The 288,358-nt window shown below is 43.3% G+C and overlaps 2 protein-coding genes across 7 annotated transcripts; one reads left to right on the forward strand and one right to left on the reverse strand.

The window, feature by feature from the left end:
* The first annotated feature begins 27,487 nt into the window (after positions 1-27,487).
* On the forward strand, positions 27,488-116,088 carry COL8A1 (collagen type VIII alpha 1 chain). 2 transcript variants are annotated; one of them, XM_075263606.1, is made up of 5 exons: positions 27,488-27,571; positions 69,645-69,778; positions 72,310-72,386; positions 107,667-107,964; positions 112,664-116,088. In XM_075263606.1, the coding sequence occupies exons 4-5, from the start codon at positions 107,670-107,672 to the stop codon at positions 114,574-114,576; spliced, it is 2,208 nt and encodes a 735-aa protein (XP_075119707.1). In that variant the 5' UTR covers positions 27,488-27,571; positions 69,645-69,778; positions 72,310-72,386; positions 107,667-107,669; the 3' UTR covers positions 114,577-116,088. The 2 variants fall into 2 exon arrangements, with proteins under 2 accessions (XP_075119707.1, XP_075119708.1); XM_075263607.1 differs by lacking the exon at positions 72,310-72,386.
* An 11,841-nt stretch (positions 116,089-127,929) lies between these two features.
* On the reverse strand, positions 127,930-239,582 carry ST3GAL6 (ST3 beta-galactoside alpha-2,3-sialyltransferase 6). 5 transcript variants are annotated; one of them, XM_075263631.1, is made up of 12 exons: positions 239,469-239,582; positions 215,278-215,407; positions 173,695-173,794; positions 169,814-169,888; positions 160,551-160,616; positions 153,257-153,357; positions 140,780-140,843; positions 139,458-139,553; positions 137,766-137,952; positions 132,260-132,397; positions 129,968-130,120; positions 127,930-128,375 (listed from the first exon to the last, which is right to left on the reverse strand). In XM_075263631.1, the coding sequence occupies exons 2-12, from the start codon at positions 215,285-215,287 to the stop codon at positions 128,295-128,297; spliced, it is 1,071 nt and encodes a 356-aa protein (XP_075119732.1). In that variant the 5' UTR covers positions 215,288-215,407; positions 239,469-239,582; the 3' UTR covers positions 127,930-128,294. The 5 variants fall into 5 exon arrangements, with proteins under 5 accessions (XP_075119732.1, XP_075119733.1, XP_075119729.1 ...); XM_075263632.1 differs by lacking the exon at positions 169,814-169,888; XM_075263628.1 differs by lacking the exons at positions 215,278-215,407; positions 239,469-239,582 and adding an exon at positions 187,281-187,636.
* Between the last annotated feature and the right edge of the window lie 48,776 nt (positions 239,583-288,358).

Genomic DNA, 288,358 nt, shown 5'->3' on the forward strand with positions numbered 1-288,358 from the left:
GTCGCTTTCAGCACATTTTTGATACGGTATAAAATGTGGCCTCCAGCCTCAGACTAATACTGATCTAACGGTGCAGATTTACTGATAATATTTTAGTAAGTGTACACTTAAATGCACCAGATTTATCACAGTGACTGGTGCTGGATGATAAATATGGCGCATTGTTAGACCGTCTATTACAAATCTGGCTTCGTTTATGATCAAAAAAGTGCCATCATTTTGGCACACAACTTTGTCAAATCTTAAGTCACTCCCCTTTTCCCGCAATTTGCAAGGTTACACTTTGACTTGGTGGTTTTGGTGGTAGTAGACTCCCTTTAAAGAGAACCTTTTACCACTTCCAGTTCTTTGCATCCATTAATTGGCTCCCCATCCACTGATTCCAATGCAGTTGGAATCAGCTAGTTTCTGTGCCTGATATGAGAAGTAGACTATTAGTCAAGTGGGTGGTGTCAGGCAGGAGCAGGTAAGGGGGCATCACTCAGAACTCCAGTGGCAGATAGAATTTGAGCTCTGAGTCATGCCCTCTTGCCTGCTCCTGCCTGACACCACCTACTTGACTTTATAGAGTCTAATTAGCATATCAGGCACTGAAATTACCATATATACTCGAGTATAAGCCAAATTTTTCAGCCCGGTTTTTGTGCTGAAAAAGCCCTCCTCGGCTTATACTCAAGTCAGCAAAAAAAAAAAAAAAACTCCAACCATTTTAATTTTTGAAATTTTCCAGTAGCTGCTGCATCCCCCCGGCTTATACTCGAGTCAATAAGTTTTCCCAGTTTTTTGTGGTAAAATTAGGGGCCTCGGCTTATATTCGGGTCGGCTTATACTCGAGTATATACGGTAGCTGTGATGATTGCTCATAATCAGTGGGCACTTAAAAAAAACTAAAATAATTCAACAGAACCAAAATCAGTGGAGAGGAAAAGAGCTCAAGTCGATGGAGGTGGTGAAAGGTTCTCTTAAAGGGATTATTTTCTATACTGTTGAAGAGAACCTTCCAAAAATGAAAGAACATTCCTGGAGTGTCTTTGTTAGAATTCAGTAGAATTCAGAATTGTGCCATTCCTCCCTCATTGCTTCTGAAAAATGTATGAATAAATTGACAACTGGGTGTTGCCATCACACCTATCAAAGGGCGTGCCTTACACACTGCCAGTCTTACACAACCGTACCCATCTCCCTGCCAACGTTACAGCTTTCATTTGAAATCTTACGCATGCGCTGAGTTTGTGAAGTTAGGTACATAAAAGGATGTGTTGGCCAGTACCATACACTACTGAATATATGCCTTACTGGCTATGCGTCTAACATATATATATATATATATATATATATATATATATATATATATATATAATTTATTTATTTTGCTTACTTGTATAGCGCCATCATATTCCGCAGCGCTTTACAGACATTGACAGTCACTGTCCCATATAGGGCTCACAATCTACATTCCCTATCAATATGTCTTTGGAGTGTGGGAGGAAACCGGAGTACCCGGAGGGAACCCATGCAAACATGGGAAGAACATACAAACTCCTTGGAGATGTTGTCCTTGGCCGGATTCGAACCCAAGACTCCAGCTCTGCAATGCTAACCACTGAGCCACCGTGCTACCCATATATATCGCCTCAATAGCACTGTATATAAAACAGTATGAAAAAGTGGGACACATTTTAGTCCCTAATAAGCATTTCTCCTACAAATAAATATCTGGTACCGAGCAGATGTTCAGAATCTCATAGTTCTAGCCTGTAAATATCATCATGGGTAATACATAACTTTGCCAAATTGGGTGTGAGAAGTGGGAATCTGAGCATTTTCTTCTTACCACGCAGATTTTATCCATAAAAAGGCACATAAACAACAACTGCCATGTGTTAATAACTCATCGTAAGACGGCATAGGAAACTACCATAATTCAATTTCTGGAATATTTTGTCTCTTTCTTTCTTATTTACGGTTTATTATGTTTTTAGTGGTGATGAAAACTTTAAATGTATCTTTGGAAAGCTTTAATGGCTGTCTGACAAAACAGCGAATCTGATTTACTAATTCAGACTAATCTGTAGACAGACTAAAGTTAGACAGTCTTAAAATTTGTCGAGTTGCTAATATTGGGTGATAAATCTGCCGTATCTTTTGACTGTGTTGTCTAGTTATTACCACTTATTGGTTGGCTTTGTTTACACCAAGATTGTGTCCACGTGCTATAAAAACTTTAGACAAAGCGTCGGTGATATCAGAGAAACTCATTAAAGGGATTGTCTAGGGAATAGTAACATGTATCAGTGTATTCCATGAATTGGATAAGCTTTATTACTAAATACACAGCCTGGTTCTCCAATGCCCTGATTATTATCTGTGCGGGGGGCATTTGGGGAGGCCAGAACTCTTGTTCCTTTACTGACACTATGACTCTTGTTCACTAACTCCATGCTATTCAATGGACCCGTAGGGGACAGTGACATTGGTGAAAGTCAGAGTATCAGGAGGAGAAGCAGAAGAATGATGGGTTATGTAGATAAACTGTTTCCCTTAGTCCCACCAGCGGCACAATATGGGGAAAATACCCCATATTGTGCCGCTGGTGGGACAACAGGGAAACAGTTTATCTACATAACCCATCATTCTTCTGCTTCTCCTCCTGATACTCTGACTTTCACCAATGTCACTGTCCCCTACGGGTCCATTGAATAGCATGGAGTTAGTGAACAAGAGTCATAGTGTCAGTAAAGGAACAAGAGTTCTGGCCTCCCCAAATGCCCCCCGCACAGATAATCTAGCCTCTCCAGCTGCCTTCCACAAAGGTAGCAAATGGGGCTCCAGGAAACTGGGGTGAATATTAGTAATAAGCTGATCCAGTGAAGGGAACGTGTATAGGTGGATAGGCTATCAGTATGAAACAAGCATTAGGGACTTTTAGGCCTGAGCCCCATGGGACGGAAGGCCCAGACCCAACGGCAGAGCCGACTGTGCATGCCTAGAAGTTTGAAGCCAGCAGGGAGAGGCCGTTCCAGAAGAAGATGGAGGCGGCGCTGGAGAGTTCTCTCGCAGCATTGGGGACGCCCCCAGTGCTGTTTGAGCGCTGAGGGCCGCCCCCAGTGCTGCGAGAGAACTCATTTGCATACCGAAGAAAACCGAGATTTCTACCGAACGGCGGCACGGGGAAGACATCTAAAGGTAGGAGAAGAATAGCCTTTCTTAAGGCTATTCCTACGTGTTATTGGAAAAAATGTCGTTTTAATGATAGAATCCCTTTAAACCACCACTGATATGACATAAATGACCTAAACAGGATCTCTGCTGCTATGCATTGCAAAAGTTAGTCGCTTGTAAAAGCCCCAGCAAAATTTATTGCAGGTCAGTTTGCACCATGGCAGCAGATTTAGTGAACTCTGACTACCATGTGACTGTGAGTATGCCCTTTATGACCTCAGTATAAGCTGGACAAGCACATGAAGACCACAGATTATTTTACTCTGATGGGTCTGAAGTCCTGCACTCAATAAATATATTCCGTTTTGAGTTTATCGCTCAGATTATCCTATTTTATAAATCAACATTTATGATTAGATTTCCATAAATTCATATTCTGCAACACAGACGTGTCACTAAATATTTACCTGTGTATAAAGTAAGCTATGGCTATCAATAGCATGGAAACATACAAAAATATAAAGATACCGTAATAGATACTCAATATGTCTTGTCCTCACGTACAAACCATACATAGAGATTGGATGCTTTCGAGTTGCGTCTCCGTCTGTGTCTAGCAGAGCAAAATCAATGATATTTTAGTATTGGGTACAGTGAGTCATCCAGACAGTTCACGACTTGCCAAGAACATCACAAATGTGACTGAAGCTAAACCAAAAAACATAAGCTCCAGACCAAAACATTAACCGCATGGTAGCCACCACTCCGCGGCTCTCCAGAGCTGGCATTCACACTGACTATTTAAGAATACCTATATTTAAACTCCATGGACCACAATACTATAACTGGCATGAAGGAATTTCAGCGTTGCCATTTATAAAGCTGAAGGGTCTGGAACATTTGGAGCATATTTCAGGATGTCTTTAGGGCCCGGAAAACAAAAACAGTTTTGTACAATGGTGCTAGTGAGGAGGGAAGACCGCCGCAAATTATATCGCTGTGGGCTACACGTACGTGAACTGCATGGCCTGGATATGGGACAGACATACTCACTCCTAATAAAAGTCTCAAGACACAGACGTGTTGGCAGCGTAAGATGGGTTGGCATTTTTGTGAAGAACTAAAAGTAGATGAATTATGAATAAAACCAATATATGGATTTCTTATAAGGCATTTCAGTCACTTTAAAGGGAGTCTATCAGGTACATAACGCCTTCAAACCAATGATAGTGCAGTGCAGGGGCTTTCTCTTGGAGCGGAAACATGTCAATGTGGCTACCAACCGATTAAGTAATGCAAAGAGAATCATCTTGTTATGCTTATGCAAATCAGCCTCAAGTGCATTGGAGGCGGGGTCATTACAGTGACAGTAGGCACAGATACAAAGATAAAGGTAAAAAATAGTAGAGGGGATCTGGCGGATTCTTGATAATGGACTTGAGGGTTACGGTCTGATTTACTATAGTCAGCCAGCCACCATTGCACCCCATAGAGAGATCAGAGGTTATTTTAACTCCTTGGACAACCCTTTGAGACCTAGCTGACTACATAGATAGCTTCCAGTAATTTAGACGTTATGTCAAAGTGACCCCACAGTATAATAGAGACTCTGGGGAGGTGTAAAAAAATTTTTTTAAAAAAAACATTCATACTCATCTTCCCTTAGGGTAAGTTCACACAGGGTTTTTTGGACCGGAACCTGAGGCAGAGGCCACCTCAGGTTCCGGTCCAAAATACGGGTAGCTGCAGCTGGATGCCAGTGCAGTACACCGGCATCCAGGCGCGCACTCCGCTCCGGATTAGGCCCAAATGAATGGACCTACTCCGGAGCAGGGAGTGTCTTCAGGCCGAATTGTGAGGCAAATCCACCTGATAGAATGAGTATCTCGCTTCTTTTTCCAGGAGCCAGAACAAACCGGCTCCTGGAAAAAAGAACTAACCAGCTCCCATTGGTTTTAATGGCAGCCGTCTTTTTGGTACGGCATCAGAATCCTCACCAAAAATCCCGTGTGAACTTACCCTTAGTTGAGACAAATCTCCATTTGTTTGGTCTCGTAAAAAAGGAACAATTTGGAATATTAGAGTTGGTACAAGTTGGTTTGCCCATCTCTAGATAGAATCAACTCTCTGGAGATCCAAAGATGAAGCCTTCATTAAATCAGATTTATTATGCATTTTACACCAATTTTCTAGATTTTGAGCAAGAAATCTACAAATTTTACTTTTTTTCGGCACCCTTGCCACCTTTCCAAAAAAGTGCTGTAGTGAGGATGTACATCAGTGGTCCCATCCGTTCCACTAGATTAATAATAAAAAATATGGAGCAAATGTTGCTGGAAATCTATGGCAACTATGAGCTGGGAAAGATTTCCTTGCAGCAAAAATGTCCTGGGCAGAGGTTGCACCTCATCCTATATTAGGCACGCTCTCTGCCAGGGATGGGGCTATGATGGGAGTTCTTAGATCTCGTTCATTGTCTCCTGAGCTAGCAGGGAGCTCTCTACTCTCTACTACTCCAGATCAATTCCTAAATGAGACAGAGGTTACATCCTTGTGATGCTAAAACCCATGTCATAGCAGACACTGCATGGTTATCCAAAGAATGTTGCTCTCGTCTGATCCATGGTAATGTATAACTTCCATTCGATTTGGTATAGAATTCACTCCATATCAGCTCTAGGAGATCGCACCCAGTATGACCCCATTTACAGCTCTGGGTGATCCCATGGGAAAGCAAATATAGTACTTTATGGTTACTACATCAGCTCTAAAGAGACCCTGAAGAATGGCATCTATTCTCAGGTTACCCAAGAATCCAGACAGCCCTTGTATTCTTTCAGTCTTTCCAGAATCTGCGCCTTTCCCGTTCCCATTTATAGGCTCAGTCATTGGCGTTCTATTCTCTAGGATGATTTACACATATCACAGATACTATTCTTCTATGTCCACGATGACTGGCGATAGACATCATTTCCTAAATTTAATTTTGGTGTTTGTTATGTATTACAATAATGTTACCCTTGGAAAACTGATAATTAGAGAGACATACTGAGAGGGAACTAGTTTTTTCTAGTTTTTTGGCACTAAAGCAGCACATTTTTGTTCCATTAATGTTTGTAGCAAAAATGTAACAGTTCTTCCCTTTTCCAAATGGCTCAATGCTTTATTTTAGACAAGGAAGGAAAATCGACAATATTAGGGATCGACAGTATTAATAAGCGACAGTAGGGAACAGACAGTATTGTGCACGGATTGTATTACTAAATACCCCCCCTCCTACTGTATACTTAAAAATTACTGTAATGTTACCATTGGTGTCCACCCATTTTATGGCCATCTGTCCACTTTTAATGCCCACTTTCATCTGTTTGTTATCTGCTTTCCACTGTCCATGCTGCGGTGCAGGAGGCGTGCACAGTTTGATTCTATGCTTAGAGTTTTTTATTGCACTGTGTGAACACTGCTCTATTACCTATCTCTGTAATTGAATTTCCACCACACCCATCTCCTGAAACTTGTTTCCCTCTGTTCATCAAATAATGAATTCTAGTCTTGCCTGTGTGATTGACAGCCTGTTTACCAATCAAGCTTAGGGAGGGTCTTGGGCTTCCTACATACAGGCCATCAGCCCACACAGGCCTGCTGGCTGTTGTATCTCTGTCCTTAGACTTTGTCCCTGCCAAGCTCCTCTTTCTGTTTTTATTGTATTACTGATCTCTGACCCTTGGCTTCCTTTGTGACTATTCTCTTGGATTACGATTTTGTATTTCGTTGTTCAACTGTTACTGGACCCTTGGCTAGCTGACCTTCCTTTGTTGTTGTTTGTCTTGTCTACGTTCTGTGTTGTCACTTATATATAGGAAGGGCTTGTCGACCAGTTGTCCTCTGCTGGCGCTTAGGGCAGTGAGGCAAGCAGTTAGGGGCAGCGGTGGGTTCAGCTTAGGGCACACTGTCTTGTCGTGCCCCTTTCTCCAGGGCTCACCAGCAGTTACTAGGGAATTGTTCCTATTGCAATTCCCTTTCAGAATTTCATTGGCCTTTTTATAACCCAACCCAATGATCCATTTTTATCAGCTGTCACTCAGATGCAAATCCATTTTGTTAAAAACAGACCCATAGACTCATGGGGTCAGTAAGGCAAATAAAACAAGACAAAAGTAGGACAGTTTCTATTTTTTAATGAATATTATTCACTATCCGGACACGTATATGTACCCATTGACTTCCATTATTCTATAAACGGACATGTGTCAGGCATTAAAATAACATCTGTCACGTCCATTTTTTACTGTCCCTTCTAAAGTATACAACAAACGAACCCAAAAATCATAAAAATATTGTGTATACATTATAACTATTTTCTGAAATACAGTATATTTTTCGAGTTCAATTGGAAATTTCATCGGAGCAAAAAAAAAATGAAAGCCATAGTAACAAGTAAAAACAACAACTGGTCTAAAATAAAGTAAAAAAGTTAAATAATATAAAAGAACTAATTTATAGGAAAAGAGATTGAGTTACATAGAAAACAACTATACATTGACTTCAAAATACTCGGATCGCTTTAGCTCTATATTTTTATACTATCAAGCAATTAAAGGTGTAAAACTTCAGAGACTTCATGGAATTTTGCGGAATCGCGATGGAATATAACGTATTAATGGTAGAATAGCATGTTCAGCCGCGCACCCGGTCCGCCATGACTTTGTAGCTTGGTAATAATACACAGCTGTACAAACAAACATATTTTTATAGACTTTAGTTATTTGCAGGGAAAGGGGCAGTTAGTACGACATAAAGAGATCTTAGATTTTCCAAAGTGGTGACTTTAAGATTGTTTAAGACTTTCTGTTTATTTAGTATAGCCATTTTTACAATGGTCCTACTATTCATGTGGTATTCTATGCGGGCTGGCTGGATGAGTATTGATTTATTATATTTATGTGCATGTATTAATTTTGTCTAGACTGGTTTCTTGGTAGTTCACCATTGTAAGGACTAAGTTGTGTCTTTATACCAGCCTAAAAAGATTTTAGATTGGTTGTTTTTTTATCAATTCCTTCAAATTTTGTGAAAACCTGGTTTTAAACAAGGGAATGCAGCCTCATTTTATTGTCTGTATTACATTTGTAAAATACGGACTGAGTATAATTCTACCTATCAGAATGTACAGCGCAAGGGAAACCTATAGAGGGTGGAGCGGTCCATACACCTTCAATAACTGTCTACCAAATGTTTGTGAGACCAACATCTAGGGTTAGGCAATTTTGCCTAAAACATAATATCTCAATCTTATTTATACTTATGTTTTATTTCACTCTCAAATTTCTTGTTTTGTTTTTTTATAGCTAACACAGCTTTCTTATCCTTCCATACTGTTGAAAACGTCCCTACCCCTTTTAAGCTGAGTTCACACGGGGTATTTTGGTCAGGATTTTGAGGCCGTATTTGCCTCAAAATCCTGACCAAAAATACGTCTCCCATTGAAATCAATGAGAGCCGGTCAGCTCTTTTTTTTGGGAGCTGCTTGTTTCGGCTCCTGGAAAAAAGCACGGACATGCTCATTCTTCACGAATCCGTCTGAAGACACTCCCTCCTCCCGACTAGGCCCATTCATTTGGGCCTAATCCGGAGCGGAGTGCACTGCATCGGCATCCAGTTGCATCTACCCATATTTTGGACCGGAACCCAGCCTTATTAGACAGGGCGCCATTACTGATTTCCCCTTAGGGTCTCCCCCTTTTCTACTTTGAATTTTGTTTTGGTTTGTTTTGGTTTTTTTCGTGTTCACCTTATATCAGGGGCCGACCCTCTATTGAGTACTGATGATTTATCTAAATGTACTTCTTTAGTTACCTCTCATGAAGGGGGTTGTTCTACATCAGCAATCCAACTCCTTTGTTGGGATGGATATCTCATGTGCAGTTGATTTTTTTGTCCTGATTCCACTGGCTCCATTGTGAGGAGCCTCCAACAAATTTTACATCTATGAGGCTTCCTCAAGGGTGTTTTTACCCCACAGTATTTATGGGGGTCCTGTCTGATATATAGTCCATTGACTATTTTTTATTGTTTTCTCACACCAGCACCACTTTTCTCACATAGTTCTGGGCTGATTTTTTAATAGTTATTCATAAGAAATGTTAAGTTTTATTTTTCCCATATGGAGATTCATCTATAGGGACCTTTTTTTCTGTCTTAGTCTTGCCTGACATATGATAGGGTCCTTTGCTGATCTGTTACGATGTATCCCGAATGCAGTGTTCCATAGTGTTGACCATATCTTTCAGTGGGAGGAGAAAGCCTGCATGGAATATATCAGACTCCATGGCAGGAAGGTTATAATCAGAATTGGGCAATGGTGAAATAATCAAATTAGTATGATTAGTTTCCCAGCCCTGTCAACAGATATTCTTTTCAATCACATTTCCATACATATACATGCTTGGCTCAGCATGTCTATTCAATGGGAGAGAAGAGTAAGTGGTGTATAAAATTGAAAGTTTTTTGTGCCAATGATCGGAAACAAGACTCCTACCTTCTGCTCAATCCCTAAAGGGGTTTTCTCATCAGAAATATCCAATTTCAAAATGTAGCCATAGGGTTGAAGAGTTGATCCCAGGATGGAGAGCTAAGAATGTAGGTGATCTTCTATGGCAAACCAGATACATGTTGAGCTGCGTCAATTCAAAAATCAACCCTATCTGTACAAATAATATAATAATCTGTGTTAAATTTATATAATATTTTAATTTATTCATTTTACATAAACTTTATCAAATGCTTAGGGAGGAGAATGTCTACAAAGAGCATCTCTTACTGTGGAGGACCCAACATGGTCATGGACAGACCATTATTCTAAGGGAATTGTGTAATGCTCCTTTTTACCTGTGGTGGCACTGCAGGGAAATTTACAAGACATCGAAACAGATTACAGAAAATTTCTGAAGCTATCAGCAGTATAAAGGACTCTATCGACTAATATTGCTGCTTGTAGTCATCTATTGTTGACTTATGATAGGGTTGTATTAGGATCCTGATCTATACCATAAAAAGGATGTTAAAATCTATTTTTGAATACATATTGGTGAGACAGGTACTATACCTTGTGGTGTTACCTGTCTCGCAGAGGTAGTTCCTTCCCTATTAATGAATGCACTAACTGTTATAAACCCGACAAACAAGACTGTGCATGAGTGATAGCCAAGCACTGAGACCAGGGCAAGTATTCGCTTTTCCATCTAATTGAATTGTTTGTATGTTTTCTCAGTAAACCTCTAAGAAAGCATATTTATTCTGCTGGTAAACTAGCAGGCCAATGAAAATAAGCAAATCCAGATGGGAAAACAACACCAATGTCACAAACTACTGCAGAGTGTGGTCAATGTGTCCCGAAAGCTAAACAAATGGCATCAATCACCGAGGGGGAAAATGTAAATGAGACGTAAGTCAGAATAGCCTGATGGTTTATTATTCAATAGGTCTATTGACAAGGTACTGTAAACCGGGACCTGCAAAGCTTTTCTTCCCTGTCAAATTCGTGTAACTTACTGAAAAGACTACTTTTACATGTACAGTATAATGTACTGCGTAGAGTTAAAGAGAGAACACACGTAGTTTACTGGTTTGGAGCACTGGATTCGCCAATCCTAAGGCCTGGTTCATATCTGCGTTTGGTAATCCGTTCGGGGAGTCCACATGGGGACCCCCTCGAATGGACTACCAAACACATTGGCAAGTAGTGAGCTTATGAAAGCACATGTACCCCATAGACTATAATGGGGTCCATGTGCTTTCCACGTGGTCTCCGCATGAGTTATGCAAACTGGAAAGTAGTTCATGAACTACTTTTCTGTCTGCGTGTGGACCCCTCAAACGGACTACTGAACGCATTGACAAGCGGTGAGCAGTGAAGGCACACGGACCTCTAGACTATATTGGGGTCTGTGTGCTTTCCACGTGGTCTCCACACGAGTCATGCAGACCGGAGAGTAGATCATGACGTAATTTTCTGTCCTTTCTGTCCTCTGCCAGCAAGATGTCCAGGACTATGACAAACTAAAGGCGGAAATTCTTGCTCGGCTGGGGGTAACCACTGCTGTCCGTGCCCGGCGGGTACATACCTGGAGCTACCATATGGACAAACCTGCCAGATCCCAGATGTACGACTTGATTCACCTGGTGATAAAGTGGCTGGAACCAGACACCTGTACCCCTGCAAAGATGGTGGAGAAGGTGGTCCTAGACCGGTTCACCAGAGCTCTTCCTCCTGCGTTGCAGCACTGGGTTGGACATGGAGACCCCAAAGATGCCAACCAGCTTGTCAGCCTTCTGGAAAGGTACCTGGCGACTGAGGCAGAACTCCGTGATGGCCCTACGACGCGACCATCCCCCAGGAACACCCGGCGGAGGGCACCTCCTGGTAAGACTGTTCCGTTATTTGAGAGCAAAGGGAAAAGAGCTGGAGATGTCTTTTCTAGGCAGTCCACCAGCCCAAGAAGGCTCTGCTGGAGAAACCAGGGCTGGTACAGTGTTGGAGATACCATGAGCGGGGACATATTGCTGCCCAGTGCCCATTCACCTCTGAGCCAATGGACTGTGACGATGGTGGGCATCAAGCATTATTTGCCAGACCTGTCCGTGCTGCGGCACCAGGACTGGGCCTCAGGTCTGTCAAGTTGAGGTGAATGTCCATTCTGTCCAGACGTTGTTGGACTCTGGTAGCCTGGTCACTCTGGTGCATGCCAGCTTGATAGCTGGGGACTTTATCCCGGACAAACGTATGAGTGTTTGTTGCATCAATGGGGATGTCAAGGACTACCCCATGTCCAAGGTCACATTAGAGACTATAGTAGGATCTGTTTATTATGAAGTGGGTGTTGTAAAAAACCTTAGGCATAATGTGATTTTGGGACGTGATTTCCCTTTGTTCTGGGATTTGTGGGGAAAAGGTACAACCACAAAGACAAATGTGGAAACCCCGCCTACACCCAAAGTGCATGAAGAAAGCGACACCTTTCATTACAGGTCCTAGCTGGAGAGGAAGATGATGTCTCTTCCCCAGCTCCTGAGCCTAACATACCTGAATTAGAGGTCTCACGGGATAATTTTGGTACTGCAGAGTTGAGAGATCCCACTCTTGCTAATGCTCGTGATAATGTGACAGTTGTTAACAATGTGCCTCAGGAACCTGATACTGACCACCAATTCCCACATTTTGCTATGAATAATGACCTCTTGTATCGGGTTGCAAAAAGTAATGGGGAAATTGTGGAGCAGCTTGTACCAAAGCCATAGCGCCGTATGATACTTGATATGGCCCATAATCATGTGCTTGGGGGACACCTAGGTGCGGAGAACACAGGAGAGGATTCTCCAAAGATTTTATTGGCCAGGCGTGTACACGGAAGTGAAGGACTACTGTGTGTCCTGTCCTACGTGTCAGGTACATGCCCCAGCCCCACATTTCCATAGTCCCTTGGTTCCCCTGCCCATCATTGAAGTGCCTTTTGAAAGCATTGGTATGGACTTGGTCGGTCAGCTAGAGGTCACCAATATATTCTGGTTGTATTAGATTACACTACTCGCTATCCTGAGGTGTTTCCCTTGCGTTATACGACATCAGAGAGTAATGCCCGTGAGTTATTCTATATGTTTTCAAGAACAGGCATCCCTAAAGAGATACTGACTGACCAAGGCACGCCCTTCATGTTAAAGGTGATGAAAGAGCTATGCAAGCTGTTTAAAATTACCCACATATGGACCTCTGTGTATCACCCCCAGATAGATGGGTTAGTGGAGCGCTTTAATAAGACTCTCAAGCATATGCTTAAAAAGGTAGTAGAAAAAGATGGTCGTGACTGGGATTGCCTGTTGCTATACCTGATGTTCTCTATTAGAGAGGTTCCACAAGCGTCTACAGGTTTTTCCCCTTTTGAATTAGTCTATGGTAGACACCCAGGGGCTTACTAGATATAGCCAAACAAACCTGGGAAACGGAGGCTTCCCCATATCGTAGTGTCATAGAGCATGTAGCTCAAATGCAGAATCGCATTTCAACAGTCATGCCAATTGTAAAAGAGCATCTGCAAAGAGCACAAGAGGCCCAAAGCAGAATTTACAATCATTCTGCCAGAGTCCGAGAGTTTAACCCAGGGGACAGAGTCCTTATTTTGGTTCTTAGCGAAATGGCAAGGCCCATATGAAATTGTGGAAAAAGTAGGGCCAGTCAACTATAAGGTTCACCAACCAGGGAAAAGGAAGCCTTTTCAAATCTACCATGTGAATTTGATTAAGCCCTGGAACCAGAGGGAATCCTTAGTGGCCTCAAATACATAGGTGGGTGATTCGTTGCCACCAATCCCTCCAGTCCGTGTGAATGAGACCCTCTCACTGCCTCAACAACAAGAAGCAAAAGAGTTCTTGCAGAAAAATAGACGCAAGTTCTCTGATCTACCAGGGCGTACACACCTGATAGAGCACCATGTAGAGACAGAACCTGGGAGGAAAGTAAACCTCAAACCCTACAGAATACCAGATGCACGTAGGGAGGTAGTGTCAGCTGAGGTTAAGCACATGCTGGAGTTAGGTGTGATTGAGGAATCCAAAAGTGAGTGGTCTAACCCAATTGTATTGATACCAAAGCCCAATGTTACTTGGCAGTTCTGCAATGATTTTAGAAAATTGAATGAGATTTCCAAGTTTGACGCTTATCCCATGCCCAGGGTTGATGAGCTTATTGAGAAGTTGGGTAATGCCAGGTACATAACCACACTGGACCTGACAAAAGGTTACTGGCAAATACCTTTGTCTAAAGAAGCCAAGGAGAAAACAGCCTTTGTTGTTCCCCAAGGGCTATTCCAGTACAGGTTTATGCCATTTGGTTTGCATGGAGCTCCTGCTACCTTTCAGAGGTTGATGGACCAGATCTTGCGGCCACATCGTGACTACGCAGCGGCTTACCTGGACGATGTGGTCATTCACAGCCCAGACTGGGGAAGTCACCTCTGTAAGGTGAAGGCAGTACTGGACTCCATAAGTGAGGCAGGCCTTAATATCAACCCTGAGAAATGTGCTTTAGGGCTGGAGGAAGCCAAGTACCTGGGCTATGTCATTGGCAAAGTGGTAATAAAGCCCCAAATCAATAAAGTGGAGGCAATACAAAACTGGCCAAGACCGCTAACCAAGAAGCAAGTCAGGGCATTTCTTGGCATTGCGGGCTACTACCCGAGGTTTGTGCCAAACTTTGCCTCTATTGCAGCTCCTCTCACTGACCTGATGAAAGGTGGGAAGTAGGTGATGATCCACTGGACACCAGAGGCAGAGGAGGCGTTCCAGAGGTTAAAGCAAGCTCTATGCCAGCAGCCAGTGCTGATGGCCCCTGACTTTAGGAAAGAGTTCCTGGTGCAGACAGATGCCTCAAATGCAGGTCTAGGAGCGGTGCTGTCCCAGGTTGTGAATGGTGAGGAGCATCCAGTAATGTACCTGAGCAGGAAGCTGTCCCCCGCTAAGAAAAATTACGTCATTGTAGAGAGGGAATGTTTGGCTATTAAGTGGGCGCTGGATGCTCTGAGGTATTACCTCCTAGGGAGAAAGTTTAAATCGATCACTGACCATGCTCCTCTTACATGGATGAAAATCAATAAGGACAGAAATGCTAGGGTTACCCAATGGTTCCTGTCTCTGCAAAATTTTGTGTTTGATGTAGAACACAGGCCAGGGAAATTATTGGGAAACGTTGATGCCCTGTCAAGGGTGCATTGTATGATGGCCACAAATGCCTAGCCCTCCGGTCTGGAGAAGAGGGGGGGATATGAAAGCCGATGGCTGGTCAGGTAATGGAGGGGGTGTACATCTCACCCAGACTACTCAGGAGGGTGAGATGAGAAAACTCCAGGAATGAATTGATCTCATTAGATAACTTTTGTCTGCTGAGCATTTTGGTAAATGCTCAGTACTGGGCTGGATTTTTAGGAATGACAGGTAGGTTGGTAGTGGGACCTGTCATTCCACCCCCCTCCAGTCCACACTTTGGGGATGTTCTGGCAGCGACTCAGCTGCAGAGAGTCTCCTCGTCAAGGAGGCTTAAGAAGCCAGCTCCAGCAGCAACACTTTGGGCAGAGCTTGGCTGGAGAGCTGACAGAGAGGTCATATTTTTGCGAGCTGTGTCCTGAATGATTCTACTGGATTTCTGTTATTCTAGGTGAGGTAACCTATTCTATGTTTAGTTAGAGCCTAGATGGGCAGGCATTTATTTTTGTATTGTTTCCTTTTGTTGCTGCACTCTTTTTGAGTGAAAATAAACTCTACCTTTGTTTTGGACTGAAGAAACTGGACTTTTGTGTCTATGCCACCCCACCTAGCTACCCCAGACCCTGACAATATATATATATATATATATATATATATATATATATACTGTATATGTATAATAATTATGGTAGTCAACATAAAAAATTCATTAATTATGGCGGCATGTCCAACCAGGAGGTACACAAAAACTGTTGCACAAAAACATTGATAGAAATATAAAAAAAATCCCTGGAAAATTTCAAGCAGCTACGGAATGATGCTGGATCTGGATACAATGACAGCAGCTCCTTCCTCGACAATCACAGCTGTGATTACAGAGATGTTTGCATTGAAGTCATTAAACTAAGGAGCACACATTACTGAAAACTGAGAAAGAGACCCCATAACAAAAGAACTTCTAAATTAACCAGAGGAGAGACAATCTACGGAGTGATAAGACTCATAAAACCTGTAAATAGTCACCTGTTCTACTGCTACTAGAATTTAGCAGTTCCAGAGTTCTTGCATTGTTTGTAGTAGTGATAAAGATTTGGACCCTCAGTATTATAGGACATGCAATATCAGATGTGTCAGGAGATCAATATTATATAAGAAGCTATTTTTCATAGGACTGTTAGACACATAACCTCCTCAAGTTATATTGTAGGAGAAGCTACATCTCTAAACGAAAATAAGACTCAAGTTCAAGAAAATAAATGTCTAGAAATATAACATGTAGTATAGGTAGAGAGCAGTACAGTACCTGTAGTAAGGTAGAAAGCAGTACAGTACCTGTAGTACAGGTAGAGAGCGGTACAGTACCTGTAGTACAGGTAGAGAGCAGTACAGTACCTGTAGTAAGGTAGAGAGCAGTACAGTACATGTAGTACAACTAGAGAGCAGTACAGTACCTGTAGTAAGGTAAAGAGCAGTACAGTACATGTAGTACAGGTAGAGAGCAGTACAGTACCTGTAGTACAGGTAGAGAGCAGTACAGTACTTGTAGTATAGGTAGAGAGCAGTACAGTACATGTAGTATAGGTAGAGAGCAGTACAGTACATGTAGTATAGGTAGAGAGCAGTACAGTACCTGTAGTGCAGGTAGAGAGCAGTACAGTACATGTAGTATAGGTAGAGAACAGTACAGTACATGTAGTATAGGTAGAGAGCAGTACAGTACATGTAGTACAGGTAGAGAGCAGTACAGTATAGGTAGAGAGCAGTACAGTACCTGTAGAGGTAGAGAGCAGTACAGTATAGGTAGAGAGCAGTACAGTACCTGTAGTATAGGTAGAGAGCAGTACAGTATATGTAGTATAGGTAGAGAGCAGTACAGTACCTGTAGTATAGGTAGAGAGCAGTACAGTACATGTAGTACAGGTAGAGAGCAGTACAGTACATGTAGTACAGGTAGAGAGCAGTACAGTACCTGTAGTAAGGTAGAGAGCAGTACAGTACCTGTAGTAAGGTAGAGAGCAGTACAGTACATGTAGTACAGGTAGAGAGCAGTACAGTACCTGTAGTAAGGTAGAGAGCAGTACAGTACATGTAGTACAGGTAGAGAGCAGTACAGTACCTGTAGTACAGGTAGAGAGCAGTACAGTACTTGTAGTATAGGTAGAGAGCAGTACAGTACATGTAGTATAGGTAGAGAGCAGTACAGTACCTGTAGTGCAGGTAGAGAGCAGTACAGTACATGTAGTATAGGTAGAGAACAGTACAGTACATGTAGTATAGGTAGAGAGCAGTACAGTACATGTAGTACAGGTAGAGAGCAGTACAGTATAGGTAGAGAGCAGTACAGTACCTGTAGAGGTAGAGAGCAGTACAGTATAGGTAGAGAGCAGTACAGTACCTGTAGTATAGATAGAGAGCAGTACAGTATATGTAGTATAGGTAGAGAGCAGTACAGTACCTGTAGTATAGGTAGAGAGCAGTACAGTACATGTAGTACAGGTAGAGAGCAGTACAGTACATGTAGTACAGGTAGAGAGCAGTACAGTACCTGTAGTAAGGTAGAGAGCAGTACAGTACCTGTAGTAAGGTAGAGAGCAGTACAGTACATGTAGTACAGGTAGAGAGCAGTACAGTACCTGTAGTAAGGTAGAGAGCAGTACAGTACATGTTGTACAGGTAGAGAGCAGTACAGTACCTGTAGTACAGGTAGAGAGCAGTACAGTACTTGTAGTATAGGTAGAGAGCAGTACAGTACATGTAGTATAGGTAGAGAGCAGTACAGTACCTGTAGTATAGGTAGAGAGCAGTACAGTACCTGTAGTACAGGTAGAGAGCAGTACAGTACCTGTAGTGCAGGTAGAGAGCAGTACAGTACATGTCGTATAGGTAGAGAACAGTACAGTACATGTAGTATAGGTAGAGAGCAGTACAGTACCTGTAGAGGTAGAGAGCAGTACAGTATAGGTAGAGAGCAGTACAGTACCTGTAGTATAGGTAGAGAGCAGTACAGTATATGTAGTATAGATAGAGAGCAGTACAGTACCTGTAGAGGTAGAGAGCAGTACAGTATAGGTAGAGAGCAGTACAGTACATGTAGTATAGGTAGAGAGCAGTACAGTATATCTAGTATAGGTAGAGAGCAATACAGTACCTGTAGTATAGGTAGAGAGCAGTACAGTACAGGTATTACAGGTAGAGAGCAGCACAGTACATGTAGTACAGGTAGAGAGCAGTACAGTACATGTAGTACAGGTAGAGAGCAGTACAGTATATGTAGTATAGGTAGAGAGCAGTACAGTACCTGTAGAGGTAGAGAGCAGTACAGTATAGGTAGAGAGCAGTACAGTACCTGTAGTATAGGTAGGGAGCAGTACAGTACCTGTAGTACAGGTAGAGAGCAGCACAGTACACATAGTACAGGTAGAGAGCAGTACAGTACATGTAGTACAGGTAGAGAGCAGTACAGTATAGGTAGAGAGCAGTACAGTACCTGTAGTATAGGTAGGGAGCAGTACAATACATGTAGTATAGGTAGAGAGCAGTACAGTACATGTAGTATAGGTAGAGAGCAGTACAGTACATGTAGTACAGGTAGAGAGCAGTACAGTACATGTAGTACAGGTAGAGAGCGGTACAGTACATGTAATATAGGTAGAGAGCAGTACAGTACCTGTAGTACAGGTAGAGAGCAGTACAGTACCTGTAGTACAGGTAGAGAGCAGTACATTATAGGTAGAGAGCAGTACAGTACCTGTAGTATAGGTAGAGAGCAGTACAGTACCTGTAGTATAGGTAGAGAGCAGTACAGTATATGTAGTATAGGTAGAGAGCAGTACAGTACCTGTAGTATAGGTAGAGAGCAGTACAGTACATGTAGTACAGGTAGAGAGCAGTACAGTACATGTAGTACAGGTAGAGAGCAGTACAGTACCTGTAGTAAGGTAGAGAGCAGTACAGTACCTGTAGTAAGGTAGAGAGCAGTACAGTACATGTAGTACAGGTAGAGAGCAGTACAGTACCTGTAGTAAGGTAGAGAGCAGTACAGTACATGTTGTACAGGTAGAGAGCAGTACAGTACCTGTAGTATAGGTAGAGAGCAGTACAGTACTTGTAGTATAGGTAGAGAGCAGTACAGTACATGTAGTATAGGTAGAGAGCAGTACAGTACATGTAGTATAGGTAGAGAGCAGTACAGTACATGTAGTACAGGTAGAGAGCAGTACAGTACCTGTAGTGCAGGTAGAGAGCAGTACAGTACATGTAGTATAGATAGAGAACAGTACAGTACATGTAGTATAGGTAGAGAGCAGTACAGTACCTGTAGAGGTAGAGAGCAGTACAGTATAGGTAGAGAGCAGTACAGTACCTGTAGTATAGGTAGAGAGCAGTACAGTATATGTAGTATAGGTAGAGAGCAGTACGGTACCTGTAGTGCAGGTAGAGAACAGTACAGTACATGTAGTATAGGTAGAGAGCAGTACAGTACCTGTAGAGGTAGAGAGCAGTACAGTATAGGTAGAGAGCAGTACAGTACCTGTAGTATAGGTAGAGAGCAGTACAGTATATGTAGTATAGGTAGAGAGCAGTACGGTACCTGTAGTGCAGGTAGAGAACAGTACAGTACATGTAGTATAGGTAGAGAGCAGTACAGTACCTGTAGAGGTAGAGAGCAGTACAGTATAGGTAGAGAGCAGTACAGTACCTGTAGTATAGGTAGAGAGCAGTACAGTATATGTAGTATAGGTAGAGAGCAATACAGTACCTGTAGTATAGGTAGAGAGCAGTACAGTACAGGTATTACAGGTAGAGAGCAGCACAGTACATGTAGTACAGGTAGAGAGCAGTACAGTACATGTAGTACAGGTAGAGAGCAGTACAGTATATGTAGTATAGGTAGAGAGCAGTACAGTACCTGTAGAGGTAAAGAGCAGTACAGTATAGGTAGAGAGCAGTACAGTACCTGTAGTATAGGTAGGGAGCAGTACAGTACCTGTAGTACAGGTAGAGAGCAGCACAGTACACATAGTACAGGTAGAGAGCAGTACAGTACATGTAGTACAGGTAGAGAGCAGTACAGTATAGGTAGAGAGCAGTACAGTACCTGTAGTATAGGTAGGGAGCAGTACAATACATGTAGTATAGGTAGAGAGCAGTACAGTACATGTAGTACAGGTAGAGAGCAGTACAGTACATGTAGTACAGGTAGAGAGCGGTACAGTACATGTAATATAGGTAGAGAGCAGTACAGTACCTGTAGTACAGGTAGAGAGCAGTACAGTACCTGTAGTACAGGTAGAGAGCAGTACATTATAGGTAGAGAGCAGTACAGTATACGTAGTATAGGTAGAGAGCAGTACAGTACCTGTAGTATAGGTAGGGAGCAGTACAGTACCTGTAGTACAGGTAGAGAGCAGTACAGTACATTTGATATAGGTAGAGAGCAGTACAGTACCTGTAGTACAGGTAGAGAGCAGTACAGTACCTGTAGTACAGGTAGAGAGCAGTACAGTACATGTAGTACAGGTAGAGAGCAGTACAGTACCTGTAGTACAGGTAGAGAGCAGTACAGTACATGTAGTACAGGTAGAGAGCAGTACAGTACATGTAGTACAGGTAGAGAGCAGTACAGTACATGTAGTACAGGTAGAGAGCAGTATAATACAGGTAGAGAGCAGTACAGTACCTGTAGTAGAGGTAGGGAGCAGTACAATACATGTAGTATAGGTAGAGAGCAGTACAGTACATGTAGTACAGGTAGAGAGCAGTACAGTACATGTAGTACAGGTAGAGAGCGGTACAGTACATGTAATATAGGTAGAGAGCAGTACAGTACCTGTAGTACAGGTAGAGAGCAGTACAGTACCTGTAGTACAGGTAGAGAGCAGTACATTATAGGTAGAGAGCAGTACAGTATACGTAGTATAGGTTGAGAGCAGTACAGTACCTGTAGTATAGGTAGAGAGCAGTACAGTACATGTAGTACAGGTAGAGAGCAGTACAGTACATGTAATATAGGTAGAGAGCAGTACAGTACCTGTAGTACAGGTAGAGAGCAGTACAGTACCTGTAGTACAGGTAGAGAGCAGTACAGTACATTTGATATAGGTAGAGAGCAATACAGTACCTGTAGTACAGGTAGAGAGCAGTACAGTACCTGTAGTACAGGTAGAGAGCAGTACAGTACCTGTAGTACAGGTAGAGAGCAGTACAGTACATGTAGTACAGGTAGAGAGCAGTACAGTACCTGTAGTACAGGTAGAGAGCAGTACAGTACATGTAGTACAGGTAGAGAGCAGTACAGTACCTGTAGTACAGGTAGAGAGCAGTACAGTACATGTAGTACAGGTAGAGAGCAGTACAGTACCTGTAGTACAGGTAGAGAGCAGTACAGTACATGTAGTACAGGTAGAGAGCAGTACAATACAGTACCTAAGACAGATGCTACTAAAAAAAGACAATTATCCCTAATAAATCCACCAAGTAAGTATGGATGAAAGACATCTTTCTTAATTCCAGCTGTCCACACCATATTGGGTATTTGGTAGACTTCCTTAATGCACGTCAGCTTGGATGTCTACAAAGAAACATGGATGCATTTAATGTATAACTCATTGATGATGTGAATGTTTATCTCCAGACTTATAAGGCTCCTTGGAGATTATCTGTTCTTTCCATTATTTCCCCTTACATTTTGGAAGGTAACCTGCGCTCTCCATGGTAAACATAAATAAAATGTAGAAAGAAGTGAAGTCAGGGAAAAGCCTTCCCTATTGCCATCCTAGAGCCCGGGGAGTGTTTAGGGCTTATTTATGAAACAAGGTTCACTTAAGTGGTAAAATCTGCAGGAAAAAGATTTGATTTATGATTTATTTATGTAAAAGGAAAACATCTTTTGTGAATTTGGTAGGAAAAATTTTGGGTTATCTCCATATTTTAAAATGGGAATTCTAAATTTAAAACAAGAAATACTAAGTCATATCCATGAAGGATGGGAATTAATTTCAAGAAATTCAAGTTTCCTTTCCTGAAAAATGTTCATTCTTTATCTTTCTAGATATTACATAGAGGACGGAGGATTGTTTCTGGCATTGTTGGTATTTAAAGAGGACTGGTCCATTTATCCTATCCACAGACAGGGGGTCCAACCACTGGGGCCACACCCATTACAATGGAGGGTAGTGGTGCACCCCTGGCTACTACTCCATTCAGCCAGAGGTCAAAGTTCTCATGATCGATGGGAGTCACCGATCCTGTAGAATGTTTTTTGTGGGCCAGTCCTCAAAACACTTACCTATAACAAGATCCCATTCAAAGGGGATCAGCTAGGACTTCAAGTCTACTGCTAGTTGTGACCCTCATGTTTGGTCTCTTAATTGGAAGATGAAGAAGAAGACAAATGTAGATACTGTAGGACAGAAGGACTGGAAGAATGAAAATTTCCACTAACAAAATAAAGAAACGTGTCAGACAAAAATGGTACATCTTGACAGGACTCTTAGGAGAGACAATGAGAGTCCTGATTACCCCGCCCACACATGGTGATTCGCAACATTTCCAGTGTCAGTATGTGCACACAGTAGGTTGTCAATCACTGTATGTGGGTAATATGGTAATCAAAATTCTCGCTTTCTCTCCTAGGAGTTCTGTCTAGATTTATTCTGCTTTTTCTATAACCCTGTATGTCACAGAGCTCAGCTTCTCTCCCTCTACCATATAATCCTATATATCACAGAGTTCAGCTTCTCTCCTCTATCATATAACCCTATATATCACAGAGCTCAGCTTCTCTCCTCTATCATATAACCCTATATATCACAGAGCTCAGCTTCTCTCCTCTATCATATAACCCTATATATCACAGAGCTCAACTTCTCTCCTCTATCATATAACCCTATATATCACAGAGCTCAGCTTCTCTCCTCTATCATATAACCCTATATATCACAGAGCTCAGCTTCTCTCCTTTATCATATATGCCTATATATCACAGAGCTCAGCTTCTCTCCTCCATCATATAACCCTAGATATCACATAGCTCAGCTTCTCTCCTCTATCATATAACCCTATATATCACAGAGCTCAGCTTCTCTCCTCTATCATATAACCCTATATATCACAGAGCTCAGCCTCTCTCCTCTATCATATAACCCTATATATCACAGAGCTCAGCTTCTCTCCTCTATCATATCCTATTAATATTATAAATGTGAAAGTTTGTGAGTTTGTGGGTTTGTGTGTTTGGATGTTTGCATGTTCGGATGTTTGTTCCTCAATCACGGAAAAACCGCTCCACCGATTTGGCTGAAATTTTCCACAAACATAGTCATTACACTCGATTAAACAATAGGCTACTTTTCGTCACAATAGCGCACATACGTTTGTGCCAGGACCCCCACAAAACCCAAACTCACACCACCATCTCTGCAATCTCACACACTTTGGACCATAGCAAGCCACAAAATTCATATTGCCCTCTGCAGCCTCGCCCCTAACCCCACACATATACATATACTTTACCACTTTGCCCCTCACCTTAACGATTCTCCAGGAGGCGCTCTTTAACGCTCCAGAGCAGCCATGTTTGCCGCCCCCCACCACTCTGACAATCCGCGACACCGCCCACCCATGTCAATACCGCTAGGCGGTCTAATAAATGGAAAAAAAAGGTTAAAAAAAGTAAAAAAAAAATATTTAAAAAAATAAATAAAAAGGATTAAAAATTCAAATCACCCCCCTTTCCCTAGAACACATATAAAAGTAGTTAAAAACTGTGCAACACATACATGTTAGGTATCCCTGTGTCCGAAATCGCCCGCTCTACAAAGCTATACAAATATTTTTCCTGTTTGGTAAACGCCGTAGCGGGAAAAATGGTCAAAAGTGCCAAACCGCCGTTTTTTCACTGTTTTGATTCTGCTCAAAATTTGAATAAAAAGTGATCAAAGCAATAACATTTCCCGAAAATGGTAGAACTACAAAGTACACCCGTTCCCGCAAAAAAAGACGCCCCATACATCCCCGTACACGCATGTATAAAAAAGTTACGGCCGTCGGAATATGGCGACTTTTCAAAAAATAATTTTTAACACAGTTTTGGATTTTTTTTAAGGGGACAAAATGTAAATAAAACCATATAAATTTGGTATCCCCAGAATCGTAAGGAAACACAGAATACAGGGGACAGGTCATTTTGGTTGCACAGTGAACGCTGTAAAACCAAAGCCCGTAAGAAAGTCGCAGAAATGCAATTTTTCTTCAAATCCACCCCATTCTGAATTTTTTCCCTGCTTCCCAGTACATTATATAGAATAAATAATGGCGGCATCATGAAGAAAAATTTGTCCCAGGAAAAATTAAGACCTCATATGGCTCTGGGAGCGGAGAAATAAAAAAGTTATGGGGTTTAGAAGGAGGGGAGTCAAAAACGAAAAGCAAAAAATGCCATTGGCGGGAAAGGGTTAACTTCAAATACTTCTGTCCCAAAGTCACTATGTAAAGTTTATACCAACACCGTATAGCAGCTCTAATACAAATTACATGCAACACAAAAGTCTCACGTATTCTCTGAATTAAAGCAAAAACAATATATAAAGTTACATTTTACATCCCATACCTTATACACAGTACGAAAACCTTAGCCTGTATATACCCACTACTTTAATCACTGCAGACGAAGTCGTGGGTACCAGCTAGTAACCCTATATATCACAGAGCTCAGCTTCTCTCCTCTATCATATAACCCTATATATCACAGAGCTCAGCTTCTCTCCTCTATCATATAACCCTATATATATCACAGAGCTCAGCTTCTCTCCTCTATCATATAACCCTATATATCACAGAGCTCAGCTTCTCTCCTCTATCATATAACCCTATATATCACAGAGCTCAGCTTCTCTCCTCTATCATATAACCCTATATATCAAAGAGCTCAGCTTCTCTCCTCTATCATATAACCCTATATATCACAGAGCTCAGCTTCTCTCTTCTATCATATAACCCTATATATCACAGAGCTCAGCTTCTCTCTTCTATCATATAACCCTATATATCACAGAGCTCAGCTTCTCTCCTCTATCATATAAACCTGTATATCACAGAGCTCAGCTTCTCTCCTCTATCATATAAACCTATATATCACAGAGCTCAGCTTCTCTCCCTCTATCATATAACCCTATATATCACAGAGCTCAGCTTCTCTCCTCTATCATATAACCCTATATATCACAGAGCTCAGCTTCTCTCCTACTATCATATAACCCTATATATCACAGAGCTCAGCTTCTCTCCCACTATCATATAACCCTATATATCACAGAGCTCAGCTTCTCTTCCACATACTCAGCACAGCTGAAAAAAAAAACATTCTGACCCTGCTTGTCTAAACACAAAAGACACATGCACTAACTGTTTTGGGATGGCCCTCGAAGTGTCTAGCTCCATTTATTATTTATAACGTGTAAATCGTCAAGGTTAAGAAAGTCTTACTATTAAAAAACACATTTGACTGAAATATTCACAGTAAACCTGAGTTCTCCATCAGTAAATGGCCTAGCATGAGGAGACAATGGAATTTACTTGGTGTACAGAGAAACTTTGTAGAGTTCAGCAGTTACTTTTACTCATTTGTTCCTATGAGGACAGGAGGTCTAGGGTCTTGGTGGATGAATACCCCCTCCTCTTCATTTACGACAATGCTATTAAAGCTGATCTCCAGGCTCCCTCTCTCAGGTTCCTTTAGCACACTGCACTGTAAGTATGGCACTTACCTAATAGTCTTCTTTTACTCACTAGCTGAAGCTTATAATCATTCTGACATTGGTGGAAGGAAATTCTTCTAGAAATGCTCCAAGGGCCAACCAGCTGCAGTGTAAAGCATGGATAGGTCAGAGGCGTGAGCTTCTGTCCAGGAAACTGTGACTCCAAGTACCCTGCAACGGAGCAGCAGTTTTAGGGCTTTCTGAGGATCACAGGTGAGTAGCGTCTTACTGCTGCAGGTCCTGGTGTTGGGATTCCCGCCAGTTATGAGAATGGAGGTTGTGTGCCCCTGTGTGAATGGTGCAATTGTCCTATATGTGTCCTGCTACTCCATTCAATCTCTGATGTTAGGCCTGGTTCACATCCGCATAGGAACCCCCCGAACGGAATACCGAACTCATTGGCAAAGTGGTGAGCTTATGAAAGCACATGGCCCCCATAGACTATAATGGGGTCCGTGTGCTTTCCGCGTGGTGTCCGCACATAACATGCGGACAGAAAACTACTTCATGATCTACTTTCCAGTCCACATGACTCGTGCGAAGACCACGTGATAAGAACACGAACCCCAATATAGTCTAAGGGTCCGTGTGCTTTCACTGCTCACAGATAGTCAATGCGTTCGGTAGTCCATTCGAGAAGACTCCCCGAACGGATTACCGAACGCAGAACCGGGCCTTAGTTCCATAGAGCGGTGGCGGTGATACCTGTCATGTAGATCAGGTGCACACACAGTAGATATGGCCCACTGCAGAAATGGCCAAAAATGACATGTAACATATACATCATACAGGCACAGCCAGGCCTAACATGACTTAATGCATTAAGTAAATAGCTACTATAACATTTAACATGATATTATACAGAACTTTCAAAGCCTTGCAGCAACTTATCAGATTCAAGTTAAAGATGGCTACATCTGTACATACGGACCTACCCCATGACTATAGTGTAGTCTATCAGGTTTCCCTTATGGTGTCCTAGATAACATAGCACAACATAACAGCTTGTTGTACTATTTGGGATCGTTCACACGGAGTAAACGCGGCACGCAATGTGCCACGTTTACGGGACGTTTGTGCCACGATTTTGACTGTGCATGTTTGCGGTCGTGTTAGTTTACTCTGTGTGAACGAGCCCTTTGTCTGCGTTTTGACGGACTCTGTCCCCGAGGTTCCTAACATGGCCTAGTACACAGATAAGAACATCTTTGAAGATTTGTTACAGATTTTCTCTGCAGAATCGACATCAAGAACGTTACCCTTGCCCTTGGCATATGAGAAAAGAAACTTAAATATTTCAAATATTTTCTATTATGATCCTATATTCCAAAAAGTAAAAAAAAAAGAAAAGAAAAACCTTGAAAAGTGGTGAAAGTGCTGCCTTAGTATCCGCCTGTCCTCTCTAGTCTCATCCCTACTCTTTCGTTTGACATTGGCGAGGACACAAAGAGCTTTCGTAGTTTTGTTAAATTACAACTAATATAACAGATCAAAAACATCCCAGTAAAAACTGAGGTTTTAGCTTCTGTTCCAATCCTCCTTTTGCTTCCAGAACTTTCCTATTTGAAGCATTTGCTGAGTTACGAGATGACAGGCTGTTCCAGGGGATGGATGAATTTTACATGCATTTTCTTCCACTTGCACATTCTTTTTCTTCTTCTGCAGCACATATGACTTTGCTTTTCCCCTTTCTCATTTGCTCCCTGGTAAACAGACTGCTGGGTGAATGTGCCTGCCCGTCTGAATGCTACATTCTCAGCCCACCTACTACAGGAGAACTCTCCTCCCACCTGCACATAAAAGCCAAGTGAATGTGAACAGCAGCTGATCAGAGCACTTTCTCAGTCCCTCACTGTCACATGTCTGCATCACACCTTTCTCTTGGATCTTGCATAACCAAGGTAAGAGGATGGCATCCTTTCCTTTTCTGATACCTACCTGCTCAGCGAGACAGTTCCTTCCATAGGTGCAAAGTTAGTAAACTATCATTTTATGCAACAAAACTATCAGACAAAATATTTGTTTTTGATTTTTTTAAAAAATATATTTCTGCTTTTACTCCTATGATTCTGATTTAGTAATATAGACTGTTTCTGTTGTGTGAACTGCAGCTAAATTCCTAGAAGGACTAAGACTAGATGCCAAATTCTGCACTGTGATGTGGGAGATACTTTCAGTGCGGAGACTGGCAGCAGGTGTATATGAGCAAAGTGTGAAGCTTCATCCTCTCGGCAGGGATGTGTAGAATGTCAGGATAAGGGACAGCAGGTGGACACTATCTCAGGATTTGGTCTTCTGCTCCCCTTGGCTACAAATCATCTGATCAATAATCTGATGGATAAATCCCGGTTATAGAAATAAGGAAGAAACTGAATTATTAGAAATAAAGAACATGATCCTGCTGACACCATGTCTATATCTGGTGCACTTTTTTGTACAAATTGTCTATTGTAGTCATATAATGGCATTGCCTGTTGTAAATACATGTATCTGTCTGAATGGTATGGTCCAACACAAGCATGTAAATAGTGTCCCTCAAGGTACTATGGCCTCGGGATACAATATTTTCAGCATACAGTCAAGGTAACTTGAAGCCACACTCATCATACAAGTCTTGCCTGGAGACTCCAAAAATCTGCATGGTCATTCCACTGGTAAATCCTCTGTATTAGTGAAGTGTGTGCCCATCTTGGCTTACTATTAGCGCCTTCCTACAGCATAGTGCAGAGAACTACATGTTCTACATTTCTCCATACCTGTGCCAGGAGGAGATGCTTCTTTGGGCACCTTGCAAGGGCAGCTCCATTAGATATTTGGGATGGGACCCTAAGAAAGCTTGCAAGAGACATGTAAAGATTTTCTATACTTAGATTAGTTTTTCATATTTTTGGCGACATTTTGGGATCTTGTAAACCAATTATAAGTTTCCATAAAGTTATGGCCTCATGTTACAATGGTCGTCCCAGACCCTCTTAATATTATGCTTATAAATGGATTCTGGGAACTAATGAAAACTAATGATAACCCCATAACATAAACATAGGGATTATTATAGTCCCATCGACTCGATTTTCAGATACTTTGTATAATGTGCTATTAATTTTCTTTTAATGGAGAGTCCAGACTTCTCCACATACTATGTTTCATTTCATTCATTTGGGACAGTCCATTAGGATGGATTAGAGCAGATTTAATGGTTGACGGTTTCCTTTATGGGACTGAAGAAGTTTTGGCATGACTTGACTATGAAAAGTCTTTTGGATTCTCACTTTGGATCATTGTAAGATAGAGCATAAAACTGCAAACATAAGTTTCTACAATCTTACACGTATTGTCTCTTGTCCTAGAGATCCTGTGATACACTCAATTCCATGAGTTAGGTTTTAGTTTAGTAATCCAGGGAACATTTTTACTTACTTTGTGAGTCTTGAATCCATAAATATTACATTAAAAGGTCCTGGTCTTGTTGTAGCCCAATTTTATAACCAGCCACAATTATAGAAAAAGAAGACCTGGACCCCACATTCTCGTTTTGCGCACTGATCTGTTGCTAGTATTCTTAGCACACATTTCGATTAAACTACATAACACTACTTGTCAATTCATGGCAACTTCTATTGGGTGAGGCACTGCTTAGCCATCACTGCCGGGGCAAAATGGTGCCTACAGTGGAAGCTACCCCACAGCACCCCTACTGCCAGGCTAATGGGATGTAAAGTCACCTAGTCTTAGCTTATTATCGCATGGTCCACGTATACATTTCTCATTCCACCCCACTGCAAAGATTAAAATGGGGCCCCTTTTGAGGTTGGTGAACAATACCACACCCCAACCACGTACGGGCGGACATATTTGCCATGATTCCTGGATTAATTCCTGTGGAAAGGGGATCCTTGTGCAGGTTCTCAGCACCTATTAAAATAAGGGATGCAACCAACCTGGCTCATAACCGTTGGCCACCTGATTTCCCATTATGGTTCAAGTGTACTTGCTTGTGTTATAGCCTGACCTTTATATATATAAATACAACCATCAAAGCTAAGGATTCAGTGGTCATTTTTGGCAAATATTTATTATGGCTACCCAATATGGTTGGCTTTTCTTAATATCAAACTCGTTTCAATAAAACAGACAATATTTGTTGGATGGATTTTCTTTTTCGGCATATTTTGAAGGGTTGATTCATCTATCAGACTTGACCAAATGTTCGTTCTGACTATATATTGCTCCATTTATAACCCAATACGTTTGTTCTTTTTTCATTGGTATTAAACACCCAAAAAAGCAAAAACAAACCAACTAAACAACCAGATCCAAAAAACAAATCGAAAACCCCCAAATGGAATCCTAACGTGGATTTTATTAACACCCCCTCCTTGTCGGAGTTCTACCCCTTCTCTGGCATGTATTATATTCCTATGTACGTTCTGTTTTCTGACACGTTGTCAAATCAAAGCATATCTTGGAAAAAATGACTTTCCCTTTTGATGTTATCAGATGGATCTTTCATTTCTTATATAAACACTGATGTTGATATTTTCCTCTTAAGCCCTCTCAGGAGTTCTGGCAGTGAGTTGGGTCCGACCTCTGTTTTTTATTAGTATGTTACATTTCTATACGGCATTTCTATAACATTCAGCTTTTGACATTGAAGTAAAACCATAACAACATTTCGCTTTGGGGCACCGCAGCCTCGAATAGCTCCCACAAAAGAATAATACAACGGAAATTTCCTACAATATCTGTGCTAGAAAACACTGAGATTTCATGGATGTTAAATGAGTTTTCGGCTACTGTAACAAATCCCCATCTACCAACCCATCTGTTCTTGATGTTCTCTTGAACAGATTGTCATTCCAATAAGAAACCAACATTTTTTTTTATATCAAAGGCTTTTTTTTTTTTTATATCATTGTCTAATTTTAAACAAATTTTGGTAACGAGTTGCCAATGCCAAGTATACATATGTCTGCAATGTTAATTTTATCAAACGTATAAGAAATCGTGTAATAGGATATAGGGTGGTAAATATGGCTTGTAAACATTTCCAGTACACAAGAGTATCCTAAGGGAGTTGCACCTGGGCCCAACACCCTCCTGTCATACAAGAAGACACTAGACCGGGAGGCCCTGTTACTGATTTTACTTAGGGGTCCAATTGGGCCTCTGATACTATTGGAACACTATTGTCTGTATATTTTATTTTTGGGAAAATTGTAATACGTTTGATCAACGTTTTTTGAAAGTCAGTTTTGCTGGAGTCTGCTTTGGGTTAATTTGCGCCAAATTTTTCAAATGTCGCACAATATTCAATAAATTTGGCACATCTACAGTATAATAAAAACACTTCTGTCTTGCTACTCTACCTTCTATCGAGTGAGGCCTGGTTCACGTTTGCGGAGTCTGCTTGGGGACCCCCCTGAATGGAATACCGAACACATTAAAAAGCGGATAGCTAAGAAACCACACGGACCCATGGACTATAATGGGGTCCGTGTGTTTTCGGCACAGTGTCCACATGAATCATGCAGAGAGAAAAGTACTGTAAGCAAGCAACACTTTTCTTTCCGCATGATTCGTGTGGACGCTGCATGGAAAACACACGGACCCCGTTATAGTCTATGGGGTCCGTGTGGTTTCTTAGCTAATCACTTTTTAATGCGTTCGGTATTCGGTTCAGGGGATCCCCAAGCAAACTTCTTGAATTGAATACTGAATGCAGTTCTGAACCAGGCCTGAGAGGGTGATAATTTTTGTGAACTTTTACAGAGTCACATTTCCTAAATCTAGTATACAGACATCCAGACGCTCTTCACTTTCCCACCCACATTTGCAATATTTCTGCAATTGCCCTGAGCAACCAATCACAACTTAGCTTTCATTTCATAGTCTGCTCTGAATAAAATGAAAGTTGTATTGTGATTGGTTACTGTAAGTGTTGTCTTTGGTTGCTATAGACAACAGTTTGAGACAGATTTCGGGTGGAAATTGGAGCTGATTTTGGGGTTGAATCTGCCTCAAATTCAGCTCCAAATTCAGTCATGTGAACATACCCGCATATTATGTATTGAGTTATCCAAACTCTATATGGATATGAGGACATGAAAACACATGACTGACTAAAGGCCCATTCACACTGTCAGGTTTAGTCCAATAACCAGTCCTGTATTCCAATGATTCTTTGAGTACCGTACGGTAGATGACAGTAGTATGGGAATTCACAGCCTCATAAATCACTATAAAGCTGTAGGTTCAGTTCAGACTATCTATAGTCGGTCCAGGAAATCCTGCAGACTGTGTTTCTTGGACCAGACATGGCTGTTTGAATGGGACGGACTTGACAGATACATTTTTTGTTAAAAAAAAAAAGTTCCAGTATAACTTTTATTAATTGATATTTTTGCTCATTCTGGTTTTAGGAGTCCAGTGGGCGGTCCTACTCAGTGATGGACAACCTTCCCTTCTATGACTGCTGTAGAACCGCCCACTGGACTCCTAAGTCAAGAACAAGTAGAAATTTAAGTGAATATATCACAAGTTATACTGGATCTTTTTCTCAAAACTATACATCCCTCTGATCAGTTCTTCCTGTAGTATATCCCTCTGTCTGCTTAGATTAGACCCCATTTATAGCATGTCCTGTAGTGGCAGCCCCCCCCTAGTGGTAGTTACAGGTAGTCAGAATTTGTTCTCTGACTTTGTGAAACTAAGCAATGGATTTTGACCTTCATCCAGAAAATAATGATTCAAAAATATATTATGTAATTTTGGGTGAATTTGATTAACTAATATAATCGGAACACTTACAAATGGTAGTGGTCCCTGTTATCACCCCTAACTAAAGTCCAGGACACCGGGCAGATCCCCAGTCCAGTGCTTTAGGATTGGAGCAAAGAGCTAACATTTCTTTTATGCATCACATAAATTAACAATGTGTTCTGGATGATGAGACTCGGAATTTTGGCTCATTGTGCCTTTGTGGCTTCCTCTCTTGGTGTTACATTTACATGCTTTGTATTCTAGTCAATGTCTTAGTCCATGTAGCACGTCTTGCAGCTAACTTTTGCTATTTTGTCTATCCAGTAAAGGCCTGTCTTTGCACTCTTTCCCACATTGGAAACATTTACTGCTGCTTGCTCGATTGTGCTATTACAACGGCGTAAAATATGTCTGTCCATGGCATTTGTACTCTGCTGCTTTGCCAACAATAGCACATTTTTGATACTGTACACTATAGTAAGTTCAACTCCTGTTTAAGCCATTTAAGCCAACAATCTGTAGCATGTTGCAGGACAGCGCTTAGCGTGCCTCTTCAGGAGGTTTTACACGCCAGTAGAAGAAAGGCATATTCTGATAATACTATGAAGGTTTCCACTTTTTCCGTCATTGTAACCTTATTAAAAGCACCTGTACATTTTCTAAAATTGCCTAAAAATAACATTTACCAAAATCTCTTTAAGGCTAAGGTCCCACGGGACGTCCCGCAGCAAAAAAGCGCTGTGGGAAAAACCACATTGCGGTTCTTCCCGCAGCGCTTTAAACAGAAAGTTCACTGAGTTTTCCTCCGCGGACTTTCTGTTACCATTATATCTATGGGGAAACTGCTGGCGTTCCATAGATATAATTGACATGCTGTGATTTCCAAAACCACTCCGGTTTTGGAAATCGTGACGTGTTTGCACCGCAATTTTTACCACAAAGTGGGCATGAGATTCGATAGAATCCCATCCACTTTGCAGTTGCTGTAAAACGCCACAATCGCAGCAATTCCAGGCCCCACATTGCAGAAATTCAGCTTTTTTTGTTGCAGATTTTGCTGCGTTTCTTTTTAGCCAATGTCATGAGAGGATTGAGCAGAAGGGAGAAGTATAAAAACTTATTATATGTTTTTAATTCCTTTTACAGCCATTCATGACTTTGGCTCAAAAAAACGCAATAAAAACTGCAACAACAAAAGCTGTGTTTCCGCAACGTCGGGCTTTAGCCTTAAGCCTCTGAGGGCTCGTTCACATCTGCGCCCGATCTCCGTTCATGCAGGTTTCTGTTTCCTGCACAAAACAGAGCAAGAGACAGAAACCTGCAGGACTCTTTGAAACCCAGTCATTTGAATGGGTTTGAAAGATGTCCAGCCGTGAGTGCCAGTGAGCATTTTATGCTCTCCACCACGAAACCATTTTAAGTCGGACATGCAATACTCTGTGTCCGATTTTTAAAAAAACGGTTTTGTGGCGGAGAGCATAAAACGCTCACCGGAGCACACGGCCGTACCCGGTCTGAAAGATTTCCGTCTTCTGCATGCAGAAGACGGAAAGCTCAGAACGGACTCCGGGCGCTAGTGTGAACCTAGCGTAATATGCTGTAGTAGGGCTGGTGAGTGACATGGTGAAAATACATGTTTTTGTGTCACAGTACAGTCTTGTTACCCAGAAAATCGACTTTTAAACTAAGGCCCCACATAGCAAAATGCAGCAAAAAAAACAATTTGGAAAAAAACCCCCACAATTTTACATTGCAGTTTCACAGATGCATTTTCACTGTACATTTTGCAGCTACGTTTTTTTTGCTGTGATTTGCTATGTGGGTCTTTAGTTTTAATCTGTATTGAAATTATCTGTTTGGAGCACCCAGGGAGTGGCCGGAGTGGCCGTATCTGCCAGAACACCTATATTCACTTGTGATTACCACCAAGCATTAACCCATAAAATAATAGTGACAGGTCCTGATATGTGGAGACCACTGTCAAAAAAAGGTGCAAATAAGGCCACACCCCGAATGCACTGAAATGCTAATTTGCACAAAACTTGAGGCTGACCCCTGGTTCATATTAGCATATGTATTCGGTCCAGTTAGAGCCCACACGGAGACCCTCGGGATGGAATAGAATCACAGTTGCAAGCGCTGTGCTGTAAAAGCACACGGACCCCATAGACTATAATAGGGTCGGTGTGCTTGCAGTGCACTTCCTGCACGAATCATGCGGAGAGGAAAGTAGTTTGTGAAACATGACTCGTGCGGACACCACGCGGAAATCACTTGGACCCCATTATAGTCTACAGGGTCCATGTGCTTTCATTTCTCACTACTTTTTAATGTGTACGGTATTCCGTTCAAGTTGTAACCAAGTGGACACCCCGAACGGACTACCAAACGCAGATGTGAACCAGGCCTTACATGGGACAGCCGAAAAAAACATACATTAACATAAAGGGGTTGTCTTCACGTTATGCTTTACTCTAGAGGCTTCACAACAAATGATCGATGAATCTACTAGGAAAGGAATGAACTAACCAGCTCTGCTACATTTGTATACTGAAAGTTTCTGTTCACACTGTATAAACAAAATATAGATGTGCATACAAGTATTTGTCATGCTTAGAAATTTTTCACTTTTCCCTTAAACTTTATTTATTTTTATTTTTTTTAAGCACAAAGGAATTCACAGTAGCTGGAGTTTTTTCTCTTTAATTTTCTTCCTGTCTTTAGAACAATACTAGTAGTCATAGCTGGAGATATGAATCATTTCTGAGCCATATCTGAAGGATTTAAACTGAGAAAAGTTAAACTCATCCCTGATCTCTAATAAACCAGTTCTGGATGAGGAACATAAGGCAATATTCCCAAATATGGAAAGCTTCATGTTTGTTCAGCTATCATACACCACAGTCAAATACTGATGAAATAACCCAAAAAGGCAAAAAACATCAAACAGGTAATTCGGTATTTATTTACCGACTTATTTACTAGCCCCCAGTAGTTTGCTTCGATCCCGGGATCAAGTGATCGTCCTGCTTATTTCATCATGTACAGGAAGATTCATTCATGTCTACCTAGATGCCAGGGAATCTTCTATGTAATAAAATATCGATTAAAACAAAAAAACATTGGGGGGATTTTATTACGACTCCTACTTCTTACACCAGTCTTAATAGGGGTCCCAAATGGAACAAGTCAGGCAGACATCCATGACATATTGCGCCAAAAATCAATCATCATATCAATCTCCAAGAATAAGGAGTTCTGAATCTATTATATCGAGGACTTAATCTTAGGATAGTCTATCAATGGCAGAACGGTGGGTGTCCAACTCCCAAATTAAGGAAGATAAGAAGGAAAGAAGTAACCAAATGATGAATTTTGGTATTTTCCCATTTAAATATGAGTGATGATGGAATGGCCAAGAACGGAGAGCCACCTGGGATTCCTAAGCCACTGGTTTGGGTACATATAATAGATTTTCAACAATCCTTTGTTAAAATTATTTCTGATTATAGGTTGGCTCTTGGGCTTGTGGCCCCAGATCAGCAGATGGCCAGTGACTCCTTTTGTGACAGTAAATATTATATTGCAGTCAGTGAGCCATAAAAGCTTGTCTGGTCCATTTGATTCCCCAAACGCAGCTTTTTGTTGCAGATTTTATTGTGATTTTTTTTCAGCCAAAGTCAGGAATGGATTGAGCAGAAGGTAGAAGTATAAGAACTTCCTATATATTTCCCATTCCTTTTGTAACCATTCTTGGTTTTGGCTCAAAAAACCACAGCAAAATCTGCAATCTAAAAAGTTGCGTTCGCACAATGTGGGATTCTCAGCTCTGACAAATGAAGTCCTAAAAAGATTCTATTGACTTTTCATCTTATGCCTCTTAAAAGTTTTGTATATTCAAATAGAAAGCTAACTATACACTTAAGACGATTGATGGCCTAATGTGTATCGCGACAGCTATCTCAACCAAGCCCCATACATATGCACACTTGGGTCAGCTGAGTCTGCATGTCTTCTTAATGGGGAAAGAACAAAAGGATGAGGTTTGGTGAAATTTATTAAATCCTTCTCTTTGACATTTGTTGTTGGAAGAGATACTGAAGGATCCGATAAATGTTAGCTGATGAGCAGTCCCACTGATACGAGTAGGTTCTGCTGACGTTCTTTGTATGGGTAACTTAATTTAGACAGCCTACAATTAATAATACACTGTCTACCTATAAGTATTTGGACACCCAGTAAAGTTCTGCGGAGGTGTAGTTACGGTCTGGGGTGTTTCTCCTGGTATGGGATGAGACCCTTGGTCCCAGTACATGGTAAACTCTACGCTGACGCCTATTGCACTATTTTAGATAACAGTGTGCTTCCTACATTATGGCGGTTCTATGGGTTGGACTAATGTTACTTCCAGGATGAAAACGCCAGCTGTCATGTAGCGAGGTCTACCATGGCTTAGTACATTGGCAATCAGGTTACCTGACTGGACTGGCCTGCCCTGAGCTCAGACTTGAACCCTATCGAGCACCTCTGGGATGAGTTGGATCGCCGAACTAAGGGGTGCAGCAGCCGTCCAAAATCGGTGAAAGAACTTACCTGTCTTCTCCAAGCCGAATGGAATAAAATACCACGAGCCGTCATACAAGGACTTGTGGAAAGCCCCGCAGGGTTGAAGCTGTAATTGCCGCTCGTGCCGTTTGGCCCACAGGTGTCCATATACTTATTGGTAGACAGTGTATATGATCAATTGAACACATTTTTGTTGTTTCTTGGGTTTGACTCTGGTCACAATTTTATGGATTACAGATAATAAATCTCAATTTACGTCTATACAAGAAGAAAGATCTTAACTGGACACCTTGAATAACAGGGCATCTTGAATAATGTACAAACTGTTCAAGCTAGTCATACAGGGGTCTTAAGACTTTTGTCTTTCTACTTATTAGAGTATTGGCTGCCATTTTGCTTTAGAAACAATATCTTATGTCTGAATTGTTGAATGTAGCAATAGGCAATTAAAGTGGATGTCATGAGGTGGAACCCTCGGGCCCCACTCTATGGGGTCCCTAATGCCCTCACAGAGTACAGGGATTGTTCTGATAGGACAAGTCCCAAAAAGTTAACCCCAATCCCAAATGTACAATACAACTCAGAAGATGTAGGTTAAAGGAGAACCAGTTTTCTTTAGGTTCTCATTCAGATGTCAGCTTGCATGTCTATGTTTCTCAACAAGGTCATCATACAATGGAAGGCATTGAAGGTACAGACGAATCTATAGTCAATTAATATTCTATTCTATTGGATAGTCTCACTTCATATAGCCATATTAATAAAGATTGACATATAGTCTACCTAAGCTGTCTACGTTCTTATTTATTACCCCCTTTGAAGTTATATTCAGATTTTGGTATAGCACGTTCCTTCTATCCAGGACTCTTAAATGCTCGCTAACCTTCCTGACCTTCTTAAATAATGAATTCGACCTTAAGACCCGCCGCCATAAAGCATTTTACTTGATAAAATTTTGTCAAAGAGCCATTTTCAAAGGTGCAGAATTTGAAGCTCTGGTGTGGTCTTCCAGCAGATGTACTGTCTGGGGAGTCAATTTCCTCTGGAATTTTGCAGTTAAGCTCCTACATCTGCCGTGTGTGAATTTGGAACCTTCCTTGACCACAAGTCCACAGATACTAGTATGTGAGAAATGAAAGTATTGTCCCAGATCGGGACTCAGATGCCAAGTTTACAAACTACTCTTTTTATGACATTAAAAACGATTTTATTCGCTAAAGAGTCTACGATAATATTTGTTTAATGCTAAAAATAGATTATAACGCCTTCTAGTAATACGTGAGACAAAAGATTGTCAGATTATATCTTGTGTAAAACCAAAATGTATATGTAGTAAAGTCCCTTTAATCCGGGTAAACAGAATTTACGGGATTTTTTGTTATTCGACAATCAAAAAATGTATTAAAAAACCCCTAATAATACTATATATATATATATATATATATATATATATATATATATATATATATATATATATATACTGTATATAAGAAAACAGAAAATAATATTAAAATACTAAATTTAATACCAATATTTTTGTGTTCTAGTTATTAGAATTTCCTAATTACCGCTAATTGATGTTCCCAAATTCCGTCTGGTCTTGTGAGATTCTTCATGCTTTATATTGCAGATCTGCAGTGGGGAAAATAAAGATGATGTATTTTAATACTTTCTAGATTATTGGATGCCAGAATAAAGGAATTTTTCTATATATATTGCTGTATAGAGTGTGGCATGCTGTTTTTTAGGAATTGGTTAGGGCAGGTGGGCGACTTTCATTATAATATGCAAAATAACTCATATGACAATATCCGTAACCTCCGTCTGTAGATCTGTAGTTCTGATTTGGGGTTCTTGCCCCTCCTCAGTATAGAATTTCCCTCGAGCTGTCTATCAGACATGTCATTGAGCCATCAAGAATCCTTGTTTTGTACTATTACTGATAAGGGACGAGACTGCTGAACATTGCTGTCTACATTAGGTGTCGCTATTGTTGCGGATACATATAGTTTTGAATACGTTGAGTCCCATAGTGCTTTGCCTGAATATTAAAGGGATTATCTGGTTTCATGTATTGATGGTCTATCCTTAGAATAGGCTGTCAACATCAAATTGCAGGGGTGTCAGACTCGTTGTACAAACTGTAGCACCACGTGTAGGTACTACGGCGCAGTCCGATTGAAGTCTTTGCAGCGCCTACACTCGGCGCTACCACTTGTACAACAATTGAGCTGCTCAGTTCCTGAATTGTGAACAATACCAAGAGCCATTCTGTGTTGGTACAGGTGATCTGTGAGGGTCCCAGATGTTGGATCCCTGCAGATGTAATATTGATGGCTATCAATACTTGAAACCGGATAACCTCTTTAAAGGGATTCTATTATTATAAAAAAAATCCATTTTTTAACTAAGTACATGTAGAAATAGCCTTAAGAAAGGCTATTCTTCTCTTACCTCTATTCTTCTCTTATTCTGATCCATGCTGCCATTCCTGAGAAATTTTGTTCTTTCTTCTATATGTAAATGAGTTTCAGACAGCACTGAGGGTGTCCCCTGTGCTGCTCGAAAACTCTCCAGCGACGCCTCCATGTTCTCCAGACCGCCTCTTCTCCTGCATCACCTTCTTGTCATCCAAAAGGGCCGACTACGCGTGTCCATTGGCCATTTTCTTGTGGCCTCTTCCATTCGGCCACAGAAAAATGGCCAACTTTGCCGAAAGCGTATGTCCATCCGCCATTTTCCTGTGGCCTCTCCTGTTCAGCCACAGGGAAATGGCAGACGGACATGCACAGTCTGTGCTTTTGGATGAAGACACGAAGGTGACTCGGGAGAAGAGGCGGTCCAGAGAAGATTCTAGTAACCCAGCTTTGTACTGATGTGATGCATGTCCAGATTTGACTGTAAAAGTTATTTTTCATACTTTTTGCCTGAGAAATAAATCTTCATACACTGCTGTGTCTCCTTCTTACTGAGCTATTCTGAGAAACACCCCTATAGACATGCACGCTCAGCTTGGTCAAGCATTAATGTGTTCTCAATGGTGAGAGTGGAATAAGTCTCTGCCAGAAACCTCTTATCTCCCTTGAAAACAATAGGATCTGGCATGTCGAAATCTAATTACTTTTCCCCGAGATCCGTTATGATATTAGAAGGTCATTCAGTCCCTCCAAAATTGGCCAGTTCCGTCCGCATCTATCTAAAATGTTTGGCCACCTTTAGATGATATGATTTGTCTCCTAGTAGAAGACAATTTGCAAATGTGAGAATATTGTATTCTGCCAGAATATTATTCCATAAGACATCTAACAGTGTCTCAAACATCATGGCAAGAAACAAAATGTTCCTTACCGTGATGTAGTTTACAGTAATTATTTTGCTTCATAGGTCGGTCGTCAGTAGGAATTAGCAATTTGGGTCCAGGAAACTCTTTTCAAGCTGATATCACTGGAGCATAGAAGTTTCTGCAGCTGACATCTATGTGGGCCTAAAGGGTCAAGGGCAACAAATTTCTTGTTAACTTTTTCTAAAGTGTAGCCAGGGGAAGAGGAAAGGGAGTATCACATGACTGCAAAATCTGACTACGAGTTTTCTGTAGTCTGTCTCCATGAAGACACATAGGATCTGTGCACATAAAGCAGTCGGAGTCTTTCCTAGCTATGGGTCCATTCACATGGAGGAAAATGGCGAGGAATTTGGTGTGGAATTTCAGCACTAAAAAAAAGCCTCCCATTGACTTCAATGGGAGCAGCAGAAAAAGGAACCCATTGAAATCACAATGAGGCTTGAGGGACTTCAATGGGTTTTGCCAGGTAGAATTCGCCTGAAGATAGGTCATGCCGCTTTTTTTTTCTGCTAGCTGTAAAAAATCTCTAGAGGAAAAAACCTGCTAGTGACTCCCATTGAAATGAATGGGAGGTGTGTTTTTTCTGGGTCAAAATCCGCCTGCAAAAAACTCCTTTAAGGGGTTGTTCTATTACTAACAGTTATTCCCTATTCACCAGGTATGGGATAAGTGTCTTATTGCAGGGGTCTTACCATTGAACCCCCAGCGATCTTGAGAACAGTGATCCTTGGATGTCATGTGAAGGGAGAGAGGGTACACAGGCATACCCACCGCCCCTTTCAAATATCTTATTGAAGTAAATGGAGTGGTAGACACATATGAACACCACTGCTGGGGGGACAAATATATTCTTATTCTCATATTTTTCATGATTTATAAAATTTTAGAATAAATAATCATAGATGGGTCCAATGTTTGTATTGCAAAAAAAATCTTGATATGGACAGAATACCATGGGAGTACAACGCACTCTCCAATGTAACCAGCCAAATTTTCTAAATGTCCTTCATGATGACCAGGAATGCTATTAGAGGAACACTATGTGGTCACATGAGAAAAGTCTGGAACATTTCGATATATATGTGAATAAACATAAAAAATAAAAATGTCAGCAATGGGCTAGATTTACTGCAGACTCACAAGCTAAGTAAGAGCTATGTTCTTACATCTCTTGTCCACTCCCCTTCGATTTTTTTCGTTTTTGAGACTGAAAAATCAGCTTGTTATAGTCAATGGCTGACCGTGTTGTCTGCAAAAAAGCTGAATGGATCCATTCTAGGAGGAGGAGATTGCATCCATGGGGCCATGATGGGATATGGATTGGTATACTGTTTCCTAATGATATGCCACCAATGCCAAGACTGAGAATTTCCCTTTAATGATTTGTGGATGGTTTTACATCATAAGATATATTAATATTTCATACAACAACCAGATACAGCCCACAGCAGTCCCCAAAAATTGTTGCTCACAATCGCTGGGCGGAAAGGAACGCCCTCTATGACAGTACAGCGCTATGGACTCTACTGTCAGGAGGACGTTCCTCACAGACTGACAGAAACCCTTCTGACACTGAAGAGCTATGGTAACAGCACCGAACGGGAAAGCAGATAGTGCGCTGAATTCAGTGCAATGTCGGCTTTCTAGCAGTATATAAAACCGCATGTGCCCGAGGATATGAAAGGTCAACTTTAAAATGTGTATGCTGTACATCGTCGATACAGTCTCACTTGTTACTATATGAGTTAAAGGGGTATTCCCACGTCGCATACTCACCAGTCTTCACTGCTGTAAAATCTTCTTTCTTCCTGGTTTCTTGCGTAATTTGGTAGGCGGGGTTTCACGTGCAACCTGCCGTTTAGCTCCGCCCCCAAATTAGTGTGTAGCTCCGCCAATCGCATAGTGTGATCCTATGGGGCGGCTGAAGGGCCTGTGATGTCATCAAAGGTCCTCAAACAACACTATATGCACAATATTGGACTATGAAGTACAGGCAGCAGCAACTCCATTCTGTGTTACATACAGAGACTGCCTGCCTCTGCCATAATGAACACAATTGAATTAGCTAGCCGGATAACTGGGAGAACAGAAGACAAGTTCAGAAATGAAAGCAGCTCCTCTCCTCTATCTGATAGCAGGGAGCTAGGTCACGTGGTGTAGACACAGGAATAGCTAGAAACACAGTCTCGCTCCCTGCACTTAGCCCCTCCTCCCTCCCCCCTGAGAGTTGCAGATACATCACTTGACTTTTGAGCAGATAAGTCAGGGCTGTGTCCACAAAGAATTGAATAAAGTAAGATAGCGGACAAACAACGGAGTTTTGCTGAAGCAGTGTATTTAGGAAAAGTCTTAAATCCACATTAACCAGCAGTATAGATAGGATCCTTGTGATGGGACAACCCCTTTAAGATATAATCTCCTTTTAATGTGCTTAACTTTTACCATGTTTACTATTTCAAACAATGTTTAGAGGAGTTGTCCAGGTTTTATTTTTTTATGACCTATCCATAGAGTAGGCCATAAATCTTTGAGCAGTGGGGAAGCCGAAGCCAAAGAGAGCTGAGCTGCAGTCAGTGGCGTAACTAAAGTTTTGTGGGCCCCAGTGCAATATTTTGTCCGGGGCCCCCTACCTCATCCCTACAGTGAATTCTTGATAGTGATGGTTACAGGTGCTAAGGAGTTTAATCCACCTTACTGTGGTTCGGGTAATCTGTGGGTCTCCTTGGATTATGGGCCAGATGGAAGCTGCAGTCTCAGTACTGATACCAGTGCTTATGGGCCCCCTAATGCTCCTGGGCCCTGGTGTGACTGCACCTCCTAAAGTTACGCCCCTGGCTGGAGTGACAGCACCTATCTACTATACAGGGCATGGCACCTATCTACTATACAGGGCATGGAGCCAACTACTTCCAGCTCTGTGCTGTGTATAGCACGGGCATTAGAAGCGGGCCCATACAGCTGAGCAATGCAGGGGCCGGCTGTTCATACCCCAAAAATCAGATATTTATGGCCTATCCTGAGGACAGACCATTAAAAAAAAATAATAATAATAATTCTGGACAATGCCTTTCATGTAGCTACATATCATGTTAAAGGAAAGGTTCATTCCTTGGATCAGGCATATCTTAAAGGGACTCTTCCCCATGTATATTCAACTACTATCACCACATTACAGAGCCCATTACAGTGATGAACAAAATACCTTTCTTATGTTTGTGACCTTTGTAGATTTTGAGAAACAGAAATTTGAAGTCTTACACAAATGAGGCAGTTGGTGCACTGGGGGCGGGGCCTGCAGCTCGCTGGAGCACTGCTGTTGCTGCTCAAGTAGGATGGGTGATGTCATTGAATGAGAGAATCAACTCTCACTGCTCAAGATGGCAAGAGCAGTGCTCCAGGGAGATGAAGGCCCGCCTCTTATGCACCAATTGACTTATTTACATAAAACTTCATAGTCATTTTCCTTAAAAAAAATAAAAATTGGGCCATGGTCATGTGATATACAGTCCTTGGTCATGCTCGTGGACTCACAACACGAGTCGAATAGCACGCGCCCATAAAAACGAATGGAAGCGACCGGAACGCAGATTTTGCCAGCGTACGGCCGCTTAACCCCCCGCGTGTCGGCTACGTCCATTCATTTCTATGGGAGCGTGCTATTCGAAACGGCTGTTTCGAATAGTGTTCGCTCATCTCTAGTAGCTGCCTGTCACAAATAACATGACTGATAGCGGTATAGTCCACCGAGTAAATTTTGTCTTCCATATGTAAAGTTCTGAAGAAAGGATAAATGGCTGAATTTCCCCCCAGTTTTGGCAGGTCCTGAAAACATTGTGTTACCTCGTTCCAAAGGGCGGATCCTTTTTTCGGTGAAAGTTCTTTGCAAAATCTTATTAACAAAATAGATGTACTTGGTTGTGGTTTTGGAACGCTGTACTAAGAAATTGACATTAAAAGCAGGATTAAGGCAGAAATGTAAACCATTTTTGTATGAACATAGATGACTGTGGAATGCAGCGCCGAGCCAGATGTCAGCATTTACTTTACTTATTGGACTGGAAATGACAAAGTCAAATTGGAAGCGGCTGTAAATCTGTAAATCCTTGTAAATTAGGGGAACGTATTGATTAAAAATTATGTAAGGAGAGGTATTGATATGGATAAATCTTGAACATCTTCATCAATCGATTACATTTAAAGGGAACCTGACACATAAGAAAGTGCAGTCCCATCTGTCAGAAGTATGTTATAGAGCAGGAGGAGATGAGCAGATTGATATATAGTGTTGTGGGAATTAACTTGTTTTTATTGGGCTAAATCCATACATTTGATGGATTTACGATCTACTTTCCTGTCCGCATGACTCGTGTGGAGACGATGCGGAAAGCACACGGACCCCATTATAGTCTATGGGGTCCGTGTGCTTTCACTACTCACCGCTTGCCAATGCGTTCGGTAGTCCATTCGGGGGTGTCCCCATGCGGACTCTCTCGAACAGATTACCGACGTAGATGTGAACCAGGCCTTAGATCAATAAAAAGTTCGGTTGAATCTTCACCCACTAAAACATATATCAGTGTGTTCAACGTAGTCTGCTGTAACCTAAAGATTAGATTTTATCTATATGAAAGGCCCCTTTATATCTCCCGTAATTGATCTAGACCTCATTGAATCTCTAGGCCACATGGTAATACCATCATATTCTGCACCTACAACACAAGGCTAAAAGAATGTCTACTGTGATGATACCTACCACTTATAATAGAGATGGGTGAACCTCACCAGATTGGGGTAGTTTCAGGTTCTGGTGGCTCGGGCCCCTGACTGGTTTCAGGTAGAACAAGTTTGGACAGAACCAAAAGTGAAATTATTATAGTCTTGGGGTCTCTTCACCTCATGTCACAACTCTCAGGGTTCCGATGTGACCATTGTGGTGGGTGTAGGAAGTCACAGAGGAGACCGAGAGACAGCTCTGGACACCGCAAGGAGGCCCAAAAGATGTGAGGGGAGATGAGAATGTTTATTTTTTTCACCTCCCTTGGGCCTCCACCTATTATACTCTGGTGTCCAAAGAGACCTCAGAATATAATAATTTACCACATCGCGTGGCCAATTTAGTTCACTCAAGGCGAATCCCCAATTGTTTAGTTTTGTTTTTTGGGTTTTGCTTGAACCTTGCTCGTTGTGAAGTGTTTCGCCCATCCCATACCTGAAAAGGGAACAGCAGTATCTAACAGGGTAGGTAGAAAGAAATCCAGGAGGTGGCCCCCAATTTGCAATGGGGGTTGACTATGGGGGGAGTCATGGAAACAGTCAAGCTATCTTGGGACCCCCATTTAGTAAACATTTATGCCATCATATCCTATAAGTATGACATAATTGTTGTTGGTCGAGACATTTCTTTAGACATGGCCACATGCCTGACTGATGTGCTCAGCCCCCATTGGATAATCAATGGCCCAGATTTACTAATAGTCAGACAGTACAATCTATCACAGTGGCTGATACTGGATGAGTAGTCTAACTTTATATAGCAAATTAAGTTTATATATAAATTTAGCCAACTTTAAGCCATGCCTCCATTTCTGAGAACCTACATCCATAAGCAAGTCAAGAATTTTTTAGCCCAACTAGATGTACCAAGACGTACTACTTTGTACCAGTCCCTAGGTAGAGCCACAATAGTAAATCTGGGCCATTGTTTCAATTGCCCAACAATTTGCAACAATATTGTAAATCTGATTTGAGCAATGAGAAGCTCCTCAGTTTTGAAGACTTTCAGACTTGGACAAGTTTGCGGTTGTCTAATTATATGGCTCTTATTTAGTTTTCCAGGCTCCTCATAAGAATTACAGTCTTTTTGTTTTAGCCTTTGTCCTACGATCCAGGGATACAAGTATTTATACAATTGCCATTTTCTTACGTCTAAGTCAAGTTTACACCTTGCCCCAAGAATGATGTCTTCTGTTTTTTAGACTATGAACTTTGGACTTTTGGGGTCACCAAAATTGACCTATGTCTATATTGCTCATCTGTCATATTAATAGTGAAACCACTTTGAGTTGACCACACAAAGTTACATTGAAAAGTGGTCATCTCTCAAAGATTATGGCCAGTATACGTAATATACAGTATGGAGGACATCTGGTCTGGATCATGGGGTAGTCTTCTAAGAGGTGGTCATTTTCAGAGGTTTTACAGTACCGATGGCTGTACACAAGTACTACTTTAGTGGTGGCAAGTCTCCAATATGGGGCACAATCGGTGACCCTGCCAAGGCTCTGTAGTGTGATTATGTTCCAGCTGTAGACATTTCTTAGCTACCCAACGCCAGATGTTGCAATAATATACATACATTTGAAACATGAAGAGTATGTGAAGTGTACCTATCGTTACATTAGAAAATAAACTCTCCGCAGACAGCAGTGAATTTATATTACAAGTAGTAAAGCCAAAAATTTGGCATTTTTTTTCCATCTTTTGCTTCTGTAAAAACTTTATTTTCACTTCACAGAATAGGCAAACTACTGATGCCACATATCCCATAGTATGGGCATAATCACATTTTGAACCTACCTCTGGTTCTTGCATACTCTCATACCATGCAAATTCATAAAGAGAGAAACTGCAGCTGCATACCCCTCCTCTCCCTTCCTCTTTATCTACTATTTACTGTGCTGCTGCAGGTGGTAATCTTTGGGAATTGAGGAGGATTCTGAATACTGAGGCAGGAATATGGCATCACAGGCTTCTAGTAGGTTAATGCTTAAGCTAGTAGAATCTGCAAATTATGACAGGTTTAGATGATCTGTAATGTGTATGGGCACATCCTGAATCTCCTGGAAGGTATCGGGGAAGATAAGGATCTGAAAGTTGATTATCATTTGCCCAATCCTTTTGTTCTCAAGGAAAAGAGGAGTCTGGCAATGGTTTTGGCCACCCTTCCAGTTCAGTATACGTGGGCAACATGGTGGCATAGTGGCTAGCACTGCAGCTTTTTAGAGCTGGAGTCCTGGGTTTGAATCCTGCCAAGGACAACATCTGCAAGGAGATTGTATGTACTCCCCGTGTTTGTGTGGCTTTTCTCCCATACTACAAAGACATGGTGATAGGGGAAAATGTAGATTGTGAGTCCTATATGGGGCTCACAATCTACATAGAAAAAAACATTTTTTTACTAGATCTACTCACACAGCCATGATTTTTAATGGTCCTTCTGACCAATTCATTAAATAATAGAACATGCCATTTCTTGGGCTGTTTTCATTAACCCTTCAATAGACCAAATCTATGAGGGAGTCATGAAAATGGGTTACCCTCAGGTGTAATAAAAGTTCTCTTTCACGATCAAGTGCATGATATGTATGTGTGAATATGCACTTAGGCAAATTACATTGCAGGATTCTAAGAAGTGAGGAAGATGCTATGTCCCCATGATAAGAGAAATAAAGTTTTATATTATATTAATATGTACTACTGACTTATTAAAAAACAATTACAATGGCGGGTGCACTTTAAGGATATCGGAGTACTGAATTAATTGTAGATTAATGGGATTCTATCATTTAGAAAACTAATTTTGAGCTAAGCATATGCCTGAATAGAGAACTGCACAGTCTATAACAAAATGGCGCTCACTCATGCGCAGTCCCACTCAGAAGGGAGCGTTACTGCGCATGCACAGGATTTCAACCACCCGAAGCGAGACAGAAGATATAGGCGGTACAGGATAGACAGGAGGAGGAAGTCTTTTGGAGTACAAGCTATGGAGGGGCGTTTCAGAGGTATGACGCGGGGGGTGCTCACTGGCCCTGGGCAACGCCCAGGGTGTTTCATGAGCCTCATTTGGCTATCGTATTTACCGATTTTGTTGGCAAAACTGGAGGCAGCCTTTAATATATTTACTATCAATTAATGCTGACATTGACTGAATTCATTAGCTGTAGTATTATGGTAGTATTATGTATTGTATTGTGTATGGCGTATTGTGTAGTGATGGCAGATGGAAGGTTTTCTTTGATAGGGGAACAATAACATGTTTCTATGTGATTTATCACGCAGCTATAGTTTGTTATTAGCAGATGTGCGGCTGTAACACATCCAAATATTTCTCATTTGTTCCTTTCATGTTATTAGATATTAATTTAATGTGATTGCTAATGTTACAATATGTCATGAAATTTGTTACTATTGGGCTGTTGGAGTTATCTGACATTAGAAAGTAAGGTAGCGCCACTTTTATCTATGGGCTGTGTTTGATACTGCAGCGAATCCCACAATGGCCCAAATTTACTAATAGTTAGATAGCGAGTCTAAAGCTACACTAGATTTATCACAGTGTCTAATGCTGGATGACATATTTGGCTCTCCTTACACTGACTAGGCTCCATTCATACCACCTTTTAGTTGGATTAATTTGTGCCAAAAAATTTTCAAGACTATTTTTTGGTGCATTTAAGTAACTCCCCATTTTTATGAGATTCCCTTCCCATATGTCTAGCATGTCAGACAATTCTAGCCTAACTCAGATGTGCCAAAGATGCTCCATGTTTACGCCAATGTCTAGTCGGACCCACAATAGTAAATCTGGGCCAGTGTGTAGAAAGGGATAGTGCTTTTCCTAGAATCTCACATAGAGACTTTTTTGTAATCTGGATGACCCCTTTAATGAGTCATTGAATCTAAAACTGGTCATACAACCATCTCTCCCATACACTTGCATGCTTGGTTTGTCCGAAAGTGGATGGGTTCTGTATGGGGAGAGGAGAGTTACGTATCTTCTCTGAGAATAAAAATATCAGATGATGAAATTAAGTATTCCTATCATCTGTTGCGGGCTAGGGTGGACCCCTTCTATACTGAAACCACTGGCTTTGGCCTACTTTTCTGTTATGTATCAGGGGCCTTAGGTATAAGGCCTGGTTTATAGCTGCATTCCTTATTCTGTTCGTGGAGTCCATATGGGGACCCCCCAAATGGAACACTGAACACACTGACAAGCAGTGAACTTATGAAAGCACACGGACCCCATAGACTATAATAGGGTCCGTGTGTTTTCTGCGCGCTGTCCGCGCAAGTCATGCGGAGAGGATAGTAGTTCACGAAATACAGGACTCGTACAGACGGCGCGCAGAAAACACATGGATATTATAGTCTATGGGGTCCATGTGCTTTCATAAGTTCACCACTTGTCGATGCGTTCGGTATTCCGTTCATGGTGTCCCCAAGTGGACTCTATGAACAGAATACTGAATGCAGATGTGAACCAGGCCTTAGTAGGCACTAGTAATATGGAATCAGAAGTGACAAGCGGCAGGACAAAGTGTAGCACATTTCTTAAATGTTAACATGACAATATCTCATATGACAATGGACTGATACTCTAAGTGTTCCTGATTCTTCAGTCACGGACACAACGTTAGACACTGATATACCTTCCATAAATGGAACTCCAGTGGACCCTCCCGGAAATCCCAGCAGTCATTGTCATTCCTATTGTGCTTCCATCTTCTTTGCCTTGTCATGAACTGTTCTGCTGGACATCAAAGTAAGAAACATTCCCGACAGAAGGTGTAGGATTCAGCTCAGCAATCTTGTCTAAGATGTTACAGTTCCTGCGATTAGGAAATGAGTTCGACAAATGTGCCAAGGTATTCGGAGAATGCAGCTAATATGACATTTGTAGTCGCGCACATTATGTCTCATTGATCTAAGCTCTGGTATTTTTAACTCCAGCTATGAATACATATACTAGAAATTCCAGACATATGGCATTTATCAGGATCTTTCAGACTTTGGAGTTGACTATGTAAGTGACACAACATGATATTCCCTGTTTTTTCTCATGGGACACTCTGGCTAAATAAAAGAATTCATTTCTACATAGATTTCAGAGATTCTGGATATTGTGTTATGTGGAGCGTTGTCTTATAAAACTACACTCAGGGAAAGCCAAGTCTTTATCTTTAGCGAGGCGTCTTCAAAGCCATTGTCTATCAATTCAACAAGAATCTTGAACTTGGTGGATGGGTTTGGAAACTACAGATTTTCATGGTTTTTTTTCTTCTTAAATTTCAGTTATCACCTTTTTCTAATACCTAATGGACCCAAACACCATAAGTGTTGTTTTTTTTAGTTATACAACAACCAAAGGGGTAAATATAGACCTGGTGCAGCTACCTATGGGTTTACATAATGGCATATCATGTGGCACGTTCTTAACATGTTATACATTGGAGTATATTACAAAATAGTGCACAACCATAGTGGTACTATAAAAGACTATAGCAGGGTATGGGTTCCACAAATATAGCACAGATCTTCAATATGGCCATGTACATAAGTTCTAAAAGGCGTTTTCTGAACAAACATTATTGGTGACCTATCGTACGAATCAAATCATTAGGGGTCCAACACCCAGCTCCCCCACTGATCTCCTGTTCTGAGCAGCTGAAACAGAGAATGGAGCAGGAAGCAGACAGCAATATTCTCTGTTATAGTTGTAGAGCTACTGCAGCTTATCTCCCATTTAATTGAATTTAAGCTGATCTACACTACCTGGTTTGACCAATACAAAGAGAAAAGAGCTGTCTGCTTCCTACTCCATTTTCTGCTGCTGAGAACAGGAAACCGGTGCAGGTGCTGGGCATCAGAACCTCACCAACCTGATACTGATTTCTATCCTTAGAATAAGTTATCAATATTTTCAGCCCAGAAAACCCCTTTAAGATGTCCATACCACATCAGTTGAAGCCACCAATTACAGCAGGGATAACCACTTATATAATGTGTATGGGGGTGCCCCAACTCTTCTTAACAGATTATTTCAGGGAAAAGAAAGATCAGGCATGTTTAATTTTAGAAGTTTGATCCTGTTGTTCTCATGAATGATATGCCACCTCCAGAAGTTTCTGCCAGCGTCATACTCCTCTGTCCTCATTGAAAATACATCCATATTCAGATGATTGTGCATGTACAAGTCAGCCAAACAGCGATGTAGGTGTAAGACCATCCAACAATAAAGCGTAAATCAATGACTTCTTCACCTGATAAACTTATAGTATTACCTCCACTATAGTGTCCTGATGAAATCCCATTTAGATAAGAAAAGCTAACATTTGCACAGCATGATAGTATTGGAACTAGAAAGCCGACAGTGCGCTGAATTCAGCGCAATATCAGCTTTCCTATTATGTGCCCCTGGTGAAGAGCTATTGGTGCCGTTACCGTAGCTCTTCTTTGTCAAAAGGGCGTTTCTGACAGTCTGTCCCTTTATAGTCTATGGGCTCCGTGTGCTTTCACTGGCACACCGCTTGCAGTTGCGTTCGGTATTCCGTTTGGGGGTCCTCATATGGACTCCCCCGGATGCAATACCAACGCAGATGTGAACGAGGACTTACTATGCACAATACTCATCTCAGTATTGCTTGGCATTTGGTATATCTGCTTTTTAACATAAGGACTTGGTATAAGAGACCTCAATGGTTGGGGAAATGGTTTTGCTATGGGGTTTCCAAAAGTTTTTCCCAGATTTTATAGGAATCCGATTTTCTGTAGCAGACAGAATCATAGCCCTGCATATGAATACTGAATGGGACAGTCTGAGATCTTTAATAATAACAGGAAAAATGTCAAACATTCTTTATTTCCTCTTCCATTTGTGTTTTTCAGAAACATAGGTATTGCTATTGGAATGCTGGTTGCTCGCAGAAATAATGCTGCTTTCTTATTTTGGCAGCTCATCACTTCTAGATTTGTTTTCATGAGAAAAATAATACTGAGGGGATTTTGTCAAGTTGTTCCTGGCATATTGTCAGCACGATGCCTGTGTACGCCCAGAACAGACCCACAAATAATACCCCACAAATACAATAACAACTGAGGGGCAAGTCCTTCCCCAAAATCTCCCTAACACCTAATGAATGAGGGATTAATATACAGCATTATATTCATTCCTCTTAATATGTCCGAGTGTCTCCATTTTACCATTAGGATACCAGGCTCACTGCTGGAAGGACAAGGGGAAATGAAAGAGATGAGCGGATGGGGAGAGAGCTTAGGTCTGATTTATTGTATCGTACAAATGCACACGGTGGGTGCATGCTCATACCTGACATGGCTAAATGCACAATATACTTTGCTTCATAGACGACTGGTTTTTTTTTAACATTGCCATGCAAAAATTTTAGGCAGGTATGTAAAATGCTGCAAAGTAAAAACGTTTTCAAACCTAGAATTGTAAGTGTTCTTATATTTTTGTGTCAGCCTTTATAGAAATTAATAAAAATGAAATAAAAAGAGATCTAAAACCCATCAGTATTTGGTGTGACCTTTACCATTTGCCTTCCATGAATTCTTCTCGATAACTTGCAGATAGTTTTGGAAGAGGTTCCCGCCATCTTGGCAAACGAAGAACTTCTTTAGATGCAGGCTTGTTCCAATCCTTCTGTCTCTTCATGTAGTCCCAGACAGACTGGATGATGTTGAGATCAGGGCTCTGTGGAGGGTGGTTCATCACTTCCAGGACCCCGCCTCCAAAGGGCAGAGGTCACACCAAATATTGATTTCATTTTTCTTTTGTTAGTTAACAAAACTAAACTATTGACATTTATAGTTTTGAAAGTTTTCTTATTTTGCAGCATCTTTTCCATACTTGCCTGTAATTTTTGCACAATACTATGTATTACGGTGTCTTAGCTGCAGCCAACATTGGTGGACAGTTTTTAATTCCTAAGATTAATACATGTAGTAAAGGTGTATGTAGGGGATCCAGATGCATAAATCCCCAATGGTTGTCTAATAGAGTTGGGGTAGGGTACGGTATGGACGGCCACACTCCAAGCAAATGAGCTCCATTGCAATACATGGTCCTTCTGAAGCCAGTCAATGCTTTTGTTGTTGGGATATAAGGCAGCAGAGCCATCTGCCAGTGGTTTTCTTCCCTTTCACCATCCAGGGCAAATGGACGATTGATTGAGCCGAGCATGCCCGTGTACAATCTGATTGGGTGAGGTTTGGCCAATGGCTATCTTATGTGTAGAGACAGCAAAAGACCTGCCAGTAGTTCCTTAGGGAGCATAAAAGAATATATGAATAGGGGCATTTTTGTAAGACAACCCTTTAATGTGACAAGGTCTTTAAAAGTCCTATTTATAAAAGTTCTAGTTGTAGTAGCCCAAGGTATGGCAAGAACCAAGGTGGAACTGCTAGGTCCAGCAGAAGATGTGCCACCAGGCGTTGGACTTATACATTCCTTGGTGACATAACCAAAAGGTCCAAGACGCAGTGGTGTACAGATTATAACTATGAAACTTTTTGTATGATGTTTTAGGATCATTAGTAAATAAGGAGTTCTGGATTGTCTAGACCAGACCTGGGCAAAGTCCGGCCCCCGGGCCATATCCGGCCCTCTGACTGATTCAGTCCGGCCCGCACAGCTCTGTCTAGGGAGGCGTGTCTAGGGGGGCGTGTCTGGGGGGGGCGTGTCTTAGTGCCGGCCGAAGATGGAGATGTGGAGCGTGTCATAAAGTACTGAGAGATGTAAGGTGAGCTGCAGGGTGGAGAGAGAGTGTGTGTGTCTATATGTGTGTGTCTATATGTGTGTGTGTCTATATGTGTCTATATGTGTGTGTCTATATGTGTGTGTGTGTCTATATGTGTGTGTGTGTGTCTATATGTGTGTGTCTATGTGTGTGTGTCTATATGTGTGTGTCTATGTGTGTGTGTCTATATGTGTGTGTCTATATGTGTGTGTGTCTATATGTGTGTGTCTATGTGTGTGTCTGTCTATATGTGTGTCTGTCTATATGTGTGTCTGTCTATATGTGTGTGTTTATATGTGTGTCTGTCTATATGTGTGTCTGTCTATATGTCTGTCTGTCTATGTGTCTGTCTATATATGTGTGTGTGTGTCTATATGTGTCTATCTATCTGTATGTGTGTGTCTCAGCAACCTAGAGGCAGAGATGGAAGGGGAATGTTATACTAGGGCAGAGATGGCAGATGGAGGGGGGGACATGAAATGGGGAAAATAAAGGGGGATATGAAACTGAGGGAGAAATGGAGGGAGGGGGGACATGAAACTGGGGGTAGATGAAGAGGGCACTTAGACTGGGGGGGACATTAAACCATGGAGGTAGCTGGAGGGGGACCTGTCTGCCTCTAGTTGCCCCCAGTTTAATGTCACCATCCAGCTACCCCTACGGTTTAATGTCTGCTTCCCGATTTTAATGTCCCCCTCTAGTTGCCCCTAGTTTCATGTCCCGCTCCAGCTGTCAATTTATTGCCCTCCTCCAACTACCCCCACTGTTTAATGTCCCCCTCCAGCTGCTTCAGTTTCATGTCCCCTCTAGTTTCCACCAGTTCATACTGGGGCACCAGGAGAGGGACCTAATACTGTGGGGCAGTTGGAAGGGAACATTACAACGTGGGGGCATATAATGTACGGGTGACTGTAGGAGGATTATACTTTGTGGGGGCACATGGAAAGATGATTGGGAATGGGCGGAGTCAACGTAGAAGTGGGTGGAGCTAAATTTGCCGTGACGCGGCCCTCTAGCATAGTTTCAATTTCTCATGCGGCCCCATGGGAAAATTAATTGCCCACCCCTGGTCTAGACTGTTTGGTAAAGTAATAGTTTATCTAAAGATTTCAGGCCAAATAAATATTTCACTGAGTTCAAGTACCAAATGTACCTGAACATCAGCTGTTCAGAGTAGGAGGTCTTCACGGAAAAAGCTATTACCAAGGTCAATAAATTCTAAGTAGACACTTCCATGGACAAAGAAATACTGAAAGAGGACGTAAAATCATTGGATGTATTTTTGTTCAAAATTCGTTCTTTTTGTTTTTACCTTGTTTATTAGATATTTATAATGCACCAATTATGGAAGCAGAAAAGACACACAAATGAAACGTCCTACCTAAAATGTGTTTAATACAGAGTCAATTAACTACGGCTACATTCAGTTATATAGTAACCATCTAAAAGAACAAAGAGTGCCAAATATAAGTGTAATAGCCACAAATTGTTACAATTAAGAAATGTTGGCATCTCAAGGATGTAATGTCACATGGTACCCAAGTATTGTACTTGCTAGAACAGAGCATAAAAACATAACGGTCCTGGTCACATCTGTGTTCGGTATTCCATTCGGGGAGTCCACTTGGGGATCCCCGAACGGAATACCGAATGCATTGACAAGCAGTGAGCTCATGAAAGCTCACGAACCCTATAGACTATAATGGGGTCCGTGTGTTTTCCACGCGATGTCCGCATGAATCATGCAGAGAGAAAAGTAGTGCATGAAATACTTTCCTCTCCGTATGACTCGTGCGGAGACTGTGTGGAAAACACACGGACCCCGTTATAGTCTATGGGGTCCGTGTGCTTTCATTGCTCACCACTTTTCAATATGTTCAGAATTTCGTTTGGGGGTCCCCAAGTGGACTTCCTGAACGGAATACCAAACGCAGATGTGAACTCAAAAATAGTTCATTTGGATAGCTAACCAAAATTGTTAATTTATCAGAATATCAGTGCATGCTCACAACGTCAGCCCACTGCGGTGGTGCCAGTGTTGCATTTTTTTGACTGAACCTTCATCAGCATACATTGGGGTTGGTGCCATCATGGTCACCTGAGCTGACTGCTATATAGATAGATTGGGATGAGTTAGATTAGATTAGTTTAGATTAGAAATAAAAGTAGCCAACAATGTCCTGCATATATCAGAAGCCATTCCAGGTGGCTACTTCATGGTCAGTTAAGAACATATGGAAAATAGTGAAAATAAAATGCAGAAATATCTAATCATTTGATTGTTATTTTATATAATTTTGGTGCTTTATATTATTTTGTATCTGTATAAAATATGAAAAATATGATAAAAAGTGCTGCTAGAAACTCAGGATAATATAAGAGTACTCCAAAGTCATATAGACATATAGCTATCTCATGGGGAACTGCTCATTTATAACCAAACATCAGAACTTGTCATAAGTGATTTTTTTATTTGGGGGGGGGGAGAATTGCTCCAAAGATAAAAGAGTCTACTAAAATATCTAAGAAACAAAATACCGTAAGTAACGCAATAATAAAATAAAGAAAAATGGAAGTAATTATTAGCATTAAAGGGGCTCTATCAGCAAAATAATGCTGTATGAGCCCCACATATGCGTGAATAGCCTTTAAAAGGGCTATTCAGGCACCGCTACCGTTATTTTAACACCCCCCCCCCCCATTTTAAAATAAAACTATAAAAACATATATGTAAATCATACCTATCATGCACGCTGGGCGGTGATATACGATCTGACGTCATCTTCTGGCACACCATCCTCTTCTTTCTTCTTCTTTCAGTGACGCCCTCCAGTCCTGGCTCTTCCCCGACTTCATCGTTGTCTTCTTACAGCGGTTCAGATCCGATTGGTCAAATCTGGCGCGTGCGCTGTAGCGCTCTCTCCAGAGCTACTGCGCATGCTCCGGCGACATTTTCCTCAATGGCAGTGTGCATGCGCCAGATTTGAATCAATCAGATTAGAACCACCGGAAGAAGACGACGATGAAGCCGGGGAAGAGCCAGGACCGGAGGGCGTCACCGAAAGAAGAGGAAGGCGTGCCAGAAGATGACGTCGGATCTTGCATCACCGCCCACCATGCACGATAGGTATGATTTATATATATATATATATGTTTTTATAGTTTTATTTTAAAATGGGGGGGGGTAAAATAAGATTAGCGGTGCCTGAATATCCTTTTTAAAGACTATTCACGCATATGTGGGGCTCATACAGCATAATTTTGCTGACAGAGCCCCTTTAATGTTTCTTGCTTTTTTTTTTTTTTTCACAAAAGACATTTATAGACTATCTAGAAGATTTGGGGTGATTACCAAAAAAACGAGTTTATATACATAGTAAATAATAGGAATATTCTAGATTTCCAAGTGCCCAGTCCATAGCCACCAAGTCAGGAGATGCGATAGGCTATATACTACGACTATTACAGCTGCCCCTCATTTGTATGGGACTGGATATGTTATAGGATAAGGTTATAGGCTTCATTTCTTGCAGCTAGTATGAGGTAGTGCATTTTGACATTTCTCTAAGAAAAAAAAAGTTAGCTAGAAAACAGACAATTGTTTTTGAGGTTGTGGATGCATGTTGTGAGCAGACGCTCAGTATATGGATCTTCACCAAGTCATTGTTCCAATTTCTAGCGCTGTTCTCCATTAAACAGAGTTGCCATAATAAAATCTTATTTACACTGGTGGGATGCCGTCATGTGGGGTTTTGTTCTTCCAGGTGCACGAATTGGCCAACTAGGACAATGTCTTTCTTAGTTCATCTTAGATTCATGACTTAACATAAAAATTTATGAGCACATTAATGTCAATATGCTGTATTATTGGATTCGTGTCCACATTTTTTTACTTCTTTCATATTTCCGTAATCCCAATTATTTGATTTCTTGATCCTTAATCTTATTTAATCCCCTTGTTAGATTTTGTATGTTTCCATTCTGGAATGGAAATTGGACCGAAGAAATTACTTTGGAATAAAGGAGGCTTGATCCATTTCGGCGCTAGATTTGCAAGCCAGTATTGGAAAGCCAATGCCACCTAATAAGAACTTTGAACTAAATACAGTTTTTGCAATGCAGAAAATTAATAACGCCAGGGAATAACTGAGCTAAACATAGCCGAATATCAGGGCTAGATTTTATTATAGATGTATCGTGTCCTAGACCAGAGCATCTCAGCCTCTTCTACTGGGGCCTTATTAGCTAAAACATAGTAATGTTTGGGCCTGGCCAGTGTTCGACACCCATTCCAAAACTTAAAAATGTCTGTCCGTTTATCATGAATTTGTCTTGTGAACCCAGTATCATAGGCCTAACCACTGGGACAGTAGGTGCAACAGTTGCAATGGGTCCAACATATAATTTGTCCATAACATATGGCTATGATAGGGAAGGGGATATTGTCTTCTCTGTAGCATTACTTTTTGCTTTATCCATGTGATCTCATATTAATTCACTATTCATGTACTGTGATACAATATGTGCATTATACCAGCCAGTTCCTAAGCTGTAAGATCATAAGTACATGGAATCATTTCTACATGTGCATTATCCCTAGTGCTGTGACATCACTGTATAAGCCCCCCTTGCAGACGACCATATGACTAGTCAGTATGCTACCTGAATTTTTCCCGGATAACATGTGGACCCATTCATTTCTATGGGCCCGTACTCATGACTGTGAATGACACGGTCCTGTCCTGTCTCATTTTGCAGCCCTGCTTCTGTGGCTCCTATGCATTGAATGAAAGAGGCCACAGACGCACAGGCAGCATACCGGTGATATCCGTTTGTTGCCCATGCACCGCTCATGCCGTTCATTTGTGGCCGCCGGATTGCAAATGGTCGTGTGCAACCGGCTTAATTCTTGTACTGTGACATCACTGTATCCCTGTACATCGCTTGTTCTTGAACTGTTGCATCACTGTTAGGACTGATCTAGTATAACATTCGAAGTTTGTGACTAATGTCCATGAAATATTACAATGGACTTACTATATTTGGATTTTTGACTGTAATGATCTATCCTTCGAGGGTCATCAATATCAGATAGGTGGTGGTCCAACACCCAGTCCCCCATCAATTATTTGTTCTTGGTTCCTTCCGATACAAGAAATATACAGTGTACAGAGCCAGAAACAGAAGGCTCCATACACTGTATAATGCATGTTGCAGAGTATTGTAACTCAGCTTCCATTCATTTTAAGCCTGGAAAACTCCACACAGGCTATGGACCCATGTAGCGAGCTGCAACCACAAACAATGCAAAAGCTTGGCAGTTACACATGGTGATTTTTTTCCAGAACGCTTTTCACAGAAAGTCCAGAGTTTTTCTCTGCGGACTTTCTGCCAATAATATACCTATACGTAAAACTCCAATGTTTCTGTAAGTATAATTGACTGCAAATTAAAAAACATGAGCGTTCTTAAAACCACGGCTGATATTTTTCTGCGATGTGTGAATGTAATTAGCTAGAATCCCATACAGATACTGTATCAGCGTTTTTTTACCGCAGAGTTTATGCTCCAAAATGCTGTGTATTCGCAACCTGGGGCCCAATCCCTAAGGTTAATTTTGCATGATAATTTTGCGTTCTACACAGTATAGTCATAATATGACCACCGCCTACTTTTGATGTCAACATTAAATAACCAATTGCAGAAGGCGCGTGTCATCAGCCATCTGGGTGCATCATCATTGTGGAAGGCACGATGGATCAACACAAGTATGCATCTATCCTTGCGGACCATGTTCACCCCTACATGCGAATTGTTTTTCCTCAGGATGATGTCATCTACCAGCAGGACAATGCGACGTGTCATAAAGCTCGCAGTGTACGTGCGTGGTTCGAGGAACACCAGGATGAGTTTACCGTACTCCCTTGGCCAGCAAATTCCCCGGACTTGAACCCAATCAAGAATCTGTGGGACCACCTCAATTGGGTTGTTTTTGCCATGGATGCTCAACCGCGTAACCACCTCAATTGGGTTGTTTTTGCCATGGATGCTCAACCGCGTAACCTAGCGCAGCTGGCCACGGCACTGGAGTCGGCATGGCTCAGTATCCCAGTGACATCATCACAACATCCCCTCTCTTCCTGCACGTCTTGCAGCGGTCCGCTCTGCCAAAGGGGGTTATTCTGGATTTTGACAGCTGGTCACATTAATGTGACTGGACTGTGTAATTTGTAAAGTTGGTATAAACAATACAGAATTGCAGTGCCGATATTCATCTTTCTTCTGGTATGTCGTCTTTAGGCGTCATCCATCCAGTAGGGCTAGGTCATTTCTTTTAAAATCTCAACCACCCAATAAACTCTTGGCTTCCTACAAGGACTTCAGTTTTCAATTTTACTGGCACAGAGCCTGAAGAAACAGAAGTAAACTAGACGAGGGTGTCATTGTCTTTTGCTGCCCAGTGTTGCATGTAGAACATTCCTTTAAGGCCTATGAATCCAATTATGAAAACATTTCTTGGAACAGAGTACAGTCCTGTTTTCCCATCTTCAGCAAGCATAGCCTATGGCCAAATAGTCTACATCATTACTGGTGAAATCTATGTTTATTTTTGAGAGCTGAAAATTGCGATTCTCTCTTCCCAACACTTTAATCTGTTTTCTTACATCGACTTCAAATCTTGTTTATTAACATGTAAAATCGACACAGTCAAAACAGCTCAGATTTGGATTAATGGTCCAACCAGCCAGAGAAAAATCCCGCCTGGTAATTAAAGACAGAATCTCGCTGATTAGCTTGTCTCGGATTATTGTCATTGATTTCCAGCATTCTATTCTCCTGCGGTTTTCTAACATTTGGTGATATTTATGAACATCTGTAAACCTGATGTCAGCGCTCGCTCCAAGCTGACAATCAGCCAGTCTGGTCTCTGTCTCCGCCAGAAAAAATTTGAGAAAAGTTGAGAAATTACTTAAGATCCAACTTGATTGATAAATATCTAAATTACTTTTATTTCGATTTCTAGAAATTTATAAGACACATAAATATTTGTAATTGACTTAGTTGACTAAGGTGTTCAGAGGCCATACCCTAAAAAAATACAAGTCTTACTTGGGGCAATTAGTAGGGCTTTTGTAGACAACTGGTGCATGAGAGTACGTCTGAATCTACTCCAGAGGCCAATGTTGACTAAGGATCAAAGTACAGACCCATTTATTTCTATAGTCCCATATAGACAGTCGTAATTTTTACGGCTATGTGTCTGGGCCATAGAGAAGATTCGCAAAATACGGAGCAGGTCCTATACTTGTCCATATTTGTGACTTGTTCCATTCATATCAATGTATTGGTCAACAATCTGAGTGTCAACTGTGCCATTTTTACTGACTGGCCATGTGCATGAGGCCTAAGACTTTACAATTTGGGAATTGTAGAATTGGTCATGGCCAACCCAATGTGATCTACAGTAGTAGGGCTGTGGCTAAGATTTAGGGTCCATTCACACGGAGTAACGTGCCGCATGATGTGGCACGTATACGGCGTGTGAGACTTTGCGCGCCATATACGCTCCCATTGATTTCAATGGGAGCCTGGATCGTATACGCCGCGTTATTATGCGACCGTGATTTTGCGTATACGGCGCAAATTCTCACACGCCGTATACGTGCCACATCACGCGGCACGTTACTCCGTGTGAATGGACTCTTAATCCACATTCTGCAAACAAAACGTCAATTATTCCACCAGGATTTACCTGAAGATTTCAATCCTTGTAATGCATAACTTGAAATCTACAGAAAAAAAAAAAAACCTACTTCATGTGAATTTTGTTGCAGTGTCTGGCAGGAAAACAAAACTTATGGAAATGAATGCACATGACCGTAATTATTTTCCATATATTATCCGCAATTATGGCACCACCATAGCAGATAACATAGCGTCACAGTATTTTCTATGCGCCCATACACACAACTGTAGTTTTTCCAATGGCCTATCGCGGCTGTAGAATAAATTTGCACAATATCTGTTTTTACAGCTCTGTCAATTCATTGAAGTGTATGGGTCAATGAAAATCACCAACAACATTGGCCCATACACTGCACGTGGTCGTGTGCATGGGAATTAAATAAGATATTTTCATTTATTATTTTTTGGTCATATTTCTATTTAAATTACATGAAGAAAACAACAAATTTAAGGATAAGTTCACATGGCAGAGTTTTGCGATGGAACTTGATGCAAAAAAAAAAATTGGCCTCCCATTCATTTTAATTTGGTGCAGACACTTCTTTTTCTGCTAGTTGTATATAATCTACAAGCCCCCTGTCCATCCATACCCTAATGGTATGAACAAATATATTTGGATGGTGATATAAAGGGGTTTTCTAATCGTTTCCTTTATAATAAAAACGTACTATTATTTAGCTTACTTATATAGCGCCATCATATTCCACAGCACTTTACAGATATGTTGTCAACACTATCCCAAGTAGGGATCACAATCTAAATTCCTTATCACTATGTCTTAGGAGCATGGGAGGAAACGCACACAAGCAGGGGGAGAACATACAAACTCATTGCAGATGTCATCTTTGGCTGGATTCGAACCCAGGACTCCAGCACTGCAACCAGATGTAGTATTCTCCAAAAAGATGGTATTACTTCAGTGTATCTTGGTCAATTGCTTAATACACTGCTCAGTTGCTTCAATTGAGGACAGCCATGGTGCACTACACTATAACATAGCATACTGGTGGCCACATTGGTAAATGTTACATTGCTATATCCTCATGGAGCCTTTATATGTTGAATACAGAGTACTCCTTTAAAAGGATTCTATCATTAGAATTCCCTTTATAACTAAGTATACATAGGAATAGCCTTAAGAAAGTCTATTCTTCTCTTACCTTTATTATTCTGATCCGCGTCGCCGTTCCTGAGAAATTTCTTCTTTCTTCCTCATGTAAATGAGTTTTCAAACATTACAGGGGACATTCCCCTGCCCTCAAACAACACAAGGGGTGTCCCCTGTACGTCCCAAAAACTCTTCAGCAACGCCTCTGTCTTCTTCTCTGAATTGACTCTTCTCTCGCGTCACCGTCGCGTCTTCATCCAAAAGTGCCGACTGCACATGTCCCTCGGCCATTATCCTGTGGCCTCTCCCTTTCGTCCACAAGAAAATGGCCGCCTGACAAGCGCAGTTGGTGCTTTTGGATGAAGATACAACGGTGACGCGGGAGAAGAGGTGGTAGATAGAGGCGTCACTGGAGAGTCATCAAACAGTACAGGAGACGTATGAGATGATTCCAGAGGGAGTTGCTAACCATAAACCATCCATGTCTGGAGAACTATAGTATAAATGAAATGTTGCTTATATAAATGATGATGTCCCTCTGCGTTTTACTTTCCACCCCCAGGGACTTTATATAGCTATACATTATGTTTATTCTTTTATTATGGAATTGAATTATGTTTCACTATTTTTGTAATTAATTATAGAACCGATTAATCATCTGGTCATGCGGATCTGAGAGATGGCTGTCCATTTTTCAATTCTAGCATGAAGTTGAACTATGTCTTATTATCTTTTATTAGTTTTTACTATTTTTTTATGAATTGAATAATTAATTGATCATGTGGTTCGTTGACAATGGATGATAAATGCTTGAGTTCCGAATTTATAGTATCATCTTAAGTATATATTTTATTATTATTTATATATATATATATATATATATATATATATATATATTTATTTTTTTTTTCCATATATATATATATATATATATATATATATATATATATGCCTATAGAGGATGTATGTGCCATTTTTGCACACCTCTATGCACATTTTTATTCTTCGCCATTCATGATAAGTTTTATAAGGGCCTGGTGCACTGTTTCGATATTTGTTATCTCACATTTGGTCTTTTGTACACGTTTTTAGTTCAACTGCACTTGATAAAGGGCTGGGATAAGCCCAAAACGCGTCATGTTGGCCATTGTTCTTAGTTTGTCTTAAATAAAAGGATTCTGACCAAAGATACACTGGAGTTTGTCATACTACTACCCTGTGAGCACAGATCTCCTGGTTTCTCCCTCCACATTACCTCTCCCCTGTTTACAGGTTGATTTGCTGCCACTCTTACTCAGAGCCCCATACGAGTACATGGGAATGGTGGAGTTGTGATTCATCACAATCCTAAAAGGTGAGAGGCCATCAGGGCTTATCTACAAAATTGTCAATTGATCACTGATCATTCTGCATACTACACTTAGTGGCGCTCGGTGTCTCTTTTTCTGTCTACATCCACAGAAGATCTGTGCTTACTTATCCAAGATGGCAGGAATAACCTCCCTGCCGAGTTCCTTCAAGAACTGTCTGCAAGTTTTGGAGAAGAATTGATGGAAGGCAAAGGGCAAAGGTCACACCAAATATTGATGGGATTTAGATATCTCCTTTTTTCATTTTGTTAATTGAAAAAAATTAACTAGAAACAGTTCGATTTGTGAAAGCATTCTTATCTACCTAGCAGTTTATCTAACTGCCTAAAACCTTTGCACATAACTGAAGAAACCCGGGAACACTGTGAGAATAATGTTCTTTGATTTCTCCAGTGCGTTCAACACCATTCAGCCAGGGCTACTGAGAGACAAGCTGATCTTTGTTGGAGTGGACCAGCACTTGTCCTAGACTGGATACTAGACTACCTGACAAACCGCCCTCAGTATGTGAGAGCCCAGGACTGTGTATCTGACACTGTGATCTGTAGTACGGGGGCACCACAAGGTACAGTTCTTGCCCCATTTCTCTTCACACTGTACACTGATGACTTTAGGCACAACTCCTCCAGCTGTTACTTACAGAAGTACTCCGATGACTCTGCTATAGTCGGCCTTATCACTGATGGCGACGATAGGGAATACAGAGACTTAAACCAGGATTTTGTTGACTGGTGCCAGTGGAACCAGCTCAGGATTAATGCTGGGAAGACCAAGGAGATGGTGGTGGACTTTATAAGTGGAGAAATGCCCTGAATCCAGTGGACATCCAGGGGGCAGGCATTGAGATAGTCAAGACCTATAAGGGTGTGCTCCTCAACAATAAACTAGACTGGGCTGATCACAGAAAGGGTCACAGCACGCTCTACCTGCTCAGGAGGCTGAGGGCCTTCGGAGTCCAGGGGACACTTCTTAGGGCCTTTTTCAACTCTGTGGTTGCTTCAGCCATCTTTTTCGGTGTGGCCTGCTGGGGGAGCAGTATATCAACCAGGGACAGAAATAGACTTGACAGGCTGATCAGGAGGGCCAGCTCTGTCCTGGGGAGCCCCTTGGACCCAGTACAGGTGGTGGGTGACAGAAGGATACTGTCTGTGGAGAGCTCCATGCTGGAGAATAAATCCCACCCCATGTATGAGACCTTGATGGGACTTGGCAGCACTGTAAGTGACCGTCTGCTTCACCCCAAGTGTGAGAAGGAGTGCTTCTTCCCAACCGCAGTCAGTTTACATAATCTACATCAGACCAAGTGAAGAGAGAGAGCTAAATGATCCTGAAGTCTTCTTTCTTTCTTTTCTTCCTTAGCTCCTATGGATTCCTAGTATTTTTCTCAGTTCATGTGTGTCTCTTTCTGCAATATATTACTGTGTATTATCCTGTATCTGTACTGTATTACTATGCTGCTGTAACACACTGAAATTTCCCCACATGGGACTAATAAAGGATTATCTTATCTTATCTCTTATTTCTTAAAACAGTAGGACTGCTTAACACAATGCAGCCGATCTCTTCTTCCTGGACCCCTGTTAGGAAAGGACCTGGGATAAGGATTATAATCATCTCACCCTAATCTTCAGGTTTCCCTAGAAGTGTAAGAAGTGCCCAAAGTGCGATGTAAATTAGAGTATGAGAATCCCCTGAGAACACCAAATTTCAGCCAGAGATGAAGTTTTCTAATTCTAGGAGTTTGAGGCGTTTACAGTGGATTTTTCTGGAAGTGTCAGATGTTAGCGCTCTGCCAGACTGCTGAAGTAAATGGTTACCTAATTCCCAGCTAAATAAAAGGTGTTATTGTTTCATAAGCAGCTACTGTGGTAGATTTGCAGAAATTTTAAGAGCATTAGTTGATGTAGATTTCAAGAAAGGGGGCAGAGACAATAATTCAACACAGGCTTTAAAAGGAAATTATATTACCAAAAGGATTACATAGCACAGGCCGGGTCTATTCATGTCGTCGTCTCGCTCTGCTAATGATGTTAGTAGAATTAGTCATATTTGTGCTTGGTTACTTTTAAAGAGAACCTGTCATTAGAATTTTTGGAGAGTAAAGCAATACTATGGTGCTATATTTAGGAAAGGGTTTTAGGGAAAAGATTTCCAAATTTAGACCCGGCTCCCTCGGTGAAATTAGATTTCAGTACACACAAATGGCATCAAATGTGGATTCATTGGTAAGAGAACGCGTTTTGGGTTTGGGATGTTCTAAAAACACCGCGCCTTCTTCAGATCTTCAAGTACAGACATGGGAGAGTAAACCATCATGGGTGCTATATTGTTTTCTAACACCTCAAAATTGCTTGGTTCACGGTACTGGAGAAAAGGAAGCTTTAAAACAGGGGTAGCGATCAATAATAGTCATCTGGGCGGTGCTAGAATGGTGGCTAGTCCAGGCTCATAACCTATATTCATAGGAAGTGAATATTGACCGTGTGATTAATTTCTCTGTCCGTAAATGGGGGCTAATCACATGACTGATTCTTTGATGGTCCATGGTAGTGGTGACAAAATATAGGTCATGCTTGGGGGCCACACGGTGGTTCAGTGGTTAGGACTGCAGCCTTGCAGCACTGGAGTCCTGGTGTTCAAATCCCGCCAAGGGCATAAAACCATATGCAAGGAGTTTGTATGTTCTCCCCGTGTTTGCATGGATTTTCATCCCATATTCCAAAAAAGACATACTGATAGGAAAAAATGTACATTGAGAGGTCTATGTGGGGCTCACAATCTACATAAAAAATATATATATATATAGGTCATGCTTGGGGCAACATGGTGGCTCAGTGGTTAGCAATGCAGCCTTCCAGCATTGGAATCCTGGGTTCAAATCTTGCTAAGGACAAACATCTGCAAGGAGTTTGTATGTTCTCCCTGTAGATTTCCTCCCATACTCCAAGGACATACTGATAGGGAAAAATATACATTGTGATCCCTATATGGGGCTCACAATCTGCATTAAAAAAATATAGGTCATGCTGTTTTTGTATATTATAAAAAGGGATCTGAGAAAACATCCGCCCCTCGGGTGCAAAACAGCCATGAAACTGGATGTTTTCATGGCCATTTTGCACCACAGTTGTGTAAATGTATGCTTGTATCTTATATGCCCATTATTCCTTGATTGATGTCCCACTTGGCAGAGTTGGCAAGCTTCACATGCCGCCTCCCAAGTAGTGAAATGAATGATCATGAGAATGTTGGTTCCCGAGTACCCTGCGTGGTTTCTCGATTCTGATCTGACCTGTGTTCAGTTATGTCCATCAATCCCATAGAATAGGATGACTTGTTGGAAAATATTTATAATGTATATATGAAAAATGTACTGATATACTACCAGCAAATGGTGACATGTAAGTAATGGAGCTATCTGACAGCACTGTGATGAGGGGTACAGGAATCCTAAATCCTATAGACTGCTAGCAGCAATTACGGTAGCCTGTGATATACTACTCCAGGAACTCTACTAAATGTCATATCTAAGCAAGTGGACAGCCATTAGGAAAAAAACATAGCGGACGGGTTCCTCTGCAGACTTTCTGCTTAAATTCTAGTTATAGGGAAACCACTGGCGTTTCTGTAGGTATAATTGACATCCTGCAAATTCCAAAAACACAACAATTTTGGAAATTGCAGCATTTCCAATACAGATATTTTTCTGCAAGGTGTGGAAGGGGCTGTAAAATGGCACGACAAAGCTGTGGCATTTAGGCCCCGTGTCTGTATCTGTAGGCTTAGAAGCTTTACTAAAACACTACCTCCAAATGCTAATAAAAGATATTGCACAATGCTATTGTGGAAGTTTTCTGGTGGACAAAGCAGTAAAAGTTTTACACAAAAGAAATGTGTGAATTTTTGTTTTCTGTGTTGTCCTTGCTAATTTCCTGCTGTAAGGATGTACAGAGGATGGGGCCATCGGCTGATTCATGACAGAAATCTACTCATGGGCGTAACTACCCGGGCAGCAGTGGACATTAGGGGGCCTGCAACAACCGCTACCGCTGCAGATTATTTTTTTATTTATTTTATTTTTTTAAGAGTCTGTTACCAGGTAACGGGCCCTATCTACTTACCGATCCTCATTCCTGCTCACGTCCTCTGGCGCTTCCCCTGTTGCAGAGGCAGCTGTGAGCAGGAGCGGGATCGTTAAGTGAGGCCGTGGGCCCGAGAACCCGGCAAACACCGCTATCATTAGTCTCCAGGTCTTTTTAGACCCCAGAATATAATCATTGGAGGCCCATGAGAGGTGAGGAAACATAAGACACTGTTACTTACCTCTCCTGGCTCCAGGCCTACTTGGTGACATCACAGATGTCACATAGACCAGGGCTTGCATCCTTATGCGTCGCGATGCAACCCCGGTCAAGTGACGATGAAGATGGCCAACATCAGATGGCAGTGCACCAGTGCCCAGGCAAGGTAATTAACAGTGTTTTTTATGTTTGTATCCTCCCCTGGGTCTCCGATTATTATACTCTGGGGTCTGAAAAGACCCCAGAGTATAATAATTGTTCATGGGTGGTCCACAATGGGGCATAATACTGTGTGCAAGGGCCACTATGAGGCATAATAGTGTGTGCAGGAATGTGTGTGTGGGGGGGGGGGTAGTCGGACGGTCTGGGTCTTCGAGGAGGGCGGTTGGTCTGAAGGGGGTGGGGGCGGCCGGGCAAATTCCTAGTTATGCCACTGATTCTAACATAAATGATGCGGACAAATGTACATCAGTTGGTGTAGATTTCCTTGAAGGAGGCAAGCGCCTTGTCATAAATGAGGCGCACTCTCCACAGGTGATGGGGTTATGAAGATTGTGTTCATAAATCTGCCCTAATGTCTTAATATTCAATGAATTGCATATATCAGTGTTCCTCAAGCAGTGGCTCAAGAGCACCTTGTGACTACCAGGCCCAATCACAGGGCTACCTAGCGTCAGATTATACTGGTGGCACCAGGACGGTTGTAGGATTACTCAAACTATTACTGCAGGGCTGTAGAATTGGGACCAGTTTTGTGGGGAGTCAAAAAAGTTACCAATTCCAGTTTCAAGATAAAATATTATAATTCTTTTTCATTATATTACACAATTATTAATGTTGTATAATTAACTAGATGCATATTTACTTAAATAGGTATTCAGTCGCTAGCAGAGGGATTTTGAGTTGCTTTACTGTGGCGTCAGGCAGTGCAAAAATTCTGATGAAAATGTTAGCAGTTTCCGAATTATATATATAGGGTACACTGAAGGGGGTGTCCATACACATCAGATAAATGATGGCCATGCATGCCAGTTTTAGTTTGCCCAATCCTGCCCATGCAGCCAAGGGTGCAGGTTTATCGAGGAGTCTGCAGAAATAGCCGCCAGCCAAGCAGACAGTTCAGCGCACTGTTACCTTGAGGATAAGTTTGCTTTAACAATGAACCAATCATGAAAATTAGTCACATGGATAGAAAAGAAATACCAGATTGATTCCAATTTTTCCTTCTTTTTTTTAACAGCCTAGAGCCAACTCCTAGCATCGTAAGCACATTAAGATATATTATCTGATCTTCGAGCCAAGGAAACTGTAAATCCGAGAGCAGTCTGTGGATAATGATACGTCTGTATGCGACTCTGATCAACACTTAAAAAGGTAAAAGATTTACAATCTGCAGAAATGTCAATCCTTCATCATAATCCTATCTGCACATTGAATCCTATCCGCACATTGAATCCTATCCGCACATTGCAAAAAAATACGTGCATCGAAAATGCGATGCCCCCGTCATGATACCATGGGTCAGCTTTATGCTAACCAGTTTCTCCTTCTAGCAGGAACTGTTAATTCTTGTGATTCCCCATTACCCCTACCCTGGTACCCATATAATTATGCCATATATCTCCCATATTTTAAAGGCAGAAGTACAATGTGGCTGCCATGCTGTGGGAAGTGCGGCCTCTACTCAGTGGCGGATCCAGGGTTTGCGGGGCCCTGGGCAATTGACTTTGGCGGGGCCCTACGCGCAGCGCACCGCAGCAAATTAGGCCCCGCCCACTTGTATGTTGACTCCGCCCATTCTCATTAATTTTTCATGTGATTCCACACAGTATAATCCTCCTACAGTCACCCGGAAATTATATGTCCCCCCTCCATCTCTCCCCATTTTCATATACACCCTTCATCTACCCCTAGTTTCATGTCCCCCCCTCTATCTCTGTCCCCAGTTTCATGCCATTCTCCCCCTTTATCTGCCCACAGTTTCATGTCCCCCCCGTCTCTGCCCCAGTGTCATGCCGTTCTCCCCCCTTCATCTGCCCCAATGTCATGCCATTCTCCCCCCCTTCATCTGCCCCAGTGTCATGCCATTCTCCCCCTTCATCTGCCCCAGTGTCATGCCATCCCCCCTTCATCTGCCCCAGTATCATGCCATTCTCCCCCCTTCATCTGCCTCAGTGTCATGCCGCTCCCCCCCTTCATTTGCCCCAGTGTCATGCTGTTCTCTCCCCCTTCATTTGCCCCAGTGTCATGCCGTTCTCGCCCCTTCATCTGCCCCAGTGTCATGCTGTTCTCCCCCCCCTTCATTTGCCACAGTGTCATGCTATTCTCCCCCCTTCATCTGCCTCAGTGTCATGCCGTTCTCCCCCCCTTCATTTGCCACAGTGTCATGCTGTTCTCTCCCCCTTCATCTGCCCCAGTGTCATGCCATTCTCCCCCCTTCATCTGCCCCAGTGTCATGCTGTTCTCTCCCCCTTCATCTGCCCCAGTGTCATGCCGTTCTCCCCCCCTTCATCTGCCCCAGTGTCATGCTGTTCTCCCCCTCCATCTGCCCCAGTGTCATGCCGTTCTCCCCCCTTCATCTGCCACAGTGTCATGCTGTTCTCTCCCCCTTCATCTGCCCGAGTATCATGCCGTTCTCCCCCCTTCATCTGCCCCAGTGTCATGCTGTTCTCTCCCCCTTCATCTGCCCCAGTGTCATGCTGTTCTCCCCCCTTTCATCTGCCCCAGTGTCATGCCATTCTCCCCCCCTTCCTCTGCCCCAGTGTCATGCCGTTCTCCCCCTCCATCTGCCCCAGTGTCATGCCGTTCTCCCCCCTTCATCTGCCCCAGTGTCATGCTGTTCTCCCCCCCTCCATCTGCCCCAGTGTCATGCCGTTCTCCCCCCCTCCATCTGCCCCAGTGTCATGCCGTTCTCCCCTCCTCCATCTGCCCCAGTGTCATGCCGTTCTCCCCCCCTCCATCTGCCCCAGTGTCATGCCGTTCTCCCCCCCTCCATCTGCCCCAGTGTCATGCCGTTCTCCCCCCCTCCATCTGCCCCAGTGTCATGCCGTTCTCCCCCCCTCCATCTGCCCCAGTGTCATGCTGTTCTCCCCCCCTCCATCTGCCCCAGTGTCATGCTGTTCCCCCCTCCCCTTCATTTGCCCCCCAGTTTCTTTGGGCCCCCTCCATCTTTGTCCCCAGTTTCATGCCGTTCTCTCTCCACCCCCTTCATCTTCCCCAGTGTCATGCCGTTCCCCCCCTCCCCTTCATTTGACCCCCAGTTTCATGGGCCCCCTTCATTATGTTCCACCTTAATATTTAATACAAAACAAACACTTACACTCACCTTCTATCACTCACCTTCCATCGTTCCCCCGACGCTCCTCTCTCTCACTCCAGTCACATACGCGATGCAGGAGCTGTGACCTCAGCTCCTGCTTAGCTGCGGCCCCGGCTTGCGTGTGTAAGCGTGATGTGATGACGTCATCGCGCCTACACACGCAAGCCGGGCCGGAGCTTTAAAGCAGGAGCTGAGCTCACAGCTCCTGCTTTAATCGCGTATGTATACAGCTCATCGGCGGACGGACGCCGATGAGCTGAAATCGTGACAGGCAAGTGCCGGGGGGCCCCCAGAGGCTCTGTGGGCCCCGGCACTTGCCCGACTATGCCGAGGCTGACCGGGACCATTTTGTTAGGGCCGGGCCGCGCTAAGCGCGGGGCCCCGGCCCTGGATCCGCCCCTGCCTCTACTGCTCAAATGTATGTAAGATATCTTTGTTCTTAAGACCTTGTTCACACTCAGGTCATGGCTTGCACTTATGACTATTATGATGATTCCATTTTTGAACTGACACTGAAGTGTGAACTGAGCCTTAGATATTAGGAGTCTGAAGTATACATGGATGACAGTCAATTCCTTTGTTGCAGGTGCTTATTGGCGACACAGATTTCTGTCTACAGTCTTATGAAAGAGAAGATTTTTTTCAGCACTCCAAAATTTAAATGTAAGTCATATAAAATTATACTAGCCAGCAATGTGTTATCTACTGTATGTACAGATTGCAATATGAATACATATAGAAACTGTCAACATGTAGGAGACTACTGGGCCTCAATTATCCAAAATATGTAGGGACCGGTTCAAACTTGCATTCGGACCCGCCAAACAGAAACCTCTACGCATTAAAAAGCAGTTAGCTAAGAAACCACATGGACCCTGTAGACTATAATGGGATCCGTGTGGTTTCTGCTCGGTGTCCGCACGAAACATGTGGAGACATCTCGCCTCTCAAAAACAAAAAATTTATAAAAACTGAACAAAAAGTTTTATGTGCCCACAAAATACAAGGATTGGTAAAGCTACATAGAAATGAAATGTAAAAAGTTGAAGATGAATGCAGAAATGCTACTTGCTTAAGGTTAAAATACGTGAGACCGCTAAAGAGTTAAAATGCAGAGTCAGAAATTCAATATCTGCAATAAAAAAAGGGACAACTTTTGTATTTTTTTTTGCAATTTTTAATGTGACTGTTAAGGGGGTAAAAGGAAAAGTGTCACCAGGAAAAGACTTTTTGCTTAAATCCTATTTTTGAAGATCTTTTAATTTTAATTTTGTTTTTAATTTTTCATGTAATCTAATTTTAAAAAAAAATCCTATAACTTTGGAATTCCAACTATGGCCACTAAGTCTGAAATTTTTTGTGATGGGCCATGGTCTAGAATAAACCCTATTGACTTCTATGGGAGAGTTTTCTAGGCATTCTCCATGGGGAAGTAGACAAGCCGTCACCTATTGTGATGGTAAAATCTTATCTACGTGTAGACAATGTAGGTAAAATGTAGATTAATGTAAAATACAGATAATAACATGGAAAAATTTAAAAAACATGTTTAATATAAAACTTGATTTTAAAAAATCAATGGCATTCGGAGTGGAAAATATATGGAACGTTAAAGAGCCAATAATACTAAGACCATAATGTACCATCAATAAAACAATCAAACTGCTGGTGGATTAATATGAGAACAATTTGGCAGCAGTTTTACATCTGCATCTGCAGCTGCGAAGTCAACAACCTTAACAATAACAAGTACGTCATGTACAATGGACAATAGACATTGGATACCAGATCAAGTTGTTGGGATGTTTGGCCAGGTTGATGTTCTTCCTTATTTCTATCCTTTAATTATTCGGATACATATGGGTTATGTCTTACTATTAACTGGTGATAGCAGCCGACTTGCTAAGAACAAGTGCGCACGAAGTCTGCAAAACTTCTGTTTGCTTTCCCATTGGGGAGATCATGGGAAACTGAAGCTCAGCTTTTGCCAAGGTGTCATCAGAGGGCGACTCACAGCCAAGATGATGTCAGTAGATAACTTTGCTCCTACTAACAATCCCCAGAGGAGATATTAAAAGCTGAAGTCCCAATGTTGGAAAAAAAAAATCATTATAATACTTTTTGATGTTTATGTAAATTCAGAAGTGTCCAATAGTGCCAAAATTGTTGTCTGGTTTCGAAAAACTATTTTCAAGCACCCTCTCAAGGGTTCACTATTCAGGACTCTCATCCCGAGTGGAGAGAAGTTACAAAGAGCCTCTCTGGTTCTGGAAGACCCAACATTTCAATAGAATACGTGTAATGCTTCATTTTCCCTGTGGTGGCGCTTCAGTGAAATCAGGTGTAGTTGACCACATAGCATGTACTCCCCTAGTCATTGGCTTCAGAGGATGGTCAACCCTTGTCTACATGCAATATTAAGATGTGTGCACATGATTGAGGAGAGTCATCCAGATTCCCCTCTAAGGAGCCAGAATTTAGAGCTACTTTCTAAAGATTGGCGTCATGTCATGCCGCGGGTGAACCAGATGGCTTCTTCATCCAGTATTAGCAGCTCCCTGGGGCACATAGCCATGCTTCAACAAGGAGCTAGTGTAGATTTGACCTACCATGTAAGACAACTTCTGTTGTAAATTATCGTAATTTGCTGCTAAGCCCCACTTACACGTGCCCAATTTTTGAAGAAGTGGCAAGAGCGACACAAGAAAGTAAAAATAACCAAACATGGATTTGTACTAAAATCGCAAATTTTGTAAGCCAGACAAAATCCCCCCATTGGTGAGACAATACCTATAAACGAAGAAGGTTCCAAGACTTGTCATCGAGACTCACATCATCTTGACTCTACTGATATATTTGATCAAATTGTAAGACGTCGATCTGTTACGATCGGTAAATACTCGCTTATTGGTGCATCGCCCTACTAACGTCCAAAAAACCGTCTCATCTGCTCTTATTGATCTGCCTGAATACGTTCAGCCATAACATTCACAACAATATCTCTAAGGAACAAAACTATAAAACGTTTCTTCTAAGAACGACTGTATAGAAGCAGAAAGCACTTTATGGCAACATTCCTGAAATGTGTATGATTTGTTTTTCTATAACATCCTAGGAATATATTCCGTCTGCTGTAAAGTCCTACATACATATATCTCGGAGTGTTATATAAACACAACTTACTCATACATGTTCTGTAACATTCTTAAAATATTAGCAACGAGTGTCCAGAGTCTCACTTTAAAGGAGGCCATAAACGTCTCCTACGAATGATGGAGATGGTGTTTCTTTGATTATGTCTGGAGACTTTGGTGTAAACTCCAGGAATTTTCACATTCCCGCTAGTCTTTCAGCACACACTGTGAAGTTTGCTTTGCTAGGAAAGGTAAATTTTGCATGCCTAAATCCCAAGACCCATTCCTTAGTTTATGGCTGTATTTATTTTGGGAATGTTTCCCATGAGCAGTTGCCCCTAATCCTCCGGTGACAATTGGGTAAGGAATGGACTAGTAGTAAAGAAGTCTACAGGTCAGAAGGGCAGAGGGTAACTGTGGTGTAACCCATAGAATCTGAGTTGAATGGACCATTGTCTAGTTTCAGGTTGGCTTGCTACTGGAAAGATAATGGGGGGGGGGGGGTGTCATTAAGACTAACGTATTGACGTATTGTATACTGGTCTTTAAGCCCTATGTGCCAGTAGAGGGTGTGCTTAATTCATGACAGGGTGCACCTCAGTATGAATTAGGTGCATCCCCCAACATCATGTAATTATGAGAACGCAGGTCCTGTGTGTGCTGCCGATGATAAATGAGCGCTGTTCTATGCTATCTGTCAGTGTAAAAAATATGCAAATATAATCTCCAGGATGTTATTAGGAGAACAGTGCACTCTGTATGCCGCCCTCTAGGGGGCAGCATCCTTAACATCATGCATGACTCAGTTAAAAAGTCTACTATCATGATGCGGATTGAATTGCCAAATTAGTATTTCTATTCCAAAAGGAACAGATTCCCAGTCTGTCAGTCTCATAGACTTTGAATAGAGTAAGCTCGTGTTATTGTCGCTTCCAAACAAGGACAGTGATAAGATGACATAGTATGGTTTACAATGTAAGACTGTAGACATGTACCCATTCTGTATAGCAAAATGGGCTCAGGATAAAGCGGACCTATTGCGCCTTCTTAGGCCCGGTTCACATCTGCGTTCGGGATTCTTCTCGAGGACTCTGCTTGGGGACCCCGAACGGAAACATATCCACATAAAAAAGCAGTTACCTAAGGCACTGTTAACATCTGCATTTGGCAAATCCATTCGAAATCAGTATTTGAAATCTTCAAAAGCTGATTCTGAATGATCTGGATGAAAATCCATTGATTTCAATGGGTTTTAAAAGTAATCCGCATGTGGTTTGTGCCATCTCCATCTGGTTTCCGCTTTTTTGTGTAGAGAGAAAAGTAGAACTTGCAGGACTTTGTCTCCATACTAAAAATAAGGATTCCAGACGGACAGCAACCAATCTAGTTTTTTATATCATTGAGGTCTAGGGAAAACGGATTACATACTGATTATTTACTGATAGCAATCAGTTTATGTCAGTTTTGCAATCCGTTTTTCCCCTCTGCGCATGCTCAGGCCTGGTTCACATCTGCGTTTGGTATTCTGTTCGGGGAGTCTGCTTGTGGACCCCCCCGAATGGAATACCAAGCGCATTGACAAGCGGTCAGCAAAGACTTCATGAACTACTTTCCTCTCCACATGATTCGTGCGGACACCGTGCAGAAAACACACGTTCCCCATTATAATCTATGGGGTCCGTGTGCTCTCATAAGGTCATAAGGTGCGTCAAGTATTCAGTTCGGGGTTCCCATGCGGATTCCCTGAACGGAGTACCGAATGCAGATGTGGATCAGGCCTCAGAATAAAGACAGGGAAAGAAAAAAAAATGGATTGGTCAAAAACGGACCCAAACAGAGACAAATGTTCAGTTCTTTTTGAACAGATACCCATTGATTAATTAATCTAAAAAAATGGGTTCAGGTATCTGCTGCGTAACCGTTTGGGACCCTTTTTGTACCAAACCATTTTGCTCTTAAAGGGGCTCTATCATTGGGAAAAGTCATTTTTAACTAAGCACATACTTGCATAGTCTTTAGAAATGATATGGATGCAGGTCCCAGGTCATGTGACGTCACGCAAGTAGGCCAGAAGCAGGCCCGAAGCATGCCGGGATCGCAGAGAGGTAAGTAACTGTGTTTTTTATATTCCTTTACTTCTCCCGGTCTTTTGATCGTTATACTTGGGGGTCCGAAAAGACCCCCGAGTATAATAGTGCTTGTGGGGCCCACGGCGTCACTTACCTATCCCGGCCCCTGCTAGGATCGGTAAGTAAGTAGGGCCCGTTACCGGCAACGGTAGTGGCTGTTGCCGGGCCCCTAATGTCCCGGGCCTTGTGGCAGCCGCTACCGCTGCTACCCCGGTAGTTACGCCACTGCCTGTGCTGTACACATACATTGGAAAGAATAGGGTGCACAATGAGACTTCTGAGGTGCACCAAGAGGCTAATTAGCATATGAATAAAAACGGTCTCATTCAAAAACTACTGAGGCGATTAGCATACAAAAGGTAGGTGTAGAATAGCCTTTCTAAAGGGTATGCAAGTATGTGCTTAGTTAAAAATGACTTTTCCCATTGCTAGAGCCCCTTTAAAATGGTTTGCAAGCAGACGGATACCAGAGGTAGATACCCAGACTATGGAAAACCGTCCGTGTGGTTTCTGCTCAGTTTCTGCACGAAAAATGCGGAGAGAAAGGTGCTGCTCGCAGGACTTTTCTCTCCGCATATTTCATCCGGATAGGGGAATGAATGGCCTAAACGAAGATCTGAAGCGAGCCTAACGTCTCTGTTTTAGTTACTTTTATTCCCTATAAGATAACAATTTTGGAACATATTTTCTAAGAACTCTGTGTTATATCGTTGCTCTGTTATTACTTCAAAAAATGTATGAATAAATTGACAAGTGGGTGTCACCAGTAGAGAGGTGTCTCTACACAGTCTGAAAGTAACCAATCAGCAGTGACAATGCCAGACTGTGCGAGGACACACCCCTTTGTCAAGTGATATAATAACACCCAGTTGTCTATCTATTCATACAGTAACTGTTCAGGAGGGGTACAATGCAGAGTACTAAGAAAGATAATCCAGGTTTGTTATTTTATGTGGACTACAAATATTAACTAAACTATACATATCGGAGGCAACAGCTCTTCATTATACTGCGGTACACTGAGATCAACTACCTATACACTGTTACTTCTGAGTCAGAAAACTATGGCAGTGGATCTTTGGCGCAGGGACTCTTTTTGCATCAAACATGCACCACTTAGATTTTTCTGTGCCCTACTCTCCATTTTTTACAAAAGTGGGCAAAGTGGGGCGCAGGTCAGGGCATGGAGGCCTTGGCCTGACAACTTTACTATAACACTATAAAATTTGCTATAACATACTACAAATTTACGCCAATTTCTGACTGGCGTAGATTTCAATTCTGCCACATTTCGCGCCAGTCAGGGAACTGATTAAGACTGACGTACAAAATGCTAGTCTTCATAGATTCTCGCCAATGAATGTATGCCCATTTACTTACATTGTAAACCACAGGACAAACTTAGGCTAGACATTCTTAAACTGTGCCAGAATTATGATTATCTAATACAGACAATTGCGCCACAATTTGATGGTTCACCATGCCACAGCCATGTTTCTAAAATCTCATTTCGTTGTTTTTCCCATTTACCGTAAATCTGACCAATTCTCTTTAAAGATATTACTATGATTTATAGTTATCCTGTATACACTGGATATGTGATAAATGTCTGACTAGTGGGGGTCTGTTCCCACCCATCACAAGAATGGGAGACCCCTTGTAAGTATGAATGGAGTGGCTTGTTGCACCATTTACCATTCACTTCTATGGGAGCGCTGGAGACAAGTGAGTGATGTACTCGGCTATTCCCATGGAGAGTGAATGGGTCAAGGATGCCCGACCTGCTGGGATCCCTGTTCTCTTGATTGGTGGGAGTCCCCGAAGTTGGACCCCAACTGATCGTATAGTTATGCCCTACGCGGTAAACAGAGTATAATTGTGACTTATTGGAATACCACTTGGACTGGGGTGAAGGGGTCCAGACTACATGATGACATAACTTAAAACGTTGGGCTATCCAGGTCAGAAGCTTTTAAAATCTCAAGATGACTTCTATGGAGAGCAAAGTGGGCCAGAAATGATAATGTAACCTGAGTAGAGGATTATAGTTTAGTAAGCAATACTGGACAGTGAACACATCTTATGTACACTTTAAAGAAATGCAAATCTTAGACACCTTTATTATGGCTTCCTCGGCTTTCTCCATGGACGTATCTTGAAGCTCCTGGGCCCAGATGCAAAATCTGTAATGGGAGGGGCCACACGGTGGCTCAGTGGTTAGCACTGTAGCCTTGCAGCGCTGGAGTCCTGGTGTTCAAATCCCACTAAGGGCAAAAAAAAATATCTGCAAGGAGTTTGTATGTTCTCCCCATGTTTGCATGGATTTCCATCCCGCATTCCAAAGACATATTGATAGGGAAAATGTACATTATGAGCTCTATGTGGGGCTCACAATCTGCATAAAAAAAAAAACTGTAATGGGACCTGTACCTACCTTGTCCCATATAGAATAGTGGAACCTCTGAGGGCCCAACATTGTCCAGGGCTAGATAATGACTGCTACTGCTACACCCCCTTATAGTTATACCCCCATGCATGGACATGTATATGTCTCTACTGCAACTGCACACTATAAAGATAACTAGCTAGCAAGTCCTAGGCTATAATCTCATGCTGGACCTTTACGATATGTTCAGAATCTTCCATAACAGCAGCAAGTATACTTAAGACAGAGAACATTACATTACACTTGCTACACGTGAAGTCTGATAGTTAAAGGGATTGTCTCATCCCAGTCGCCCCTTCTAGCTGCAAGTCACTATGGCCATCATCTGATCGCCACATATCTGACTCCCAAGACATAGGACCCACCATTGAGGAAACGTAGAGTTACATGAACAACATAGTGGGATAGTAGTTGTTCCCTTGCAAAGCTGGGGCCCTGGGTTTAAATCCAACTACATCAATATCTGCATGGCCTTTGTATGTTCTCATTATTGTGATGGGTTCCTTTAACACTTGAAAATATACTGATAAGCTCATTGGCCTTCTACGAATCTGGCCATTGTGTGATTGTGTAGAAGGTATGGAGTATTGATTAAGAGTAGGGTTGAGCGATCGTGTTCGTAAAAGATCGGATTCCGATCGGCGATCGAGAAAATTTCACGATCGCGATCGGAATTCCGAACATGATCTTTTTAAGTGGGGTCGAGATCGGTAATTATTTCCCACAATGCTTTGCTACTGGCCAAGCATTGTGGGAAAAGCTAACAATGTTAGCCTTCACACTGAGTATACGCTCCGCTCATTCTGAGCGGAGCGTATACTCAGTGTGAAGGCTCGCTGTGGTTCCATAGGAATGAATGGAAACAGCCAGCACACAGCCTTAACCCCTTGCGCGCCAGCTGCGCCCATTCATTCTAATGGGAGACTAGCTAACATCTCTAGTAGCTACTTACCTGCAGAGATGGCTGGTCCGGTGCCCGGTGTTCTCGTTCTTCTTAGCCTCGCTGCCCCCGCCTCCCAGGTTAGTGTTAAAGCGCTAGGAAGAAGCGGGGCATGTGGCTTAACCCGCCCACACTCTCCTAAACTGGGGGGCAGCGAGGCGAGGAAGAACGAGAACACCAGGCATCGGACCAGCCATCTCTGCAGGTAAGTGGACACCAGGGGGGACTAAATAGCCAGGGGATTAAAAAAAAAAAATCCTCTTAGAATTGTTAGATTCCATGCAGTATAGTGAAAATCCGATCTCCGATTAGTAAAAAAAAATCCCATTGACTTGCATTGGGATCGGAATTGGGATCAAGATCGGGTTCAAATGAAGAATGATCAGAAATCGGATTTCAAAATCGAGCCTGAAAAGTCAAGATCAGCTCAACCCTAATTAGGAGACCTATAGGGCACAAGAATTGGTGATAATCTGTGTACTACACTGTGGAATATGTTGGCTCTATTTCCCCTCCAGGAAATAATACATGAACAGCTCAAGTTCAGTAGACTTGGAGTCACTGCTTTTCATTCTGGTCCCCGCTATGACGTCCATTACCCTAACAGAGCATAGAGACAGGGATTATTTTGGAAATGTGTGGTATCCTTAATACTAACTGGACCATGTAAGTGCTAGTAGTGACGCCATATCTACATTACGTGTAGGACAACATTCCCAGAACGTCACCAGGTCGGTATTGGTGACATTTTCTTGCAAAGCTGAAGTTATATGTAAAGAAAAATATCCTGTTCCCAGAAAATCCCTCATATGATAAACTCCCAGACGCAAAACTGTCGAAATGTCAAAAAATCCCCAAAAAGGCCATTTCTCTCCTGTTTTCATGCCCTCCACTTGTAGCTTTCACCCTCGTGTTTGATGCGATTTCTATGGCAGGAAATCACGAGTCTCATTCACTAAAATATGTCAGTAATTAGCTTGATTTGTGTTCATTTGTGTTGGTTGGAGAGAGCTGGAATGTGTATGGGCCGGAGGATCTGGTTTCATTAGCATACGTGAATACTCCTGATTATGGTCGCTTAGATCATACGGACTTGGCGTGACTGTTCTCCAGCACTGGCACTTCTACTAAGTATTAACTTACAGTATACAGCCATAGCATTACAAGGGAAGTCCAGAAAATCTTTGCCCCATTGTAACTACTACAATCAGATACTATTGCATACATATACATGCACCCTATACATGCATGCACATAATCACCCAACTGTGCTGTGAACTGCACACAGCAATGGGGGCTATGCAGTTTCCTGCAAAGTGGACGGTCGATGTGCTGCTGTGCAGGAAAAAACAATGGAGGGGACGCGGTTGCATACCTCCCAACTTTTGATAAACAGAAAGAGGGACAGAATGTGCGATGCGGCAAATTTAGCTTCGCCCACTTTTACGTTGATTTTGCCCATTCTCATTCATTTTCCATGTGCCCCCACACAGTATAATTCTCCTACAGTCACCCGTAAAATATATGTCCCCACATTATAATGTTCCCTTCCAACTGTACCACAGTATTAAGTCGCTCTCCTGGTGCCACAGTTTAAACTGGGGGAAACTAGAGGGGACATGAAACTGGGGCAGCTGGACGGGGACATTAACAGTGGGGGTAGTTGGAGGAGGACAATAAATTAATGGCAGTTAGAGTGGGACATTAAACTGGGGGCAACTAGAGGAGGACATTAAACTCGGGCAGCTGGAAGGGGACGTTAAACCGTAGGGGTAGCTGGAGGGTGACATTAAACTGGGGGCAACTATAGGCAGACAGGTCCCCCTCCAGCTACCTCCACGGTTTAATGGTCCACATCCAGTAGTCCCCAGTTTTATGTCCCCCTTTACTATCCCCCCCCCAGTTTCATGTCCCCCCCCTCCATCTCTGCCCCCAGTTTCATGTCGTCGTCCCCCTCTTCATCTGCCCCTAGTTTCATGGGCCCCCTCAAGCATTATGTTCCCCCTCAATTTTCCCTTTAAGATTTAACATAAAAACACTTATACTCACCTTCCCTTGATCCCCCGCAGCTCTGTCTGCAGTCTCACTCACAGAGTTGTAGGCGCAATGTGAGTGACGTCATCACATCGCGCCTACATCTCCAGGAGCGCAGCGGTGAAGCAGGAGCTGAGCTGTGACAGCTCTTACTTCACTTGCTAGTGTATTCAACTCATCTGCGTCCTCTGGACACAGATAAGTTGAAACCGAAACATATCTCCCGCCGTCTGGGACTGCGGGACAGGACCCCGAATCTGGGAATGTCCTGCAGAGTCCTGGAAGGTTGGGAGGTATGGCAGTTGTATCTAGTACTACGGCCTATTCATTCTTGGTTATTTGGAGGTTCCAGAGGTTGGACCCCCACAATCATGAAGTGCTGACATATCCTAGTAATATGCCATCACCTTGTAAATGCAAACCCCTTTAATTAATTTCTTAATATATCTGCACAGTGGTCAGAACTACCTGCAGCTAACACTAGGGGGAGCTGAGGAGCTTACGCCATATATTTTATGGTATGTTCACACGGAGATTTTTGCAGGCAGATTTTGACGCGGAATCCGCCTCAAAATCCGCCTGGAAAACCATCTCCCATTCATTTCAATGGGAGTCGCTCGCATTTTATTTCCCGCTAGTGATTTTTTTCAGCTAGTGGGAAAAAGAAGCGACATGCCCTATCTTCCCGCGGATTCCACGGCTGAGTCAGCCACGGCGTCTGCGGCTCGAGACTCACTTCTGATTAGTCTATAGGCATTATACAATGAATTAGTAAGTAGGAAGGGGGAAAAGATAGAAAATTGTAAGCTAGTACAAAGAGTTATCGGAACGTACCTATATACCTCTAAAATACAGTGCCTAAATAACATTACAATACAGTGCCCAAATGTCATTACTACACAGTACACAAATACAGCTACCATACTGTATACTATAGATACTATATACACTCACCGGCCACTTTATTAGGTACACCATGCTAGTAACGGGTTGGACCCCCTTTTGCCTTCAGAACTGCCTCAATTCTTCGTGGCATAGATTCAACAAGGTGCTGGAAGCATTCCTCAGAGATTTTGGTCCATATTGACATGATGGCATCACACAGTTGCCGCAGATTTGTCGGCTGCACATCCATGATGCGAATCTCCCGTTCCACCACATCCCAAAGATGCTCTATTGGATTGAGATCTGGTGACTGTGGAGGCCATTGGAGTACAGTGAACTCATTGTCATGTTCAAGAAACCAGTCTGAGATGATTCCAGCTTTATGACATGGCATTGCATTATCCTGCTGAAAGTAGCCATCAGATGTTGGGTACATTGTGGTCATAAAGGGATGGACATGGTCAGCAACAATACTCAGGTAGGCTTTGGCGTTGCAACGATGCTCAATTGGTACCAAGGGGCCCAAAGAGTGCCAAGAAAATATTCCCCACACCATGACACCACCACCACCAGCCTGAACCGTTGATACAAGGCAGGATGGATCCATGCTTTCATGTTGTTGACGCCAAATTCTGACCCTACCATCCGAATGTCGCAGCAGAAATCGAGACTCATCAGACCAGGCAACGTTTTTCCAATCTTCAATTGTCCAATTTCGATGAGCTTGTGCAAATTGTAGCCTCAGTTTCCTGTTCTTAGCTGAAAGGAGTGGCACCCGGTGTGGTCTTCTGCTGCTGTAGCCCATCTGCCTCAAAGTTCGACGTACTGTGCGTTCAGAGATGCTCTTCTGGCTACCTTGGTTGTAACGGGTGGCTATTTGAGTCACTGTTGCCTTTCTATCAGCTCGAACCAGTCTGGCCATTCTCCTCTGACCTCTGACATCAACAACGCATTTCCACCCACAGAACTGCCGCTCACTGGATGTTTTTTCTTTTTCGGACCATTCTCTGTAAACCCTAGAGATGGTTGTGCGTGAAAATCCCAGTAGATCAGCAGTTTCTGAAATACTCAGACCAGCCCTTCTGGCACCAACAACCATGCCACGTTCAAAGGCACTCAAATCACATTTCTTTCCCATACTGATGCTCGGTTTGAACTGCAGGAGATTGTCTTGACCATGTCTACATGCCTAAATGCACTGAGTTGCCGCCATGTGATTGGCTGATTAGAAATTAAGTGTTAACGAGCAGTTGGACAGGTGTACCTAATAAAGTGGCCGGTGAGTGTATACAGTCCTATGAAAAAGTTTGGGCACCCCTATTAATCTTAATCATTTTTAGTTCTAAATATTTTGGTGTTTATAACAGCCATTTCAGTTTGATATATCTAATAACTGATGGACACAGTAATATTTCAGGATTGAAATGAGGTTTATTGTACTAACAGAAAATGTGCAATATGCATTAAACCAAAATTTGACCGGTGCAAAAGTATGGGCACCTCAACAGAAAAGTGACATTAATATTTAGTAGATCCTCCTTTTGCAAAGATAACAGCCTCTAGTCGCTTCCTGTAGCTTTTAATCAGTTCCTGGATCCTGGATAAAGGTATTTTGGACAAACAATTCAAGTTCAGTTAAGTTAGATGGTCGCCGAGCATGGACAGCCCGCTTCAAATCATCCCACAGATGTTCAATGATATTCAGGTCTGGGGACTGGGATGGCCATTCCAGAACATTGTAATTGTTCCTCTGCATGAATGCCTGAGGATTTGGAGCGGTGTTTTGGATCATTGTCTTGCTGAAATATCCATCCCCGGCGTAACTTCAACTTCGTCACTGATTCTTGAACATTATTCTCAAGAATCTGCTGATACTGAGTGGAATCCATGCGACCCTCAACTTTAACAAGATTCCCGATGCCGGCATTGGCCACACAGCCCCAAAGCATGATGGAACCTCCACCAAATTTTACAGTGGGTAGCAAGTGTTTTTCTTGGAATGCTGTTTCTTTTTGGACGCCATGCATAACGCCTTTTTTTTATAACCAAACAACTCAATTTTTGTTTCCAAAATGAAGCTGCCTTGTCCAAATGTGCTTTTTCATACCTCAGGCAACTCTATTTGTGGCGTACGTGCAGAAACGGCTTCTTTCTCATCACTCTCCCATACAGCTTCTATTTGTGCAAAGTGCGCTGTATAGTTGACCGATGCACAGTGACACCATCTGCAGCAAGATGATGCTGCAGCTCTTTGGAGGTGGTCTGTAGATTGTCCTTGACTGTTCTCACCATTCTTCTTCTCTGCCTTTCTGATATTTTTCTTGGCCTGCCACTTCTGGGCTTAACAAGAACTGTCCCTGTGGTCTTCCATTTCCTTACTATGTTCCTCACAGTGGAAACTGACAGGTTAAATCTCTGAGACAACTTTTTGTATCCTTCCCCTGAACAACTATGTTGAATAATCTTTGTTTTCAGATCATTTGAGAGTTGTTTTGAGTAGCCCATGATGCCACTCTTCAGAGGAGATTCAAATAGGAGATCAACTTGCAATTGGCCACCTTAAATACCTTTTCTTATGATTGGATACATCTGGCTATGAAGTTCAAAGCTCACTGAGGTTACAAAACCAATTTTGTGCTTCAGTAAGTCAGTAAAAAGTAGTTAGGGGAATTCAAATCAATAAAATGATAAGGGTGCCCATACTTTTGCACCGGTCAAATTTTGGTTTAATGCATATTGCACATTTTCTGTTAGTACAATAAACCTCATTTCAATCCTGAAATATTACTGTGTCCATCAGTTATTAGATATATCAAACTGAAATGGCTGTTGCAAACACCAAAATATTTAGAACAAAAAATGATTAAGATTAATAGGGGTGCCCAAACTTTTTCATAGGACTGTATCTATAGGGCCTTTGCAGTGTCACTATGTAGAGTCCAGCAGATATCTAGAGGGGTCATGTCAGGTTTTGCTTTCTACGTTTTTAGCTGTAAAGTGTAAGGAATCACGCTGTGTTATAACATCCAGACTACACTCATGTGGCAGAAGTGACATGTACCTGATACAACTCACAAGTTCCTGTTCCATCCCTGTGTTTGGGGCTAGTCTCCCACCCCGCACATTTCCTATATGTGTTTCACATACTTTAGTCAGGGTTGTAGGATCCTATATTGCCGGGTTTACCAGTAATACTGATATTGCTATTCATTTGGGTCACAGCCCTAAATACTTACTATATTGTATTGTCACTGAATATGATGACCAAAAAAGACAGAACTCCAGATGGGAGGGAGAATGTTAAATGTGAAATATCTGTCATTTTATAAAAATTAAAAAAAATTAAAAATACCAAAAATTACAACAAAATGTACTTAGAAATAATTCAATTGTGAAATTCTGGGAAAAGTGGAAATAAACTGCAAAATTGTTTAAATTTGTAGGTCGATATCGCCACCTAGTGTCAGTTTGGTAAATTACACATCTACATGATTATGTATATAAGGTATATTAGCTTCATTTTTCATGATATGTAACTATATAATTGTATTACATAGATGCAGATGCCACCTGGTGCTATATTGTCCTGCCTTTGTTCATACATGGATGTATTTGTGCTTCTCTGCACTTAAAATATATAATACAATTTTATTGTATACACAATGGGAATATCCTTTTACATTTAGCTTCATGCAAGGGGAAACACGGTGGCTCAGTGGTTAACACTGCTGCCTTGCAGCGCTGGAGTCCTGGGTTCTAATCCCTCCAGGAACAACATCTGCAAGGAGTTTTGTATGTTCTCCCTGTGTTTGCATGGATTTCCTCCCATACTACAAAAAGACATACTGATAGGAGAAAAAAAAGTACATTGTGATTCCTATATGGGGCTCACAATCTGCATTAAAAAAAAAAGAAAAATTTAGCTTCATGCACATGGCAATATGATAGATGTATAGGAATAGATCTGAGATTCAGCACCCTCACGTGACTTATTTATCCATCACCTGACAGCTTAGAAAGATGACATGTTATACATGAAGGTCAGGAAAATATAGTAGTATTTTCAACTAGCACCACTCATCCATTTATCTCTCCATATTGTAACTCGGGAAGAATATGCAAATCTGACTTCCTTGATGTAATTAGGATGCCAGTGCCTCAAGTATGCACACCAATAGAGGGCACTGACTGAGAATGTGCAAGTCTATCTTCCATGATGTAATTAGGAAGACTGAGACTCTGTCAAGCAAACCAATAGAGGGCGCTCCCTTTAACATCATGCCGACCTTCTCAGAGGCCTATTGGTTTTGAATGATGTTGGGATTATACCAGATACAGTCTTCTCAGCCAAGGACAGCCATTTCGATTACATCATGGACGACAGACTTGCACATTCTCAATCAGCGCCCTCTATTGGTGTGCATACTTGAGGCACTGGCATCCTAATTACATCAGGGAAGTCAGATTTGCATATTCTTCACATGTTCCTTTGCAGTGGAGCGCTCATGGCTTAATAAGACTCCACACACCTATATGGTGGTCTCTCCCTATAGAGTGATGATATCCCCTTAACCCTGTCTAAGCCTCTCACCTCTGCCAGGTCAGTCCTCTCTACGCCAAGCTGATGAGATGCAAATACATCGAAAAGGCTGCCCTTGGCTGAGAAGACTGTATCTGGTATAATCTCAACATCATTGCAAACAAAGGCCTCTGAGAAGGTCGGCATGATGTTAAAGGGAGCGTCCTCTATTGGTTTGCTTGACTGAGACTCTGTTTTCCTAATTACATCATGGAAGATAGACTTGCACATTCTCAGTCAGCGCCCTCTATTGGTGTACATACTTGAGGCACTGGCATCCTAATTTCATCATGGAAGTCAGATTTGCATATTCTTCCCATGTTCCTTTGCAGTGGAGCGCATATTGTAACTCGTCATGGAACCTAAAAACGTCACCAGTGTTTCGATGTCAGCTGGATCAGATGTCTGGATCAGACGAAATCGAGGTTAAGTGCAACAACCAGGCATGATGTAGGCTGATGATCACACTAACGTTCTGGTCTCCATTGTTCAGGTCCACTTAAAGGGATTCTATCATTAGAATTCCCTTTTTTAACTAAGTAGACGTCAAAATAGCCTTAAGAAAGACTATTCTTCTCTTACCTTTATTATTGTTATCGGCGCCGCTGTTCCTGAGAATTTTCTTCTTTCTTCCTTATGTAAATGGGTTTTCAGACAGCACTGGGGGTGTCCGCTATACGGTCCGAAAACTCTCCAGCGACACCTCTGTCTTCTTCTCTGGACCGCCTCTTCTCCCCAAGTCATTGTTGTGTCTGTCATCCAAAGGCGCCAACGGACACTCACAGTCGGCCATTTTTCTTTGGCCGACTGTGATTCACCGGAAAATGGCCGCCTGCGCGTGGCCGTCGGCGCTTTTGGATGAAAAAGTAAAGAAGGTGACGCGGGAGACGAAGTGGTCCAGAGAAGAAGACAGAGGTGTCGCTGGAGAGTTTTTGGACAGCATAGGGGACGCCCCTGGTGCTCTCTGAAAATTCAATCACATAAGGAAGAAAGAAGATATTTCTCAGGAACGGCGAGGATCAGAATAATAAAGGTAAGAGAAGAATACACTTTCTTAAGGCTATTCTGACGTGTACTTAATTAAAAAAGGGAATTCTAATGATAGAATCCCTTTAAACAGTGGTTACCAGTGTTAACCCATGGACCACATAGACTATAATGGGATCCCCCGGTTTCCACCAGTTTCAGGAATTTTCTCTCCGCCATTTTTAAGCATTTTCTATGGAGAATCGAACGCCGGTGTGAATCCTACCTGAATTTAAAATCAGCATAAAAATTCTTTATTCCATATTAAAGGGGTATTCCCACATCGCATACTCACCAGTCTTCACTGCTGTAAAATCTTCTTCCTGGTTTCTTGCATCATTTGGTGGGCGGGGTTTCACATGCAACCTGGCGTTTAGCTCCGCACCCAAATTAGTGTGTAGCTCCGCCCACCGCATAGCGTGATCCTATGGGGCGGCTGAAGGGCCTGTGATGTCATCTAAGGTCCTCAAATAATACTATATGCACAATATTGTACTATGAAGTACAGGCAGGAGCAACTACATTCTGTGTTACATACAGAGACTGCCTGTCTCTGCTAAAAATGAACACAATTGAATTAGCTAGCCTGATAACTAGGAGAACAGAAGAAATAAAAGCAGCTCCTCTCCTCTATCTGAGAGCAGGAAGGTCACGTGGTGCAGCCACAGGAATAGCTAGATACACAGGCTCGCTGCCTGCACTTAGCCCCTCCTCCCTCCCCCCTGAGAGCAGCAGATACATCACTTGACTCATGAGCAGCTAAGTCAGGGCTGTGGCCACAAAGAATTGAATAAAGTAAGATAGTGGACAAACAAAGCAGTTTTGCTGAAGCAATGTATTTAGGAAAAGTCTTACATCCACATTAACAAGCAGTATAGATAGGATCCTTGTGATGGGACAACCCCTTTAACATCAGCTCCTTGTATATGGTCTGAGTGCGTCAGACCAGTCGCTGACCCTAGGTTTTATCTTACAAGGTTTCGCCCAGGGACATTGGTACATGAGGGTTTGATATTTTTAACCCTTATAATACAGGCAAGTAGTTTCAGACCTGTGACAGCCGCGCCAGTTATTGTAAAACTCCCATCGCCCGGCACAGAACTTGGTGCACATTTGGCACCATCCGAAAGACTTTCCAGCAAATGTGGGAACAATTAGTGACCTGTTATTTTTAGATCAATCTAATGCCCAAAAATTAGATGGGAATGTGGACGCAATGACTGTGTTATGAATGGGCTTTGTACATACTTTCTCCAGTGTGCAGCTTCATGGATCATCGCCGGGGAAATTCTGTTCCTGGAAACTATTGTGCTGGGACATTTTCATTAATCTTGATACAGCTGCTTCTTGATAAAGGCATTCGGAGGAATAAATCAAGGTTTCTAGACTTTAATGTCTAATTCCATTAGTTCAAGCATTTGCTTAATGGACAAAGAGATCTATTAAGCACTTTAAGGACCTTAACATGCATATGTAGTGACACTAGAGGGGTTTAAACCCTTGTATGGCATTTTACCCCAGAGCTCCATGGTCACTGCAGCCCTGCGGTTTTACATAGCAGTGTCTGTGATCTGAGGGAGCGTCCATCAAAAACAATTAACCCCTCAAATGCTGCGGTAAACCATCAGGTGCGACCCTGGAATCTGTGAACTTTCACCTCTCTCCTACAATGACAAAGGAGCCAGAAGTCTTCTGATGTCTCCCAGGCCTGCCAATGCTGTATAGCTTTTCAGATCTGCCGGTGGGAAGGTACAATATGAACATAGGGGTTGCTGTAATATTGCATGACCAGGGTATTGCCAATTCAGTCCTTCTTCATTATTCATGCCCACTTCACCTGAAATAAAGACGTGACACTGTATTGGACTAAATTGGTCACAGCAGACATTTTTATCAAATAAAATAAATAACCAAAGTGCAAATAAAACCAACAATCCTAACCATAAATGCCATAGGCACCACAAGTATCTATCCCAGCCCCTTGTACACAACCTGACCTGACAATGGAGGTCCTTGATGCCTGAAACCCAGTTTGTACTAATGGATCCCTGGAGTACCAGCTATCTTACCCCCAGCCTTTCCACAACGGCTCACTATAGTCGCTTGGCCTGACCGGGCCAAAAACCTTTCAAACCCCATAAACCAAAACCCACTTCTTTCCAAACACTTCAATGGTTTTTGGCGTCCAGCCCCTTCCATGTGGCCCTCCCCATTAAAAGCATTTCCAGATAGCACCGCTTAAGGACCTCCACCGCCAATGTGACAATAACTCCCAAATAGTGACCCCAAATCCCCCCAAAAAAGGGTGGGTAGGCAGGGGCTTGCTCCTGCGCTGCCTCCCAATGGTCCGTTCCCACTAAGTAACGCGGCATTGATTCTGACACGTAAACTCATGTCCCATTGACTTCAATGGGTTCCGTTTAGCGCGTGAAATCAATGGGTTAAAAAGCCTTCAATTGATTGTAATGTGTTACACGCGCTAAACGGAACCCATTGAAGTCAATGGGATTCTGTTTTGCAGCGCTGACTCTGACTTGAGTTTACGTGTCAGAATCAATGCCGTGTTACATCGTGGAAACAGACCCTAAGAAGTGGTGGGAATTTTCCCACACTTTCTTGAAATACTCCCCCTCCATCCTCACCTCCCCTTGTATCAGCCAACTTAGCCATTTTCTCTCCCCAGTCAGTCTTCTCATGGTTCCCCTGTCATGCAGGCCTCCCCTTCAAGATTTTGCCTTCTATCCGACCTCACTATTCTAATGATCACTAGTCCATGTGTTTATGAGGTTTAGGCACACAGCAACAGGCTGAAGCGCCCCCTATAGAGCGTAACGTTATTTAGCATCTACTTTCCAGATCATGGGTTTTTCCAAGTAGCAGCAGATAGGATAGAGTTGGGAGTTCAAGGTGGATTTTACCTTCAAAGGAAGTTGAATCCATGAATTAAATATGTTTCTAAAAGTCATCAAATAGATTTTTGTGCACATCTATTAATACAAAATGAAATGACACTAAGGGCTAGTTCACACGGGGGGCGGATTTTGACACCGAGAGTGAAGCGGGGAGCCGCATCACTCTCGGGTCAAAACCCGCCTGCCATGACTGTCACAGCTTCCCCCTCTGGAGTTGGCTGAAATGAACGGGCCGACTCCGGAGGTTGCTGCCGCCAAGCGGACACCGTAGCTCAACGAGCCACGGAATCTGCCTGAAGAAAGGGCAGCTCGCTTCTTTCTTCCGCTAGCGGCAACGTGCCGCTATGAGGAAAAAAGAACGCTAGTGGTCTCTATAGACGGATTATGACGTAGATTACGCACCATAATCTGCCCACTCTGTGGCCGTGTGAACGGGCCCTTATACTTTAAATGGCTTTCCTAAAATTCTGTGCTGTTTTAGCAAGCTGTTCACACTTCGGAATCCGCTACTATGAAATATTACAGTGAGTGTCTATAAAAAGCATCAGAAAGAAAAGCAAAGGGAGTGTAACGCATTGGTGTCGACATGGCTGTCAGCAGTAAATGTGCTCTGCTTTCCATCATTCACTATGAAGATCACATAAAACATAATAGTGGATACAGTCTCATGAAACATGAGGTCATATTCTCCCAGCACATTAATCATCTGAGACTCCCAAACATGAAAAAGGATTCCGCGCACTCCGTTCTGGATTGTAAATGTTTTTGCTTTCTTTTCGTCATTCATTTTATTAATATTTTTGTTGGTAGTGATTTAGACACTTGCAATCCTGAGTAGTTTATTATAAACTAGCCTCTGCCCGTGACTTCGTCTGCGTGTTGTTGGAATCAATGATCTGCCTATATTCAGCAAATTGCTGTCATTGATGGTTCGCCTGCTTCAGCGTTTCAGCAGTTATCAAGCTGTCCTGCTGCTGAACTTGTTACTCGCACCATGTCTGTGATTGTTCCGGCATCTCAGAAGCTCGCTGGGAAGCCCTATAATGAGCATGTTGTTGGCATCGATGAGTCCGGCTGCTCCGGTGTTTAAGCAGCTGTCAAGCTGTCCTGCTGCTGAACTCGCTCCTCGCACTGTGCACTTGATTGTTCCGGCATCTCAGCAGCTCACTGGGATGACATATAATGAGTGTGTTGTTGACAGCGATGAGCCACCTGCTCTGGCATTTAGGCTGCTCTAAGACTCACTTAACGCCTGGCTTGCTCAATCCTTCTCAGTTCCGCTTGAGGAGAATTCTGTGACTTCTGGCTACCTTCATAGCTCTCGTTGTTTTAGAATTTTGCAATAAAGTAGATTTTCTTTTTCCCGGCATGTTTAAAAGTAGCAAACTGCCAATTTGGATTAAAGGGGATTTCCCATATCAGTGTTTTAGCACTGGAGCAGATCATATAATATGCAAATGCTTGTACACAATGGACTCTGTGTTATCTATGTGTTTACATTGAGAAATAATAGACCTGGCTTTATCAGCCTGCTACCAAGAACGGTGTAATATAGTATATGAACATAAATTCATAACAGTCGTGAAGCCATGTCATTTAGCGGGATAAAAAGTAGCCTATGTGTTAATCCAGGTTACAAACTATCTATGTACTAAATTTCATCTAAATCCATTCAGCCATTTTTGTTTGATCGAGTAACAAACATACAAACTTTCACATTTGTAATATCAGTAGGAAGGATTATTCAAGCACAGACTTTGGCCCAAAGGGCTTTATGCAATCTTACATCTATAAATTGAGCAAAAAGTAATGGAAAGGGGTTCAAAGTAGAAGCAAACAGCAGGCCATTTCAGAATTTGGCTCCATGATGGGCCCCTCTTTGCTATTGGAGCTTTTCTGACTCTACGCAACATAAGACAATAAATCAGTTAACTAGCTGACAGTGGCCTCCCTCTCCATAGACTTCTGTATGTGAGGTGAATATATAGACAATTTCTATGTAAAGAAATAGCCTGACTGAAGATAAGGAGAGGAAGGAATGTCTAATAAGTGAAGGAAACAGATTTTTTTAATAAGATATAGTACAGGATACTTATGATTACTAAAATGTACAATATGAGCCTGAAGCTGGGGGTGGTACCTCAACTGTGGAAAACATCTTGCGTGGTACCAGTCCCAAAGAAACCCAACCCGATGGGCTACAATGACTACCGACCTGTAGCACTGACATCACACCTAATGAAGGTCCTAGAGAGACTGGTCCTGACACACCTACGCCCCCTAGTGAGCTCCGCTCTGGACCCCCTCCAGTTTGCCTACCGGCCAGGCATTGGGGTAGATGACGCCATCATCCACCTTCTTCACAGAGCTCTCTCTCTCACCTGGAGAAACCCGGGAACACTGTGAGAATAATGTTCTTTGATTTCTCCAGTGCGTTCAACACCATTCAGCCAGGGCTACTGAGGGAGAAGCTGAACCTTGGTGGTGTGGACCATCACCTGTCCAACTGGATCCTAGACTACCTGACAAACCGCCCTCAGTATGTGAGAGCCCAGGACTGTGTGTCTGACACTGTGATCTGTAGTACGGGGGCACCTCAAGGTACAGTTCTTGCCCCATTCCTCTTCACACTGTACACTGCTGACTTCAGGCACAACTCATCCAGCTGTTACTTACAGAAGTACTCCGATGACTCTGCTATAGTCGGCCTTATCACTGATGGCGATGATAGGGAATACAGAGACTTAAACCGGGATTTTGTTGAATGGTGCCAGCAGAACCAGCTCAGGATTAATGCTGTGGAAAGGGGGAAAAGGAATATCACAGCCCATACAGAAACTAATCTTGATAGTGGATAGATGTCAACAATGCAAACAGCTGACAACATATGTTTGTGGAAACTCAGATGATTTGGTGCTTGAAATACATAAACACGATCCCTTTCGGTATGATAGTGTATCATAATATAGTTTGCACAGACAAATGCATCCTTATAATGAGACCACACTCACGGTTAACGGAGGAATGATCGGGTGCCTGGATGAAAGAAATCCCCGTCGGCTCGGAGTGTCTCGTGGTGAAGAATTGAAGAAATCCGGCATCCACGTGCATAAAATCCAAATACTTTATTTAGAAACTTTAAAAAAATTATTTATCCATACAATCAGTGAACATCACTCCCTACCCCCGAACGCACCACAGAGAAGTGACGTTTGGCTGACGCGTTTCAACACATGCGTGCCTTAGTCATAGCCTGATCGTATTTGACACCCAACCCCCTTTATATCCCAAAACCACAACTGTAACAAATAAGCGCTAATTAAGTGAGCAGACACATAAAACAACTAATCAGGTTAAAAGATATATAGAGGAAAGGGAGACATGAAAACTGCAGTTGTTTACAAAAAATAATCAAACAAAATAAAAAATAATGTATTCTCCAAGAAACCGCATGTTGGAAAACGCATTGACCACATAATTCAAAAATTTGTAGAAAAAGGAAGAATCAACAGTCTAAACTACATGTCAAGACCGTAAGTATTAGTAGACAAGGCCAGTAATGATAATAAGAATTATTCTTCACTTGTGCATGATAAGCATAATTTATAAGCTAACAAGCAAACGGTCCGGGGTGGATCCGTGCGATGTAAGATCCCACCCATGAAACCGAAATACCTGATGGCTACATGCACAAACTAATCTATATGGATCTATATTAAAACCCATATAATGCTAAAGAATGACCAAAACTATAATATGTAATGCATAACCAACCCTATCTAACTAGTACAGATACCTTTGCATAATCTCCATCTTTTGTATGCACTAAGCGCGTGCGCCATAGTACAAAGTGGGTACCGACGGGGACCTATATCCAACCCCCTACCATGCCAGGAATAAAAATGGTCGATAGGTCGATGAAGGTTCTAGTTGCGCATGCGTATATTAATAAACTTGACTGCGCATGCGCTTGTCAAATATGTACGGCCACATCATCCCCTGGACATGGACACTCATGCACAAGCGCAAGCGCATGCGCAATCTCACACCCATCGCAGCAAGAAGGACAACAGCGCTGAAAATAGATGAGTGGAGGGATACCGAAGAAACAAAACCCAACTCGCCTAAGTAAAAATTATAAAAACCAGATTGTATTTAATAAATATATGCCAAATCATTGCGTTTGTTGAAACCTGCCGGCTGTCTGGTACCCAGATTCAAAATCCATTTTGCCTCAGCCAATCTGAGCAAATGTTCTCTGTCGCCTCCTCGCCTGGGTCTAGAGATATGCTCTATCGCCCTGAACGAAAGAAAGGACAGGTCACCATTATGTTCTTGAATGAAATGCTGGGATATGCCAGTGGATTTTGTAGTGGTCGTGTTATTAATACTGTAAATGTGTTCCGCTATTCGGATCTTGACTGGTCTGGTGGTGCTACCAATGTAATCCTTGTCACACCCAGTACATGTGATTATATAAACCACATAGTTGGTGCAACAATTCAAAAATGTTTTAATTGGAAATGACCTAGTTCTATCAGAATTATGGAACACTCTACTTTTATTGGCATACTTGCAAACCCCACAGCGATTCAATCCGCATTTAAAAAAACCTTTGAGATGTAACCAGGTGTAATCATCTGTAGATGGTTTAGTAGCAAAAAAACTCGGAGACAGAACATTGCCAAGGCTTTTGCCTCTCTTGGCAATGAAATTGCATCCCTGCTTCAATAATGGATTTAGAATGGGATCTTGGTTCAAGATAGGTAGATTTCTTGAGATTATATTGGTTATCTCTTTAAAATTGTTGTTATATCTTGTAGAGAAATAAATATTAGATCTTTTGTCTTTAATTTTATTCTCTTTGCCTGACTGTACTAGCAGCTGGCCCCTATCTTTTTTGGACACTATAGCTTCAGCCCTATCCAGTGTCCAACGTGGATAACCACGTTCTACAAACCTACTCCTGGCTTCCCTGGCACATTTATGATACACTTCAGAGTCTGTGCACGACCTCTTAATCCTGGTCAATTCTCCAACTGGTAGAGATTTGACTGTGTGTCTAGGGTGTTGGCTTGTGGCGTGAAGAAGGGAATTACCCGCTTGTGGTTAATGCTGGGAAGACCAAGGAGATGGTGGTGGACTTTAGTAAACGGAGAGGTGCTCCGACCCCGGTGGAGATCCAAGGAACATGTATTGAGATAGTCAGGACCTATAAGTACCTGGGCGTGCTCCTCAATAATAAACTAGACTGGGCTGATCACCTGGAGGCGCTGCACAGAAAGGGCCACAGCAGACTCTACCTGCTCAGGAGGCTGAGGGCCTTCGGAGTCCAGGGGACACTTCTTAGGGCCTTCTTCAACTCTGTGGTTGCCTCAGCCATCTTTTTCGGTGTGGCCTGCTGGGGAAGCAGTATATCAACCAGGGACAGAAATAGACTTGACAGGCTGATCAGGAGGGCCAGCTCTGTCCTGGGGAGCCCCTTGGACCCAGTACAAGTGGTGGGTGACAGAAGGATACTGTGTGTGGTGACCTCCATGCGGGGGAACAAATCCCACCCCATGTATGGGACCCTGATGGGACTTGGCAGCACTGTAAGCGACCGTCTGCTTCACCCCAAGTGTGAGAAGGAGCGCTATCGCAGGTCCTTCCTTCCAACCGCGACCAGGCTGTATAATCTACATCAGACCAAACGAAGAGCTCTCCGCACAGAGAACTAATGATTATGAGGATGACCATGAGGTCTTCCTCTTTCTCTTCTGTTTTTCCTTAGCTGCCATGGACTCCTAGTATATCTTCTCTTCTCAGCTTATCTGTGTCTACGTCTGTAACATATTACTCTGTATTATCCTGTATCTGTATTACTATGCTGCTGTAACACGCTGAAATTTCCCCAAGGTGGGACTATTAAAGGATTATCTTATCTTATCTTATCTTAAAAATCTAATATAAATGCAGATCAGATAATATGCAGATGCTTGTAAAGAACTGACTCAGTGTTATCTGTGTGTTTACATAGAGAGATAACAGACATTATCAGGAGACTGCAATTAGCTGAACTGTTTCTCCTGCCGGAAGAGCAGTGAGTGATGTCACTTGTCCTATCACACAGGTCCAGTGTTATGAAAACACTGTGTAAACAATAGGAGGAATAATTTCACATAGCAGGCAAACAAAGCAGCATTTTCAAAGCAATACATTTAGGAAAAGTCTTCAATTTACATAAGTTACCAATATAGATAGGATCCTTGAGGTGGCAATACACCTTTAACCCCTTAAGGACCAGGCCATTTTTTGGTTTTGCATTTTCGTTTTTCCCTCCTCACATTTCAAGAGCCATAACTTTTTCATTTTTCAGTTCACAGAGTCACATGATGGCTTATTGTTTGCGGGACAAATTGTACTTTGTAATGGCACCATTCAATATGCTGTGCAATGTACTGGGAAGCTGGAAAAAAATTCAGAATGAGGTGCAATTGGAGAAAAAATGCATTTGCGCCATTTTCTTATGAGTTTAATTTTTACAGCGTTCACTGTTGGTACAAATGACATGTTACCTGTGTTCAGTGGCGTAACTACCGTGGTAGCAGCAGTAGCAGCTGCCACAGGGCCCGGGACATTAGGGGCCCGGTGGCAGCCGCTACCGCTGCGTTTTTTTTTTTTTTTAATAGGCCGTTACCGGCTGGTGTTACTCCAGCCGCTAACGGGCCCTATATACTTACCAATCCTGGCAGGGGCCAGGATTGGTAAGTGACCCTGCGGGCCCCACAGGCACTATTATACTCGGGGGTCTTTTCGGACCCCCGAGTATAATGATCGGAAGTGCAGGAGAGGTAACTGAACATAAAAAACTGTGTTACTTACCTCTCCAGGCTCCGCGCAGGCTTCGGCCTACTTGTGTGACGTCTCAGACATCACATGATCGGGGCCTGCATCCTTATGCGTCGCGACGCAGGCTCCCGGTCACATGACGTCCCTGATGTCATTGAAGATGGCCGCCAGCGGGGAGTCGGGAGACAGGTAAGTTACAGTGTTTTGGGTTTTTTTTAATGTTGTTCTTCCCCTGGGTCTCCGATTATTATACTCTGGGGTCTGAAAAGACCCCAGAGTATAATAATTGTTAATGGGTGTCCACAACGGGGCATAATAGTGGGTGAAGGGGCCACAATGGGGGATAATACTGTGTGTAGGGGTCACAATGGGGCATAATACTGTGTGCAGGGCCACTATGGGGGATAATACTGTGTGCAGGGGCCACTATGGTGCATAATAGTGTGTGCAGGGGCCACTATGGGGTATAATACTGTGTGCAGGGGCCACTATGGGGTATAATAATGTGTGCAGGGGCCACTATGGGATATAATAATGTATGCAGGGGCCACTATGGGGTATAATAATGTGTTCAGGGGCCACTATGGGGCATAATAGTGTGTGCAGGCGCCACTATGGGGTATAATACTGTGTGCAGGGGCCACTATGGGGTATAATAATGTGTGCAGGGGCCACTATGGGGTATAATACTGTGTGCAGGGGCCACTATGGGGTATAATACTGTGTGCAGGGGCCACTATGGGGTATAATACTGTGTGCAGGGGCCACTATGGGGCATAATACTGTGTGCAGGAGCCACTCTGGGACATAATACTGTGTGCAGGGGCCACTATGGGGTATAATAATGTGTGCAGGGGCCACTATGGGGTATAATAATGTGTGCAGGGGCCACTATGGAGCGTAATAGTGTGCGTAGGAATGCGGGGGGTGGGGTCGTGCGGGGTTTTCGGCGTTGGTCAGGGTTTTCAATGTCAGCCGGGGGGGGCCCATGTCAAAGGTTCGCCACGGGGCCCCGCCATTCCTAGTTACGCCACTGCCTGTGTTCTACGTGTCAGTGTCACCAAATTTATATAGTATTTGAAATGTTTTGATACTTTTAAAAAAAATGATAAACTTTGCAAAATAGAAAAAAAAATTTGTGTCATCATGTTCTAACACCTGTAACTTTTTCATATTTCCATGTATGGATCTGGTTGTGGTGTCTTTTTATGCGGGACAAGATGACGTTTCTATTGATACCATTTGGGGAAAGATCTGATGGTTTGATCACTTTTTATTCAATTTTTTATAGGAGGCAAAGTGTTGAAAAAAACGCTATTTGGCTATTTTTATTTTTTTTGCCGCTACGTTGTTCGCAGTACGGGATAAATGTTTTAATATTCTAATAGTTCGGGCATTTTGGAGCGCGGGGATACCTAATAATGTTCTTTAATTACTTTTATAGCTGATCTAGGGAAAGGGGGGTGATTTGAACTTTTATATTTTTTTAATTTTTTCAATACTTTTAAAAACTTTTTTTTTTTCTTGTTATACATTTATGATCAGACCCCTTAGGTACCTTGAAACCTAGGGGGTCTGATCGCTCATACTATTCACTGCAATACTACAGTATTGCAGTGAATAGGAAAATTGCAGCACTTCTATTAGACGATGCCTCTGGCCTCTGGCATCATCTAATAGATCTAGTGCAGAGACAAGCCTGGAAGCCTTCAATAGGCTTCCGGCTGTCATAGCAACCGATCACCGCCCTCATGTGACGTTCAGGAGGGCGGCGATCGGCGAAACATGGCGGCACCCGTGCCGCCGGCGCCGTTTACACACTGCGGTCACGTTTGACCGCAGTGTGTAAAGGGTTAACAGCAGCGATCGGCTCGGGCACCAACCGCTGCTGTTAGTGGCAGGTCCTGGCTGTATGATACAGCCGGCATCTGCCCTGTATGGAGCGAGCTCAGCGTGTGAGCTCGCTCCATACATCCCCATGCGACCCATGACGTACTGTTACGTCATGGGTCGCTAAGGGGTTAAATACATAATTGTAGTGAAAACACATTAAAAAAATTGGAGCTCAGTCCTATAAGCTCCTATGACCTTAACCACTTCCGGAGCGCCCATAGACTATAAACGTCCGGAAGGTGGTTGCCTTGTTCTGACAGGACGTACTGGTACGTCCTGTCAGAACACAGCAGTTGCATGACATCGTGCAGCTGCTGAAGCTGGGAGCCGGCTTAAACTTCAGCCGGAGCTCCCAGAGAGAAGGTAGGGAAGGTTTATTCCCTTCCCTGCCATCTCGATCGCTGTTTATACAGCGCTCAATGAGCGCTGTATACACAGCTATGGGCACCACCGTGATGTGGCCGCCCTCCAACCCGGCGATCACATGATCCGCCAGGCTCAGCGTCTTCTAATAGCTGCTGGGTCCTACAGGACCCAGATCAGTTCTATATACTGTGTATACAGCATGCAGGAGGGTGTATTCCTCCTGCAAATGGGGCTAAATGTACAAGCCCCAGTTGCAGGGGAAATCAGTCTCCAATACAAAAAAAAAAAGTGATCAGATGTCCCCAAAGGTCTCTTATGATCTTATGGGGACACAATCTGAAAATAAAATTTTAAAAAAATGTATAGAAAAGTTTTTAAAAAATAATTAAAAAAATTAAATAATACACCAATAAAACGCTGTTATTAACCACTTCAGTACCGGGCCAATTTGTGGTCCAGGACCAGACACATTTTTGTTTTTTTTTGTATGTGCGGTTTTGAGGGCTGTAACATTTTTCTTGTATGTCTCATTCAACTAATTTCTGCATCTTTTTTCGGGGACACATAGGGCTTTATTTTTATGTTGTTTTTATTTTCTAATGTGTTTTAATTTTTTTTATATCCGGGAAAACATGAACAAAATAGGAGGGAAATTGTGTCTGGTTTTCACTTTATTATTATTATTTTTTATTTAATAACACAAAGTGTTACTGAAAAACTTTATAAAATAGTTTTTCCTCTCCGTTACAACACCATACAAAATAAAAATTTCTGTAATGGAGAGGAAAAACTATTTTATAAAGTTTTTTAGTAACACTTTGTGTTATTAAATTAAAGTGAAAAAGTGATAAACACAATTTCCCTCCTATTTTGTCTATATTTTCCCGGATATAAAAAAAAAAATTAAAATAAAGCCCTATGTTTCTTCGATAAAAGACGTAAATATTATTTTAAAAAACATATATGATAAAAATGTTACAGTGATCAAAACCGTACATACAAAAAAAACCTAAAATGTGTCTGGTCTGGAAAGGGGGTAAAGGATATGGTATGGAAGTGGTTAAAGATATACTGACCAAAAATTCTACAACCATCCAGAATACGCCCTTTCCTTACCAGAGATGCATTAAAGACACTTATTGTCTCTCTGATTCATTCTCGCCTTGACTACTGTAACTCCTTACTAATCGGTCTTCCCCTCACTAAACTCTCCCCTCTACAATAATAATAATAATAATACATTTTATTTATATAGCGCCAACATATTCCGCGGCACTGTACAATTTATAGGGTTCAGATACAGACATACATAACAAAGAACGTCATTTCACACAATGGGACTGAGGGCCCTGCTCAAAAGAGCTTACAATCTATGAGGTAGAGGGTGTGACACAAGAGGTAGCAGGGGCGGCATTGCTTATACAGTGTTCAGACAATTTTGTGCATTAGGAATTGTGATAGGCTAGTCTGAAAAGATGCGTCTTTAGTTTGCGTTTGAAACTGTAGAAGTTGGGAGTTAATCTTATTGTCCGGGGTAGAGCATTCCAGAGAAGTGGTACAGCTCGGGAGAAGTCTTGTATACGAGCATGGGAGGTTCTGATAATAGAGGATGTAAGTGTTAGGTCATTGAGTGAGCGGAGAACACGGGTTGGGCGGTAGACAGAGATGAGGGAAGAAATGTAGGGAGGTGCGGCATTATGGAGAGCCTTGTGGATGAGAGTAATAACTTTATATTTTATTCTATAATGAATAGGCAGCCAATGTAGTGACTGGCACAGACCGGAGGCCTCACTGTAGCGTCTAGCCTGATAGATGAGCCTGGCCGCTGCATTCAGAATAGATTGTAGAGGAGAGAGTTTAGTGAGGGGAAGACCGATTAGTAAGGAGTTACAGTAGTCAAGGCGAGAATGAATCAGAGAGACAATAAGTGTCTTTAGTGTATCTCTGGTAAGGAAAGGGCGTATTCTGGAGATGTTTTTGAGGTGGAGGTGACTTGAACGTGCGAGTGATTCAATATGAGGGGTGAAGGAAAGGTCTGCGTCAAATATGACCCCGAGGCAGCGGGCCTGCTGCCTAGGAGTTATAGTAAGGCCTGAGACTGCAATGGATATATCAGGGACAGATCTGTTAGATGGTGGAAACAGTAGTAGTTCAGTCTTAGAGAGATTTAGTTTCAGATAGAGCGAGGACATGATATTAGAGACAGCAGAAAGACAGTCACTGGTGTTCTGTATGAGTGCAGGGGTGATGTCACGGGAAGATGTGTATAATTGGGTGTCATCAGCATAAAGATGGTACCTGAAGCCAAATCTGGCGATGGTTTGTCCAATGGGGGCTGTGTAGAGAGAAAAGAGCAGGGGGCCTAGGACTGAGCCCTGAGGAACCCCAACAGCAAGGGAAAGAGGGGAGGAAACAGAGCCCGCGAATGATACACTGAAAGTGCGGTCTGAGAGATAAGAGGAGAACCAGGAGAGCGCAGTGTCATTGAGGCCGACTGAGCGGAGCATAGTGAGGAGAAGTTGATGGTCAACAGTGTCAAAAGCTGCAGAGAGGTCCAGAAGAATAAGAAGAGAGAAGTCACCATTGGATTTAGCCTTTAGTAGATCATTAGAGACTTTTGTGAGAGCTGTTTCAGTAGAGTGCAGAGCGCGGAAACCAGATTGTAAGGGGTCAAGCAGAGAGTTAGCAGAGAGATAACGGATTAACCGAGAATAAACCAGGCGTTCCAAAAGTTTAGAGATGAAGGGGAGGTTAGAGACAGGTCGATAGTTAGCAGCACAGGATGGGTCCAGGGAGGGTTTTTTCAGTAGCGGGGTTATAACAGCATGCTTGAAGGAGGATGGGAAGATTCCAGAAGAGAGAGAGAGGTTAAATATTTTAGTAAGGTAAATAGTGACAGCAGGGGACAGAGATTGGAGAAGGTGTGAGGGGAAGGGGTCACTACTGCAGGTTGTGGGGCGAGATGAAGAAAGTAGCTGGGAGACTTCCTCTTCTGTGACAGGTTCAAAAGATGAGAATGGACAGTCTGAAGTGCGGCTGGTGAGGGGAACAGTACTATCGTAGGTGTGGGAGTCAATGCCACCTGGGGCTTGGGCAGTAATTTCCTGACGGATCTTATCAATTTTATCATGGAAATACATGGCCAGGTCATCAGCACTAAGGTCTGTGAATGGCGTCTGCACCTTGGGTGTGAGTAAGGAGTGAAAGGTTTCAAAAAGCCTTTTAGGGTTGCTGGAGAGAGAAGAGATGAGGGCGGTGAAATAGTCTTGTTTGGCGAGGTGAAGGGCAGAGCTATATGTTTTAAGCATAAACTTGAAGTGGAGGAAATCTGCAGGTGAGCGTGATTTTCTCCAGAGACGTTCGGCACACCTAGAGCAGCGCTGAAGAAATCGTGTCTGTGGCGTGTGCCAGGGCTGCTGCCTCCTATGTGGGACTTTACGAGTGGAGGGGGGAGCAACCTCATCCAATGCATTTTTGAGGGTTTCATTATAGTGACTGGTGGCCAGATTGGGACAGGAGATTGAAGAGATGGGGGACTGTAGAGTATCTGAGAGGTGCTGGGTGTCAATAGCACGCAAGTTCCTATATGTGTGATGGGTAGGGGCGTCTTGTGAAGGGGAGAGAGCACTGATGGTGAGAGATAGAAGATTGTGGTCAGAAAGCGGCAGAGAAGAGTTAGAAAATTTAGAGACTGTGAGGAGTCGATGGAAGACTAGATCAATCGTGTTACCGTCTATATGTGTGGCGGAAGAAGAACATTGTGAGAGACCAAGAGAAGTGGTTAATGAGAGAAACTGTGAGGCAGCCGGGGAGTGAGGGGGGGCAATAGGGATGTTAAAGTCACCCATGATGAGGGTAGGAATGTCACTGGATAAAAAGTGGGGAAGCCAAGAAGCAAAGTGGTCCAAAAATTGGTAGGGTGAGCCAGGTGGACGGTAAATCACGGCTACACGTAAGGAGAGTGGGCGGAAAAGTCTGATAGCATGGACTTCAAATGAGGAGAACGTGAGTGAGGGGACCGGGGGAATGGACTGAAAAATGCACTGTGGTGACAGGAGTAAGCCTACCCCACCACCCTGTCTATTATCAGGCCTAGAGGTATGTGAGAATTGTAGGCCACCATGACACAGAGCAGCAGGGGAGGCCGTATCTGCCTGCTGGATCCAAGTCTCAGTAAGGGCGAGCAGGCCGAGGGATTTACTAAGGAATAAGTCATTAATGTATTCTAGTTTGTTACACACTGAGCGGGCGTTCCAGAGAGAGCAGTTAAAAGAGACAGGGGAGAGATGAGGGGAAGGAACACGGTAAATATTGATGAGGTTTGTAGGCCTTCTATGTGTGCAGGGAGAAGAGTTAGTGAAGGAAGGAGGGCCGGGGTTAGGAGAGATGTCCCCAGCAGCCAGGAGGAGTAACATGGACAGAGACAGAAGGTGGTTCAGGGATTTATGTGGGTGCTTCTGTTTGGTGTCACTGCTAAAAGAAATAAAGGAATGATTACAGAGTGTGAAAAGTGTGTGAGCTGTACATGGGAGAAGGAAGAAAAGAGGGACTGATATGGATGGTGTATACTGGTGGTAGAGGTGGAGGAGAGATCTGCAGGAAGACAATGGCTAAAATAGTAAGAGACAGTGTAGCTATAGGATACCATGTGGTAAAACTTGTTGTTTTAGGTTGAAATTTACCTGGTGTTCTGCCATGGTTAGCCTGTTTCGTGCCCTGTTTAAGTGCCATGTATAAGTGCACTTTGGTTAATCTGCACTTTGGTTAAGATGCACTTTGGTTAAGATGCATGCTGCAGATGAGATGCCCCCGCATATGAGATGCACCCCATAAGCTATATCTACTTATATAGGAAAGCACAGCTTCAGACTAGCACTAATTTAAGTCGTTAACTAATTAATCTACAAACTGTGACACATGAGGAGACTGGCAGTGTGGATCCAAGTAAACACTTGGCCAGAAACACCAATAAAATCAGTGAAGATCAAAAGACTGACACTAGTGCAGATAAGAAGACATGGAAGTGCAAAAAATATACAGCCTGGATGAAATGCTAGGATATAGTTCAGTAATCAGGCAGAGGTGAAATACAGGATTATATACCATTGAATATTACAGCAGATGATCGAAGGGAGAATTCAGACAGCAAGCAGAGGTGGGTTCAATATCAGATTATATACCATTGAATATTACAGCAGATGATCGAAGGGAGAATTCAGACAGCAAGCAGAGGTGGGTTCAATAGCAGATTATATACCATTGAATATTACAGCAGATGATCGAAGGGATAATTCAGACAGCAAGCAGAGGTGGGTTCAATAGCAGATTATATACCTGTATGAAGCGAGAAGGATGAAGGTCATAATCATGCCATGTATAAGTGCACTTTGGTTAATCTGCACTTCGGTTAAGATGCAATTTGGTTAAGATGCATGCTGCAGATGAGATGCCCCCGCATACAATCTATTCTGAATGCAGCGGCCAGGCTCATCTATCAGGCTAGACGCTACAGCGATGCCTCTGGTCTGTGCCAGTCGTTACATTGACTGCCTATTCATTATAGAATAAAATATAAAGTTATCACCCTCATCCACAAGGCTCTCCATAATACTGGACCTCCCTACATTTCCTCCCTCATCTCTGTCTACCGCCCAACCCGTGTTCTCCGTTCACTCAATGACCTAACACTTACATCCTCTATTATCAGAACCTCCCACGCTCGTATACAAGACTTCTCCCGAGCTGCACCACTTCTCTGGAATGCTCTACCCCAGACAATCAGATTAACTCCCAATTTCTACAGTTTCAAATGCAAACTAAAGACGCATCTTTTCAGACAGGCCTATCACAATTCCTAATGTAAACCCTTCCGTACTATAATTAGAATCCCCAAAATGTAACCGTCCTCTGTCCCCGCTCCCACATTACCCCACATGATATGATGCCATTTCAGGCTAACTTTATAGGTCCAAGCTCCATCCACATGTTACAGGACACTACTAGTGACGGCTCATAAAGTTTTATGTTTGTGTAATGACCAGTAACCTCTATTACAAAAGTGTCTGACCTCTGTATAAGCAATGCGCCCCTGCTACCTCGTGTCACCCCCTCTACCTCATAGATTGTAAGCTCTTGTGAGCAGGGCCCTCAGTCCCAGTGTGTGAAATGACTTTCTTTGTAATGTATCTTTCTGTCTGTATTTGAACCCTACAAATTGTACAGCGCTGCGGAATATGTTGGCGCTATAGAAATAAAATTTATTATTATTAATTATTATTAACATGCAAAAAGAAGAGTGGAAATAGACTGGAGAGGGCAGGTGCGGGTCACAATGAATCTCTTTGGCTCCATTACTCCTGTAAGTGAAGTCTCTGCTAGTTACACGAGTTCTATTTTATTACAATGTTAGCCATATGTTACTGCAATATATGACATATCGTATGGAAAGGATCCAAACAACTTTGGAACTATAGCCAAGTTCTGCATTAAGGCTCCTAATATGAACAGTAGTGAAAACGTGGGAGGATAAGACAGGTTACTCACAATATCACAAAGTCCATATGTACTATACTGTGTCATTCTTATGTCCAACATTCTGGGCTGACTATTCTCAGAATTTACCTTTATGGCAGCAGGCGCTCCATTGTGTATCCAGATCTCTATTATCTATACATTATTGTGGCTAAAGACTTGCTAATGGTACTTATATATAGTTCCTATTCCTGTGTCCATGCTTTGTGTAATATGTGCTGTCTCTTTGTATTTTAGGTCATGGCGCTTCCCCTCAGTCCTGTCCACAGACTCCCATTGTTATCGGCCATTCTCCTTAGTCTGCTGAGTTATAGCAATGGAGGTGCCTATTATGGCATGAAGCCAATTCCTCCACAGATTCCACAATACCAGCCTATGGGACAGCAAATGCATCATATGCCCCTGGGAAAAGATGGCACGCCAATGGGGCACATCGGAAAGGAGAAAGCACACATGCCACATTATGGAAAAGACATACCACAGATGCCAATGTTTGGCAAAGACATGATGCCAAGAAAAGATGGAAAAGGAAAAGGTAGCCATTCTCAAAGTTATATTCTACATAAGGGGGGGGGGGGATTTAGCATGCCTTTTAAAAATTCACCTTTTATGCAAAAAATTATGACTTTGCTTTATTTTTATATATATATATATATATATATATATATATATATATATATATATACACACACACACATCAGTGGGTTGCCATAAGTCTCTGTGCTTGCTCAGCATCTTATGTTGGCTCTTTGGCTTCATCGGTGACTTCATTGACTCAGCCCTACTCCTGCTGTTTGTACTTAGAGTAGAGCAGAGTCAGTCACATGACCAAGTGTTGGAGCATCAGATGGGGAGACAGTAGAACATGACTTCCAGCCTTTCACTTCACTCTGCAACCACAAGAATGGGTTGATATGGGACTTGCATGTATATTAGTAAGTAGGCTTATCCAGTGCAGGGAATACATTGGTAAGCTCTTTAGGTCCCTGTATAACCCCTTTAACATCTATGTCTTCTCTGGTGCTGCTCCCTGAAAGCAGAGATTGGCAGAGGAAGCAATAACTACATTTACGGGGTTTTCTGACTGACTTTCATACAGACGACATGTGTTATAGTTACATGTGTTATGGGTGGTCTACACACGCGAAAATCCCTATGAAATCACTTCTATCCTGGTGTAGGAGCATTTAATGGCATAGTGAACATAACTTTTCTGTCTCAAACTACAATCTTTCTGATGAGACAATCTTTTATTCTCTATGCAAATTAGCAGTTTGGTGCACTGGAGGCGTGGCTGCATCGTTTGCCCAGCACCTATCCCTAACAGAAAGATTGATAGGTCCTGACAAAGCCCGCTCCCTGAATCAAATCGCCTCTCCTTGGGCGCACCAAGCAGCTTATTTGCGTATGTAATATAAATTGATTATCTTAGCATCGAGATTGCACTTTAAGAAAACAGAGTTATGTTCACTATGTCACTAGCCAGCTCTACAATTGCAAATAAGTCGTTTACAGGGAATCTGTCAGCTACAAAAATGTTATTAAATCAGCCCCAGTAATGTGAACACAGTCAAACTGGTTTGGAGAATGGTTGGTTGAGTTTCATGAAAACAGTTTTATATGTATCGGGCACAGTCAAGCGTGACTTCCACCTTCCACTTCATGCAATACCCCATCCAGCAAGACTAACATAATAAGATCTGTCCTGCCGCGGAGCTCACTGGTTGGAGATGAACTGTACTGCGCATGCGCGCCTCATGTAATTTACACTCAGCTTCAGCATGAAGCTGGCCTCCTCTACTTTTGGATTTATCCCCACCAGTGTGCTGCAGGACTTAGAAGAAGAAACCACAGCTCTGATTACATGACACTTTCTTGCCAGAAGAGGAAGGTCTTGCTGCGACCCTCAGTTTTGCTCGACCACACCCCTGATGTACTTTCAGCTCATTTGCATAGGAATAAAAACATTTGCTGTGGGCTCTACTATTTGGTATTATGGTGATGTCCTCCGCATCAATACCTTGTGGGGTTCAAGCTGAGGTGTGGCCATTATAATTAAGGTTGAGAATATAGTGGGGGGGTTCATCTGAAAAATTTGTTACAGTGCAAGATGCTTATGTTGAGCTGGGCTCTCCTGACAGTATTCTCCCATAGCCTTGTACTGTCAGAGAGGGCATTCCTCACACCCCAACGATAACTCTAGAAAAGGGGTGTTCACACTTTGTCAGCATGTGAGCTACTTCATAACATGACCAAGCCCTAAGACCTACTACCCACTTCTTGTGGGCTGGGCCGGTGGGAGGGGCGTGTCTGTGGGTGGGGCTGGGCATGTGGGCGTGGCCAGCGCGGAGTGTGAGAGCAGGAGACAGTGGCGTACTGTGGCCGCCCAGGCATCCCCGCTGTCTGCTTCTTCACAGCGCAGGCTGAGAGTTATCTCTGGACACTGGCAGGCTGGCGCTGCGACAGCCCCGCCTGCTAGTGTCTGTAGATGACTCTCAGCCTGCGCTGTGAACAAGCAGCACCCCGGCTCTATCCATCCCTAAGAGTGTCCGGAGTGCTTGTTCACAGTGCAGGCTGAGAGTCGACTCTCAGCCTGCACTGTGAACAAGCAGACACCGGGGATCCCTGGCTGCATCCCGCGATCGTCCCATACGTCCATTGCGATCGACCGGTAGATCGCGATCGACGTATTGGGCACCCCTGCTCTAGAGTGTAAAGACGCCCTGCCAACAATGAAGGGGTATCGGTCCCGAAAATAAATCTCCAGTACCAGGATGCATATCTGGAAAGCTGAATTCAGCATCGGCTTTCTAATGGTATGCAATACCGCACATTTCCAAGGACATGAAAGAGCATGTCCTATACAAAATAAGTATATTTAGATGCTGTATAATAACATTAGACAGCGTGTCACTCATTTACTGTCTATTGTTGACTACATACATTCTTCCAGATTTAACAACTACATCACATTCTGCAGCTGTTGGAGCCAATGGACTCCTCAGAGAGAATGCAGGGATGGTTCATTAATGTCCCTGCCTTCTTAATCCCTGTATACACAGCACTCAATGAGCATCATAATGCAGCTTCCCCCTGGTCCAGCGGCCATGTGACCCGCGACTTGTTGGAAACTGTAGGGTACTGGAGACCCAAATCATCTCTGTACTAAGTGCAAGGAACTGTATTCCTCATGTAACTGGGGCTAATGTATAAACCCCACTTACAGCGGAATTGGCAGAAAAAATAGAAATGTTAGCTTGCTTCCAAATAGTATAGGTTTTATGATGTGTAAAAAATTAAATATTAATAAAAGCGAAGGCAAAAAATATTAAAGAATGTCGCTACCCCATCCACATCACATCGTGTACGGTAACATCGCCCTTTGTGACACAGAAAACTACGTGTCACTTACATGAATATTACCATACCAGAGAAGGATGTCTGTTTACAGAATTATTTTGTAGTACTTTGTGCTGACAGAAAAAATCTAATTTTCCCAGATATTAAAAAAAGAAAAAAAAAATGCAAAAATAAAAAATGACATAAAAATAAAATCCTAGGTATCACAGAAAGACAAAAAAATTATATGAAAAATGATTAAATAAAGAAAAACAATTGGGCCATTTTTATTTACATCCCTTACTGAATAGAAATTGGATTCGTTTTAATAAATAGATTGTATTGATCATGGACAGGGGTGCTCGCACTTTTTCAGCGTGAGCTACTTATAAAATGACCAAGTCAAAATGATCTACTACCCACTACATGGCCGTGTTGACACCATGAAGTTTTTCCACAAAATGAAGTTGTTTCTCTTATTACAATTAGGCTAAAGCCCCACCATGTGGAAAAGCTTCTTATTTTATTGCAGATCTTGCTGCGTATTTTTGAGCCAAACCAAGAAGTGACTACAGAAGGAATGGGAAATATAAAGGTAGCGCTTGTACTTCGACCTCGAACTCTTTCTATTCCTGTTTTTGACTCAATAAAGCACAGCAAAATCTGCAACAAAAAAAGCTGTGTTTTCGCAATGTGAGGCCTCAGCCTTACACACGTTTTGTTATACACGTTTATTTCCTTTGTGTGTATGTGAGAAAAAAAAACAACCAAACTGGACATATTTCACACAAAACTCCACGAATTAGCAGGACAAAATTGTTGGCATCTTTTCAAAATAGTGGATAAATAACTTTGTTTCAAGTATGTGATGCTCATTCAAAGTCACCTGTGGCAAGTAACAGGTGTGGGCAATGAAAAAAATCACACCTGAAAACAGATAAAAAGGACAGAAGTTGACTCAATCTTTGCATTGTGTGTGCCACACTAAGCATGGAAAAGAACAGAACAAGGAGAAGAAAACAGTCTGAGGGCTTGAGAACTAAAATTGTGGGGGAAAAAACAACAACCTCAAGGTTACAAGTCCATCTCCAGAGATCTTGATTTTTGATTTGTCCATGGTGCGCAACATAATCAAGAACAGAGGTCACACAGTGGCTCAGTGGTTAGCACTGCAGCCTTGCAGCACTAGAGTCTTGGTGTTCAAATCCCACCAAGGGCTGGGTTTGCGTCCTAGGTCATGGGTCTTCCAGCAGAACAATGGACCCGAAACATACTTCATAAAGCACCCAGAAATGGATGGAAACAAAACACTGGAGAGTTCTGTAGTGGCCAAGAAGGAATCGGGATCTAAATCCTATTGAACACCTGTGGAGAGATCTTAAAGTAGCTGTTGGGAGAAGACACCTTTTTATGTCAATTTTTGGGTTATTCCAATACACACAAGAAATAAACATATGTATAACAAAACATGTACAGTTGCAATAATTTTCTGGGAGAAACACTTCTTTACTGGAAAAATGTAAGGGCTGCCAATACTTACACCATGACTCTAGAGTTAGCATACATGCCTCCGAAACCAAAGGTGTAAAAATAACTAATAATTTAAAAAAAAGATAATTAGTAATTAATTGTAATTAAATTGAACAATTGCATTGTCAGAGTCCTGCGCCTGCACTATTAGCTGCTGAGATTCCCAATCACAGGAAAATATTTTTGTGAGACCGTTTTCTGGTCCATTTTATGTGGCCTGGGCAACTAGAGGGAAGCTATAGACTTTTAGGTTCCATGTCTTTGTTATAGTGCTTGGCTCGTATTTATTGATAGTAAAAGATAAATGAGTAGAGTTCATCACAGAAATAAGGAAGATAACCTTTTTTTTTTTCTCTTTTTAACAGAGCTTCCATTATCTGCAAGAAGAGGTGATCAAGGCCCACCTGGAGAACCAGGACCTAGAGGACCACCAGGGCCTCCTGGACCACCCGGACAAGGACTGCAAGGGCCTAAAGGAAACCCTGGTCCAGCTGGCCAACCAGGATATCCCGGAATTGGCAAGCCAGGAATGCCAGGCATGCCAGGAAAACCAGGAGGTATTGGAATACCAGGCCCAAAAGGAGATCTGGGTCCTAAAGGAGAATGTGGGCAAAATGGACAGCCAGGGCCCCAGGGGGCGCCTGGGCCTGCTGGATTATCTGGTATTGGAAAACCTGGTGAACCAGGTTTACCGGGACATCCAGGACCTAAAGGTGAACCAGGATTTAAAGGACCGCCAGGATATCCTGGCATTGCAGGCCCAAAAGGAGAAAAGGGAATTGGTGTACCAGGATTACCTGGACTTAAAGGTCCTCCAGGATTACAAGGGCCACCCGGTCAACCTGGCTTGCCAGGCATTGGTAAACCTGGTGTGAATGGCTTCCCTGGACCAAAGGGGCATATGGGTAATCCTGGGTTACAAGGGCAACCAGGACCACAAGGACCTGCTGGACCACCTGGGCTTCAGGGTCCACCAGGAATTCCAGGTGTTGGAAAACCAGGACAAGATGGTCTTCCAGGTGGAATTGGAATACCTGGTGGTAAAGGTGATCAAGGGCTTCCTGGTTTACCTGGAGCTGCAGGTCTTCCAGGCATAGGTAAACCAGGTTTTCCTGGACTTAAAGGTGACCGTGGTTTCAGTGGTCCACCAGGCCCCATTGGACCAAAAGGTGACAAAGGTCATGTAGGTGAACCAGGTTTAGGAGGCCAACCAGGGGAGCCAGGCCCTACAGGTTTGCCAGGACCTATGGGACCTCCAGGTGTTGGTGGATTCCCAGGTCCCAAAGGAGATCCTGGTATGGGAGGACCTGAGGGACCAACAGGACCAAAAGGTGAGCCAGGACTTCAAGGACTTCCAGGAAAACAAGGATTTCCAGGTGAAGTAGGGCCTCAGGGTCTGAGAGGTTTGCCAGGACCAATTGGTCCCAAAGGTGAAGCTGGACACAAAGGTTTAACTGGACCACCTGGTGCACCTGGATTGCCTGGACCTAAAGGAGAAGGTGGAATTCCTGGTGAACAAGGTTTTCAAGGACCAACTGGAATACCTGGTCTTGCAGGGCCAAGTGGTCCTATTGGTCCCCCTGGACTTCCAGGGCCAAAGGGCGAGCAAGGATTACCAGGGGCACCTGGTATACCTGGAGTTGGCAAAGCTGGTTTGCCAGGACCACAAGGTCCAATAGGGCCACCTGGAGCAATAGGATCCCCTGGACAACGTGGCTTACCTGGTCCTCCTGGTCCACCAGGTGCACCTGGACTCCCAGCAGAAATTCCACCTACACCACCAGGAATGGGGCAATACTTACCAAATATCGGACCTGCAATTGATGGAGTAAAAACCCCACATGGTTACGCAGGAAAGAAAGGAGGCACAGTTCCAGTTCATGAGATGCCAGCCTTCACAGCAGAACTAACCACTGCCTTCCCACCAGTCGGAGAACCCATAAAGTTTGAAAGATTACTTTATAATGGCAGACAAGGCTACAACCCACTCACAGGCATATTCACTTGTGAAATTCCTGGAATCTACTACTTTTCCTACCATGTGCATTGTAAAGGTGCAAATGTTTGGGTGGCATTGTACAAGAATACCGAACCATTGATGTACACGTATGACGAGTATAAAAAGGGCTACCTGGACCAAGCTTCAGGCAGTGCAGTAGTTCCACTGATGCACGGAGACAAAGTATATATTCAGATGCCCTCAGATCAAGCGTCTGGACTCTACGCTGGACAGTATGTCCACTCATCATTCTCTGGATATTTATTGTATCCAATGTGAAGAAACGTTAGTAGGAACTCTTAAATTAAATTTGCTTTTAAGTTTTTTTTTATATCGGTAATAACTGCCTTAAAAACACCGCCACCAGTGGCAAAACGTCGCTAAACGGTATGTTCCTGGCCTGAAGGCATCAACTAATGTTGACTGGTTGGACCACAGCTAAACCTTCTATTGTACTATGCACACTATATACAGAGTGATGACTTTATCTGCAATGAATTGAGGTCTGGTGCTACCCTCTATGGAAATAGTGTCCTGGCACATATTGCACACACAGATCAAAGTATTAACTCTGACATTATTTCATCTACGGTATTATTTCAAATTAATATATTTTATTGCATAGTTTACTGGTAAATTTCAGAAAACAGAAAAATAATCTAAAAAGGAACAAAAACAAGGTTACTATAGGTCCAGAAATAGGAGATCGTTCATATGTAATGCCCAAATCTGACCAGCACACCCTGGTTAATATGTTTTAGTTATGAGGTAGAGAAGGCACTGATATTTCTTCAAGAACTCAAGCAATAACTTTAAGGCTGAGACCCCATGATGCAGGAACGCAGCTTTTTTTGGTGCAGATTTTGCTGCGTTTTTTTGAGCCAAAGCCAAGAATGTCTACAAAAGGAATGGGCAAGATATAGGAAGTTCTTACACTTCTACCTTGTCCTCAATCCACTACTGGCTTTGGCTCAAAAAAAACGCAGCAAAATCTGGAAAGAAAAAAGCTGCGTATCTGCAATGTGGGGCCACAGCCTAATTTTTTTTTTTTTTTTTTCGCAAACAGCACCACTCTTGACCATGGTTTGGACCTGGTATTGCAGCTTATTTTTCAAATGAATGGGGCTGAGCTGCAATACCAGACACTGCCTTTAGACCAGAGTGGCACTGTAGAGCAGACAGCAGATTTTTTTTTAACATTAATTTTTTCTTTTTTTATTTTCTGATATACACATAGATAATTGGAAAAGTGATAGTTATGGAAGGCAAGTAAGCTATGACCTCTCCACAGTGTATGGTCAGGATATACAAGTATCCTATTGTGCTGATTTATTTTCCATTTCCCCATGGCAATGTGACTTGTCAGAAAATCTGAGTTTTTCGTACTATTTTTATGCCAAATAAAGCACAAAGTAAATGTAAAGGCGCCAATATATTTACTATACTAAGACACACGGAATCATTTTGGGTAATGCCTACCCCTACTCCCCAATAGTCTGTGACCTTGCCTTAATCTGACTGTGAGAGTTCTGAAGTATATCTGTGCACAGGATTTACCGCATATGTTTTACTTGTGGATTTATTTAAATATGATTTTTTTAAAAAATTTTTTTAGTTCGGCTACAATACGACAACCTCTACAATAATTTTATTGGATTGTTCCAAAGTAATTCAAATGAAATAAATTGAAGCAATTTTGCAACTCGTCCTCTTGTTTTCCTCTCACACCTCCTACGCACATCCATGGTAACAGACTACAAATAAATCCTGTGTAGTCAGAACCCTTTTTTCACATCTATCCCCTCCTTTTTTTTTCAACCTCCTCAGGGGGCATTCACACAGAGTAATGCGGCGCTGATTCTGGCACGATATCTCGCGTAAGAATCAGCGCTGCAAAACAGAATCCCATTGATTTCAATGTGTTCCGCACGTTAAACGGAACCCAGTTGAAGTCAATGGAATCCTGTTTTGCAGCGCTGATTCTTACACGAGTTTTCGTGCCAGAATCAGCGCCGCTTTACTCCGTGTGAATGCCCCCTCATGAAGAAGTAGGAATTTGACTGCAGGATTTGACTAAAATAAAATCATGAGGCAATGGAGCTGTATACATAAAATGGTCGGCTATTTTAAAGAAAACCGGTCATGTCCTCTGACATTGGCGGTGCTATATACGTATATATGTTGAAACGGGGAACTTTCCTTACCACTCAACGATGACGCTGAGCAGTCAGGCCCGCTCATCTAACATGGCAGTGATATTGGTACTGAAAATAATGGTACCAATATCTCTACAATCAGGGCACCTATAGCTGAATCTGTATATAAAACCGCCAATGCCATGAAAGGTCTTCTTTAACAATGACAGTCCTCTGCAAAGCTTACTTATTTTTTTTGAATTTCACATACATTGGAGCAATACAGTTGCTGATGATGAAGGACATACCCTTTAAGCCCACCTTTCCACCCGTTCTGTGGCCTGTCCAGTTAGATGTAACATGCACTGCTCAGGAGCTTAGTAAATAAGGAGTTTTTTTTTTTTTATATGTACTACTTTGTATGCTGCAGATATATTTCCCACATTTGATATAATACAATTTTAGATATTTGCTATAGAAATGCTGCTAGCAAATGATCACTAACCTTAAGTAGACAATGAGCATCCTACAGGTTATTATACTACGGCACACATCATCATATGTAATAGACATAGAGAACAGAGAGGATCTTTGTTTAAACATGGTTTCACTATTTCACTATATCCATAGCTTAAGTAAACCGTTCTATATTTGGGCAATACAATTTTAAAAGAAAAACAGAAAAAAAATGTAAAAAAAAAAAATGTGAAAAACTTTTTCTGATGCAAATATTTTTACAGTGCTTTAATATATTCAATCGTTGACAGATTCTCAAGTATTGATTTGAATTCCTAATGTTGCAAGAGATAGAATAGTTCATTCTAAACATATACACCCTGCTGGTTACCGCTATACTATAACTATATCTATGCAATGACATGAGTAAATTATTTTTGTTTAAAAAAAAATTAAAAAATTGCAATATTTCACACTCACGCCTCAGATTTCCTGATTCTGTGCACGGCATGAATATGACATACTGTATTTTTCAAATGGTGCTAAACATAGAAAAGTGAATTCTGCTTAATTTAATGTAAAAAAAAAAAAAAAATTGAAGAATTTTTTTTCTTGAACGATGTCCCTGTGAATGATCTGAGGCAATAAAAGTGAACATTGCGGTTCTACTGGTAATAATAGCAATGTACACGTGGATACTGCTGTTCTTGAAATCTGGAGTTTGCACGTAAATAAGATGCTGATTGGAATGTGAAACAGAAAATCCTTAAAGATTCTACAAAATGTTGTTAAACAATAAAGTTCTTTTCCCTACACATGCGGTGCGGTTACTTTATTTCCATGACTGGGTGAATAGAATACTTGCCAAATTTTCAAAATTTTACCAGAATTGGCAATTATTCAAAAAGAATCTTGGCAAATTTGGCTTGTTCTAGGTAAGAAAAAGGGAGGTTCTTGTTCAGTCTGGGGGCCTTCTCAGGGACAGGGATTAAATTTCGTAATTTTACCAACCGAAATGTTGGTAACTTAATAAAATAGAAGTTTAAGGGTATGAATCCTGCCAAGGACAACATCTGCAAGGAGTTTGTACATCCTCCCCGTGTTTGTATGGGTTTCCTCCCACACTCCAAAGACATACTGATAGTATGGATGGGAATAAGGCACTTTGCATAAGGCAGAAACTTACTTTTTAGCTGCAGCAGATTCCAGACACTAGTTCAGCCTATGTCTTTCCCCTCTGACTCAGCTCCTGCTCACTCCTCCCCCACCACTCTCCATAGACTTCTATGTAGAAGTGTGATCTCATATCTCTGTGAGCTGCAGATGTCATTGTCACGTGTCACAGGCATGTCAATTAGGTGAGATTCCAGAGTAAATGTCAATTATGGGGATGGGAAGATGGGGAAGAGAAGGAAAAAAAAAAGAGCCTATAAGTGGAAAAAGAAGCATTTTTCTTTGAAAAGATATATTAAGTTTCTAATATATATAGAGCTAGTGATCTTGTATCCCATCTTTACTAACCCAAAGTGAATGTCATCACTACTGGAGTCACATACATGGGCATGCCAAAGCACGGATTCTCACAGCACGTGTTGCTGACGTTTCCTTGTACCCTGTTTGGTCACTACAGTTTTTACATATAGTGACAAGTGGCGAGACGCCATATATGCTGCTGTGTTTTACATGGTTCAGCGTGGGGGCCATAAACCTGGGTGCAAAACTCAGGACAGGTTCTATTTCTGTCCAGTTTGTAGTTTGGGCTCATTCATTGACAGGTAGGGGTTAGTGGAGAACACGGATGGCACATGGATCTCATTGCAGGACACAAGACCGTGAGCATTTAGCCTTACATGTCCAGCCAGATTTGCTCACTCTATAACACAGCAGGAGCCTCTGCAATATATTCGGCACATGTTTTGTTTGCCTGATTAGTTTTAAGCTGTGATGTGATGATGTAGAATTGTCAGGTGTCAGCGTCTGACATTAGTGTCTGATGTCAACATTACATGACAGTATCATGTCAGAATCACATCACGTGTCAGGGTTGGGTATCACAGTCAGGTACCAGACCAGAGTCAGAGTTAAATGTCAGATTAAGGGGTCAGTATTTGGGGACAGTGTCAGGTTAAAGTCACATGTCATAGACATATAGAGACACATAGAGTCAAATATCTTAGTCAAATGTCATTGTCACGTGTCACATACATGTTAATTAGACATTAGATTCACGTCCGGGTTCTACTTCCTCTTGTCCGTTGGATTTTGTGGGGAGGTGGTCAGCCTCACACAGAACGTGCACCCAACACCTTCCAACAACCTGTGTGATGCCTATACACAATATGTGACATCAGGTGTTATTGTCACACATCAGGATAAACAAGTTAGGATCATGTTTTACAGTCAGAATTCAATCACATGCCATGGTCAGGAAACAGGCAGAGCGAGGGGTCAATGTCAGGTGTTAGATTCACATGTCGGGGTCAAGTACCATAGTCAGATATCAGAGGTCAATTTTAATGGTCAGCTTCACATGTTAGAGGTACATGTCCTAGTGACATGTTAGGATCAGATATCAAAGTCAGATGTCAGGGTTAAGTATTACAGGTCAGAGTCGTGTCAGCATTACATCAGGGGCTTTTGGTATTACAATCAGTTGTCAGTGTGAGATCTCAGGGTCTGGGGTCAGCAATCACAGTTAGATGTCAGGTATTAGTGTCTGTTGTACATTAAAATATTTGGCTCTGAGATATGTGAATATCCTAATATGGTTAAGGGGATATTGTCACTCCTTAGGGAGAGACCACCATATAGGTGTGTGGAGACTTAACCTGGTCTAGAAGCCTCTCACCTCTGCCAAGTCAGTCTTCTCTGCGCTGGGCTGAAGAGATCCAAACAGATTGAAACAGCTGTCCTCGGCTGAGAGACTGACTTGGTAAAATCCCACATCATTACAGCAAAGGCCTCTGGGAAGGTCGGGCATGATGTTAAAGGGAGCTCCCCCTAGTGGGCTGCCTGACTGCGGCACTGTCTCCCTATATTAACATCATGGGAGACAGATTTGCATATTCTATCCTAATATGGACACTGGATGCCTCAGTAACAGATGGAAGGCTAGAGCGCAATCGGATCATCTTTTTCGTATTTTTGGAGAACCTAATGAAACAAAAAATTAAATAATCTTATTCTTACAACAAACCAACTCAAAATCTGAAGGACCATTCTGCAACACGCATGACCTGAAACATATCATAGAAAAGAACTACACTGACTATGGGCAAAGCCTGATCCATGTACTACTGAGAGCTAAAGCCTATATAGTATCACAGTATAGAGGGAATCTATCTGGGACATTGAAGACATTTACCTTAACTCAGATTCTTGGATGCTTTTACGTTCCCTCTCGATCCAGAAGCTCCAGGATTGGACTTTCTTGTTATGATACTACAAAGCCTCTTCTAGCCTTTGGGCTTCCTTGGCTTAATGTCTTCTTCATTTAGTCTTTCCCATTTCCCAGGCTACACCTTCTCATCCTAATACTTTTTCACTTGGACCACCAGGTTCTCTTCTGAGCAGTCTTGTGCTTCCTGCTGTTTAGTTTCAAGATTTGTGCAAATCTAATAGAAGCCATCGCTCTACTGAGCTGATACAAAGCTCCAAATCATCTTCTTTGATAAAAGTCACAATATAACAAGCACTCTCCAGTAGAGGGAGCTAACTGCGTACTGTCATGTATTGAGCTTCAATGTATGTGAATGAAGCATGTGAGCGTCCACTATGCAGTACTATTTCTACCAGTTTGCTTACAATGTAGAACAAGGCAATGGCATTACTAGTATGAGGCATGGAGAGAACATGCCCTGTATTCCTGGGTGGGTGCGATGTAAAAGGGACTCTATGACCAGACCACAGCATATCTACCCATCCCACAGATAGGTAAGTTAGGGTAGAGTTGCTTTAACCACAGGGCCAATGGTGCAATTGGGATAGCTGGACAGCCCTGCATTTAGAGTGCTGTCCTGGGTAGTGAGCCCAGGCTTTTCTGACTTCAACTCATCGACGTCTCCTGGGTTATGAGTTAATTACAATGGTGAGATGTCCACTCCCTGCGTCACTATTTGGCCAATGTCTCTGCTCATCATATCTTGGGAGCAGTAGACGTGATAGAGAAACTGGGGGCAGCTGGAAGGGAACAAGAAAGTGTGAGGGCAACTATAGGGGGACATTATAATGTAATGTCTGGGGGGCCACTTAGAAGGACAGGTTAATGTTTGGGGGGCAGATTAATATCTGTGGGGCCAAGGAAATATACAAGCTAATTCTGAGGGTGGTGATAGGGGGCAGGGGGCTATCGTATGAAACCTTTGCACTGGGCCCACCTGTGTGTTAAAATAGCCCTGGGTTAGGTTCGCCTGAATCAACGTTTTCCCATTGCGAATTGTGCCTTTATTGGGGAGAGATCACTGTTTTTGACAAATTCGCTTTTTGGATAAACAAGGATGCTGTTGCTCCAAAGAGGTAAGCCTCCCATCATTCTGTGCCGCCTTCACCCCTTCCTCCTTCACTTGAATCATGGCAGCCAATAGGTAGATAATGGCTAATAGGCACTATCCACTCTTAGAATTTTTTTTCTCTAGCCCCTACCACTTCAGAGCACTCATTGCTGTTATTTTTGGTGCCTGATATGCTATTTGGTCTCTGTACTGTCAGGAAGCCTCCTGCCTGACCCCGCCCATCTGACATTATAGTGCTCATATAGTTTAGACACCAAAACTAACAGCACTTATTGCTCAGGAACGATAGGGGCTAGATAAAAAAAAAAAAAATTCCAACTATGTTGGAATCAGTGGAGCGGCGCCTCTTATCTAATGCGAAGAACTAGAACTGGTGGAGGTGGTGAAAAGTCCTCTTTAATGCAGGACCGTATTCTGTTGGCTTTAGATGCTGCTGACTGGCATTGCCTGCTAAACTTTAGTTCATGATCAACAATTACTTCCACATCTTTCTTCATTTAGGGTATAGGTAGCATGTATATTCTATATTGTAACCCAAAATGTAAAATCTTACAGTTCCCAACATTGAACCTCACCTGCCATTTTGCTGCTCATCTGGCCAGTTTATACAGGTCACCAGGGGTGTAGCTATAGGTGGTGCAGCGGTAGCAGTCACTACCTGACCCCAAAGGTCCCTCTGCCACATAAATATACCACTATTCTAAATGGTACAAGGCAGGTAGGAACCCTATAACAGATTTTGCTTTGAGGCCACAGACCTTCCAATTACACCTCTGAACGCCATCCTGCAGGGAATGGATAATCCGTACCGTATTTACAACACTATAAAGCTTGGCGCCATCTGCAAATACAGAGAAAGAAAGATTAAGTCCAATTTCTGCATGTCCTCCATATATAACATTGCTCCACCTTGCATATGACCCTTTTATGACTACTCTTCGAATACGCTTTTTTAGCCAGTGTTGGATACAATTGCAAGTGCTAAACCAATATTGTGCAATAACCACATCTGAGAAACAGTATCAAATTCTTTAGAAAAATCCAAGAATATGAAATCTCCTGGCCGGCGCTTGTCCAGATTTCTCTTACCACTTCATAAAAATCGAGTAAACTTGGGTTTGCTACAACCTCCCCTTCAGAAAGCCATAATGGTTAATGATGATGTTATTGTTATCTCTGAAGTCATCTTCCAGTTATAGAAGTTAAAGGGAATCTGTAAGGCCATTTGGAACACTAAACCACCCACAGACCCCTTATGGGGCGAATGTATAGTGTCCCAATTTGCCCTGTAATAAAGCCAACTAAGCCTACAATAAAAATAGAAAAACAAACAACTGCCCCTTCCTTTATACCCCCCCTGTCAGAGCAGTTCTTCACTGAAGTCAGAGGAGTACATGCCCCGTACCCCCAGCACATGTGCAGTGAAGCCGAGTGTACATCCTCTGCTTTACAGTAAACCTGCACTGGGAGCACCAGAGAGGAGTCCAGTGACACCCAGCGGACTCATCTCTAGGCAAGTATGAAGATTTCTTGTTTTTGCTTCTTGTTCTAATTGCAGGAACGGAGATCTTTAAAACAGGGCGATTTGGGACACTAAACCCCCTGTCTATAAAGACCTGACAAGTCCCCTTTAAAAGGGTACCTTAGTTTTCATCAAAGGTTGAAATACGTGCAGGGTCTTGCTGGACAGTCTGCTCTCTGACTGTATAAGCCTTCACACACAGTATTCTACTAGTTTTTCTGCTGCCAATTATAATTGCAACACATTTCTCCCTGACACAGGGGATTATACAATACAGAGAAGTTTGGCGACAGTCATTATCCCTAACTACAACTACTAGTTTATCGAATTCTGCCAGGAGTAACTGTAAAATAGCAAATAGGTGAGAAAAGCCCTAGAGAACATAATACAGCAGATCCACGGTCACTCAACTGCAAATCCAGGTCATGATGCAGCTAAAAAGTTCCCCAAAGCAGACAAAGAAATTTGAGCACAATAAGGAATGCTGCTTGCAGTCCATGACTATTAATGCAATTAATCAAGCAGCTAGTCAGAAGTAGATAGACTCTGCTTACACTCCTTTCTGTACAGCTGGGCTGTGAGATGTTACAGACTCTCCTGAGCAGTGTACAGGCATTGAGCAGCAGATCTATTAATAAAAACGCCGTGAAGAAGACCTGCCCCTCCCCGTGTTCCAGTCTAGAGTTTGTTGGTTTCTAAAGATGAAATTTCCCTAGTAACAGGGAGTGAACGCAAATGAGCAAGAAGTGGCTAGAACTTGAGTTTTTTCAGGCAGAAAACAGTTTTTTAAATAAAGTGCATGACATTTTGGTCTTGTGCTTGGTGACCATTTCAATTTACCAGCCTATACTTGTGAGGTCTTGTTCTTGAACCTTTCTGAATTTAAGGTGCATTCACACTACGTAACGCCAGCGTGTATCACAGCCGTACACACCGGCGCTACAGCAGGGCTGCCGAACACTTCCCATTCATTTCTATGGGAGCCGGCATACGAGCACTCCCCATAGAAATGAATGGACTGCTTATCACCCTTAGAGATAACTTTAGCAATCCAAGCATAATTCATTGTTGTGACATGTAGGAATTAACTTTTTTTCCAACTCCATCCAAAATTGGTCATGACTGCACAACCCTGAGTATAACTGAAGTCGGTGAGGGGTTGATCTTGTGACTTCCAGCAATACTACTGCCGCTATGATTGGACAGACATCTCTTGCCTATAGTTATGCCATAGACCACTGTTCTTTGAAACTGGACTCTCATGTACCCTGGGGCTCCATGACCAGAGGCGTAGTTACAGCGGGTGTAGTGGCAGCAGGCATTGCTGGACCCTTGATCCTGAGGAGGCCCACAAGGTTTCTGCCACTCTTCTAAATTCGTAGAGTAGGTGGGGGCCCCATTACAGATGGTCCCAGAAGCAAACAACAAAATCTATCACTTTTACAATAGGGAAGCTAAACTGATGTCAGCTTAAATATGCTTGGCAAAGAAGTACAATTATCAAAGCTCAAATTATAGCACTATACAAAAATAATATAACACTTCAACCACCCCTGTCCCAAGTTTCTCTAAGGTAGGAATGTATTAGGGGGCTCCTAAAGGAGTTGACACATTTGTTTCAGGGCAAGGTAGGGAACCACTGGCATAATGTGAAGCGTAGCAGAGAAGACAATACAAACAAGAAGAAACTTAGGACAGGTATGGACTCTGGATGGATCCTAAGGCCAAGTTCACATGTGCTATACACCCAGTGGATTTGTTGCTGGTGATTAAACCGCTGCGTTATACACAGTCCAGTCATATTAATGTGACCACCGCCTACTTTTGACACCAACGTTAAATAACCAATCACAGAAGACACGTGTCATCAGCCATCTGGGTGCACTCATTATTGTGGAAGGCACGATGGATCAACACAAGTATGCATCTATCCTTGCGGACCATGTTCACTCTTACATGCGATTTGTTTTTCCTCAGGATGATGGCATCTACCAGCAGGACAATGCGACGTGTCATAAAGCTCGCAGTGTACGTGCATGGTTCAAGGAGCACCAGGATGAGTTTACCGTACTGCCTTGGCTAGCAAATTCCTCAGACTTGAACCCAATCGAGAATCTGTGGGACCACCTCGATCTGGTTGTTCGCACCATGGATGCTCAACCACGTAACCTAGCACAGCTGGCCACGGCACTGGAGTCGGAATGGCTCAACATCCCAGTGACATCATCACAACATCTCCTCTCTTCCTGCACGTCTCACAGCGGTCCGCTCTGCCAAAGGGGGTTAATCTGGATTTTGACAGGTGGTCACAATAATGTGACTGGACTGTGTACAATAACTTCACAATGGAACAGATTTTTACCAAATCTTGTCTACATGCTGTATTTGAAATCTATAGCAAAAACTGAACTGTTGTGCAGGTTTTCAACCAGCAGCAAGTCAATGTATGCTACAGGCTTAAACCTGAAGTGATGCGTCTCTGGTGCCTGCTGCAGCCAGTCACTGGGTATCGGTGATGTATTAGTAGTGACATCATCTGTACCCAACGTGATCACAGAGGTCAGTGACTGTCTGCAGCGGTCACCTGAGCCACTTCACTCCCGGCATGACCAGTGCCTGAATGAGATGGAGACGGAGACCCAATGCCAGAAAAAAGACCCTGGGTTAGGCGAGTATAACTGGGGTAGGCGAGTATAACTTCTTCCAGCTTGCCTAGAAAATCCTTTTAAGTGATCACATATACAAAGAGTCAGTGGCAAGAAGGTTAGAAATACAAACCACAATATGATATCCCCAACTACTGTGCGTGAATTTTTAATAAATCAAGACATTAGGGTGTTAAAGTCTCTTGAAACATTTACAATGTGACATGTCTCTTTCTAAATAAATTGCTTCTTCAGCTTAGAACTTAAATAAGATAGAAAACAACAAAATGAAAAGTCAGAAAAAAAGGCTTAAATTCTCACAACATGAAGTATACACTGTAGAGGCAGCAGACATATTGGCCTGACAAATCAGGGAGAACAGTGACATCACTGAGCCCAGCCATCTTGGTGATGTCACTGGGAAACATTGAGGGGTACACACAAGGATGCAGGGCATGTGCAGATATCCAATGTGCTATACATCGCCAAGGATGTAGAGATTGTCCATGTTAATACTGCTTTCTCAATCATATAAATAAACATACTTCTGTTTTTCAAGGATCCTTGTGTGAACACTGCCCATATAGATCTGAATAAAGACATGTACAAATGGTGACAGGGGGTGCGGGTGTCCATTAAATGGACTCAACTGGGCAGCTGATCAAAGACATGCTACATGTACGTAATGTGCTACACTTCATACTGAGCCCACGCAGATGCCCGTTCAATTGGTTCGTGGCTGCTTGTGTCCGGCATGTTGGGTGCCCTTCTACTAAAGTAAGTGTTTCAAATTTTATGTAAGTGTCCTGTGAAATGGGATCTCCTGCCTGATCGGACATTAGGGGCATGGAGAGTTATTGTACCCCAACAGAGGATTGTAGACAGATCCTATTCTATAAAGAGGACGGGTGGGTGATAGTCTGCAGGTGTTGCATTTGTACAGCGGGAGATCCTAACATTTTAACCATTTTATATTAAGATTACAAGATCTGTCAGTGCTGTCTACTTCTAGTTTCTATCTGCAGTCTATACAATCCTCTAAGAGCTATGACCTACTGTATCCTAGTATAGGGCAGATGGGTGGGGGTCTGACTCCTGATTCTATGGGTCGTGGCGCTCACACAAGTACTGTGGCTTCATTACTGTATACCTGACACAATGACATACATTGCACAAGGACCATGTGACTATTAAATATGACGCCAGAGTCACTAAGAAGGGGCTGCAGCTCTTGCCGTGGCCTTTTCAATCAGTTGATCAGTGAGGGTGATGACCTTTAGGGGTCCGACACAGATCAGCAGATTTGGCCGCTTGAAAGTGCCATAAGCTGCTGCAGTGAACCAAGGAACCAGAGCTTGTCGTGGACAGGGCTGCAGCTCCGCACCTATTGTCTGAATAGTAGCAAACCACACACTAACCGTCCACTGCAGGATCTTTCAGCATTTGGAGGCTACAGGACATCTACAATGTATCAGCATAAGTGAAATGTATCCGGACAGGAGAGGACCGTGTAGACTGGTTGCAGGTAGACTCATCTGTCAGCTGTGAACCACCTCTGTAAAGGTTGACCACTTTGTGATAACATTTCAAAAATGGCATAAACTGATGTGTAACGGCATATGAAACTCTAAAACAGCATGCTGAAATCCCCACCTCCCTGGGGCTGCCAATGGGTCCCCTATGTAAACAGCGGAGCCCCTAAAATGTGTCATATTCATGTGACCACCTTCCCAGCGACACCCTCCACTACGCCAGTGCATATGCAGACAGAGGTGGCACAGAAAGGAGCGCAGCTAATATGGTGGTCACATTAGTAAACGACATCTTTGGAGCTATCGAGGTGACTCCATGTTTATGGAGGGGCTTTAATATGCGCCCTGCGGTAATGAATGATCCACTTTACAGTCTCATATGTTATCACACATCAGTGTATGAAATGATATGTGGCTGCTCCTCTGAAATGAACTCGCGGCATATACTGCTGCAGGTCTACTGACATGGTGCTGTGAGTACAGGACGGTACAGTCAGTATCAGGCTGGGTCATAGCATCATAACTCAGTATTATGCTGCTGTAAGGAGCGTTCATAGGAGCGGCAAGGAAAAACAGCTGACACATGGCCCAAATCTATAGAATGTGTACAGATTCTACCAGGACAGTGATACAACATTGAGTGCACAAAAACAAAGCAACCCCGAGAGTTTGCATCATATGAGCAATACAGGAGGACCTGGCAGCCGGGTGACCTGGTTTTATCATACAATGCAGAGGGTTGATCCAAGTTATATTCATTTTAATAAAGTAAAAATGAAGAAGATGATTCCACAGACATCATCCAAACAAGTAATAATTATTGACAAGTAGTTGAAGGAAACAACTATAATACATATTTGTTTTACAAAGTAATTTCATTACAGTCATATACAAAAGGCGTCTCCTTGTGCTTCATCATCTGGGCCGGTCCTCAGATAGTGATTCAGTGGTTCAGGAGTCACTGCTGCAGTCTGCATTACACAATGGCTCATCCAGGCGCAGCAGGCGCACAGTTTATGATAAAGGTAGGACGTGTATAGTCTCTTGTGAATGAGATCCAACAAGCAACGGGCAAAATGACGGCCGGGTCATTAACTTAAGTTTTCACAAAAACCTTCCTGGTTTGTAAAAATCCAAAATATATAAAAAATATGAATACTGTACAGTCGGGTGATATTCCAAGTCCAGGCTTTTCTTTACGTCAAATTTGTTACTGTTTTGTGTTCGATAAGGTCCCTAAGAAACATCTGCTCCGCCGATATGTTGTGGTATTCATTCTGCCAAAGGGGAAGAAAAAGCAGGGGCTGTTAAGGAATTATATGACACCCCAAAAAGCAACCCCCCTTAGGTGTACACAAATCAATGGGCTCAGTAGTATAAAACCTAGCCACTATGAAGACTGTAAACATGAATCCTAGGTATTGTCCTCGCACTTGACACATGCAGCACCCGGGTGTTTGTACCTGGAGCTAGATGGGGTCAGTGGCAGGCAGAGGTGCAGGTGTGGGGGTGCAGTCACTACCGATCCCTTGATTCTAACGAAGCCACAGAGATCCCTCTGCCACATAAAATAATAAAATACACCACTATTCTAAATAGCACAGTATTGATTTTGCAATAGCTTAAAGTTATGTCTCAGGAGAGGTCACAGATCATAAATATAAGTCCTGACTGCTCTTCAGTATAAGGGTTTGTTCACACAGAGTTTTTGCAGGCGGATTTTGACATGGAATTCGCCTCAAAATCCGCCTGCAAAAATGGCTCCCATTGACTTCCATGGGAGTCGCTTGCTTTTTTTCCCCCCCTAGCTAGTAGTAGAAAAAAGAAGCGACATGCTCTATCTTGCTGTGGATTCCGTGGCTGAGGCAGCTGCAGCGTCCGCGGCTTGAGACACGCTCCTGTTCGGGACCATTCATTCGGGTCTAATCAGGAGCAGGATGCCGTGATTCCATGCTGATGCACACATCAAGGCCGCAGCTGGCCACGCCAAAAACCCCACACACTTCCGCCGTGTGAACTAGCCCTAAGTATTCAGTACTGTAAGATAGCGATACAAGTATCAGCACCTGCATATAAAATAAGATTTAACTTTTAATCATGAAAGATTAAAATAAACACGGTTACAAGTCAAAAAGCGAGATAAAAAACCGTCCCCTACTCATGGCATAAACAACACACACTGAAACAGACACCGAATGTGTAGGCTTTTTGACCACTGTACACATGGTTTTCTAACCGTGTTTATTTTAATCTTTGCATAAGTAAAAGTAAAATTTTATTTTCCTATCCTGGTACGGACACTTTTATCGCTATCTTGGAGATATGGAAGTCTTTTGTCCTGGACTTCCTTTTGTGCATCGGCTTTTGCTTCATATGGTTCTTGGTGAGCTGTGGTGGGGTATTTTTTTTTTTTTTGGAATTCAATATTGCAGACAGGCTGCTCACATACAGCTTTAAGCCAGCAGAGGGCGTATCAACAAGAACTACTACTGCACTAGACCTATAGTCTATTCTGAAAACTATGATCTCGCATTCGCATTGGTATACTAGACTCTATGGTTTCCTGCACAGATGTGAACCTAGACTATCATGGGGTCCGCTGGAAAAATGCAGAGAGAAAATTCCTGCTTGCAGGACTAAGAAAAAAAGACTTTTGGACAATTGCTGAACTTTTTGTCTGCAATACACTTTATACAGACAGACACAAAATCACAATAGCCAATCAGATCACAATGTTAATGTGTAAAAAAACACACAAAACAAAGTTGGTATCTGAATGGTCTAGAACTGGTCTGGACACAAAAGAGCACTAAAGACAAGACAGCACTTGGCTCCACGTTTGGCAGGCAGATTGCTATAAATCCTTTACCTGAGCCATTACAGACATTGTCTCATTTCCATAATAATGAAGGGAACTATTTAAAGATGTCAGGTTGTATTTAAATCCCGCAATATGGACTTCATTGCATATGTGCAACGCCAGCGTGATTGCAATGATGCCAGTAGTTGGGTGCTTTGGCTTCTGGAAAACAAAAGAGCAACACACAGATTTCAATATTAATCAATGATCTAATAATATTAAAATGTTACCAGCAGATGGCAGCACCAGAAAACTTTTTCACAAAGTCTTCCTGACTTTTCCGTGAAATTCCTATAAAATTCCAGCAATAGACTTGTACATTTCCAGGAGGAATAACAGAGGAAGGGCACAAGTTTGAAATCAGCAGAGGCCTAGTGAAGGTGATTAAATATATATATATATAAAAAAAAAACCCTTGTTACTCACCTCTCCTGGGCAACTGGACCTCTTCAAGCCTCCTGAATGACATCAGGGACCGCTGAGGACTATGATGGGCATCAGTGGTCATGTGGGTCATCCAGAGGCATGAAGAGGGCAAAGACCAGCGCTGGAGCCCAGGGGAGGAGATTGTTTTTGTGTTTTCTCAACTCCAATGGGCCTCCACTAACTATACTTTGGGGTGTGAAGAGATCCCATAGTATTATAATGGCACTTCCAGGTCGTATATTTTTGGCCCCAACAAAACTGCAGTTAAAAGCTTGCAGTTGCTGCAATAACCAAAACGAAATGCCTAATGTGCACAAAGTCCCTCCATTTATCCAGACTGACAGACATTTCTGGTTATTTTACAATTAATTGCTTAGCCTTATATGAAACTACAACTCCCAGCATGCATGCTAGCTCCGCTGTTCTTACAACTCTCATAGAAGTGAATGGAGCATGCTGGGAGTTGTCGCTTCACAAGAGCTCAAGTGCTGAAGGTTAATGACTTCTGTTGTAATACAATAGTGTGAACAAGGTCAACAACCATCATAGAATGGCCATACAGAGTTGATAACTACAGACTGTCAATTAAAACCCTGATTTTTCGGCCAAAGATGCTCATCTCGCATCACCATTATAAATTAAAGAGGACTTTTCATGTCCTCGGGCACATGCGGTTTTATATACCGCTAGACAGTGCGCTGAATTCAGCGCACTGTCGGCTTTCCTGTTATATGCCCTGGGTAAAAAGGTATTGGTGCTGTTACTAGAGATGAGCAAATAGTATTCGATCGAATACTACTATTCGATCGAATACTCGTATCGGTCGAATACCACGCAGGAAAATTCCATTGAATTCAATTCAAAAACCTCCTCGTCCTGCTATCTTCCTGAACGTGGAGGATCCAATGTGTCGAACTCTGGTTTCCATGGAAACCAGAACAACATTCCCGTTTTTTTCCCATAGACTATAATGGTATTCGATATTCAATGGAATACTACTCGCTCATCTCTAGCCGTTACTGATAGCTCTTCACTGTCAGAAGGGCGTTCCTGACAGTCTAGCTAGGAACACCCCTCCTGACAGTGCTGTCCATAGCTCTTTACTGTCAGAGGGGGCGTTTCTTACTGCCCAGCCATGACGCTAGGCAGTGAGGAACACTGCCCCCCCCTCTCCTCCTGACAGTACTCGTCCAAAGACAAGTACTGAGGGGTAGAGGTAGTGTTGCTCACCACTCAATGTCATGGTTGGGTGGTAAGGAACACCCCCTCTGACAGTAAAGGGCTATGGACAGTACTGTTGAGAGGGGCGTTCCCAGCTAGACTGTCAAGAACGCCGTTCTGACAGTGAAGGGGTATCGGTAACGGTACTGATAGCTCTAGCCCTGGGACACATGATGGGAAGGCCAACAGTGCGCTGAATTCAGCGCACTGTCTAGCGGTACATGAAAGATCCTTTTTAACAAGGCCAACATTCAACTTCTAGCACCAAGGATGAACAGGTAAAGAACACCTCAAGATATTAAAGGGACTGCTGGAACTAAAATATTGATGCTATTGATAATCAATATCAGATAAGTGAGGTTCTGACACCCAGAACCGTCACCGCTCTACTGTTGGAGGCCTGTTCCTTGTGCCGATGACATCACATACAGAGGTCACGTTGGGGTGAGCTGCAATACCAAGCACGTCCCCAATTCAGTGTACAGTGCTGTGCTCAGTATTGAGGGGAGAGGCTGCAGCGCTGCACTCTCTTCAAACAGCTGATCTATGAGGGTCCCAGGTGTAGAACCCCCACCAATCAGATAATGATGTGAAGAAAATCCTTTAAAAACTGCAGAGAACATCAAGCTAAGAAGTAAAATAAGATGAACTTACTTCAGTCTTGGGAAAGCTTGTTGGAAAGTTCAAAAGATTTTGAGATACTTGTTTAATTATGAAAGGGTTAAGGACTCTCAGCTGATGAGGTTGGTAGATCAATTTCATGGCAGGTTTTCTCCAAAAACCGTAAGTGCTCTGCAATGAGAAAGTATTAGGTGTAAGAAGCATTATATATAAGGGTGAAGACATACTACGATGGTATAGGACTACATAGCAAATACTTGGACTCCACAAAAAATAACAAGGCCATAGTAGTTTATTCCATTCCACTGTTACTCTTCCTGGAAATCTATGACTAATTCGGCCACAGGGCGTTATCATTTCCCTCTTTCACAGTGTGTTGTCCTACATGGTGTGACAATGGTGGCACTGATCGGATAATTGAGAGGATCAGCCCATTTAAACAGTATGGCGAGGTTCACTGATCTTTAGGCGTTTTCAGACTCAAAATCAATTCCAAATTCTGTCCGGAATTGCTTGCAAAGGAAGGCAGCGGCAAGAACTTCTTCAGGCTGGCTTGATCTTCCCAAGGATTCAGCCGCAGAATCTACGGTGAGAGGCTCAGGCTGATAAGACTCAGCGAGCAAAACCGCAACAGAAAACCAAATCCACTGGGTCACAAATTGGAGAGGAATCTGAAGTGCCAGAACACCTCAAATTCCTCTCCACGTTCCGACTTGGGAACCAAGCCTAACACCCAGTTGTCAATTTATTCCAATTTTCCAGAGGAATAAAATAGAGATGACACAACAAACAGGCCTACATTTACTAAAGCAGAGGCAGTTCAATTTTGGCCAAAAATTTGACTCAACATGCTTAATTTTTGGCGCATGGTGTTGTATCTCCAGTGCCCTGCTTGCCACTTTTTATAAGGAGCTGTATGGGAATCTAAGTGGGCCATGGTTGCCCCATTCCACCAGAATTACCAAAACTCATGCCAAAAACTGGTGCAAGTTATAGTACAAATTTGGGCCAAAAGCCTTTTAGTATTTCCTGTGACTTTTGGGGAATCAATTAAGGCTGGAGTAAGAATTGCTAGTCTTAGTAAATCCCTTACCCCAGAGATTTAAGAAATGATGCTCCAGAATTGGTATTTCATGGGGCATATACACGCACTGGCCACTTTATTAGGTACACCATGCTAGTAACGGGTTGGACCCCCTTTTGCCTTCAGAACTGCCTCAATTCTTCGTGGCATAGATTCAACAAGGTGCTGGAAGCATTCCTCAGAGATTTTGGTCCATATTGACATGATGGCATCACACAGTTGCCGCAGATTTGTCGGCTGCACATCCATGATGCGAATCTCCCGTTCCACCACATCCCAAAGATGCTCTATTGGATTGAGATCTGGTGACTGTGGAGGCCATTGGAGTACAGTGAACTCATTGTCATGTTCAAGAAACCAGTCTGAGATGATTCCAGCTTTATGACATGGCATTGCATTATCCTGCTGAAAGTAGCCATCAGATGTTGGGTACATTGTGGTCATAAAGGGATGGACATGGTCAGCAACAATACTCAGGTAGGCTTTGGCGTTGCAACGATGCTCAATTGGTACCAAGGGGCCCAAAGAGTGCCAAGAAAATATTCCCCACACCATGACACCACCACCACCAGCCTGAACCGTTGATACAAGGCAGGATGGATCCATGCTTTCATGTTGTTGACGCCAAATTCTGACCCTACCATCCGAACGTCGCAGCAGAAATCGAGACTCATCAGACCAGGCAACGTTTTTCCAATCTTCAATTGTCCAATTTCGATGAGCTTGTGCAAATTGTAGCCTCAGTTTCCTGTTCTTAGCTGAAAGGAGTGGCACCCGGTGTGGTCTTCTGCTGCTGTAGCCCATCTGTAGCCTCAAAGTTCGACGTACTGTGCGTTCAGAGATGCTCTTCTGGCTACCTTGGTTGTAACGGGTGGCTATTTGAGTCACTGTTGCCTTTCTATCAGCTCGAACCAGTCTGGCCATTCTCCTCTGACCTCTGGCATCAACAACGCATTTCCGCCCACAGAACTGCCGCTCACTGGATGTTTTTTCTTTTTCGGACCATTCTCTGTAAACCCTAGAGATGGTTGTGCGTGAAAATCCCAGTAGATCAGCAGTTTCTGAAATACTCAGACCAGCCCTTCTGGCACCAACAACCATGCCACGTTCAAAGGCACTCAAATCACCTTTCTTCCCCATACTGATGCTCGGTTTGAACTGCAGGAGATTGTCTTGACCATGTCTACATGCCTAAATGCACTGAGTTGCCGCCATGTGATTGGCTGATTAGAAATTAAGTGTTAACGAGCAGTTGGACAGGTGTACCTAATAAAGTGGCCGGTGAGTGTAAGTATTTACTAGAACAAATATGTCAGGAGAACTACCTGCTCCACTGACTTGTACATTGTCTTGTATGTGAATAAATATATTTTGCAGTTTGTTCTGAGATCACTTATTAGACAAAGACATTGGCGCTCATACTCCTCTTTAGGACTGTGCAGTTGGTAGTGTTAGTAATTATAGTAAAGGTGAAGGATAACTCTAAGGTAAGGTGGAACACTTCATGTTCACAGAGTCAGTCATGGGGGGAATTAAAGTAGTTGTCCCATCTCAAGGATCCTAGCTGTACTGGTAGCTTATGTAAATTGAAGACTTTTACTAAATATATTGCTTTAGAAATGCTGCTTTGATTGCCTGCTATGTGAACTTATTCCTCCCTTTGTTTACACAGCGTTGCTATAACCACAGACCTGTTTAATAGGACAAGTGACATCACCCACTGCTCTGCCACCAGGACAATCATTTTTGTTTCCCACTTTGCATAAGTGTCAAGCAACCACAGACCCTAATGGTCCATATATGAGTTAGTTTGATGTAACTATATATGACCATGTAAAGACTTGGCTCCAGGACACTTCTTTCCAGTGATGCTTTGAAACCATACTGTGTTTCTCTCTGCTCTCCGGCCATAATACTGAGAAGACTCTAGAATTCATAAGGGGTAATTGAAAAACCCTAACAGTAGGCCAAACCACCAACTCTCGCTCCATCATAAATGGCCAACACCCATGGTCAGTCAGAAGCAGTAAAGATCCTCTAATTCACAAAAAAAAAAAAAAAAAAAAAAAAAAAAAAAAAATGATACTAATTCAGTGAAAGTAAACATGTAACAAATTATACATCTAATTAATCATTTTTTTTATGAAGCTGAAGTCAATAACTTTATTCCAGCTATGACAGCACAGCTTTGATTTTCCTCTCTGGCCTGGTTTGTTGCTATTCAGGTTACGTTCACATCTGCGTTGGGCATCCAAAATGTTAATGGAATCCTTCCGGCTCTATATGTGACCCATGTTGTAGCGGCCCCCTATCCATTGCTCTGGTCTTCTAAAAGACCAGTACAACGGGAAGGCTGATACTAGTGGGAACTTAGTGTCAACAGTAACATTGTCCACGCTGCTGCAGAACCTCATAACTTATGCCCCAACGACAAACCATAGCTATACAGCGGGGCATCTTCTGGGGCAGTTACATATCAGTTAGTGATTGACATGGTGCTGCAGCAGCTAAGATAGTCAGAAGGCAAAAAAGGTTCTCTTTGTTATCCAATAACTTGCAGCCTATTGCTTTTATTTTAGAATAGGAATATACTCCCTATTGACGTAGTCAAAGCATCAGGATGTAACACAGGATATCAGATGAATACATCTTCTTAGGAACAGGTAAACAGGTTCTGAATATGGAAGTCAGACCTGGCTCACCGCAACATGGAGATTACCTTAACATTAGCTTGGCTTGTTTTACATAGATAAATACACAGGGCATATTAGTAATGTAAACTTAAGAAAGCTTATGCAATAACAGAACAAAGGAGAGATCAATCCATATACTCAGTAACCTAGAACAAAACCCCCTTAGGCTGAGGCCAGACACGGTTAACTCTAAAGTTGCATTGAGCCACAGACAAGAGTAGCCGCAAAAGCAATGGGGAATATAAAGGAGACATCTATACTTCTCCCTTCTGCTAAGTCCACTTCTGGCAAAATCTGCAACGCAAAAAACACAGCTTTTCTGCAATGTGTGGCTCCAGTCTAAAGGGAATCTCTAATTTAGGGACTTCTCCCATTATTAGTTAGTGAAGATTAACTCTAGCGATCTAGCTCTTTGCTAAGACAAACCAGGGGAAACCAATTTACCATTCGGATCAATGTTAATTGTGTAGTACATTATTTCCCCTGCGGAGGCACTGCAGGGAAACTGAACACTCACTGCCAGGTCTCAAGACAAGAGGAGACTTGAGATTTATCATGAAGAACTATGCTGCAAAGCAAAAATCCTTTAAGAAATAGAAGGGTTAACAGTTTATTTTTCTCAATGAACAAAATAAAGCGAATGAGCTAAAGTGAAATCTAAATCCCATCAATATTTGGTGTGACCACCCTTTGGAGGAGGAGTCCTAAAAGAGATGATATGACCCCCCACAGAGCCCTAATCACATCATCATCCAGTCTGTCCGGGAGTAGATGAAGAAACAGAAGGGTAAGAGCCAAGTTCCTGCAACTGAAGGCAAAGGACGGTCACACCAAATATTAATCGGATTTAGATTTCTCTTTTGTTCACTGACAAATAGAAACTAACACTTCTTTTTTTTTCTTAGGCTAGGTTCACACTTGTGCTGGGCTCTATGTCGTTTGGGTCCGTCGGGGAACCTGAATGATGGATAGCTTGTCTGTTAAAACAGCAGTTAACGATAAAATATAATGGGGTCCACTAGGTGTCTGTCGAATTTCCAACGTTTTTATACTGAAACCAGAGTAGAGAAAAGACCTACAACACAGATGTAAAGGGGTTTTCTGGGACTCTCATACTCCTATCCTTAGAATAAGTCATCAATATCAGATGGATGAAAGTATGACAACTGGCACCCCCACTGATCAGCTGCTTGGGTGAGCATTGTTTCTGCTTCATGTCCCACGTTTATTGGTCACATGCCCTGTTTGTGTCTCAATCCCAATCAACTGAATGGGACTGAGCTGCAGTACCAGGGAACAGCCACTATACAATATATGGTGCTGTGCTTAGTAAGTGCAGTGCTCTTCTGAACACTATGGCCTCTTCAAACAGATTATTGGTGGGGGGTTTGTGTGTCGGACCCCTATCAATTTGACCTTGATGACCTATAGATCACGACTATTCGGAAGTTCCTGAAACCCCTTTAAATCTGAAAACAGATCAAACCGAGAAGAGACATAAATCTTTGGGAAATGGCTCATACATTTGGTGACTCCATTAGAAATAGTAGTATATTACATAATAGTATACAGCAACTCTCTTCACTGGTCAGGGTCACCTAGGTTAAATCTAAATTTGGACAACACACCATTTTGCATGTTCATTGTGGTGAACTTACTTTGCTCAAATTTTGCATGTGTGTTCTTAGGAAAACTGGTTTATAGAACAGAAAGTAAACAGGTCTCTGTATCACACACATTACCCAGGCCATGACATACTCACCACACTTCTATGTAACAGTAACTCCGATAACCATTTCACATCATGAGGCTTGAACATCATAAGCACCACCGTGGTGTTAGGATCATAGTGCAAACTGTCTGAAAAGATAGATTCTGGGTAACAGAGACGGAAAGTAGTCTTTTGTCCAACATCGTCTTCATACCCTAGGACGGGTCCATCGTTCATCCTAATAAGGGAAGAAAAAAGTTACAATTATTATTATTATATGTCCAATTACAGAAATGTCCTTCCATATCTTTCTTTTTGGCTTTTAAAATAACATGATCTTTAGATATTCCGTCACAAGATGTCTATCCTATAGCCGTCTATGTATGACTACACAGTGGTTGTGAATGGTACTCCTACCTTTAGATGTCTTCTCCACGCCGATGTTCGGTAGAAATCCCAGTTTTCGTTGGTATACAAATGAGTTCTCTCGCAGCACTGGGGGCGGTCCCCAGCGCTCAAACAGCACTGGGGGCATCCCTAATGCGGCGAGAGAACTCTCCAGCACCGCCTCCATCTTCTTCAGGAACGGCCTCTCTTCGCGTCTTCTTCCGGAGCTGGGTTCAAACTTCTATCCATGCGCTGTCGGGCTTTGCCATTGGGCCTCAGGCAGAGCCGACTGCGCATGCCCACATGCCACAAGAAAATGGCTGCTTACACCAGCTTACTGTGTAAGCGGCCACAAGAAAATGGCCGCTTACACAGCTTACTGTGTAAGCAGCCATTTTTCTTGTGGCCGCGGGCATGCGCAGTCTGCTCTGCCCGAGTCCTAGAAGATTGAAACCCAGGATGGAAGAAGACACAGGGAGAGAGCGATCCAGAAGAAGATAGAGGCGGCGCTGGAGAGTTCTCTTGCAGCCTTGGGGACGCCCCCAGTGCTGCGAGAGAACTCATTTGCATACAGACGAAAACTGGGATTTCTACCAAACGGTGGCACGGAGAAGACATCTAAAGGTAGGAGAAGAATAGCCTTTCTTAAAGCTATTCCTACTTGTGATCAAGAAAAAATGTGATTTTAATGATAGACTCCCTTTAAGGTATTCTCCGAGCATACAGTGCGAATAGTGCCAACTCAATGAAGCTAGAGGTCAAGAACATAGTAAATACAAGTAGCTTGGCCAAGCGCACATGAAGGGAAGTAATATAACTGTAAGTTATATAATATATAAATATATCTGTTCTGGCCACCTTGTACCAGTAGTATGTGTACCCAGGGGGTACGTATACTCTTCACATACTGTGCTATTAACAGATACAGCATACGGATGATCATAGCCATGGGGGTATTTTGAGGTATTTTTTGTACGGCATACTTGACTTTGGAATGTCAAGAACAATGCATTTTTGTCTTTAAGTATTAAATTCCAAGAAAACTGAGTTTTCGGCATTTTCTCATAATTATTAGCAACTTAAAAGTTGTAACGGAAAAATGAAGTGTCCTGCCAAGAACATCTAAGTGAAGCATATGACACAGGAAAGCGCAAACCCCCATTCTCCAACCCTTTAAATTAGTTCCAGTATAGTCCATGAAGACGCCGCTAAAGAGAAACAAACCCAAAGTGTTCTATCTGTAATCCAGTAATGCAAACCTCCCCGTGATCGAGTGTCACAGACACAGGTGACCCGCTCCCCGCATGCCTTCTGCCCATTCATCTCAGAATATACACACATAAGACGTGACTGTACCTTATTATCACATCATAGCTATCAATCTTCTTGCCCAGTGTGCTGTTCCGAAGTACACCGCCATTTCCGACAACGACACATTTCTTACAGGAAATACTGGAGAAGAAAAAGAAATGTTAAAGAGTTAGGCTGCTTTCACACTAAGGCCCCATACACAAGACAGTAGTTGTTCTCATTATATTGTCTGCAATTGTGGATTCGTGCGGTTACCCCTCGTTCACATCTGCTTTTGTATTCTGTCCAGGGAGAGTCCACATGGGGACCCCCCGAATGGATTACAAACGCAATTGCAAGCACTGGTGCAGTAAAAGAACACGGACCCCATAGACTATAATGGGGTCCTTGTGCTTGCCGTGCACTGCCGCACAAATCATGTGGACAGGAAAGAAGATGGTGAACTGCTTTCCTGTCCTTTCCTCATGATCCCTACGGAGATCTGGAGGTAAGCACACGGACCCCATTATAGTCTATGGGGTCCGTGTGCTTTTACTGCACCAGCGCTTGCACTCGCGGTTGCGGACTCCTCCCGACAGAAACCAAACGCTGATGTGAACAAGGGCTTACCATACAGACCCATTCATTTCTATGATCTCATAAACACATCAGTAGTTTATTCATATTGGTGTCCGAGCCATAGAAACATACAGAACATGGAAGCATCTGCAGAAACATCGAAACATCTGCAGAACATGGAGCAGGTCCCATTCCTCTCTGTATCTGTGGCACAGACTTGCTCATAAAAGTATATGAGGTCACATGAGTCAAAGATTCCAGATCACATACTGATTAAAGAGGATCTTTCACGTCCTCATCGATGTGCAGTATTATATACCGCTACAAAGCGGACACTGCACTGAATTCAGCGTCCTGGCGGCTTTCACGGCAAGTGCCCCAATACTGGAGATATCGGTGTTGTTAATTTCAGCACCGATATCTCCCCACTGTCAGAAGGGCGGGCCTTACAGTCTAGCGTCATTGCTGGGCTGTCAGGAATGCCCTCCCCTGACAGTAATCTTCCATAGACTTCATCTTCCCTGGGCTGCAGCTGGCTATCAATCAATATATTAATATGTATGCATGAAAAACACATTTGGATGCTTAAATTCATGGAGCATGCTTAGGCTCTGTTTGCACCTGCACCTTCTATTTGGAGCATCGTACATTGTCATCTCCAACAGTAAATCAATGGGTTTTATCGGGCGTGGATGGTGATTGGTGTATATTATAGTTTCCATTTATAACTACAACAGATGTGAACAGAGCCTGAGAAAGCCTATCATTAAACCATGGGAGCCCGCCCCCACGTGACACTGAACACTTACTTTTTAATGTCGTCCGGGAGGTTGCACTTTGGAAGTTTCTTCATAGCTACATCAAAATATCTTTCTGTTAAAACACAAAAAGAAGCCCAAGTGAGACCACTGCTAAGCACATTACGTTATACAGCTTTATAGGGATACAATGCTGTGGAGATCTGGTAATACTGACTGCCAAAGATTTTATTCATCTACTGGGATGACCTGAGAGAACAGAATTCAGCATGGCAGAGTCATTGATAATGTGATAGCCGCACCTATGCCGATAGAAGGTAGATGTCCTGATACAGACTGCAAACACTGGATAAGTAGTAACATAAGCGCCTCACCACAGACAGAAGAACCATAGATCAGGCTCTACCTTCTACTAAAATAAATGCTGGAGCTCATTCTGCTTGTTTCACTGAGGATGCAGCAGAAGCTGTACTGTACTCTGCTGGGCATGCATGACTAACAAAGCCTCACTAGAATGACATGGACTGAACTATACATTCTGAACACCAGGGGGTGCTATTACAAGCAAAAAATAAAATACCTAAATGCTGGTGCCCATAACTGAGCTCATTCTGCTTGTTTCACTGAGGATAGAGCAGAAGCTGTACTGTACTCTGCTAGGCATGCATGACTAACAGAGCCTCACTAGAATGACATGGACTGAACTATGCATTCTGAACACCAGGGGGTGCTATTACAAGCAAAAAATAAATGTTGTGCCCATAACTGAGCTCATTCTGCTTGTTTCACTGAGGATGCAGCAGAAGCTGTACTGTACTCTACTGAGCATGCGTGACTAACAGAGCCTCACTAGAATGACATGTACAGACCTATGCATTCTGAACAGCAGGGGGTGCTATTACAAACTAAAAATGAGATAATTCCTGCAAGGAAACTTTTTTTTCTCTTAAATAACAATATTTTATAAAGTACAGGGCAAGAAAAATGTGTTATGTCTGAAGCTTAATTAGTTACAAAAACAAACACATTCTGCACTACATATATTTCAAGTTTTAGAGACTTTTTGTATCTAATTCAACATGGTTCAACCTCGCTGCAGTTCTGAACGAACAGGGCTCGGAGCTCCAGCCAAGTGCATTGCAGGGCGCCCCCAGCAGGACACGTTTAGGGAGCACTATAATATTAATGTGCAGGAGATCACGTACAACTGACAGCGCGGGGAGAGGAGAAAAATTAATCTCCTGTGTCTGTCCCTTCAGGTAACCTTATGGGGGAGGATATCTTGGAGTTTTGTTCATGGTATCACCCTCCCTTTATCAATCAGAAGCCATTTAACCCCTTATAAGCTGTAGTCAATGCTGACCACACCACCTAAGTCATTTGACAGAAAACAAGTAAAAATAGATTAACTACTTTGAAAAATTTGACAGCACTTTAGAGGACCAAGTCTTAGTTTTTGGAGAAATGTCCAAATACTGTAACATATTCTGCGAGTTTCTTAGAAAAGTATACCTCTAAATAAACTAGAAATAACAGCCTTTAGAAAGCCAATATGGAGATGATTAACCATGAAAATCAATATCACTCTTAAGAACGCAGTCAACGTCGCCTTGGTCGGTCAGAGATCTGACCCCATGTCATGGCTCTGCCACTAAGAATGGGACATTGTTACTGTCTTGCACCATTCCCGGGACACAACACATTTGTATTTCATGTACTATGCTCCGGGTTATTAGCAAGTCCCATGATCTGCACAACTATTTCACTTACTGTATATGCATGCAAAGAAGTCATATGTCAAGTGTGAACTCTGAATACTCCACGTCTAACAGCTGCTGTCTAAGAAGGTGTAACCGATTTACATTGAAGGCTAAGTAAACTTTCACCTACAGATCTAGGTTAAAATGCTGCAGTCACAGAAGGCAACAAAAACCAATGAAAGGTCATTGGTAAAACATTGTCTCCTGTTATAAAGATATCATGCTGCAGAACTTTAACCAATTGCAGGAGTTCGGGTTATATCTGTACATAAGATGCAATTGGGAATGTCCTTGCAAACAAGACTCATCTAATTGTAACCTTTTTGGGGCCGTTCACACACAGAAATTTGATGCTGATTTGTCACATATTGTGTAAGTCGCTCATGTCCATCATCATCTGGCGCTAGCTTCACACTAGGGTTCATGGGAAAAATATGCAAATCTGTTTTCCAAGATGTAAATAGGAAAACAGTGCCTCTGCTTGCTGCCCTCTAGGGGCAGCCCCCTTAAACATCAAGTAAAACTGATTCAAAAAGTCTTTATGCTATGATTCCCAGCTGTGGACAGCGCTGTTTCCATCTGTTGGATCTCTTCAGAAACAGTGTAAGGATAATAGCTTGGAAGAGTGAGAGACTATAGTCCAGGATTAGTATATAATCACACTCCTTAGGGATTGTGCACCTTTGCAGGCGTATGGAGTCTTACAAAGTCTTTTTCGCTCCACTGGGGGATTATGGGAAAAATATGCAAATCTGTTTTCAAAGATTAAGGGGGCTGCCCTAGAGGGCAGCAAGTAGAGGCACTGTTTTCCTATTTACATATTGGATAACAGATTTACATATTTTTCCTATAATCCCCCAGTGGAGCGAAGACGATTTTGTAAGACTCCATATTCCTGCGAAGGTGCTCACTCCCTAAGGAGTGTAATTATCCCCTAATACTAGCGTTCATCTCTCAGTCATTTGGGTCTGCATGGGGACCCAAGAGACAGAGTGGTTACAAAAGTGGTTACCCGCTGATCCTTGGACTATAATGGGCTCCGCCGGGTATCTGCCAGTTTTAGTTCAGGACTTTTCACTATGACGGAATCTGCGGTGGCGTCTCCAATGCAGATATGAATACAGCCTTAAACGCTATCATGCTTCTCATACCTTTTCTGATCAAATGTTCCAGTGATACGGGGCAAATTATCTTGACGACAGCCATTAAGGAATACCATGTCTAAGAATGGTCATGTATAGCCTACAACATTGTTTAGGTAAGTGGTATAAGTCAACATAACATCTAAATGAATACCAAAAATTTCCTACATAATATTGACTATCTGGTCTTTGCTCCTTACATGTGTCATTAAGCCACAGGTGCCCAAGACTCTGTCCTTTGATGTGCCACATTTGGTAGGAACTAACCCGATAGTACCTCACAACACCTGCCATTTTGGAGATGCTGTGACCCAGTCCCTTGACTTTGGCCCTTGACTTATTTCTTAATATATCGCACCCCTTGGCAGGTGCCATTGCCACAAGATAACCACTTCCCTGGTCATTGATTTTGTTGTCACGGTTGAACCCAAGTACATCACATGTATTAACAGGAATATCCATCTGCCTTAATCTTCTGTATTCTTGAGTAAATTTTCGCAGGTGTTTGTATATCCACCCAAATATTTGTGCCAAAAGATTATTAGCTCCAGGTTCATGGTGTTTGTTTTCTGACTACCAGTCACGTAGCAATGAGGTCAGCGCTATCCTTAGTAAATGCCAAAATACACCTCCAGTAAATGTAAATCTGCATTGGCCATTGCTGTGGACATGTCGTTCCACCAGGCATCTTTTATATTTTCAGTTTTTGAGAATTGTGCAAGAGGTCCCTTCCAAAGGAAGTGTCTAAAGGTTATGCAAATTAAAACTTATTTAGTATAAGAGAAGCAAACCATGGCGGCACTGCTGCTATTTTTGTCTCATACCAGTTCAGAGAATATCTGTCTTAGGAAGCCATGGAGTCTGAGATTGTTTATAAGTGGACAGACCCAGTGGTGCTAAGTCACAACAACTTGCAGCAAAGGAGAAGAGGAGTGAAGGGGCGCCATTTACTGGTCTATAAAATGTTCTTTTACTTCTTAAAGCCATAAAACCATCCAGCACTACAGCTGACATTACCATGTGGGTAGTACCTGGCGGTTTCATGGCTTGAAGAAATACAAGGATGTTTTATAGGACAGTTTTATAGGCCTCCTACTCCTCTGCACGTTTGCTGTAGAGTAAACGGAAAGAAATCCATTGCAGATTTGTCTCCCTAAACTCTCTTATATCCCACTTATATGGAGTTTTAGGGCCGGTTTGTGAGAAAGTGTAAACTGGCTGTTGAGAAAGTCAACTTTTATTCTGCAAACTAACCGTTCGTGCACTCAGGATATGGCGGTGTCTGCCGAAGCACTGGTGTGGGCTGGGGTCACCATCCACTGCTGCCCCCTATCATAAAGACTATTAGGCCCTGATATGCCGGAACCATAGGCAAAGAAAACCTGTGTTTGGGCATAAATGGCCACGTCCTGCAGGCACTGAACATTTTCATATGGATTAAAACTAGAGATGAGCGAGTACTGTTCGGCTGATCCGAGCAGTACTCGCTCATTTCTAATTAAAACATGATTTCCACCATATTCACTCTGGTACTAGCAGATACAACATCACATAAGTGGTTTAGAAGTGGTGGTGGTGGTAGACTTACTTTAAAGAGGACCTTTTACCACCTCCACCAACTCAACTACTTTTCATCCTTTAATAGTCACTGCCCCACTGAACCCAGCACAGTTGGATTTTTTTTCTCTAGCCCCCACTGTTCCCACGTAGTCAGCACAATTATTTTTGGTGCCTGAAATGCTAACTATACTCTCTAATGTCAAATGGGTGGTGTCAGGCAGGAGCAGGCAAGGTGGGGCGATTTAGAGCTCTTACACTGCCTGTCTCTGATTGGAGCTCTTCGTCACCTCCCTTGTCTGCTATTGTCACTTACCATAAAGAGTCTTCATAGCATATGAAGCACTGAAATGAACAGCACCGATTGCTCAGGAATGGTGGGGGTTAGAGAAAAGAATTCCGACTACGTTAGAATCAGTTATGGGGTACTTATTAAAGAATGCAAAGAGATGAATTAGGGTCCACATCCACTCCAGGACTTTGTTTTATCATATGTGGTGGTGACAGATTTGAAACAGCACGAAATCAAGGAGTGGAGATCTTTACTCTTAACCATGCAGAGGAAATTTCAAGGTTGCCATCTCAGCAGTAGTCTACTGTGAGCAACACTTGGCGCATAGCTGGATGGAAGACACTAGGACAAAGGCAGCAGGAAGAATCTGTAGACGCAGTGCAGAGGTGGAGGCAGATGGAATTTGGTCAATGTCGATCAGCTCCAGGTCACATAAGCAGGTCAGGTCAACAGCAGAAAAAACCTTAGTGGACAAGAACCAAATAGACTTCACTGTACAGGTACTGAGTGATGTAGGCTGTAACAAATAGGCATTGCATGTGGCAGAGCACTTGTCGCACAGTAGGTGTCTGAGTAGTGGACTGGCATTGAGCAGGAGCCCTGGTGTGGTAAGACCCAGCAACAGAGTGATGGAGGTGAGGCCAGGAGAGTGCGTGCCAAATGCAGACGTTAGTAGTGGCAGCCCATGACTTACTGACTATGCATTGTGACAGGCACTTAGTGTCAGGAAATAACAATAGTCCTCCTTTCCACCAACAGGTTTAATAGGAAGTGTCATGGTGAGGACGATGACAAAAATCGATGAATTACACGGAAAAATCCAAAAAATAAAATAACACCATCATCTTCATTTGACTTCAATATGCACCCAAGGCATGTAGGCTCCATATAGCATATATAATCATCTTGATGTGTATCCATCAATACATCTTCACTAACATTTTGTATCTCACTGTGTATCAATATTATAAAAATTCTGAATATTTACAATCCAAAAAAGTTAAAAAAAAAAACAAAAACAAAAAAAAAACATGGCAAGTGAATCAGCCTCATGTCATATTATTTCGGCACTTAGAATCTGGCCTACACATCCTTAATCTTGTCCCTAGCTCCTCTTGTCAGATTGCCTTCTCTTCTCCTCCTCTGATAATGCGGCCAGCGTCTGAAGTCAGATTACTCTGGGCTGATTAAAGTAACTCATCTTATTTCTTCAAGACAGATTACAAAGACTAAAAAAAACTGATGTGAAACACAAGATGGCTCAGGGGAGGGGGAGCAAACGTCCAGGAGAGACACAAAAGTGTCTTGGTTATTGCAGGTGAATATTTCTCAAGTAGCTCTCAATCACAATCCCCTAAAATGTGCAGGAGGCCCCGGAAAACGGTGAGACATCCCAAACTCCCAGGAGAGTGGACAAGTCTCCTGGCAGTAGGAGAAGCCCCCGCCTCCTTCCCTAAAAACAATGCTCCAAAAACATGTTTTGTAGGAGGTGCAGGGGCACTGCATCACCAGACGCATCCCATCACCCATAGATGCATTTCGGAGGTAGCGCAAAGTGATGTAAAAGAGGGTCACAAAGATGGGTCAGGTGCAGCCCTGGAACCAAGTGCATTTAGGAAACCTTACAGAGAGATGTAAAGAGGGGTCTTATCCAAAAACGGGGTGTGGTCTGCTGGAAAGGGCTACGGCTTTACCACTCTCTCCCACCACATGTTTTACTTACATAAACTAAAAGGAATTGTCAAAAATTTGGCCATAGGGTACATCATCAAGATGTGGGGAATCCTGACACCCAGCAATCCCACCGATCAATTGATTTCTATACAGTACATGCAGCCAGAAGCAGACAGCTCCATTGGCTGTGTTGTGGCCGAACTGCGCTGTTGCAGTTCAACTCCCATTCAAGTCCCAGGGGAAGATATCTGAGGGTAATGCATCACATCAACACTACAAAAAATACATTATGGGAAAGGCTGGTGCTTAAAAAGTACTAAAAGTGAGTAGAAGACTTAGGCGTCTATACTCATGGATATAAAAATGTTCTGAAAGAAATGTCAGATGCTGCAAAACTCAGCCTGTAGTTCTGTCTCAAGCAGATATGTAAATGACTACGGATTATACACTGGGTCTTGCAACAAGAGGACGTTAAAATTTCTTCCCCACCACACAATACAAAGGCTCCAAGGGGGCAACATGGTGGCTCATTGGTTAGCACTGTAGCGCTGGAAACCTGGGTTCAAATCCTGCCAGGAACAACATCTGCAAGGAGTTTGTATGTTCTCCCCGTGTTTGCTTGGAAACAAACAAAAAAAATCAAAGGCTCCCAGAGGCTACTTTTGGGTAGTGTACCTCTTGGTGAAAGAAGATCACTGAGTGCTAGACCTGCCCCTATGATGCACTTGCAGACATTCTGCCCAGTTGACAGACATTGATAGGGGACTGATGGTCGCTTTGATGCATTGTCTGCCATCCAGCCCCTTCTGGCCTATCAGTTAGAAGGTGTTGCGAGCAGCGGTGAGAGTACACATGGCAAATAGTCTCCACACAGTCCAGACGGATCATCAATCTAGAGGATCGTTGGATCTGCCGACAAGCCCTTTACCATTACATCACACAGTGACATGAGCAAACGAAATGCAAGGCGTTACCGATACGATTATAGTCATAGAAACATTCAGTACGTAGTATGTATCTAGGGTTTTATCCTAGCGATCATGAAATATTGCTTCATGACAGATCTGCTAAAGCCATTATGTACAAATATTTCTGGTGCAAGAGACTTACAGTATGAATAGCCTGGATATGGGTCATTTGGATATGGCAATAACCATGGAGCTGGTACTTACATATTCTTTACTAGTTTTGAAATGTTAAGATACACAGCCCTGATCTGTCCACAATACAGGAAGGGAGGGTCCGCCATGAACTGAGGACAGTGAACATAGAAGTCTGCATTAAGGCCTATTCTTATTGTTGTGGTATAGGAAGTGTTTATTAAGGTCGCTGCAGTAGCTCAGACACCCAGTAAGAAGAGCCGATCCAGCGCAGACTTATCTACTGCCACGAGCGAGTGGGCACAATCCCGGAGTGGTTTATGGCCGCCTCTGTCTTCAGGCCTGTAGTACACCGTGAAAGCTTCTGTTCACACTCAGGTCACAGAATACAATGGCCGTAAAGAGCACCTGTATGCTGCTGGCAGAGTGTCCACAAAACGACTTGCTGCGACCGAGCAGATCCAATAATAACACCTGGTAATAGATAGTGACAGAGTGGAAATAATATGTGTAATACTCATGTCAGAGATATCTCTTCCCATGGCTAAGCTCACACACAGTGCAGATAGATTTTGGGATTTTGAAATCTGATGTCAAAATCCACAGAAAAAATGAACATGCTACATACTGAAAATCTGCACAACTAGTCAATTTTTGCATAGATTCTTTTCCCACAGCAAACTGGTGGGACTTTTTAAAAATGTCTTTGGAGTGTGGGAGGAAATCCACGCAAACACGAGAAGAACATACAAACTCCTTGCAGATGTTGGCCTTGGTTGGATTCAAACCCAGGACTCCAGCGCTGCAAGGCCACAGTGCCACTCCCATCCACATTGCTGCTACTGCAGAATTCCCACCCGCAAATCCAGTGGTAAAATACCCAGCGTACTGTATCCTATATGTGTGAACATACCCACTAAAAGCTTTCTTTCTCTTCCTCTGACTCTCAGCATTTTCATTCCTATAGCGAACATTGACATTAGATGACCTACTTGAAGATCGGCAGGGTCGGACACTCAAGGTGTTCAGGCAAGCGTGCCTTCTCAGAAAATCAAGCACAGCACCATACACTTTACAGTGGCTGTGTTTGGTATCATAGCTCAGCGCCATTCACTTGGGTGGGCAAGAGAGGCTAATGAATGTCTAAAGACTTGAGAAGAGGCAGCGGCACTCAGAGTTCAACAACTGCATTGAACAGCTAATCTGTGGGGGTCCCGGATGTTGGACCACCTTCAATCTTCAATTCATGACTTACTCTAAAGGGGTCCAGGGTGTCAAACCCTTGTCTATCTTCAAGGGATAACCTATTCTACTAATAGGTCAATTGATAAAGCATGAAAACCCCCTTTAGGCCTTATTCACCCTACAAATGGAATACCGGACGCAATAAAAAATGAGGTTTCCCGCACGAATCATATGGAGAGAAAAGCTCTACAAGCACCACTTATTATAGTCTATGGGGTCCGTGTGCTTTCATTGCTCACCATTTTTTAATGCGTTCGGTATTCCATTCGGGGGGTGCCTAAGTGAACTCCCCAAACAGAACACTGAATGCAGATGTGAACCAGGCCTGAGAGTAAAAACTAAGAGTAGGTCACTCAGAACTGGTACCTGATACCTGCGTAGTCTCCACTCCTAAATTTGTCTCACAATCACTGACGCAAATCACTAATCTGAACATTGACGTGTGAATTAGGCCCTAATCTAGACTTTCACTTTTTAAAGATGTTCTGCAGCCTGTAAGGTATCAGATAACACATAACAGCTGCTGCAAAGCCTTTTCGGGCAGATAAAGAAAGCTTTACCTCAATTACAGGCTGACAGACAAGAAACCCCATAACCTTTCCACACAGAGAGCTGCTATCGAATTTTATAATATACAGTACTGTCCAAAAGTCTTAGGAATCGTTCACATCTGTGCCCGGGAGTCCGTTCTGCAGGTTTCCGTTTCCTGCACAAAACAGAGGCAGGAGACTGAAACCTGCCGGCATGTTTCAATCCCATTCATTTGAATGGGCTTGAAAAGACTCTGGCTGTGTGTGCCGGTGAGCGTTTTATGCTCTCTGCGGCGAAACCGTTTTTTTTTTAAACCGGACACAGAAGGGACATGCAGTACTCTGTGCCCGGTTTAAAAAAGAAAATGGTTTCGCCACACGGAGGCAATAAAACGCTCACCGGCGCTCACGGCCGGACTCGGCATGACAGGTTTCCGTTTTCTGCGTGCAGAAGATGGAAACCTGAAAACGGAGTTCAGGCGCTAGTGTGAACCTAGCGTCAGATGGGGAAAAAGTGCTGCCAGGTAAGAATGCTATCAGAAATAGGAAGTGTTAATAGGCTTTTTTGTCAATTGACAGAAAAGTTATGTAAATCACATCAATATTTAGAATGACTGGAGGAGGAGAAGTCCTGGAAGTGATGATAAGACCCCCACAGCGCCCTGTTCTTAAAGGGGCTCTATCATTGGGAAAAGTAATTTTTAACTAATCACATCCTTGCATAGCCTATGGAAATGCTATTCCACACCTACCTTTAGTATGTAAATTGCCTCAGTGGTTTCTGAATAAGTCCGTTTTATTCATATGCTAATTAGACTGGTGCACAATGCACCGTGCACCTCTTTGCTATTCTTTTCTATGGGTGTATACAGCACAGGCTGCTGCTGATGATGATGACTCAGCTTCCTGTTTGCACACACACATAGGAGATAATAGCAGAGACGAGTGCTGCTGGGAACTTCCTGTGCTGGCTGGAAGCTCATTAGCATATGAATAAAAACGGACTTATTCAGAAACCACTGAGGCAATCTACATACTAAAGGTAGGTGTGGAATAGTCTTTCTAAAGCCTATGCAAGGATGTGATTAGTTAAAAATGACTTTTCCCAGTGATAGAGCCCCTTTAACATCATCCAGTCTGTCTGGGATTACATGAGGCGAAAGAAGGATTGAACAAGTCTAAATTCACAGACGATCTGTACTTAGTTCTCCAAGATGGCAGGAACAACCTCCCTTTCAAGTTCCTTCAAGAACTGTCTACAAGTACCGAGAAGAACTGATGGAAGGTAAAGGGCAAAGGTCACACCAAATATTGATGGGATTTAGATTTCTCTTTTCTTCATTCAATTTATTTTGTGAATTGAAAAAAATAAACTATTAACCCTTCTAAAAATTCTTACATATTTCCACACCTGCCTAAAACCTTGACGCGGTACTGTATACCTCAGGATACTTTGTGGGGGATACTTTGTGTTGCTTCTTTACAAAAAGAGGTTCTGCAGCAGCTGGAGAGTAAATTGGTAGCAGAAGAAGAAAGTACAGCAGTCCATATTGGATGGTGCAGTTTTATGACATGATTCTCACCTGAGCAATACACGTCCAAACAATCTGGTGTGAGCGGCAGCTAATCTGCACAGATTAGTATCTAAGCAATTAATCTCTCACTACTGATCAGTAAAGTATGTTAATCTGCAGACACAGGAGAAAGGCTTCGTATCATGTATTTCATAAACTGGGAGATTACTTTAGGTACACAAATATCTTAGCCCTTGCAGTATATATATCCTGACTGAGTAGATACAGAAGAGACCACTTATCCTGCTCCTGTGTGGGGAAAAAAACATTGCCTAGACCTGTATAATTGCTATGGAGGGGTCACCGTGAGGGTTCAGAGGTCAACTACACTTGTGTTTTAGGAGATTGCATTGTTGAAAAGTCCCTACAATTTCTACAAGGAATCTTCTACATGTGAACATATCCCTGGGGCTCCTACACATAAGTGGATTTGGGATATAAATTAGATTGGTGTTGAATCTTCTATGGTGTAACAGGCTAGTGTTATTCACATGCAGCATGTACGTAGTATACACACACACACACACACTGTCAACAGTGTAAAAGATTCCAGCATCCAATGAAGACAAATCTAAATTATAATAAAAATTGTTTGGGTTTTGTTTTTATTTGTTTTTTTAAAAAGTAACCTGGAGTTTCAAAAGTCCAATCAACTGTGGCCTATGCATTTCAGAGCAATAATAAGGGGCAGTTTGCCCCCTATTATATAACCCTATATATCACAGAGTTCAGCTTCTCTCCTCTATCATATAGCCCTATATATCACAGAGCTCAGCTTCTCTTTTCTATCATATAACCCTATATATCACAGAGCTCAGCTTCTCTCCTCTATCATATAACCCTATATATCACAGAGCTCAGCTTCTCTCCTCTATCATATAACCCTATATATCACAGAGCTCAGCTTCTCTCCTCTATCATATAACCTTATATATCACAGAGCTACTTCTCTCCTCTATCATATAACCCTATATATCACAGAGCTCAGCTTCTCTCCTCTATCATATAACCCTATATATCTCAGAGCTCAGATTCTCTCCTCTATCATATAACCCTATATATCACAGAGCTCAGCTTCTCTCTTCTATCATATACCCCTATATATCACAGAGCTCAGCTTCTCTCCTCTATCATATAATCCTATATATCACTGAGCTCAGCTTCTCTCCTCTATCATATAGCCCTATATATCACAGAGCTCAGCTTCTCTCCTCTATCATATAACCCTATATATCTCAGAGCTCAGCTTCTCTCCGCTATCATATAACCCTATATATCAGAGATCAGCTTCTCTCCTCTATCATATAACCTTATATATCACAGAGCTCAGCTTCTCTCCTCTATCATATAACCCTATATATCTCAGAGCTCAGCTTCTCTCCTCTATCATATAACCCTATATATATCACAGAGCTCAGCTTCTCTCCTTCTATCATATAATCCTATATATCACAGAGCTCAGCTTCTCTCCTTCTATCATATAATCCTATATATCACAGAGCTCAGCTTCTCTCCTTCTATCATATAATCCTATATATCACAGAGCTCAGCTTCTCTCTCTCTATCACATCCTGCTCTACATGTATCATAAATGTTAGCTAGAAAAGATTTTTTTTTTATTTTTTTTTTTATAAAAAAAGAAATTAAAACTTGCCTCCTTTTCGGGTTCCATACGGGAGATCGATTCTGTTGCTACCAAGATTTGCAGACTGTCTCCTGTAGTTTTCACACAGAAACGGCTCAATCTCAGACATGCTGTGAATGGAAGAATATATTAATAAAAAAAAAAGTGGACAACTCTGCCATCAACAAGGACAGTTGTACAGCACTGACTTCCCTCTATGCGGGTAATAAAGTGATACTCACACATATCAGGTCATTTATTACAGCTGCTAGCAGATAGTATCACATTGAAAGCAATAGGGAAAAAAGCCTCACATTGATTTCAATGGGTAGCGCTCGTATGCTGGCACCCAAGTCAATGGGAGCTGGTTTTTACGCGCTCATTCTGAACGACTTTTACGTTCAGAATGAGCGGAGCGTATACTCCGTGTGAAGGCTCCCTAAGGACGCGTGCAAAACTACAACTCCCAGCATGCCCTGACCGCCTGGGGCTGTTACCCTATAGTGGGAGTTGTAGTTATACAGGTTGGGGTACAATGTACTAGGATATGATAAAGTAATATAATTTCTTTTGATGTACCTTACATTTAGTTAGCGGCCCACCTGAACCCGGAGCCGTACTTGACTTTATATGTAGTAAAGGACTCTGAGCTGCTACTTTTTATCGGTGTTTCAAAGTGAAATAGTTTACATAATGAAAGAGGCAAACCGAGGACACCGAGAGGGCTACACCGCCCTGTAATTGCAAAACCTCAACAAAGGAGGAGGCCAGAACTTAAAGTACAACAACACAACGTACAATGCAAGACATAGGGCAGCCATGGAGAAACCTCTCATTATGTCCTGACATATTGCTATGGGAGCTGCCTCCAGCTTATAAAAAGAAAGGTGCTGGAGTTCAGGAGCTCTGGGGTCAAATGTTTTGGAGATTTTCTCATTTCCTTAGTGAGTGGAAAAGAGGCAATATTGCAAAGGTCTCCAAAATAAAACCCCAAAAAAGGGATCTCTCAGAAGAGGTTGTCAGAAGTATTCACACACATACCATATATAGAACAAATCTACCAGTAGTAATGGCAATACTGTGATTACAGAGTATAATGAATGCTGCAGTATAAGGAGAATACCTGCGTAATACAGCACAACACAAAAGTAAGGTATGAGCACATAGATCTGTATGGGCGCCATACATGTGGCTATATATGCTAATGTACTTAGTCCCATTCACTTGACAGGAACTGAACTATAGCACCCAGGTACAACCACTACACCATGTATAATGCTATGCCTGTGTCAGGATCGAGTTGGACCCTCACGGATGTGATATTTGTGACTAAACCCAAGGAAAGCAATACTAAAGACCTGAAAAAGCCCTATAACATAAAACCAAGCTCCAAAGAGACTATGTATTGAGTAAGATTTCCATTTTACTCATAGAAATCGCACCATAATCTATAAACCATTTCATAGGTGCCATAAAAGAATTATCAGTAACACAAGCATTGGCCAAATAACCCGTCTGTAACCGCAATATATGGAAATAATCTGTTCTCAAGCAACGGAAACAAACTAAAACAAAGCCATGTCATACTATCTACTGTCTGTTTATAAAGTATAATAGGTTAAGCAGAATTAGATTGTATTTAACGCATTTCCATGTGCCGCACCCTCACCCCAGCTATTGAAGAGATCATTTACTATAGACAAGACAATCAAAAACCCGGAAAGGTAAAGCCGAAGCCGATAGTAATGGATAGAGACAAAACAGAAGCTGGCAGAGGACCAGGAAATTAAAACATTCATGACTATATCTGGAACTTAACACACAGCTAACAACAACAGGGTCAAGTAGCACAATATACAATGCAGACCCCACTGCCAAATTGTACAGCTAAGGGCTCGTTCACATCAGCGTTCATCTGTCCTTATTGCAGGTTTCCGTTTCCTGCATAAAACAGAGCAGGAGACGGAAACCTGCAGGAGACTTTCTCACCCATTCATTTGAATGGGTGAGAAAGCTGTCCGGCCGTGAGCGGCAGTGAGCGTTTTGCGTTCTCCGCCGCGAAACCGGGTTTTATAATCCGGACACAGAGTCGGACATGCACTACTCTGTGTCCGGATTAAAAAATCCGGTTTCGCGGCGGAGAGCCTAAAATGCTCACCGCTGCTCACGGCCGGACCCGGTCTATGGTTTCCGTCTTCTGCTATGCAGAAGACGGAAACCATAGAACGGAGACATGAACGCAGGTGTGAACCTAGCGTTAGTATGATAAGTGCATCAGGGGTGGCAGAGAGTCCTGGAGGGCTAGCAGGTACAAGACACAGCATTGTGTGCTATAGAATGGAAAGACATAGGACGAGCAGTAACTAAAGCCTAGAAACTCTTTGTAGTCAATTCCATCAGCCATGTCCTGCACTAGACCATATACCGGGGGATCCTAGCTGTGAATTATATAGAGTTAGTCAGATCCTATATGGCTATCAAACAATTACAGCACTATACGTAACCTCCGATCCTACTCCGCTATGATCCGCTCTCCACGCAAACGTCTCCAAGACTTCTCCCGTGCATCCCCCATACATTGGACTCACTACCATGACACAACACTGACCCCACAATCTCAAGCTTCAAGAAGACCTTGAAGACTCATCTATTCAGGAAGGCCTACAATTTCTAATAGCATCACTGTCACCACTATCTGCACAGTTTCTGCTCTCACCTACTGTCTCTATCTCTGTCAGGAGGGGCCGGGGCCTCCGCTGTGCTGTGTGGAGGCTCCCGGTCCGCTCCGTGTCCAGCGCCGTGATGGCTGCTGGTTCTAGAGCAGCGTAGGCCGGAGACCTCCGCTGGAGTTTGCGGAAGATCCGAATTCCCCTAGCGTGTGAGTCAGCACTTCTGGGGTCAGGGGATCAGTGACGGGCCTGAAGCTATTTCAGTCTCATTCTGCTCCTGGACCACCGCTGGTTATTCGTTTATTGCAGCATCAGCTCCCTAACTTAACCTCCCTGCCTGTCTCCTGTCTCTGCTATTCTTGTATCTTCTGCACATGTATGATTCAGCTTGCTTTACAGACCTTCTCTCCGTGATCCCGATTTGGCACCTTCCTGACCTCCTCTGTATGACCTTTTGGCTTTCTCCTGACCTCCCTTTTTGGATCCTGATTTGGCTACCTTGCTGACCTCCTGTGTATGACCCGGCTCTCCTGACTTTGCTGCTGTCTCTTCTCTCTATTACCAGTGACCTCCAGTTAACGACTCGGCTTGCCTGACTACGAACTTGCTTCTGTGGCTTCTGCATGTCTTCCTTGGATTACCTTCCTACACACCTGCTTTCATGAACCTTCCTGCTCTTCCAGACTTCACTTCAAGGTGAGTGTCTGGGTACTTCTGGGTCCTCTTCCTTGGGGTTCGCTGGGTGTGTGTCGCTCTCTGGGCAGTTGCGGATCTGGGCCTTGGAATTGTACCAAGTCCAATTCCACTATAAGGAGCTCTGGTGAAGAACTCCGGGGCCTGGTTCCGCTCCGATTAGGGGAGTGTAGCACACCCAGGACTGGTTTTGCCTCAGCGCTTGGGGATTCTAAGTTGCTCTAGACCTTAGTTGTTTGTTGCATGAGTTCCTAACAATCCCTTTTACCTTATAGACTTTAAGCCCCTGTTTCTTCATCTTTATTAAAGGTTCCAGCTCTGCCCAGCACCAGCCTAGGATCACAAGGTGTATAAGCGAGATTTTGGTGCAGGAGAAGGTCCCATTGGAAAGCACTGGCACATTTAACCAATATCAAGTGGGCAGCGATTACTGAGGGGAGCCGGGGTACACACCTTTCTCAGGACCACCCACTGAGCACTTTGGACATCTGCAGTTTACTACCCATGGCTTTAATTATTTTAATGGGCAGAAAGTAATGGACAAGCTCAACTTAAATTGACCCCATAAAGTGCTCCTCAGCAGATTGTACTTCCCACTGGACACCGGTCTTCAGCAGGGTAAACACACTGTAACACTGTATAGGTTGGTCAGGATAGACCTGTCTTTTTTAAGCTTATATTTGGAAGTTTTCACAGCTTATCTACCCCTCTCACTACACAATCACCTCTGCAGAGGTCACAGTATACCTACAAAACATAGAAGTCACAAGGGTCTGCTCCAGGACATCTCCAGGAAACCGCAAGTCAGAAATTAATTTATTTTTGAAAAAATATGTTTAACATAGAAATATTTTAACAATAAGCCTTTTTTTTGGCAACACATTTCCTTTAAGGGGGCGTTCACACTACCGTTGGATTCTGTCAGCAGTGTCTATGGCTATTGTCCGTACAAGATTTTAGCAACGTACACTAGCTGGTCTGTCTGAAATTTCCATTTATTTTAATGGGATTTTGTCTTGTGTCCGTTAGTGTCCATTTACACCCAAGTGGACAAAAATTCCTATATGCAGTACTTTTCTGTCCGTTATTTTTTTAACATTGAAGTCTATGGGCAACGGACTTCTAACGGACACTAACTGATAGTCATCAGTTACTGACTGTTATTTTGTGTCCGTTTTTTTTTCTGCATCTGCTCAGAAAGCATGTTAACATCAGTTAGTGTCATGACAGGTGTCTGGGTTTTTTTTTTTTTGGTTTTTTTTAAACAAACACCTTCACAACGTAATCCAACGGTAGTGTGACCCTGCCTAAGGATGCAGCTCAGTTTGAAACTTAAAGGGCTAGTTCACAGAGTTTTTTGGCAGCGGATTCTGACATGGACTCCGCCTCAAAATTCGCTGCCAAAAATGGCTTCCATTGACTTCAATGGAGCCGCTCGCTTCTTTTTTCCACTAACTAGTAGCAGAAAAAAGAAGCGACATGTCCTATTTTGCCACGGATTCCGCATCTGAATCAGCCGTGGTGTCTGCAGCTCGAAAAACGCTCCAGTGTAGGCCCATTCATTTGGGCCTACACAGGAGCGGAATGCCGCGATGGAATGCTGATGCTGCGAGCGGCTCGGAATGTTTACACGGGGGAAAAGGTTTCCACGACCTTTTCTTCCGTGTCAACATACCCAAAGGGTTTTCCAAGCATTTTATACTGCTGATCTATCCTCAGTGGTGACTATATATAGGATATATAGTATATAGAGTTAGGGAGGCTGAGCTCTTTTCTGAGCAAGTTTTTTTGCATTTTCATCTCTGCATAACTAAAGTTGTAAAATGTAATTTTTTCACCAACATAACCGTATGGGGACTTACTTTATACAGGTCAAGTTGCATTTCAGTAGCTCAACTGAAAACAGTAAAAATCCTATATGCAATAACAGTAAAAAGCTCCAAGGCTGAGGCTAAGTGCAACGTCTGCGCCAGGAACAGCCAAAAATCTCCAGAGAGAAAAGTCCTGCACAGACGACTTTTCTGTCTGCTGGTTTCAGTATAAAAACAGCAGACAATAGCAGACCCCATTATAGTCAAGGGGGTCCGCTGGTGTCCACATGTAACTGCTGTTTTAGCGGTCCGGCTCTCAGTCATTCGCATCCCCCTGACGGACCAGAACTACAGAGTGCCCAGTGCAAATGTGAATGTAGCCTGAACAATGATGCCATAGAAAAGATGACAATGAGAAGGAAAGCCTTCTATTATAAAGCTAAAAGAAAATAACAAAGAATCCACCATTGATAATAGGTGATGGCTCAACTCAGCCTACCACAAACATTTTAGAGCACTCTCCTATCGGATAGGAGTTTGTTCTTCGTGTCCATGTGGCTCCTGTAATGCAATACTTGTCAACACGGCTTATAGTTGTGGGCAGCAATACACCTCATAAGTAAACAATTTCCTAATACTCAAATATTAATTGTAATTTTAGAAAGCGACTTCTCATCCAGCTAATAATCCTTCTAAAGAACTGGGGTTTTCAGCTTCGTCGTAAACAACCCTTTCAATCACTCGTCGGCCATTCACCACTATTCCGAAATGCTGATTCAGTTATTCCATTTCCTCAAAAAAACACAGATTATCAGGAATTGAGCTAATACTGCAATGGCTGCGGATGTAACTTGATAGCAGTTATGCTATTCTGCAAAATAAAATAACTGCAGCAGTGCCGGGAATCGGTAATAAGCAATATATTATTATAGTATGGATTAATAAAAATATACTGTATATATTCGAGTATAAGCCGACCCGAATATAAGCCGAGGCCACTAATTTTACCACAAAAAACTGGGAAAACTTATTGACTCGAGGATAAGCCGAGGGGGGGAGGGGGGAATGCAGCAGCTACTGGTAATTTTTCAAAAATTAAAATGGCCGGAGTTTTTGGGTGCAGTAGTTGCTGGGTGCTGGGGAAGGGGAGGGGGTGTTTTGGTTGTATGTCTGCCCCTTCCCTGAGCTTGAGGACTGAGTTCCCCCCCCCCCCCACTTGGAATTCAGCCTGGCTGAATATAGGGTATCTGCAGTCCTCCTATTAACCCCTTCCTGACAGAACAGGAGCGCTGCAGATCCCCTATATTCCGTAGAACGGGCACTGTCAGACACAGGGATACCTAATATGTTTGTGTTTCACAGTCATTTTCTATTTTTCTATGTATTCTAGGGAAAGGAGGGATTTACACTTTTATTTACTTTATTTTTTTATATTTTGTTTGAAGCTTCTTTTTTTTCCCCACTATTTTATGGGAGATGCTATACATTACTATTGCGGCTGGTCATAGACAGCCCCCCCCCCCCCAGAGGAAAAAAAAAAAATTTTTTCTTATTTTTACTTGACTCGAGTGTAAGACGATGGGAGCTTTTTCAGCACAAACTTGAGTATATACGGTAATACAAATTATGAGCTGGCGCAGATTTCTGCTCGTAGACACGGCCCAGTGGAGGATAAGTCTGATTCATCATGGAGCACAGGTCTAGTCATGAATCTGATGAACCTTTCAGCATTGCAGGGATGATCAAGACACAAAGTCCTGCATGTAAGACTTTGAGTGCTTGCAAAAAAAAAAAAAAAAAAAAAAAAAACTGTTTCCAGGCGGAGAGGCCGCATATGGACACCAGTGGTCACCTTTAAAAACCCATTAAAATGAATGGATTTTAAAACAGGCATCCCGTCCGATAGCCATAATGGAATGTGTTCACGCGGAATCTCATGTGAACTCGGCCTATATATTTCTCCGCACTTATCTATGGTAACATCACAAAAGTGAAATGAGTCACAATCACAAGCACAACCATGCTGGGCATTTATAAATTCTAGGACGAAATAAGTGACATGATTTATATAGATGTTAAAGTATTTTAAATGGCATCCAAACATCCGACCAGTCACAAGAAACAAGCACAGATCTTTACAGGATCACTTACTTCAAGAGGAGATGAAACTTTTCATTGTAACAAGACTTGTACTCTTTGATGGTGTCTGTGGGTAACCTGTAAAAAAAAAAAGAACATTTTGAACACCAAAAAACACCAAACTAATATACAAGTTTATAACAGTTTCTAAGCATGACTAACAAAAAGTTTTATAAATCTTAAGAAAAATTAAAATACCAAGAAGGAATGACCGCTTCTTTGCTTTGTAGAATGAACCCTAGAGGCATAACATGAAGATCCTAGGCCCCAATGCTAAATCTGTACCAGACCCCAAATTATAATGTATCATTTATCCTGGTACTGGCCCCTTTATATTACAGGTCACCCCTACACTGGTACAACCATAGACTGTATATAGGTCATAGCTGCCAATGCTCCTGGAAAATGGCCAGGGGGCATTGAAGACCACAGAGGGGCGGGGATTTGGTAAAGTTAACCCCCATAGTAGACAGTTCCCAAATAAGTTGTGGGGGAGCCCTGGAATTTGTTGCTTTTTACTTTGCATTCTTATATCATAGTTGCCATCACCCAAAAAGGAACCCTTAATTTTGCACCCAACAACCCAAAATAGGGTAATACTGTTCTAGTGCTACACGTGCAGATACATTGCTGGAACACTGCAGTACAAATGTGTTCAGATATGATAATAAAGCAAGTTTTGGGGAAGATTTTGAGGAGGTCTGTTGGCTCAAAAACTTGTCCTGAAAACGCCTCCACAGCAATAAGACGAGGCTGAGATAAGACATCATTTGCTTGTTACCCTGTGACAATTGTGTAGTACATTTAGTGTCTTCAGTGGGAAAGCTCCTGATATAGATGCTAAATGTGTTTACAGGGTTATATTAGACAGAATGAGATGAGAAACCTCCTTTTGGCCTCTGTCTGGCTGGTAAACATTAGAATCCCATAGAAATAAAGTGAAATTTATATATTCCAACATGTACAATAAACAGAGGGCATAAGTGTGATGGGAACACAATGTGATTCCTTTAAGGATGACTTATCACCACCTCCACCAATCTAACTCTTTGCATTCTTTAATAGGTGTCGCTCCACTGAGTCAGACATTGGACAGTCGGAAGTTTTTCTCTAGCCATCGCGGTTTCTGAACAGCAATTTGTACATTACAGGACCCAATATATTATTAGGCTCTCTACTGTCAGGTGGACGGTCCCTGACTGTCCGCCCCATCCCCAGACCGCTCACTTGGCAGCAGATACTCTACATAGAAAACTAGGTGCTGAAACTGACAGCACTGATTGCTCAGGAGCGGTGGGGGCTAGAGAAAAAAATCCAACTACAGCAGAGCAGCGCTTATTGATGGAGGCGGTGAGAGGTCGTCTGGTATCACATATTACAGAAACTCAGGAAAATACAACGTTCTTGTTTATTTCTTTCTTTGCTACAAACACAATAACTTATAGCAATGCTTTGCCTTTCAAGTATAGTATAGGCTGCAATACCAAGCAGACACTTTCTACAATCCCATTAACAGGAGACTGCAGTCATCTAGGCCGTGCAGGCAAGACAACCCAATGCAGCAGTCAGAACAGTTCACCAAGGCATCACCTATGGCTGACTCATGTCAATGTTCACCACAAAGCATTCTTCTTGGTGGAAGAGGCCTGCTGGGGTATGTTTAGACATGGGGAATTTGCAGTACAAATGCTACATCACATTCTAGCTAAAGAGACACTCCAGTGTTTTGTTTTTTTTTTGTTTTTTTTTAAAGCTACGCAAGTATTTCACTGAAGTAGGTTCAAAATCTGCTGCCGTCACCCATATCTAGTACTTGCACCCATGTCTAGTCCCTGTTTCTGCAGAAGACTACAGAATGAATACTAAAGTAGACCTTTCAGGACCTGGTAAATATGGGTATTATGACACCAAAGGTCCTAGAAGCTTCCCCAACTGCTGCTGATAACACAGGGAAAGTCATGGAGCACGATGACCTGACTGTGAGGGTAAGTTCACACGGGGTTTTTTGGACCGGAACCTGAGGTGGAGACCGCCTGAAGTTAGGGTCCAAAAACCGGGTAGCCGTGAGTGAAAGCCGCTGCACTGCACCGGCATCCAGCCACGCACTCCACTCCGGATTAGGCCCAATGAATGGGTCTAGTCTGGAGGAGGGAGTGTCCTCAGGCCGAGTTGCCTTGCGCAAGTCGCTTCTTTTGTCCAGGAGCCGGAAGAAACGGCTCCTGGAAAAAACTCCTGAGTGGCTCCCATTGATTTCAAATGGGAGCTGTCTTTTTGGTCAGGATTTTGAGGCCTGACCAAAAATCTCCATGTGAACTCACCATGAGAGTGGGCAGAACTATGAACAGCATGTGGAGACTATGGGGAGCAGATTATGTGAGAGGCAGAGGAGCAGGAGAGATGAGGCAGGACTGAGGGATATGGGGTCACATGTTAGGTTTTAATGGTATCTGTAGGCAGTTTACACAGCAACCTATGCTAGAAAAAAAAAGATCAGTAAAGGAAAGATTACTAAGAAGAGGACGGTCTTTCTATAAGGAGCCAAAAGAAAAATTAAATTAAAAAGTGTCCCTTTAATGGGGGTTTAAAGATACAATACAAAAGAATGGAACATGCAAAATCCCCAGGCATCAAATGAAGATTTTGTTGCAAATTTACAGCAAAATACTAGTCAAAGCTTAACATTCAATAAATGGTTTAACGTAAGTTGTGTGACCACCAGAAAAAAAACAATGGAAGCATAATGAAGGTTGTTTGTCACAATTCTATCACTTATATAGGGATTTCCCATTCAGTAGTGCTGAGGGGATATGTACAAAGTGGATGAAGAAATAAATGCACAATTACAATACATAAACAGATAAGCAGAAAACAGATCTGATATTAGTGATCTAGCCTTAGGACAGGCCATTATATATTTTTTAGCTTGGAAAACCCCTTTAACTTCTCCATACACAGGGCCTTGCCAAGTATACAGGTGCTCTCAATAGAGATAGGGGAAACAGAATCCCATTGACTTCAATGGGTGCCGTCTTACGCGTGCTACACATTGAAATCAATGGGAGGCTTTTTAACCCATTGATTTCAATGTGTATGGGATTCTGTTTTACATCGCTCACTCTGACACGTGTTTACGTGTCAGAATGAGCGCCGCGTTACTCCGTGTGAAAGCAGCCTTAGGTAGGATAAAGATTGATGAGTTGGTATTGCAGAAAATCTTATGACCAATTATATGCATTTTTTTTTTTTTCCAAAGATGATGCTGGCAATTAATGTAATGGGGTGTATGTAGATTTCTCCTATTGTTTGAATCACCCCATTGGAAAACAAAAGAAGAATTGGCTGAATCACACATTCAATTGCAGGTGTATGTGTTCTTTCCGGTCACCCACAATCCCCGTACTGCTATAAGATCCATTTATTAGGATGGTGATAGGGGCCAATTTACAGGAATGTTGTTCAGCTATGGAGTTATATTGTCCGCTTAGACTGCTGACTGTGCATTTACCAAGCAGATATAATATGTGCTATTATAGCATGGCTGCTGAGTACACTCTGCTCACGACCAGGGCGTGCCTGCATATGTACAAGCATGATCTTATGGGCCTCTCCTTACGTGTATAGAGGAAAGAGCAAACCAACATAACAGACCCAAAAGGCGAACCCTGGAAGCGAGTGCTCACTACTGTATTAAGCATTGTATTGGATGCCAGAAGAGACCGCATGGACCGGCGCCCCCAACCTTGCTGTGTTACCAGGACATCGCAGAGCAGATGTATATATATATATATATATATATATATATATATATATATATATATATATCTCTAGCAGTCGGATCACTTCAGACAGAGCATGACAGAAGAGTACACAGACGCATGTCAGCAGCATACAGAGGGTTCTTCTATGTTATTGTGATGTTATTAGGATCCCGGAATTGGTGGCATGGAACTCTATCCCTCAGAAATTCGGACCCTGCCCATCTAAACCCCCTGACACGCATTTCCCTGACTTTACTCAGCTTTTTCTAGACTAAGTGGATAATATAACTCCTCAGCTGACCAGCAATCTTGTGAATTGGGCCATATCGCTGTCCTAACAAACAGACATTATTTCAATACAGGGATTGTGGTTGGCAGGCAAGAACACATACACCTGCTATCTCACAGTAGAGGCTTTGGCACAATTGAAGGTGTGAAGTGAAGCCCAAGTACAAGATTCAGCCGATCCCTCTTGTTTTCAGCTGGGGTTGATACAATGCAGTATTGTTATTATTGTTATTATGTTCAATAAAAGTTCAGCCTTAACCTAATTCCATTCTCCTGTACCTACTTTCCCTTGCCTCACCTTTAAAATATAACATTACTCATTTTTAAACATTAATCCAGCCATGTCCATAGAGTAGTTTCTTTAGGTCCTCACAACCTACTTTAGCTGGAGGAGTCCCCACAAATTCCAGGATCTTGCTTATCCCCAGACACCCACCTGACTCCCATCGCTCTTGAGAACAGGGGTTATTTGCCACCCTTTGACAGCAGCCAAGCTAAGGGGGCATTCACATGGAGGAATTTGGTGCAGATTCTGATGCAAAACTCGTGTCAGAGTCCGCGCGCAAAAAGAAGTCTCCCATTGACTTCAATGGGATTTGTTTTCTGCGCAGAACCCATTGAAATCAATGACAGACTTCTTTTACTTCTTTTACGCGTTGATTCTGACTCGAGTTTCGCTTCAGAATCCACGCCAAATTCCTCCGTGTGAATGGACCCTGAGGGTCAATGCACATGGAGTTTTTTGGTGAGGATTTTGGAGAGGCAAAAATCAGCTTCAGGAATTAGGAAATGGTTTTTTGAAGCGGATTTTGAGGAGTTTTTAGCTTTTTTTTTTTCCTCCAGCACAGTGTATGGACCTTGAAAAACCGCAAGCGTTTTTTTCATAAGCCGCGTCAAAGACAGTGTCACGCCTCCCATTGACTCACGTTGTTTTTTTCAGGCGGAATCCGCCTGAAGAAAGGTCATGTCGCTTTTTTTTCCACTAGCGGAAAAAATCTGCTAGCAGGGAAAAAACGCTAGCGAAATACATAGAACTCTATGGTAAGGTGTTTTTTTGGAGGCGGATTCTGACACTGATTCAGCGTCAAAATCCTCACCAAAAAACTCTGTGTGCATTGACCCCCATTGATGTATAGCGCTCCCAGTGAAGTCAATGGGTACGCCAATTCAGCCATCCACCCTGGGGCACGCATACATTCAACCTGGCTTTGGAAGGATCGGCGAGGATCTTGGCAGTCAGACCTCCACCAATCAGGTATTTACCCTCTATAGGATAGAGGATAATACATTTTGTGGTATAACCCCTTTAAAACAGCTAAATAAACTGCAATGAGAGTTATTTGGACCAGTAAACCTAAAGGGATATTCGTATCTCAGGAAATTGCAAATCAATGAGGAGGTGGGAGTAATGGCTCCCCGTCCTGACCACAGTGTCGAACAGGGCTGCTCTGCACTATTCCTGTAACTCATATAAAGGAGAATGGAAACTACGGAAACAGCATAGCAGAGCTCAGCTATACTAGTACCGTCGCGTCACAGCAGCAGCACTCATTGTCCTCTATGGGAGTTATGGGAAGAACACAGAGCAGCAATGTTCAGCTATTCCCATAAAATTCTGTGTAAAGAAAACATGGCAGATACCCCAATCAATACAACACTCCTACCACTTCTCCCATGATGAAATAGAACTGAAATCATTACGCAGATGTGAACAAGCGTCTACCATTTTGTAAAATGTGTAATTTAGTTCATTAAGGGGGATAACTTGCAGATCAGTGGGGGTCCAACCACTCAGATCCCGCTGTTCAGGAAAACAGGGAACCTTCCTCCTCCAATCTGAATGCAGTGGTGGTCAGCAACACACCCGGCGCTCCACTCATTTCAATGGGAGTCCCAGAGATGACCAAAGTCCAGCACTTGGCTGTCTCCGGTAGAGATGAGCAAACACTGTTCGGATCAGCCGTTCCGCATGCATAGAAATGAATGGAAGCACCTGGCACGGCGACCGGCAAATTTTACGTGCCAGGTGCTTCTATTCATTTCTATGGGAGCGTGCTGTTCGGAACGGCTGATCCGAACAGTGTTCGCTCATCTCTAGTCTCCGGCGCTCCCACTGAAATTAATGGAGCCATGCGGGCAGCAGATGCTTTTGCCAGCAGCTTAGCTTTCCCTTGAAACAGCAGGATCTGGCGTGTGACCACGACATCACTGATTGAAATTAAGAATGTCCTTAATGGTTGGGCTTTACAGAAACAGCGTCGCTCTCTAAGGCACACAGTTTGCATATCCCCTAACCCCACGTAGCTCTAATTTTTCCATAACTCCCATTCACTTCTACGGGTGTTATGGGAAATAGGGTAACTCAGAGAGCCATGCTGTTTCTGTAAGGCTCAACCATCAAGGACTGTCAGCAAAGATACTCACAGGTACGATCCAGGGTGCAGAACCTGGGTAGAGGTGGTACATTTTAGGACACAGAGATGAGCTTTCTGATCCCCAACCAATTTAATACTGAGTAACTATCTGCATAATAAGTCAACAGTAGCAAATTAGAGAGAGTCCGAAACCCAGATCCAGCACCATTTGCTCTGAGCTGCTTCCAGTTCTGTGAGATCTACAGAGGATTAAAATAGGAGAATTTGTCCACTGTATAGCGGCCGTGCCGAAGAATTGCAGCTTAGTCTACATTCAAGTGAATAAGAGTAGAGCATGGCACAGCCGCTACACAGAAGATGGAGCCTTACATACAGGGCCTGAATCCATGCAATGGTCAAGGTGTTGGGCCCATGCTGAGGAGGGGTCATCACCAGTAACTAAATAGGCCCATGGACCAGAAAGCAAATACATACAGCTGAGAACAAACATTAGATTTAAATGTATTTCTGCCCAGCAGGTTGGGAAACGTAAATGTATTTCTATGAATGTTCATTCTGTTCTGTCTGCATTAGTCACACCAGCGCAGCTGAATGAGCTTTCCACCGTCAGTACTAGAACAACGCCAATGGTCTACTGTCCAATTCATTTATAGAGACAAAATCATCAAAATTATCATGTAAATCTGATAAAGAATAGAGAAAAACAGGGGATACCAGCATTGTGGTTTACTGCAATGATGCAAATTTAAAGGAAACAAAAAAGGAAATTTGAAAACTTTAAAATCTGGAAAAAAAAAATTGAAAGTAAAGCCATGCAAATTTTTATTTAAATAAACACTCAACAGGAAAGGATAAATGTCTGTCTGTTAGTAAATCAGAAGTTATAGAGGTAGCCAAAGTTATGCGTCTACCTTTACAACCAGAATTTTTTGTATTGGTAAAAATATCCGCCTGTTGAGCGTTTCCAGTCCTAATGTAAACCAATATGATCAAACTCTGTGTGGTCCCATCAATCGCATAGGTCCCCAATTTATGCTAATGACAAATGGGAAACATAAAGGGAGTATGACTACAGAAAAAGATGATAGAGGGTTTGTAGTCTGATACCATAGAGACATATAGATCTGCATAGGAGCTTTTACACAGGAAATCATATGGGATTTGTAAAGACGTTAACCGGTTATTTATTTTTATTGGAAAAATAGGGTCAGAATAACTTTCTTAACCTCACCGACCTCCAATGCACCTGTTCAGTCCTTTCCATCTCCACTCGCTGGTTCCGCTCAACACAGAATGTGACCACTCAGTCAATCACTAGCCATAGTGGTAGCCCATCTGGTCAGTGCCTGGTGGAGAAGTCACTATCTGTGGTGAAGGACCAGGAAGTGAAATAAGGCTGGGGACCCAAAAAGCAGTGGAACAGTAATGGCAGGGGATCAGTGAGGGGATCGGTACTTGTAAGTTATTTTGACCATATTTTTTAATATCCTACCAACCAGACAATCTACTTGTTGCTTAAAGGAACCCTGTCAGTTTTTCCACTATAAACTGGCCCCTTCATGTGCAGGATGAAGAACTTACCTTCCCATTGCTGTCGGGGACAGTTTATAGAGGTTCTCTTAAACAACAAATGATTACAATACAATAATTAAAAAAAAAATCTTCATTGTCTAATAATGCTGCAACGTACTTTTTTATGTCCCATTCCCTGCTTAAAGGGATCCTATCTTTCAAACCCTTTTTTTTCCCTAACATGTCGGAATAGCCTTAAGAAAGGCTATTCGTCTGCTACCTTTGGTTGTCTTCTCCGCACTGCCATTAGCCTAAAATCCCGGTTTTTGTCGGTATGTAAATGAGTTCTTTCGCAGCACTGGGGGTGGTCCCCAGCGCTCAAACAGCACTGGGGGTGTCCCCAATGCTGCGAGAGAACTCTCCATCTTCTTCTGGAACAAGGTCTTCACCGCGTCTTCTTCTGGCAATGTCTTCTAACTTCTAGGCCTCGGGCAAAGCCAACTGCGCATGCCTGCCAGCCACAAGAAAATGGCCGCTTACAATACTATGTAAGCAGCCATTTTTCTTGTGGCCGCGAGCATGCGCAGTCGGCTTTTCCTTAGGCCCGAGGCCTAGAAGTTAGAAGACACCGCCGGAAGAAGACGCGGTGAAGATCTCGTTCCAGAAGAAGATGGAGGCGGCACTGGAGAGTTCTCTGGCAGCATTGGGGACGCCTCCAGTGCTGTTTGAGCGCTGGGGCCCGCCCCCAATGCTGCGAGAGAACTCATTTACATACCGACAAAAACTGGGATTTTAGGCGAATGGCGGCACGGAGAAGACAATGAAAGGTAGGAGACGAATAGCCTTTCTTAAGGCTATTCCGACATGTTAGGGAAAAAAAAGGGTTTGAAAGATAGGATCCCTTTAAAATGTCCACCTAATATGTGCAGTGGTGGTGAGAAAAAGGTGCTTCACTCCACGCTCAAGTGCAAGAGGATACTGGAGGTGGGAAGGAGCTACTGAGCATGTGTGACCACCAGCAGAACACAATAGGACATTCTGAGTGCGAATTAAACAAACACCAGGGGGGGCTATAATACGTATCTAACAGCAATATCTAGACACAGTATCATGCTTTTTAAATAATGTTTTGCATGAACTAGCAAAAAAATGTCATACTGGATCATGGGCTGACCAATCCCAAAAGTAAAATAAAGGTGCTCTACAACTACGGATGAAAAAGAAAAAAAAAAAAAAAAACACATGCTAAAGTAATGCACAGGTAAATATTATAACAAAAGAAGAGAAGAATTTTTTTTATTATTATGACAGTATTTTGATGAAAGAGTCTCATTGAATATACCTTAATGAATTTCTCACTGAGTCTGCGGTCGGTGATTTGAGTGTGGTGAGAAGTTCTTGTTGAGACACAATGGACCTGCCCGTACAGAAATTTCATAAAGCAACAGAATTTAGACAAAAGGCAAAAACAGTTGCTGTTATATTTGTTCACAAATAAATAATGATGACAGATATAAGGATTATCACACTTCTGGGATGAAAGTCACAGGAGACGGAGACATGGAAGGTGCCAAAGCTGCTCCGTACCCTTTAGGATATCGCATACAAATCCCCAGCATATAAAGAAAGCACATACAATAAATCTAAGACATAATAACCACACGTAATAAACATTTAACAACATTTTAAAAATGAAAAGGCGCTTTCTGTTGACACAACTTTATGAGAATTGAATGTACTGTGGTAAAGTAACACTTGTCTACTGCTACTCAATACTTTGGCTCCGTTCTCCGTACCTTTCATCTACTTTATGCTCAGGCCTTGTAAGAAACTGAGATATAAGGAGTAGAGATGAGCGAACACTATACCAAACAGCCGTTTCGACTAGCACACTCCCATAGAAATGAATGGACGTAGCCGGCACGCGGGGGGTTAAGCTTCCATTCATTTCTATGGGAGCGTGCTATTCGGAATGGCTGTTTGGTATAGTGTTCGCTCATCTCTAATAGGGAGATATTTGACAAACCAACGTGCCTGGGTAAACATCAAAGGTGCCAAAACACTTATTGGAATGCCCAATAACACCCAAGAATCTTCTGAAAAATCTACAGAAATTCTACTTATAAGTCTAAAACGGCAATAAACATCCGCAGCATAAATTTACATTTCATTGGATTTCAAATTTTTACCAAAATTTTCCATGGCAGATTAGTTACTGCCACATATGGATGAGATTTAGAAAATTCTCATTCCCTTTGCTTGTACTGTAATACACAACAGATCCAGACAGAAAACCTGCAAGTTATTCCTCCTGTGGGGGAAGGGAAGGGGGGAACTCGATATTTCCCCCAAATGACCACCATTCCATGTATATGCCTTAAAGGATTTAAATGGGTATTTAGAGGTTACAGCTATTGATGATCGGCTGTTCCCAAATCTTGGTTCTCTGTCTAGTGTCCGGGCCAGGTTACTGCAGCAAACCTTCTATTCCCTTTTGCCTCTGTTGACTACTGGGGACGTGATTGATAGGTCATCAAAATGTGTAAGCTGGTAAACCCCTTTAAGGCTGAGTTCACACTGGGTATTTTGGTCAGGATTTTGAGGCCGTAGCCACCTCAAAGTCCTGACCAAAAAGACGGCTCCCATTGACTGAAATCAGTGGGAGCCAGTCAGTTCTTTTTTCCGGGAACGGACATGCTCATTCTTCAGGCGGAGTTGCCTCATGATTCTACCTAAAGACACTCCTTCCTCCCGACTAGGCCCATTCGTTTGGGCCTAATCCGGAGCAGAGTGCATGACTGGATGCCTCAGGTTCCGGCCCAAAAACCCCGTGTGAACCCAGCCTACGGAGTCAAAAGTGGATCTTCTTGACCCCATAACAGCCACATTCACATCTGTGTGGTTGTCTCCAATGCAGAGTTCTGAGACTAAAGTCCAAAACTGACTTTTTCAACCAATGATATCGGTTATAAAAATAATGGACGCCTGACAGACTCCAGTATAGTCAATGGGGGCCCTTGGGATCCACTGCTGTCTGTCCTTAGACAATTTTTCTGTTCTTCAGGTTCCTTAATGGACCAGAAGAATGGAAACTCTGATGCAGGTGTGACTATAGCCTAAAGCAAATGTTAATGTTTGACAGGGTTGCAGTATTTAGCCGCCATGTCTCAGTTTCCATTTTCTCCCATGATACACGGAGGTCTTCCTCTTGGTATCAGCATCAATCCACTCTTCCATAAACTTCTCATTTGTACAAATGGAAAACACAATAGGTAACTAGAGTATTTGTGAAGGTCAGAGAAGTACCAAGTGTTCTATTTAGCAACTTTATAGCTCACAAAAAAAATATTTTTTTAAGTATTTAAGATTCATTTAATACAGCAAGGACATACTTAAGCAGTATAGTACAATCCGCAAGCCGTTCCATAAACCATAGCACATAAACATAGACACAATAACCACAGGTCATAAAAAACATTTAACACAATTTTAAGAAATGAAAATGCACTTCCCGCTGACACAACGTACTGAGAATTTAACGTACTCTGTAAAGGAAACATAACATCCACTCATTACTTGGAATCTGTTCCTCTTCATTTTTGGATTACAGAAGGTACAAACAGTAAGTCAGAAAGCCGTAACCAAATGCAGAGAGATGACGCAGCGAACTTAGAGAGAAGTAATGCATGTTATTATACATTCCACAAAGCCTTTAACCCAAGAATGGAGACCTTCCAGAAATCCTAGGCTGTATCACAAGGAGGCTTAAACAAACCTCTACATCTCAAGTGTTCCATGACAGTGACTAGGGGGGTGTAAGGTCACTTTCTGAAGTTGCTACTGTAAAGGGATTGTCCAGTAGAGGGATACAATGGGATAAAAACAACAAGGAGAAGAAAAAAAAACAAAAAACACTATCCACTGATCTCTGCTCCCATTCTGATGATAATCGGGATCCCTGCTGGTCTCTACTTCCTGGTCCTGTCTCGAGACAATAACAGGAAATGACACGACAGGGATCAGATTCAGTAGGCCGAGTATCATTTGTTAGTTTATATCATAGTTTTGGTGGCTGGACAACCCCTTTAAAGAGGCTCTATCAGCAAAATGTTGCTGTATGAGCCCCACATATGCCTGAATAGCCTATAAAAAGGCTATTCAGGCACCGCTAATCTTATTTTAAACCCCCGTCCCGTTTTAAAATAAAACTATAAAAACATATGTAAATCATACCTGAAGGTGCACCAACGTCATCTTCTGGCACGTCTACCTCTTCTTTCTTCTTCTTTCGGCGACGCCTTCCGGTCCTGGCTCTTCCCCAGCTTAATCTTCATTTTCTTCCGGCGGTTCAAATACGATTGGTTGAAATTTGACGCGTGCGCAGTAGCGCTCCCTCTGGAGCTACTGCGCACACTCCGGCAGCGCTGCCATTGAGAAAAATGGCGCGAGAGTATGTGCAGTAGCTCCGGAGGGAGCGCTACTGCGCATGCGCAGGATTTCAACCAATCAGATTTGAACCGCCATAAGAAAATAAAGATGAAGCCAGGAAGAGCCAGGACCGGAGGGTGTCGCCGAAAGAAGAAGAAAGAAGAGGTAGGCGTGCCAGAAGATGATGTCGGATCGTGCACGACCGCCTCCCGTGCATGCAAAGGTATGATTTACATATATGTTTTTAAAGTTTTATTTTAAAACGGGACGGGGGTTTAAAATAAGATTAGCGGTGCCTGAATTGCCTTTTTAAAGGCTATTCACGCATATGTGGGGCTCATACAGCTAAATTTTGCTGACAGAGCCCCTTTAAAGAGAGAACCCAGCCCATCAACTCAGCCCTACTTATAGATAAGGTGACAGTCTACTGACAAACTGTTCTTCCCCTTGTGAATTGGTTCCTCTGTTGCCGATAGATTGCGCTTTTTTTTGTCAATATACAAATGAGTTCTTTGGAGAAACGAGGGCGGTACTGATGCTCCAAAGAGGAACGAAAACGTCCTAATTTTTCCAAAGAGCTCATTTGCCTATGAACAACTATGATTGAGGTGACGCTTACCTATCTGGTTACAGATTCCCTGCAGTCCCTAAAAAAGAAACCTTATCCTGAAGAATAAAGAGAAGACAAACTATACATACAGTACGTGGTTTTCTGTACACATACATTTCTGTATTGAATAGATTACACGTTACATTTAACCCTGAAAAAGAATTAATAACAAAAAAAGCGCTTACGTTGAGATGGTTTTCTTTTGGACGAATATATGTAGCATGAAATGGAGCAAAGCCGCAAATACTATTCCAACAAGCAAGAACTTTCTCATGACTAAAAAACCTAAAACACAAAATAGAAAAACAAGAGCGACTGTTAGATAATAGAACATACAAAAAACATGTCTGAAATGTAAAGTACATCATAGCCATGCTGCGCGGTAGGATGTGGCTCCGCTTCACTCTTAGGGTTCGTTCACATGGGGCAATAGGGGGTGGATTTTGACGTCGAATCCACCTCAAAATCTGCCCCCTCACTATAGAGGTCTATAGAGACCGCTAGTGTCCTTTTTTCCGTGAGCAGTTTATTCCCGCTCACGTAAAAAAGAAGCGAGCTGCCCTTTCTTCAGGCGGATTCTGCGGCTGTTTCAGCCCTCGTGACAGCACCCTCCGGACTAGGCCCATTCATTTGGGCCTACTCCGGAGTGGGAAGACGCGACTGTTGGGCAGGCGCATTTTAGTCCTACTCTGACGTGGCTTCCCGCGTCAAAATCAGGACCAAAATACGCGGTCACTAGCCCCGTGTGAACTAGCCTGTATACAGAGAGCGCTCCAGATTCAGGCTTCATCCAAATAGCCATATTTTTGGTGTACACAAACGGCATATGAAGCCATAGTAACCGGTTTTCTACACGAATAAGGTTTGGGACATCACCGGACATAATAGTCTGACAGTCTCTTGATCCGTCCCATCCACACACATACAGACTGCACAAACACATTAAAAAAAAAAAAAAAAAAAACATTTTCTTGCTGCTGCTGACTATTTTTATACAGCTGTCTGAATAAGGCCTTATATGGACAACTGGATCCTTCGCCAAACATTTAGCGGAATAGGTTCTAAGTTTAGGAGAACAGGAAAACTTTACTGTCCCAGTCATGGAGCTGATATAATACTCTTCATCATGGAAACACACTTACGTAACAAGACCATCATTGAGAACAAATATTCTTAACTGGCACACGGCGAAAATTGTGGAGTAGCCCCCAGCTGAAAAGAAATTGATATAAAGGGAATCTGGTGATCTGCAGGTTATAGGGTAACAATCTGGTAAGGTAAGGTAAGCAATCTGATCTGCAGGTTATAGGGTAACAATCTGGTAAGGTAAGGTAAGCAATCTGATCTGCAGGTTATAGGGTAACAATCTGGTAAGGTAAGGTAAGCAATCTGATCTGCAGATTATAGGGTAAAGGTTGTATTGGACCTGACGATTCTTCTGAACGAGCGCAGCTACAAAACCTGCCGATCAGCACTCATTCTGCACCGGCCCGATTACCCATACAGATCGCGATCGCCCCCCGGCAGACACTTACATTGACAGTCGGTAGAGCCAATGATTTATCGCTCCACTGAAATCAGCCGCTCACACGATGAAGGACCAAACACTGGTACATCAGGCGAGAGTCACCATTATTAGACACAGTACCGTATATACTCTAGTATAAGCCGAATTTTTCAGCCCAGTTTTTGTGATGAAAAAGCCCCCCCTCGGCTTATACTCGAGTCAGCACAGTCTATGACCAGCCACAATATCAATGTATAGAATCTCCCATAAAATAGTGCAAAAAAAAAAAAAAAATTTTAAAAAAATAAAATGAATAAAAGTTCTAAACCCCTCCTTTCCCTAGAATACATATAAAAGTAGAAAATGACTGTGAAACACAAACACATTAGGTATCCCTGTGTCTGACAGTGACCGATCTACTGAATATAGGGGATCTGCTCCTGTTCCGTTGGGAAGGGGTTAATAGGTGCACTGCAGATCCCCTATATTCAGCCAGACTCAATTCCAAGTGGGGGAAGAAAAAACAGTCCTCAAGCTCAGGGAAGGGGCCGACAGACAACCAAAACACCCCTTTCCCAGCACCCAGCAACTACTGCACCCAAAAACTCTGACCATTTTAATTTTTGAAATTTTCCAGTAGCTGCTGCATTTCCCCCCTCGGCTTATACTCGAGTCAATAAGTTTTCCCAGTTTTTTGTGGTAAAATTAGGGGCCTCGGCTTATAATTGGGTCGGCTTATACTCGAATATATAAGGTAATTGTGAAGAACGAGTGCTTGTCCAAGTGTCTAGTCTAATAGGGGTATATAGGCTTGTGGGAAGAGATTCAGTATAAGGCCTCATGCACAAGGCCATACATGAGCCGGGTTTGTGGTTCAGTGGCACAGATGACACATGGATGATATGTCCATGTGTCGTGCCAGGCTGCAAAATGGACAGGAATAGAAACAGTCTTGAGTTTTGCCCCAGGCTCATGGGCTGTGATACTCCATGGTCATGTGTATGGGGCAATAGAATATGAGTCAGTGTGCTAGCCATGGAAAACACTGTGAGCTTAGGGAGGCTTTACTCTGTACACAGACTATTAAGGTATGTTCATATGGCTGAATTTTGCTCAAAATTCCACCTGAAATCGGCTTTCCATTCATGTCAATGGGATATTTTTCCCCTCGCTGACTTTTAAGCATCATGCTCAATCTTCACTTAGATTCCACCTGATATCTCCCCGTGAAATGAATAGGAGACAGAAAAATACTGCGAGGCCAGGGAGGAATTTGCAAGTAGAAGAATCCAACTTACATTCCTGAAGCTGGATTTTTCAGCTGTGTGAACCTACCCCAAGTGTATCATTGAGTAGGACGCCCTATAGACTCTCAAAGGGTCCAGTCTATATAGTGTTTATTTACCTCCCTTTCCACTTTTTGTGGCCAGCTGCTGCTACTCAATCTGATGTAGTGGGCATAACTAAGGCTTTCTAGCATAGCCAGTAAGGGGCGCCACACTTCACAGCACGATTTGAATAAGACGTGGCCGATCAGCTTCTTGGTCTTGTTACTACTGTTGTTAAGTGCTGCTCCTACATATACAGCCACACAATAAGAGAAGCAGACACAGAAGCTGATAGCTTTTGTGGCAAGTAGTATAATGGAGGTTATAACTGAGCAGACTCCTCCCTGTGGTGGTTATGTCATATACTTGCTCCCAAGTCTGATATTGCTATATTTACATACAGAGATAACATGGCTTCTGAGCAAGTGAGGCAGTGCTAGAGACCAGATAAGGGATAAGCTCAGGATGTTACTGCTAAAGTCACTGCTAGGACTGCCACAGATGACTGACGCTCTAGACCTCTATACAGGGGCGTAAGTAGAAAAGACTGGGCCGCATAGCAAACTCATAGTGGCCCCTCCACACAGTATTATGTCCCATAGTGGCCCCTCCACACAGTATTATCCCCCATAGTGGCCCCTCCACACAGTATTATGCCCCATAGTGGCCCCTTCACACAGTATTATGCCCCATAGTGGCCCCTCCACACAGTATTATGTCCCATAGTGGCCCCTCAACACAGTATTATCCCCCATAGTGGCCCCTCCACACAGTATTATGCCCCATAGTGGCCCCTTCACACAGTATTATGCCCCATAGTGGCCCCTCCACACAGTATTATGTCCCATAGTGGCCCCTCAACACAGTATTATCCCCCATAGTGGCCCCTCCACACAGTATTATGCCCCATAGTGGCCCCTTCACACAGTATTATGCCCCATAGTGGCCCCTCCACACAGTATTATGCCCCATAGTGGCCCCTGCACACAGTATTATCCCCCATAGTGGCCCCTCCACACAGTATTATGCCCCATAGTGGCCCCTTCACACAGTATTATTCCCCATAGTGGCCCCTCCACACAGTATTATGCCCCATAGTGGCCCTTCCACACAGTATTATCCCCTATAGTGGCCCCTCCACACAGTATTATCCCCCATAGTGGCCCCTGCACACAGTATTATATCCCATAGTGTCCCCTGCACACAGTATTATGTCTATTAGTGGCCCCTCCACACAGTATTATGCCCCATAGTGGCCCCTTCACACAGTATAATGTGTGTCCCATCTTTTCAGACCCCAGAGCATAATGATCGGAGGCCTAAGGGAGGTAACAAACATAAAAACTAGTGTTACTCACCTCTCCTAGGCTCCACCGCGACCCCCTGCTGTCTTTGGCCCTCCTATATGCCGACACAGTCCTGGGTTACGCAACATTATGCGTCGCAACGTCGACCTGGCCGACGTGATGTCAGTAAAGAGACTAAAAGATAACTTGAGAGGTGAGTAACACTGGTTTTTATGTCCGCTTACCTCCCCTGGGCCTCCGATCATTATACCCCCCCTTCCCCCCAGAGTATAATAATATTAGTGTTTTTTGGTGTTCACTCAACAAATACAGTCCTATGAAAAAGTTTGGGCACCCCTATTAATCTTAATCATTTTTAGTTCTAAATATTTTGGTATTTGCAACAGCCATTTCAGTTTGATATATCTAATAACTGATGGACACAGTAATATTTCAGGATTGAAATGAGGTTTATTGTACTAACAGAAAATGCGCAATATGCATTAAACCAAAATTTGACCGGTGCAAAAGTATGGGCACCTCAACAGAAAAGTGACATTAATATTTAGTAGATCCTCCTTTTGCAAAGATAACAGCCTCTAGTCGCTTCCTGTATCTTTTAATCAGTTCCTGGATCCTGGATAAAGGTATTTTGGACAAACAATTCAAGTTCAGTTAAGTTAGATGGTCGCCGAGCATGGACAGCCCGCTTCAAATCATCCCACAGATGTTCAATGATATTCAGGTCTGGGGACTGGGATGGCCATTCCAGAACATTGTAATTGTTCCTCTGCATGAATGCCTGAGGATTTGGAGCGGTGTTTTGGATCATTGTCTTGCGGAAATATCCATCCCCGGCGTAACTTCAACTTCGTCACTGATTCTTGAACATTATTCTCAAGAATCTGCTGATACTGAGTGGAATCCATGCGACCCTCAACTTTAACAAGATTCCCGATGCCGGCATTGGCCACACAGCCCCAAAGCATGATGGAACCTCCACCAAATTTTACAGTGGGTAGCATGTGTTTTTCTTGGAATGCTGTTTCTTTTTGGACGCCATGCATAACGCCTTTTTTTTATAACCAAACAACTCAATTTTTGTTTCCAAAATGAAGCTGCCTTGTCCAAATGTGCTTTTTCATACCTCAGGCAACTCTATTTGTGGCGTACGTGCAGAAACGGCTTCTTTCTCATCACTCTCCCATACAGCTTCTATTTGTGCAAAGTGCGCTGTATAGTTGACCGATGCACAGTGACACCATCTGCAGCAAGATGATGCTGCAGCTCTTTGGAGGTGGTCTGTGGATTGTCCTTGACTGTTCTCACCATTCTTCTTCTCTGCCTTTCTGATATTTTTCTTGGCCTGCCACTTCTGGGCTTAACAAGAACTGTCCCTGTGGTCTTCCATTTCCTTACTATGTTCCTCACAGTGGAAACTGACAGGTTAAATCTCTGAGACAACGTTTTGTATCCTTCCCCTGAACAACTATGTTGAACAATCTTTGTTTTCAGATCATTTGAGAGCGGGCTGTCCATGTTCGGCGACCATCAAACTTAACTGAACTTGAATTGTTTTGTAGAAAGAAATGGTCCAAAATACCTTCATCCAGGATCCAGGAACTGATTAAAAGCTACAGGAAGCGACTAGAGGCTGTTATCTTTGCAAAAGGAGGATGTACTAAATATTAATGTCACTTTTCTGTTGAGGTGCCCATATTTTTGCACCGGTCAAATTTTGGTTTAATGCATATTGCGCATTTTCTGTTAGTACAATAAACCTCATTTCAATCCTGAAATATTACTGTGTCCATCAGTTATTAGATATATCAAACTGAAATGGCTGTTGCAAACACCAAAATATTTAGAACTAAAAATGATTAAGATTAATAGGGGTGCCCAAACTTTTTCATAGGACTGTACTCTTGGCGCAGGCCCGCAGCCATACTTACCAATACCCACTTCAGCTCACAGTCACGTCAGCTTTTCCTTCTACCCTCCAGGGGGCCCAGTGATGCTATATGGGACACAGAAGGAGAAGCAGAGGCAACCGTGAGGAAGAGCAGGGATCAGTAAGTAAATAGGGCCCGTGACCTGTGACAACTGAGTGCATTACGTGATACATTTACATCTATGGCGGCTTCCAATACCGAACTGATCGGAAGCCCTTATAGATGTGAATGCCTCTCTGGATGTGCACTAAGTTGATTGCATGGGGTCTAAGACAACCCTACAACAAGCATAACCCTAAGATGGAAGCTTTCAGGGGTGCAGAAGAACGGCCGCACACAAGTTGCTTTAACTTTTCTAACCTACAAGGAGTCTTTTGACTTGTAGAAATATCAGTCAGTGAGTCACTAAGTAAATGTAAACTGTGCAAATAAAGAAAACTAAGGAATTGACTGTATGAGATAGAGGGAAACAATGTGCTATTAAGATGCAAACAAACTTTGGCTGTATTTACACAGAGCTTTTCTTTTACTTTTGTTAACAAGGGTTGTCCGGTCTCAGACCAATATTAAATAGACAAATGTTACTGGTTGTATAAAGAAAAGTTCTACAGTCTTCCAAGATACTTTCTGTAGCAATTCCTCATGGTTTTCTAGATCTCCGTTTTCTGTTATAGGGTCATTCCATATCAAGTGATCCAAATAGGAATATTTTTTTTACCTGACGTCTTTAGATTTTTTTTATTTTTATTTTTTTATGAAGTACAACTTAAGTTAATTACAAATAAAAAGTTTTGAATTTTTTTCTTCATCAGTTAATTTTTTATAGACTTCTAAAGTTTTGAAAAAGTGTGAATTTTGGCCTGGTATGGCTTTACATTTTTTAACATATCTTGGGCTAGAATTAAGATAAATAGGTGGGAGAGGCATCATTTTTCTCAGAGCGGTACCGGCTTTCATTTGATATGTCACAAGACGATGTTTCTTTATATTTTGTTTTGGAGAAATCAAATTCAAAATTTTGATGCGCAATTGTGAAAAAAAATGTATGTTTTAAAATTGTGAAAAAATGCATTTGTGTTACTTGTGTTCTTGGTTATATTTGTACAGGTTTTCATCTTGGGACCAAATTGGGATCAATTTTTTTTTTTTTAAGCCTTGAATCATCTGATTTTATGTTTGTGTGGCTTCTTCCTTTTTTCTTTTCAAATTACAACTTGCTGAATTCAACATTTATATGCAACAATAAAAAAAAACATAAAAAAACAAATACTGTAAGTGCCAGAATAAATACATCTTATCATCAGAACACGACTTGTTCAGCATTTTCAACCTGAATGCATTGAGCAAACCGAAAGAAAAAAGCTGCTCATATCCTCAAGTGCGATTTTCTAAATAGTCTCATCCTAATTATATGTTAACAAGAGTACAAGAACCAATATTTATAACACCTATTTCTACATGTAACAATTGTTTTTTATTATATCACTAAACATGTAATTTATTAAGAAAAATAGTCCAGTAGATAAATCCTCATTCTATAAAATATGAACTAATCAAACAATTAATAGGACATTTTTAAACTACTGGCCTTTTATCATCATTTTTATCATCATCTTCTTGTGGTTATCTGAGGTGCACTACAATAAGTGTCCTACCAGAAACACACCTCAGAGAGATGGTCCCACTCTAGTGTCATATTACAGGACCTGTATACTGCTAGTCTGACACTAGTTAACATTAACATTTTGTGAGGTGGATCATTCTCTGTACATATCTCACATATAGACCCCACACTTTTAGACCACAGGTTGAACAGATCTGAATTCAAGATTTTCGGAATGACACTGTAATAGTTATATTTTAAAATATTATCCCATCGCGATCCCAACTTGAATTTTGGTACAGATGTGGCTAAGGGCATAGCAGGCCCATGTGCATTTTTTTTGAAATTTTTAAATAAAACGTTTTTTTTCGGAAATGCGTTTTAAAATTTTGCGTTTGCGTTCACATGGGTAAAATATTAACAAAGATACTCTTGTGACATATTTGGTGAAAGCCTGTATAGTTCTGAGTAGAATGGTGTTTATTTTGTTTCTCTATCTTTTTTCTAGCCTAAGTTATGAGGAGAAATGTAAAGGCAGGCAACACAGAAATTCGCACTTTTTCTGAACTTTGAAAATCAATTAAAAATCCAAAAGAATTTCTAGAATTTTTTTTTCTTCACATTTTGCATTCTCTGACACACTATTACCAAATGACAAAATCTCAAAAGAATTAAAAATATAGAGGGAAAAATCATTGGTTCACTTGACACGGAATGACACTATACTTGGTTTACTCCCAGTGGATGAAAATTAGTCCATGGTCTATGCGATATACAGCCCACGGTCATGCTATATACAGTCCACGGTCATGCTATATACAGCCCACGGTCATGTGATATACAGCCCACAGTCAAGCGATATACAGCCCGAGGTCATGCGATATACAGCAGGTGGTCATGCGATATACAGCCTGTGGTCATGCGATATACAGCCCATGGTCAAGCAATATCCGCCCAGTGTCATGCTATATACAGCCCACGGTCATGTGATATACAGCCCGCAGTCAAGTGATATACAGCCCGAGGTCATGCGATATACAGCAGGTGGTCATGCGATATACAGCCCACGGTCAAGCAATATCCGCCCAGTGTCATGCTATATACAGCCTACGGTCATGCGATATATAGCACACGGTCATGGGATATACAGCTCAGGGTCATGCAGTATACAGCTCAGGGTCATGCGGTATACATCCCTTGGTCATGCGATATACAGCCTGTGGTCATGCGATATACAGACTATGGTCATGCGATATACAGCCCACCGTCGAGTGATATCCGCCCAGTGTCATTCTATATACAGCCGACAGTCATGCGATATACAGCCTGCGGTCAAGTGATATACAGCCCACGGTCATGGGATATACAGCTCAGGGTCATACGATATACAGCCTGTGGTCATGCGATATACAGCCCACAGTCATGCAATATATAGCCCATGGTCATGTGATTACTGAGCTGTGACTGCAACGAGTGCAACTAAAGATTTTCTATATGAAACATATGCAGGTGGTCTGAAACATATGATACAACTTAGGGGGTCGTTCACACTTGTGCCCTCCATGATTCCGCCGAAATTGCACAAAAACAGATTGGAGATGGCTTGCAACAACTTATTTGCACAGACATGCAGAACTTTGTGTCCGTGGGAAAAAAAAAAAAAAACGTTTTCACGGCAGAGAGGCTGCATACGTACGGACACTGATGGTTAGCTTTAAAAGCCTATTGAAATGAACGGGTTTTTAAACTGACCGTATGCTAGCCGTCCTCAATATGTTCTTATGCAATTTTGGCGGAATCATGGTGGGTGGACAGCAGGCGCAAGTGTGAACACCCCCTTACTATAAAAAGAAAAGTAGTGACGAGTAAAGCTAGCTGTGCATGTCAACAGGACGGACTAACAATCTATGTATATGGCAGTCTCCCGACTCTCTCAATGGCAGAAGCTCCAACATGTCAAATTTGTTTGTAGGCAAATTACTCCTTTGTCCCTGTTGAGAACACTTGCATACTTCACCGTGCCTGCATTAGCGGTATTAGACGTAGCTGTTGGTCAAACTAGATACTATAATATATAGATTTTAGATTCAGGACCTGTCAGATGCCCAGTCCTACTAAACGAGTGTCCTTGTTACTGATCCTGATCAGAGCATAACTTAAAGGGTGCTGTTAAGGAGTTGCCAAAGAGTTCCAGGTTATCCCTCTGTCCCTGATGATGGTCTAAACAGATACAGAAGATATATTATTGCTACAGACAGACATTTCTTCTGCTAGAGGCAAAGTACAAAAAATGAGATAAAGTGCTATGTAAACTAGTATACAAATGCACACCTGGACCCTGCACAGATGCATCGAGCGGACTGCCCCGGGCGCTGGAAGCAACGTAAGCAGCACTGCTCCTGTTCAAGTAATAGTCCCAGAGCTGCAATCCCGTCCACTGTATAGTGGAGGCGCTCCTATTACTTACATAGGGGCAGACGGCCACCACTCTCTGTCCACTGCTGTATCTGTGCAAGGGCCGGGTGTCACATACCGATGACCTCTGAATGAACAGGGAAATAAAACAGAGTATAGTAACGCATTGCTTAGTTTTCATTACTATACAACATGTGACTTTGTAGTGTTTGTGGTGTAAAAACCTGAATTTTTTTTTTCTTCCCCCAAAAACTAAAATGACTGGAGCTCTAGCGAATAACTCAGATTCCACCTAAATACTTTCTCTTCCTGCACTGGCCGCTGACACTTGAAACAGAACACTGTGCGAGCTGTTCATGCAGAGACTAGTCATTTTTGGAAGGAAATGGGAGTAGTCTGTATAGGTGCATGCAGCTGTTGTTAATACGGCAATAAACGCCATTCCATGCTGGAATAAAGAGACAAGTGTCTGGCTGGGGAAAAAAAAAAAATCTGTGGCAGTGAAAATCAGAACCCAGGGGAGCGGAGGGAGATGTACGTACCCAAACCTAACCTCTCTACAGTACTCGCTAGACTCCTCTCATCAGCTGATGAAACCTTCAATGAAAATATTTTCTCTATTGATCCCGATTTATTACATTATTGGAGAAAAATTACTGAGATTGCATTGGGGTTAAAACAGGACAATATAATGCACAAACCATGCCTATAAATAAGGTTCTTACAGGTGTACAACTTTTCAGTTATGCTGGGTTCACTCTTTCAGAAAAACTGACCACTAGGGGCAACATGGTGGCTCAGTGGTTAGCGCTGCAGCCTTGCAGCGCTGGAGTCCTGGATTCGAATCCCGCCAGGAACATTTGCAAGGAGTTTGTATGTTCTCCCCGTGTTTGCATGGATATCCTCCCATTCTACAAAGACATACTGATAGGAAAAAGAATGTACATTGTGATCCCTATATGGGGCTCACAATCTATATTTAAAATAAAAACCAAAAAAAAAAAAAAAAGACCACTAAAATAGTGGACGCCAATAGTTCCCGAAGGGCCATAACCCCCCCCACACCCACATTGCATCGGTATATAATGCGCAAACACGGATCCGCAAAAAGACTTGCATGATCCTTTATACTTGTATGAGCAAGGCTGTGCCGAAATTACAGACAGGAATAGGACCACTTGCAAATGGTGTAGGGTCATAGAAATGAATGGGTCTATAAACTATCCACAGCTACAATTCTGCAACACAGTCATGTGCATGGGGCTTTAGTCTGGCATGCTGGTTGTCTCACTGTTCATACAATTGTGACTGGCCACAATCCTCATACGGTTTATCTGGTGGGTGGAAATATTTAGCAAAAGGTTCAAAATAGGTAAAAAAATAATAATAATAATAATAATAATAATAATAATAGTAAAAGACTGAACTGCCTAGGTCGGCCGGCCTCTAATTTTTAGTCCTTCCCACATAGTCACTGGCTCAGAAGAGTCAACCCTGTGGCCAGTGATGAGGGGTCTTCTTGTGTGTCGTGGGGGACAAGAAAGTAGAAAAACAGTGGAGGACCCTGGTGGAGAGATGAGTATTTATTGTTTTTTTTTTTGTTTTTTTTTTTTAACAAATAAAAGTTTACCTTCTGAAAAATAAGACTCCCTAACGGCAAAATGGTCAGGATTTTGACGCGGAATCCGCATAAAAATCCTTCTCAAAAAACCGCCTCCCATTGAAATCAATGGGAACCGGTCATTTCCTTTTTCGGCGAGCAGAAAAAAGAAGCGAGCTGCCCTTTCTTCAGGTGGATTCTGCGGCTGATTCAGCTGTGGCGTCCACTTCGCGACAGCACCCGCCGGACTAGACCCATTTATTTGGGCCTAATCCGGAGCGGAAAGCCGCGATGGGATGCCAGTACACTGCACCAGCATCAAGTCGCGGCATCCGTGTCGGAATGCGTTCACGCGGAGCCCCGTGTGAACTAGCCCTAAGAACTTTTATTTCTACAGTTGTATTACACAAACATTAAGCCACCAGGTATTATCCTGTGTGCAGGCAAACAACATGGTTGATCAATAAGTACAATAGTACTGAATGTACAAGACATAACACGCTTACCATTTTGTAAATACAGGACCGGGATCACGTAAGGTGATCCATTATGGTTTATGTTTGACGTTTGCTTTCAGGGTCTGGGTGTACAGCGATGCTGCAGATTACACACAGCTCTTTTGTATTAGTAACTCAGGTCTGAAACATGTAAGATGTTCACAGTATTGGAACCACAAGACTGCCTAAGACCCGGTTCACATCTGCGCTTGGGTCATTCTGTTCCCCTCTCCGCATGAAAAATGCAGAGAGAAAAGTCCTGCACTTTTCCCTCTGCGTTTTTTGTGCGGACACCACACGGACCCCATTATAGTCTATGGGGTACTCTAGTTTCCTAAGGTAACTGTTTTTTTTTTTTTTAATGAGGATTAGGTTTCAGTTTGGAGGGTGCCCAAGCGGACCCCCGAATGGAAACCCATGAGCAGATGTGGATGGGGTCTTACAAAGCTGCTTTTAGGTTTAGAAATGCTGTGTTGTTGCAGATTTTGCTGTGTAACTGAAAAAGGAATGGGAAATATATAAGAATTTCTTATTCTTCCATCTTATGTTAAATCCACTACTTGTTATGTATAAAAAAAAAAAATGCAGCAACATCTGCCACAAGAAATGCCGCCTTTCCGCCATGTGTGGCCTCACGCATTGTCAGCATGCTAGCCGTGTTTTTCACCCCTAACACAATCACCCATTTATTCCTATGGCTCCGTACACACAACCATGTATTTTCATGATCCGGAGCATGGGGAGCCGAGTTGGGAGTGATCCTATTCCTGTCCATTTTGTGGCCCTTGCTCAGTAAATGGGGCCGAGGAGGAACTGATGGCACACATGTGTCATCCATGTGCCATTTAATCTCAGCTGACTGAATAGGTACGTAAAGCAGAATCCACTACCGGCTTTGGCTCTGAAGCAAAAGAGCAACAAAAACTCAATGGGGTAATTTATTAAATGGCGGATTTGTTCTGGCACAAAGGAGTGCGTCTGATTTATTAGGCTGAGTTCACACAGGGTATGATTTTGAGGCCTTATCCAACTCAAAATCCTGACCAAAAAGATGGCTCCCATTGAAATCAATCCGCCTCAAAATCTATTGGGAGGCTTTTTTTTGGATGCTGATTTTGAGGCAAATTCCTGACCAAAAAACTCTGTGTGAACTCAGCCTTTGGAGAGAAGAAAAAAAATGCTCTAGAACTGGAATTCAAGTATTAGTGAAATAGACGTGACAGCACAGGTGGCAAAAACAAAAAAACACAGCTGCTACTACAGTAATTCTACAGAAATCCCCAAGTCACTATTAATAATTTGTGATAAATTCTGCAGAACACAATTGTAATCCTCCCACAATCTCCAGCTGGACTGATCGCAACAACCATAAACTGAGACAAGGTCAATAAATTTGCCAGAAGGCCGTAATTCAGATATAAAAGGTGTCTTATAAGATCATGTCGGAGCTCACAAGCTCTGCTGTGCAGTGCAGGCTACACTATATACCACCATAATGTGATGGGGATATTCTGCAGTCTGTCATAGGACTCTGTCCTAATAAACTGAGTAATAAAATCAGCCATTACTGTCATCGGAAATACCTGGGCCTGTACTACAGGGTGACGCGTCACTAAGATCTTCCCTTCTGCAAGTTTTGCTGGTCGTCTTCTCCCCAGCTGTCAATGACTTACTGAGCCTGTGACTATCCTGTCTACACCTGGAATAGACATAATGGTCGTGGCCATCGGACGTTACTCTGTGCCGCACGGCAGACTTTCCCATGATACAGACAGAAAGGAGCAAGATGGTGCCCAGTTATTGCATAACAGGACAGGTGCAAGCGGAGTGTTATTTATACCCCATCGTAGTCATGCACGCTGCACATACAGGCTCGCTCCTTTACGGGTTATGGGAATGCTGAGCTGTACGCTGCCGCTTACAAAATACTCCAATAAAGTATTAGCCAGAACTGTGGTCTTAATGATGTGCAATACACGGCTCCGGTAAGAATAGCCCTGCAAGAAAACTGGTAGCAGGGACAGCCCGGGTGTTTCCCACTGCAGTCATAACAGTTAGCTTAGAATGGTCAGGGGAGAGGAAGACAGATTTCCTGTGTATTGTCCTACATCCCGGCCCCATAAATCCCCATAAAGAGCTGTAAACATAACACTGCTGCTCATACAAGAGCTCCCGCGCTGCCCGTAACCCCGCATTATTACACACTTCACACCAGCCATGGAGGTTCTCCATTTTCTGAGTTTTATAACCTAAAAGCGTTGCAACTAAACTCTGCGAAAATAAAAATGCAGGGAAAAAAACCCCCAAAACACTACATTTCTGCCATGTTTTTTCAGCAGTGTTTGTTTTGCTATGTAGGGTCTTACTGCTTCTGACTCACCACGTCAGAGTCGGAGGTTTTGGGCTACTGAGTTCCCAGTCCCGCATAGCAGGGGTAACAAAAAAAAAAATGAAATTTTATTAAACCTTATCCACATGCTGCAGAAAAATCTGAAGTAAATTAACCCTATAAAGTATGTTTGGGAAGCCGTGGCTGAATTTTTCCGCTTGACCAAATTCCACGTTAGTATTTTTCCACCTTCCATTCACCTTAATGGGAATTATCAGGCGGAATTCATCTGAAGATCGAGTTTCTGCTAAATCAGCTTCTGCTTCCTATTGAAATTACTGGAGGAAGGTTTTAGGAGGAATTTGGAGTGGATTCTGCGGTGAAATCTGCCTTAAATTCAGCATCTGCAGCAAGTCAATGTAAACTGAAGATTTGTATCTGCTCAAATGCAAGGTCAGGGTTCAAACTGGGCGATTACACCACTGGAATTTTGGCAGGGAAATTCAGAAATAATTTTTTTCTTTGAAATAAAAATGGTAAAAAAAAAATCCCACTGCAAAGAGAACGCCCACGCAGCAAACATGCTGGAACCAAAGGGGGACTCCGGCTGCTTTGCATCAGTTGAAAGCCACTGGGAAAACCCACACCATAAATTGACTGCAGGGTTTTTTGGTGACACCTTATCCTCCATGCTACTGTATTTTGCAGGAGGTTAGTCACTGCTGCTAACCTGCTTCAGCAATGTCCTGGGTATCCCCAGCCAAAGAGAAAAATCTGTGAAAAATACACAATATTAGAGATGAGCGAGTACTGTTCAGATCAGCCGATCCGAACAGCAAGCTCGCATAGAAATGAATGGACGTAGCCGGCACGCGGGGGGTTAAGCGGCCGGCCGCCGTCAAAGCGGAAGCACCAGGTGCATCCATTCATTTCTATGGAGCGTGCTGTTCGGATCGGCTGATCCAAACAGTTCTCGCTCATCTCTACACAATATACTGCGAGAAAAAAAAAATTGCCTCCAATATGGCCATCCACACTAAAGTCTTAGCAATAACGAATTACAACATATAAAATACTGGGGCAACATGGTGGCTCAGTGGTTAGCACTGCAGCCTTGCAGCGCAGGAGTCCTGGGTTCGAATCCTGCCAGGAACAACATCTGCAAGGAGCTTGTATGTTCTCCCCGTGTTTGCATGTCTTTCCTCCCATTCTACAAACAGACATACTGATAGAAAAAAAAAGTACATTGTGATCCCTATATGGGGCCCACAATCTACATTGAAAAAAAAAAAAAAGCCCAAAAACATAAAATACTAAAATGAATTATATGTCAGCCGGTAGATAAGGAATAAAACAAAGACAAAATACTCGGTTACTGTGAGTGACCAGGTTGGGTCAGCGAGAGGTTAATATCAAGTAAAGGGTGGTTTTAATTTTCTTCTGGTGGTTCTCCGCTAAATATAGGACAATGCGGTCATTTAGGTTTGGTGGAGTTCCTTTTTTCTATTAGTCTTTTATATGACACAATGACGTTTCTGAGGTCCATATGCCCTGTGTGGCACCGCTCTTACTGCTTGAGTGAGCAATGATAAAGCAAGCTGTATGTATGGTTCCTGTAGTAAGACACAATGCACACACACATAAAAACCTGGCAGATACTGCACTATTGTGAGAGGACTGAGAAAGACTTGATACGTCTTATCTTTTCCATGTAGTTTACCCACATCCGAGATGTCACAACAAAATATACTACGACGTAAAAAAAAAAAAAAACACACAAAAGGCATAAAAAGACTGTAGTAGAGTTGAAGGGATCCTATCATTGGATACCCTTTTTTTCTGACTAACACATAGGAATAGCCTTAAGAAAGGCTATTCTTCTCCTACCTTTAGATGTCTTCTCTGCGTCGCCGTTCGGTAGAAATCTGGGTTTTCTTCGGTATGCAAATGAGTTCTCTCGCAGCACTGGGGGCGGGTGCTACCGCTCAAACAGCACTGGGGGCTTCCCCAATGCTGCGAGAGAAATCTCCAGTGATGCCTCCATCTTCTTCTGGAACGCACTCTCCCTGTGTCTTCTTCCATCCTGGGTGTCAATCTTCTAGGCATGTGCAGTCGGCTCTGCCATCGGGTCTCAGGCAGAGCCAACTACGCATGCCCACGGCCACAATAAAATGGTCACTTACACCAGCTTACTGTATAAGCGGCCACAAGAAAATGGACGCTCACTCAGCTTACTGGCCGCAGGCATGCGCAGTCAGCTCTGCCTGAGGCCCGATGGCAGAACCGACTGCGCATGCTTAAAAGATTGAAACCCAGGACGGAAGAAGACACAGGAAGAGGGCGTTCCAGAAGATGGAGGCATCGCTGGAGAGTTTTCTAGCAGCATTGGGGACGCCCCCAGTGCTGCGAGAGAACTCATTTGCATATTAAAAAAAACCGGGATTTCTACCAAACGGCGGTGCGGAGATGACATCTACGGGTAGGAGAAGAATAGCCTTTCTTAAGGCTATTCCTACATGTTAGTTAGGAAAAAAAGGGGTATCCAATGATAGGATCCCTTTAAGGAATAATAGCCCATATTTATCAAAGTGACCAAAAATGCTCCTCAGCTTTGCGCACTGCGCTTCAACTCAGGCAGTTCATATCTGAGCCACAATCTCTGTCGGAGACTCCGTTGCAGTGCAGTGACTCCCAATAGGCCTTATTATCGTCAATGGAAGACGATTTGTTTGGGGTCCACTGGGCTCCATGTGTAACCACTGATTTAGTGGTCTGCGTCTCCGTTCTTGTACTTCAACAATGGCGTGAACCAAGCGTCAGCCTTTACACCTTGCTCACCACTTTTTCAGACCATGGGCAGAGCAGAACAGGAATCTAGACAAGGTGGTTAACCTCGGTCCACCAGGCTTACCAAAAATAAAACTGATGTGAATTATATCAGAAGTCTACACCCGTTACTGAAGTCGGAGTCAATTGTTTGGTCTACAGACAACAACGGTGGGAGGTGGGAAAACCTCTTTAATTGATGAGAACAAGGACCGGGTGCTGCATATTAGGCCTTGTGTTACCTTCAAGTCATCATTTTACAAAAACATCTGCTGCTTTCTAAGAGAGAGGGAAAAAAACACAAAGACTTCATTATGTCGGCACTTGGCGCTCTGCCTCCCTCTTGGAAAAAATGTTTACAAGTAATTAAAAGAGGAGAACATGGGAGAAGAAGGGCAGGAGGATCTATTGTTGTAGGGGGCTGGCAGACAGGTCGCAACCAGCACCAACTTGTCAGCTAATAGCCTGTCCCCGGCTGTTTTATTGTCCCAATTCCTTGCAGAGTTTGGTGTAGTGCACATGAGCCGGACAATACGTTGTATCGCAGGACAGGAGAACCATGACTAGCATCACTTATTCCATAGAGAAGAGGTAAAGATGTCCACATGGGTCAACTTATCCCTGTCTCATGATTTGGGTCACCTATGCACATAATAAATCCTACATTATGGACTTTGTAGACAATTACAAGGCAATAAGTCTCAGCTGGTAAATTCGGGGTCAAGCTGCCAAACATATTGGGGTTTCGTTGACTTGCTTATCGGGATCTCCCTCCAGATGTCAAGGAACAGAAGGACAACATGTACGGGATTTCTAGATTTGTCACCTCATTCTAAAATGCATACTTGGCCAAACTGAATGTGCACGTTTATCATAGATGGGAGAGGAATAGCTGTCGACTGAATGAGTGTCTGGTCGGTTTTAGGCTTTGTTCACATAATAGAGAGCTATGTTTGGTATACGCTGTATATGGTGGTTATATGCCTAAGGTACCAATGGAGATTCAGTCACCCACCAGAGTACAAAAGTGTGCGTGTGTGACCAACTCTGCTATCCCAGATACCCACCAGAGGACAAAAGTGTGCGAGTGTGACCTACTCTGCTATCCCAGATAAAAGGCATACCGTACAAAAAATATACTATATAGTATGGGAGCCTATTAGCAACATATCCCATAGTATGCTATACAGTGATATATGTTGCAGTTGTCCAGTAGAGGTATATGTCAGGAGATCCTACTTTGTTTTGGGGGCTATAAACCACCACCAGACATGTCTTACAGAGGATTACTACCTACTTTCTTTTCATGACTATGGGGACATCTGGAGGACCGTACAAGCAGTCAGTGTACGGTCACCTATAGGTCTATACTGCACATAAGGACAGACTGATTTTTCCTTTGCCGTTTCAGTTTTCATTATGTTGTAAGGCATTTTTTTTTTTATCATCAGAGATCATTGGCTTTATTTGTTACAAGGCTCATCTTACCGTTGTTCTACAAACATATGCCTGACGTCAAGGAGGCTCTGCTAGACCTTAGCTGACCTGCCAACTGATGAACCATAGGTTCTGCAAAGAGGCTTTATACAAATAGTCACGGCAGTGGTGTCAGACCAGGATTCTGCTGATGTAATCCTGATATAACATTACCAGACCCCCCACACACACACACACACACAAAAAAAATAATAAAAAAAAGTCTCCTTCAGAAGTGTTCTATCAAGCGCACTCAACAGTCTGATCATGAAAAGGGATTGACTTCCTCCACAATACAGAGGCACTAGTTATCTGTTACCATAAGGGCACAGAGTGGCTGCCAATGTATCCGAATAGCATTATATACGTGTCAACTGTTTGACTTGAAAAGTCTGCTTCGTCTTCAAAGAAGTTCTACAGCAGCTGAGATGTGTATTATAAGGATATGTCATGAGTGATCCCCTACTACAAAGTCTTCTAATCTCTTATCTCTTCTCTTATATATATAAAAACTAGCTGGTACCCGCGACTTCGTCTGCAGTGATTATAGTAGTGGGTATATACAGGCGCGGGTAAGGTTTTCGTACTGTGTATAAGGTATGGGATATGAAATGTAACTTTGTATCTTGTTTTTGCTGTAATTCAGAGAATACGTGAGACTTTTGTGTTGGATGTAATTTGTATTAGAGCTGCTATACGGTGTTGTGAGAAACTTTACATAGTGACTTTGGGACAGAGGTATTTGAAGTTAACCCTTTCCTGTCGATGGCATTTTTTGATTTTGTTTTTTCATTTTTGACTCCCCTCCTTCTAAACCCCATAACTTTGTTATTTCTCCGCTCCCAGAGCCATATGAGGTCTTAATTTTTCTTGGGACAAATTTTTCTTCATGATGCCGCCATTATTTATTCTATATAATGTACTGGGAAGCAGGGAAAAAATTCTGAATGGGGTGGATTTGACAAAAAAATGCATTTCTGCGACTTTCTTAGGGGCTTTGGTTTTACGGCGTTCACTGTGCAACCAAAATGACATGTCCCCTGTATTCTGTGTTTCGGTACGATGCTGGGGATACCAAATTTATATGGTTTTATTTACATTTTGACCCCTTAAAAAAATCCAAAACTGTGTTAAAACATTTTTTTTTGAAAAGTCGTTATATTCTGACAGCCGTAACTTTTTTATACGTCCGTGTACGGGGATGTTTAGGGCGTTGTTTTTTTTTGCGGGGTCAGGTGTACTTTTTAGTTCTACCATTTTCGGGAAATGTTATTGCTTTGATCACTTTTTATTCAAATTTTTATCAGAATCAAAAAAGTGAAAAAACGGCGGTTTGGCACTTTTGAGCATTTTTCCCGCTACGGCGTTTACCGAACAGGAAAAATATTTGTATAGCTTTGTAGAGCGGGCGATTTCGGACGCAGGGATACCTAACATGTATGTGTTTCACAGTTTTTAACTACTTTTATATGTGTTCTAGGGAAAGGGGGGTGATTTGAATTTTTAATCCTTTTTATTTGTTTTTATATTTTTTTGACTTTTTTTTTAACTTTTTTTTTTGCATTTATTAGACCGCCTAGGGGTATTGACATGGGTGGGCGGTGTCGCGGATTGTCAGAGCGGTGGGGGTCGGCAAACATGGCTGCTCCGGAGCGTTAAAGAGAGCCTCCTGGAGTATCGTTAAGGGGAGGGGCAAAGTGGTAAAGTATATGTATATGAGATTGTGTGGGGTTAGGGGCGAGGCTGTAGAGGGCAATATGAATTTTGTGGCTTGCTATGGTCCAAAGTGTGTGAGATTGCAGAGATGGTAGTGTGAGTTTGGGTTTTGTGGGGGTCCTGGCACAAACGTATGTGCGCTATTGTGACGAAAAGTAGCCTATTGTTTAATCGGGTGTATTAACTATGTTTGTGGAAAATTTCAGCCGAATCGGTCGAGCGGTTTTTCCGTGATTGAGGAACAAACATCCGAACATCCAAACACACAAACCCACAAACATCCAAACTCACAAACTTTCACATTTATAATATTAATAGGATGGGTTTCTGTCTGTTCTTTATATGCGACCAAACGACTGGACCAATCTTCACCAAATTTGGCACACAGGTACAGCAGGTGTCGGGGAAGGTTTTAGATCAGGTCTCAGTTCTCTGGGACGTACTGTTCCTGAGATACAGTATTCTGAAAAAATGACCTGGTATTAGCCAATAGAAGCAAGTCATTCACTCATATTCCAACTGCCATACACATGGTCACATGTCCATTATCAGCCAATAGAAGTTTAAAGATGCTTAGTCTCCACATGCACACAGCTTTACACCAGGTTTCCACAGCAACCAAGCTATTTATGACCTGTACTCGTCGATAGCAGTTCACAGGCCCTTAAATATTCAGTCGTATGACGTGTATCAGCCAATATAACATCAGATTTCATTTACCATCTTTCCATATCAACACAGCCATAAATATACTGTACCTATACTGGGTTACCATACTGGATATCAGAATTTTTATAAATTGAAACATATTTAATCTACTCACAAACGACATACAAAATAGACCAATGGCAATTCTTATGGGGCCAATACACAAACAACAAATGAAACATACCCATGTGAAGCCGAGTTCTTCTACTAGTACTAATAAAATAATGACGACAGGGTTAGTAATCTTAGGACATGTGCTCATTTGCTGATCATGGGGGGGTCTCACTACAGGGAACCCCAATGAATTGCTAGGAAGTGATATGCCGTCACGTATGAAAAGACTGGAAATCCATATTAATGGCAACGTATAACGGTAAAGGCGCAACAAATCACAGAAAAAGATTTTAGAAAAAGTCAATTTTTTTACTTTTTTTTTTCTCCTAAAAAATACTGGGGTCAGATGTTAGCTGTAGAGGATTGTGAAAAATAAAACACTCTACAAACAATTGGTTTTTAGCTTGGGTATTCTTTTTCTCAAAATGTGGCAGTTTGTAGATGTTGTCCATAAAGAAAAACATTTGGAAGGGGAAAAAAAAGTGATTCAATAAACAAAAGCCCCCAAAAACATTGGTAGAAAAAAATGCCTTAGGCCTTACGCACACTACAGTCTCTCCCTCGATGGGGGGTCTAATGCTCCGTCCCGATGACCATAAAGCAGGTCTGATCCTGCTCTGTGGTATCAGAACGGGCAGAACAGAACCCCTATTGAAGTCAATGGGGGACGATGACACTTGGATGTAGACACTTGCTCCCCCCTTCCCCCTTGCTTGTGCACACTTGGTCGCATGTATGTACCCTTTAAAAGAGGCAGCAAAGTGTAAAGGAATTCTTCTTTTACCAATGCTCTTTTCACTTTTTAATCCATTAGGCTCATAAAATGTTTTTCTGACTCATAAAACCACAACATTGAAAATTGTGGCAAAAAACCACCCACGGCTTCTCCAATGTAATATGAGTGACTTATTCCTTATTAAATAGTAACAATAAAGAATAAAAACATATCATGTTGCTAAACCTATACAGAGTCATCTCGCTTTAGCAATGTTTTCTATAAAAAGTGTATCCATGTTATGAATCTAACTAGCAACGTAACAAGATAAAAAGGGATTCTGCGTAATATAAGGCGAATACACTTTCTTTAGCCAATGACTTCCTCTGAAGCTCTGAGTAATATAATGTGCAGTCATTTCTTAATAATACTTACTACTTACCGTGTGCCAAAATGACTAAGGATTTAGGAAAAAGTGCCAAAAGCAGTAAGGTGACAGCTAAGAGATTATATGCTTAACCGGAATGGATGATAAGAATAACAACTTAAGTGTAATAGATCCTGGACTGGATTGTGAAGAGCGTCCGTGAGAAAAAAAAACAAAACAAGGGCGCAGAATAATGATCATACCGGGTTATGGGTGCTGTGAGGGAATGCAGAGGGAAGCATGTAGAGTCTCAGTGCCGAAATTACACACAACAGATATATAGTATAGCGGCATCAGGGCAGGAGGAACAATCTCCGTGTGCCACCCACAAGGTGTGGACAGCCTATATGGCGTATGGGGTGATACTGAATTTGTTTAGTTTCTGTACCTGTTAGGAATATTTCATTTTAAGACAAAATAACTGCATAAAAATATAAATATATCTTAAAGGGTATTCCCATGAACCAGTTTTGTTGGCAATTAAAAGTTAGACATTTTTGCAAAAATACAAATAAAAATTTTTTTGCAGAGTTTTAAAGATTTTCTTTAACCATCTTAGTAGGGACAAGCTTTTGTTTTGATCAGTTGCCAATGGATATGACCAGGAACTTTCTATGGTCTGGGACTTGTCCAAAACCCAGCCATGTCCTCATTGAGACCGGGTTATCTTCTCATGTATGTAGTGTGCCGGTCTGATATCGATTGTGGATTTCACCTTAAGTTCCCGTTTTATTTACGACTATTTAGCATTATTATTATCATCATCACACTTATCTATTACTATTTATTTACTACTGTCTTTCATATATAAAAAATTGAGAGTATTCAGTCGTTGATACCTTTTGTAATGGCTAACTAAAATGATGACAGATTGCGAGCTTTCGGGACTTCTTGGGTCCCTTCGTCAGGCATAGTTTAAACACAATTTCTGAAGGATGCATATTTATACAAAAAGAGACACATAGGAATTTTTTTGCATAAATATCCTTCAACTATGGCTGACGAAGGGACCTGAGAAGTCCCGAAAGCTCGCAATCTGTCATCATTTTAGTTAGCCATTACAAAAGGTATCAACGACTGAAGACTCTCAATATTTTTATATTTCATATCCACTGGCTAACACGGTACAAAGATATTTTTCCTTCTATTGTCTTTTGTCATGTATATGTCACAGATCTCTCCCTCTGCATTACATACTTACATAGTAGATGAGGTTGGATAAAGACATTAGTCCATCAAGTCCAACCTATAGCCCTACAATCCCTACAGTGTTGATCCAGGGGAAGGCAAAAAACCCCATGAGGCTCATTGCCAGGTGTGAAGTGTTCTGAAACGGCTAACATGATTTTCTATGCTCACACATGTCAGATCTTTCCAGATGGTGTAGTAGAGGATAGATCTTAAGATCTCATCCACTTTACAGAAACTGTTGTGTAGTTGTTATTTTATGTAACGGGGGGGGGGGGGGGGGGGGGGGGGGGGGGGGGTTGGGTTGTAACGTACCAATGTAATAAACACAGCTGCTGCCCTGCTGAGACAGAAAACAACCAAAAACATATAGGACCAGTTCCCAGGGCGATACAAGTCACCTGGGAGAGGAAGAAGTCAGACGTGACAAGACGACGTCTGATAACAAGTGACGAAACGCAAATTTGAGCTTGTAAGAGAAGGAGAGGTAAAAAAAAAAAGTTATTATAAATTAAGAAAAATAGAAGGGGCAGAAGGTAACACAAATGGGGGGAGGGGGGCACTGCTTCCTCCACCCAAATGTCACCTATGGCTTCTATTCACTGCTAGCGAGACTCAGTCTGGTCTTCGAACAGCAACCACTGAAGTCTGCTTTACCGGATCGATACTTTGTTGCAACCAACAAATTTTCTGCAATAAATTCAGATGGAAAATTGACAGCATTTGCGCTACGTGTGAACAATGCTTTATAGTCCAACCAAGTACAACATCTGCACACAGGCCCTATGTTCTTCCGGGGTTTGTAGGCCCTTGCTCTGGGTATCTCAGTTTACTCCCACACTCCCACAAAATATACTGCTATTTTTCATAGAAAATTGCCATGACCTATAGAACTAAGAAAACGAAATGTGACCTAATCTGATGTAAAAAGTGACTCTCTGTACAATGCTATGGAATGTGTAGGTGCTATACAAGCATCAGGGAGTAAAGAAACAGACACTTTTTGTGCTTTTTCCGCTAAGGGGAGTGGACATGAGGAAGAGGCTTTACAGGCCGTAAAATTAGACAGGATTAGTATTTGGGCCCCATCTCCAAGACATATCGGAGTATGACTGAACGCAGTCTCCAACAGAAACTTCAAGAAGAGTCTGAATAGAAGGAGGAGAGAACCTGAACCCTATGAGAGGGCGGGCGCATTCAATTATTTGCATTTCACAATATTTGGGCATCTATAAGACAGGAAGACAAAGAGACCATTTACATAAGAGATCCACATTACACAAAACTGGATGAGGAGGGAAAACACAGCCCCACCAAGCTCATACACGGATCACTGAGGTGCCAAAAGCTGTTGTCAATTATCTCACATCTATTGTCCAACTGGCCTTATAGGAATAGGCTTAACTCTGTATGGGAAAGACGGATACTGAGCCGTACACAGTCTATTACCCAATAGCTGGCAGCGGGAAGTACAGAGGATTAATTCTCAGAAAGAAACCACAGACCATAGAACAGACAGACGAAGTGAACCTGCTGCTGGATTCTCATGGACATCACTGACTACTGGGAGTCTTAGGAGGCCTGTAGGAGTCTATGGCCTGGTTCACACTGACATTATTTCATGCCTGTCTATGTCTGTAACTCTGCTACAGTTAAAGGGTCTGTCCGGGATAAACTGATCTTTCTAATCTGAGTCATCTACCCACCCAAACACCCACCGCCTACCTTCTAAATTACTTACCAAAAATCTATATTTCCCTTGATCTCTAGGCACATTTTCCAATGACGTTTCCTTTCCCCCTTTCTGGAAACATTACATCACCAATACTAACCCATCCCCTCATACTTACCTGTGTTCATGTCTGGATCTTCTGGCCACAGGACTCAGGTAAGTATAATGGGGTGGTGGGTTAGTATTGGTGATATTCCATTTCCATAAGGCTGGTCTTACACGGCCGTAATGTACGGTAAGTCAGCAAATGGTCCGCAATTGAGGGTTTTCAATTGCGGACACATTATACTCTATGCGGCCTCTTACACCACCGGATATTTTATTCATGGTGTGGCCGGGCCGCAACCGTGGTCCGCAATTTGTGTGAGTGACAAAGGCAGGGTGAGGGAGTGAAAGAGGGAGGTGGTGTGAGTCAGTGCTGAGTGAAGCTACACATGTAAACAAATTCAAAAGATGCCAGGAGCTTCCAGAGAAACCCAGAAATCACTCAAAACACTGCTAAGGGCGGGTTCACACCTGCGCCCGGTCTCTGCTTTGTGGGTTTCCGTCTTCTGACCGAGAAACTGGACAGGAGACGGAAACCCGGCAGTCAGTGTCCGCCCGTGAGCGTCACTGAAATGACACACAGCACAGCAGTCACTGAAATGAATGGGTTTGAAAACTGACTGCCGGTTTCCGTCTCCTGTCCAGTTTCTCAGGCAGAAGACGGAAACCCACAAAGCAGAGACCGGGCGCAGGTGTGAACCTGCCCTAAAGGTATTTGGTTGCACTTATTAAACTATTTATTACACTAACATACCTTTTTTGAAAAATTATTTTTTGCCTTCTTCGTCAGCTCAGACGCCTGCGCATGCCAGCCGGCGGCCATATTTTCGAGGCCGCAAGGCCAGACTGCGCAAGCGTAAGAGCTGACGAAGAAGGAAGATGACAGAGAAGGGGAGGATGCGGGTGAAGAAGAAGGCGTCACTGGAGTGAGCTCTCGGGCAGCAGTGGGGACGCCCCCATCACCGTTTGAGCACTGGGGCCCGCCCTCATTGCTGCGGAGAACTCATTAGCATACCGGTAAATAAAACAGTGTTTCTAAAGAACGGTGCAGTGGAGACTACGTCTAAAGGTAAGAGACGAATAGCCTTTCAAAAGGCTATTCCGACGTCTAAAGCACACAAAACAGCGTGTTTGTGGTAGAATCCCTTTAAATCTTAGACGGTGGGATTAACTGACCGGCTAATGTCTATGGCGACTTCTATTTCTCTTATAACAGTAGATATTGAAGAAGATAAAGATGGATCCGTTGGATTTCAACACGTCTGATATAAGCATGATTGACTGAACGCCACCTTCATGTGTGTGTGGGATTAGAGATACATGTCAGCTGGACATAGCCTATAGGAATCTAGGGCATACCCAACCTTAAAACAGGTTTTCTGGGCTAGGACAGGCCCTCAAATATAAGATGGGTATGGGGTCAAACAGCCAGCACATCCGTCACTAACCTGTTCTCAACTCAGACCAGCTGGCGCTAAACTGCAGTGACTCAGTACGGCCACTGCTCAGAGAATGGAGCTGTCTGCTTCCTGCGTCTTGGGATAGGCCGGCAATATTTTTAGCCCAGAAAACCTGTATAAAGTGGCCATAGACATTAGACGAAAGCAATCTGATGGCTGAAAAACCATTGAAAGAACAAGTGTATAGTGAACAATCATTTCTACATTATCATTTGTTGGATTAAGTAAACTTTACTGTACAAGACGTTCAAGTAGTTTCTCTGCTATTTATAAGGAACGCCATACGTTCCAGTTATAGCAGCAGGGACAAAAGTATCTACTGCTGCATGTAAAATATGGAAAACACAGGATTACCCAAAGAGGATAGAAAATAAACAAATGCAAATGCTAGTTAATGTCGAAAAAGGGGAATAGAGGTGAGAAACGGGAACAGGATTAGATCAATGTGACAAACAGCAAACATAAGCGGCAAACAAGAGAAGGAGTCACATACTAAGCAGTGTCTGGAAGAAGGAAGACAAGGAAATGGCAAGGATAAGGACAATGGGATTGCTACACTGACCAATGACACTACTACAAAACACAACACAGCAAGCACATTACAAGCACCTTGTCACTCACACGTTTCTTAAAAGAAGTCATGTCTAGTTTACGTTTGCAATATTCAGTAGCGTCATCCATTATAAAAATACATACTGAGGAAGTTTATTTAGATTGGTGCATAATGTGTCAGACTTAATATTGAAAACGCTAGTGACCGATCCCCCAGGATTAAAGGGGTTGTCCAGTGGGTTTTATTGTACTTAATGCCTCCAGGGGTTTTTTGTTCCGGACTGGTTCCAATCCCAGTTCACAAGATCAGAACCAGAGAGCAGGAAGAGATGGGTGTCGAAAGGTCAAAGTGCCACAATGCTTGCACATTTTTGGCACAAATACCCATGCACCGATGGTGTGACCAGTTTAGTACATTTCTCCCATTACCTTTTGTTACATGGAAGCGTACAAGATCATGGACTAAGAAGGAAGGAAGCAAGACAAGCAGCATGGTCGCTAGTGGAAGCCATGACTATGTATATGAACCCACATACATATGAAGCGTTGACTAGTAAAGACCGTGCAGTATAAATGTCTGTAACAACCAAACCTGTTCTCCATGATGTAGACAGACATGACTGACTCCTGTGTGAACCCTGCAGGATGAAGTCCTTCCTACTCGGCAGGGTTTGTTTTTTTGATTTAGTGAAGTTGGGTTCTTATCTTATTATTAAGTGACTGTGGAAACAATTGCATAATATTAAATGAGATAACCTTCTCCGTAACCACCAAGTGCCTGTTTCCGCCTTCACACATCCAGACTCAGAGCGAGATGAGGGCTTGTTCTTTGCTTTGATGTTTTCAATGGGGTGAACATTCCTCCCAATGTCTTGGACTGTCAAAGTCCAGTTTACAGTGTGTCTATAGGCTTGAATAGGTTTTATTAGCATACTACAACAAACTATATCTCAAGACAGACATTTCAAGGTCTAAAATGCCCCAAATTAGAACGTGATACGGTATATAAGCTGAGATCTAATATACCGCTAATAATATATAAGCTGAGGTCTAATATACAGCTAATAATATATAAGCTGAGGTCTAATATACAGCTAATAATATATAAGCTGAGGTCTAATATACAGCTAATATAAGCTGAGGTCTAATATACCGCTAATAATATATAAGCTGAGGTCTAATATACAGCTAATATAAGCTGAGGTCTAACATACAGCTAATAATATATAAGCTGAGGTCTAATATACAGCTAATAATATATAAGCTGAGGTCTAATATACAGCTAATATAAGCTGAGGTCTAATATACCGCTAATAATATATAAGCTGAGGTCTAATATACAGCTAATATAAGCTGAGGTCTAACATACAGCTAATAATATATAAGCTGAGGTCTAACATACAGCTAAGGACCGGGTAGATGAGACAATATAGTTAAGTTTATTAATAAACATCTATTTAGAATATCAAAATGAGGGACATTTAAGGAACAAAGAGAGACTTGAGTCAAAACTTGGGCGGTCCCTTCAAAATAAACAACACTTGGGAGGTATACAGATTTTGATCATTTTATTGGGGAGGCCAGGTGAAAGAAAAACAACAATTCGTCTGATAATTTTTTTTTTTTCTAGTACTCATTGTATGGTTTAAACAAGGTTGTCATTTTGTAGTCCTGGCCTTTAGGTTTACAGCAATACGGATTAGGTGTACTTTTTTTGTAATTTTAATTTAAAAAACACAAAAACACTTTTAATCATTTTAATAGACTTTCTTAATATATTTTTATTTAGTCCTACTAGGGGACTTGGCCGTGCAATCTTTTAATATAGGATTGGCGATAGTGTAAGAGGGAGCCGCCTTCCTTAGTCTAACCACTTCAGATGCCAAGGTCAATCGTGACTATAGAGTAAGGGGTTAAACGGCTAGTAAGCAGTGTAGCCTTGCAGCACTGGGGTCCTTGGTTTAAATCCAACCAAGGACGACATCTGCAAAGAGTCTGTAGGTTCTCCCTGTATTTGCGTGGGTTTCTTCCAGGTACTCCGGTTTCCTCCCACACTCCAAAGACATACTTATAGGGAATGTAGATTGTGAGCCCTATATTGGACAGTGACTTGAATACTCTGAACTTTAGCACGTGGCAACTAATACATTGTAAGTAAAGCCATATTCACAGATACAAGACACATGGCTGGAATCAGCATGTCTGTACTTACTGCATCCTGTTCTCAGAGCGGACACATGTGAATCCAGTGACTAATGCAGTCACTTTTTATTCGCATTGTTCTAGTGGAATATTTGGATCATGTTAGATGTGGCCACTAATATACTAGTTACAGGTAACATCTAAATAAAAATCCATATATTATCGTGTTTGTGGTATTAAAAATAGTGGACGTCTTGCCTGCGTCAGAGCGTCACTCTGGATATTAGACAAAAACACAAGTGATGAAGCAATAGCAGCCATATACACAGCCCTCATCTCCGCAGAGTAGTAAAAGCGATAAAAAAACGGAACCATAGATTAGATAATAAAACGTTCCTCTAATGAAGAACCACTAAATAAAAGGTGGTAAAAAAACCGGCACATATAGAAGAATAAGCTGTGTATGTGGCATACGAAGCATCTACAGCCTCATGGATTGTAGGTGTACGATACAGTTGTAGTCTATGATGAATAGCTTCTTCACCATACTCAATAATTGGGTCTTATTATGAATAGAGATGAGCGAACACTAAAATGTTCGAGGTTCGAAATTCGATTCGAACAGCCGCTCAATGTTCGTGTGTTCGAACGGGTTTCGAACCCCATTATAGTCTATGGGGAACAGATACTCGTTAAGGGGGAAACCCAAATCCGTGTCTGGAGGGTCACCAAGTCCACTATGACACCCCAGGAAATGATGCCAACACCTCTGGAATGACACTGGGACAGCAGGGGAAGCATGTCTGGGGGCATCTAACACACCAAAGACCCTCTATTACCCCAACATCACAGCCTAACAACTACACACTTTACACACTCAATACCACCTCTCTGACAGTAGGAAAACACCTTGAAACATGTGTATTTGGCACTTGCAGTGAGGAGAGCTTGTCACCAGCAGTGAATTTGGCCCTTGTAGTAAGTTGAGGTTGGCACCAACATTTGTTTTGAAAATCAGGGTGGATTGAGCCTCTAACCAGCAGAGTTTGGGCAAATTCATGGTGGAGGGAGCCTCTAAAAACCCCAGTTTGGACCAATTCATGGTGGAGGGAGACTCTAAAAACCCCAGTTTGGACCAATTCATGGTGGAGGGAGACTCTAAAAACCCCAGTTTGGACCAATTCATGGTGGAGGGAGCCTCTAAAAACCCCAGTTTGGACCAATTCATGGTGGAGGGAGCCTCTAACCAGCCCAGTTTGGACCAATTAATGGTGGAGGGAGCCTCTAAACAGCCAAGTTTTGGGAAATTCATGGTGGAGGGAGCCTCTAACCAGCCCAGTTTGGACCAATTCATGGTGGAGGGAGCCTCTAAACAGCCCAGTTTGGGCAAATTCATGGTGGAGGGAGCCTCTAACCAGCCCAGTTTGGACCAATTAATGGTGGAGGGAGCCTCTAAACAGCCCAGTTTGGACCAATTAATGGTGGAGGGAGCCTCTAACCAGCCCAGTTTGGACCAATTAATGGTGGAGGGAGCCTCTAACCAGCCCAGTTTGGACCAATTAATGGTGGAGGGAGCCTCTAACCAGCCCAGTTTGGACCAATTAATGGTGGAGGGAGCCTCTAAACAGCCAAGTTTTGGGAAATTCATGGTGGAGGGAGCCTCTAACCAGCCCAGTTTGGACCAATTCATGGTGGAGGGAGCCTCTAAACAGCCCAGTTTGGGCAAATTCATGGTGGAGGGAGCCTCTAAAAAACCCAGTTTGGACCAATTCATGGTGGAGGGAGCCTCTAATTAGCCCAGTTTGGACCAATTAATTGTGGAGGGAGCCTCTAACCAGCCCAGTTTGGACCAATTAATGGTGGAGGGAGCCTCTAACCACCCCAGTTTGGGCAAATTCATGGTGGAGGGAGCCTCTAACCAGCCCAGTTTGGACCAATTAATGGTGGAGGGAGCCTCTAACCAGCCCAGTTTGGACCAATTAATGGTGGAGGGAGCCTCTAATTAGCCCAGTTTGGACCAATTAATTGTGGAGGGAGCCTCTAACCAGCCCAGTTTGGACCAATTCATGGTGGAGGGAGCCTCTAATTAGCCCAGTTTGGACCAATTAATTGTGGAGGGAGCCTCTAACCAGCCCAGTTTGGACCAATTAATGGTGGAGGGAGCCTCTAAAAAACCCAGTTTGGACCAATTCATGGTGGAGGGAGCCTCTAATTAGCCCAGTTTGGACCAATTAATTGTGGAGGGAGCCTCTAACCAGCCCAGTTTGGACCAATTAATGGTGGAGGGAGCCTCTAAAAAACCCAGTTTGGACCAATTCATGGTGGAGGGAGCCTCTAATTAGCCCAGTTTGGACCAATTAATTGTGGAGGGAGCCTCTAACCAGCCCAGTTTGGACCAATTAATGGTGGAGGGAGCCTCTAACCACCCCAGTTTGGACCAATTCATGGTGGAGGGAGCCTCTAACCACCCCAGTTTGGACCAATTCATGGTGGAGGGAGCCTCTAAACAGCCCAGTTTGGGCAAATTCATGGTGGAGGGAGCCTCTAACCAGCAGAGTTGGGGGAAATCAGGGTGGAGGGAGCCTAGTATTAGCAGAATTGTGCAACGCTTATGGTGGATGAGTATGAGGATGCGGAGGAATTGGAGAGGTTGAGTACAGACATGGAGTTTCATGTTGGGGTGCTTTACACAGGTGGGCACAAAAATGACGGCTCTACCCAGTGGTGGTTCATTTTTATCAAAGTGAGCCGGTCGGCACTCTCAGCTGACAGACGGGTGCGCTTGTCAGTGATGATGCCACCGGCTGCACTGAACACCCTCTCAGATAGGACGCTGGCGGCAGGACAGGACAGCACCTCCAAGGCATATAGGGCAAGTTCAAGCCACAGGTCCAACTTCGACACCCAATACGTGTAGGGCGCAGAGGGGTCGGAGAGGACAGGGCTGTGGTCGGAAAGGTATTCCCGCAACATGCGCCTATACTTCTCACGCCTGGTGACACTAGGACCCTCCGTGGCGGCACTTTGGCGAGGGGGTGCCATCAAGGTGTCCCAGACCTTAGACAGTGTGCCCCTCGTTTGTGTGGACCGGTGAGAACTTGGTTGCCTACTGGAGGAACTGCCCTCCCTGCCGCCAACGTCACATGCTGGAAACATCTCCATCATATTCTGCACCAATTGCCTGTGGCAAGCATTGATGCGATTGGCCCTCCCCTCTACCGGAATAAAAGACGAGATGTTGTTTTTATACCGGGGGTCAAGGATAGCAAAGATCCAGTACTGGTTGTCCTCCATGATTTTGACAATACGCTTGTCGGTTGTAAAGCACCCCAACATGAACTCAGCCATGTCTGCCACAGTGTTAGTTGGCATGACTCCTCTGGCCCCACCGGAAAGTTCAATCTCCATTTCCTCCTCATCCTCCATGTCTACCCATCCGCGCTGCAACAATGGGACGATTCGAAGTTGCCCGGAAGCCTCCTGTATCACCATCACATCATCGGACAACTCTTCTTCCTCCTCCTCCTCCTCCTCCTCCTCCATTAAACGCAGTGAAGCGGACAGATGTGTGGACCTACTCTCCAGCTGTGACGGATCGGATGCTATCCCTAACTCCTCTGTGTGATCTGAGTTATCCCTGATGTCAATCAGGGATTCTCTCAGAACACACAAGAGCGGGATTGTAAGGCTCACCATCGCATCCTCAGAGCTCACCCTCCTTGTGGACTCCTCAAAGACCCGTAGGATGTCACAAAGGTCTCTCATCCATGGCCACTCATGGATGTGAAACTGAGGCAGCTGACTTTGTGGCACCCTAGGGTTTTGTAGCTGGTATTCCATCAAAGGTCTCTGCTGCTCAACCACTCTATTCAACATCTGAAACGTTGAGTTCCAGCGTGTGGGGACGTCGCACAAAAGCCGGTGTTGTGGCACATGCAGGCGTTGCTGGAGAGATTTTAAGCTAGCAGCGGCTACTGTCGACTTGCGAAAGTGGGCGCACATGCGCCGCACTTTCACCAGTAGCTCTGGAACATTGGGGTAGCTCTTTAGGAAACGTTGCACCACTAGGTTGAAGACGTGGGCCAGGCATGGAACATGTTGGAGTCCGGCAAGCTCCAGAGCTGCTACCAGGTTCCGGCCGTTATCACAAACGACCATGCCTGGGCCCAGGTGCAGCGGCTCAAACCATATTGCCGTCTCATCGAGGAGGGCATCCCTCACCTCGGAGGCAGTGTGCTGTCTGTCCCCCAAGCTGATCAGCTTCAGCACAGCCTGCTGACGTCTACCAACGCCAGTGCTGCAACGTTTCCAACTCGTAGCTGGGGTCAATCTAACAGCGGAGGAGGAGGCGGTGGCGGAGGAGGAGGCGGTGGCGGAGGAGGAGGCGGTAGAGGAGGAGGAGGAGGAGGGGGGTGTTCTTCTCGTGTCCCTGCCAGGAATGTTAGGCGGGGAGACGAGGTACACCGGGCCAGTTTGGGAAGCAGTCCCAGCCTCAACTACATTCACCCAGTGTGCCGTCAGTGAAATGTAGCGTCCCTGTCCGCATGCACTTGTCCACGCGTCGGTGGTCAAGTGGACCTTTGTGCAAAGCGCGGAACTAAGGGCCCGCCTGATGTTGAGTGACACGTGCTGGTGCAAGGCGGGGACGGCACACCGGGAGAAGTAGTGACGGCTAGGGACGGCATAGCGAGGTGCCGCAGTTGCCATCAGGTCCAGGAAGGCGGGAGTTTCAACAAGCCGGAACGCCAACATCTCCTGGGCCAGCAGTTTAGCGATGTTGGCGTTCAAGGCTTGCGCGTGTGGGTGGTTAGCAGTGTATTTCTGCCGCCGCTCCAATGTCTGAGAGATGGTGGGTTGTTGTAAAGAAACGCCTGATGGTGCCTTTGATGGTGCAGGAGAAGGAGATAAGACAGGACCAGGGGAGGATGAGGTAGAAGTCAACAAAGTGGCGGAGGCAGATGAAGTGGTGTCCTGGCTCGTCCTCTGGAGTGCATCGCCAGCACAGTCAGCAGTGGCAGTGGCAGAGGCAGAGGCAGAGGCAGTGGCAGTGGCGTGAACGGCAGTCGGCCTTTGTCCTGCCGTTGCTGCCTGCCACTGATTCCAGTGCTTGGATTCCAAATGACGGCGCATTGAAGTGGTGGACAGGTTGCTCTTCTCAGAGCCCCTAATCAATTTCGAGAGGCAAATTGTGCAGACAACACTATATCTGTCCTCGGCGCATTCCTTGAAAAAACTCCACACCTTCGAGAAACGTGCCCTCGAGGTGGGAGTTTTTCGGGGCTGGGTACGAACTGGAACATCTTGGGAGATTCCGGGTGTGGCCTGGCTTCGCCTAAGCTGCTGACCTCTGCCTCTGCCTCTAGCTACCCTTTTTGGTGCTGCACCTGCCTCAACATCCACACTACTTTCCCCGCTTGACATCCCCCCTGTCCAGGTCGGGTCAGTGTCCTCATCATCCACCACTTCCTCTTCCAACTCCTGTCTCATCTCCTCCTCCCGCACAATGCGCCGGTCAACTGGATGCCCTGACGGCAACTGCGTCACATCATCGTCGATGAGGGTGGGTTGCTGGTCATCCACCACCAAATCGAACGGAGATGGAGGAGACTCTAGTGTTTGAGCATCTGGATACAGATGCTCCTCTGTTAGGTTCGTGGAATCGTGACGTGGAGAGGCAGGTTGAGGGACAATGAAAGGAGCGGAGAACAGCTCTGGGGAGCAGGGACAGTTTGGGTTATTGTTCTGTAAAGCTTCGGAATTTTGGGAGGAAGGAAGACAAGACTGTTGGGTAATAGGAGGAGAGGAGGCAGAGTCTGACTGGCTGCTGGACAATGTGCTGTAAGCGTTCTCTGACAGCCATTGCAAGACCTGTTCCTGGTTCTCGGGCCTACTAAGGTTTGTACCCTGCAGTTTAGTTAATGTGGCAAGCAACCCTGGCACTGTGGAGTGGCGCAATGCTTGCTGCCCCACAGGAGTAGGCACGGGACGCCCTGTGGCTTCACTGCTACCTTGCTCCCCAGAACCATTCCCCCGACCTCGCCCACGGCCTCGTCCACGTCCCTTTCCGGGAGCCTTGCGCATTTTGAATTCCTAGTTAGAAATTGGCACTGTATACCAGTAGTAAAAATTGTGGGTGCACGTAACCCCAATATATTCTTTGAATTCCCAGTCAGAAACTGGCACTATATGGCAGTAGCAAGAAATGAGGGTATTTGTATTCCCAATATACTCTTTGAATTCCCAGTCAGACAATGGCACTGTATACCAGTAGTAAAAATTGTGGGTGCACGTAACCCCAATATATTCTTTGAATTCCCAGTCAGACACTGGCACTATATGGCAGTAGCAAGAAATGAGGGTATTTGTATTCCCAATATATTCTTTGAATTCCCAGTCAGACAATGGCACTGTATACCAGTAGTAAAAATTGTGGGTGCACGTAACCCCAATATATTCTTTGAATTACCAGTCAGAAACTGGCACTATATGGCAGTAGCAAGAAATGAGGGTATTTATAACCCCAATATATTCTTTGAATTCCCAGTCAGACAATGGCACTGTATACCAGTAGTAAAAATTGTGGGTGCACGTAACCCCAATATATTCTTTGAATTCCCAGTCAGAAACTGGCACTATATGGCAGTAGCAAGAAATGAGGGTATTTATAACCCCAATATATTCTTTGAATTCCCAGTCAGACAATGGCACTGTATACCAGTAGTAAAAATTGTGGGTGCACGTAACCCCAATATATTCTTTGAATTCCCAGTCAGAAACTGGCACTATATGGCAGTAGCAAGAAATGAGGGTATTTGTATTCCCAATATACTCTTTGAATTCCCAGTCAGACAATGGCACTGTATACCAGTAGTAAAAATTGTGGGTGCACGTAACCCCAATATATTCTTTGAATTCCCAGTCAGACACTGGCACTATATGGCAGTAGCAAGAAATGAGGGTATTTGTATTCCCAATATACTCTTTGAATTCCCAGTCAGACAATGGCACTGTATACCAGTAGTAAAAATTGTGGGTGCACGTAACCCCAATATATTCTTTGAATTCCCAGTCAGAAACTGGCACTATATGGCAGTAGCAAGAAATGAGGGTATTTGTATTCCCAATATACTCTTTGAATTCCCAGTCAGACAATGGCACTGTATACCAGTAGTAAAAATTGTGGGTGCACGTAACCCCAATATATTCTTTGAATTCCCAGTCAGACACTGGCACTATATGGCAGTAGCAAGAAATGAGGGTATTTGTATTCCCAATATACTCTTTGAATTCCCAGTCAGACAATGGCACTGTATACCAGTAGTAAAAATTGTGGGTGCACGTAACCCCAATATATTCTTTGAATTACCAGTCAGAAACTGGCACTATATGGCAGTAGCAAGAAATGAGGGTATTTATAACCCCAATATATTCTTTGAATTCCCAGTCAGACAATGGCACTGTATACCAGTAGTAAAAATTGTGGGTGCACGTAACCCCAATATATTCTTTGAATTCCCAGTCAGAAACTGGCACTATATGGCAGTAGCAAGAAATGAGGGTATTTGTATTCCCAATATACTCTTTGAATTCCCAGTCAGACAATGGCACTGTATACCAGTAGTAAAAATTGTGGGTGCACGTAACCCCAATATATTCTTTGAATTCCCAGTCAGAAACTGGCACTATATGGCAGTAGCAAGAAATGAGGGTATTTGTATTCCCAATATACTCTTTGAATTCCCAGTCAGACAATGGCACTGTATACCAGTAGTAAAAATTGTGGGTGCACGTAACCCCAATATATTCTTTGAATTCCCAGTCAGACACTGGCACTATATGGCAGTAGCAAGAAATGAGGGTATTTGTATTCCCAATATACTCTTTGAATTCCCAGTCAGACAATGGCACTGTATACCAGTAGTAAAAATTGTGGGTGCACGTAACCCCAATATATTCTTTGAATTACCAGTCAGAAACTGGCACTATATGGCAGTAGCAAGAAATGAGGGTATTTATAACCCCAATATATTCTTTGAATTCCCAGTCAGACAATGGCACTGTATACCAGTAGTAAAAATTGTGGGTGCACGTAACCCCAATATATTCTTTGAATTCCCAGTCAGAAACTGGCACTATATGGCAGTAGCAAGAAATGAGGGTATTTGTATTCCCAATATACTCTTTGAATTCCCAGTCAGACAATGGCACTGTATACCAGTAGTAAAAATTGTGGGTGCACGTAACCCCAATATATTCTTTGAATTCCCAGTCAGACACTGGCACTATATGGCAGTAGCAAGAAATGAGGGTATTTGTATTCCCAATATACTCTTTGAATTCCCAGTCAGACAATGGCACTGTATACCAGTAGTAAAAATTGTGGGTGCACGTAACCCCAATATATTCTTTGAATTACCAGTCAGAAACTGGCACTATATGGCAGTAGCAAGAAATGAGGGTATTTATAACCCCAATATATTCTTTGAATTCCCAGTCAGACAATGGCACTGTATACCAGTAGTAAAAATTGTGGGTGCACGTAACCCCAATATATTCTTTGAATTCCCAGTCAGAAACTGGCACTATATGGCAGTAGCAAGAAATGAGGGTATTTGTATTCCCAATATACTCTTTGAATTCCCAGTCAGACAATGGCACTGTATACCAGTAGTAAAAATTGTGGGTGCACGTAACCCCAATATATTCTTTGAATTCCCAGTCAGACACTGGCACTATATGGCAGTAGCAAGAAATGAGGGTATTTGTATTCCCAATATATTCTTTGAATTCCCAGTCAGACAATGGCACTGTATACCAGTAGTAAAAATTGTGGGTGCACGTAACCCCAATATATTCTTTGAATTACCAGTCAGAAACTGGCACTATATGGCAGTAGCAAGAAATGAGGGTATTTGTATTCCCAATATATTCTTTGAATTCCCAGTCAGACAATGGCACTGTATACCAGTAGTAAAAATTGTGGGTGTATATAGCCCCAATTCTATTGCTAGGGGACTTGCAGGGTATTTCTGGGGTGAAGGTGGGGGGGCACACCGTTGGAACGGGTATCGGGGTATATATCGGGTATACGGGAATACACTGACAGTGTATTCCATTCAGGATCCTGGGAAAGCTGGGTTGCGGCGATTGAGCCCGTCAGTGCCACGTTACACTGACAAGCTTCTCCCTGGAATTTAGCTCTTACAAGAGCTGTTGGTTGTCTTCTCCTTCCTATCCTAGCCTGTCCCTGCCTACCCAGAATCTAAGCCCTAGCTAGCTGGACGGAAACCTCCGTCCTCGGTGAATTGCAAGCTCAGAATGACGCGAAGCTGGGCGTCGCTGTTCTTTTAAATTAGAGGTCACATGTTTTCGGCAGCCAATGGGTTTTGCCTACTTTTTTCAACGTCACCGGTGTCGTAGTTCCTGTCCCACCTACCCAGCGCTGTTATTGGAGCAAAAAAGGCGCCAGGGAAGGTGGGAGGGGAATCGAGTAATGGCGCACTTTACCACGCGGTGTTCGATTCGATTCGAACATGCCGAACAGCCTAATATCCGATCGAACATGAGTTCGATAGAACACTGTTCGCTCATCTCTAATTATGAAGCCTAAATCACATATATCGGACTCCTTCTTCCTATGCCAGCTGACTGAACGTCTTTAGATTCTGTGATCAAAAACATGAAATCTGGGAATCGCCCATGAACGTGAAAAAAATGTAAGTTTTAGTTTTAGGCAACATCAAGAGAGAGGATGTTCAGCAGTATTTAGTACCTAAGCAGCCTCTATCATGGTGCAGGGAGTCCCAGTCTCCTGCTTGGCTTTGAACTGGAATCTTCCAAGGTGCATGTTGTTCATATTTGTTGACTAGACACAGAGTCGGCTCCTTGACGCCAAGCAGCACAGTCCCTACTGTCTCGTACTGGTCCCTGCTCAGTGTTTGGTCCAAGAAATAAAACATATGGTCTATGTTTAATGGAAAGAATACGACAGTGCATTGTTGAGCTAAAGCAAAATGGCGACTTTTTGTGGCAAGATTTTCCAACATTAATTATTTAGCTATAGTTGTAGTCTGAAGGAATAATCCGAGATGTCAGCAGCACAATGCAAGTCACAAAGGCTTCAAGCACATGACCAAGTGTGCTATCTGGGAGTCTTCCAGTGTCCCATTCTGTTCCGATATTTCTTCTTTTTTTTTTTCCCTATCAGTATGTCTTTGTAGAATGGGAGGAATTCCACGCAAACACAGGGAGAACGTACAAACTCCTTGCAGATGTTGTTCCTGGCGGGATTAGAACCCAGGACTCCAGTACTGTAAAGCTACAGTGCTAACCACTGAGCCACCATGTTGCCCTCACTGTTCCGATATTTCTAGGGCAGAATCTATTTAGAGCCTTCAAAATTGTCTCATGTACCTGAAAGACAGTCAGCTTAGACTCGGATCGCACACTCAGTCAAGGGTAAGAAGCTTCAAGATAGTTCACACTGTACACAAAGCGTCTTTCCTTATGTAGCCCCAGCATATGACTAAGGTATCATGAACACATCTCAGTTATGGAGCATGTACAGAAGTAAACCGTAGGCCATCACATTGGAAATACATACTTTCCTACAAGCAAAACACTGCCATAACAGAGAATCTGAAGGATCCAAAACCATTGGACAGAAATGCTTTTTTCTTATTTCTGTTTTCTTAACCTGAGGCACACAGACGTACAATAAAGGCCCATAAACTTTTACGGGTCCTCTATTACCTCCCTGTAAAACTCAGAGGTTGACCCTAAGATCAGGTTGCCGTCTCCCCAGCAAGCTAAAGTTCTTTATGCCTTATAAAATATGCATAGCAACAAAGTAAACGTTGTCCTATAAAATACAGCCCGGTTTCCTAATGAGACGATGCATGGCGGAAGCGAAGCAAGCATCAATTATTCAGAAATCTCGGTAAATGAACAATTTGCAAATCAAATATGAATTTGTTCTGAACTGCTCGCAGAGTGCAAAAAGGGTAAACATCCAAAGACGAGCTATGTACTTGACTGTTATCTAACCTTTGGCTTTGCAAAAGAGCAAGAATAGGTACAATTACATTTCAGAAAAGTGCAACTAAAATTGCAAAAGTTGTAAAATAACCAAAACACTGGATATGGTTTGGCTGTCATTGCTGGTGGTGCGCCAATACGAAAACCAAATACGCCAGAGGCAAATGATTGATCAGCCGATACAGCACCTCGCTGGCGACTTGTGGACAAACATCTGCAAAGAAGCAGCAAAGTATCTGTACTAGATCAGCAGGGCATTAAAGAGGTGACGGCTACCAGTAGTCCACCCCCAAGAAAGAAAAAAACAAGCCAAAATCATAGAGTACAAATTTTATGATATCCCCCATCATATACACACTCCAGTCATATTAATGTGACCACCGCCTACTTTGACGTCAACGTTAAATAACCAATCGCAGAAGGCACGTGTCATCAGCCATCTGGGTGCACTCACCATTGTGGAAGGCACGATGGATCAACACAAGTATGCATCTATCCTTGCGGACCATGTTCACCCCTACATGCGAATTGTTTTTACTCAGGATGATGGCATCTACCAGCAGGACAATGCGACGTGTCATAAAGCTCGCAGTGTACGTGTGCGGTTCAGGGAGCACCAGGATGAGTTTACCGTACTCCCTTGGCCAACAAATTCCCCGGACTTGAACCCAATCGAGAATCTGTGGGACCACCTTGATTGGGTTGCTCGCGCCATGGATGCTCAACCGCGTAACCTAGTGCAGCTGGCCACGGCACTGCAGTCGGCATGGCTCAGTATCCCAGTAAACATCATCACAACATCCCCTCTCTTCCTGCACGTCTCGCAGCGGTCCGCTCTGCCAAAGGGGGTTATTCTGGATTTTGACAGGTGGTCGCATTAATGTGACTGGACTGTGTATATTAAATACATGGTGAAAATAGACAACTGGATCATTGTGAAAACGTCATTCCACACTTCATACAACTTTGTATCAAAGCGCGACATTCTGTAAGAAATGTGTAAAAATTCACATCTGTCAAAAAGTTTAACTCAAGCAGAACCTTCATGAACATTAAACATATTCTGCCACATTAGAGTTTCATCTACAACACAAAAAACACAGAAATATGTACCTTGATACATGGTATAGTCTCCCGTTACCCGTATGGAACGGCTAATCTGAGTCAGTCAAATCCTCATAGCAAGTTTTGGGCCTTTGCTTCAACACAGAAAACGTCCACATTGAACCGTAGGTTTTGTTCCCTAAAAGAGAGAAGGAAAGAAAGAAGAATGTTAGAAAAAAAAAAAATATATATATATATCAACTCAAAAATGACTCTGTACAAGGTATCATACATGCTTAAATCCATACATGGACCCGTTGCAATGATCTCCGTTCATTGTGAGTAGAATTTCTTTTTGTAAAATTATTGGAAGATTTAGTAACCCTGTCCAGGATCCAGACTCAACAGTCCTAAAATGTGATAGATTTATCCTATTGGCTCATGCTGGATTATAAACCTGATACACACAGGTAAGTAAGGTCCTTATGTACCCATATTCCCTGGACTGAATGTGGTCCGGAGACCAGGACTCCTTGCATCATAGTGATCTATAACGTTAGGAGTCCCCAGACTGTCCTATCCTGTACTTTGCAGACATGCTTGCCAAATCGGCTGTTTTTTTTTTGCAGGGTGGATGGCCCAGCCTTTCTCAACCTTTGCATTGCAATTATTGCTGAGCAAGCAGCCATCTTTGATACATTACCTGTTCGCAACCCGCAGGGCGAGACGCTTTGCTCCCGCAGTGTGTGGACGGAATTCCTTTAAATTCTATCTACTACACTGGTAATGTATGTCGCAATGGGCTAACCCACTGTGAGAGTGCAGCATGTGTCCCCGGGCATATACTTCAAGTATAAAAGGGCGTCATAAAAACTCTGTCCTATACAATCCCTTTACCCTATATTACTGTGAAAAACCGGAAAAAAAAACCCCAGAAAACCACATTGTGCCTCATGACTTACTCACCTCCACTTCCAACAAAGGCAGCTCTGCTACATGGCTTCTGCATATCATCTACTAGTTTAAGGGGGACCCTAACCTTACATTAACTAGCTTTTCACATATCATATATCACCCACACTTTGGCTTGATTTAGGTCCAGTTCACATCTGTGCATGGGTTTCTGTTCGGGGAGTCCACTTGAGGGACGTAATCCGCATAAAAAAGCAGTTACCTAAGGAAACCCGCGACTATAATGGGGTCCGTGTGGTTTCCGCATGAAAAATGTGGAGAGGAAAGCGCTATTTGCAGGACTTTTCTCTCCGCATTTTTCATGCAGAGAGAAACGGATTGGCCCGAACGAAGACTATTGTGCTGTACTGCGGAGCCCGGACACAGGGCTCAATCTAAATCTCCTTATCAAAAATATGTACAAACACTAGGGAGTGGAAAGTAACCGGAGAACACGCCAAACCTCATACAAACTGTGCCCTGGCCAAACCTAGCGTGGCAAAGCAGCGGTGCTATTATACCACCCATGGCCATCAACATCTCCGGCAGAGGAGCTATTCTGATCTACTCATAAATCAAAAAAACTGCAGTGGCCCCTTACTGGCCCTCGGCCATCTCAGATCAGCTGCCAGTGCCCGAGATATAAGGGAGAAAATCAGAAAAGCAACAACCTTGTGCAAAGCCTGCTGCAATACTGTACTGGGAAGAATACAGGGAACTAGCGATGAAGGGAAGAATGATATTAAACATATGGCGACTTGGAAACAGAAAAAGCTTTTTTTTTTCTTTTTTTTTTTACAGTGGGAAAACCAAATGCATTTACTCCCATTACTACTCCACCCGTCTCAGGAAAAACATTACGTCACAAGCTCAGCCTCCCGCTTGGAGAAATACTCTTTTGATTTTATTTTTTGCTACACAATTTTATACAACAGCAGTAAAGTAGTATTCACAGATACTTTACATAGTAATACAGTAATACAGCATCTTCATCTCTCATAGAATATTTTATTGGAGCCATAACGCCGCGTATCAAGGCTCCTGCATGGGCCGATACGTGGAGTGTTCTGGCTCCAGTAAAATAGCCCAGCGAAGGTGAAGATGGAGATATATTGTAAAAGAGGACAAGTATGGGTCCCACCTCCAGGACCAACACCTGTGTACAGGCAAAGAAGGCGTAGCTCAGAGCTACCATGTCGTCGTACAGTCTGATCAAAGCTGAACATCTTCTCCTTGAGACCTCAGGGCATAAAGGTTGGAGGGGCTCATTTCAGAGATCGGTGCAGGTCCCAGAGGTGGCCTAAATGTCTTTTTTAGAAAAGGGGCCCCACGGGACGTAAGCGCCGCAATTTGCCCGCAGAATATTCTCCAGCAATATCTCTTTACAGTGTTATACCAAGTTATATATCCTATCCTACTAATTGTGAAGTCCTACTAATATTATAAATGTGAAGGTTTGCATGTTTGTTCCTCAATCACGCAAAAACAGCTGAACGGATTTGAATGAAATTTGGCACATAGATAGATTGTAACCTCGATTAAAACATAGGCTACTTACTCTTTATCCCAGTAAATGACATGGCTTCACGACCGGAAGGAACAAATTTATGTTCATACTAGACTAAAGGACCCTTGATGACATCATCAAAGGTCCTTGACAGTCTAGGATAGGATCATGCTATTGTGTGGGCGGAGTTATATAGTATTGAACTGGACAGTGTGGAAGCTGCTTAGAATGGCGTCTAATGGAAGGTGAGGAGAGAAGAGAACATGCAGGCTATGTGTGGGCAAGAGGGTTATATGGGGTGTAGATTTTGTGTGAGTCAGAGGGAGGAATGTGGGGTTCAGGCTCTGATGGGGGGTGAGAACTGTGCCAAATTTCATTAAAATCTGTTCAGCTGTCTATAACACGCAAGCTGCTCAGACACTGACATAAGAAAACCCCTTTCATACAAATTGCCAGATGTAGCAGAGCTTTTGCAGAGATGTAGCACATTGTGTATGTTGTCCATATGCAGAGATGTAGATAGAGCCGAAACTCTGGAGCAGGTGGAACATAGACAGCAGCAACTGGCTAAATATAAGCAGATCATCGACAACAGCATCAACAACAACAACACGCAGACGAAGTCGCGGGCAGAGGCTAGTATTATATATAACAATCGATACATTTAAAGGGCCAGCCTGCAGCATACACACATATATCAATAAATGGTATGTGTCCAGCATGACAAAAACACGTCAGCTTTGCTCCTAAGATAGCAGTCATGTTTTTGTGATAATACAACCCCCTTGACTAGGGTTACACTATGGAAAGCACCAGATAGTAATAAAACAGGAGATATCACAGCAGCTATTACTATTACATTCCCCTATGTTTACCTGACGTGCACAGAAATGAACAAGTACTTGAAGACTGCGCCAATCTGGGGTAAAACCGTATGCCGGCTCAGTGTCCATCCAGCACAGCCGCCTCTACATATTGTAATAAAGTGCTGGGTGCAGCCGCTTCTGGTTTTGATCATGTGCTACGGATTTGATATCAAAGATTTTATGGGAACTGACACCTGAACATGCAGAACAAGGTAATAAGTAAAAAAAAATAAAAAAAAAAATAAAGGGAAAGTGCAAGTACTGTAAAACGCTGCGATTTTTCATTTCATTCCAGAAAACTGGCACAAGTTGTATCTGAAATTTACACCAGATCCCGACTGGTACTATTTATGAAGAGGCCTCTTAATATTTAGGACACACTTCATGCTAGCCGAGGAGTTTATGAAGACTGGCGTACGAAATGCCAGTCTTAATAAATTCCCCCCCAGAGTGCCCAGCAGCTGCACAAGGCTCAAACCCTGTCCACATGTGTTAGCCACGGATTTGAAGGCATTCAGTCATGGGTGGATGGGGTATCGGCTGTGTATGGCAACCTGATATATGTTGTTTTCCTAAAATTAAAGTCTGATGAGTGGTAATTAGAAAGAGACAAAATCTACATTGTAAAGCCACAGCAATCAATTATTAATCACATGTTTTTTTGTTTTTTACCAATCCACGTGAACACGTCCTTAGTACACAGTGAGGTGTCAAAACACAGCAGGACAGACAGACTAAAATACTATAGTCCCCCAGAAAGATAATAATCAGGGGGATAAGTGGCTGCCAGATAAGGGGGCGTTCACACTACCGCCGCTGTCCGCCTGGGGTTTCCGTCCTAAATCCCGGGGAAACTGGACAGGGGACAGCTTGCCGGTGGTCAGCTTTAAAACTAATTCATTTGAATGGGTCTTTAAAGGTAACCACCATTGTCCATATGGGGCGTCTCCACCTGGAAAACTTTTTTTTTTTTTGCACGGACACAAAGTCAGACGGCTTTGTGTCCGTGCAAAAAAAAAATTGTTTCGAGCCGAAGAAGCTGCATATGGACACCAGTGGTTACCTTTAAAAACCCATTCAAATGAATTAGTTATAAATCTGACCACCGGCAAGCTGTCCCCTGTCCAGTTTCCCCGGGGTTTAGGACGGAAACCCCAGGCGGACAGCGGCAGTAGTGTGAACGCCCCATAACACTTATCTGCTGTAAAAGCAATCGATAAGAAAACGTTCCTCAATGATAGTCCTATATTGACCCAATGGGTTTTACTCATTTATTTCACTTGCTTGTATAGCGCCATCATATTCCGACATTGTCAGTCACTGTCCCATAATAGGGCTCACAATCTACATTCCCTATCAGTATGTTTTTGGAGTGTGGGAGGAAATCGGAGTACCCGGATGAAACCCACACTAACAGATGTCATCCTAGCTTGGATTACAGTCTCGGACTTCACTGAAGGTAACAATGCTGACCAGTGAGCCACGTGCCACCATATCATGATAAGAAAAAAACACAACATGAAAAGCAGCAATAAAATACTAAATCTATACAGGTTAAAGGGCTATTGTCACTCCTTAGGGAGAGACCACCATATAGGTGAGTGGAGACTTATTAAACTATTTTGTATTAACAATAAGATCCATAAGGCGGTCAGTACAATGGCCCTGGCTGTGTGCGCCTTACATCCCTAGTGATACATATAGATCTTCCCACGGCTTGCTGCGCACACAGCTTCCCCAGAAAACAAGCGACTGTCGCCCAGGTCAGAGGCTATCATCTGGAAAACTCTATTAACCTTCTGACAGTAGGTTGCGTACAAAAGGCAAAATATCAGAGGAATGCTGCCCCCCCCCTCAGTTTCCCAAGAACTTGCATCAAGATATCCATTATAACTAGCTGACACATGGCTTTACAAGGAACAGCGGAAACCGCAGCACCTATAACCTGGAAACCGCAGCACCTATAACCTGGCCGCTGTTTATTTAGGCACCTACAGATGATATATAGATACACACTTTTGGGAATATTAAATTATTTTATCACCTATAATCTCAGATAATGAAGTAGACACAAGGGTTGTGTCAGAGTTGTCAGGTTTTATCAGGTAGACTGTATAGTCAAAGTGTCACCGGTGACAAAGACAGACAGACAGACAAACATGCTGATCGTGTCTGGACAGAGAGGACAGGGCTCTGTAAAGCTTCATCCACAGACCGATTATTCAGAAGCTTGAATACACAGACTACATCCATCAAAGTAAGACAAGTCATTGGCATCTAATCAAGTTGCTCAAATAGCAATTCTGAGAAATTAGGCAAAAATACATGTCAAAATAACCCTCGTCAGTCGGCATGACCCTTTTCTATGGTCACATTGTATGAAAATGATAACACCTGGTTTCCCAAATAGGACAAGGCTCAAGATTACAAACTGGACAAGATGTCTGATGTATCATCAGTAGCCGTATTATACTAAATGGAGAATGAAAGCTTGGCTCAGACTTGTCTCGTATAAGAATACTAACCTCTGCCTGCGACTTCGTCTGCAGGTTGTTGGCAACGATGATCCGCCTATATGGGTCAAAAAGAGGAATTTGCTCCTAGCACCACCTCTTGGAAGGTAGCACCCTATAGATTAATACCGGAGGTCTTATTTGACTATTCCTTAGCTATATATTTAAAAAAAATCCTAAAAATCCTGCAGTTCCGACTGACAGCTAATCCAATAAATAGGCTAACCTTTCTATTTGTCTCTGCTAGAAAGCAGTGGAGAGCAGCTCCATTATACTGTAGGGGGCACCAGTGTCCGCAGGTAACCGATGTGGAAGCAGATATGAACCTATCCTGTAGGAGATGTGTTTGCAGCAGTCACAGCGGATGATCACAGCTATATGTACATGTAGACAAAGAATCCACCAATCACAAAAGGCGATTTCAGAGCTTCTACTCACCTCTCCACACCTAGAAAACTCTCCCATAGAAGTAAATGGCGACAGTTACAGACCACTGTGTCTATAGACCATGGTCCATCTCCAGGAAACATATCCCACAGATTATTTTAGGCTTAGTGGTAAGAGTTAGAATTGCAAAATTTTTATTTATTTTTTTAAATAGATAATAGGATGGAAAATTAAAAACATCAAAAATTCTTAAAAAAAAAGACTGATCTAAAATGTTATTTAAATAACAGGTCAGTTTCTCATTACGCATTCGCTTTAAGGTCTATAGTGCAACAAAAAACACAATACAGTGAGTAATATTTTTAGGGTCAAATTCGTCAACCTCCGGCTTCTCTATTCTCCACGGCCCTACTACTTCACAAATGGCCGACATCGTCAGGGTCATAAAGAAGAAGTAAGGATCCTCTAATTCATAGTATAAAAGTAAATCTGCAAAAAACTGTACATTTAATTATACAATAACAATATATAATTAAAAATAATTCATGATTTTATTTTGAAGCCGGATAACTTTTTCCAACCCTGTTTCTTAAAAAAAAAAAAAAAAAATTCCAGAACAAAAAAAAAAATAAAAAAAAAAATCATGACCTTAAATTCACTGCTTTTGAATTCAGATGATGTGTGAAGGCGGCCATACTGGTACATTATAATTATTTTATTTTTTTTTATTTTTTGTAATAATTGCTCTTATCAGAACCACACTTACCACAGCCACATCTGTAAGCTGCAGAAATTGAGAGATTCTAGTGGTGTACCAGCCGGAAAATCGTGGGAGCTCTGTGATAAACCACGCACTAATCGGAGAGGGGCGAGAGTCTTCAGAAACTATTAATATCAACTGTACAATCTGACAAGACTCACAAAATAACCAGGTCGGAGTTGTCGTCGGCCTTTGGGGACACGGTAAGGTTACCTTTTTGTTTGCGTTCACGTCACGCCCCGTCTCGCCACTCACGAGCTGTTTCTGTACGTGTATACGGCTTCTATCTAATTTTCAGAATCCACCGTAAAGGGCACAAGGGTTTAGACAATGAATAATGGCTCCTTGTCGAGATAAGCGGAGATTTCCACGTCTTACCCGTTGCCAGTAGATCTCGGTTAGCTCTTATTCTTCAGCTACATATGACCGCAATGGAGCTACTGAAATGATTGTATCTGCCAGGAAGGAAGGAAGGAACGAAGGGATGTAACATGTATTTCCTTGCACAATGATATGACTCCCATGTAATGCTATACATAGATAATGGAAACCGACTGCTCTTTCCTGCAAATATTCATTTTATACTGAAGAATACTAAGAATTTCGTAACCGAACTTCCTCTGACATCTCAAAATAACTACAAGTGCATTGTGCAAAAGTAACCTCTTAATTGTGAACACCCTACACTAAAGCTCTATCCGCACCACGCCATCGAAAACTAACAAAAAGATGGTTTTGAATCACTTTTCGTAGATTTCTCATAGAATGCTATTGAGGGGTTGGTAAAAAGAAAAAAGAAGAAAAAAGAAAAAAAGACATAAAAGTGGATCATCAAAAAGTTTGGTCATGTGAATAACTCAAGAATCCCTCTAGCGTCGTGTACTACAGCAGCTGATCCATGACTATTCAGGTGAAAACATGTTCAGTTCTGCCACATGGCACACTACGATCCTAAAGTAGAAATCAGCATATTTTTTGGCTTAGTGGCCAGAGTCAGAACTGAAGGATTTTTTTTGCTTTTTCCCCCCCATCTACAAACTGATGTTTATGTACAGGGAATACAGGCAGAGTGGCTGCATTGTAGGGGTGTAGTCATGAGATTTAAAGGGGTTTTCCATTTAACAATTGATGATCTATCCTTGGGAGTCCCCAGCTGATCAGCGGTATGAAGAGACCGCTGATCGGCTGACCTCTTCATTACTTGAGTAGTACAGCGCCAAACATTTGTACAGCAGTTGCGATTGGTTTGGCAGCTCAGTCCATTCACTGGAATGGGCCTGAGCTGACAACAGGCCCCGGCCCCTGTTTGAAGGAGTCTTCATAGTGTTATCTATCATCCCGTTCTCCTGTCCAAGCTGACACTGGGTATGGAGACACACAAGAAGCACGCTGGGCGGTACAGTCATACAGTGCCCAAGGAGTCTTGTGCCAACTCCTATTAATTAGAATAGGGGCCCCTACAGGAAACTCTTCAGGTGTCAACACAGTAACTATACCGCCCGTCGTGCTCCCTGCATTGGTCTAGGACTGATGTCATAATACTCTGAGTGCAGAAATGACAATTTATTCCCTGTACCACAGAACTAACATTATGTATGATAAATATGGGGAGCCTGCGCCTCTCTATCTGTTGTAAGACAACGACTCCTATCATCCCTCCCCCCATCTGTCAGAGCCACCGGCTGCAGACCACTGGTCTAGAACATCAACTAAAGAGAAAGCATCAGGTAACCAGAACAACAACCAAAAGCCAGAGGACTTCTGGGGATCAGTCACACAGATCACTGATCTCTCCGAAGGACCAGAACTCAAGGGACCTACAAATGGTGCGAGGTAAATGACACAAAACATCAGATGTGGTGACGGAGTGACAGAGCGCACATCCGCCAATGCTCGCACTAGTAACTGGCAGGGTCTATAGTTCAGCCTCAGCCACAGAACTAAACAGGATGTGAGCAAGTGGAGACATACGGTATTATTTCTGATACAGTTACACCCATCAAAAAGTGGGGCAAAAAAGTGCACAGGCTGCACCTTAAAGTGACTGGAGTGTGAGAAAGTAGCCATGGCAAGACTCGCTTCATAATAAAGAAGAAGAAATGGATCCCTAAATATCAAGTACTTCAGAACTTCTCATATACGCTGTCAGAATAACTACATATATTATGTTTGTTCCTCAATCATGCAAAAACGGCTGAACGGATTTACCTGAAATTTGGCACATCGATAGATTGTAACCTCGATTAAAACATAGGCTACTTATTATCCCGGGAAATGACCTGACTTCACGACCGCTATGAACGAATTTATGTTCAGGCTACACTAAAGGACCCTTGATGACGTCATCACGGGTCCTTGACCCGTTCTCGGATAGGATCACGCTATTGTGTAGGTGGAGCTGCATGCTATTGTGTAGGTGGAGCTGCATGCTATTTTGTGGGCGGAGCTATATAGTATTGAACCGGAAAGTGTGGAAGCTGCAGAAAATGGAATCTCATGGAAGGTCAGGAGAGTAGCGAACATGCAGCCTGTGTGTGGGCAAGAGGAGTATATCGGATGTACAGTTTGTGTGAGTACGACGGGGGAATGTGGTGTTCAGCCTCTGAGGGGGGGGGGGGGGGTGAGAACTGTGGCAAATTTCAGCAACATCCATTCAGCCGTTTTTAACACAGAAGCTGCTCAGACACTGCCATAAGAAAACCCCTGTAAGCTAAATTGTCAGATGTAGCAGAGCTTAAGCAGCGCTGTAGCACAGCTAAGTATGCTCTCCACATGTAAAGATGTACATAGAGCTGGGTATGCCGCGCGTATGCAGAGATGTAGCAGAGCCGAGACGCGGGAGCAGGCTGATCATTGACAGCAGCAATTAGCTACACAAAGGCAGATCATCGTCAACAACAACACGTGCATGAAATCGTGGACAGATGCGCATATACAGTCCTATGAAAAAGTTTGGGCACCCCTATTAATCTTAATCATTTTTAGTTCTAAATATTTTGGTGTTTATAACAGCCATTTCAGTTTGATATATCTAATAACTGATGGACACAGTAATATTTCAGGATTGAAATGAGGTTTATTGTACTAACAGAAAATGTGCAATATGCATTAAACCAAAATTTGACCGGTGCAAAAGTATGGGCACCGCAACAGAAAAGTGACATTAATATTTAGTAGATCCTCCTTTTGCAAAGATAACAGCCTCTAGTCGCTTCCTGTAGCTTTTAATCAGTTCCTGGATCCTGGATAAAGGTATTTTGGACAAACAATTCAAGTTCAGTTAAGTTAGATGGTCGCCGAGCATGGACAGCCCGCTTCAAATCATCCGACAGATGTTCAATGATATTCAGGTCTGGGGACTGGGATGGCCATTCCAGAACATTGTAATTGTTCCTCTGCATGAATGCCTGAGGATTTGGAGCGGTGTTTTGGATCATTGTCTTGCTGAAATATCCATCCCCGGCGTAACTTCAACTTCGTCACTGATTCTTGAACATTATTCTCAAGAATCTGCTGATACTGAGTGAAATCCATGCGACTCTCAACTTTAACAAGATTCCCGATGCCGGCATTGGCCACACAGCCCCAAAGCATGATGGAACCTCCACCAAATTTTACAGTGGGTAGCATGTGTTTTTCTTGGAATGCTGTTTCTTTTTGGACGCCATGCATAACGCCTTTTTTTTTATAACCAAACAACTCAATTTTTGTTTCCAAAATGAAGCTGCCTTGTCCAAATGTGCTTTTTCATACCTCAGGCAACTCTATTTGTGGCGTATGTGCAGAAACGGCTTCTTTCTCATCACTCTCCCATACAGCTTCTATTTGTGCAAAGTGCGCTGTATAGTTGACCGATGCACAGTGACACCATCTGCAGCAAGATGATGCTGCAGCTCTTTGGAGGTGGTCTGTGGATTGTCCTTGACTGTTCTCACCATTCTTCTTCTCTGCCTTTCTGATATTTTTCTTGGCCTGCCACTTCTGGGCTTAACAAGAACTGTCCCTGTGGTCTTCCATTTCCTTACTATGTTCCTCACAGTGGAAACTGACAGGTTAAATCTCTGAGACAACGTTTTGTATCCTTCCCCTGAACAACTATGTTGAACAATCTTTGTTTTCAGATCATTTGAGAGTTGTTTTGAGTAGCCCATGATGCCACTCTTCAGAGGAGATTCAAATAGGAGATCAACTTGCAATTGGCCACCTTAAATACCTTTTCTTATGATTGGATACATCTGGCTATGAAGTTCAAAGCTCACTGAGGTTACAAAACCAATTTTGTGCTTCAGTAAGTCAGCAAAAAGTAGTTAGGGGAATTCAAATCAATAAAATGATAAGGGTGCCCATACTTTTGCACCGGTCAAATTTTGGTTTAATGCATATTGCACATTTTCTGTTAGTACAATAAACCTCATTTCAATCCTGAAATATTACTGTGTCCATCAGTTATTAGATATATCAAACTGAAATGGCTGTTGCAAACACCAAAATATTTAGAACAAAAAATGATTAAGATTAATAGGGGTGCCCAAACTTTTTCATAGGACTGTATATATATATATACATACACACACACACACTGTATACACACACTGCATATACACACATACAGTACATCTATACACAGATGTGGCATCACAAACCTGAACTTCTGAGGGGGCCATCTTATCACATACGACAACAAAAAAAATGAAACGTTGAAAAATATTTTTTTCCAATGTTTTTTCATTGTCTTTTGTTGTCTTCTGTGATAAGATATGACGCTGCAGATGTCTCACCAATTGCACAAATTTGGGTTAACTCCGTACTGAACCTCTTGGTTTGCCAACTATATCATGGCTATAACCCAACGGAAAAACATTAGAGAGCTGTCCGTCCAATAAGCTCATTCAGCAAACAGTTATTTTTGCCAATCCCCGTTCTGCCGCATGTACATGCACACCTGCTATGTCCAAGCCTCTACACTGACCATGTCACCGATGACAGTCACTACCATTGCAAACAATGAAAGGCAGATTCAGGAAAGAAATGGAGAAATTTGAGGTGGATTCAGAACCAGCAACAAACTTCTGTGTGAACACAGCCTTTGCGTCCTGCTAACAGCTACTGAAGTTGTACGCCATCTTTATGCTCAGTTTCTCACAATTACTCTCACTGTAATACAAGGTGTCAAAAACAGCGGCCTATATCCTGCGATGGGGCCTGCGCGACTCGGGATCTGAACGTCCATGCATGATGTTACAGGATCAGGCTGATTTTCTACAGTCTAGTGAAGACGGAGCCTGCTTTACACTACAACGCTTATAGGTGTGGCATGCTATAGCATGTTTTTATTTATTTTTTTCCGGCATGCTAGGTCGAATTAACATAACTGCATGACAGCAATGCAAGAGATCCCATAGGGTAAGACAGCACCTGAATTATATGTCAACGACAGGCAATTATTACATAGAAAATACTGTAGGGTCCAATTCACACAAAGGTTGTTTTTCCCTGTATGAATTAGCTATAGTATCTATACTATATATTTAGCATTTGTTAGGGAGGAGGACTCTGCATGCTTTACATGTGAAATCATCTCTGCACAATACCAAAATGACACTATCTGCAAATAAAACATTCCCACGAGAACTGACAGTAACGTGGTGTCAGAAGATAAAACAGACTATAAAAATAAAGAGCCGCAGTTACGGGGGTTTAACTGTACTTGGATTTGGTTCCCTAGGAATAAAATCATAAATGCAGGCCTTCTAAAATATCTGTACTAGTTGCGGGTGGTCAGTGGTCGATGTTACGAGTCCATGGTGACCACATCTTCTGGCTAGTAGGACATTAAAAAAAACGGTTCCTGTCCGCCAGATGTTCACACTTCAGTCCCTAATGGCCAGTGATTTATACAGTATCAGTCCCTCATGGTCCTTAGGATATACAGTACCCTAACTAGTAACACCTGAGTTCTAGAGAACTGGTCCCATCTGACCAGTAGGGCATTGCAAAACCAGGAGCTGGTGGCCAGATGTTCACACCTCCGGGCCAGTGATCAATGATATACTGTGTATAGAAATAACTGGTCCATTCCTTGACGAAACGTTTCCTAATGGTCATCAGGTCACATAAAATGGGGCAGATTCTCTATAGCTCACAACAGGAGACTGGCCTGAGTTATAATATATAGGTTGGGCCCAGGCCCCCCAGCCCCAGACACATTCAAAGGAGGTGAAGCAAGAGAAGTGGCCTAGCGCCAAAGATGTGCCACATTATCACCCAATATTTTCCTCTCCTAAAAGGCGAATTTTCCTTAAAATAACTCTGCAACATCTTTTCTTAAAGGAAATGCACATAGAAGATTTTCCACAGCAAGAATTAACACGTACCTCTAAATGACGGGAATTTCAGATCCATAGCAAAATAATCCACAATCCTATGAACAATGGGGCAGGGATTTCAGTGCAGAATACAAGGTGAAATCACGTGGAAATGTCAAGGTCTGAACATGCTGTTAGCAAGTATATGAGCACTGGTATCACAGCCATATCATGTCACAAGATATAACAAGTATACTAGTTCATTGAGCTTGAATTTTGGCAGCGTGCAAAATTTGCTTTAGGTTATGCAAAACTGAAAGTTCAGGTCTTTTTACTTATGGAGTGAACCTTTATGCCATGTGTGATTAAATAAGCTATGTACTATTATTTATTCATTTTAGTCATATATACATATATATACAGTATATACATATATATATATATATATATATATATATATATATATATATATATATATATATATATATATCTCCTATCCTATCCTACTAATATTATAAATGTGAAAGTTTGGATGTTTGTTCCTCAATCACACTACTTTTTATCCCAGTACATGACACCACTGTTATGAATTTATGTTCACATACTATATTACACTGCTCCTACAGTAGCCTTATCTCAGCCAGGGCTGTTATCTCTCTGTGTAAACACACTCTAACCCTCAGTGGTTTGTGTGCACACATTTGCATATTATCTGATCTGCTCCAGGCAGTGCAGATAAACTGACATGGGCAAACACCTTTAATCCAAATTGGTAGTTTGTCAATCTTAAAGAGGACCTTTCACCACTTTTGGGCACATGCAGTGTTATATACTGCTGGAAAGCTGACAGTGCGCTGAATTCAGCGCACTGTCGGCTTTCCCGATCTGTGCCCGGTGTAAAGAGCTTACGGTGCCGGTACCGTAGCGCTTTACAGTCAGAAGGGCGTTTCTGACCATTAGCCAGGAACGTCCTTCTGCCTCGCGGCGCCAAACACGCTGTGCTGTGGAGCGGGGAGGAACGCCCCCTCCCTCTGCTCACACAGCTCGTCCATAGACGAGCATTATCAGGAGCGGGAGGGGGGAGTTCCTCCCCACTCCACAGCACAGCGCGATTGGCGCCGCGAGGCAGAAGGACGTTCCTGGCTAATGGTCAGAAACGCCCTTCTGACTGTAAAGCGCTACGGTACCGGCACCGTAAGCTCTTTACACCGGGCACAGATCGGGAAAGCCGACAGTGCGCTGAATTCAGCGCACTGTCAGCTTTCCAGCAGTATATAACACTGCATGTGCCCAAAAGTGGTGAAAGGTCCTCTTTAAACATGCCTGGAAAAAGAAAATCTAATTTGTCGCAAACAACGAGAGCTATGATGGAAGTCAGAAGCCACACAGTTCTCCTCAAGCGGAGCTGAGGGGGATCATCAACAACACATGCATTATATGGCATCGCAGCGAGCTGATGAGATGCCGGAAACAGGCACAATGCGAAGAATAACTTCAGTGCCAGGCCAACTTGAGAGCTGCCGGAACGCCAGAGCAGATGGATCATCAACACCAACAACATACTCATTATATGGCTTCCCAGCGAGCTGCTGAGATGCCGGAACAATCCCAGGCACAGTGCGAGGAACGCTTTCAGCGACAGGCCAGCTTGACGAGTGTCGAAACGCTGGAGCAAGTGGACAATCAAAACCAACAACACACTCATTATATGGCATCCCAGCGAGCTGCTGAGATACAGGAACAGTCACAGGGTGAGGAACAAGTTCAGCAGCAAGACATCTTAAGAGCTGCCAAAATGCCGGAGCAGGCAAACCATCAATGGCAGCAATTTGCTGAATATAGGCGGATCATACACCCCAACAACCTGCAGACGAAGTCGCGGGCAGAGGCTAGTAACCCAATATATCACAGAGCTCAGCTTCTCTCCTCTATCATATAACCCTATATAATCACAGAGCTCAGCTTCTCTCCACTATCATATAACCCTATATATCACAGAGCTCAGCTTCTCTCCTCTATCATATAACCTATGTGTAATAGAGCTCCTACTATCCTACTAATCCTCCTACTAATATTAGGAGGATAAATGTGAAAGTTTGTATGTTTGTTCCTCAATCACGTAAAAATGGCTGAATGGATTTGGATGAAATTTGGCGCAAAGATAGATTGTAACCTATATTAACACATAGGCTACTTTCTATCCTTGTAAATGACATGGCTTCACAACTGTTGTGAATTTATGTTCATATACTATATTACACTAGTCTTGCAGCATCTTATCTCACTAATTGCACTTTGCTGAAAACAGACCTGCATTTATTTCTGTATAAACCTAAAGGGACAGTTTTGTCGATGGATACCCACTGACTAAAGTATGCCAAAATTCTGGTACAATTTGCTTTTCCCTACTGTGCTTTGTACTCCACTTTGTAAGATAGAAGGATACATAGGTAGGATCTTTCATTATATACCTATAGCAGAAGGCTGCAATGTATTTGCCTACATAGGTATATACTGTATAAATATATGTGTATCTACAGTATATATAAATCAATAGAAAAAAATAGTAGCAATACAATAATAACAGTGAAAATACCGGGACGCTGATATATCTAATCCATATCAGTATCTTGTCTTTGTCAGGTAGCAGTCTGGCTTTACTTGCAAGCCTGGCCAGACTGTGCATAATAAAGGAAGAGATAACACCAAGTGAAACTGAACACCGCTGTGACCTCCTATGTGCAAATCTCCTATACAAGGAAGAACATTACACCCCAAAACACATACGATAGAAAAAAAGTAGAGACGCTTTAGGCTGGTCTTACACTACCGTAATGATTTTACGGTCTGCAAGTCTACGGTCTACCCCCTTTGATCAATATAACAGGGTAAAAAACTCTCTACACAACATAATGCCACTCTGTCCATACAGTCCTATCCACAGCATAAAGACCTGTTATGGAATATCCTGGGGTAAAGAAACATCTCCATCAATATTGGATGTTTGGATGTTTAGATGTTTGTTCCTCAATCATGCAAAAACCGCTCAACCGATTTGGCTCAAATTTTCAACAAACATAGTTCCTAGGCAGGATTGAACGATAGGCTACTTTTTGTCACAATCGCAGACATACATTTTTGCCAGGACGTCCACAAATCCACAACTCATACCACCAGCTCTGCAATCCCACACACTTTTTAGCATAGCAAGCCACAAACGCCCTCTTGCCCTCTCGGGCCTAGCTGCTAACCCCAGGCAGGGGAGGAGGCCGAGGCCAGGGGTGCAGGGGTTAGTGCAAAGGGGTCGGGGGGGGGGGGGGAAGGGGGTTGGAAAGGGGACGCAATGACACCTATACGGGCGAATGGATTGACTGAAATTGCACACATACATAACCTTGGGTCCCGGATTGAATGATAGGCTACATGGAATTCCCGTACACCACCGCAATTCACTCCCGTGACCGGTGCTCATCACTTTTGAATTCGCTGCAGGACCTGGGACGTCATCCCAGCCCCATCAGCAGCTCACCTGGATGGGTGCCACTTCTCTATGTGGGCGGAGCGATCGGCCGGCGTCCACAAAAACATGGCGGCTCTCAGAGGTCCAGAGCGTCCTGAACCAGCGTCGTACTCTGGGGCAGCGAGAAGTGCGTACGCTGCCCCACCTGTGTGGGCTTACCACAGGACCACAGTGCTCTGCCACGGCCGGACAGGGGGTCGCCTGCGCCGCGGTCTGGAACGCCAGTGAGGAGGTTTCCTGTTCCAGTGGGGGATGCGGGAATGGGGGGGCCTGGACAGGTAAACCCGGGGGCCCCTGGAAGGGGGACGGGGACAGGGCCGCCACAGCGCCCACAGATGGAATGGGGGCACATGGCTTGCACGGGGAGCCCGGGGTTTGGTGAGGCTGTGGGCAAAGGTTGGTGGGGGGAAAGGTGACAAGGTCTGGGGGGGAAAAAGGGGTCACTGGGTAGGTAAGACAGGGAAGGGGGCATGGGGTGGTGGGAAAAAAAGGGCACGGGGTAGGTAACATGAGGGAAGGGGGCATGGGGTTGGGGGGAGGGGAGTGGACACGGGGCTAGGGGGGAAAAGGGGCACGGGGTAGGAGAAAGAAGCGAGCACATGAGGGAGTGGGTAGGAAAAAAGGGGGTTGGAGGGGGTTGGCGGGCGCTAGGGGGGAGATGAGGAGAAGGAAGCTGCTGTGGACACAAGGCAAAGGAAGAAGCCTGTGCGGTGCTACAGGTGGGTCATGCAGTGGGTCAGGGTTCCGCGGACGAAGTCGCGGGTACTGCTAGTATAAAATAAATGCAAAAAGATGCCAAAAGGTAATGCAGTTTATAAAGCCTTCTGCATTTCCTAAAACTAACCACAAGCAAAAGTCAGGCACAGAACATCAGTAAAAAAAAAAAATACTAAACTGAAAAAGAATAAGGCGTCCAGTCACGCAGCCTCCTGCTATTTTTGTAAGGAGGACGTGGTGTTTAGAATGGAGGTAAAAGTCCACAAACTGGAAAAACAGAAGAGCAGAATTAACCCACCTATACTATACTGATGCTTTGTAGGGCTACAGTTTTTGCAACAATGACTGCCCCATACCAAGAGGAAATGTAGAAATACCGCCTGTCCTTTTTTAAATTGTTTCTTAAAAATTTACAAATTTTCCTTAAAGTTTTAAAAGAACGATTTCCAAAGCCATGGTGGCAAAACTATAAGGGTGGGCGCTCACAATGCACAGCCACATGCGACCGCCAGGGATCTCATGTTATACGTACCATTAGGATATGTTTATAAGGCACAAAGTGAAGAGAAATTTCTCTCCATTTTCTGACCCCTTTGGCTTTCCGTCAAAACTCTTAGTCACTCTATAAGCCTCAAGTCGCTCGCACCGCAGGTTCTCCAAGGGAATAATTTACAAGATCAAGCAGGGCGCTTATATTTCAGCATTCTGCTTCGGTCTTCCATTGGATACAACAGGAGGCAGATTCCAGGAAGAATTTGGCGTTGATTTTGAGAAATAATCTACATCAGAATTAGCGCCAAATTCCACCTTTACTCTTAGCATGAACTGACAGTTTTCTATCAGATGCTAAAAAGCCATCTTAATAATGATATCTAATAAGTGATCACATGTAAAGGGAAACTCTCAAATAAAACGTTACAATATGTCACACTTTATAGTTGGCCATACATATCAGCTGAATCCACTGATTTACGATATACCTAAAGAAGCGCACTCAGAAAATCTGTCACTAAATTACTAATGTACATCAGATAAATAATAGGGTCATTGAAGGGGGTTGAAAACCACCAAAACCACTGCTATGCTATTATAGGGCCCAATGAGCTGCCCAATGTACTGGGGGGGGGGGGGGCTCACACCATTTGGAGCACCCATTATTTTTGACTGCTGCCACCCAATGCCAACCCCAAAACAAAAGGACATGTCCCATGGACATGACACAAGAGAGATATATGCGCCATATCAATCACAGCCCCTACTACAGCATATGACTGGTTTAAAGGCAGTTTTGGTGGCAGGAGAGTCCCTTTAGTTTAGTCAGAAGCCGTCAGTCCAGGTATATCAGCGCCAGTGTTGCACCCGGTGTCTTACTCGTACAGGCTCTTATATGTTGACTAATCGCAAGTCTCTGTCCAAGCTGCTGCAGTGACCCTTGTGAGATGACTGTAACAAGGCTTTGATTCTACAGGAGACGGCCCTGCCATCATTTTGTCCACCTTTTCTCTATAGGAAAAAAAAACAAACCCCAAAGTGCAGACTCAGCCTATCTATCTAAGCACCCTCATGGGCTCAGGGGCCCTTATCTGTACACAGCACAAAAGCTTACATTTGTGTGCACATGCTGCAGCTACACCTCCCTCCCTCTCTCCACAGGGCATCTCATAGATTCTGCCAGGTGATAACCGATTCTAGGAAAGTCAGCCAGCCGCAAGTGATATTAGATAGGACTTTCACTCCCCACTGGATTGAGCTGGCACAGGTCTCGGTGGCAGTAGCATATTGCGCTCCTCTCAATAAAAATAAAGCATTCGTAATTGCAGTTCGAACGGGATGTAAACCTTCGTAAAATATAAGACATGTATGGTTTATGGGGACTTGTGATATTTCTAAGCCTCTGTTCACATCTGCAATGTTTGTATCATAAGCAAAATCCACAATTCAAGATGAGATTCGTAGCATAATGGACCCATCCTCGTGCTCCCCCCTCCCCTCTCTATAGACTTCTATATAAACGGTCTGGGAATCTTCAGTGAAAATGTATGTGGCAGTGAATTGAGCGGAGCTGATAACAGAAGATAGAAGTAGTTTCCTCTGATAAGATATATTACAAACTTTCTTATATTCACCTGAACTACTCATTTACACTAGGGTTCACGCTAGTAATTGGGTTTCCGTCTTTCAGACACCCTATCCACTTAAAAAGCCGGTACATACAGTATATAATGGGGTCTGCCGGCTCCTTGCAGGACTTTTCGCTCTGCTGATTTTATACAGAATGGGGAACACAGTCTCATACTGAGACTCTAAGGGCTAGTTCACATGAGGGGAAGTTGGCAGCAGATTTTGACGCAGAATCCGCCTCAAAATCCGCTGCCAAAAATGGCTCCCATTGACTTCAATGGGAGCTGCTCGCTTCTTTTTTTCACTAGCTATTAGCGGAAAAAAGAAGCGAGTTGCCCTATCTCTGTCCATTCATCCATTGCGGAATGCCGCGACGGGATGTCGTGACTAGCCGCAACGGAATGTGTCATTTAACTCCATGTGAACTAGCCCAAACACTAGTGTGAACCTAGAGTAACACATAAAAATTTGAAAAACTGAGTCACCGATATGAAAATGACCATAATGGAATGGGGAAGATTTAAAAAAATTATTTAAAAAAATATTATTGCAGTATTTTATAGTATTAACAAAAAAAAAAAAAACATTTTCTCCTTTTTTCACATTTTCCTGGATATTTAAAAAAAAAAAAAAAGACAGAAAAATAAATGAATCACAGAAAAAAAAAAGACACAAAAGTTATTTCAATAACTTGAATGAAAAAACGGTATAGCTTTCAAAAGGGCATGAACTGAAAAAAAAAATGGCGGCCATTAACCAGGAAAGATGGTGGTTAAAGGGCTGGACCAAGCTTGCAATTTATTAATAATCCAAAGAATACGAGATAACTTTCTAATTCATGGGACTCTCACCGATCAGGAGAATGTGGCCTTGTGCCAAGTCATATAGCCATTCATCCCTATAGGACTGCTGGAAAGAACCAAAGCATAACACTGATGGGGTGCAAAGTACAAAGTACCCCCATCCTCGTGATCAAATCGAACCCCACCAGATCCAACTACCTTTTAGGTGATTCTTTGTAAACTTGGCACAACCGCTTAAATTAGGATTTCATGGAAAACATACCCTATGTGTGTCATGTATATGCACCCTATGGTTCTCCAAAACTACAACTCCCAGCATGTTCTGAAACCAGAATGGTAAATCTCCTTACAAGCATTGTTCCTTACATTTCCAAACAATACACAAGTGAAACTTCTTCCATAAGCCCCACTCTGTGAGAAACTCTGCATGCTGGCACCTTCTTTAAGAAGATCCCTTCCCTAGACAAGGCCTTTTCTCATGCAGATTTGGTTGCTTATCTCAATGAGGTGCTGCACATGGTGACACTGTCATTTGCCCTTGGGTGCTATCTCCCTATTAACAGAGAGTGATTATTGCCTTCTACCGTATTCTGCACATCTTGGTGTGTAAACCCACCAATAAATCAACCGATATGACCCAGAAAGATTCGACCATCTACATTACACAAAAATCTTACAGGGCAAAGTCCCCTGTGGTCCTGGCCTTCTATTTGCAGCAAGTTCATTGACCCAATAATAGCATTATATGGGCGCTATCTGCACCCGAATTATCAAGAGGCTCTGACCTCCTAATAACGCCTGCGCACAGAGCGAGAATCGAGTAAGGAACTGGCATAGAGCTTCTTAATAACTCACCTCCTGAGATGTAAGAAATACGTCAGGTAATACGTCAGGAAATATGTCGATGTGATATACATTGCCACTGCAGTGGATGATATTTAGACATATCCGGTCCATTCACTGCTGTAAAAACCTACAGCACCAAGTGAAGAGAACTGACAGCACGGCCATATCTGGCTGCAGGTTTGGTACTGTGTTCAACCTTTACAGTGCACCTACCAAATAGCATAAAACGCGTCATGTGAATCCAGTCTATCTATAACAGGCACGGTTGCTATTATTTTCACCATCTAGGCTCACGGACAGAAATTTCAGTTCAACCCCGCCAAATACTAAGGACGCAAACTGTAGTTTTTCAGCTGCTCTCACACGACCAAGTCTCAGACATAAGACTTGGTGCATGTGATCAGCTTATTTCCCAGCCTGTAGCTTACGCCAGGAGAGGGACTCTAACATTATAGTTATTTGTGATGCCTCCCAGTATAGTGAATATAATACAGGACAATATGTCATTGGGAGGTAGAGACGTGTAGCATTATACAGAACTATAATACTAGTTATAATACCATCTTAAAGTACAATCCGGGAAATAAGGAGATCACACACGTCTAAGACTCAGTAGTGTAAAAACAGCCATAGAGATTTTTCTTTATCTCCAAATGACATTGGTCGGCAGGTATCTACAACTGCAGAGTATAGCGCCATAGGGCTCTGTGTACAATGCAGAGCCCTCAGGCTGTATTCAGACAGGATCGGCACATTTAGTAGCTGGATTGCAAATCCTTTGAACACATTAGTAACTAACATCTTACAAACAAAACACAAGTGGTTAGACTGCTTCGACCTGAAAGAAAGTCACACACATCAACTTTTTACAACAAAAGCACTTTGAGGTACCAAAATCCCAATCTTATGTTCATGGTTCCTGGGATGCTATTACAACTGAGGAGTCACCAAAACCAAAAATGTCTACCCAGCCCCGCAGATACCTAGGTTAGGGTATTTCCTCCTTGTGAATCGCTGCCTCTTTGGCTGAGATATCCTGTTTTGGTGAGTATGTAAATGAACCCCTTGGAGGACAATGGTCTTTTACCTTTTTGGAACATGTGGCAACACCCCTGCTGTCCCAAGGGGCTTATTTGCATATTGACAAAAACAGCAAAGGCAGCGATTCACAAAGAGGTAATAGATTGTCAGCCCCTGTGAGCAGGACCCCCACTCTGTTTGATACGCTAATTTCTTTGTTACATTGTAATGTCTCACATTGTCTGTTCACGTGTCCTCTGATTTGTAAAGTGCTACGGAATAGGTTGGCGCTATATCTATTTAGTATTAGTGTTTGGTTCAGGTGACCCCAGCCTATCGATCGGAGGTTCTAGTAAAAGCGCAGTGTGTTTGTTTTTTAAATGGAGTCTGTTTTAGCAGTCGAAATACAAGTTAGCCTTTGTTCACATTGCACAATGTAGATGTATATAGGTGTATCAGGAGAGAGCAGTCACTGTATAATGCATGAGCAGCCTTGTACGTCCCATATACGCCAATATAGTGGCAAAATTACAACACGTGACCATGTAGAAAAACGCATACTGCACAATCCAATGTGTTTTCCTATACAATAAGGCTCCATTCACATCTGCGTCAGGTGTCTCTCCAGTGCAGATCTGTCAAAAATTGCCCGATGGGAGGGGGGAAAAAATGACACCCTCTGGATCTGTTATTTTCCGGGTCCGTTGTCCATTTATCCTCCAATGGACCAGAACAGAAAGAAAAACGAAAAGTGAAGATAGGGTAAGAAAAATATACCAGAACGTACAGAGGCCAAAGAGTCACTCGTGATGACCTAGGGCTGTGTTATACACTCAGACATGTTCATCAAATGCAATGTATGAACACAGACTTAGCGACTGTATCTTTGTAACAGACTTGTCAGGATTTCGTGTTCATAGTCCCCTGCAGATAGATTACATCTCTAAACGTCCTGACAAGGTTACATCCACATCAGTGTCCATTCTGATGCAGAATCTGCTTAAAATCGCAGGAGAAAAAGTTCTGCAAGCATGATTTTTGAATCCGATGAAGTCACAGAGAACAAGAATTGACCCTCGATAGATCCCCATTATCCTCAATGGGGTCCCTCAGGATCTGTCTTTATTGTTTAATCTGTTCCGACAATGGACCAAGAGAATAGGATTAAACAACGCAGATGAATGTACCATAAGAGTAGCACGCTATGAAACACACAAAAAGCAGCTTTTCTGCGAGTGTCCCCCTCCCCATGGGGTCTCGATCTGCAAGGACAAAGCTGCTCCAATAAACATTTCTGTCCGATGCAATGGTACCTAAACATGGGGACACCCTGGGACCCCACAGACGCACAGGCAATAGCATCAAATAATAGGAACATAAAAATCATCCAAAAACACCAAACCGAAACCTCACGGAAGTTGCAGCTGAGACCACCCCCCATGACAGGGGCCCTTTAAGACACAGACAGAGCAGCACTTCACCCAAAACATGAGCCCATGGCTTTGTAAAACTTCTGACACAGGATGCCATTCACACAGCTCGTCCCCTGGGCTCAGCACACAGACAAAAAGATGCAAGACAAAGCTCAGTGTACACAGCTCCCTACAAACAATGGAGCACACAACCAGGGACCTTTCCCCAAAAACACACAAAAACTCCGCATGCCTGGGCTAAGACAAGGGCAGAGGAGCTACGCCATGTAGGGGGAGAAGTAACTGCTCCATGAACTCTGACATAGGGGGGTATAAGGGCAGGGTGAGGGGAGGCCAGGAAGCCCCTCACTGCTGGAGGGCTCCGCATTAACCCGTTAGCTGCTGGATGAGGCTCACTTGTTTATATGGAGGACAAACTTGGCTACTTCAGCCCTCAGAGCAGGGGCTAGTGCGGGGGCTATGTGGCCTGTGCGCCGTGTAGTCGGGGGTCGGCAGCCCATCTTGTACTTACTTGCTCCTTAGATGTCGGTGTATTCGGCTCAGGCAGTAACCGCTAGCAGCGCGGACAGGAGGAATGAGGGAGGGAGGGAGCAGCTCCGGACTGCGAGACTGCACGCCGGGACAGAGGGAGGCGCCAGGCCGGGGGGCTGGCTGAGCACAGTGGGGAAGGTGGAACAATGTTTCAGGGCTGAGGAGAGCGGCAGGAACTCACACAAAGGGGGGGATATCCTGTGAGCTAAGCCGGGGCTCGGGGGGTGATGGGTCTGCTGTGTGGTGGTGCACGGGATCAGGGGGGCAGAGACGGCCATGATGGCCACTGGTGGCGTAACAAGTCCAGGACAAGACGGTGCTGCCTGGTGATAGCACTGGGCGACTATGGGAGATGTGAGGGTATAGCGGTTTGGGTTGTGTTATGGCGGATATGGCACTTCTGAGGTGAAGTGACTGGCACTATGGTGGAGATGGGTTTGATGGCTGCTATGGGGGTTTTGAGGTGACTTGGCCACTTGTGAGGTGACTGGCAGTTTTGAGGTGGCTTTAATGGTTGAGAGGTGGTTATGGGTGACTTGGGGATTTGTAGGATTTTGGCTTTGGTGTGAGGTTTTTTGTTTTTTCTTTATGTAGATTGTGAGCCCCATATAGAGATTACAATGTACATTTTCCCTATCAGTATGTCTTTGTAGAATGGGAGGAAATCCACACAAACATAGCGTGAACATACAAACTCCCTGCAGATGTTGTTCCTGGAAGAATTTGAACCCAGGACTCCAGCACTGCAAGGCTAATCACTGAGCCACCACGTTGCCCCTGGTGTGAGGTATTCTGTGGGGACTCTGGCATTTTTGAGGTGGCATTAGATGGTTTTCATGGGGCTTAGCTGTTTTGAGGTGGCAAGCGGTGACTTTGGCATTTTTGAGGTGACCTTGGCACCTTTGTGATATGAGGTGACTTATGAAGGTGTTTGTACCCCTGGGGCTTAGACGTGACGTCACATGGCTTTAGTTTTTTTTTCAGGTGCGCTCCTGGATGCTTTTCAGGTGGCATGCGGTAACTTTGGCACTTAGAGGTGACTTTGGCACTTACGGAGGTCAAGGAGGATAAAGCTACCTGTGCCAAATCATTGGGTGTGTCTGTGGTATATCTGGAGTCACGGGGGAGTTCATAAGCCTGGATATATCTCACAGCTACAGATCCTGGCGCTGCCAAACTGCTCATCCAGTTATAAAACTGATACCTGGACACTGTGCTGTTATACGTGTGAAGTCTCTGCTAGTCGTATATCAGCATATATAAGGTTCCTGGTTAGTGCGTGGAAATCCCTATCTAATCCAGAGGAGCTGTAGTCGGCATGTAGTGCCCAATGTGTGCCCTTTGTTTTATACACTGTACACAAAAAAAAATCTACCTAAGGCCCCGTGCATACAACTAATGCAGCGTTCTGTTCTGATGACATGGAACAGGATAAGACCGACTGTATAATCATCCGTGTCATTGGAACGTAAAGGATCTAGAGGTGGAATACACTCAGATGTCGCTCAGCGTGTCATTCCTCTGCAAATTCAGCCCCACATCTGACGCACACTTATGCGGTGTACATAATTGCGCCTTGTACCTGTACACAGTGTTTCTGCCTAAATCCCAGGAAAAATTACTTGGGGACGGGTTGCCGGTGGTCAGTTTAAAAACCCATTCATTTCAATAGAGTTTTTAAAGCAAATCGCTGATGTCCGTATGCAGCATCTCCGCCGTGAAATCGTTTTCTGGTTTTTTTTTTGCACGGACATGAAGTCTGACATGCAAGAGCAGAAACACAAAGTATAATTGTAGTCCGTGTGTGACAAAACCCACAAATCTTGGGTTCAGCTGAATGCCTATGTATGCAGGATTTTATTAATTTAGTGGTCATTCAGGGACATTATACGACATGGAGGGGCCACTTAGGGACATTATACTGCATGGAAGGGCCACTATTGGACGTTATACTATATGGAGGGGCCTCTATGAGACGTTATACTGTATGGAGGGGCCTCTGTGGGACATTATACTGTATGGAGGGACCTCTATGAGACATTATACTGTATGGAGGGGCCACTATGAGACGTTATACTGTATGGAGGGGCCTCTATGGGACATTATACTGTATGGAGGGGCCTCTATGGGACATTATACTGTATGGAGGGGCCTCTGTGGGACATTATACTGTATGGAGGGACCTCTTTGAGACGTTATACTGCATGGAGGGGCCTCTATGGGACATTATACTGTATGGAGAGGCCTCTATGAGACATTGTACTGTATGGAGGGACCTCTATGAGACGTTATACTGCATGGAGGGGCCTCTATGGGACATTATACTGTATGGAGAGGCCTCTGTGGGACATTATGTATGGAGGGGCCTCTGTGGGACATTATACTGTATGGAGGCGCCTCTATGGTACATTATACTGTATGGAGGGGCCACTATGAAACGTTGTACTGTATGGAGGGGCCTCTATGAGACATTATACTGTATGGAGGGGCCTCTGTGGGACATTATACTGTATGGAGGGGCCTCTATGTGACATTATACTGTATGGAGGGGCCTCTGTGGGACATTATACTGCATGGAGGGGCCTCTATGGGACGTTATACTGCATGGAGGGGCCTCTATGGGACATTATACTGTATGGAGAGGCCTCTATAAGACATTGTACTGTATGGAGGGGCCTCTATGGGACATTATACTGTATGGAGGGGCCTCTGTGGGACATTATACTGTATGGAGGGGCCACTATGGTACATTATACTGTATGGAGGGGCCTCTTTGGGACATTATACTGTATGGAGGGGCCTCTATGGGACATTATACTGTATGGAGGGGCCTCTGTGGGACATTATACTGCATGGAGGGTCCTCTATGGGACATTATACTGTATGGAGGGGCCTCTGTGGGACATTATACTGTATGGAGGGGCCTCTGTGGGACATTATACTGTATGGAGGGGCCTCTGTGGGACATTATACTGTATGGAGGGGCCTCTGTGGGACATTATACTGTATGGAGGGGCCTCTGTGGGACATTATACTGCATGGAGGGGCCTCTGTGGGACATTATACTTTATGGAGGGGCCACTTAGGGACATTATACTGTATGGAGGGGCCTCTGTGGGACATTATACTGTATGGAGGGGCCTCTGTGGGACATTATACTGTATGGAGGGGCCTCTGTGGGACATTATACTGTATGGAGGGGCCTCTGTGGGACATTATACTGTATGGAGGGGCCTCTGTGGGACATTATACTGTATGGAGGGGCCTCTATGGGACATTATACTGTATGGAGGGGCCACTATGAAACGTTGTACTGTATGGAGGGGCCTCTATGAGACATTATACTGTATGGAGGGACCTCTGTGGGACATTATACTGTATGGAGGGGCCTCTATGGGACATTATACTGTATGGAGGGGCCTCTATGGGACATTATACTGTATGGAGGGGCCACTATGAAACGTTGTACTGTATGGAGGGGCCTCTATGAGACATTATACTGTATGGAGGGGCCTCTATGGGACATTATACTGTATGGAGGGGCCACTATGAAACGTTGTACTGTATGGAGGGGCCTCTGAGATGTTGTACTGTATGGAGGGGCCTCTGTTGGACATTATACTGTATGGAGGGGCCTCTGTGGGACATTATACTGTATGGAGGGGCCTCTGTGGGACATTATACTGTATGGAGTGGCCTCTGTGGGACATTATACTGTATGGAAAGGCCTCTATGGAATGTTATACTATATGGAGCTGCTATGGCACCGTGGGTGTCCATATTTTACATGTGGAGGCCATTATACTACATGTGGGGCACTGAAGTGTAAGCCTTTATATTATATGTGAGGGAACTGGTGGTGCCATTATACTGAGTGAGGGCACCAATATACTACATTTGGGGGCACTGAGGGGCTTTTACATAATTGTTAACGAAAGCTCTAAAAAAAAGCTTTATTTTATGAACCATTCTAAGTGGTCGCTACTTTGGGGGAACTCAGTTGGAACCTTTACTCACCAGCGGGTACTTCACATGAAAAGGCTGAGACACACTGATCTACTTCATGCTAAACACCTATATTTACATATAGGATTTTATGGATTTAAAATATTTGCTTTGCTAAATAAACTTTTACCTGTACAGATGAGAGGTCAAGGCAAGACAAATATCAGCGCAACACTTCTTGGGACACGGCTGATTTGTTGCAGAAATTGCTGCGATTGCCCCTTTTATGTAAGCGGGGCCCTCAGAAACCCATGTGCTTGCTGTCAAAGCTACCCCATTTACACATATGGAACTGAAAATTCTTTAGCAAATCTGCCTCTTGTCAATACATCCGAACAGCTATGAATAGCCAGGATTTATGGTGGGATGTGTCCTGTAACCTTCACAGCAGCTGTCAGAGGTTGTCAAAGACAAATAAAGCTGAGTTTCTGTCTAAAATGTCACCTTAACAAGTTAATTGTTCATTAATGGCCAAAATTTTTCCCCAAATGACATTCTTGACTGTGTATTTACCGTATATACTCGAGTATAAGCCGACCCCCCTAATTTTACCACAAAAAACTGGGAAAACTTATTGACTCGAGTATAAGCCGAGGGGGGGAAATGCAGCAGATACTGGAAAATTTCAAAAATTAAAATGGTCGGAGTTTTTGGGTGCAGTAGTTGCTGGGGAAGGGGAGGGGGTGTTTTGGTTGTCTGTCTGCCCCTTCCCTGAGCTTGAGGACTGAGTCCCCCCCCACACTTGGAATTCAGTCTGGCTGAATATAGGGTATCTGCAGTGCTTCTATTAACCCCTTCCCGACGGAACAGGAGCACTGCAGATCCCCTATATTCAGTAGACCGGGCACTGTCAGACACAGGGATACCTAATGTGTATGTGTTTCACAGTCATTTTCTACTTTTATATGTATTCTAGGAAAAGGAATGTTTTAGAACTTTTATGTTTTTAAAATCTTTTTTTTTTTCTTTTGCACTATTTTACGGGAGATTCTATACATTAATATTGTGGCTGTTCATAGTCCCTCCCTCCTTTTTTTGCTGACTCGAGTATAAGCCGAGGGGGGCTTTTTCAGCTCAAAAACTGGGCTGAAAAATTCGGCTTATACTCGAGTATATACAGTAATATTTCCAGTTGATAGCTTTGAGCTCTTATGCTCAACCTCATGCGTACAACCCTTTTATGGCTCTAGTTTATACATAAACTTCCTGTATCTCTATATATCTGATTCCATACAAATACAATACACAAGAAACATACAATGTAAATGTTGCTTTCAATGTGATACGCGCATATCACATTGAAAGCAATAGGGGAAAAAGCCTCCCATTCATTTCAATGGGGAGTGCGCTTATGCCGGCTCCCATAGAAATGAATGGGATCTGTTTTGTACGCTGTCATTCTGAACGTGTTTTACGTTCAGAATCAGCTGAGCGTAGACTCAGTGTGAATGCACCCTTACCTTTAAATGTGGTCTCCGCTGCACCGTTCCTTAAAAATACCGATTTTTTCCAGTATGCAAATGAGTTCTCCCGAGTTCGCTGCCAGAGAAGTGTCTCCAAGCGCCTCCTTCTTCGTCCGCCGCATCATCTTCAATGTCTTCTTCCGACGCAGGCTCGTAACTTCGAGCAGAGCAGGCGCACAGGCCACGGTAAAATGGCCACTAACAATACTGTGCAAGCGGCCATTTTCCCGTGACCTGTGCGCCTGCATAGTCTGCTCTGCCCGAGGCCTAGAAGTTACGAGCCTGCGCCAGAAGAAGACATTGAAGATGACGCTGCAGATGAAGAAGGAGACGGCTCTTGGAGACACTTCTCCGGCGGCCGTGGGGACGCCCCCATCGCTGTTTAAGCGCTGGGGCCCGTCCCCATCGCTGCGAGAGAACTCATTTGCATACCGGTAAAAAACGGTATTTCTAAGGAACGGCGCAGCGGGGACCACCTCTAAAGGCTATTCCGACGTCTTATCCACAAAAAAAAAAAAAAAAAAAGGTTTTAATGGTAGATTCCCTTTAATAAAGACAAAAAATGCCCATTTGTGATTTTTGCTCGTCCAGCTTGTTGTGGTCCCCAAATGTGAAGTAATTGGAGTAACAGACCATAACCCTATATTCACACTACGGTGATAATCAGCTGTGTTATGGCTGTTTTATCACATGACTTGCTTTAAATAAACTGAATGCGAAAGGGTATTCACATAAAAATAGGACATATCCTATTTTGCATCCAAGGATTTTTGTACACTTAGGTACAAAACGCTTTAACCCCTTAAGGACCAGGCCATTTTTTGGTTTCGCATTTTCGTTTTTCCCTCCTCACATTTCAAGAGCCATAACTTTTTCATTTTTCAGTTCACAGAGTCACATGATAGCTTATTGTTTGCGGGACAAATTGTACTTTGTAATGGCACCATTCAATATGCTGTGCAATGTACTGGGAAGCTGGAAAAAAATTCAGAATGAGGCGCAATTGGAGAAAAAATGCATTTGCGCCATTTTCTTATGGGTTTAATTTTTACAGCATTCACTGTTTGGTACAAATGACATGTTACCTGTGTTCTACGTGTCAGTACAAACGCGGTGATACCAAATTTATATAGTATTTGAAATTTTTTGATACTTTTTAAAAAATGATAAACTTTGCAAAATAGAAAAAAAAAATTGTCATCATGTTCTAACACCTGTAACTTTTTCATATTTCCATGTATGGAGCTGGTTGTGGTGTCTTTTTATGCGGGACAAGATGACGTTTCTATTGATACCATTTGGGGAAAGATCTGATGGTTTGATCACTTTTTATTCAATTTTTTATAGGAGGCAAAGTGTTGAAAAAAACGCTTTTTGGCTGTTTTTATTTTTTTTGCCGCTACGCCGTTCGCAGTACGGGATAAATGTTTTAATATTCTAATAGTTCAGGCATTTTGGAGCGCGTGGATACCTAATATGTTTAATGTTCTTTAATTACTTTTATAGCTGATCTAGGGAAAGGGGGTGATTTGAACTTTTATATTTTTTTTATTTTTTTAATACTTTTAAAAACTTTTTTTTTTCTTCTCTTACATTTATGATCAGACCCCTTAGGTACCTTGAAACCTAGGGAGTCTGATCGCTCATACTATTCACTGCAATACTACAGTATTGCAGTGAATAGGAAAATCGCAGCACTTCTATTAGACGATGCCTCTGGCATCGTCTAATAGATCTAGAGCAGAGACAAGCCTGGAAGCCTTCAATAGGCTTCCGGCTGTCATAGCAACCGATCACCGCCCTCTTGTGACGTTCAGGAGGGCGGCGATCGGCGAAACATGGCGGCGCCCATGCCGCCGGCGCCGTTTACACACTGCGGTCACGTTTGACCGCAGTGTGTAAAGGGTTAACAGCAGCGATTGGCTCGGGCACCGACCGCTGCTGTTAGTGGCAGGTCCTGGCTGTATGATACAGCCGGCATCTGCCGTGTATGGAGCGAGCTCAGCGTGTGAGCTCGCTCCATACATCCCCATGCGACCCATGACGTACAGTTACGTCAAGGGTCGCTAAGGGGTTAAAAATGTACATAAAGATGTTTTCTATCACGGCCATACTAATATAGGGTAAGCTACATCAGCACCAGCACTGTAGGTCCACAATTAAAAAATATAGATCAGGACATTTGCCAATCTTCAGAAAACCAACATTCATTTACTGCATTCTAAAAAATACCCAAAAAGATAAGAGAAGCTGTATGCAACAAAACCCCACTAACGGTAGTTTCTACTAGCCTTGAATTGTGGCCCTTACTCAAGACATGACATTGTGGATCTAGACAAGTTTAACATACAGATACAGTCCTATGAAAAAGTTTGGGCACCCCTATTAATCTTAATCATTTTTAGTTCTAAATATTTTGGTGTTTGCAGCAGCCATTTCAGTTTGATCTATCTAATAACTGATGGACACAGTAATATTTCAGGATTGAAATGAGGTTTATTGTACTAACAGAAAATGTGCAATATGCATTAAACCGAAATTTGACCAGTGCAAAAGTATGGGCACCTCAACAGAAAAGTGACATTAATATTTAGTAGATCCTCCTTTTGCAAAGATAACAGCCTCTAGTTGCTTCCTGTAGCTTTTAATCTGTTCCTGGATGAAGGGATTTTGGACCATTCCTCTTTACAAAACAATTCGCGTTCAGTTCAGTTTGATGGTGGCCGAGCATGGACAGCCCGCTTCAAATCATCCCACAGATGTTCAATGATATTCAGGTCTGGGGACTGGGATGGCCATTCCAGAACATTGTAATTGTTCCTCTGCATGAATGCCTGAGTCGATTTGGAGCGGTGTTTTGGATCATTGTCTTGCTGAAATATCCATCCCCGGCGTAACTTCAACTTCGTCACTGATTCTTGAACATTATTCTCAAGAATCTGCTGATACTGAGTGGAATCCATGTGACCCTCAACTTTAACAAGATTCCCGATGCCGGCATTGGACACAGAGCCCCAAAGCATGATGGAACCTCCACCAAATTTTACAGTGGGTAGCAAGTGTTTTTCTTGGAATGCTGTTTTTTTTGGACGCCATGCATAACGCCTTTTTGTATGACCAAATAACTCAATCTTTGTTTCATCAGTCTACAGGACCTTCTTCCAAAATGAAGCTGGCTTGTCCAAATGTGCTTTTTCATACCTCAGGCAACTCTATTTGTGGCGTGCTTGCAGAAACGGCTTCTTTCTCATCACTCTCCCATACAGCTTCTCCTTGTGCAAAGTGTGCTGTATTGTTTACCGATGCACAGTGACACCATCTGCAGCAAGATGATGCTGCAGCTCTTTGGAGGTGGTCTGTGGATTGTCCTTGACTGTTCTCACCATTCTTCTTCTCTGCCTTTCTGATATTTTCCTTGGCCTGCCACTTCTGGGCTTAACAAGAACTGTCCCTGTGGTCTTCCATTTCCTTACTATGTTCCTCACAGTGGAAACTGACAGGTTAAATCTCTGAGACAACGTTTTGTATCCTTCCCCTGAACAACTATGTTGAACAATCTTTGTTTTCAGATCATTTGAGAGCGGGTTGTCCATGCTCGGCGACCATCAAACTTAACTGAACTTGAATTGTTTTGTAGAAAGAAATGGTCCAAAATCCCTTCATCCAGGATCCAGGAACTGATTAAAAGCTACAGGAAGCGACTAGAGACTGTTATCTTTGTAAAAGGAGGATCTACTAAATAGTAATGTCACTTTTCTGTTGAGGTGCCCATACTTTTGCACCAGTCAAATTTCGGTTTAATGCATATTGCACATTTTCTGTTAGTACAATAAACCTCATTTCAATCCTGAAATATTACTGTGTCCATCAGTTATTAGATATATCAAACTGAAATGGCTGTTGCAAACACCAAAATATTTAGAACTAAAAATGATTAAGATCAATAGGGGTGCCCAAACTTTTTCATAGGACTGTATTATTTCTGGATCTTCTCAGCAGAAGTGCTGTTGTATATGTATGGGGGAGGGGGGTTGGAAGGAATAGCTGATGAACAAACAACAATGGAAACATTTCCCTGCAACCTAAAGAAAACAAATCCTGCCCATATAATGTTAGCCATAGACAAGACAAAGATTCCTGAACACACCTCAGGATTTCACGATTCCAGATATCTTCACCTGCAACACACTAGATGTCCCATTCTAAGGCCTGGTTCACATCTGCGTTGGGTATTCCGTTCGGGGAGGCCACATGGGGATTCCCTGAATGAAATACTGAATTCATTGACAAGCAGTGAGCTTATGAAAGCACACGGACCCCATAGACTATAATGGGGTCCATGTGGTTTCCTCGCGGTGTCCGCATGTAACATGCGGAGAGCAAAGTACTTAATGAACTAATTCCTGTCCACATGACTTGTGCGGAGACCGCGCAGAAAACACACAGACCCCATTATAGTCTATGGGGTCCATGTGCTTTCATTGCTCACTGCTTGTCAATGCATTCAGTATTCCGCCCGGGGGGGGGGGGGGGGTATATATAATAAATGTCCTACTTAGGGTCAGTATAGGTGAAACAAGGCAGAGGCATAACCAATAAAAGGAAGGGGACAGATTTACCTGGGGTAGTTGTCATGCATCCCTAACCACAAAATCATAGACATGAAAGTATTTTGAGACAAGAAGAGTTTGGGGGTGCAAACTCAAGAGAACCATTACCACACTGAAAACAGCAAAATGAAGTGAATTGCCAAAAGAGAAATCTAAATCCCACCAATATTTGGTGTGACCTTTGAAGGAGGGGTCCTGGGAGTGATGATCCGGCCCCCACAGAGCCCTGATCTCAACATCATCCAGTCTGTCTGGGATGACATGACGAGACAGAAGGATTGGATCAAGCCTACATCCACAGAAGATCTGTGCTTAGTTCTCCAACTTAAAAAGATGAGGTCGGCCTGTAATTTACATCATCGATAGACCTCAACTATGAGAGACGAAATGAGAAAACAAATCCAGAAAATCACATTGTCTGATTTGGAAAGAATTTATTTGTAAATTATGGTGGAAAATAAGTATTTGGTCAAAAACAAAAGTTCATCTCAATAGTTTGTTCTATATCCTTTGTTGGCAATGACAGAGGTGAAACGTTTTCTGTAAGTCTTCACAAGGTTGGCACACACTGTTGCTGGTATGTTGGCCCATTCCTCCATGCAGATCTCCTCAAGAGCAGTGATGTTTTGGGGCGGGAAGGGGTTAAGGAATGTGCCCTATGTCCCTTAGTACAGTATATGGATCAGGTCCTACTCCTGTCTGTATTTGTGGCACAGAATCGCCCATACAAGTTTATGTGATTGTAATGAGGATTTTTGATTACAGATGACATAAGGATTTAAAGGGGTTTTCCAGAAATCTAATTTCTTGAGTGGAAGGTTTGTGAAGATGAAACATAAAAAAAAAATCATACTCACCCGTCCCCTGTCCAGCACACACTGGGGCTTGTTCCACTGGAAGTCCTCACCACACATGACCGCTGAGACCAATAAGTTGCTGGATGATTGGCTTCAGAAAAGGAACCGATGATGTATGTGAGTGACGTCACTGTTCCTTTCCAATGCTGGGACAGGTGTTTATGATTTTCTTTTTTGTTTCACCTTCCCCAGCCCAAGTATTGAGATTCCTGGACAGACCCTTTAATGCTGAAACATACATTCAGTGGCCAAAAGTCACGGGAAGGCATGTCCCAGTGCCGATTGTGTTGGATATGGCGCTCAAACAGTCTGATGTGACGCGTCCTATTGCGCTAGTATTGCCAGGATATCTGAGCAGCCTGATGCAGACAGGTGTCTCTTGAACATGGTAGCACGACGCGAATTAAGTGACTGAACGTAGGATGACAATCGGTGCAAGACGCATGGGGCATAGCATTTGGGTTTTCGAGGTCAACAGTTTCTCGGCTGGACCTGCAATATTGCAGAGATAATGTTGGCAGCCGCGTAAACCAGCGCACCGGTCAACCACTCGAGTTTGATGAACGGGCATCACGTCACCTCCATAGTTGTACGGGGCTCTCGACGGTCTACTGTGGGTCAAATCGCTGCCAATTTGAATGTGGGGTGCCAGGACCCCATTTCTACCAGGACTGTACGCTGAGAACTGCACCGCATAGACTTCAACAGTTGATTCCTGACCCGTGTCCCTTTGTGGACACAGCAACACAGAGCTGGAAGATTGGTATGGGCCCACGGCTATCGTCATTGGATCATGGAACAGTGGCAGCATGTGGCATGGTCTGATGAATCACGGTTCCAGTTGTACAGAGCCAATGGGTATGTGAGAGTGTGGTGTATGCCCCATGAAGTCATGGATCCTGCATGCCAACAGGGACGTGTCCAGGCGGGAGGTTACCTTATCATGGTCTAGGCCGTGTTCACATGGTCACAGTTGGGCCACCTTGTCCGGGTGCAGGGATCAATGACTGGTACTCAATACATGCAACTTATGGCAGACCATCTGCACCCCTTTCTGGTGTTGGAGTTCCCTGATGGGAATGCTGTGTATCAACAGGACAATGCATCATGTCATCACTTGGTGGCACGGGACAGCCTTAATGAACACACCAGTAACCTCGCGACCCTCGACTGTCCCGCTCACTCGACCTTAACCGCATAGAGCATCTATGGGATGCTGTGGATACCAGTGTCCACTCCATGGACCCAGCGACAAATACACAGGACCAATTGTGGGCTGTAGTGCAGACTGCGTGGATCAATATCCCTCCAGAACTCTTCCAACACTTTGTGGAGTCCATACCTCGTTGTCTTGCTGCAGTTATCAGGGCTCACGGATGGCCGACCCGCTATTAACGGCACATCCGATTCCTTCCCATGACTTTTGGCCACTGAGTGTATTTTTTCTTACAAAATACAGATCTGTTTTTGTGAACAGCAGAAGTCACTACGGTCATGTGCATGTAGCCTTAATGTGAACTGCAGACACCACTCTGAACTTTCAGCTTTTCTTATGTGTACTTTATTACTATTAGGTTGTGTTTTATATTATCACAAACATAATTTATTAATTGGATGTAACTAGACTTTGTAATTGCTTGTAAAACTCTCTGTACGATGGGTGACATGTACACATACGAGTGCCAACTTTCTTTTACTGGAACTGTTTGGAGTGCTGCCATGTTTTTTTCCTTTGTTTACTCTTACAGTCCCGACCATATTCTCCAAGTCATGACCGTATCAAGGACCAAACGGTGCAGTTTTATTTTTTTAGTTTGTACATTGTCTAATTTTATCTTTGCATCAATGCAAATAATTTGGTTTGGACTTGATGGACTAATTTATTTATTCGTATATGAAAGAAAAAGGCCATATTCTCTAATGTTAGGTAAAGCAATGGTTCACTGCAGGATGGAGACGGACTCACGTGGTATATGGTGGAGGTATATAGTGGCTGCACAACTGCAAATTACTGCTAAACACCCACTCACTTACCTGCAATCCATGAGAGGGTGCATGCCCAATATTCCAAATAATCCTTTAATAGTCTCAACCACTGGGAAATTCAGTGTCTTATAGCAGCATGGATAGTACAAGATACAAATACAAAAGCTCCAAATACAAGGTGCCAGTCACATGAAAATATGAGGTGCACTATGCTGGTTTACATCCTATAAGGGACACCCATACTATTAGATCAGGCAGACTTTCCTGCACGCACTTGTGTGTATGGGAAGAATATGCAAATATGACTTCCATGATGTAATTAGGAAGCCAGTGCCTCAAGAATGCACACCAATAGAGGGCGCTCGCTGAGAATGTGCAAGTCTATCTTCCATGATGTAATTAGGAAGTCAGAGTCTCAATCAAGCAAACCAATAGAGGGCGCTCCCTTTAACATCATGCCGACCTTCTCAGAGGCCTTCCACACACCTAAATGGTGGTTCTCTCCCTATGGAGTGATGATATCCCCTCAATCTTGTCGAAGCCTCTCACCTCTGCCAGGTCAGTCCTCTCTGCGCCAAGCTGATGAGATGCAAATACATCGAAACAGCTGTCCTTGGCTGAGAGACTGTATCTGGTAAAATCCCAACATCATTGCAAACAAAGGCCTCTGAGAAGGTCGGCATGATGTTAAAGGCAGCGCCCTCTATAGGTTTGCTTGACTGAGACTCTGTCTTTTTAATTACATCATGGAAGATAGACTTGCACATTCTCAGTGAGCGCCCTCTATTGGTGTGCATTCTTGAGGCACTGGCTTCCTAATTACATCATGGAAGTCATATAATAAATATATTTCAAAGAAAAAAGGAGGAAAGTTATTTTACTTAAAGGGGCTTACCCCCACCATGGCATATTCATTATATCTCCTATAAAAGTCTCCTGGGTATCAAAGGGCTGGAACCCCCACTGATCCTGAAACAAAAGTGCCTGATCCCTGTTACACATGCAGCATGGTCAAATCCATCTCACGTGTAGAATATAATGTAGGGGCCCACGTTTTGACTTCTGGGGTGTATTTTAAATGACTAGGTGTAACCATTTAGCTGATCCTGTGGAATATGCTGAATGAAATAACATACATTAAAAAGTAGCAGTTAATATCTGCATGTGGAACAGGATCCACTGTCAGATGACAGACTGATATGAGCCAAAATAATTTTGTTAGAGAAAAAGGGGAACGGGGGGGCGTGGCTAGCCGTGTATGGGAGCGGACGCATCTCCTGGAGCTCTCCGTGTCCTCGCTCTACATCTTACATCTACCGGCGCCATCCTGCTGCACAAACTTCTGGGCTGCCCTGAGGCTTTCCCCCGAGCCTCCGTCTGCTAAATTTGGGCGCCATCTGCCAGCTCCTGCGTGGTCCCGGGCGGTTTTGGATCCTGCGGCCTACTACACTGCTTGCGTCCGGCCGCCATCTTGGCCTCACGGCCTACCCGGCTCCTCCAAATCTACGCGGTGGCCTGACTGCAGCGGCTTACCTGTCTGTCTGTTCGGTCCCTCTTCATCCCGGTGGAGATCCTCTGGTGCCTCCTGGTGTTCTCCGTCTGCCGGTCTCCCCGTCTGCAGCGCTGCCTCCTCTTCATAACGCTGCGGCCGCCATCTTGGATTTGCGGCCCACCTCCCGGCTGGCTTCTCTGTAGGTGGTTGCCTCCTGTGGACCCTGCCTGCTGCTCTTCAGTGACCTGGCTCGGCGAGGTCCTCTGGTGTCCCTCCTCTGGTCTTCCTGATCCTCCTGCAACATCTGTGGAGACGTACAGCCTGCTCCTTCTGGAAGGCTTCACTGTATTGGGCCTTTGATCTACCTGCTGCCTGGCATCCCTGCATTGCCTGAAGTGGAGACACCTCACCCCCCCCCTGCTGTCTGGCTCCTATCCTGACATTTTCTGCTGGGACATTCTGCTACCTCTGTGAGTACTCCCTGCTGTTTTTTTTGTTTTTTTTTGGACTTTCTTATCCTCTTCAGAGACATTCTTAGCAGGGAATTTTTGTTATTGGGAGTTGCAGTGGTGTGAAGGGAGTGCTGAGCCCCTACTCCACCATCAGGGGGGGCTCCTCACCTTCCTCCACTTGCTATGTGTTATATGCTCTGCAATATATCCCCACGGAACTAGCACTTCTCCCACTGCTCTTTTGGCACCTCATGGGTACCGGGTTTGATTATGGAACTGTGTGACCGCCTCATGTAAGGCCTGGTGATACTGCGAGTGTACCTTCATTACCCTCTATGGTCGCTTCTCATTGTGATATGTCCAGAAGACGTCCTAACACCTCTACTGCTTCTTCCCGCACCCCGGGCCGCTCTCTTACTCACTCACCATCAATTTCTACCTTCCTGTCCCGATCTGGAACCTCGGCTACAGGGTCTGGCACTGATGACATGGCTCCTCCATCTCCTCCGCTACGCCAATCGCAGCCACCTCCTTCACTGTCTGCCACCCTCCCTGGACATGACATGCAATCCTTGGATTCAACCTCCTTGCCCTGCTCGGCAGCCCATATTGCCTCTGCGGACTTTCAGCTACTTCGGGACCTTATTCAAGCTCTGCCCACTAAACAAGACCTGGATGCTGTAGTTTCCCGAATGGAACAATCCCAGGCACAGGCCCTCGGTGCGATCCAGTCTGATGTGTCTCAACTTACTACTAGGGCTGATGCTACTGATCAAACACTGTCCTCTCTGGAACAACGCCTGTCCGCAGTGGAGAGCAATCAAACCCACTCTGAGGCCCGCCTCCAGCATATTGCTTTGCTCCTGGATGACCAGGAGAACCGGGGTCGCAGAAATAATATTCGATTATGAGGAGTGCCAGAAAAAGGCCCTCAGGATGATCTGATCAGCCGTGTTAATACCATTTTCAATATGGCGACTCAACGCCCGCTGGATGCTACCTTCATGATGGACCGTGTGCATAGAATCCAACGATCTGGCCCGCTTGACCCTGCTAATCCTAGAGATGTTCTGTGTAGACTACATTACTTCACAGACAAGGAACATATCCTGAGGTGTGCCTGGGATATGGGATCGGTGCCTTTTGAGAATGCCTCTGTCAAGCTCTATCCTGACGTCTCATCCCGCACTTTGGCTATGCGCCGTGCCCTTCAGCCGGTGTTAACTCTGATTAAGGACTGTGGAGGTTCCTATAGGTGGGGTCATCCCTTCCATCTGATTGTTCGTGCTGGCTCGTCCTCGATTGTTGTCCGTTCCCCGGCGGACTTGCCCGATTTGTTTGCCTCCCTGGATGTGCGCCCTGTCTCAGTCCTGAACTGGCTTGCTCTGGATTCCTCCCGCCCTGCTGTATCCAGGCGCGGCCGCGGTTCCAGGCGTTCTTCTTCGGCTGCCTCTAGAGAGAGACCTCGGCGAAACTCATCTCCACGACGTCTTCCAATACCGGATCCGCCTGGGTCTCCGCTCCGCCAACCAGATCTCTCAGCTCAGCTTCCCATTGAAGCATGATTCCTCATGCCGCCGGGTTTTTGATCTGTTCACAGGATGGTGCTAATATCCTTTTATGCTGAGTGGTCTCGGACTTGTTTTGTGGTTTGTGGACATTTTCACTGTGTTTATTCGGTCCTGTGGCTACTCTGTTCCTCTTGATCCTGTTCCTGCTGGGCTTTATAGATGGCCCTTGTTGTTGATATTGCTGTTTTTTTTTTTTATATATACAATGTTGGACCTTAGAGTCACTTTGTAGCCCCGTGCTTCCTGTCCCGTTACACTTTGTTGGGGATAGAGGCATGGGGTCTTCCTTACCAGGTACACTCGTGGTGCTTGCGGGCCCACTTCTCCCCCCATCTTTTCTTACTCCCTCACTCCTTCCTGTTTGTTGTTGTGCCCCTGGCTCATTTGTCTAGGGGTAGTTAGATTTGTTCTACTCTTGGTTCTTTTTCCCTTTCCTTTTTCCCCCCCATACCTTTACTGCTCTCCTTTTTCTACCTTCTTATTTTTCTCTCCCCTTTACCCTCCTCAATTCTCCGTCCTCTCCCCTTCCTTCCTCCCTCCCTTTTTTTTTTTTTTTTTTTTTTTTTTTTCTTCCTCTTCTCTCCTAGGGTGTGAGCTGGGAAAGCCCGTCTCCCTCCATGCCTCCGCTTGACCACCTTTCCTCCATCACCGTGGGTTCCCTCAATGTGAGAGGCCTTCATAGTCCAGAGAAGCGCTCCGTACTCTTCAATCTGCTCAAAGGTAAGCGCCTTCATGTTGTGTTTTTGCAGGAAACTCACCATTGCTCTACCAAGCCATACAAGTTGACTAATGCTTGGTTTCCTCATGCATATCATAGCTCTTCTCCCGACCCGAAATCCAGAGGGACTAGTATCTTGATTTCTCGCTCCCTGCCTTGGGAACATTTGGAGACTCGCACTGATTCTGAGGGGAGACTTGTTATGGTCAAGGGTCGTATCTCCTCTCAGCTTTTTACTTTTGTTTCTTTGTATTTACCTAACTCGGGACAGGGTCGTGCTCTTAGTTCTTACTTGGGGCTGTTGGACGGCTTTGTGGAGGGCTTCCTGGTGGCGGGGGGTGACCTCAATCTGGTCCTAGACCCTTCATTGGACTCTTCTACTGGCGTCTCTTCTCACCCTTACTCACTCATCAGGAGGGTTAAGAGGGATCTTCATTCCCACCAACTTATGGACTCCTGGAGGTTACTCCATCCATTAGATAGGGATTACTCCTATTATTCTCCGGTCCATCACCGATATTCTCGTATCGACTACCTCTTTATCCGTCACCAACATCTTCATTCTTTATTGGCTGCGGAAGTCGACAACATTACTTTCTCCGACCATGCTTTGGTTACTTTGTCTGTTTCCTTGTCCTCCCCTATTCCCTTCCAGCGTCAGTGGAAACTTAACGCGTCACTTCTTGATGACGCAACCATCTTGGATGACATTAAGACCCGTTTGGGGGAATATTTTGAGAGGGAGGAACTGTCGGGGATTGCTCCTCCAATGGTGTGGGAGGCTCACAAATGTTTTATCCGGGGTATCCTGTTGCAACATGGTTCCCGCTTGAACAAGGAACGCCGGGCTTGCATTGAATCTCTGCTGCAGCGGATCCGCTCATTGGAACTTCTTCATAAACGCCAAATCACTCCTGATGTTTATTCCCAGCTTGCCAGCGCCCGAGAGGAATTGCGTACGCTCGTCACTGATAGGGTGAAGGGTACTCTATCTAAATGTAGACGTCATTTTTACGAGTTCGGAAATAAGAGCGGGCGTTCCCTAGCTAGGGCCCTTCGGGTTCAGCAGTCCTCCACCTATGTTTCATGCATCGGTTCCGCCCAGGGTACTCGATTACACATGCCCCTCGATATTGCGGCTGCCTTTCGGGACTACTATGCCTCTCTGTATTCTGTAGACTCTGGCCCTTCTCCTCTCCCTGAAACGGAGTTCCGAGATCGCATTCGTTCTTATCTCTCCTCCTCTGGTCTCCCGTCGCTGTCCCTAGAAGACTTGACGGCCTTGGAATCTCCTATTGTTGAAGAGGAAATTTCTTTAGCTGTCTCCAGTATGGCAACGGGTAAGGCCCCAGGTCCAGACGGCCTTACCTTGGTATACTATAAGAAACTTGGCCCTGAACTCCGCCCCAGACTGTTAAAAGTTTTCAATTCTCTCACTGATGGCTCGGCCCTTTGTCGTGACTCCCTGCGTGCTCACATAGCGGTTATCCCCAAACCCGGAAAAGACCCTCTTCTGTGCTCTAACTACCGCCCCATTTCGCTAATCAATGTTGACCTAAAAATTTTAGCCAAGATCCTTGCGACCCGTTTATCGCCCTTGTTAGGAGATATTGTTCACCCGGATCAAGCTGGATTTTTACCCGGCCGTGAGGCTCGAGATAATACTACCAAAGCTATCAACCTCCTGTATGGGGCTAAACAGTCGGGCTCTCCTCTCATGCTTCTTTCAACTGACGCTGAGAAAGCCTTCGACAGGGTCAACTGGCGGTTCATGGAAGAGACCCTGTTACATATTGGTCTTGGACATCGCATGATGAGTTGGATCATGGCTCTATACTCTCTCCCTACAGCGATGGTCAGGGTGAACGGTTTATTGTCCCAGTCCTTCCCTATCCGAAATGGCACTAGGCAAGGATGCCCCCTCTCGCCTCTCATTTTCGTCCTGACTCTTGAACCCTTCCTCCGCCAAGTTCGAGCCGACCCGAACATCTCAGGCGCTGCTCATTCTTCCCATTTGTACAAAGTGGCGGCTTATGCAGACGACTTGCTGTTTTTTCTCTCCTCCCCGCATGTCTCTCTTCCGGCTCTGATGCTCGCCTTTCAGGTTTACTCGACCCTTTCGAATTTTAAAATCAACTTTTCGAAGTCGGAAGCCCTTAATGTGACCCTTTCCTCCTCGGCGGCCTCCTCCTTGAGTCAATCTTTCCCTTTTCATTGGGCCCCCACTTCTCTCAAATATTTAGGGGTTTATCTTACTCCGAACCCAAAAGATCTCTTTCGTTGCAACTTCCCCCCACTTCTGGCGTCTATCAGGGCTGATTGTACTCGATGGTCCGCTGGAGCCTTTACTTGGTTCGGGAGATGCGCGATTTTTAAAATGAACATTCTCCCTCGTCTTCTCTACTTGATGCAGGCGCTTCCCATTCACATCCCTCTGTCTTTTCTTAGATCCCTCACTTCCGTTCAACTGAAGTTCATCTGGTCGGGCAGGCCCGCCCGAGTGAGCAAGGCTTTTCTCTTTCGTCCCAAGAGTTGCGGTGGTTTATCGCTTCCGGACCTGAAGTCCTATTACTTGGCTACCCACCTGACTCGTGTCGTGGACTGGTGTAGGCATGCTGTTTCTAAACCTTGGGTCTACATCGAACAGGCATTCTCTCCGATCCCTTTGCAGGTTGCCCCATGGTTGGACTCCTCCTCATTGTCGTCTCTCTTTTCTCACCCTACCCTTGGTCCCACGCTTCGGATTTGCTCCAGGGGCCTTGTTCGCTCCACTCTCCTCCCTAAGGATTCCGCTCTTTTTCCAGTGCTGGGCAATCCTGCCTTTCCACCTGGAATGTTTGACCGAGTTTTTCGTAATTGGCGCCGTCATGGGATTTTCCGTGCCTGTCACTTCCAGGACGCAGGGGGATGGACTATACTCCTGAACTCCCAGGCCCCTCCTGAGCTGCCCCCTTTGGATGCTTGGCGGGGGATGCAACTTCGTCACTTTTTACATTCTCTCCCTGCTCCTGCAGAGTTCCGCGTCGAACCTACCCCCTTGGAGAGGATTTGTGTTGGTGCTGGCCCCCTCCGCCACTCCCTCTCGCTTGCTTACCGGATCCTGGTTGAACCTCCGGAGGATTTTGTTCCGCCGTTCTTGCTGAAATGGGAATCTGATTTGTCCCTTTCCCTCTCTCAGGAGCAGCGTAAGCGCATTTTTCGCCTTTCTCATGCTGCTTCCATCAGCTCTCGCCACCAGGAGGCCAGTTACAAACTCTTGTCCCGTTGGTATAGGGTTCCTACAAGACTCCATGCTATGTTTCCTCAGGTCTCCCCATTATGTTGGCGCTGTGGCGACGAGGAAGGCACGCTGCTACACATCTTTTGGTCCTGTCCTGCCCTTTCGTCCTTCTGGGAGGGGGTCAAACGGATAACCCTCCAGCTTACTGAAACTTCTCACCATTTGAGCCCTGCCCTGTTCCTTCTTAATCATTGTGAGTCTTCTGTAAAGGTCTTTAAGCGTTCCCTACTTAGATTCCTGATCCTCGCTGCCCGGGCTTGTATCCCCCTTTTTTGGAAACGAGTGGATCCTCCTCCTCTCTCCCTCTGGATTTCGAAGGTCAACGAGATAATGCGCATGGAAAATCTCACGTCTTTCCTGCATGGCACGACTGAGGCGTACATCAAAACCTGGTTCTACTGGTTCAGGTTTCAACAGTCTGCAGAGTACCGGACGCTCCTGGGCTCTGACCCCTCCTCTGTTTGATACTCTTGTTGTTCGTCTCATGTATTTGACCAGTGGTTGCTCCCGAGCCCTTCCCAACTGGCTGTGGTATGGATGACCTGGCGAGTGCTCTCACTGGTTTCTTGGCTGCTCACACTCACCCCTACCTACCCTTTCTCCCCCCACATTTAGTCCTCTCTCCCATCCATCTGTCCCACTAACCCCCTCCCCCCTCCCTTCTTTTTTTTTTTTTTTTTTTTTTTTTTCCCTTTTTCTTTCTTCTATGTTGTTTTCTTTGTCTTTAATTTTTTTTTTTTTTTTTTTTTTTTTTATTGTATTTTGTGTTGCACTGTGTGCTTTTCCTGTTCGCAGGGCGGGTGTTCGCCCTGTACCTTGTACTTGTTTTTTCTTTTCTTATTGTAAAAAATTTTTCAATAAAAATTTGAGTTACAAAAAAGAAAAAGGGGAACAGCACCGAGCTGTATATGGTGAAGTACAGTTTGGTGGTGAGTGGTAAAACAACAGTTGAGTGACTCTCACCTAGTTAGGTTGTGAATGATTCACAACTACCTAAGATGCCTCAGAACCGCACAACAGGGGGTTCCTCCCTGGGTGGTGTAATAACAGCAGATCCCGTGAATCTGCTGTGTCAAGTGAATTGCAGAAGGACCAATGTAAGGATAACCGCGCTTCACCCAATCATCGAGATAACTTCTTTATTAAGGTTCAAAGTAAAACACAACACGTTTCGGGCACCATTTGCCCTTTTTCAAGTGTACATGAACTGTAGTTACATAAAAACAGATACAAAAACATTAGCTGCAGCTTCCAGTAGGCACTTTGAGCGCAGCACTATAAGCTACTTCGCACGCGCTGTCCCTGACCTTAAATCTCTGCCGCTGCCGGCCGCCGGCTACATGTGCAGTAGGCATTTTTATGATCTTAGTTCTTAAGCAGCGGCGGATAAGTGCATGTGCGCTTGGCCTCCCCTGACGCTGGGGCTGATCAGACGGCGGCACGTGTGCGCCGGCGGTATCAGTGCGGGAAAACACTTTCCACTCCCACCAATGCTATAAAGAAGCTTGCTGCTGTCGGTTGGGCACGCATCCAGCCAACCACAGCAGGTAAGCAGATTATTTTTAATATTACGCCACTGTTTATTTTAGACCCAATGGTCACCAAAAGTGAAGAGTTATTAATATTTACTAAAATAAGGTACAATATTACAACCCTCTCCATGAATGTGGCAACACATTCCTAGCTACATGTATGGGAATAATAACACGAATTAAAGGGGTTGTCCCATCACAAGGATCCTATCTATACTGCTAGTTTATGTGGATTTAAGACTTTTCCTAAATGCATTGCTTTATCAAAACTGCTTTGTTTGGCCGCTATCTTAATTTATTCACTTCATTGTTTACACTCTGTATCTATGGCCCTTGGGCCTATCTGCTCATTTGTCAAGTGATGTAGCTGCCTGTGCTCAGGGGGGAGGGAGGGGCTGGGAGCAGCTCTGAGCTGTTTGTGTCTGATAAGTAGGGGAGCTTCTCAGATAGGAGAGGTGAGAGCTCTTATCAGTCGGTTTAATTGAATTTGACTGATAAGGGCTGATATAGGGAGTCTGTTACCTCTGTATGTAATGCAAACTGACTGAAATCCAGCTCTGCTACATCAACTTCACACTGTGGTAATTAATTTACAACCAATCCCGTGCAAGTGAAACCCCGCCCACCTATGTGCTGAGAAAAGCAGGAAGTGAAGAGAGCACAACAGCCTGCAGGTTAGTGAACAAGCGTCATGAGAATACCCCTTTAATATTCTAAGTTCTTCAATAGAGAAGTGAAGACAGTCCCATTTAGAAATGTCTTCATTCACTGTAATGTTAAAAAAACACACTTTCTTCCATCTTGTTTGTATACTTTTCTAACAGAAGAAAAAGTCCCGCAGGTAAAACTTTCCCTTCTAGAAAAGAATACAAAGAAGAAGGATAAAAGCTTTCGTACTGTTTGTTACAATAAGTTGGGGCAAATGCAGATCAAGTGTATTCCATCTGCATCAGTCATTCTGTCCATAGTTATGTCCATTGCTTAGGTCCTATGATAGATCAGAACAATGGACTTTAACCCCTTCACGGTAGATGTCGGGTATTTAGATATAGCAGTTGCTCAGGATAAGTTAAAAAAAAAATAAAAAAAAACCCTTTACATTAAAAAACACATAACATAACAAAATAATAAACAGACATGTTAGGTACCCCCATGTGCATTAAGCCCGCACTATACTTCACTTGTGTTATTTTTCCCTATGATAAACGCTGTAAAAAATTTACTGCAATTTGCAAATTAACAGATTTTGGTCACCTCGCTTTCCCCAAATATAGCAATAGAAAGTGATCAAAAAGTCATACATAACAAACATTGATACAAATAAAAAGTGCAACATGCCCCACAAGTAAAGAGCCGTGCGGAAATCACATGGACCCCATTATAGTCTATGGGGTCCATGTGCTTTCACTGCTCACCACTTGTCAATGCGGTCGGTAGTCCATTCAGGGGGTCCCCATGCAGACTCCCCGAACGGAATTCCAAATGCAGATCTGAACCAGGCCTGAACCTACAATATAACGAAACCTTAAAATGACTTTAGCTACTTTTAATAATGTTAATTAAATAATTTGCAGGCATTGGGCTGTATTGCAGAAGAGTGCTGTACGTAGCAGATCTCACCACACACCTGGGCAGACTCACCTGTGAATTCACTTAATGCAAATGTCTCAACAGAAAATTACCTATTTTTAAACCACATTTTTATGTTAAACATATTTTATAAGAATTTTAAGTATTTTTAAAAAATTGTTTGTCATTATCTATATTTAAAATACTAAATCATGCAATACTCACTCTGGCCACTAACCCTAATAATAGACAAACACTTGCTAATTCAGTATGGGTTTCCTTCACATTAGTCGCCTAATTTACAGTACATCACAGAAGAAACACAGACAGGATTACAGTAGATGATAATACCCCTAAAGGTAACACCACTGAGCCATCATTACATACAATACTGGCAATAGATGATTTCATAGCTACTCCACCTCCCTAAACAGAGTATGTCAACAATACCTTCCAATTGACCAAAGTAAGGCTAAGACCCCACAGGACGATACACAGCGCTAAAGTGCTGCGGGAAAAACATGGCGAGTTTTCCTCCACAGACTTTCTGTTACAATTATATCTACGGGGAAGCCACCAGCGTTTCCGTAGATATAATTGATATGCTGCGATTTCCAAAACTGTGACGTTTTTGGAATTTGCAGCGTAGCCACGCTGCAGTTTTTACTGCAAAGTGAGCATGAGAGTTGCAAGAATCCCATCCACTTTGCAATTACTGTAAAACACCGCAATTTTTCCTGCAGCGTTTCCGCCACAGTCAAATCGCAGTGTTTCCGACCTGTGGGGCCCCAGCCTAAATTGGCTCTGATTTGGCCATGACAATGCTGTAAAGCAAACCACTAAGTGCTGTTAATAGAGCAGAGGAGAAGCTGGCCTCCATAATCATGTACAGACAATAGAATAAATAAAATCTACAATCAGAAAATAAATTCAGATTATAAAAAAGGGACGTATTTCACTGGTTTCATAAAAATTGGGAAGAATTTTTTTCCTTAAAAAAACACATGTATTTAGCCTTTTCAGTCAATCATAAACATTTTAGGCTAAGGCCCCAATGGGCGGAAACGAAGCGCTAAAGCACTGCGGGAAGAACCACAGTGTGAATGGCTGCAGGTCGCTACATAGCTTGCTTAGACCCGGTTCACACAGCGCCGCATCTCCCATGAGGCGACCTGAAGCGACCGCTTCAGGCGGCGCTATGCCAGGGCCCTGGGGAGGGCAGCATTTTTGCTTACCTAAGCCAGTCCAGGACAAGCTGTCCTGGACTGGCTTAGCGTCACCGAGTGGTGGATTGGGGAGGCCGCTGGAGCAGTGGCCTCCCCTCAAGCTCAGGCAGAGAGCAGGTCCTCTCCGTGCATGCTCTCTGCCTGCTAATGCCGCTCCACCACGCCCCCTCCTCCCGGGGGGGTGGGGGGTGGGGGCAGCTTTCTGTCGGGCGGCAAAAAAGGCAGGTTCACCCCTGGGTTCACATCTGCATTTGGGTCATTCCGTTCTCCTCCGGCAAGCAGCACGTTTCTCTCCGCATTTTTCATACGGAAACCACATGGACCCCATTATAGTCTATGGGGTCCACAGGTTTTCTAACAGTTAACCACTTTTTTATGCAGACTAAGTTTCCGTTCAGGGGATCCCCAAGCGGATTCCCCAAACAGAAACCAGAACACAGATGTGAGATTTCTAGGTCTGCTTTTCCTTCTCTTCTGTTTGCTGATAACTGAGCTGCCATTCTATAATTGTCCTCCATATAACTAGTTCCCAGCTGTCACCAGTGTAATAAAACATTAGTGAATTGCTTCATTTTTCAGGTCCTAAAGCTACTAATGCCTATTTATGTTTCCTACAAATAACACCTGACTGAATATTAATTAGAGGGTACCTATTCCCATATCCCCTCATGGCTGGGTGTTCGGCACCAGAGGTAATAGCACCATTAACATTCTGCCTAAGGCAACACATATGTAAATGGCATATTCCAGTCTGCGTGCAGGGCACAAAGTAAAAGGCAGACGTGGATTGTTACCGTAGATCTCAATAACCAGATGGCTATAATTGGATTGTCATGAATGAAATCCTTTCATCTGAAACTAGAGATTTGTCACTCATTACTTTGTTTTTCATGTTTCAGTAACAACGCCTTTATGTCATTTTCATCTTTTATTTAGGTTCTTTCCATTATTTTTCTTAGCCACCAGTCGCAACCAGTCATATATTAGTTATGTATCCAGGTGGCGTTACAGCCGTACACCGTGACGCAAAGGTAGCTGCAGAATTTATGAGTGTGCACCTGAGGCCTAGAAAGGACGGCCATGTTTTGCTCTGAAAATAGTTTAGGAAGATTACCATTAGGTTTAGGCCCCACATTGCGGAAATGAAGCTTTTTATGTTGTAGTTTTTTTAGCCAAAATGGCTACAAAAGGAATGGGAAATATATAGGAAGCTTATGCTTTTACTTTTTGCACAATCCACTCCTGACTTTGGCTCAAAAAACGCAACAAAAAAAAGCTGCGTTTCTGTGGAAAAGGTGCTTTACTTGTTGCAGATTTTGCTGCAGTTTTTGAGGCAAGCTCAGGAGTGGATTGAGCAGAAGGAAGATGTTTAAGAGCTTCCTAAATATTTCTCATTTCTTCTAAAGCCATTCTTGACTTTGGCTCTATAACAAAGTCAAAGGGTTTTTTTTGAGCCAAATCTAGGAGTGCATTGAGTAGAAGGTAGAGGTATAAGAACTTCCTATACATTCCCCATTACATTTGTAGCCATTCTTGGCTTTAGCTCAAAATCCCACAGCAAAATTTTGCAACAAACCCCCCCTCCCCCCCATCTTTTCTACTATGTGTGACCTTAACTTAAAGCTCGATTTACACACAATCTTCTTTGATTCATTTTTGCTTCATTTCATTTCCTGTTTTTTTCTGCTTCTTTTTGTTGTCGTTTTTGTTTCATTTTGACCTCTAAAGCATTTTTGACCTTTTTCCTTCCATGTAAGTTGCACTTTGCCATAATCTTGTTAAGATAAATCCCTACAATAGCAGTGTCATTTTCTTGGCAATTTCTTAAAATTACTTAAAAACAAGTTACCCAAAACCTCCCACCCTCAGTGTTGCTACCTGCAATTCACAGCTAGGATAATTATATCGATAGTGTAGGTGGTCGCTCATGTAATATAGTTCAATGGAATATCTCACAGTATCAAAAGCAGTCATGCAAGGACTTCCAAATGGGCAGGGGTCTTGCACAAGTGATTCGGCCTCAAGACTGAAAGAACTTTTTTGTTAACCTGTTACTATGCAGCATAGTATTAAGCCAGTCCATGCAGAACAAATGATGTACCTTTGAAATAACCGGTGTAAAAGGTACTGGTGTTGAGTTTGCCTTTAAAACATACATCTACAGTGGCTTGCAAAAGTATTCATACCCCTTGAACTTTTTTCACATTTTGTCACTTTACAACCACAAACTTATATGTATTTTATTGAGATCCTAAGTGATAACCAACACAAAGTAGTAGATATTAGTGAGGTGGAAGGAAAATGATACATGGTTTTCAACATTTTAATCAAATAAAAAACTGAAAAGTGTGACGTGTAAAAGTATTCAGCCCCCCTGCACTCTATTTCCCCTGAATAAATTCCAGTGCTCACAATTGTCTTCAGAGGTCACTTAATGAGTTAATAGAGCCCAGCTGTGTATAATTTAGTCTCAATATAAATACACCTGTTCTGTGAAGGCCTCAGTGGTTTGTTAGAGAACACTAGTGAACAAACAGCATCATGAAGACCAAGGAACTCACCAGACAGATCAGAGATAAAGTTGTGGAGAATTTTCATGCAGGGTTAGGTTATAAAAACATATCCCAAGCTTTGAGCATTCCAAGAAGCACTGTTCAATCCATCATCCAAAAATGGCAAAATATTCTACAACTGCAAACCTACCAAAATAATGGCCGTCCAGCTAAACTGACAGATCAAGTAAGGAGAGCAATGGTCAGAGAAGCAGCCAAAAGACTCATGGTCACTCTGGAGGAGCTGCAGACATCCACAGCTCAGGTGGGAGACTCTGTCCAGAGGACAACTATAAGTCGTGCACTCCACAAATCTGGCCTTTATGGAAGAGTGGCAAGAAGAAACCATAAAACATAAGAAGTGCCATTTCCAGTTTTCCATAAGCCATACAGGAGACACTGCAATATGTGGAAGAAGGTGTTCTGGTCAGATGAGACCAAAGTTTAACTTTTTGTCCTAAATGCAAAGCACTATGTGTGGCAGAAATATAACCCTGCTCATCCCCCTGAACACACCATCCTCACTGTGAAACATGGTGGGGCAGCATCATGCGGGGTGGGGGGGGAGCTTTTTCTTCAGCGAGGACAGGGAGGCTGGTAAGAATTGAAGAGAAGATGGATGGCATTAAATACTGGGCAATCCTGGAAGAAAACCTGTTAGAGGCTGCAAAAGACTTGAGACTGGGAAGAAGATTGACCTTCCAGTAAGACAATGACCCTAAACCTACAGCCAGAGCTACAGGAATGGTTTAGAGCAAAGAATATTGATGTGTTAGAATGACCCAGTCACAGTCCAGACCTAAATCCCATTGAGTATCTGTGCCAAGTCATGAAAATTGTTGTTCACAGACGTCTCCATCCAATCTGGCTGAGCTTGGGCTATTTTGCAAAGAAGAATGGGCAAAAATCTCAGTGTCTAGATGTGCAAAGCTGGTAGCAGTGGCGTAACTACCGCCGTAGCAGCAGAGGCAGCTGCCACAGGGCCTGGAATATTAGGGGCCTGGTGACAGCCGCTACCGCTGCTATCATTATACTCGGGGGTCTTTTCGGTCTTTTCACAGAGTGCGTGGCTGGATGCCGGTGCAGTGCAACAGCTTTCAGTCGTGGCTACCTGGTTTTTGGATCGGAACCTGAAAGCAGACAGTGCACTGAATTCAACACACTGTCAACTTTCCAGCGGTATATAAAAACGCGGGTATTAGAGGACGTGAAAGGTCTTCTTGAAATTGGTGGAGAGAATATTTCCCAAAGCAGAACTTTTGTCTCTGTTGATTTTCAGCGGTTTCTGGAGACTCTGCCGCAGATGTGAACTTAGCCTTAGCCATATGCAACATATGGGGGACTACATGACCTGATTCTGCCTTAGTTGGGCAGGATGGCCGAAGACAGCAGGAATTTGTGTTGGAGCTCAGGAGAGGTAAGTAAGATCGTTTACTTCTCCCGAGCCACTGAACATTATACTCTGGGGTCAGAAAAGACCCCAGAGTATAATAATAGCAGTTTGTCAGAACAAAATTGCTAGGCAAACTTCACGAGATGGATCTTGCGAGGTTCACCCAACAAATACCAAAGAATCATGGCGTACTTACCGATCCCCGTGCATTCAATATCACGCCCCTGTCGGTGAAGTCTTGACGCTGATCAATGTCAGCAATGTGATATGGGATGCATGGGGCCCTCTGGAGGGTTGAAGGTTTAAGCGGGGGCAGTCGTGGGCAAGAGTGGGGACCGGTAAGTAAGTGGGGCCCGTTACCTATTGGAGTAACTCCAGCAGTTAATGGCCTATTTATAAAACAAAAGCAGCATGACCCACCAGGCCCCCTATGGTCATGGGCCCCATAGCAGCTACTATGGTGGTAGTTCGCCACTGGGTATGTCTTACAATTTAGGGTCCTAATTGTAAACTTGCCTATGGCCCCACTTTGTCTAAAACCGGCCCTGAGGATAGGCTGTCAATACTAGGAAGTAAATAAGTGAGTAACACATTTAATATATGGGGCATAATTTATATTAGGGGGACAGGGAACACTCTGGGTGACAGGAACCACTGTAGAGGCTCAAAAAGGGGACTGGTCTTTGTGGGAAATATGCATGGCATGAAAAATTTTATGGGCCTTCTCCTCCCGTTTGTAAGCTTTTGTGGTGACAGCCCCATAGCAGTGAATGGAGTGCTGGTCATGCAAGCATACTGGTGCTACATTCACAAGGAGGATGCAGGGGAACTTTCGGGCCCCAATTCTCCTAAATTAAATTTACCATACTTGGAAGACAAAAGGGGTTGTGCTGTTATGGCCGCTTTCAACAGGACAGGGGATAAGTGTCCGTTGGCCAAGTCCCCTTGCAATCTGGAGCATGGGGGGACAGAAAGTGACTTCTACGGGGCATGGGAGCCTAGAAGTGAATGGAGTGCCAGTTATACAAGCACACTCACCTGGTGATCGGGCCCCCAACGATCAGACACTTATTCCCTGACCTCTTGATACTGTCCATAACGGCACAACCCCTTTAAGCAGCAGAATTTTATTCACTGTTATGGAGCAGTGGAGGATATATGGAGACTTTCACTCCTCCATTCTACTGATTTCTAATGCCCCAGTGGTGTACTACTTATACTTTGGATAGGAGATAAGAATCTGTCATCAGTATGTGATCGGTGGGGGTCTGAGTTCTTCCAAACCTAGCAAATATGTTTTTTATTTTTTGTAAATTTGTCAAAACAGTCATATGACTATGTTGAATAATACATGTACCCAACATAGAAAGTCTGTGAAAAGTAAACTGAGTTACAAAAGACAAACAGTGTGGTATTGCTTCATAGGAGTGACTGCTGTGCCGGATGGTTGTATATGACTGGGTTATCTTTACATTCGTCATCAGACATTTCCTTTCGAGTTTGCTAGCAGCTCCTTGGCGTTAAATGTTTCTTGCCTTACATGAAGACAAGACGGCTTCCCTCCATGCAGACATTCCATGCATACTTTATATAGCTCATGGGAGCTTATCTGCCACATTTTTTTCACCTTGGATTGGGTGCAAGGTTTCGAGCGAGTCTGTAGTCTACCAGCTGTAACGTAGAAAGCATGATCCAAGCAGATGTGGAAGTCTGGACACAGGATGAAGTCAAGGTCATTGACATTTGTTGTGTGAAAAGACGATTTTACAGTAACACAAAGCTCTGCTGCTCGGGCTCTCTCCATTCTCACACTCTTACATGTTCGAGGATTAAGACGGATCTATAGAACATGAAATTTTAAAGAAGATTATTTGCCAAGAATTTGCTGATTTTTCCAATTGGGTTCACATGTTGAGGCCTTGGCATGGTCGAGGTGCAGTTTTTAATTGACACATGGTTTTGTGCAGCTGTTTTTACCTACAGAACCACTTGCGTATTGGTGAACTATGATAAACTCAATGTCAGTACAGTTTTCAGCTGCTACATCCACAGCACGAATACATTGTGTACCCAGTGTGTAACACCAGACACAGTGGGACAAATTTATTAAGACCGGCATACCATGCCTCAATCCTAATGAATGGTCCAACTGGCGCAGAGAGCGAGAGTTTTATGACGATGCTGCAGCCTGTTCATAAGTTTGTCTGCTGGAGTGGAAATCTATGCCAGATGGGAACTGGCAAGGATTTCTATTATAACTCACACCAGTAAACTAGTGTGAGTAATAATAAATGTGTCAGTCCTAGGCACAGATGCCTCGGCCCTGCCCTGTGTTCACAGAATGTGGCAGGCAAGATACAGATATTGCACTTCAATATCATCCCTCTATTCCAGTTTTCTTAGGCTTCATGCAAACAACACATCCATAGTTTCAGTCCATATGCTGCCTTATTCAAGGTGTCCTAAACCATAGGGTTAACCGTGCATCTGTATCAGGTCCTATGGTTGTGGGGGCCTCCTCAACCAACACAGTCCTGTTTTTGGAGCTCAGTCGATTCATTTAAGTTTATGGCTTAATGAAAAGCATGGCTGGTACACGGATGTCAACTCATGTGCCATTCTTTCCTTTGCTAATAACTTGTCTGTAGAGATGGGCAAACCGACATGCACTGAGCCGGGTTAAACCTGAATATTCCAAATTGTTGTTTGTTTTTGTTTTTTTTCGAAATTGAACAAAAGGAGATCCATCTCAGACTAAAATGGCCACCACATTATACCCTGGGGTCTCTTCAAACGCCAGAGTGTAAGGCCCATTCACACGGAGTAAATGCGCATGTATTTTGGAAAGACTCTCATTGACTTCAATGACATTTTACACGTGTATTTTGACGTGTAAAATACACATGTATTTACATGTGTAAAAAAACACGTCAAAATACATGTGTAAAATGTCATTGAAGTCAATGGGAGTCTTGTTTTTACATGTGTATTTTACCAAAACACACACGTGTTTACTCTGTGTGAACGGGCCCTAATGGTTGCAGACCCAGGGGAGGTGACGGCGTCTGCTGATGTAATGCACCCGGGGTCACCATTGAGGCCTGGAATTGGGGCACCAGTGGTTACATGGACACCTTCACATCGGTGAAGAGGCAGAGAGAGAACACCGGACGCCGTGAAGAGGTAATGGACGATGAGTATGAATGTTTTTACTCTTCCCCCTGAAGAGACCTCAGAGTATAATAATGCACTTTCATGTTGACATACACTATGTGATCAAAAGTATCCAGACACCCCCAAAAACATACATTGTTCATATTAGGTGCATTGTGCTGCCACCTACTGCCAGGTGCTCCATATCAGCGACCTCAGTAGACATTAGACATCGTGACAGAGCAGAATGGGGCGCTCCACGGAACTCACGGACTTCGAACGTGGTCAGGTGATTGGGTGCCACACATCACACAAGTCAATGCCAAACAACGCCTCGCTTGGTGTAAGGAGCGTAAACATTGGTCGATTGAACAGAGGAAAAACCTTGTGTGGAGTGACGAATCACGGTACACAATGTGGCAATCCGATGGCAGACTATGGCGAATGCCCGGTGAACGTCATCTGCCAGCGTGTGTAGTGCCAACAGTAACATTCAGAGGCGGTGGTGTTATGGTGTGGTCGTGTTTTTCATGGAGGGAGCTTGCACCCCTTGTTGTTTTGCGTGGCACTATCACAGCACAGGCCTATATTGATGTTTTAAACACCTTCTTGCTTCCCACTGTTGAAGAGCAATTCGGGGATGGCGATTGCATCTTTCAACACGATCGAGCACCTGTTCATACTGCACGGCCTGTGGCGGAGTGGTTACACCACAATAACATCTCTGTAATGGACTGACCTGCACAGAGTCCTGACTTGAATCCTATAGAACACCTTTGGGATGTTTTGGAACGCCAACTTCGTGCCAGGCCTCACCGACCTACAGCGATACCTCTCCTCAGTGCAGCACTCCGTGAAGAATGGGCGGCCATTCCCCAAGAAACCTTCCAGCACCTGATTGAACGTCTGCGTGCGAGAGCGGAAGCTGCCATCAAGGCTAAGGGTGGGCCAACACCATATTGAATTCCAGCATTACCGATAGAGGGCGCCACAAACTTGTAAGTCATTTTCAGCCATGTGTCCGGATACTTTTGATCACATAGTATAGCTTTGGCTGTGTTTGCCAAAGCTAGAAATTGGTTAGAAAGGTTCCTACCGTATCATAAAAGCAATGAAAGGGCCCTGGAGGACTTAGTAGACAATACCTTGTTTTTTTGCAGGGTAAGTTCATACGGTATTTTTGGGTTGGGATTTTGACGTGGAATCCGCCTCCCATTGAAATCAATGGGTTCCTTTTTGTGCGAGTGCTTTGTTCCCACTTGCAGAAAAAAGAAGCGACATGCCCTTTCTTGAGGCGGATTCCGCAGCTGATTCAGCCATGGACGTCCACCTCGTGACACTCCCATTCATTTGGGCGGAATGCTGTGACTGGATGCCAGTGAACTGTAGGCACTGCACTGGCATCCAGTCGCAGGAGGAATTTTTTGGACCACATTCTGATGCAGCTTCCTGCGTCAAAATCTGGACCAAAAAACCCTCTGTGAACTTACCCTCATGCTGGCAGACACCACATCAAAATACATTGGTTCTTCTAACGAAATGGGGATGGGGACTTAGGATATAGGACAGGGTCATGCGTAACGTACAGGCAGCAGGGTAGCTACAGGGAACACATAACAGCTAACCATGTCGCCCTTGCACCGCATAGGGAAAAGGGCTAGGACTGCTGGGCCAGGTCTGGCTGCACGGTTGAATAGGCTGAAAGGACACTCGCCCACCCTGCCCCTATGGTTTTTTGTGTGATTCTTTTTTGTTTTTTCTGTTGTTTGTCTTCTTTCTTTCAGTTGTTTCAGCAAGCGGGGTCTGGTCCATGTCCCAGGAAGGAACACAAGTGGTCTACATGTCAGCTGTGGTCAGCGGTGGCCATAATGACGAAGATCAAGGTCATCAGGGACATGGAGGAAATGCAGTTGTTGATAGTTCGGTTTAAATTCGGTTAAATATTTCCTCTAAGATGGTAATATTACTATGTGTAAAAGTTGTGGCCAATCCCACTAACCAAGTATGATGGTGTCCGTGTTATTTTGTGGTAAGGGGCGGGGTTTGACTCTTTATGGCCCTAGGTGTGATATACTGTAGGTCCCAGCAGTCTGCTGCATTGCACAATATCAATACAGTAGATGAGATTTTCCAGAATCCACCATGTAATCTGACCTGCAGTATGACAGTTTATGCTGCAGGTTTACCCTGGGCTTCCAGCCTTTGCAATGCAGTGTGAGACCTGGAGCAACTCCCTCAGAAAGCAACTACAAAAAATAATCCATTTATTTCTGGCATATATTTGGAATATGGAACCTAAACTACAGTATGGCCACATCGTGCCAACAGCAAAAACAACAAGTTATTTTCCAAGAACTGTATCCAAGTGTAAAAAACCTTACCAAACAAGGATCAAAGGAATCTGAGATAAGGACCTTCATTTATCGAGTGCACAATAGCGGAAATGTGACTGCGTCTTCTGCTCTGCGATCTCCGACCTCATAGTCTTGTGATGGAGATTTTATACTGAGTCACTTGTGACATGTGACTCTCAGCATCACAAGATACTCACTTGAAGTGGCTAAGTCGAGGATTCACAGCAATCTAACACAATTATCAAAAACAATTATCAAAAACTGTGTATAACATATCAATTAGAAGGATTTCCTCAATAGTTTATGCGCATTTCCATGGAGATAAAGATTATATCAAAAAGTGAATTTATGGCCGGAGCCCCACAGAAAGGAAACGTTATGATTTGCCCACAGCATAAACTCCACGGGAATTTTTTTTTACAGTGTACAGTTATACTGTGTATCATCACGAGTCTGTGTATGGGGCTGTGATTTTGGGGCAAAACTCAAGACAGGTCCCATACTTGTCCATTTTGCAGCACATCTCACTTAAGAATAGTAACGGGTCCGTGGAGTCAGGGACAGCACACAGATATCATCTATGTATTGCTTCGGCCTTTTTACCATGAATCCAGACAAATGCACATGTTAGCCTTAGTCAGGGGCGTAACTAGCAAAGACTGAGCCCCCAGCAAACTTTCGACTTGGGCCCCTCACAGCATGGCACCCCCTTTCTTAGCCCTCAAACAGTATAATTCTCCATTTACACACACTATAATGACCCATAGCAGCCCCTTTACACATTATATAGTCCCATAGAGACCCCTTCAGGCCGGGGCCCCACGGGATGGAAACACCATCATTTGTCCTCGGCGCAAACACCGCAGGAAAAATTGCCCCATTTTACAGTAAAGGCAAAGTGGATGGGATTCTAGCAAATCCCATGTCCACTTTACGGTAAAAAGGTTTTGGAAATCGCAGCATGTCAATTATACCTATAGAAATGCCATTGGTTTCCCCATAGATATAATTGTAAAAGAAAGGAGAAAGGAGGAAAACTCTGCAAACTTTCTGTTTAAAGGGGCTCTATCAGCAAAATCATGCTGATAGAGCCCCACATATGCGTGCATAGCCTTTTAAAAGGCTATTCAAGCACCGTAAAAGTTATATCAAACTACCCCCCCCCCCCCCCCCCACGTTTTAAAATAATAACCTAAAAAAGAATGTGATCAACTTACGGATCGTGCACGCTGGGCGTGCACCAGGACCTGGTTAGAGGGAGGGTGTAAGGGATAACCCGTAATATATCTGAATTTCCTGAATTTCTCCCAACTAGCAAGCTGGCTTCCTTTTTTTGCCAGTGGCCCTTGCGTTCCCTCCCCAAGCAAAGAGTGCAGGAAATTCCGCAGCATGTAGTACGGGCAGCAAAATGGATGACATTTTAACAATTCTCCTACACTTAAACCCCACATAACAGGTCGCAGCGAAAAAGCACTGTGGTTTTTCCTTTAGTGCTTTTCACAGAAAGTGTAGAGATTTGGTCTGTGGACTTTCTGCTTCCATTATACCTATAGGGAAACCACCAGGTATAACTGACAAACTGTGACGGTTTCGGAAATAACTGAATTTCTGCTGCGCATGTTTTTCTGCATCTCAAAAACCTCAGCATCTCAATTCTTTCTGATGATATTCGCACAGAATTCACCCCTTTCACTGTAATATTGGGAAATCCTTTGTTAATCTGCCGCTATATCACTGCTAGCAGAAAAAAAGAACCCGTTGAGGTCAAGGGGAGGCTTTTTTTTCAGCGCTGAACCTGAGGCAGATTCCACACCAAATTCAGCGCCATTTTCCTCCATGTGACTGGACCCTGAGGGTTGGTTCACACTAGCGCTTGTATTCCGTCCGCAAGGAGTCCGCATGGAGACCCCCCGGACGGAATGCAATCGCAATTGCATGCAATGTGCTTACAAAGCACATGGAGCCCATAGACTATAATGGGCTCCGTGTGCTTGCCGCGCACTGCCCACACAAATGAATTGTGCGGGCAGTGCGCGGCAAGTACATGGAGCCCATTATAGTCTATGGGCTCCGTGTGCTTAACTGCGCAGCGCTTGCATTAGCATTGGTATTCTGTCCGGGGGGCCTCCATGCGGACAGAATACAAGCGCAAATGTGAATCAACCCTTAGGCAGGCTATATGCATCAGACTGCAATATGGCAAATAGTTATCCAAATTTGGCCAATTAATGTTTAACCCCTTACCTACCAATGACATATATGTAGGGATTGTATGGAGAGAGCTTAGGAGCGGAGCTGTCTCCAGACAAGGTGTATACTGATTGCATAACCAAGTAGCTGCCGCTAACATCCACGATTGGTGGTGCACTGATCCCTGTTATTAACCCATTAAATGCTGCAGTCAAGCGCAACCGTGGCAACTAAACAGCTCAGATACCATGGGTGATTGGTTGCCATGAGAGCCAGAAGCCTATTGAAGGTCCCAGGCCTGTCATTACCATAGTTGTATTACATGGTGCCATAGGCAATGAGTAATAGAAGTCAATTGTTTTTACAATACACTGCACATATATTAGTATCGCAGTATACTGTATGAGCAATCAGACTCCCCAGGGTTCAAGGTCCAAATTAACTCCTGATGAAACTGTCAGACATTCCCCAAAATGGTATCAATATAAACTTGTCCTGCAAGAAAAGACCCCTTACCCAGCTCTGTACATGTCATTACGAAAAAGTTACAGGTGTTAGGATACAGGTGTCCCTCCTTATGGAGTGACGATATCCCCTCAACCCTGTCTAAGCCTCTCACCTCTGCCAGATCAGTCCTTTCTGCGCCAAGCTGATGAGATGCAAATACATTGAAATGGCTGTCCTTGGCTGAGAAGACTGTATCTGGTATAATCCTAACATCATTGCAAATAAAGGCCTCTGAGAAGGTCAGCATGATGTTAAAGGCAGCGCCCTCTATAGGATTGTTTGACTGAGACTCTGTCTTCCTAATTACATCATGGAAGACAGACTTGCACATTCTCAGTCAGCGCCCTCTATTGGTGTGCATACTTGAGGCACTGACATCCTAATTACATCATGGAAGTCAGATTTGCATATTCTTCCCGTGTTAGGCTATAGCAATACAAAAAAGTTTTTCTATATTACAAATGTTTGAAATTTTTAAAAATATATTACATTAAAATACTAAATAAATTTGATATTACTGTGATCATATAAGTAAGACCCATATAAGTAATCCCATTGTTACCACATAGTGAACCCAGTAGAAATTGATGCAAGTGCTGACCAGTACATTGTACAGGATATTGAATGGAGGCATTACAAAGTACAATTTGTCCCGCAAACAATAAACCATTATGTGACTCTGAACTGAAAAATTAAATAAAATTTTTTGGGGGGGATGCGGTGAAGACAAAATGGTCCTTAAAGGGGTATTCCCACGTCGCACACTCACCAGTCTTCGTTGCTATAAAATCTTCTGTCTTCCGGCTTTGTTGCGTCATTGGTGGGCGGGGTCACATATCCAAAGCCAAGCGGCGAGATGCCGCTGGCCCTGCGTGCACGCTCATAGACCAGTCTAGCCTTCACAATGCGAATACAGACCCGACATTCGCCTCTCTCTATTACAGCGGGTGCCTGTCTGTATTCGCATTGTGAAGGCTAGACTGGTCTATGAGTGTGCACGCAGGGCCAGCGGCATCTCGCCGCTTGGCTTTGCATATGTGAATACAGACCCGGTATCCGCTGTAATAGAGAAGCGGATGCCGGGGAGTATAGACACCAATACAGATGCCTGCAACATTGCTATGCTCCTGCCCTGCATGAAGCCAGCAGCGGCAGAAGCGATGCTGTTATTCCGCTCCTCCGCCCCCCCCCCCTTCCCCCCTCTGGAATAGCAGCATCGCTCCCGCAGCTGCTGGCTTCATGCAGGGCAGGAGCATAGCGATGTTGCAGGCATCTGTGCTGGCGTCTAACCCTCCTCGGCATCCGCCTCTCTATTACAGCGAATGCCGGGTTTGTATTGGCGGCCCCTTCCCCCCAAAGGGTAAACTACACCCCCCCCTCCACGCTCGCTCCCGTGCACTTAGCCCTTCCTCCCTCCCCCCTTGAGCAGTAAATACATCACTTGACCTATGACCAGATAAGTCAAGGGATGTGTCCCAAAAAAATTAATAAAGTAAGATAGTGGACAAACAAAGCAGTTTTGCTGAAGCAATGTATTTAGGAAAAGTCTTACATTCACATTAACAAGCAGTATAGATAGGATCCTTGTGATGGGACAACCCCTTTAAGGCTGAGGCCTCATGTTGCGGAAACACACCTTTTTTTGTTGCAGATTTTGATGCGGTTTTGGAGCCAAAGCCAGAAGTGGATTGAGCAGAAGGTGGAAGTATAAGAACTTCCTATATATTTCCCATTCCTTTTGTAGCCATTCTTGGCTTTAGCTCAAAAAACCGCAGCAAAATCTGCAATAAGAAAAGCTGCATTTCCGCAATGTGGGGCCTTAGCCTACGGGATTAAAGAGAACATTTCATCACCTCACCATCCTCAGATCTTCTTGTCATCTTTCAGTAGATACTAGTGCGGCATAGTGGAATTATTTCTCTAGCCCCCCACCATTCCTGAGCAATTAGGGCAGTTTGATTTGTTTAGTGTTTGATATGCTAATGAGGTTTTCTACTATCAAGTGAGTGGTCTTAGACAAGTACAGACAAGGGGGTGTGATTCTGAGATATGAAACTCTGCCTCAGATTGGAAAATGTCTAACAAACTGCACCAATTGGTCAGGAATGGTGGGGACTAGAGAAAAAATTCCAAATGCATCAGAATCAGTGGAGCTGTGCTTACTAAAATATTCAAACAACTGGAGGTGGTGAAAGATTCTCTTTAAGTTTGTTTTAGTCATAGTGAAAGGTGTAACTTGAGAGGGTTCTGAAAATGCGGCTGACACAAGGGCCCAGGTGACTTAGCAGGCGTTTTTTCCCAACAGTACGAGAACTATCTCTTCTCTCTATATTATAAAAATGAATTCTTGTCTGTCTGTCTGTCCGTCCGTCTGTCTGTTCTCTAATGCGAACCAAGCGGCTGGACCGATCTTCACCAAATTTGGCACAGAGATACTTCAGATATCTGGGAAGGTTTAAGACGAGACTCCAACTCGCTCGGACGTACCGTTGCTGAGATACAGCATTCCAAACACAGTGCCCCCCCCTTAGCCAATACAAACCTGCAAGACTTTCACTCATATTCCAACTGCAATACACACGGTTACTCCACATGCACAGTACAACACTGATATCCAAACTGAGATACACGCATCAGATGATTAGATACACAAATCAGCACACAGTATCACACGCCAGAGGATTCGATACACGGGTCTGCACACAGTTCCACACACTGAAGGATTTGATACGTGCATCTGCACACGGTTCCACATGCCGAAGGAACATGCCGAAGGCGTCTACACACAGTTCCACACTCCAGAGGATTAGATATGCACGTCTGCACACATTTGTACACGCCATAGGATTAGATACACGTGTCTGCACAGAGTACCACATGCCGTAGGATTAGATACACGCGTCTACACACAGTTCCACACTCCAGAGGATTAGATAGGCGCGTCTGCACACAGTTGTACACGCCATAGGATTAGATACACACGTCTGCACACAGTACCACATGCAGTAGGATTAGATACGCGCGTCTACACATAGTTCCACACGCCGAAGGATTAGATACGCGCCTCTTCACACAATACCACACAGGGGAGGATTAGATACGTGTGTGTGCACACAGTACCACACTTTGGAGGATTAGATACATGCCTCTGCACACAGTACCACAAGCCAGAGAATTAGATACGCGTCTCAGCACACAGTATCACATGGGGGAGGATTAGATACGCGCGTCTGCACACAGTACCACACGGGGGAGGATTAGATACGCGCGTCTACACACAGTACCACATGCCATAGGATTAGATACGCGCATCTGCACACAGTACCACATGCAGTAGGATTAGATACGCGCGTCTACACATAGTTCTACACGCCGAAGGATTAGATACGCGCCTCTTCACACAATACCACACAGGGGAGGATTAGATACGTGTGTGTGCACACAGTACCACACTTTGGAGGATTAGATACATGCCTCTGCACACAGTACCACAAGCCAGAGAATTAGATACGCGTCTCAGCACACAGTATCACACGGGGGAGAATTAGATACGCGCGTCTGCACACAGTACCACACGGGGGAGGATTAGATACGCGCGTCTACACACAGTATCACATGCCATAGGATTAGATACGCACATCTGCACACAGTACCACATGCCGGGGGATTGGATACGCGCGTCTACACACAGTTCCACCTCTTCACACAATACCACACAGGGGAGGATTAGATACACGTGTCTTCACACAGTTGTACACGCCATAGGATTAGATACACGCGTCTGCACAGAGTACCACATGCCGTAGGATTAGATTCACGCGTCTACACAGAGTACCACATGCCGTAGGATTAGATACACGCGTCTACACACAGTTCCACACTCCAGAGGATTAGATACGCGCATCTGCACACAGTTGTACACGCCATAGGATTAGATACACGCATCTGCACACAATACCACATGCCGTAGGATTAGATACGTGTGTCTACACACAGTTCCACACATGTAGGATTAGATACGCGCCTCTTCACACAATACCACACAGGGGAGGATTAAATACGTGCGTCTGCACACAGTACCACACACCAGAGGATTAGATAAGCGCGTCTGCACACAGTACCACATGCCGTAGGTTTAGAGACCCACGTCTACTCTACACACAGTTCCACATGCCGTAGGATTAGATACGCGCCTTTTCATACAATACCACACAGGGGAGGATTAGATATGTGCATCTGCACATAGTACCACACGCCAGAGGATTAGATACGCGCGGCTGCACACAGTACCATACACCGGGGGATTGGATACATGCGTCTGCACACAATACCACATGCCAGAGGATTGGATACGTGCATCTGCACACAGTTCCACACACCAGAGGATTAGATAAGCAGGTCTGCACACAGTACCACATGCCGTAGGATTAGATACGTGCGTCTGCTTACAGATCCACATGCCAGAGGAATAAATACACGCATCTTCACACAGTTGTACACGCCATAGGATTAGATACACACGTCTGCATACAGTACCACATGCTGTAGGATTAGATACGCGCGTCTACATACAGTTCCACACGCCATAGGATTAAATAAGTGCCTATTCACACAATACCACACAGGGGAGAATTAGATACGTGCATCTGAACACAGTGCCACACTTTGGAGGATTAGATACAGGCCTCTGCACACAGTACCACATGCCAGAGAATTAGATACGCGTCTCAGCACACAGTTCCACATGGGGGAGGATTAGATACGCGCATCTGCACACAGTACCACACGCCAGAGTATTAGATACGCGCCTCTTCACACAATACCACATGGGGAGGATTAGATATGTGCATCTGCACAAAGTACCACACCAACAAGGATTAGATACTTGCATCTAAAAACAGTACTACACGGGGAAGGATTAGATACAGCTTTACTCCAGGTATCCATAACAACTAATCACAGGTTTTTCACTGACATCCAAAATGAGATACACATAATCACATGACGCTTATGGACATACACACAAACCACATACAAAATACACCAGTGCAAAATTGGACAATTCTTATGGGGCCACTACACAAACATAAAATGTAATACCCGTGCGAAGCCGGGTCCTCCCTCTAGTAAATGATAAATTATAGTTGAGAGTCTGGAAGAGATTTTACATTGTTGCATGACAGATGGGTACAATATGATCATTTTGGCAGCCCATCATTCTATCACAGAAATAGTAACCACATCTTGTAGCAGTAGCAGTGTTGTATAAACCTATATGGCAACCAGAGATTAGCTGGGATTTAGAGATGAGCGAACAGTGAAATGTTCGAAGTTCGAAATTAGATTCGAGTAGCCGCTCAATACTCGACTGTTTGATCGAATATCGAACCCCATTATAGTCTATGGGGAAAAAATACTCGTTAAGGGGGAAACCACTATTCGACTCCCGAGGAAATGATGCCAACACCCTGGAATGCAACTGGGACAGCAGGGGAAGCATGTCTGGGGGCATCTAACATGCCTAAGTCACTGTATTACGTCGGGATCCCTGTCAGCTTGTGATATGCGCGAGTTGACTTTTTCCCATAGGAATGCACTGAACCCTGCTGAGTGTGCAGCAGGGTTCAGTGCACACTCAGCTCTGCTACATCTCCTGGCCGTGCCAGCTCTGCTTCATCTCCGGTGTAACAGTGCTGGCCGTGCGCTCAGCTCTGCTGCATCTCCGGTGTAGCCGAGCTGAGCGCACGGCCAGCACTGCTACATCTCGGTATAGGAATGCATTGACCAGCGTTGATTGGCCGAATGCCATACAGAGTACAGCATTCAGCCAATCAACGCTGATTGTGCCGGAGAAGGCGGAGTCTAAGATTGGTCCACAGCAGTCTCCATTCTGGTCCGATCTTAGACTCCGCCTCCTCACAGACGAGCCTCTGGCAGAACCAGCGTTAATTGGCCGAATGCTGTACTCTGAATGGCATTCCGCCAATCAACGCTGGTCAATACATTCCTATGGGAAAAAGTCAGCTCGCACATATCGCAAGCTGACAGGGATCCCGACCAGATAGAGCCCCAAATTGCTGGGTGAGTGACATTCCCACCTAAATAAAGATAATCCCTAGCTAACCCTGCCTGTACATCTGTCCCTGTCTCACAGTCACATAGTTCACAGTCTCATATGAACCGGATATTAAATCCACTATTCGTATAAATTGGAGGTCACCTGATTTAGCCAGCCAATTACTTTTTCCATTTTTTTTTCGATGCCTCCATTGTCATAGTTTCTGTCCCACCTCCCCTGCGCAGTTATTGGTGCAAAAAAAGCGCCAGGGAAGGTGGGAGGGGAATCGAATTTTTAGCGAGTTTGCCACCTGGTGTTCGACTAGAATTGAACTCGAACAGCCTGATATCTGATCGAACATGTACTCGATGGAACGCTGTTCGCTCATCTCTACTGGGATTTCTTCCACCATAAGTGAAGGTTCAGTTTTCTGCCCTTGCCCTGTACCTAAATACTCAGGCCAAGACAAAGTGTATTGCTTGTAAACCCCCTCTCATGGGCACCAAGCACCTGGTCCAAAACTACGCCTAGGATTGCATCAAACCACATTAATGTTTACTCACGTTTTCAGTGACCTTAGCAAGTATATGTTTTTCCCAAAGTTATATCCATTTCTATTGCATCAGATAGACAAATCCTCTCTATTCAGCGCAGTCGGATTAGTATATGTGTCCTTAATTTTAGGAGTAGGGTGTCACTCTTCATTTGCACAGTGTTTCCTTTCACGTCTTCCTTTCCAGTTCTCTTCATGTTGGCGTGCAGTCTATTTGCACAATATACATAACACGTTTTAAAATAAACACATTAAGACATGGTTTCTCCATCTCACTATTTGCTTTATTTCTTGTTCAGATCACCTACTTATATTACAATTTCAGTCTTCAGTTTGTCGCCAAGTTGTGAATATGATAAAGATGGTGGACAAGATCTGCTCTTAGGTTATGCACCAGGAGCAGTGGGCCCTGTTCAAAGGCCTCAATGGTTGTCCTTCCTCACACATAATTTAATGTCGCCTCAAGTGGCCTACACAATAAAGTGTAGCCCTCACATAATGCCCCTTGCCCCCAATGACCATTCAATATATTGTACATAATTTAAAAAAAAATTACATCCTCCTATCCCAATTTTCATGGAGTTGCCTGAAGACTGTAGTGATGTCTCTGGCTCACGAGTGAATGGGGGGGGGGGGGGGGGGGCTCAGAGCTGATCGCTTGGTGTTGTTTTCCAGGATTACCTACAGAAGTGTGTGCCAACAATGAACAAGAAATGAACCATAACATGCTATTAAAAATCAGTAATGGCTTGCATGATGGCTTGCACCAATGATGATGACTTAGCTTGGTCCTTGGCTGTGGCTGCATTCTAGAATGATAGATAGATAGATAGATAGATAGATAGATAGATAGATAGATAGATGATAGAGATGATAGATAGATAGATGATAGATAGATAGATAGATAGATAGATAGATAGATAGATAGATAGATGATAGAGATGATAGATAGATAGATAGATAGATAGATAGATAGATAGATAGATAGATAGATAGATGATAGAGATGATAGATAGATAGATAGATAGATAGATAGATAGATAGATAGATAGATGATAGATACAGTCCTGTGAAAAAGTTTGGGCACCCCTATTAATCTTAATCATTTTTAGTTCTAAATATTTTGGTGTTTGCAACAGCCATTTCAGTTTGATCTATCTAATAACTGATGGACACAGTAATATTTCAGGATTGAAATGAGGTTTATTGTAAATGTGCAATATGCATTAAACCAAAATTTGACCGGTGCAAAAGTATGAGCACCTCAACAGAAAAGTGACATTAACCCCTTCCCGCCGATGGCATTTTTTGATTTTCGTTTTTCGTTTTTGACTCCCCTCCTTCTAAACCCCATAACTTTTTTATTTCTCTGCTCCCAGAGCCATATGAGGTCTTAATTTTTGCGGGACAAATTTTTCTTCCTGATGCCACCATTAATTATTCTATATAATGTACTGGGAAGCAGGAAAAAAATTCAGAATGGGGTGGATTTGAAGAAAAAATGCATTTCTGCGACTTTCTTACGGGCTTTGGTTTTATGGCGTTCACTGTGCAGCCAAATTGACATGTCCCCTATATTCTGTGTTTCGGTACGGTTCCAGGGATACCAAATTTATATGGTTTTATTTACATTTTGACCCCTTAAAAAATTCCAAAACTGTGTTTAAATTTTTTTTTTCTAAAAGTCGCCATATTCCGACGACCGTAACTTTTTTATACGTGCGTGTACGGGGATGTATAGGGCGTCTTTTTTTGCGGGGCCGGGTGTACTTTTTAGTTCTACCATTTTCGGTAAATGTTATTGCTTTGATCACTTTTTATTCAAATTTTTATCAGAATCAAAACAGTGAAAAAACGGCGGTTTGGCACTTTTGACTATTTTTCCCGCTATGGCGTTTACCGAACAGGAAAAATATTTTTATAGATTTGTAGAGCGGGCGATTTCGGACGCGGGGATTCCTAACATGTATATGTTTCACAGTTTTTAACTACTTTTATATGTGTTCTAGGGAAAGGGGGGTGATTTGAACTTTTAATACTTTTTATATTTTTTTATATTTTTTTTTATTTTTTTTTTGCATTTATTAGACCCCCTAGGGGTGTTGAACCCCAGGGGGTCTGATCACTAATGCAATGCATTACAATGCTAATGCGATGCAATGCATTGCAAAAAATCATCCTCTCTTTTGCAGGCTGCATAGACCAGCCTGCAAAAGAGACAATTTGCAGACAAGCCTGGGAGCCTTGTACAGGCTCCCAGCTGTCATGGCAACATGATGTCGGCCCTGGAGCATGCTCCAGGAGCCGGCGATCCCGGACAAAATGGCGGCGCCCATGCGCCGCCGGGAAAATGGCGCCTCCGGCGCTTTTGACCGCGGCGCCGGAGGGGTTAATGCCTTAAAGCAGTAGACACCCGGCGGCTATGGCGGCCGCCCGGCTCCCGGGCGGTCGCCATAGTTACAGACCTGACATGCGCCGTACTATTACGGCGCATGTCGGGAAGGGGTTAATATTTAGTAGAACCTCCTTTTGCCTCTAGTCGCTTCCTGTAGCTTTTAATCAGTTCCTGGATCCTGGATGAAGGTATTTGGGACCATTCCCCTTTACAAAACAATTCAAGTTCGGTTAAGTTTGATGGTCGACGAGCATGGACAACCCGCTCTCAAATGATCTGAAAACAAATATTGTTCAACATAGTTGTTCAGGGGAAGGATACAAAAAGTTGTCTCAGAGATTTAACCTGTCAGTTTCCACTGTGAGGAACATAGTAAGGAAATGGAAGACCACAGGGACAGTTCTTGTTAAGCCCAGAAGTGGCAGGCCAAGGAAAATATCAGAAAGGCAGAGAAGAAGAATGGTGAGAACAGTCAAGGACAATCCACAGACCACCTCCAAAGAGCTGCAGCATCATCTTGCTGCAGATGGTGTCACTGTGCATCGGTCAACAATACAGCGCACTTTGCACAAGGAGAAGTTATATGGGAGAGTGATGAGAAAGAAGCCATTTCTGCAAGCACGCCACAAACAGAGTCGCCTGAGGTATGCAAAGATGACTCTCCTCTGAACATACCTGCATGTTCTGCTTTCTTGTGACAGAGCAAGAACTTGTCCCTCGGGGCAGAGACTTGTTCTATGACAATAGTGATTGAGCTCTTCTTCTATAAATCTGTCCTCATGGACATAATATCTTGCTTTTCCTTACAATACAGACAGGAACTTATCCTTTTGCAAAGGAATTTTTCTCTCTTTGTGACTGAGAAGATGCGCAGGAATGACACAGATAAGTGAGCTGTACATAGAGAGTGCTACTATGGAGAACTATTGTCCCTGAAAATTACACCCTCTACAGACTCTGCTGTTGCAATGAATTAGTTCTATTGTGTACTCATAATGGAGGTCGTCAGCCATGTTCAGGGTCCAGAAGCCTATCATGTTATATTACATCCATTTCTGAGTAACCTGTAAGGGGGTGTTCACACTTGCGTCCCTGTCCATCTGCCATGTTTCAGTTCTAATCCCTGGAGAAACTGAACTGGAATTTGAAATGAATGGGTTTTAAAACTGACTGCCGGCAAGCCAACCCCTATCCAGTTTCTCCAGGAATTAGGACGGAAACATAGTGGTTGGACATGGACGCAAGTGTGAACGCCCCCTAACTATGTCCTTAAAGGGGTTTTCCAACTTGAAAATGACTTTCAATTTACTAAAAATTATAAAAAACCCAATATTTCTCATATACTCACCTTCTAAATTTAGCAGCGTGCCCACATGGCTGGTCCTCACGGTCCTGCACCACTTTCTTTAGCTATTTGCAACACCACAAGACTGTTGCTGCCAGCTGCTGGCCGCAGATGAGACAAAGCTACACAGCAACAAAAACGGAAGAGGAGCAGATGCAGGAATAATGCAAACTATCAAAGTTAAATGTTTTAGAAATTAAAATTTTTATCTGTGAAAAAAATCATAATTTTGTGAAATTCTGTAACAAATCTGGTTGACAACCAAAGTGAATCTTATTAGAGCTAAAGTTGTTACCTTGCAGTGGGAGTCATTGCACAAATGGGTAGTGTTGTTATTCAGGTAAGATAGAGGAAAGCTGGAACACATCACAGAAAGCTGAGTGGCATTTTCATTTTACAACACCTATATTTTTCAGAATATGGTACGAATAAGAAATGGCTGTATTCTTTTGAGTGGTATTGCAGCTTAGGCTCGATTCATATCTGTGCATGGGTTTCCGTTCAGGGAGTCCGCATGGGGACCGCCGAACGGAAACCTAATCCGTATAAAAAAGTGCTTACCTTAGGAAACCCGCGGACCCCATAGACAATAATGGTGCCCGTGTGATTTCCGCACGAAAAATGCACAGAGAAAAGTGCTGCTTGCAGCGCTTTTCTCTCCACATTTTTCATGCAGAGAGGGGAACGGAATGAGCCAAACGCAGAGGTGAACCGGGCCTCAGCTCCATTCTAGTGAATAGGGATGGGCTGCAGCTCAGTTACAATAACAGACACAGTCAGGGGCATAACTACCGTAGAGGCAGTGGAGGCAGCTGCCACAGGGCCCGGGCCATTAGGGGGCCCGGTGACAGCGGCTACCGCTGCGTTTTTTTTTGTTTTTTTTTAATAGGCCGTTACGGGCCCTATTCACTTGCCGATCCTGGCTGGGCCGGGATCGGTAAGTGACACCGCGGGCCCCAAAAATACTATCATTATACTCGGGGGTCTTTGCAGACACCCGAGTATAATGATTGGCGGATTGGGAGAGGTAAGAGAGCATAACAAACACTGTTACTTACTTCTCCACGATCCTGCCAGGCCTCCTTCCTGACATCCTTTCTGACGTCTCTGATGTCACATGAACCCGGCCTGACGTCTGACGTCATTTCAGAAGGACGGCAGCGGAGAAGACAGCGTAGGAGCCGGGGACAGGTAAGAAACAGTAATTTTTTATGTTTTTATTCCCCCGGGTCTCCGATTATTATACTCTGGGTTCTGAAAAGACCCCAGAGTATAATAATCGTTTATGGGTGTCCACTATGGGCTATAATACTGTGTGCAGGGGCCACTATGGGGGATAATACTGTGTGCAGGGGACACTATGAGGGATAATACTGTGTGCAGGGGACACTATGGGGGATAATACTGTGTGCAGGGGCCACTATGGGGGATAATACTGTGTGCAGGGGCCAGAAAGGGACATAATACTGTGTGCAGGGGCCACTATGGGACATAATACTGTGTGCAGGGGCCACTATGGGGCATAATACTGCATGCAGGGGTCACTAAGGGACATAATAGAGTGCGGAGGAGGGGGCCGGTCAAGGTCTTCAACGTCGGTGTCGGTTGG

The sequence above is a fragment of the Leptodactylus fuscus genome, chromosome 2, assembly GCF_031893055.1.
Source record: "Leptodactylus fuscus isolate aLepFus1 chromosome 2, aLepFus1.hap2, whole genome shotgun sequence".
Lineage (NCBI taxonomy): Eukaryota > Metazoa > Chordata > Amphibia > Anura > Leptodactylidae > Leptodactylus > Leptodactylus fuscus.

What these genes read in the sequence shown, in the direction of transcription:
- ST3GAL6 (XM_075263628.1), bottom strand. Translation starts at nt 187,461, where the DNA reads ATGGGAAAGTCTGCCGTGCGGCACAGAGTAACGTCCGATGGCCACGAC. An exon ending in AAGTTTCATCTCCTCTTGAA is followed by an intron (nt 153,358 to 160,550) that starts GTAAGTGATCCT and finishes TTCCATTCACAG; the next exon opens with CATGTCTGAGATTGAGCCGT. An exon ending in AGCTATGATGTGATAATAAG is followed by an intron (nt 137,953 to 139,457) that starts GTACAGTCACGT and finishes TTCCCTTATTAG; the next exon opens with GATGAACGATGGACCCGTCC.
- COL8A1 (XM_075263606.1), top strand. Translation starts at nt 107,670, where the DNA reads ATGGCGCTTCCCCTCAGTCCTGTCCACAGACTCCCATTGTTATCGGCC. An exon ending in AAAAGATGGAAAAGGAAAAG is followed by an intron (nt 107,965 to 112,663) that starts GTAGCCATTCTC and finishes TCTTTTTAACAG; the next exon opens with AGCTTCCATTATCTGCAAGA.